A 282,244-nucleotide genomic window follows, 5' to 3' on the forward strand; every position below is an offset into this window, starting at 1 on the left:
TCCCAGGAAGGCTGGGCAGGCACTGGCACAGCTGCCAGGGCAGTGCTGGAGTCCCCAAGCCCGGAGATGCTCAAAAGCAGCGTGGAGAGGGGAACTGGGGTGCTGGGCAAGGGGGAATTGAGTACATGGGGAAAAGGGGATCTGGGGATGGTGGCACTTGGGGACAGGGCCTGGTGGTGACTGTGGTGGTGCCGGGTTAATGGTTGGACTCTACAGCTCCTGTTTGGGGACACTGGTGCCACCCAGACCCTTGGGGCGCCTCCACCTCATCCCGAGTCACAAAAAGGCACCTGAAGGTTGCACATCCCACACTGGCAGTCCCCAACTGTCTCCATCTGTCCCATTTATTTCACCTGTCCCACCTGTCCCTCACTTGTCTGCCCTGTCCCACCTGTCCCCACCTGTCCCACCTGTCCCACCTGTCTCCCCTGTCCCACCTGTCCCCACCTGTCCCACCTGTCCCTCACTTGTCCCACCTGTCCCACCTGTCCCCACCTGTCCCCACCTGTCCCCACCTGTCTCCCCTGTCCCCACCTGTCCCCACCTGTCCCCACCTGTCCCACCTGTCCCTCACTTGTCCCACCTGTCCCCACCTGTCCCCACCTGTCCCCACCTGTCCCTCACTTGTCCCACCTGTCCCCACCTGTCCCCACCTGTCCCATCTGTCCCCACTTGTCCCATCTGTCCCCACTTGTCCCACCTGTCCCCACCTGTCCCACCTGTCCCACCTGTCTCACCTGTCCCAGGTGCATCTCCAGGACCCTCCCATGTCCCAGCAGTGCCCAGTGCTGGATGCCACCTTTGGGGAGGCTGGCGCTGCCCACTGGGCACACGTCAGTGCTGGGGAGTTTGGGGGTGCCTGGGTGGGATTGGGCGGATTTTAGGGGATCCTGATGGAGTTTTTGGGGGTGTCCTGAAGGGATTTTGAGGGTCCTGATGGGATTTTTGGGGGGTCCTGGGGGGGGGTTTAGTGTCCCTTGGGTCGGGAGCAGCCGTTATCCCAGAGCAGGGCACAGTGCCCGGGGTGCCCAACCGTGCTCAGACCCCTCCTGCACCCCAATTCCAGCACCCCAATTCCCCCTGGACCCCCCCGGGGCCTGGGGCCCCCCCATGGCCGGGCTGGTGCTGCCCCCTGCGGGTGACGGGGCCGCGGTGCAGGCGGAGAGCGGGAAACGGGATTGGGGTGCTGGGAAAAGGGATTGGCGTACAGGAAAGGGATTGGGGTACGGGAAAGGGGATTGGGGTACAGGAGAAGGGATTGGGGTATAGGAGAAGGGATTGGGGTACAGGAAATGGGATTTGGGCACAGGGAAAGGGGATTGGAGTACAGGGAAAGGGGATTGGGGTACCAGGAAATCCAGGTACAGGACAATCCCATTCCACCCCTGCCATGGCAGGGACACCTCCCACTGTCCCAGGCTGCTCCCAGCCCTGTCCAGCCTGGCCTTGGGCACTGCCAGGGATGCAGGGGCAGCCCCAGCTGCTCTGGGCACCCTGGGCCAGGGCCTGCCCACCCTGCCAGGGAACAATTCCTGATTGCCAAGATCCCATCCAGCCCTGCCCTCTGGCACTGGGAGCCATTGCCTGGCTCCTGTCCCTGCAGGCCTTGTCCCCAGTCCCTCCGCAGCTCTCCTGGAGCCCCTTCAGGCCCTGCCAGGGGCTCTCAGGTGTCCCTGGAGCCTTCTCTTGTCCAGGTGAGCACCCCCAGCTCTCCTGAAGGACACAGGAGGACACCTGGGGGATCCTTGTGGCTGTTTTTAGCAGAGGAGGGCTGTGCTGGGCAGCTCCTTGTGGCACAGCCAGGGCTCCCCAGGGACTCTGAGGAGCCACCAGGCCAGGAGTGAAGCAGTTAAACTCTGTATAAAACACAGCCCGGTGATGTTGTGTTGTATAACAGACAGATAATACGTTTTTTTTTTTCCCCAGCATCTGTGCTCCAGCTTGCCTGAAAAGCTGCAGACCTGAATTTCAACCCCTGTCAGCAGTTCCAGTCCAGCCTCGCAGCGCTGTCACTGCAGTAAATTACCGGCTTGGGTTAATCTGCCCGAGTACAGAGAACCGAGATCCCTGCAAATGCATCTCCCAGACATCCCCTGCGAGCTGCAGCTTTAAAACCCATCCGGGGGTGTGGGAGCGTCGGGGGTGGACGGTGGGGATGGACGGAGATGAGAGATCTCTGCAGCCAGGTCAGGGAAATTGCATTTATTGCAAAGGGCCTGGGTGCAGGGCCCTGCTGGGAGCTGCAGCCACAACTCAGAGCAGGCCTGAGAGAAGAGAGAGATAAAGAGAGAGAAGGCAAGAGCGTGGTAAAAGATGAGAGAGTGAGGAAAAGTAAAGAGGGTAAAGAGAGAGTAAAAGAGGACGAGGTTCCTGTTACAATACAATAAATCTTCTTCTGGTCGTGGAACTTGGGGTTTATTGCAAAGGGCCTGGGTGCAGGGCCCTGCTGGGAGCTGCCAGGCACAGCTCAGAGCAGGACTGAGAGAAGAGAGGGGGAGAGAGGATGAGAGGGTGAGAGAGTAAAAGGGTAAGAGAGTAAAAGGCAAGAGAGCAAAGTTCCCGTTCCAATACAATAAATCTTCTTCTGTGTTGAATATTCTAATTCTCACTCACCAATCTAGTACAAGATACAAATCCTGTAGCATTTCCATACAGCCTATAAGAATCACTACATTACCGTACTGTGTTACATTTTAAACCCTAAAAACTCCTCTTTGGGCCCCTTCTGCCAGGCTGGCAGGGTCTGCTCTGACCCTTGGAGCTGTCTGCAAGCAGAGGGTGTTGTTCCATCAAAAGGGGATCACCTTCAGCTGGCCATGCCATTGTTTTCCAGTTGTTCAGTAACTGAGGGATCCCAAAGCTTGCTTTCATTTCAATCTCGCTTATAGTTTCTATATTCCCAAAATCTTTTGCCAGACAATCATATTTATAAGGCTTTCCTGTTTCATCTTCCCCAACACGGGGGAAGCAGAGCCGGGGTTTTATTGGAAGGCAAAGAGAAAAGCTCAGCTCCCGAGGGAGCGCGGCCCAGGGGAGGGGAGATAAAACCACCCCGGCCCGGGGAGGGGGGGACAGGCCATTGTTCGCTACAAAGGACAGGAAACGAGCCTCAAAGGGGACATGAAAGAACCTTCAAACAAATGCAGATCAGCGAGCGGGGATGGCTCCGAGCATCTCCCGCCTGCGCTGCTGCGGGGCTCGGGGCGGGGACCGGGGACGCCTCGGGTGCTGGACCCGCCTTTCCCCCAGGATGGAGCCCTAAAGGGTCGGAGGAGCCTGGGATCACCCCGAGCCACCCACTGTGGCCGGGCTCGATGGTTGTAGAATCGTCACATCAATGAATGGTTTGGGACGGGAGGGACTTTAAAGTGCCACTTTAAAGTCCCTGCCATGGCAGGGACAGCTTCCACTGTCCCAAACTGCTCCAAGCCCTGTCCAGCCTGGCCTTGGCCTCATGGTTAGACTCGTTGGTCTTAAAGCTCCTTTCCAACCTAAAAATTTCCATGGTTCTACCCCCATTCCCTTTCAAATCCTTTCATTCCCTCGGGGTGTGACTGAGCTGGGCAGGACACTCAGAGCTTGTCCTGATTGCAGGCTTGGGCTGCTCTCCTGCTCCCTCAGTGCCCCCAAAACTCATCCCATCCCCAAAACTCATCCCATCCATCCATCCATCCATCATCCATCCATCATCCATCCATCCATCCATCCATCCATCCATCCATCCATCCATCCATCCATCCCCCATCCATCCATCATCCATCCCAAAGATCATCCCATCCATCCATCATCCATCCATCCATCCATCCATCCATCCATCCATCCATCCATCATCCATCCATCCATCATCCATCCATCCATCCATCCCAAAGATCATCCCATCCATCCATCATCCATCCATCCATCCATCCATCATCCATCCATCCATCCATCCATCATCCATCCATCCATCCATCCATCATCCATCCATCCATCCATCCATCCATCCATCCATCATCCATCCATCCATCCATCCATCATCCATCCATCCATCCATCCATCATCCATCCATCCATCCATCCATCCATCCATCATCCATCCATCCATCCATCCATCCATCCATCCATCATCCATCCATCCATCCCTCATCCATCCATCCATCCATCCATCCATCCATCCATCCATCCATCCACCATCCATCCACCCCAAATCTCCTCCATCCCCTCTGCCCAGCTCCACACAGCCCCAGACCTGGGTGGGTTTGGGGTCTCCTTAGGGCCCCCAAGGAGGGGGAGCTGCCTTGGTGCCTCTCTCTGGCTGGAGAACCCGAGCTGTGCTCAGCCAGAGCAGTCACAGAGGTGCCAAAAACGCGTTTAGGGCAATTTTTCTCCCCTTTCAGAGCAGATAGCCTTTATCAGCTCTGACAAAGCCTGGGTTTGGTCCTTTTGGAGCTGAGCCCCTGTGCTGGATGTTCTGCTCCTCCCAGTGACAGCAGGCTGGTGGCCCACAAAGGCATTTCCTGCCCTACAAGGCAGGCTGGTGGCCCTGTGCCAGAGGGGACAATGAGGGACAGTGGGGCCTGGCCTGGGAGCCCTCGTGTTCCTGTTTACTTGGATCAGAGACATTTCCCTGGCTCCTTTCTCAGCGACTTGGGGTGCAGGGACAGGCAGCAGCGCCCAAATTCTGCAGGAATGTGGGGTCCCTGGCACTGGTGGCTCTGTGTCATCAGTGGGGACCTTCCCCAGCCCTGCAGAGGGGTCCCACCAGCTCTGTCACCCCCTGCAGGGACAGCGGGGCTGAGGTCACCTCCTGGGCCAGGGGCAGTGACAGCCCTGCCTGCCCTGTCCCTGTGAGGCCAGCAGCGTTCCAGGAGGGACAGCAGGGCTCCGAGTGGCCCTGTCACACAGGGAAGGGACAAACAGGGAGGGAGGTCCCGCTGTTATCTCGTCCTTCCTGCAGCCGGAGCCCGACACACACCCTGCCCTTATCAGCCCTGCCCGAGGGCAGGGAGGGGCTGGGACAGCGACAGGGACGGGGACAGGGGCCAGGAAGGGGGACAGGAAGGTGGCACTGGGGACAAGAACGTGGCACTAGGGACAGGAATGTGGCACTAGGGACAGGAATGTGGCACTGGGGACAGGAAGGTGGCACTGGGGACAGGAATGTGGCACTGGAGACACCAAAGTGGCACTGAGGACAGAAACATGGCTCTGGGGATGGGAAAGTGACACTGGGGACAGGAAGGTGGCCCTAGGAATGACAACATGGCCCTGGAGATGGGAATGTGGCATTGGGGACAGAAAAGTGGCACTGGGGACAGGAAAATGGCACTGGGGATGGGAAAGTGGCAGTGGGGACAAGAACATGGCACTGGGGACAGAAAAGTGGCACTGAGGACAGGAAAATGGAATTGGAGAATTGCTGAGGTTGGAAAAGCCCTCTGGGATGATCAAGTCCAACCATGACCCCACACTGCCAAGGCCACCACTAACCCACGTCCCCAAGTGCCACATCCACGTGTGGCTTGACCGCCCCAGGGATGGTGACCCCAGCCCTGCCCTGGGCAGCTGTGCCAGGGCCTGACCCCCCTTCCTGTGAAGGAATTTAAGGAATTTCTCCTGATCTCCACTCCAAACCTCCCCTGGAGCAGCTTGGGGCCTTTCCTCTTGTGCCTTGGACTCAGGAGAAGAACCCAAGCCCCAGCTGGGTCACCCCAGGAAGTTGCCAGAGGCACCTGGGGGTGGGAGCAGGAGCTGGAGAAGGGATTGTGGTGCCTGGGGGTGGGAACAGCCCCTGGGGACTGGGACATGGTGCCTGGAGGTGGGAATGTGGCTCTGGAGACTGGAAACACCATGCCTGGGGATGGGAATGCAGTGCTTCAGGATGGGAATGTGGCTCTGGAGATGGAACCATGGCTCTGGAGATGAGAGCATGGAATCTGGGAATGGGAATGTGGGTCTGGAGATTGGAACACAATGCCTGGGGATGGGAACACGGTGCTTGAGGATGGGAATGTGGCTCTGGAGAAAGAACCATGGCTCTGGAGAAGGAACCATGGCTCTGGAAATGGAACTATGGTATCTTGAGATGGGAACATGGAATCTGGGAATGAGAATGTGGCTCTGGAGAAGGAATCCTGGTTCTTGAGGACAGGAACATGGTATCTGGAGATGGAACCATGGAATCTGGGAATGGGAATGTGGCTCTGGAGATTGGAACACAATGCCTGGGGATGGGAACACGGTGCTTGAGGATGGAAACGTGGCTCTGGAGATGGGACTATGGCTCTGGAGAAGGAACCATGGCTCTGGAGATGGGACTATGGCTCTGGAAATGGAACCATGGTTCTGGAAATGGAACCATGGTATCTTGAGATGGGAACATAGAATCTGGGAATGGGAATGTGGCTCTGGAGAAGGAATCCTGGTTCCTGAAGATGGGAACACGGCTCTGGAGATGGAACCATGGTATCTTGAGATGGGAAAATAGAATCTGAGAATGGGAATGTGGCTCTGGAGAAGGAATCCTGGTTCCTGAAGATGGGAACATGGCTCTGGAGATGGAACCATGGTTTCTGGGAATGGGAATGTGGCTCTGGAGATTGGAACACAACGCCTGGGGATGGGAATGCAGTGCTTGAGGATGGGAACACGGCTCTGGAGATGGAACCATGGCTCTGGAGATGGAACCATGGCTCTGGAAATGGAACTATGGTATCTTGAGATGGGAACATGGCATCTGGGAATCGGAATGTGGCTCTGGAGAAGGAATCCTGGTTCTTGATGATGGGAACACAGCACTGGAGACTGGAACACATTGCCTGAGGATATGAATGTAGCTCCGGAGACTGGAACACTCTGCTGAAGACTGGAACGCGGCACCTGAGGACCGGAACGTGCCACTGCAGCTGGCAGCAGTGCCTGGGGACACGAACATGCCTGCGGAACGCGGTGAGCCGGTGGGCAGCGCCCGGTGAGCCCTCGGGGCCGGCTCCGTGCGGAGCCGGGACTCGAACCCGGGTCCTTGGGGACGGTCTGTGTGTATGTGCGGGGCGCTGCCGGCAGGGGGCGCTGTCGCGGGGCCGCGGCGCGCGCGCCTTTGTTGCCGTTGGCGCCTCTTCCTGCGCCGGGCGGCGGCGGCGGCGGCGCGCGCGCGGGCGGGGGCGGGAGCGGGAGCGCGGCGGGGCCGGGAGCGGCGGCACCGGGAACGGCGGCACCGGGAGCGGCACCGGGAGCGCAAGCGCGGCTCGGGCTCGGCGGAGCGGAGCGGCGGGAGCATGGAGATGGAGAAGCGCTTGACGCTGGAGCTGCGCAACAAGAAGCCGAGCGAGGTGCGGCGGGGGAGCGCGGGGCGGCACGTGCTGCGGGCGGGATGAGGGGTTGGCGGCGGGGGGAAGGTTGGCGGTGGCGGAGCGGCCCGCGGGGGTCCCGCACGGCGGGGACCGGGCGGGTTTGGCGGGGTGGGGACGGGGCGGTTGTGGCGGGAGCGCTCCCGCCGGGCCCGCAACCCCGGCATGGCGGCGCGCACGTGCGCGGCGGGGCCCGCCCGCACCGGGGCCGCGCTGGAGGCGGCGGTGGCGGCGGCGGGGCCCGGCCCGGCCCGCGGAGGGGGCAGCGGGGAGCAGCGGGACGGGCAGCGGGCAGGGCCGGGCCCCGCCGCGCCGCAGCCAGCGGGCCCGGGGAACGGGGCGGCCTCGCGCGGCCATGGCGGCTCGGCCATGTTAGCGGGGCCCCGCCGGGCCCGGAGCGGCTCCCGCGGGCTCCTCCGCCCGGGGAAGGGCTCGGGGGCTGCGGGGATGAACCTTTAGGTACCGCCGGGGCCGCCCGTTCCCCTCCGCTGGCGGCCGCGGGGCCGGGCCCAGCGCTCCGCACCCGCCCCGGGGCCGCCTCATCCCCGGGGCCGCCTCATCCCGGGTCTCCTCCGGCCGCCCCTTCACGGATCTTCCCTTTTCCTCGGGTCTCCCCGGATCTCCCCTTTCCTCGGATCTCCCCTTTTCCCCCGGTCTCCCCCCTCACTTTTCCCTTGATCTCCCCGCTCTCTTTTCCCCGGGTCTCCGCGACCCCTGTTCCCCGGATCTCCCCGTTCCCCTTTCCCGTGGATCTCTCATTTTCCCCTGGATCTCCCCATTCCCTGTTCCTGGATCTCCCCTTTTCCCCGGCTCTCCCCGCTCTCTTTTCCCTGGATCTCCCTTTTTCCCGGCTCTCCCCGCTCTCTTTTCCCTGGATCTCCCTTTTTCCCGGCTCTCCCCTTTTCCCGGGCCGCTCCGCCGGGCCGTGCCCGGTCCCTCCCTGGCCCCGGGGACACTCGGTGGTGCCGTGGCACCGAGCACGGGGGGGAACGGGCGGCGAGCGGGGCTTTGGGTGGAGATTAAAGCGGCTCCGTGCAGGGGATTTGCAGGAGCAGAGCGGCTGAGCAGGAGGAGCTGCGGGCGCCAGGAGCTGCAGAGCCAGCGGGGTCAGGGCCGGGTGTCCCTGCGTGTCCCGGGACCTGCTGAGTGTCCTGGGACATCAGAAAGGGCCCGGCCTGGGGTAAAGCTGGGCTTGGCTGGGTTAGGCTCTGCTGGGGCTGCCCCTGCATCCCTGGCAGTGCCCAAGGCCAGGCTGGACAGGGCTTGGAGCAGCCTGGGACAGTGGAAGGTGTCCCTGCCATGGCACTGGATGGGCTTTGATGTCCCCTCCAACCCAAACCGTTCCAGAATTCCATGATAACCTGCTGGAGTTCGGGCTCACCTCTGTGCCCACACCTCACAGCAGCAGCCACCCAGGCCTGGCCTTTGCCACCTTTCCCCCCACTACGGTGACAGTCCCACTTTGGCTGGAGCACATCAGTTTTCTGACGTGTTGGGGAGCAAAACAAACTCTGCTCCAGAACTTCGGAGAGCCTCACCTCAAACCCCCGAGCAGCAATGCCACTTGAGGAGTTTGAGGTGATAATTCATTCTGAGCTTGTGCTGTGCAGGTGGCAGAGATGGCCCTCAGCCCCAGGCTCTCTCTCTGGGAAGGCAGAGTGTTTAAAATGACTCTGGGAGCTGGCTGGTGTGAGCAGGAGAGGGAAAATGGGAGCGCTGCGAAGGAGGGATTTGGAGAGCGCCACAAGCCTTCTGGCCAAGGCTCATTTTTGCATCTTGCTGTCAAGAATGTGTGGGGTGAAAGCAGGTTTTGGGAGTGGTTTGTGAGAGCTTGGGCTGCATCTGGGGAGACAGGGGTGTTTCCCTCCAGGACAGTTCTGTGCTGGTGCTTGGTGGTCCTGGTGGCACGGGGGGGGGTTGATTCCTTCATGTGCTGAACCTCCTGGAGGTTCCTGGATGTGGAATCCATGCTGGGCACAGTGTTTGGTGCCATCAGTGGTCTTGTGTCACCAGCCTGAGGCTGGGCTCGTGTGCTGAGCCCTGCCCAGGCCCCTGTGTCACCTCACTGTCACTGTCACAGCGAGCTCAGTCCTGTGGGGACGGGTTTCCTGGCACCCCAGGGGTGTGGGGGGACAAAGTGGGAGGGGACAAACCCAGCTGACCTCGTTTGGCCCCTCGTTAGCAGAGCCTGAAGCTGACTCTGAAAGCTTTATTGATGTGCAGGGAGCTTTGGGATGTGACCTCGTGCTTCCAAACCCCTGGAGGTGGGGACTTGGTGGGGACAGCAGCAGCAGTGTGTTGGTGGCTTGTGCTTAGAGGCTGAAACCCCAACCACGGTGAGGGACTGTCACCAAAAGTTGTTTGGTTTTAAGGTCCTCAATTTGAGTGAGGAGGACCTGGAGGTTCAGTGCTCTGTGTGTGTTGGCGATGTCACCTCGAGGCCAGGGGTCGGTGGCAGCTGTGGTGCCAGCTCTGGGTGTCCCTGTGCAGGTGAAGGAGCTGGTCCTGGACAACTGTCGCTCAGAGGATGGCAAGGTGGTCGGCCTCTCCTCAGACTTTGAGAACCTGGAGTTCCTCAGCATGATCAACATCAACCTGCTGTCCGTGTCCAACCTCCCCAAACTCAACAAGCTCCGGAAGGTGAGTCAGGACTCTGCTGCCATCTCCAGCAGCCCTTGGCCTTGTGCTGCCCCTGGTGGCTGTTGGTTTTTCTGTATTTGCCAGAAAATATCTTGAATTTTGCTCCTTGTGTGCTGAGCAAGTGAGAGGGGTCGGTTTGAACATGGAACAAAACCCTTCTGAGCTCTTCAGGTGTTTAGTGCCCTTCCTGTCTTGCTTTTCTGCTCTTGGGCTGCTGTCAGAACGTTCCTGACACCATAAATATTTTGGATTTTGGAGCACTTACCAGCATGGGGGTGGCTGGCAGAGCTGTGCCCCTGCAGGAAAGGGTTTTTAAGGACAAACTTGACCTGCTGCTCTGTGAGCTGAAATTTGGGTGCTCGTTGCAGCCCAGTTCTCAGTGCAATTTCCTTCCCTGTATCACGAGCTGAAACACTTGGTGACCATGTGATATTCCCTCCCTTCAGCTGGAGCTGAGTGATAATAGGATTTCTGGTGGCCTTGAAGTTCTAGCAGAGAAAACTCCCAACCTGACACACTTGAACCTAAGTGGCAACAAGATCAAAGACATCAATACCCTGGAGCCCTTGGTGAGTGGAGGCTGTGCTGGAATCCCAGGGATGGCTTTTCCTTTGGGGATTGGGTCTGTGCAGCAGGAATCCAACGTCTTGGTCACTGTTCCAACAGCACTTCGTGGTTCTGATGGGAACAGATTTGATCCCAGTTTGAGGCTGGGCCAGTAGTTAATGGCTCCTCAGTCTGGAAAAGCAGCAGCCAGTTGCTAAAAGAAGCGTGCAATGGGGCTGGATGAGTAAAACTGTGGATGCTCAGTGCCCAGCTGAGAAGGGACCGGGAAAGGGTCGGAGGCAGTTGGAGGTAGGTGGCACCTGGGGTGTCATGGAATGAGGTAACTGGACAGCACTGAGGGCATCTGTCCCATCAGCCTGAAGGTTCTGCTGTGCCAGCACTGCAGGGCTCCCATTCCCATTCCCACAGTGGTCAGTGAGGCTGGAAAAGGCCTCTGAGGCTCCACCTGAGCTGCCCCAGGAATGCTGTGAGGGACAGGTCTGACACAGGGCATGTGTCTCACTGGCTGTTTGTCCATCCATTCCCTCCAGAAGGAATTTGGGATTGTTTTGCTCCTCCTTTCCTTGGCATGGTGCCCGCTGTGACAGCCTGAGCTGGGCTGTGCCAAGGGCACCCAGGCTGCAGCTCTCCCTGAGCTCTGCCTGATCTTTTGAGCAGGATGAGTCCAGCTCAGCTGCTCCTGAGCTTGCTGGGCCTGCTCAGAAGCAAGAAAGATTTGCAAATACACAGAGAGTTTGTTCCAGAAAGGGAAGCCAGGACAGAGGAGCTGGACAGAAATTTCTTGTGCCAACAGTGAGAGGAGCAGTGACTCCTCTCCCTCTGAGGAGCATTTGTGGCAGAACCACTCTGTGCTGGACCTGGGCAGTGCCCCAACCACCCTTCCTTGCCTTCTTGCTCTTCAGACAGCACTGTAAATAACCTTAACAAATGGATTTTTTGCAGAAAAAGTTGCCAAACCTCCACAGCCTGGACCTGTTCAACTGTGAGGTGACGATGCTCATCAACTACCGCGAGAGCGTGTTCGCCCTCCTGCCCCAGCTCACCTACCTGGATGGCTTTGATGCTGACGAGCAGGAAGCCCCTGACTCAGACCCTGAAGCAGATGGGGATGCACTGGAAGATGATTATGAGAATGGGGAAGGTGAGGGTTTTTTCCTCCTCCTGGTTTTCCTGCTTGGTAATGACCCCTTTTGCACTTTAGGGTGGGTTCCAGCAATGGGGTTGGCACTGCAGGAGGGGCTCTGTGGGTCTTTACCCCTTCTTCCTCCCCCAGCCCACTCCTGGGAGGGAGTGGGACATGTTGGGAGGTGACAGGGCTTGTTGGGATGTGACAGGGCTTGTTGGGAGGTGACAGGGCTTGGTGCTGTCCCTCCTCATCCTCTGTGACCCCTGCCTGCTGCTCACACAGCACTGAGGGGTGAGAGGTGCCTGGGTTTGGGAACTGGGGCACTTCCCTCCCTCCCTCCCCCTTTTTGGTAGAAGGTGAGGAAGAGGAGGATGATGAGGAGGAAGATGATTTGGATGAAGAAGTCATTGATGACGAGGAAGATGAAGACGATGATCTGGAAGGTGAAGAGGAGGAGGATGGAGTAGATGATGAGGTGAGGCTGTCACCAGGTCGCACGTGTGTCCCTTGTGTGGTGACCCAGGTGTCACAGGAGCCTCTGTGGGGGCAGATCTCAGGAATTTGCCATCCATTCTGGCTTCTCCCTGCCCTCTGGGCTGCTGAGAGCCACAAACTGCAGGGAGTTTCCAGTTCAGCCCTGGCCTGGCACTTCCATGGCTCTGAGTGATGGATTGTGCAGCTCCATCCCTGGCATGTGAGGAGCTCTTGGAGATCCAGAGCTTCTCCTGCCACCCTCAGGCTTCAGAGGGGAGCAGGACTGGGATTACTGCTCAGGGAATTGGGGTTCTTGCTACAAACCCTCTTGTTTTCACTCCAGGAGGAAGATGAGGAGGAGGATGGTGAGGAGGATGAAGAAGATGAAGCTGAAGAGGGTGAGTTGAGTCCTAACAATCCAATTTCTTGCAGAGCTCCTTCAACAGTCAAATATTTGGTGTTTTTGGAGCTTCCTCAGCCTCAGTGCTGTTGCTGCAGCTTTTCTGCCCGAGCTGGTGCTGAGCAGTGTCATCATCACCCAGGGTCACACAGGGAGGGAAAGGGATGAAATTCCAGCCATGCTGGGTAATTCTGGGAAATGTGAGAGGTCAGCTGCTCAGAAAAGCACTTCTGGGAACTGATGGGCCATGCAGGAGCAGGGCTTCTGTCCCTGGAGGGTCTGAGGGAATCTCTTGGGGGCACATTCCCCTCTCAGATCTGAGCTTGGGGCCAGGCTCCTCTGGCTGTACAAACAAACACCCAGATGAAAGCTGGCAGAATATTGTGGCTGGTGTGAATTCAAATAATCTTGGATGAATCATGGAATTGTTAAAGCTGGGAAATCCCTCTAATACTGAGTCCAACACCACCATGTTCAGCTCTGACCCCTGTCCCCAAGTGCCACATCCACATTTTTTTGAGCAGTTCCAGGGATGGTGATTCCTGGGCAGCCTGTGCCAATGCCTGACCTCCTTCTCCTTGAAAGAATTTTTCCCAATATCCCATTTAAGCCTCACCTGGTGCAACTTGAGGCCATTTCCTCTTACCCTGTCTTACCTTGTTACCTGGGACAAGACTGGCTGTCCCCTCCTGTCAGGAGCTGTGCAGAGCCACAAGGGCCCCCCTGAGCCTCCTTTGCTCCAGGCTCAGCCCCTTCCCAGCTCCCTCAGCCTCTCCTGGTGCTCCAGCCCCTTCCTCATCTCCATTCCCTTATCTGGACATGCTCCAGCCTCTCAATGTCCTCCTTGGAGTGAGGGGCCCAAACCTGCCCCAGGATTTGAGGCCTCAGCAGTGCCTGAGCTTGGTTAGGAGTGCCTGATTCTGCAGATGCTGTGGTTTTGAGGGTGCTCAACAACAACCAAAAAAAAATCCCATTTTCATCTGTTGTACAGGATGCTTGGAGGGCAGAGAAAGTTGTTGGTGTCTCATGTGAGCCCAGGCTTTTGCAGGAGGGGCAGGGCAGGGTGGATCTGCTCCCAAATGGTGCCAGTGTGTCCTGGGGATCTGCTCCCAAATGGTGCCAGTCTGTCCCAGGGATCTGCTCCCAAATGGTGCCAGTCTGTCCCATGGATCTGCTCCCAACTGGTGCCAGTCTGTCCCAGGGATCTGCTCCCAAATGGTGCCAGTCTGTCCCATGGTTCTGCTCCCAAATGGTTCCAGTCTGTCCCATGGATCTGCTCCCAAATGGTGCCAGTCTGTCCCATGGATCTGCTCCCAAATGGTGCCAGTCTGTCCCATGGATCTGCTCCCAAATGGTGCCAGTCTGTCCCATGGTTCTGCTCCCAAATGGTGCCAGTCTGTCCAGGGGATCTGCTCCCAAATGGTGCCAGTCTGTCCCATGGTTCTGCTCCCAAATGGTGCCAGTCTGTCCCAGGGATCTGCTCCCAAATGGTGCCAGTCTGTCCCATGGTTCTGCTCCCAAATGGTGCCAGTCTGTCCAGGGGATCTGCTCCCAAATGGTGCCAGTCTGTCCTGGGGATCTGCTCCCAAATGGTGCCAGTCTGTCCCATGGATCTGCTCCCAAATGGTGCCAGTCTGTCCCAGGGATCTGCTCCCAAATGGTGCCAGTCTGTCCCATGGTTCTGCTCCCAAATGGTGCCAGTCTGTCCAGGGGATCTGCTCCCAAATGGTGCCAGTCTGTCCCATGGTTCTGCTCCCAAATGGTGCCAGTGTGTCCTGGGGATCTGCTCCCAAATGGTGCCAGTCTGTCCCATGGATCTGCTCCCAAATGGTGCCAGTCTGTCCAGGGGATCTGCTCCCAAATGGTGCCAGTCTGTCCTGGGGATCTGCTCCCAAATGGTGCCAGTCTGTCCCATGGATCTGCTCCCAAATGGTGCCAGTCTGTCCCATGGATCTGCTCCCAAATGGTGCCAGTCTGTCCCATGGATCTGCTCCCAAATGGTGCCAGTCTGTCCCATGGTTCTGCTCCCAGATGGTGCCAGTCTGTCCCATGGTTCTGCTCCCAAATGGTGCCAGTCTGTCCTGGGGATCTGCTCCCAAATGGTGCCAGTCTGACCCGTGGTTCTGCTCCCAAATGGTGCCAGTCTGTCCCCTGCCAGCTCAGCTGCTGTCCCTGGGCTGGGCTGGAGAGTGAATCCCCCCTCTCTTTGCAGACCACCCGTGTGGGCAGAAGAGAAAACGAAGTCTAGAGGATGAAGGAGAGGAAGATGCAGAGGACGAAGAGGATGATGAGGATGACTGATGCCAGCGAGCCAATCAGTTTTACAGACTCTGACTGTGCTTGTCTTAACCTCCCCGTTGTGTCTGTGTGAGACTGTAAATCCCTGTCTCCCACTCCTCCTCCTCCTCCCCCTTTGTAATGGCTGCAGCGTCCACAATATATTTTTTTAAGATTTAGAATACTGTAGGCATTCAGGGGAATCTTCCATACAAGGCTCACTTTTTTTTCTCACAACTATCATGACCAAAGGCTTTTCTCCGTTCGGTGGTTTGTGCAGCAGCTTAAAAAAAAAAAAAAAGGCAAAAAAAAGCAAAAAAAAAAAAAGCCAAAAAAAAAAAGAGGAAAAAAAATCTCCTCCTTAGGGTATCTGTGTGTCCCAAATCAGCTGTGCCACACTGGACCCAGAGCTCCAGCTGTCACCCTGCCAGCACAGAAGGCCTTTGCCACCCTCGTGCCCTCAGCCCAGGGCTCTGAAGATGCTTTTTGAGCCACCTCGGGTGCAAAATCTGGTTCATCTGCGTGGACTCACAAGGATCCTGAGGGTGTCTCAGATCTGAAATCATGGTGATGTGATCTCTGGACATGCTTGAAGATGCTTTAGTGCTGGGGATGGGGGTGCCTGGGGTTTTGGGGGAGGGAGGGAGGGGCTGCTTGCATGACCTGGTACCTCTGCGATGCACCTTGCAGTAACCCTGCACTTGCTTTCCTATTTTTATTTTATAAACTGGAACATTTTTCCCATCGGCCACTCAAGAACCATCCCTTGGGCTGTCCCAGGTGAGGGGGGTTCCTGTGGCTGTGCCTGTGCTGTGGGAGCCCTGCAGCAGCTTTGGGAAGGGATAGGGAATGCAGGTGAGGGGGTACTGCTCCTCCAGCCCTCATTTCACACTGCACAGCCCTGTGCAGCCACCACCATCACTGTGATCCATGCTCCTGCAGACCGTGTTAGCCTGGAAATTCTCAGGGTCCTTCTGCCAGCCAGTGCCACCTCTGCACGGGCCCCTGGTGCCAGCCTGGCCTGGGCATCCTCCTCTTCCTCCTCCTCCTCCTCCTGGGTTCCCAGCAGGGAACAGAGCTCCAGCCTCGTGTCCCCACTGTGGGGGTGGCACCCTTTGGTGGCTGGAGGGAGATTTGGGGGAGCCAGGCAGGTTCATGCAGCATTCCCAACCCCATTGCCACCTTCCCTGCCATCCCAGAGGCGTCCAACCAGCGCATCCCTGGGGAGAAGGGAGGGAGGGAGGGAGGGACAGACAGAGGGACAGCCCGGGGGTGCAGACAAGCACTGGCACTTTGTGGCATTCCCACTGGGGGCTCCGTGTGCCCCCGGGGCCGAGGCTCCAGCCCTCCCCTCCCCTCCTGGGGGTGTGTTCAGCACATCCCCCCCTCCCTGCCTCGCTTCGCTGGTGTCTCTTGCATTGTACAGTCGCTGTGACCATTCGGAGAAGAACTAATCCTGTAAAATGCAAACTGAGTAACTTATAAATGTTTTAAGGAATTTAAAAAAAAAAAAAGAAAAAAAAAAGTCAGAGCAGCAGTTACTTCTAATTTTTTTTCCCTGCATTTTTAGCAGATTGTATGGATTTTATATTAGCCTAGTAACTGTCAGGTTTTGATTGGTCAGACTAGTCCCAGAAATAAGGATCTCCAGCCCTTTTGTATCTTTTGTTACAAAATTTGGATAAAACTTTAATAAAGACTTCAGTTTTTAAAAATCCATTGCTATGGAGCTTGTCTTGGCTGCCTCTGCCTTGGGACCAGCCAGGAATGCTCGGAGTGGGGGCCCTGGGGCAGGTTTGGGTTTGTGCTGGGAGCAGGGACTGTCCCCTGTCCCCAGCAGGGCTGGGCTGGGCTCAGCCTGGGCTGGCAGGGACAGAGGGGGGGCTCTGCTGTGGGGTCTGCAGCACCCCCTGGGCCAGTGCTGCCCTTTGGGGGGCTCTGGGACAGCCTGGGAAGGGTCTCCCTCCTGCCTTTGGGGTGGCACTGCCCTGGAGGAGCAGGGCACTCACCTGTGCCAGCTGGGCACGGGGGCTGAGCTGTGCCCCCTGCCCCTCTTTGGGACCTCGGGGTCCCTCCCTTTGGGGTGCTCTGTGACCCCATGGCTCTGATGAGCTGTCACTGTCAGCTCTGAGCAGCTCAGGGACACTTCAGGGCCTGAGGGGACTGGGATGGACTGGGGAGGGCACGGTGCCAGCTCAGGGGGGGCTGCAGGAGAGAGCCCCGGGGCATCCCAGGTGCTGCTCATCCTGTGGGGGATGGCAGCAGGAGGAAGGAAGGGGTGGCAGGAGGAGAAAGGATGGCAGGAGGAAGAAGAGGAAGGGATGGAAGGAGGAGGAAAGGATGAATGACAGCAGGAGGAGAAAGGATGGCAGCAGGGGGAAGAAAAGAATGGCAGGAGAAAGGAAGGGATGGCAGGAGGGAAGGGATGGAAGGAGGGAGGGAAGGGAAGGGAAGGGAAGGGAAGGGAAGGGAAGGGAAGGGAAGGGAAGGGAAGGGAAGGGAAGGGAAGGGAAGGGAAGGGAAGGATGGCAGCAGGAGGAAGAAGGGATGGCAGGAGGAAGGGATGGAAGCAGGAGAAAGGGATGGGAGCAGGAGAAAGGAAGGGATGGCAGCAGGATGAAGGGATGGCAGCAGCAGGAGAGGATGGCAGCAGGATGAAGGGATGGCAGCAGGAGGAAGGGATGGCAGCAGCAGGATGAAGGGATGGCAGCAGCAGGATGAAGGGATGGCAGCAGGAGGAGGGGATGGCAGCAGGATGAAGGGATGGGAGCAGGAGGGAAGGATGGCAGCAGGAGAAAGGAAGGGATGGCAGGAGGAAGGAGGGATGGCAGCAGGATGAAGGGATGGCAGCAGCAGGAGAGGATGGCAGCAGGAGGAGGGGATGGCAGCAGCAGCAGGAGGGGATGCCCACCCCGCCCATGTGGCCACTGAGCCTTTCCGAGCCTCTGCCGGTGTTTGTGGCCCCTCCCAGCGCTGGCAGCAGAGCAGGGCTCCCCTCCTCGGGAGCAGAGCAGGGGCTGCCGGCTCTTCCCTCGCTCCCAGCCCTCGCTCCCAGCCGCGGGCACCGGCAGGTCCCAGCACGCCTCCCCTCAAACCAGTTTGCAGCAAACTTTTCACCCCGCTGGGCTGGGCTGGCAGAGCGGGGCTGGGGGAGCCCCAGGCTGCTCCCACGGGGGGTGCAGCCCCCCAGGCTGGCACCTGGGCCCCAGCCCCTCCCAGTGGCCCTTCTGTGCCATGCTGTGCCCTCCGTGTGCGGCAGGGCTGGCACAGGCACGGGGGCTGCCCGGGGCTGGGGGTCCCACCCTGCTCTGTTGTTGGGGTGCAGCTGGCAGAGGCTGCAGCCCTGAGTGATCTGGGATGGGCTGGCAGGGGGCAGGGGCAGCACAGGGCGGCCCTTCCTCTTCCTCAGACCTTCCTCAGACCTCCCCCTTTCCCCTTTCCAAAGCTCTTCCCTTTCCCCTTTCCTAAACTCTCATCTTTCCCCTTTCTCAAACTCTTTTCCCCCTTCCCAAACTCCTTCCCCTTTCCCAAACTCTTCCCTTTCTCCTTCCTCTTTTCCCAGACTCTTCCCTTTCTCCCCTTCCCAAACTCTTTCCTTTCTCCCTTCCCAAACTCTTTCTCCCTTCCCAAACTCTTTCCCCTTTCCCAAACTCCTTCCCCTTTCTCAGACTCTCCCCTTTCTCCTTCCCAAGCCAGCCCCTGGCAGTGCCAGCCCAGGAGCACAGTCTCACACCCCCTGTGTCCCCATGTCCCCCTCCTTTGGTTTTTTGGGGGCTCCTCAGTGCCAGCCCCGCTGCCCCCGCCCCACGGGGACTGATAGAGCCTCTCCCGGCTGCCACTCCTGTACAATTCCCATTTATTTTTCTGAGATCTCATTCCAGAGAAGTCCACTAACTCCTGAGAACCTACAGGGCTCCCTGCAGAGCCCCCGGGGCTGAAGCAACAAAACCTTTCAGGGGGAGGGAGAAACAGCGGCTCCGGCTGCTGGAGAGCTCCCGAAAATACAAAGCAAGGGGAGAGGAAATTCCAGGGGAAACATCGGCCCCTCTGCTGCTCCTGTCCCAGCTCAGGGCTGTGCTGTGCCCCTGCCCGGCTCAGGGGAGGTGCAGGAGTCCCTTGGAAGCCGAGGGCATCAGAGCTGGGAGTACAGGGAGTTCTCCATCTCCGGCGGCAGCTTGGCGTGGAACGGGGCCAGCCCCACCCCGAAATCTGCAGGGAGAGGGAAGAGAATGTCAGCACCTCGTGGGGAGGGGGGCACGGACCCCCAGGGGCATTGCAGGAGTTGGGGGGCACAGGGAGGGCACAGGGAGGGCACACAGAGACCCCAGGGGCATTGCAGGGGTTGGGGGGCACAGGGAGGGCACAGGGAGGGCACACAGAGACCCCCAGGGGCATTGCAGGGGTTAGGGGGCACACAGGGGCAATGAGAGGCTGGGGGCACTGGGAGGGCAAGCACATGGACCCCTCCAGGGCACAGGAGGGGCTGGGGGGCACAGGGAGGGCACAGACACCTCCAGGGGCATCACAGGAGCTGGAGGCACTGGGAGGGCACACAGAGACCCCCAAGGACATTGCAGGGGTTTGGGGCCACTGTGAGGGCACACAGAGCCCAGGGGCATTGCAGGGTGTGTGGGGTGCAGAGAGGGCACACAGACACCCCCACAGACACCCCCAGGGGCATTGAGGGGCTGGGGGGCACAGGGAGGGCGCTGGGATGGCACACAGGCACCCCCAGGGGCATTACAGGGGCTGGGGGAACAGGGAGGGCACAGACACCTCCAGGGCATTGAGGGGCTGGGGGGCACTGGGAGGGCACACAGAGACCCTCAAGGACATTGCAGGGGCTGGGGGGCACTGGGAGGGCACACAGAGACCCTCAAGGACATTGCAGGGGCTGGGGGCACTGGGAGGGCACACAGAGCCCAGGGGCATTGCAGGGTTTGGGGGGTGCAGAGAGGGCACACAGACACCCCCAGGGGCATTGAGGGGCTGGGGGCACAGACACCCCCAGGGGCATTGAGGGGCTGGGGGGCACTGGGAGGGCACCCAGACACCCCCAAGGACATTGCAGGGGCTGGGGGCACTGGGAGGGCACACAAACCCCTCCCGGGCACTGCTGCAGGTTGGGGAAGCAGAGACTGGAACCCAGCCAGGCTGTGCCAGGCCAGAGGGAGCAGGATGTGCCCTATCCCTGCCAGCCCCGGGAGCATCCCGTGCCCTATCCCTGTCCCTGCGGATCCCTGCCACCGCCGGGAGCATCCCGGCAGCCGGGGAGGGTCCCTCCCGTACCCATCTCCGCCTCCAGGCGCCCGGCCGGGGGGTTCTTGCGGTGGTCCTCGGTGTGCAGGGTCATCTCGTCGCGGGAGGCGGTGGAGAAGGGGCACTGCGTGCAGCTGTAGCGGCCCCGCGTGTGCTCCCAGACGATGCGGCTGGCGGAGGAGTGCCCTGCAAGGACGGGCGGGCAGGGAAGCACAGGGATCGCCCCGAGCCGGGGGCTGTGAGGGCTGGAGCCCTTCCCAAGGGAAGAACCCCGAATGTTGGGAGCAAAGGGCCAGGCTGGTCAGGGCACGGCGGGTTTTGGGGGCACTGGGGGCACTGGAGCTGCTGCTGCTGCTCCTCCTCCTGCTGCTTCTGCCCTCGGGGCCAGGCTGGGGGGTTTTGGGGGGGTGCAGCCGGTAACCCCCCCTGCCTCGGAGCCGCATCCCCTGTCCGCGGGGCTCCCGAAAGGAGGGAGCCCGCCCTCCCCCTGTGCCCTGCGGGGAGCACCGCGGTGCCCCTGGGGCATCTCCCGTCCCCTGCGCCCCCCCCGCCGCCCCCCAAACCCCCCAGTGACAGAAAGCAGCCCCCACCCAGCAGGTGCCAAACTAACCTGGAGTCACTCCTGAGCCAAAGCATGGGAGGAGTGGGCTGACACTCACACCTGCGGAGGGAATCGAGGCCCGAGACAAGCATTAGGTCTTCCCCTCCCTTGGGGGGGGGACTCGTGGGAGGGCAGCCCTGGCCCGGCCCCCCCAGCACGCCGGGGAGCAGCAGGGCTGGTTGGGACAATTTGGAGGAGAATTTGGAAGCGTTTTTCGGTGCTTTTGCTCAATCGAACATCACACAGGGGATGGCACGGGCGGGACGGGGCTTTTTTTTTGGGGTGGGAGGATGGCCGGGCCGGAGGGGATGGAGGGGCCGGATCCTCTGGTCCTGCTCGGGGAGCTGCTGCTGCTGGTCAAGGCGGGAGCAGAAGAAGGTTTGTGCCGCACGGCTCCGCGCTCTCACCTTGGCTTTTCTTCCAGACGGCGTTGGAGACGCTGGGGGGGCCGTGGCCCGGCAGGAAGGGCCGCAGGCGGTGCTGAGCCGGGGGCTGCGCCAGCCCGTAGGGCGAGGGGGGCACGTAGGACAGGAACGGCCCCGGCACCGAGGACGGGGCTGGCCCCGAGAAGCGAGTCAAGGACGAGGGCCCGAACAGGGCGGGCTCCAGCAGCGGGAAGGGGTGCGGGGCCCCCGGGAGCAGCGGCTCCAGCGAGCCGGGCAGCGCTGCCGGGGCTGAGTCCGCGCCCGCCGCCGGCGCTTCCTTCTCCGGGGGCCGCAGCGCGCTCGGCGGCTTGGGCAGCGCCTCGGGGGGCTTGGCCGGGGGCTCCTTGTCCGGGCTGGAGGGAGCGGGGGGCAGCACCGGCCGGGGGGGCGGCGCGGGGCCGCTGGCGCTGTCCGAGCAGACGTGGAGGTGCTTGAAGAGCGAGCGGTGCGTGCGGAAGCGCAGCAGGCAGTTCTCACACCTGGGGTCAAAAAGAGCCGTGAGAGGGACCAGGAGGGGATAACGGGCATGTGGGGATGGTTCTTGAACAACATGACATGTCTGTGACACCGAGCAGACGTGCAGGTGCTTGAAGAGCGAGCGGTGCGTGCGGAAGCGCAGCAGGCAGTTCTCACACCTGGGGTCAAAAAGAGCCGTGAGAGGGACCAGGAGGGGATAATGGGCATGTGGGGATGGTTCTTGAACAACATGACATGTCTGTGACACCGAGCAGATGTGCAGGTGCTTGAAGAGCGAGCGGTGAGTGCAGAAGCACAGCAGGCAGTTCTCACACCTGGGGTGGGGAGAGAGCTGTGAGAGTGACTGGGAATCGATAATGGGCATGTGGGGACGGTTCCTGAACAAAATGACATTGGCTCAGTGTCACAGACATGTGACACCGAGCAGATGTGCAGGTGCTCGAAGAGCGAGCAGTGTGTGCGGAAGCGCAGCAGGCAGTTCTCACACCTGGGGTGGGGAAAGAGCCATGAGAGTGACCACGAGGGGATGATGGGCATTGGGGATGGTTCTTGCACAAAATGACATTGGCTCAGTGCCACAGACATGTGACACCGAGGAGACATGCAGGTGCTTGAAGAGGTGCAGGCAGTTCTCACACCTGCAGTCAAAAAGAGCAGTGAGAGTGACTGGGAATCGATGATGGGCATTGGGGATGGTTCCTGAACAAAATGACATTGGCTCAGTGTCACAGACATGTGACATCAAGCAGACATGCAGGTGCTTGAAGAGGTGCAGGCAGTTCTCACACCTGGGGTCAAAAAGAGCTGTGAGGGTGACTTGTGGCAGCTCAGTTGCTTTTTAATCTTAGCTTGGATAATTATCTTGGATAGCATGTGACCACTCTTTATGCCGTTATAAAGTTAATTTGGGTCTCCTGTATGACCATGGTGGCTGGCACAGGATTTACCAACCCTAGATCTGCTATGGCTAAGTCAAGTTTACACTCATTGCTTAACAGTAACTACTGCTGAGTACCTGTGGGGCTGTGGCAATTGCAAGGCTTTTTGGGCTACGGCCATGGTGAGCTGATACCCACTCCTATCTACCCAATTAAGGTGTCCAGGGCATCTACACTGGAGCGTGGATACTTGCATGTGTATACCTAGGAAAAACTAACAGTAAGTTAGTTATTGCATGGGCATGTGGGGATGGTTCTTCCCCAAAATGACATTGGCTGTGTGGCACAGACATTGTCCTGCACCCCTCTGACCTGAGCTGGGCTTGCAGAATCAAAGTTGTTGCTACTCCTGGTGTAACTCAGAGATCGGTTGGGGTCTGTGTTTATGACATGAGTTGTTGCTATTAATATTTTTTGTTAGGAGGAAACATTAGAGTAAAAATAATGTATGTAGTGACAAGAAAGAAATTGATTATTAAAGAAATCGATAATAATAATAATATCAAAGAAATTGATAAAAATAATAACTATCAAAGAAATTGATAATACTTAGGAATTAAGTAGATGATATACTTAATTAATAGATATTAAATTATATCATTATTAAGTATTATAACACTGAATTGTTATTTTAGAGTTTGTAATAGTTGTTAAATTTTAAATTAGTAGAGAATTTTAATTTAAATTTAGTAAATTTAGGAATTTTAGTAAATCAATCACATGCAGGCGCTTGAAGAGCGAGCGGTGCATGCGGAAGCGCAGCAGGCAGTTCTCACACCTGGGGTCAAAAAGAGCCATGAGAGTGACCACGAGGGGATGATGGGCATGTGGGGATGGTTCTTGCACAAAATGACATTGGCTCGGTGTCACAGACATCTTTTATGAAAAACCCTTTCCTTAGGATTTTTTCTCCTGAGAAGCTGAGAGGCCTCAGAAACAAAATGTAACCATTGATTATCTGCTGCTGTGGAATGCAACAGGTGCATCTGTGATTGGTCTCATGTGGTTGTTTCTAATTAATGGCCAATCATTAATTAGATTAATAATTAAATAATAATAATAATAATAATAATAATAATAATAATAATAATAATAATAATAATGTCCAGACTGTCTTGGTCAGTCACAAGCCTTTGTTATCCTTCCTTTTCTATTCCTTGCAAGCCTTCTGATGAAATCCTTTCTTCTATTCTTTTAGTATAGTTTTAATATAATATATATCATAAAATAATAAATCAAGCCTCCTGAAACATGGAGTCAGATCCTCGTCTCTTCCCTCAGCCTGAGACCCCTGCAAACGCCACCACAGCTTGGCATGAGGCTCCCATGTGGATTAAGCTTGGGGCTGATCCCAGAGCTGTCACTGTCCCTTCCTGCCTCTCCCACCCCAGGGTGGTCCCCAAAGCCCCCAAACATCCCCCCAGGCATCACCAGGATCCTGCTCGTGTCCAGCCCACAGCAACTGCAGCCAAAATCTGCCCAAAACTGGGGGAAATTCCTCCCCAGGAATTGGAGGAACTGAGGAATTCCTCCAAGAATCCTCCAAGGGCATCCCCTGCAAGGCACAGGGATTGCTGGAGCTGCTCCTGCTCCCAGGGCTGGGGCCTCACTGGGAGCTCCCCTCAAAATCCCAAAGGGTTTTCCAAGCCAGGAGGAGCAGCAGGTCCCACTGAGTGACTGGGAGTTGATGATGGGCACATGGGGACAGTTCTTGCCCAAAATTACATTGGCTTGGCATGAGGCTCCCATATGGATGAGCCAAACTGGAATTCCCAGTGGAAATCATCTGGAAAACCTCCTCAGTCTGGGAGATTTCTCTGTAGTGTCTTAATGTTGGAGTGAGAGAGAAAATGGTGATAATAATGCTAATAAAAAATAAGCAATGATGAAAATATGGACAAAATGATAAAATAAAAAGGATAAAAGAGTAAAAATATTTATAATAACGCTGATAATGCTGATATTGATAATAATGACAATAATAACAACAACAATATCAGTGCTGGGGAGGTGAAGTGAGCACTGGGTGATGCTTCCCCAGAAGCTCAGTAACCCCTTGGTGATAATGCTGATATTGATAATAATGACAATAACAACAATAATATCAGTGCTGGGGCTGTGAAGTGAGCACTGGCAGATGCTTCCCCAGGAGCTCAGTAACTCCTTGGGAGATCTCCCTGGGGATCAGCTCTGCTGGCCAGGTGTCCCCAGAGAGGACAGGAGGGGACAGGGAGCATCAGGACTCACTTGAAGTAGCGGTTGGGTTTGTAGTGCACCTTCATGTGGGCCATCAGGTCCTGCATGCTGGGGAAGGTCTCGCTGCAGCCCAGGGTGGGGCACCGGAAGGTTTTGCCTGCAGAGAGGAATTCGGAGAGAGATTCAGCACCAGCCCAGGGGGGACAGCCTGGCCAGAAAGGCTGCAGCGCCTCCCTGCTGCCCCCACCACCAGCCCTGCCTCACTCTGAGCCCTGCTCTGCCCCTCCCCAGCCAAAAAAGGGCCCGTGGCGTGTCCTGGCCTTACCCTCGAGGGACTGCGTGGGTCTGTAGTGGACCTTCAGGTGGTCCATCAGCTCCTGCATGCTGGGGAAGGCCAGTTTGCAGCCGTAACTCGAGCACTGGTAGTGTTTCCCTGCAAGGACACAGATCCGTCAGTCTCGTCCCTGCCCCGGATGTCGCTGTCCCCTCCCCGGGGCGGGGCTGGCCTCACCTGGGACAGGTCTGCGCTTCAGCGGCCGCAGCTCCGGGGCCGGGGTCCCTCCGCTGCCTGCCACCGGCATCGGGGCACCGGGCAGGGCTGGGTCACTGCAGCCTGCGGGGAGAGGCTGGGAGGCTTGGACCTGGCAAAGCAGAGCTCTGCCCTTTCCATCCCTCGGACCTGACAAACCAGAGCTCTGCTCTCCCCATCCCTCTGCTCTGCCACACCACCCCTCTGCCCTCTCCATCCCTCGGCCCTGACAAACCAGAGCTCTGCTCTCCCCATCCCTCGGACCTGACAGACCAGAGCTCTGCTCTCCCCATCCCTCGGCTCTGACAAACCAGAGCTCTGATTTCCCCATCCCTCTGCTCTGCCACACCACCCCTCTGCTCTCTCCATCCCTCGGCTCTGCCAAACCAGAGCTCTGCCCTTTCCATCCCTCAGCTCTGCCAAGTCACCCCTCTGCCCTCCCCATCCTTTGGCCCTGCCAAACCACCCCTGCCAAACCATCCCTCTCTGCCCTCCCCATCCCTCTGCCCTGCCAAATCCCCCCTGTGCCCTCCCCATCCCTTCAGGACAAGGAAATGGGGCCGGGGGTCTGGCTGGACAACCGGAGGCCCCCAGAATGTAAGGGCTGGGAGGGGCTGTGCTGGTGCAGGTGAAGCCTGACGGTGGCTGGAACACGCTGGGTGATGCCACCTGCGCACCCAGGCACGCCCTGGCACACCTGGGCACATCCCCGTGGGCGGAGTTCACCCTAAGGGACCTCCCAGCCACAGGAGCAAAGGTTTCCCCTGCTCCTGCCCCCCTGAGGGCACTCACCTGCCCCCTCCGTGCCGAATTTCCCCCGCAGGGAGAAGGTGGCCACAGCCTCGTCCTTCTCCGTCTTCATGGCCTGGCCGGAGCTGGGCACGGGCACAGGGACAGGGACAGGGCGGCTCCTCCCGGCGGGGCTGCACCGGGAGCAGGAGGGAGGTCAGAGCCCAGCCCGGGACCACAGTGACTCCCTCTTCCTCCTCTCCTTCTCCTCCTTCTCCTTCTCCTTCTCCTTCTCCTTCTCCTTCTCCTTCTCCTTCTCCTTCTCCTTCTCCTTCTCCTTCTCCTTCTTCTCCTTCTCCTCCTCTCTTCATCCTCCTCTCCTCTTCTTTTCCCTCCTCCTCCTCGGTGCCCCGTGGTTGTGGGACTAACCCTCCCACCCGGGGCTGATCCCAGAGCTGTCATTGTCCCTTCCTGCCTCTCCCACCCCAGGGTGGTCCCCAAAGCCCCCAAACATCCCCCCAGGCATCACCAGGATCCTGCTCGTGTCCAGCCCACAGCAACTGTAGTCAAAATTTCCCCCAAACTGGGGGGATTCCTCCAAGGGGATCCCCTGCAAGGCACAGGGATTACTGGAGCTGCTCCTGCTCCCAGGGCTGGGGGGCTCACTGGGAGCTCCCCTCAAAATCCCAAAGGGTTTTCCAAGCCAGAAAGAGCAGCAGGTCCCACTGAGTGACTGGGAGTTGATGATGGTGGGGCACATGGGGACAGTTCTTGCCCAAAATTACATTGGCTTGGCATGAGGCTCCCATATGGATGAGCCAAACTGGAATTCCCAGTGAAAATCATCTGGAAAACCCCCTCAGTCTGGGAGATTTCTCTGTAGTGTCTTAATGTTGGAGTGAGAGAGAAAATGGTGATAATAATGCTAATAAAAAATAAGCAATGATGAAAATATGGACAAAATGGTAAAATAAAAAGGATAAAAGAGTAAAAATATTTATAATAATGCTGATATCGATAATAATGACAATAATAACAACAATAATATCAGTGCTGGGGCTGTGCAGTGAGCACTGGGTGATGCTTCTCCAGGAGCTCAGTAACCCCTTGGTGATAATGCTGATATTGATAATAATGACAATAACAACAATAATATCAGTGCTGGGGCTGTGAAATGAGCACTGGCAGATGCTTCCCAGGAGCTCAGTAACTCCTTGGGAGATCTCCCTGGGGATCAGCTCTGCTGGCTGGGCCACCCCATCCTTCCCATTAACATCTGCTCCAGAGGCATTTCCCCAGCTTTTGGCTCTGGGGGCTCTGGCCCAGAGGGGCTCAGCCTGGCTCAGCAGCTGCTCCTGCAGCACCCAGCACACTGGGATCACAGCCCAGCAGGAAATAAATCAGGGAGGGGGAAAAAATCCACGTGGGATTATTCCTGTGGCTGCCCCTGGGCTCCTGGCTTTGTCTGGGGGTTGTGGGGCCTTTTTTTGTTGTTTTCTCAGCTCAGCAGCCTCAGGATGGAATCAGCCAGCCATGGAGGGGGGTTGGCCACGGAAAAGGGAATCTGGGGCAGGGCTGGGGCTGCTCATGGCCCAGGAGGGGAGATTCAGCCCTGGATGGAAGGGATGCTCCATCTCCATCCTCCATCCCTGCAGGACATGGGGAAAACATGGAAAGCTCCCAGCAGCTTTGCTGGAGCTTTGTTTATCAGGTGGAAATGAGGGGTTTGGTGGGAAAAAGGATCTTGGGAATCTTCTTTTTGGGGGAGACAATGCTGGAAAGATCAAGACAGGGCTGTGCCTGCCCAGCCCCTGGGCAATGTCCCTGTGGCACTGTCACATTTTGGTGCCCAACCCTGAAGTGTCAGAGCTGGAACCACCGGTGCTGGAGAGTGCAGTGAAGCAAAATTCCTGCTGCCCTGCTGGAAATGCCCCTCTGGATCAAAGCTGGGTGGCCCAGCCTGGGCTCAGCACCCCTGGCAGAGCCCTGGGACCGACAGGCTCCAGATGAGCCCAAAGGGAGCAGGGCCATGGCATTGAGAGCTCAGGGGCAGCACAGGGAAGTTTCCCCAAGAAATCAGGAAAATTCTTCCCCACCAGCACTGCAGCAGGGACAGGAGCTCCTGGAGCTCCAGGGTCAAAGCCAGCAGTGCCTTGGGGTGTTGGAACCTCTGTCCTGTCCCTCTGGGATCACAGATGCCACATGGAGAGTGGCACTCCCTGTTGCAGCATCCCAGTGATGCCTTGTAAGCTGATTTTTTTTCCTCTGGAAAAGCTGGGAAACCTCTTGAGCAGATTGTGTGAGGGCAGGCAGGATGGATACTTGGCCTGTGGCCCCAGTGTTCCCCACAGGTGACATGGCAGAGGACACGGTGGCAGCACTGTGGCATCACCCTGTGCCCAGCCAGGTTTTTGGAGAGCAGGTGGCACCTGGATCATCTTGCTGTCATTTGTCACCTCCCATGGCATGCTGGCCAATGCTCCCCCTGCTCCAGGACTGTCTGTTCTGCAGCCTGAGTGTGACACCCCCGCCCAGGTGCTGCTGAGCTGCCACTGTCCCCATCCCCAGTGACCTCCTGTGGTCACCAGAGATGTGACTGACCCAAAAACGTGACTGCCCCAGAGATGTGACTTCCCAGAGATGTCACTGATACAGAGATGTGACTGATACAGAGATGTCACTGATAAAGAGATGTCACTGATACAGAGATGTGACTGTCCCAGAGATGTGACTGACCCAAAAACGTGACTGCCTCAGAGATGTGACTGACCCAGAGATGCGACTGTCCCAAAAATGTGACTGCCCCACAGGTGTGACTGCCCCAGAGACTGACTGTCCTAGAGATGTCACTGATCCAGAGATGTGACTGCCCCAGAAATGTGACTGTCCCACAGGTGTCACCCCCCTGGTGACACAATTCCTCCAGAGACAGCCCCCTCCCAGAAATATGGCTCCCCCCAAGATGTGACCACCAGTGCAAAGCTGCCCTGGAACCCCAAACCCAGCCACCACTGTTGCTGTCATTATCCCCATTATTATTATTATTTCCTGCCACCCCAAAAAGCTGCTGGCACAAAACTCCCTCATCCCAACCCCTGTGGGGTGAACAGGGTCCCCAAAAATCCTTCCAGGGGCTGCCAGCCATGAGGGTGGGCAGGATGTTTGCAGCTGCCCATCACCCCGAGCAGGCTGTGCTGCTGATTCAGTGAATAATTAACACAGCTCATCCCCCTCAAACCACCCGGGGGCTTTATCCATACCCCTAGGCTTTGCTCATCCCACCCCGCGAGGATAAATGGGACAAATAATCGGATTTGAGCATCTCTGAGGCCCGAGGATGAGGAGGCTGCCCCCAAACGCGGCTCCTCGGCGCAGGAGATGAGACAAAGGCTCGGAACAAGGGGCTCATGTGATCGCGCAGCCGGCGAGCGCCGGGGGAGGCTCCGCTCCTGCCAGGGCCACCAGCCCCGACTAAAACACACCCTGAGGGTTCTCCTGGAGCTTCAGATACCGCGGGGAGCCCTCACAGAGCTGGGGGTGATGGGGTAAGGTGGGTGCCCCGATCCGGGCTGGGGCAGAGCTGCTGTCGGGGTGCCACCCCTCCCTGGGGGGGTTCCCTGCTTTCCAATCGGGATGTGCCTGCAGAGCCTGAGGAGTCCACCCCAAACCCCGGCTGGGCATCCAGAGGGGTGAATGCTGAGCCCCGTGCTGGCCTTGGTGTCACATCCACGGGGCAGCTCAGCCCAGGCCTCTCTTCCCTCCAAGGAGAGGGTCCCCACTGTCCCCCAGATCAATCCAAGCCCTGCTGCCATCTCCCCACATCCCCACACCACCCCGGTGCCCACCTTTACCTGCCCACGGGAAAAAACCCACTTTGCCTTCAGGAGCCACCTGGGGATGTTGGAGCTCCCTCCCTGAGCCTGGACAAAGCTGAGCCCAGCTCCAGGCGAGCTCACCCCATGGCCAAGGCCAGGAGCCCGGGCTCTGACAGCCACAGAGCGGCTCCAGGAGCTGTGGGAGGATGGAGGGAGCACGGCCAGGTCCCGGCAGGTGCATCCCAGGATGTGAGAAGGTCCTGATGCTCCCACAGGCCACACACCTGTCAGGACCCAGGGCTAGTGGCTCCCTGTCAGCCCCACAAGGGGCAACCCCAGGGTAGCCCCCATGGCCACTGGTTTTGGGGCTGGTAGCCCCCCAAGGGCCACACACCCATGGCTACAACCCAGGGGACAGTGACACCCACGGCCACCACCCCATGGGCAGTGGCACCGTGATCCGGATCCCCTGCGAGCAGCGGCCCCGGGGCTGGGGCAGGTCCCGGCTCCCTGCAAAGCCCCCGTACCCCGGGCCCTGCTCCGGTACCGCTGCTGTCCCCGGTGCAGCTCCAGCTCCGGGGCCGGTCCATCATCTGGTACCGCTACAGCCCCGTTACCGGTACAGCCGCGGTACCGCTACAGCCCCGTTACCGGTACAGCCGCGGTACCGCTACAGCCCCGGAACCGGTACAGCCCCGGAACCGGTACAGCCCCGGTACCGCTACAGCCCCGGAACCGGTACAGCCCCGGTGCTGGTTCATCCCCGGTACCGATCCAGCCCCGGTTCTGGTTCATCCCCGGTACCGATCGAGCTCCGGTGCCAGCACACCCCTGGCCCGGTACATCCCCCGGTGCCAGTGCTCCCTTCCCGGTGTCAGCACCCCACCGGTGCCGGGGTACCCTCGATACCGGTATATCCCCGATACCGGTACAGCCTCGATACGGGTACATCCCCGCTACCGGCACTTCTCCGGTGCCGATACGGTCCCGGTGCCGGTACATCCCCGCTAACGGCATCTCTCCGGTGCCAATACGGTCCCGGTGCCGGTACATCCCCGATACCGGTACCTCGCCGGTGCCGATACGGTGCCGGTACAGCCCCGGTGCCGGTAAAGCTCCCGCTGTCCCCGCACCCCCTGTGCCAGTCCATCCCCGGTGCCGGTCCATTCCCCGATCCCGGTCCTCCCCCGGTCCCTCCCGGTCCCTCCCGGCCGTACCGGGGCTGCGGCGGGGCCGGCGCCGTCCGGGTCGCGCATCAGCGGCGGGGCGGCCGCGGGGCCATTTTCTGTGCGGAGCTGTCGCGAGAGCGGGGGGAGGAGGAGGAGGAGGAGGATGACGGGGGGGAGGAAGGAACGTGCGGAAGGGCGGGCGGGGGCCTCGGGGGGGGGGGGGGACCCGGCTCCGCCCCGCCCCGTTCCCCCCCCCTTCCCCGGCTGCTTTTCCCGGGAGATTCTCCGCACCCCGCATCCCAGCGTCTGCGGGCAGCTCCAGCATCCCGGGGCTTTTGGAGCATCCCGGGGGTGTTGGAGGATTCCAGGAGTTTTGGAGCATCCCGGGGTTTTGGAGCATTCCAGGGGTTTTGGAGCATCCCAGGGTGTTGGAGCTTCCTGGGGTTTTTGGAGCATCCCGGGGTTTTTGGAGGATTCCAGGGGGTTTGGAGGATTCCAGGGGATTTTGGAGCATCCCGAGGGTTTTGGAGCATCCCGGGGTTTTTGGAGCATCCCGGGGTTTTTGGAGGATTCCAGGGGGTTTGGAGGATTCCAGGGTATTTTGGAGCATCCCGAGGGTTTTGGAGCATTCCAGGGGTTTTGGAGCATCCCAGAGTGCTGGAGCATCCCAGGGCTTTTGGAGCACATCCCGGGGTTTTGGAGCATCCTGGAGGTTTTGGAGCATCCTGGGGGTTTTGGAGGATTCCAGGGGTTTGGGAGGATCCCAGGGGTTTTGGATTATCCCAGAGTTTTGGAGGATTCCAGGAGTTTTGTAACATCCTGGGGATTTTGGAGTATCCTGATGGTGTTGGATCATTCTGGGATTTTTGGAGCATCCCAGGGTTTTTGGAGCATCCTGGGGGTTTTGGAGCATCCTGGGGTATTTGGAGCATCCCAAGGGTTTTGGAGGATTCCAGGGGGTTTGGAGGATTTCAGGGGTTTTGGAGGATTCTGGCATTTCGGAGCATCCTGGGAGTTTTGGAGATTCCAGGGGTTTTGGAGCTCATCCTGGGCTTTTGGAGCATCCCAGGGTTTTGGAGTATCCCAGGGTTTTTTGGAGCATCCCGGGGTTTTGGAGCATTATGGAGGTTTTGGAGCATTCCAGGGTTTTTGGAGAATCCCAGGGCCCTTGGAGCATCCTGGGGTCTGGGATCATGTCAGGGGCTCAGAGCATCCCAGGGCCTTGAGCCTCCTGAAGGCCTTGAAGCATCCCAGGGCTTTTGGAACATCCTGGAGCCTCCAGGGAGTCTGCTGAGTACCCCAGGAGCTCTGGAACATTCCAGGGCTGATGGAGCATCCTGAGGCTTTGGGAGATTATGGGGGGGCTTTGGAGCATCTGGGACTCCTCAGAGCCTCCTGGGGCTTTGCAGAGTCCGGGGGGCTCCAGAGCATCCTGGGCTGCTCAGACCCTGAGTCCTGTGGGAAGTGCTGGAGCTCTTGGAGCATCCCAGGGCCCTCTGAGCACCCCGGGCTCCTGGGAACACCCCGGGCTCTTGGGAACACCCCTGATTTTTAGGAGCATCCCTGATTTTTGGGAGCACCCTGGATTTTTAGGAGCACCCCAAGCTCCTGGGAACACCCCAAGCTCCTGGGAACACCCTGCATTTTTGGGAGCACCCCAGACTCCTGTGATCACCCCAGATTTTTGGGAGCACCCTGGACTCCTGGGAACACCCTGGACTCTTGGGAACACCCTTGATTTTTGAGAACATCCCGGATTTTTGGGAGCACCCCTCCAGCTCATGTGTGCCCCGAGGAGCAGCCCAGGCCCCTCCAGGATCTCACAGCAACAGAAGCCCCTGAGAGACGCCCAAACCCCCGGGAACCCCTTTGGAGCACCTGGAGCCCTCTGGAGCAGCCCAGGGGTGCCTGAGCTGGCCCAGCTCCCACATTCCTGCAGGGCTGAGCAGGGACACCCCCCTGACAGCACCCACCGCCCCCCATTCCCCATTCCCCAGCCCCAGGAAGGGCAGGAAGGAGTTCCCCAAATCCCCAGATTTCCCAAAGCCAATATTTTTCATTAAAATAAAATCAGACACCTCCCTCTTGCACTCTGCAGTGCAAGGACTCCTAAAAAGCTGTGATTTAAAGGGAAAATCATCCCGAGGAGTACAGGGGCTGAAAAACCCATAATGGGGGGAGGGGGGACCCACAATTTCCAGATGGGGCTGTGAAGAGTTTGCAATTCCATGGGGAACTTCCCACCCCAGTGGGGATCTGCCCGCTGTTAATCCCTCCCTGAAGGACACAGGGTGTCCTCAACACCGCTGGACCCCAATGGGTTGGGGAGGAAGGTCTGTGCGACAGGGGAGCAGCTCCAGTGCTTGGGAGGGAGGGAGGGAGGAAGAGGAGGGCTGGGCTGTGGGATCAGGCCAGGTTCTGTGGGATCAGGAAGAAGAGGAGGGCTGGGCTGTGGGATCAGGGAGGAAGAGGAGGGCTGGGCTCTGGGATCAGGGAGGAAGAGGAGGGCTAGGCTGTGGGATCAGGCCGGGCTCTGCGGGATTAGGCTGGGCTCCGTAGGATCAGGAAAGGAGGAAGAGGAGGGCTGGGCTGTGGGATCAGGGAGGAAAAGGAGTGCTGGGCTCTGTAGGATCAGGCTGGGCTCTGTAGGATCAGGAGGAAGAGGAGGGCCGGGCTGTGGGAACAGGCCGGGCTCTGTGGGATCAGGGAGGAAGAGGAGGGCCGGGCTGTGGGATCAGGGAGAGAGGAAGAGGAGGGCTTGGCTCTGTGGGATCAGTCTGCCGTCACTTCCTCTGGCGCAGGCCTGGCGGGGAGGCCGGACATGGGGCGGACACGGGGCGGACATGAGGGCGGACATTGGGGCCGGACATGAGGCGGACATGGGGCCGGACATGAGGCGGACCTGGGGCCGGACATTGGGGCCGGACATGAGGCGGACATGGGCCGGACATGGGGCCGGACATGAGGCGGACATTCCAGCCCTGTTCCTCCTCCCGGCTGAACCCTCCTGGGGCAGCCCCCAGCCCACAGCCCAGCCCGGCTGTGCCCCTGCCACACAGGGTCGTGGCTGCCACACCGAGCGTCCCTCAGGGATGAGACCCCACAAGCTGCCCCCGAGCACCGCCAGGAAAGGCAGTGACAGCTCTGAGGGCTTTGCCTGAAGGATCCTCGGAGCTGTTCCTGTGCCGAGCCAGGCACGGCAGCACCGCCCTGCACCTGCTTTGCCGGCTGTGTGAGGGATCCAGAGCCACAGCGGAGCCTGGAAATGCCTAAACTGGAGCCTGGCAGAGCTGGTTGATGTATTCAGCATTTTCTGGAGGGTTCATGGTGGGAGGAACGGGGCCGCCTCTGATCTGTGCCTGCCCACGTCACAGCTTTTGTCACACAGCCACAGTGGGTGAAATACAACCCCCAAACTCAACATGTGAGTCAGCTTTGCTGAGTCTTCTTATTTATGGACAAAAAAATTATGAACAATTCTACTGATATCACAGAGAAGTTTTAAAAGTCCCTGGGTACTAACAAGCAGCCAAGAGCCTGTCCTTGCTGCAGGGTACCCCCACTGAAGGGGCTGTGGGATCCATCCCCTGGCACCGGCAACAGTCTGGGGGGCTCTGAGGAAAACACTCATTCTATGCCAGTATCGGTGGGAAAACTTCACTGTTTGGAAGTTTTTGTAAAGTTTTGAACTTGGCAGGAAAACTTCAGGTGCCCTGGCACCTTGGGCCCAGCCTCTGGAGGTGCGGTGGGAGGATGGTGACCTCCTCGTTTTCCTCCAGCTCAGATCCTCTGCACATAATTCCCAGGGAAAAGCCCTTCTTTGCCGTGCAGGTGGCCTTTCCACCAGCCAGAAGCATCTGGGGAGGGAGAAGACAATCAATCAATCAATCAATCAATCAGCTGTGCTGCCAGCAGGGCAGGGAGAGGAGGCGGGCAGGGCAGGAGCCTGGTACCTTCCATCAGGATGTCAATGACATCCCCCACGTTGAAGCTGAGCTCGTCCACGTCCTGCCCGATGTACTGGTACAGGGCCCGGCAGCGCGGCCCCTCCGCCCTGGGCTGCGGCTTGGGGCGCCGGGCTGGGGGCGGCCGCTGGCCCACGCTGCGGCGGCGCTGCACCCTGTGGGCGGGAGGGATGGGGTCTGCAGCGGCAGGGCACCGGGATGGCATGTGCTGCTGCCCCCTGCACCCACACACCCGTGGGATGGCATGTGCTGCTGCCCCCTGCACCCACACACCCGTGGGATGGCATGTGCTGCTGCCCCCTGCACCCACACACCCGTGGGATGGCATGTGCTGCTGCCCCTGCCCACCCTGCACCCACACACCCGTGGGATGGCATGTGCTGCTGCCCCCTGCACCCACACACCCGTGGGAGGGCATGTGCTGCTGCCCCTGCCCACCCTGCACCCACACACCCGTGGGATGGCATGTGCTGCTGCCCCTGCCCACCCTGCACCCACACACCCGTGGGATGGCATGTGCTGCTGCCCCCTGCACCCACACACCCGTGGGATGGCATGTGCTGCTGCCCCTGCCCACCCTGCACCCACACACCCTGGGATGGCATGTGCTGCTGCCCCTGCCCACCCTGCACCCACACACCCGTGGGATGGCATGTGCTGCTGCCCCTGCCCACCCTGCACCCACACACCCATGGGATGGCATGTGCTGGGGCAGGATGAGCTGCCCACCCTGCTGCCCCACACCAGTGGGATGCTCCATGCCTGCAGGTGGATTCTCCCAGTTCAGGGATTGGGGGAACTGGGGCAGGATGAGCTGCACCCTCTTGCCCATCCTCAGGTGCTCTCTGCCTGCAGCTGGGTACTCCCAGTGCACAGACTGGGAGAACTGGGGCAGGATGAGCTGCACCCTCCTGCTCTCCCCCTCTTATCCATGGGATGCTCCATGCTTGCAGCACAGCTGGGTGGTCCCAGTTCAGGGACTGGGAGGACTGGGGCAGGATGAGCTGCCCACCCTGCTGTCCCCCACCCATGGGATGCTCTGTGCCTGCTCTCCCAGTGCAGGGACTGGGAGGACTGGGATGCACAAGAGCCTGGGAGATGTGTCCTGCCAGCAAAGCCAGGGAGCATCCCCTGTCACCGAGGAGGGGACACATCTGGTCCCCTCCTTAGAGGGAAAGCATCTCCCAGTGCTGGTAGCAGTGGGAGAGGAGGATGGGGCAGGGACAGGGACGTGGGACAGGACCTACCCGGCCACGCCCTGGTCGGGCACGTTGAGGAAGTCCATGTTGTGCTCGGATGGGGGCCGTGCCTTGGGCTGGTGGCCGGCGCTGCGGGCGGGAAGCGCCGCGGCCGGGGGGCCCCGCGTCTGCTTCTGGGGCATCCTGTAGGTGTCCCTCTGTGCCCGGCCATCCCCGCGGGGGATCTGGGGACCCCCGTTCCTGCAGGCTCCTGGAACAGCCCATCCCAGGAGGGTGCATTACAGGGGGGCCATGCACAGCCTGCACCCCCTGTATCCCCCACCCCGTACCCCCTCCTCACCTCTGGGTGCTGATGGGGCACTTCGGGAAGGTGCGGGACACCTGCTGCCACCTCTGCCCTGTGCTGCTCCCTTCCTTGTGGGCTCTGGGGGGACACAAGCCCCCCGTTACGTGACAGTCCTTACAGCCAGCTGTAGGGGCTGTCCCCCCATTTAAACCCTGTTCCCCCGAAGGTCCCATCACCAGAGCAGAAATGGGGGAGACACAAACCCCACAGGGTACACCCAGCTCACCCCAATGCTCCCAGGCCTCCAGCTGTGCCCTGTGACCCCAGCGCTCCTGTGTCCCCCCTCTGCCACCCCCCAGTGCCCTGGCACTCACTGGCATTCCTGGGGAGCCCATCCCCGATGCTGACCGTAAGGGTTTTGCCTCCAGCTTTGAGGGCGGCCACGTCGCCCTGTCCTCTGACGAAGGTGACATTGCGGGTGCCACCGCCGCCCCAGCCCTCCTTCTTCACCCGAAACTGTAGTCTGGGGGCAAGACAAGCCATGAGGCTGCGGTGACAGGACCCTGTCCTGCTTTGTCACCTCTCCTGGCCTCTGTCCTTACGTGTCCTTGAAGGAGAGGGGCAGCTTGGAGCGGGTGATCTCCTCGAAGCGTTTGCACAGGAGGCTGATCAGCTCCGTCTTGAAGATGGACTCCAAGAAGTTGTCGGCATCATTCTCATGGAGGATGAAGAAGTCGTCCTGCCTGGTGCTGGGGGAGCAACCAGGGGTGTCAACCCCACCAAGGCTGGTTCCAGCGGGGCTGGGGGGGATTTGGAGACCCCACAGGGCTTGGGTCCACCCCAAGGAAATTTGGAGGGCAATTTGGAAAACTCCCTTGCTTCCCAAAGCACCCAAGGGGAGCCTCCTCCTCAGGGCTGGATGAGGGACTGGGGAGCAGCAGGGCATGGAGAGAGGGGAAGACCAGCCATGGGGAGAGCCCCTGGTGAGGGACACACCTCAGCGAGACGCCGCTCACTGCCTGCAGCTCCACCTTCTTCTTGAGCACCTCCTTGATCTGCCCCTTCTCAGGCCCCTTCTTCACCTTCTCCCGCCCGATCAGGTAGAAGTACTTGGGGGTGAGAATGAAATCCCGCTTGATGGGCTGGGAAAGGGCAGGAGAAAGGGGGTGAGGGGGCTTTGCTGGCGGGGCACAAACCCCACAAACACACATCCCACCTGAGGGAAGCCACCAAGAGCTGCAGCAGCCTCAGGTGTGTCCTTGTACCTTGAACCTCCGGTCGTATTTGGTGACGGAGTCGGCGAAGTCGATGCGCTCCCGCTTGGCCAAGAACTGCCGCAGCTCCGGCCGCTCCTCCATGCCCAGGTAATCCCCCACGAAATTCCTGTTGATGCTGTTCCTGCGCCTCTCTTTGAAGTTGTAGAGGATGCTGGCAGCTGGGAGGGACCCCAAAGAGGTGCAGGTCTGACATGGCTCTGTGCTGGTAGCTCAGAGCCCCCCCAAAATGTCACACGGGTCATGGCAGCAAGAAATGGGGCTTGTTTCATGCCACGGGAGGAATCCCAGCTGCTTGAGCTTGGCTGGTTTTGAAACCCATCAACTGCCTTCAAAAACCCTCGTGCTGTGGGAGGGAGGGATGGACCCTGCTGTTTTCTGGGTTTTCCTCCTTGATTTTTCCTGCTTGCTTGGGAGGGTAGGAAAACTTATGATGGGGTCAGTGACTTGTCCCATCCTTTTGCCATTGTGGGAATCAGCCCCTTCCCACAAACACCAGCTCACCCCAGCTACTCCCCTCCATCCCTGTGCAGGCCATGAAATGCAGAGTGAGACAGCACAAGGCTCCCAGGGCTCGAAATAGGAGCAGGAAATCCGTGCTCTCCTTTCAGTCTGGGAAAAAATTCCCAACAACTCACAGGCTGGTTCCTCCATCACCTAATCATGTTAGTGCCATGATTAGGAGCCAGGCTGCTGCTCTCACAGCTGGGCTGTCCTAGCACCCTAAAAGGGCTGCTGGGGTGGCACTGTCCCTGTCCTTGTCCAGCCTTACCCTCCTCTCTCATCTGCTCGTATTTGCGGATGGCCACGTGCCGGCGCCAGGCCTTCTGGATCACCCGGGCGAAGCTGTCAAATTTCCTCTCCCGCATCTCCTCGAGCAGGAAGAGCTGCGAGGGACAGGCAGTGCTGAGCCAGGACACCCCAAAAACCCCTCCCCAGTGATGCCCAGCCACGGGCAGTGCCCCCCAGGAGTCAGGGCCACCCACCGACTCGGGGTTCTTGACGAACACCTTGCTCCTGCCCATCTGGTACTGGTCTGGGTCCATGTTGACCGAGCGCAGGAGGTGCTGCACCCCTTGGCGCTCGTCCCCGCGCCATGACGGCCATGTCTCGGGGGTGAGGATGGCATAGCTGTGGGGACAGAGCAGGCTCACAGAATCCTACAATAGTTCAGGTTGGAAGGGACCTTAAAGCCCATCCAGTCTTGCAGGGACACCTTCCACTGTCCCAGGGTGCTCCAAGCCCTGTCCAACCTGGCCTTGGACACTGCCCTGCTGTGGGCATCCTGTGCCAGGCCTTCCCCACCCTCCCAGGGAACAATCCCTTCCCAATATCCCATCCATCCCTGCCCTCTGGCAGTGGAAGCCATTCCCTATGTCCTGTCCCTCCGTGCCTTGTCCCAAATCCCTCTGCTGCTCCTTTTAGTCCCTGCAAGGGGCTCTAAGGTCTTGCCCAAGCCTTCTCTTCTCCAGGTTGAACACCCCCAACTCTCTTCACCTGCAAATCTGTGCCAGGGCCTCCCACACCCTCCTCTCCTCCTGAGGAGGTGCTGTGGGCTCTGCCAGCCCCGTGCCAGTGGCCACTCACCGTTGGAGGAACTTGTGGAAAAGGCGGCGGTAGGCGAACCCTGCCCGGCGCACCCGGATGTTCTCCTTCAGCCCCAGGTACTCAACCTGGTGCTTCACCCTGTGCAGCAGGGAGGGACAATGTGGGATGATGACAGGTTAGGAGGGCACCTAAAGGTGCACCTAAAGAGGACAATGTGTCCCCACTTGTGCTCCCTGGGTTAGTGGACAGCTCAGAAGAACCAGCCCAGGGCTGCAGTTTTTGGAGGAAGGCTGGTCCTGGCCACATCTCCATGGCTGGGTCCCATTCCTGGGCTCTGTGGGCTCCCTGTTACCTGCTCTCCTCCCAGTCCCGGGGTTTCTTGGTCTCGTTGGGTTTGATGCAGCGGATGTAGTGTGGGGTGCACTTCATGAGCGTGTTCACCAGGTCATTGGCCTGTTTCTGGTGCAAGGATTGACCTCTGTAGCATCAAAGGGGGTGGTGGGAGCACTGCCCCTGCCGCCTCCCCAAAGGCAACTGCTGCTCTGCAGCCCACAGGACACACCTTGATTTTGGAGCCTGCCGTAGTCGGCCGTCCCTTTTTGTCAGAATCAAGTTTTTCTGGGAAAAGCATCCGGATGAAACCACTGGAAGGGAGGGGACAGTCCCCAGGTGAGAGCTGCCAGCATGGCCTGGGCTGAGGCCAGCTGGGAAATTCTTTACAGGGGGCTGAGTGCCACCTTCCTGACCACCCCCAGGAGCAGGATCAGGAGCAGGGGCAGGGGCAGGAGCAGGAGCAGGGGCAGGGGCAGGGGCAGGAAAAGGGGCAGCAGCAGGGGCAGGAGCAGGAGCAGGAGCAGGAGCAGGGGCAGGGGCAGGAGCAGGGGCAGGAGCAGGGGAAGGAGAAGGGGCAGGAGCAGGAGCAGGGGCAGGAGCAGGGGCAGGAGCAGGAGCAGGGGCAGGGCCAGGGGCAGGAGCAGGAGCAGGGGCAGGAGCAGAGCTGGTGGATGACCCCGCTCTGCCCAACCCTGCAACCCTGGGATGTCCCTGGTGCCCATGGGGCCATGCAGGACTGAGCACCCCAACCCACAAAGGCAGGACCAGCCTTTCAGATCTGCATGTTGAGGACTCTGCCCTCTTCCCCAGCCCTTTTGGGGTGCCCCAGCACTGCCAGACTCACTATTCACTGCTCTGCATGAGCTCAATCAGGTCGGTGAAAAGCACGTCCCGGTTGCGCTCGCAGAAGCCGTTCACATCGTAGGACACCTGGGGACAGGAGGGGACCTCAGCTGTGGTGGGTGGGGCTGTGGGGTGCAGGGTGGGGGCTTTGGGGGGCCCTACCCACCTTGCCAGCATAGTGGTGGATGACAAAGCCCGAGCTCCAGCTGTTGAAGTGCTCGTGGGTGCCCACGGCTGCCTGCAGCTTCTGCAGCAGGGTCTGGTCGGCGCCCTCGCCCGTGGCGTGCATGGTGGCACACACATCATCCAGCACACTCATGATCCCAGGAGGGTTCTGCCACAAGGAAAGGGGAGCCATGGGTGTGGCAGGGCCCAATCCTGCACCTGGTCACAGCTGCTTCATGCTGAGCCACAGCTTAGTGCTGGTGCCCTCACATGGGTGCTGGAAGTGTCCAAGACCAGGCTGGACAGGGCTTGGAACACCCTGGGATAGTGGGACAAGATGATCTTTATGGTTCCTCCTAACCCAAACCAGTCTGGGATTCTTTGCTGCTTGGCACCTCAACAACCCATGCAGCCCCTGTCCCTGGGTGCCTCTGCTCCCCAAAAAGCCTCCCCAGCAGAGGGGACCCCACTCACCAGCTTGTTCTCTATCAGGTCACACACCACCTTGTTGTTGAAGTACTGGATCTGCGTCCACTTGATCCCCTCCTGCACATATTCCTCCTGGGGAAGCACAGGGAGAGCTGGGTGGTCCCCGAGCCCCTGGGATGTGCTGCAGACTCCCTGTTCCAGCTGTGGTGCTGGGAAGGAGGGGGGTGCAGGAATTGGGGTGCTGGCACAGCCCCACAGCCCCCAGCCCAGACCCCCATACCTGCTCTGCCTTCAGGGTCAGCTCGATGAAGATCTGCTGCAGCTTCTCGTTCACAAAGTTAATGCAGAATTGCTCAAAGCCATTTTTCTGCATGAAAGATGGAAGAGAAAATGGTGCTGAGTTGTCCTTTGCTCACAGAAACACAGAATCACGGAATAATGAGGTTGGAAGAGACCTCTAAGATCATGGAGTCCAACCTATGCCCTAACACCTCAACCAGACTATAGCACCAAGTGCCATGTCCAGTCTTTATTTTTAAACACATCCAGAGATGGTGATTCCACCACCTCCCTGGGAAGAGCATTCCAGTACTTTATTATTCTTTTGGTGAAAAATTTCTTCCTGATATCCAACCTACACCTTCCCTGATGTAGCTTGAGGCTGTGTCCTCTGGTTCTGTCAGTGCTGCCCAGTGGAAGAGACCAACCCCACCTGTCTCCAACCTCCCTTCAGGAAGGTGTAGAGAGCAATAAGGTCACCTCTGAGCCTCCTCTTCTCCAGGCTAAACAACCCCAGCTCCTTCAGCTCCTCTGCCTCATCATAGGTACCCCAACCAGCAGTGCTTGGGTGCTACTCCAGGCACCCTTCTCAGGGCCACCTGACCCAGGTGCTGTCCCTGCTGTGGGAGCAGGGCAGGACATTCCCAGCCACACACACCTGGAATATCTCAAAGCCGTAGATATCCAGCACCCCGACGCTGTACTCCTCATTCGGCTTCTGCATGGCCCTGTTGATGGACTGCGGGGACAGAGGGGACAAACTGGCTGCAGGGCGGTGGGATTGGCCATTCCTGGGGCAGGGGATCACCATCCCCTCTGAGGCCCACACACCTCCACCAGGAAGTCGAAGACACGGGCGTAGAGCCCCTTGGCCAGCGCGTCCCGCGTGTAGGCCGCCTGCTCCACGTTGAGGGTGACGGTGATGGACTCGGAGCGGCCGCCCCACTTGCTGTCCATTTTCCTGCTGGTGACCTTCTCGTTGAGGCGCTCCTGGTCGACCCCCAGCAGGTAGGCAGGGAAGGCCAGGGCTGGGCAGAGTGGGGCTGGTCAGGGCTATGTTGTCCCCACCTGGCTCTGGCCATGGTCGAAACCCTCGGCCCCATCCAAGTGTGAAGGACAGCAGTGGGACAATGACAGGGAAAAGTGACACCTGTCCCAAAGCAACATCTGGCATCTGTCCCCTGGCTAATCAAGCTCTGGCTGAGCCATTTACTTGCTGCCTCAAGTAAAGTTCATAGTGAGTTGCAAGCTCATTGATGTGCATTGGTTATGTACTGGAGCCTTAGGCAGAGGCCTCTTGGTTAGGGCATATAGCTGTTACCTACAGTATCATGGGATCAAAGCCCATCTATCTTGTAAATTGGAAGGTCCTAGCTTAATTAAAGCACCTGAGTTGCATTTAGGGGATGCAGGGTAATGGCCTGTGGACTTTAGCAGAAACTAAGAGGGTTTGACTCTTGTTTAAGGCTTTGAAGGCCTTTGGTTTAGGTCATCCTAAGTTTCATAGATAATGGTAAGGATTATAGGGGAGACAGGAAGGAGGATGATGGACATGGTGGTTAAGATAGCAATTACAATGCCTGGTGCTGGTGCTGCTTCCCTCCTGTGCCAGGGGGATTTGTGACACAGCCAGCTTGCCACTCATTCCCGAGGCTCCCCCAGCTGTCCCCTGCAGCCCCCTGGCTACTCACAGTCAGCATTCTCCACCCGGGCGTAGTTGCCCTCCTCCCTGAAGCTGATGTTGCCCAGGTGCAGGATCCCTGCCACGATCTGCAGCACCAGCTGCTGGTCCTCACCGCGGATGCCGATGACCTGCATGGCATTCTGGGGGTGCACAGACCCCGTGAGCCCCCACCTGGCCCCAGAGCTTTTGGGGACTCCCCTCCCTCCCAGGCACTCACCATGGTCTCATGGAAGTCGCTGCGGTCATCTGTGCCCTCCACCTGGTAGGTGTCTGTCTGGTTCAGGTAGAAGTAATAATCTGGGCTCATGATGCCCAAATTCTGCCTCTGCTCTTGGGATGCGCCTTGGATGAGCTGGGAGGGGACAGGGGGCTGTGGTCAGCCAGCTCCTGGTCCCCCCCTGCAGCCCTGGTGGCTCCAGGCCACCCCCATACTGTCACCATGATATTTTCTGAATAATCCTTTTGCCAGGATTTTTCTCTTGAGAAGCTGAGAGGCCTCAGAAATGAAATGTAAACAATATTTATCTGCTGCTGTGGAATGCAACAGGTGCATCTGTGATTGGTCTCATGTTGGATATTTTTAATTAATGGCCAATCACAGTCCAGCTGCCTAGGACTCTCTGGCCAGTCACAAGATTTTATTATCATTCCATTCCTTTCTATTCCTTGCCAGCCTTCTGATGAAATCCTTTCTTCTATTCTATAGTATAGTTTTAATATACAATTTTCTTTTAATATAATGTATATCATAAAATAATAAATCAGCCTTCTGAAACATGGAGTCAAGGTTCTCATCTCTTCCCTCATCCTGGGACCCCTGAGACCACCACCACATTTGGTGACCCCGAGTGAAGAAAAATTCCACCCCATACCTGGTAGTAGATGTGGAAATTCCGCTCGCACTCGTTCTGGCTCACCACGCGCGACTTCTCCAGCAGGAAGTTGGAGATCTTGCCCCCATCAGGTTCTCCGCCCCGGCTGAACTGGATCTCAAAGTATTTCCCCTGCTCCAGCACAGATCCTGCTCAGAGCTGTGGCCCTGCCTCAGGGGTTCCTCATTCCCCCCAAGCCCTTCCCCACCACACCAGGAGCTTTGTGGGGTGTGCAAACCCTGGCTGAAGGCTTCATGGTTTATGTGGAGACCTCACTGCCCCCTCAACTGCCCAAAAGGAGGTTGGAGCCCCATGGGGTCGGTCTGTTTTCCCAGATAACAGGAAACAGGGTCAGAGGAAATGGCCTCACATTGCCCCAGTGGAGGTTTAGATTGGATATGAGGAAAAATTCCTCCACTGAAAGGGTGGTCAGGCACTGGAACAGGCTGTGCTGGAGTCACCATCCCTGGAGGGATTGAAAAGCTGGATGTGGCACTTGGGGACACTCAAGGCAGTGTTGGGGGAATGGCTGGAGTTGATCTAAAGGTCAGCCTTGAACCCAGCTGGTTCAGTGATTCTGCTGCAGCGCTGCCCCCTGCACCTGCCCTGGTGTCACAGGCATCTTTTATGGAAAATCCTTTCCTTAGGATTTTTCTTCCTGAGAAGCTGAGAGGCCTCAGGAACAAAATGTAAACATTGATTATCTGCTGCTGTGGAATGCAACAGGTGGATCTGGGATTGGGCTCATGTGGTTGTTTTTAATTATTGGCCAATCACAGCCCAGCTGGCTCAGACAGAGTCTGAGCCACAAACCTTTGTTATCATTCTTTCTTATTCTATTCTTAGCCAGCCTTCTGATGAAACCTTTCTTCTATTCTTTTAGTATAGTTTTAATATAATATATATCATCAAATAATAAATGAAGCCTTCTGAAACATGGAGTCAGATCCTCTTCCCTCATCCTGAGACCCCTGTGAACGCTGTCACACCCTGGCACTTACAAAGCGGCTGGAATTGTTGTTCCGGACAGTTTTGGCATTTCCAAAGGCTTCCAGCAGCGGGTTGGACTGCAGGATGATGTCCTTCACATGCTGGGGACAGAGGAGGGCAGGGCTCAGCCCTGCTGTGTCCCACTCCAGGCCTGGGGACACACCTGAGCCTTTGTGTGTCCCCAGTCCTGGAGCGGCTGCTCCGTGTGCCACCACTGGCCCCCATCAGGGGGATGTTGGGGACCAGGGTGGTGGGGATCAGTTGGGGGTGAAATGATGAGTGGCAGGGGGGACAACAGACCCACCTGGACTTTCTCCCCACCGCCAGACACTTTGGAGATGTAGCCCATGATGTATTTTGCTGCCACCGTTTTCCCAGCTCCGCTTTCTCCGCTGTGCAAAGGGCAAAGCAGAGCAGATGTGAAACCCACCAGAGCCACCCATCCCTTGGGGGGGCTTTGGGGTGGGTCCTGGAGCAAGACCAGAGGATGACAGTGAATTCTGGGGACTGTGCCATCCCCACAGTGGGTCTGTGGGGAATTTGGGATGGGGCTGCCCTGGGGGATCAGTGTGAGCAGAGTGTGGCTCGGCGAGGAGATGTTGAATTTGTTGTCACCGGGTTTAGAAGTGGAGGAGGGGGACTTGGGAGCCTCAGAGGGAAGTCTCCAGCCTTGCCCCACATCCTGACCATTTCCCTTGCAACACTGCCCTGCAGAGCTGCATTGCACAAGGCTCTGGGGCTCTGTCCCTGCCTGGGACACCCCTGGTCACAGCCTTGCCCGGTGCTTGTGGCCCAGAGGGTCCCTCCAGACACCCCAGAGCCCAGGAGCCAACTCTCCAGCTGGGAAACCCCGGGCTGGGGAGAAGGGCTGGTGGGGACAGGTGTCCCCAGGGGCAGTGCCAGCCCGGGTGTGGCCCAGTGTCCCCCAGTACCTGATGATGACACACTGGTTCTCCCCGTCGATCAGCATGTTCCGGTACATGTTGTCAGTCAGGGCGTAGATGTGGGGGGGATTTTCATACTGGGCCTAGCCAGGGGACAGGGACAGCGGGGCTGAGCACAGGGCAGCCCCCAGCTCCCCTCCCCAAATCCCCTTCACTGCCCACAGGGGAACCAGCCCCTTCACAGTGACCCTAAACAAGGGACAAGGACAGCAGGGCTGGGCTCAGAGCAACCCCCAAATCCCCCTCACTCTGCCCATGTGGGAGCCACTCTTCACACTGACCCTAAACAAGGGATAAGGACAGCAGTGCTGGGCACACAGCAGCCCCCAAATCCCCATTTTCCCCTCACTCTGCCCATGGGGGAACCAGCCCCTTCACACTGACCCTAAACAAGGGACAAGGACAGCACGGCTGGGCACAGAGCTCCCCAAAACCCCCTCACTCTGCCCATATAGGATCAGCCCCTTCACCGTGACCCTAAACAAGGGACAAGGGACAAGGACAGCAGTGTTGGGCACAGAGCAACCCCCAAATCCCCAAATCCCCCTCACTCAATCCATGTGGGGATCAGCCTCTTCGAACTGACCCTAAACAAGAGACAAGGGACAAGGGACAAGGGACAAGGACAGCAGTGCTGGGCACAGAGCTCCCCAAATCCCCAAATCCCTCTCACTCTGCCCACGTGGGGATCAGCCTCTTCCCACAAACACCAGCTCATCAGCAGCGAGTCTGGTGATTTTTAACCCCCCCTCCTCCTTGGGAAGGGCTGGGGCAGGGCCACTCCAGCTGCATTTTACCATCTTTGGGTTTCTTTCTGTGCATTTCTGAGCTGAATTCCCCAGGATTTGCTGCAGGGAGCACTGACCCCTGCAGCAGCCGAGGGGCTGTGCAGCATGGGGACCCTCAGGGGACGCCCCTGGGGGGATGTTTTGCACAGATTTAACCCGCGATTGCCCGCGGGGCAGCCTCACCGCGCCCTGGTACAGCTCGATCTCGCGGTCGGTGAAATACGGCATCTGCTTGAAGGGGTTCACAGAGATCAGCACGGGCCCGATGTAGGTCTGGGCAGCAGGTCAAGGGCCATGTGTCCCTTCTTGTGTCCCCCCTTCCCAGTGCCCAGTCCCACCCCGGGGGCAGGAAGGTGGTTATGGGGTCCCTGGCACGTCCAGGGATGGCACAAGGGGGGCACTTCCAGCCTGGCACAGGCAGAGCTGCCCTGCTGCCCTGACTTGGGGCATCCCTCAGGCCCTTGCAGTGTGATGGGTGCAGGAGCATCCCCTCAGCTCCCTGCTCTGGCTGGGGATCAGCTCTAAAACCTCTCCAGCACTTCTGGAATTCGCCCTCTGCTCGCTTCTCCATCTGTGGCTTTTCCAGCAGGAGCCCATCCTGATTTTACATCCAGGGAAACTGAGGCACGGAGAGGAGAGGAATCACAGCTCCTGCCTTTCCCTGCCTTTCCTGCAGCATCCCCGAGTCACTGAGTGTGGGCAGAGCATGGAAAAACAGGGAATTGCAGAGGTCAAGGGCCATGTGTCCCTTCCTGTGTCCCCCCTTCCCATTGCCCAGTCCCACCCCGGGGGCAGGAAGGTGGTTATGGGGTCCCTGACACGTCCAGGGATAGCACAAGGGGGGCATTTCCAGCCTGGCACAGGCAGAGCTGCCCTGCTGCCCTGACTTGGGGCATCCCTCAGGCCCTTGCAGTGTGATGGGTGCAGTAGCATCCCCTCAGCTCCCTGCTCTGGCTGGGGATCGGCTCTAAAACCTCTCCAGCAGTTCTGGAATTCGCCCTCTGCTCACCCTCCATCTGTGGCTCTTCCAGCAGGAGCCCACCCTGATTTTACATGCAGAGAAACTGAGGCACAGAGAGGAGAGGAATCACAGCTCCTGCTTTTCCCTGCCCACCCTGCTGCCTTTCCTTCAGCATCCCCGAGTCACTGAGTGCATGGAAAACCAGGGAATTGCAGCAGGACGGGGGTGAGCCCCTGGCTGGGTGAGGAGATGGAGGGTGGGGATGGAGCAGGTGGGGTTATCCAAGCCTTTCATATCCTATTTGTGTCCCAAACAGGGGGAGGGCGGCCAGAGGGCAGGAGGAGGGAGCTTTTCTGGGAAATGCAAAAGCTTGGGATGTTGAGTCATGACTGGACAGAGCCCTGCGTGCAGCAGCACAGCAAAAAAGGAAGGGAGAGGCTGCGTGGGGTATTGTTCCCCTCCAAAAAAACCAAATCAAAAACCCCAAAAAAAGCCAACCCCACACGCATGCAAAGCCCCAGGGCTGCGGGGGGAGGTGGCTGAGTCACAGCTGGGACAGCATCGCCTTGTAAGGACAGGGCCACATCCCCACATCCAGGGGCGTGGGCACAGCCTCAGCCCTGCTGCCAGCCCTGCTGTGCCCTGTGTGCCCTGTGTGCCCTGTGTGCCCCTCGGGGCCCTGCTGTGCCCTGTGTGCCCTGTGTGCCCTGTGTGCCCCTCAGGCTCTGCTGTGCCCTGTGTGCCCCTTGGGGCCCTGTGTGCCCTGTGTGCCCTGTGTGCCCCTCGGGGCTCTGCTGTGCCCTGTGTGCCCTGTGTGCCCTGTGTGCCCCTCGGGGCTCTGCTGTGCCCTGTGTGCCCCTTGGGACCCTGCTGTGCCCTGCTGTGCCCTGTGTGCCCTGTGTGCCCCTCGGGCTCTGCTGTGCCCTGTGTGCCCCTTGGGGCCCTGCTGTGCCCTGTGTGCCCTGTGTGCCCCTCGGGACCCTGCTGTGCCCTGTGTGCCCCTCGGGCTCTGCTCCTTGTCCCCAGCAGTGACAGCCACCCCAGGGCACCGAGCTGGACACGTCCCCAGGCAGGTGTGGGGTGAGCAGGGCTTGGGGACACATCCCTGTCCTCCTGCAGAGCTGTGGTGCCCGGCAGTGCCAGCTGGGCTGCAGCAGCTCAGTGTCCCCTGTGCTGGCATCACTGGGGACCAGGGGTGGCACCTCCTCCCCTGGAGGGATCCAACCCTGCTCCATCCAGGGTTTGCCTGGATTTGGGGGGTTCAGAGCAGCCAGGACACGCTGGGGGCATCACTGGGGGTGGGTGACAGCAGCAAGGGACAATGTCACTGCTTGGGTGGCAGGAACACACCAGGAGCAGGGGGAGGTGATGCTGAGGGGCTTTGTGGCTACAAAGGAAGGAGCAAAGTGGGTCCTGCAGCATGGCAGGAGCGGGGGTTTGGTTGTTGTGTCTGTGCCAGGCACAGCTCAGCTTGGGAACAGTGACATTCCCACAGATCTGTCCCCACAGGGCACGGACACACTGTCCCATGTCCTGACAAAGCCTTGGAGCCCATCCCTGCCGCTCCCTGTGCCTGTTCCCGCTGCCTGGGGAAGGATACAAAGATGAAATCATCCATGAAACGCTTCTTGAGGTTCTCCACGATGGCCTCCTCGGAGATCTTGGACAGCAGCACCATGTCGTCCACGCCGCTCTGCTTGACATTGTGGCTCTGCCAGTGGAAGCGCTCCTTGCTGCCCTGAGGGGACAACGGGGACACAGCGGCTGTGCCGGGGCCACCTCGGGCCACCAGGGCTGGCTCTGACCCCCCCGAGCTGCCCCCAGCCCTGCCTGGCTCAGCCCTCACCCCAAACTGGGGTTTGACCAAGCAGATCCCAAAATTCAGAGCACTGGGGCTTGTCCCAGCCCCCTGGAGCCCTCCTCACCTCCTGGCACCCTCAGAGGAGCAGACAGGACCTGCCCCAGCCCCTGCTCCTCACCAGGGTAATGAAGGAATTTGTTGAGGCACAGACTGATTATGAGACAGAGCAAGGCAGGGGAAGGGTGGTGGTGGCATCCTCTGCACCCCCACATCCTCCTTGCAGCCTGTGTTCCTCTTCCTCCTGCCCAGGGAGATGCCAGCAGCCTCTGCCCAGCTCTGTCCCCAGCTCTGTCCCCAGCTTGTCACAGACATCTTTGATGGAAAATCCTTTCCTTAGGGTTTTTCCTCCTGAGAAGCTGAGAGGCCTCAGGAACACAATGTGCACAATGATTATCTGCTGCTGTGGAATGCAACAGGTGGATCTGGGATTGGTCTCATGTGGTTGTTTCTAATTAATGGCCAATCACAGCCCAGCTTGCTCGGACAGAGAGTCCGAGCCACAAGCCTTTGTTATTCATTCCTTTTTTTGCTATTCTTAGCTGGCCTTCTGATGAAATCCTTTCTTCTATTCTTTTAGTATAGTTTTAATGTAATATATATAATAAAATAATAAATCAAGCCTCCTGAAACATGGAGTCAAATCCTCGTCTCTTCCTTCATCCTGAGACCCCTGTGAACACGGTCACACCAGCTCTGTCCCCAGCTCTGTCCCCAGCTCTGTCCCCAGCTCTGTCCCCCGGGGGCTGGGCTGTGATTTCAGCCTCGTGGGGTAAACAAGGGAGCTGTGAGAGGGGGAATTCATCGTGCAAAACCACCCCGAGGGCTCCCCTTGGCCTCGATGTCCCCACAGACCGGCTGGGCACAGCTGTGGTGGCCCCTGCAGGAGGGACAGGGACCAGGCTGAGCCCCTCCTTCCCCACCCCCGCGGTTCCTCTTTCAGCCCCCAGGCTCCTGTCACTGATTTCACTTCTCCCCCGTCAGCCCTGGCCTCTTGCTCTCTCCATTTCCCTTTTCTTCTGCCCTTCCCCTTTTGCTTGATTTCCCTGCAGGCTCTCAAGATTTCAAGGCCCTGCATCCCCACACCTTTGCAGTCTCTGATTGTCACCAGGTGTCCCTAGCCCCCCTCAGCCACTCTGGGGTGTCTGTCACTGGGCTCTGCAGCCCCAGACATCCCCTGTGGCCCCTCTCCAAAACCCAAATTCCAGCTAAGCCCATGTAGCTGCTGAAGGGGCTTTTTGGTGTTGTCCCACCACCTTTTTTGGGGTCATCTCAAGGGGCTCAGGGGGTCCAGGGCTGTTTTTGCAGCCTGAAATCACCCAGGGAGCTTCTCCTCTTCCTTTTCAAGGCCTTTTTCTTGCCTTCATCCTAATATCCCCTAGGAAATGCAGCTGGAAAAGCACAGGCAGGCTCAGGCAGCCTCTCCAGGTCACTGTGGTGTCACCCAGGGAGCTGCAGGGACCCCAGGAGCTGCCCAGCTTCACCCCAAACCCTGGGCTTCAGCAGGAGAAGAGTGCCAAGAGCCCCTGGGCAGCCAAAGCACTCAGTGCCCTGTCCCCAGCACCCCAAAGCTGCTGGCACAGGCACCCAGGGCTGCTGCTCGAGGCCAAATGAAGGCAAAAGGAGAATTTCCTGCACCGAGAGCTCACGGGTTTTGAGCTGACACCCAGAGATTCGCTGTCAGCTGCTCAGAGGTGTCAGTGGTGAGTGTGTCTTCACCTCCTCTTCCTCTGAGGCTTTTCTGGCTCTTCTGGGGCACCTGGTGCAGCCCAGCTGGGAGGAAAGCACCAACTCAGAGCTGGTAAATGAGGGGTTTGCCACGATCTGCAGAGCTCTGGGTGTTCCTGCCTGCTTTCCCTGAGCCTCTCTCGGGGTTTGCAGGGCCAGGGCTCACTAAAAAATCAGAGGAAAGTCAGGATGAAGGGGAATTAGGATCCATTAAAGCTCTGGTGTTGCCCCAGCTCGGTACCCAGAGAGCTGCCATGGGACAGAGGTGACATCTGCAGCTGCACGTGACATCCCTGTGGGGAGTGGGAGCACCAGTTAATTTGCTTCCAGAGGTTTGGGGCAGCAGTTTCTCCATCCCCTGCTCTGTCCAGTCCTTTGCTCTAGGGAAGGGCACCTGCCCCAAGCCATTCCATCCTCCTGCCAAGCAGGAGAAGCTTTTGTCCCCCCTCCACCTTCCAGGTGCCCTTTGCAGCCCCTGTGCTCGAGGGACTTTGCTCCAGAGGGGGCAGGTGACACACGAGGAGCCCCTCAGAGCTCCAAAGGTGGCAGGTGACACACGAGGAGCCCCTCAGTGCTCCAAAGGGGGCAGGTGACACACGAGGAGCCCCTCAGAGCTCCAAAGGTGGCAGGTGACACATGAGGAGCCCCTCCGTGCTCCAAAGGGGGCAGGTGACACACGAGGAGCCCCTCAGTGCTCCAAAGGGGGCAGTGACACACGAGGAGCCCCCCAGTGCTCCAAAGGGGGCAGGTGACACACGAGGAGCCCCTCAGCACCCCCAGCTGTGGGATGGGCACTGTCCCCACCCCTGTGCCCGGGGCCAGGATGCTCCTGGCACTCAGATAGGATCTCTGGGCAGGGAGGGGAGCAGCCCTTTCTGTGGCAGCACTTTGAAAACATCATGTTTTCTTCAAAGCTGTGGGTTAAACCACAGAACAACTCTGCAAGCCTGAGCGAGGAGCAGATGAAGCCCAAGGTGGCTCCTTTTGAGTCAAGACAGCCCAAGCCCAGGAGCATTTGTCAAAAACCTCCAAAACCACCGGAGGGGCAGGTTTGTCACACCACTGTCACAGGCAGGGCTGGGGTGGGGATGGGGCTGGCAGGGGTCAGGGCTATGGCTGCAGAGTCCTTTGGTCCTCCAGGAAGCCACAGAACATCTTCAGGTTCTGTGGAGGGGGGGACGGTGGAAGCGTCCTTGGGCACAGCATCTGAGCAGCCTCTCAGAGGTGACAGCCACAAGCGTGGGTGGCAGGAGGTTCAGTTTCAGCCTGGTCACTGTCCCCTTCCTGTCTGGGTGGAAATAGCTGGGACACATCTGCCCGAGGATGCAGGAAGCAGAGCTGAGAGCTCCTCACCCCCAGTTCTGAGCATCTTCCTAATTCTGAGCCCTTTCACCTTCCTCTTCTGCCTCCACAGCAACTTCCACAAGTGGCTGCTGCCCTCCCTGCAGCCCCTGTCCCCTGACCATGGGCACCAGCACCCAGAGGGTCTCTCTTAGCCTGGGGGATGTGGCTGCCACCCCCACCCCACCCCCTGCCCCAGTGGGGACACAAATTCATCCCGTGGGTACCACAGCAGCGACAGCAGCACCCAAACCTCTGTGTGGCAGCACACACCCATCCCCTGCTGCTCCCTGCCCTGTCCTGGGGGTCACCAACCCCTGTATCCCACCCATGGCCTCTCTGAGCCCTGTCCCCAAGCTGGGGAGCACTGTCCCCCCCCCGGCAGGGACATGGGGCAGCTCCAGGCTGTGGGGAGGGCAGGGCTGAGGTGGCAGCAGTCGGAGGTGACAGCCTGAAGGGCCCGAGGGGAGCAGGGTGGGGCCCTGCTGGCACTCACCATGATGTCCCTGTGTCCCTCCCAGACAGATGCTCTTGGCTCCTGTCACCAACAGCCCGGGGCCATCCCGGAGCACTCGGATTTTGTCTTTCTGCTGTTACCAAGATTGTCACAAGCCGTCTTCCCTCCCACTTCCTCATTTTGCACCCTTCGCTCGTGGGGGGTGGGGAGGACAGCAGCAGCTTTGCTACCAGGGACTTGGGGGTGGCCCTGCCCGGGGTGTCCCCAGCTCTGCAGCTGCTGCTGGGTGAGACAGGATGCAGGACAGAGCCCAGCAGGGATGCTCAGAGCCTCGGTGACCTCTCCCCTCACCCTGCTGGATGTCACCTGTTCAGTGGTGGCCAGTCAGTTCTTGGAGGTGGTTTTAGGAATGAGGTGCTTTTGGTTGCATATTTTTCGTTGTCGTTTTTTTGGGGCTTTTTTTCCCCCCCTCCACTTGAGATGCAGAGAAAAGTGAGGTTACTACAGGAAACTGAGGTCCTGAGACAGTTCTTGGCCACCCTGTCCCTGGCAGAGTTACAGGATGGTTTGGGTTAAAAGGGACCTTGAAGCCCATCCAGAGCCACCCCTGCCATGGCAGGGACACCTCCCACTGTCCCAGGTGCTCCCAGCCCTGTCCAGCCTGGCCTTGGGCACTGCCAGGGATGCAGGGGCAGCCACAGCTGCTCTGAGAAATCCATTCCAAGGATGGATTCCACAATTCCTGATTGCCAAGATCCCATCCAGCCCTGCCCTCTGGCACTGGGAGCCATTGCCTGGCTCCTGTCCCTGCAGGCCTTGTCCCCAGTCCCTCTGCAGCTCTCCTGGAGCCCCTTCAGGCCCTGCCAGGGGCTCTCAGGTGTCCCTGGAGCCTCCTCTTGTGCAGGTGAGCTCCCCCAGCTGTGCCAGGCTGGCTCCAGAGCAGAGGGGCTCCAGCCCTTGCAGCATCTCCGTGCCTCCTCTGGCCTGGCTCCAGCAGCTCCACGTCCTCCTGCTGCTGGTGCCCAGGGCTGGGGCAGCTCTGCAGGTGGGGTCTCACCTGAGCACAGGGGCAGAGGGGCAGAATCCCCCCCTCCCCTGCTGGCCCAGTCCAGCATCACCAACATGGCGGGGGGGTCTCTGTGCCATGGGGGAAATTCTTCCTCCACATCCTAAAGCAGCTCTGGGTGAATCCCCACCTCTCCCACTGCTCTGCTTCCCAAGGAAAACCCTCCCCTGCTTCCAAACCCCTCTATTTGGGGTGGGTTGTGGTGCTGAGGGTGCCCAACCCTGTCGCAGACATCTTTTATGAAAAATTCTTTCCTTAGGATTTTTCCTCCTGAGAAGCTGAGAGGCCTCAGGAACAGAATGCAAACAATGGTTATCTGCTGCTGTGGAATGCAACAGGTGCATCTGTGATTGGCCCATGTTAGATGTTTAGAATTAATGGCCAATCACAGCCCAGCTGGCTCGGACAGAGACCCGAGCCACAAACCTTTGTTATCATTCCTTCCTATTCTATTCTTAGCCAGCCTTCTGATGAAACCTTTTCTTCTATTCTTTTAGTATGGTTTTAATGTAATATATATCCTAAAATAATAAATGAAGCCTTCTGAAACATGGAGTCAGATCCTCATCTCTTCCCCAATCCAAAAACTCCTGTGAACACGGTCCCACAACCCCAACCCCAGGCTGGAGGAACACAAGTGGGAGCAGAGGCTGTGCCCCGGATCGTAGCTACTCCTTTATTATAATTCATGCCTTACGTCGCTCCTCCTCAGAGTTAGTATGTTAAACATTGGTCAGTAGGATATATATCGATATAAAAATGGTGAAAACACCCCCTCCCCTCACCCAAAACCATCAGAACTGGAGCATGGCACCAGGAAGGAAGAGAAACGAGGTTTGCTGAGCACCAGAGAAGCTGCGATCGGCCGAGGAGCAGGTGGACACAAAAACGGAGCTGGGAGAGGAACACACGGGGGCTTTTCTGGGGGAGAAGGGGACTGTCCCCTCCCTGCACCACAGGGATGGCCCCAAGGGAACAAAACACGGCTCTGGACAAAGCTTTCCCATCGCTGTGATGTGGAAAGTCCTGAAAATAATCGTCATCATTACAATTACAATGCCAACAAAAAGCTTTGGAGAGTTGAAGTCAGGTCTCCTCCACAGGCTGCCCATGGAGGAGTTGGCCCAGGTTTGGCCACCAGGTGACCTGGAGGAATTTCAAACCTGCTCTTTTCCCATCTCTGGAGGCCTCCTGTGGGCAGAGGGGTGGGTGGCACTGGGACTGGCACCTCGAGGCCATGGCCACACGTGGCCAGGCTGCCTTTGGAGGCAAAGCACCTTTTGGAGGCAAAGCACCTTTGGAAGTCAAGCACCTTTGGAAGAGAGGCTGAGGCTGTCTCTGGGGTGCCAGGCCCTGGGGACACTGTGCCAGGCCCATTCTTGTCCTGCACCCTCCTGTGCTGCTCTCCCTGAGCCTGGCACAGCCTCGATGCCCATGCAGGGACTGCAGCCCCCAGCACGCCTCTGCCCCCAGCTCAGGGGTAAAATCTGGTCCTAAAAGTGACAAGGGCAAACAGGGGAACAGCCCAATCCAAGCTGGTGTTTATGGGAGTTTAGAGAACCCTCTCCCAGTTGAACTGAGGGTGTCACCCTCAGCTCACGGGGTGGCCTGAGCCCAGTCCTGAGGTGACAGGGTGCAAACCAAGGGACAAAATCCCTGCTCCAGCCCCACTCCCCACAGCAGCTCCTCTTCACCCATCACCCAGGAGCCACAGGCCACGCTGGCCACCCCAGGCACCTGAACCCTCCTCCCTGGCTCCCCTGGGGTCCCGAGGGAAGGGCAGGAGCCCCTGGAGTGCCCAAGCCCCGCAATGGTGCCCTGGGGACACGGAGCAGGATGAGGCAGGAGCGGGGAGAGCGGTGCCACCTCCCCCAGCGGGACCTGGCTCCGCTACTAATAAATAACAACATCAGAATTTCAAGTAAAGTCCCTGCTCTGCCCAGCTCCCCCCTCTCCCAGTGCTCATCCAGCTGGGGCTGCAGTGGTTGAACTGGGATCCTGCCTCTGTCAAGCTCGGGGGACCAAGGGGATCTGTGGGGGACGGGTTTGGGTGACGCCCATGGGAGCGTGACCGGAGTCTGTGTGGGAGCCAGGAGAGGTTCCCGGGGAGGGCAGGGCCCTCCAGTGAAGCTTTGGCCTTCCAGTTTTGCCACGGGGGTCCCGCTGTGTCCCGCTGTGTCCTAGTGGCCCTGGCAAGTTTTACAGCACATCTGTCGGAAGTAGGTCCGGCTGCAGAACTTGAACTTGAGGACCAGCGGGCAGTAGGCCACCTTGTTCACATCCTTGCACTCTGCAGGGGACACAGAGGGGGAGCAGGGTCACAGACATGCAGCCACATTTCTCTTCACAGAGAAAAGCAAGGCACAGTTCTGCCCAAGAATATTTCTGGGTTTCACGTTCTCTGAACCTCAGAGAAAGGAAAAACGATTCTTATCATTTGCTGTTTGTGCCAAAGTGTCGCAGACATCTTTTAATGAAAAATCTTTTTTTAAAGATTTTTCCTCTTGAGAAGCTGAAAGGCCTCAGGAACAAAATGTAAACATTGATTATCTGCTGCTGTGGAATGCAACAGGTAGATCTTTGATTGGCCTCATGTTAGATGTTTCTAATTAATGGCCAATCACAGCCTAGCTAGCTCAGACAGAGAGTCCAAGACAGAGCCTTTGTTATAATTCTTTTCTATTCTATTCTTAGCCAGCCTTCTGATGAAATCCTTTCTTCTATTCTTTTAGTATAGTTTTAATGTAATATATATCATAAAATAATAAATCAAGCCTTCTGAAACATGGAGTCAAATTCTCGTCTCTTCCCTCAACCTGAGACCCCTGTGAACACGGTCACACCAAAGCAGAATGTAATATGGAGATGGTTTACCCAAAGTGGTGGTGTTTTGGTTCCTTGGCCTGTCAGGGCCAAGTGTGTGTGTGTGTGTGTGTGTGTGTGTGTGTGTCATGACAAGTCACGAGATTCTGTGCAGTTGTGTGCAGAGTTGAGTGCTTGGCAGATTCAGTTTAGATGTAATGTAACATAGTATAGAATAATGTGGTATAATAAAGTAATTAATTAGCCTTCTGATAAGATGGAGTCAGATGCATCAGTACAATTAAGTAATTAATTAGCCTTCTGATAAGATGGAGTCAGATGCATCATTTCTCTCCCCTTTGTCGGGGGCTCCCTGCAAGTTTGATAAGTGGTGACCCCGACGTGATGAGAACATGCAGCCTTCTGCTCTGGAGTCAGATGCATCATTTTCTGTCCCTTTGTTGGAGGTTCCCTGAAAATTTGATAGAGCCAGGCTGAGAAGATCCTGGGGGAGGCTTTGTCAGGGAGCTGAAGATGCAGCTGTGATGAAGAAACTGCTGAGGACCTCACTAATCTGTCTTTGCCAGGGTGCAGTTCCTGCATGTGGCACTCACATTCTCTGAGCACAGAGACATAATTCTCTCTCCCAGGATTTTTCCTGGGTAGGCAGTGAGAAGCACAGAGAAAAGAGGAGAAAACAATTCTTATCCCTATTCACTGCTCCTGTTGTTTGGCACCTGTGGAATGGGTTATGGAGAAGGATTCCTGCCCAATATCCCATTCTCCCTAAATTTTATAAATGTTGGTCTATTAGCATATTGGAGTTAATTCTCCAATTCCAGCCCCAGCCCATACAGTCCCAACCTTCTTATTTTTCTCTCTTTAGCCCATGTTGTTTGTGCTCTTGGGCCTGAGACTTGGATCATTTGTCCTTGGTCCCCAGCTGGAGCAGCCTGGTCTTGGACACTTCCAGGGATGGCATCTCCCCACCCCAGAGCCCAGCTGATGCTGTGCTGGCTCCAATGTCCCTGTCCCCAATGGGACACGTGTCCCCTCTGCATCACGCCTCACCTTCAGGGTTGTCTGTGGGCCCCGACTCGCACTTGGTCTCGCACTGCTGCATCCCAGGGGGCTGCAGGGCCTCCACGCACTCCATGGACGGCTGCCCGGTGTGGGCCAGGCACTGGACGGATCTCCTCTGCTGGCCCAGGCCACACTGGGCAGAGCACTGTGGGGACAGCACAAGGGAACTGCCAGGGCCACCAGCAAGGTGACAGGAGCAGGCACAGACGGGGGTTAGGGGGTGCAAAGGGTGCTGGAGGGGGTTGCTTCTTCCCTTCTTGGCATGAGTGAGTGATGTGGCCCTGCATCCCAAAAAAGCTTGGTTTGATTCTGCAGGGCTCAGGGAGGATCCTACATCCAGCCCTAAATCCCTGGTCTTTCCCAAACCTCCTTCACCCTAACATCACCCTGCAGCTCGAGGGGTGCTCAGGGCAGGGAGTGTGGCCTCAGCTCCCTTCACAGAGAGCAGCAGGCGCAATTTCCCAAAGATTTGTCCTGGGAAATGCAGCAAGAAACCTCAAAGAAGAGAAAACAATTCTTATCTCCACTTGCTGCTCCTGTTTTTGCACATGTGGAATGTGTTATGGGGATTGTTTACCAAAAGTGATTTAGTTAATTGGACACTGGTAAAAGTTGTTCTGAGTGATTAGCCAATCACCCAAAGCTGTGTCCTGGCTGTCTCAGACAGTCATGGGTTTTTCTTTAGTATAGTATCTGTTTAGTATAGTTTTAATATAGTATTACTGCAATATAGTATAGTTTTAATAAAACAATTGTATAGTTTTAATATACAAGTAAGAATATATATACATATATATATACAAGTAAGTATATATATAGTATATATAGTATATATATAGTTTTAATAAAACAATTGTATAGTTTTAATATAGTATTACTGTAATATAGTATAGTTTTAATAAAACGATTTTTTCTGAATCATAGAGTCAGATGCCAATCATTCCCTGCATCAGGGGCTCCCTGAATTTGGTACAGGGAGAACTGCCAGGGTCACCCCACTGGGCTATGGGGGGACCAGCAGTGGCCCTGCTTTGCAATAGGACCAGCCCACCCCTGCTGACCCCCAGCCACCCATGGGGACCCTTCAATGACTTCTGTGGGGTCCTGCCAGGCCTGGGACACCTCCAGGGTCACCACAAACAAGCCAAAAAGGGGGAAAAAACACTGCCATGGGTCCCTGGATAATTGTGGTGGCCACCCAGGCTCCTGCTGGCCCATGAAGGTCAGGATCTGAAGGGCTGGGGAGGCTCCTCCTGCCATGCCCCCGTGGGGAGGGCTGTCCCTACCTCTCCCCACTCGCCGGTGACCCAGCGGGGTGGGGGGCAGCGCCGCAGGTTGCACCTCATGCTGGTGGGGGGCTTGGTGGCCTCGTGGCACTGGGAGGTGGGCAGGGTGACGCTGTGGTCGCCGCTCTTGCACAGCACGATGCGGTGGCGGAAGCCGGGCCCGCAGCTTGGGGTGCACTGCAGGGACAGGGGACACGGTCAGGGAGGGGACAGAGGCAGCTCTGGTTCCTCCCCCTGCTGCTCCCACCTCTCCTGGCTCCTGAGATACCACATTGTCACACTCCATAGTGTCACAGTGATTGGCATTGTGCTCCTGGAGCAGCACCCTCAGGGAGGGGAGAGACTGTCAATCACAGAATCAGAAAATCCTGAGCTGGATCCCACAGGGATCATCAAATCCAGCCCCTGTCCCTGCACAGCCACCCCAAGAACCCCACCCTGAGCAGCCCTGGGAGCTCCTGGAGCTGTGGCAACCTTGGCACCATTCCCTGGGGAGCCTGGGCAGTGCCCAGCAGCCTCGGGGGGAAGAACCTTGCCCTGAGCTCCATGCCAAGGCCTGGCCCAGCTCCAGCCCTTGCTGGGCTCCTGTCCCTGTCCCAGAGCAGAGCTCAGCCCCTGCCCCTGTGCCTGCCCTGGGCAGGAGCTGCAGCCCCTGAGGAGCCCCCTGCAACTGCTGCTACAACCAGCCCCAGCACCCCGTAATAAGGGGAGGGCTTAGATGCAACTGCCAACCCCCCTAAAACAAAGCACAACCCTAAAAATAAAACAAATTCTATCATAAATTCCTACTCGGCCTCTCTCCAAGATCTATGGCCTGAAAAACCATTATTAAAAAATTTAACTATAGGAACGCCAAGTGCCCTCATCTTAATGAGCCAAGTGCCCCCAGCTGCTCCTCAGCCCTTCCCCAGCTCCGTGTCCCTCCTTTGGGCACTCGCCTCTGACCAGTCCAGGGCCACCCACTCGGGAGGACACGTTTGGTTGTTGCAGGGCTCCAGCATCTTGGGCCGTGGCTGGCTGCAGGAGGCATCATCCAGGGTTTTCTCCTCGCTGGCAGAGATCTTCCTCTTGCAGAAGACGCTGCGGGTCCGGACGCCCTCGTTGCAGCTGCGGCTGCACTCGGACCAGTTCCCAATGGCCCAGCTGGGGATGGGGAACAGCAGAGCTGGGCTGGGCTGGGCTGGGCTGGTCCCCAGAGCCCTGCACTTGGCCCTGGCCCTTCTGCAGCCACAGCCTCCCAGGCAGCTCTGGCTGAAGCACTGAGTCCCTGCACATCTTCCCCTTCAGGACAGGAGCCAGGGAAGGGCTGGCACAATTCCTCACTGAATACCTGGGACACAGAGGAGAAACCCCCACTCCATTCCTCAGCAGAGCTGCAGTGTCACCAGTGGGGACTGTGACTTGGGGATGGCAGCCAGGGGGGAATTTCACTCTCTGCTACCCATGTCTTCCTTCCTGGCTCCCTACCTGTGCTCCAGGTATTTTGGATAAAGTCTTTTTTTTTTTTACTTAGAGATGGGGTAACTGAGAAGTGTTTTAAAAAATTAAATTTAAAAAGTAAATTTAAAAATTTAAATTTAAAATTTTCATTTTTAAATTTAAAAAATTAATTTTAAAAACTAAATTTAAAATTTCAATTTTAAAATTTAAATTAAAAAATTTAATTTTAAAAACTAAATGTATAAATTTAATTTAAATTTTAAATTTTAAAATTTATTTTAAAATTAATTTAATTGTAATTTTTTTTCTATTTTTAGTGTCATGTGAAGGGTGAGACAATATAGATGCTATAATTTATGCTATTATAATAAGTTAACTATTTCTTAATTACAATATGTTATAAGTGTTTCTTGGCTTATCAGTTTTCCTAGACTATGTTGTAAATGCTTTAAAGCTATTATCTAAAATGTATTTAATATCATTAATAATAATAAATATACTATTATTATACTAATAATATTAGATAATAATATTAGTATTAGTATTATATTAGTATATTAGTATAATTAGTATACTATTAGTATCATAGTATATTATTATTATCTAATAATATTAGATAATTAAAAAATATAAATATTATTTTCTAATACTAATACTAATACTATTACAAAAATTATTTAATAATACTAATGTTATTATCTAAAATTATCTAGAGCAATTATGATCTAACATTACTCTCTGTGGGTCTATCTTTCATAGTTCTATTTCTCCAAAGAAATGTTGATCTCCTAATTCAACATTTCTTATCTCAAAGTTTACATACAAATCCATACTATATAAACTTTCCGTTAAAGTTCAACAGGAAAAAATAAATAACAACAACAACAACATAACAACAACAACAATAATAACAATTCCTCATTTCCCACGTTGTTACTCACGCAGGGGGACAGGGCTCGGTGTTGCAGCTCCTCTGTCGCTCGGGCACTTTGGTGTCAGCGCTGCAGAAGTGGTTGGGGACAGTTGAGCCATCAGAGAGCTTCCTGCACACCACAGACTGGATCTGGCTGCCTGCCCAGGGAGAAGACGGAAGGGGGAAAGGGAGGCTGAGGCTGTGATGTCTCAAGTTTGAGCTTTTCTATTTTTCAGGTTCTGTGCTGCTTTAGTGGGTGGGTCTGGGTTCACATTATGGGATGGTGAGCTCTGTGCACAGAGCAGGGAGACAAAACAATTCCTGCTCCAGCTGGGGACCAAGGACAAATGATCTAAGTCTCAGGCCCAAGAGCACAAACAACGTGGGCTAAAGAGAGAAAAACAAGGATGGGACTGCATGGGCTGGGGCTGGAACTGGACAATGAACTCCAATATGCTAATAGACTAACATTTATAAAAGTGAGAGTGGGATCTTGGCAATCAGGAATTGTTCCCTGGCAGGGTGGGCAGGCCCTGGCACAGGGTGCTCAGAGGAGCTGGGGCTGCCCCTGGATCCCTGGCAGTGCCCAAGGCCGGGCTGGACAGGGCTGGGAGCAGCCTGGGACAGTGGGAGGTGTCCCTGCCATGGCAGGGGGTGGGAAAATTCAATCTTTAAGGTCCTTCCACCCATACCTGTGGCCCAGCTGAAGATGGCACCCAGGCATCTTTGCCCTGGCACAACTCCCACATGGCTGAGTGTGGGGTGGGGCTGTGTAAAGGCCTCAGAGGTCCAGACACAGCACAGGGGGGGTCCCACATGTCCCCCCAAAGGTGCCCAGCACCAGAGCTCACCCCCTGCACACAGCACAGAGCACTTGGTCCATGGGGTGTAGTGCCAGGAGTAGAGGCTGGAGCCGTCCCTGCCCACGGGAGCGTTGAACTTGTAGCGGATCCCCTGCAGCTCTGTCCTCACCAGCACCTGCAGGAAAGGCACCCCCAGGACATCAGTGCCACCACAGTGACCACCCAGCTGGCATCCCACAGCCTCTCTAGCAGGCTGGAATATTCCCCTGTCCCCTTCAGCCCCTCCCAGTGCTGGCAGGGCAGCCTCCAGTGCTGACAGTGACGCTCGATCAGAGAATGAGCTCCCAGGCACTCAAGGGTGGAATCATCCCAAAACCTGACAGATTAGGGCAGCAGACCTGAGAATTAGGGAGGGAGGTGTGGGAGTGCCCAGTGGATAAAGAACTGGCCCCCCAAGGAAGGGACTGTGGGCTCCTGTCCCACCTGGGGTGACACTTTCAAGGCTGGATGTGGCACTCAGTGACACAGTCTGGCTGACAAGGTGGTGTCAGGTCACAGCTTGGTCTCAAGGCGCTTTTCCAAGCTAATTCTGTGATTTACTGTGTGAATTCAGCCCAATTTACCTCTGCCCCCTGTGTCCCTTTACCCCCAACAGCCACACCAGGGGCTGATCAGCTCCAAGCCCCAGGCAGCCCCAGCAAGATCTGTCACAGACATCTTTTATGGAAAAGCCTTTCCTTAGGATTTTTCCTCCTGAGAAGCTGAGAGGCCTCAGGAACAAAATGTAAACAATGATTATCTGCTGCTGTGGAATGCAACAGGTGCATCTGGGATTGGTCTCATGTGGTTGTTTGTAATTAATGGCCAATCACAGTCCAGCTGGCTCAGACTCTGTCTGAGATACAAGCCTTTGTTATTCATTCTTTCTTTTTCTATTTTTAGCCAGCCTTCTGATGAAATCCTTTCCTCTATAGTTTTAGTATAGTTTTAATATAATATAAATCATAAAATAATAAATCAGCCTTCTGAAACATGGAGTCAGATCCTCGTCCCTTCCCTCATCCTCAGATCCCTGTGAACATGGTCACACTGATCCTTCCAGCCCAACATAGGCCCACACCAGGAGGGGTATGAAGGTACCAACCATGACAAAGAGGGTGATGTTGGTGGGTCCCAAAGCCTCCAGCGACTCGGGCTCCTCAGGGGACCTCCTGTAGTGGAAGGTGGTGCCGGCGATGTCGAAGCGCCGGGGGGGATCGATGGAGAGCTTCCCGTTGATGAAATATTCCCCACTGTCCCCTCGCAGCGCTGCCAGCACAGGGGAGGGGGCTCAGCACAGAGCTCAGGGCACCTGGGCCAGCCTCAGCCAGGTGCTGCTCACCTGCAGGGCTCAGAGCATCACTAAAGGGCACCAGGGAGGGCACAGGGGCACCGATGGACCCACGGTGCCTCCCCAGCACCTCCCTGGCCCACACAGCCAGGCTCAAACCCAGCTGTGCATGCTGGGTTGGTTTGGGAGTCCACAAAATCAGAGGGTTTTGGGAAAGCTGCAAAAGGCAGGCCTCAGAGACAGCAGAACTGTGATTAGAGCTAAGCAGTACTGTCACAGACATCTTTTATGGAAAATCCTTTCCTTAGGATTTTTTCCTCCTGAGAAGCTGAGAGGCCTCAGGAACAAAATGTAACCAATGGTTATCTGCTGCTGTGGAATGCAACAGGTGCATCTGGGATTGGCCCATCTTAGATGTTTCTAATTAATGGCAAATCACAGCCCAGCTGGCTCGGAGAGAGAGTCCAGGACAGCTGCCTTTGTTATCATTCCTTCCTATTCTATTCTTAGCCAGCTTTCTGGTGAAACCTTTTCTTCTATCGTTTTAGTAAAGTTTAATGTAATATATATCATAAAATATTAAATCAAGCTTTCTAAAACACGGAGTCAGATCCTCGTCTCTTCCCTCATCCAAGAATCCCTGAGAACATGGTCACGGAGTAGCCATGAGATAGATCGGCAGAAAAATTATGTAAAAAGTACAAAAGTAAGGACAAATAGAACAATGGTCTGTGTATTAACACTTGTCTAGAATAACTCCCTAAGCTACAGAAAAGTTTATGTAGTGAGATATTAGGAAGTTTGAAGCTTAATAATGGAGCTCTGTGTTTTAAGGCTCACAAGCAGGTATTGTATTCAAAATAAGCAAGCATTGTTTAACCAAAGGTACCTGTGCTTATAGTGCTTGATTAGAACTACTGTCAATGTGCTTTTGCTTTGTGTGATTGGTCAAAAAACTTATAAAGTGAGTTGTAACATTAAGTTTTTGGTCTGCTGGTGGCATCTTCCCATTGTCATAACCACGTAATGAGACTGATGCTGAAAAATAAAACAGCTCAGGGCAGTTCCCCAGCAGTCCCATCCTGCTGGTGATTTGTACATGGATCCTGGCCGGCGATGGTCGGGGCTGCTGGAGCTGCTGGGGCCCGGAGCAGGGCTGTGGTTGCCCGGCAGAGTCGCTAGAGGGGGATCGGAGCGTTCACTCCTGCTCCTGCCTTCCCTCCGCTCCGCCGAGCTCCGGGCACCGCTGCCCTGCCCGGGACGCGGGGGACGCTGCGCGCTGCGGGGGCTGGAGGATGCTCCCTCCATCGGGGATGCTCGGAGGGATGCCAGAGTGTCAAACACTGTCCTGAGAGCGCAGGAATGCAGAAAGGAGCCCCCACACACCGGGCAGGGAGGGATGGAGCCAGGAGAATCCTGCTGGCACCCGGCAGCATCCAGGGAGAGCAGCCTGCCCTGCCCCACACCGCTCGGGGGACAGGGAGGAAAAAAGGGGAAAGAAAATCCTCGTGGTGAAAGCGGGGCTGAGCAAGGTTGGGAAAGCAAGCCCGAGGAATATGTGAGCGTTTTTAATCCCCAGGATGGCAGAGGGGAGATGGCAGGAGCTGAGGGAGGTGGGGTTTGCTCAGGGTTGTGGTGCTAACACAGGACAGGGACACTGGGGGACACACACAGCCCTGCTGCCTTCTCCTGCCCCAAATCCCAGCCTGGGAACCCCAAATCCCCATTCCCAGCTGCAGTGGGAAGTTCTCCCTGCATTTCCCTGTTAATCCCAGGCTGGGGACCCAGCCCCAGCCCCAGCTCACCCAGGTAGTTGATGGAGAGGTTCAGCTCCCGGATGTCGATGTGCACAGAACCCTTGGGGATCTGGATCACCTCCTCATAACCTGTGGGACAAGCAGGTGAGCAGCATTTTCAGCCTCCAATCCCAGAGCCAGAGCTGCCCTGGGCTGGATGGGAGTGTGAGCCAACCCCTTACCCATGGGGAAATGATGGAAAAAGCATTTGGGGCACCAGAATGGAGCGGGTTTGCACTGGGGGCTCCTGTGGTGGGACTGGGATCAACCCTGGGGAGCAGGGAAGGGGCTTGGAGCTCTGTGTCAGAGATTTGGGCACCACTGGAGGCTGGGGCACTATAGGGATGTGCCCCTTGTTGAGGGAGTGACAGAACTATTCTTTGTCCCCTTAAAAAGGAAAAAAGCCCAGAAGTTTCTCTCCTGGATAAGGTGAAAAAACACCTCATAGGATTTGGGGGACTTCACTTCAAATTTAAGGACAGCCAATTGGACAGAAGCCAAAAAGTCTCACCTGAGTAACTTACTAGAAAAAGAAAGAGAACAAAAACCAATGGCTTTTGTGAGGTGTTTTACTAGGGGCAAGAACCTCTTGCACCTGGCTGGGTTTTTCTCTGTAAAGAGTTTTGTTATTTTGCCTTTTATTAAAACTTTTCTGTTTCCAACACTACCACAGAACCATCCTACTGATTTTATGCCTTCTAAGGTAGCTGAGCTATTTTTCAGGGATATCCCACATTTCAAGGAACAGGGAACAGCAACCACCCTCTAAACACTTTTAGTTTCCAACCCTACCACAGAAACCTGTTGATTTTATGCCTTCTAAGGTAGCTGAGCTATCTTGGGTGTGATATAGATCTCCAAGAGCTGATGAGACCTGGCTCAAGGAGATATTTCAGGGATATCCCATTTTTCAGGGAACAGGTAACAGCCACCACCCTCTAAACCAACACTTTTTGTTTCCAACACTACCACAAATCCTGTTGATTTTATGCCTTCTAAGATAGCTGAGCTACCTTGGGTGTGATATATATCTGCAAGAGCTTATGAGACTGGAGGAGACCCCTATTTCAGGGAACAGCAACCACTCTCTAAACCCACACTTTTTGTTTCCAACACTACCACAGAAGCCATCCTACTGACTTTACACCTTCTAAGGTAGCTGAGCTATCCTGGGTGTGAAATAGATCTCCAAGAGCTGATGAGACCTGGCTCAAAGTGTCTCCTGTTTCACAGCACAGCTTGGCTGGTGGACGGGAGGGATTTGCTGCCTGGTGCCACCCCTTGGGACTGAGCTCTGGGGTTTGTCCCTGCCTGTCCCCAGGGGCAGGTGAGGAGGAGGAGGGGCTGGAGGGTGAGCAGGCTGTTTGTTCCCTACCTCCCTCGGGCAGGGAGTGGTTGAAGACGCCCTCGATGGTCTCGCAGGAGCTGCCGTCGCCCCCGCACACCCGGCACTTGTCCTCCTTGGAGTCGGAGCCCAGCACCCGGTCACAGCCCACGTGCTGTGGGGAGGAGCAGCAGCAATGAGCCAGCCCAGAGGGACCCTGCTGTCCCCTCAGTGTCACAGACAGCTTTTATGGAAAATCCTTTCCTTAGGATTTTTCCTCCTGAGAAGCTGAGAGGCCTCAGGAACACAATGTAAACAATGGTTATCTGCTGCTGTGGAATGCAACAGGTGCATCTGGGATTGGGCTCATGTGGTTGTTTCTAATTAATGGCCAATCACAGCCCAGCTGGCTCGGACAGAGAGCCGAGCCACAAGCCTTTGTTATTCATTCTTTTCTATTCTATTCTTAGCCAGCCTTCTGATAAAATCCTTTCTTCTATTCTTTTAGTATAGTTGTAATATAATATATATCATAAAATAATAAATCAAGCCTTCTGAAACATGGAGTCAGATCCTCGTCTCTTCCCCAATCCAAAAACCCCTGTGAACACGGTCACACAATTCTCCTTTGTTCCACTGCCCCGTGGAGAAAAACAGATCCCAGAGATGCAGGAAGGGAGGCAGACAGACACACAGCCTGTCTGTCTGTCTGTCTGCCTGCTGGGGGATGTTGGCCACTCCCACAGAGCTTTCTTATAATGAACTTTTACAGCTCCCCCCAGATCCCATTGCAAGGGAAACATCAAAGGGGCAGGGGCTGGGAGTGCAGGGATCCATCTGTGAGGCAGGGAGTGCAGAGAGGATGGGAATGTTCCTGCTCCCACTGAGTCTCCAGGCAGAGAAACCATGGAATTAGGGGATGGTTTGGGCTGGAAGGGACCTCAAAGCTCATCCAGAGCCATGGCAGGGACACCTCCCACTGTCCCAGGCTGCTCCCAGCCCTGTCCAGCCTGGCCTTGGGCACTGCCAGGGATGCAGGGGCAGCCCCAGCTGCTCTGGGCACCCTGTGCCAGGGCCTGCCCACCCTGCCAGGGAACAATTCCTGATTGCCAAGATCCCATCCATCCCTGCCCTCTGGCACTGGGAGCCATTGCCTGGCTCCTGTCCCTGCAGGCCTTGTCCCCAGTCCCTCTGCAGCTCTCCTGGAGCCCCTTCAGGCCCTGCCAGGGGCTCTCAGGTGTCCCTGGAGCCTTCTCTTGTCCAGGTGAGCACCCCCAGCTCTCTTAACCCTCCACCCATCCCAGGTCTGTGTGAGCAGTTTGAGGGCAGCGCTTGCCTGCCCTGGGGTCTGTCCCTGTCCCCTCTGCCCAGAGATCTGTCCTTACCCCCCTGCCCAGGGGTCTCTGTCCCTGTCCCCCATTCCTGGGTGTCTGTCCTTGTCCCTCATTCCCAGGGCTCTGTCCCTGTTCCATCTGCCCCAGGCTCTGTCCATGTCCCCCATCCCGGGGTCTGTCCTTGTCCCCCCTGCTTCAGGTCTGTCCATGTCCCCCCTGCCCCGGGCTCTGTCCTTGTCCCCTCTGCCTGGGGTTTTGTCCCTGTCCCCTCTGCCCAGAGTTCTGTCCTTGTCACCCTGCCTGGGGTTTTGTCCCTGTCCCTCATCTCCAGAGCTCTGTCCTTGTCCCCTCTGCCTGGGGGTCTGTTCCTGTCCCCCCATCCCAGGGCTCTGTCCCTGTCCCCCATTCCCGAGTCTGTCCTTGTCCCCCATTCCTGAGTCTGTCCTTGTCCCCCCTGCCCCAGGCTCTGTCCTTGTCCCCTCTGCTTGGGGGTCTGCCCCTGTCCCCCCTGTTTTGGGTTTGTCCTTGTCCCCCATTCCCGAGTCTGTCCCTGTCCCCCCCATCCCGGGCTCTGTCCCTGTCCCCCATTCCCGAGTCTGTCCCTATCCCCCCATCCCAGGGCTCTGTCCCTGTCCCCCCTGCCCCGGGCTCTGTCCATGTCCCCCATCCCGGGGTCTGTCCCTGTCCCCCCCATCCCAGGGCTCTGTCCCTGTCCCCAGTTCCTGAGTCTGTCCCTGTCCCCCCTGTTTTGGGTTTGTCCTTGTCCCCCATTCCCGAGTCTGTCCCTGTCCCCCCATCCCAGGGCTCTGTCCCTGTCCCCCCATCCCAGGGCTCTGTCCCTGTCCCCAGTTCCTGAGTCTGCCCCTGTCCCCCCTGTTTTGGGTCTGTCCTTGTCCCCAATTCCCGAGTCTGTCCCTGTCCCCCCCATCCCAGGGCTCTGTCCCTGTCCCCCATTCCCGAGTCTGTCCCTGTCCCCCCCATCCCAGGGCTCTGTCCCTGTCCCCCATTCCCGAGTCTGTCCCTGTCCCCCATTCCCGAGTCTGTCCTTGTCCCCCATCCCAGGGCTCTGTCCCTGTCCCCCATTCCCGAGTCTGCCCCTGTCCCCCCATCCCCGGGCCCTGTCCCTGTCCCACCTTGCACTCCCCGTTGACGCAGATGTCATTGGAGTCCTGCCTGCAGGGCGTTCCATCCACCACGGCCGCCGCTCTCTCCGTGTAGAAGTTGAAGCCCTCGGCCAGGCAGTTGAGGGAGCACGCCTTGACACCCCCTGGGGAAGGAGCACAGCTTCAAACGGGTCCAAAAGTGTTGCAGTCAGGGAGAAAAATCACAGAGGCTTCCTAAAATCATCATAAAATCAAGCTGCTCTCCTGGAATCAGCAGAAATATCATAAAATGTTCATCAAATCAAACCTGCTCTCCTGGAATCAGTGGAAATATCATAAAGGCTTCATAAAATCATCAAACCAAACCTGCTCTCCTGGAATCAGTAGAAAGAGCATAAAGGCTTCATAAAATGAAACCTACACTCCTGGAATCAGTAGAAATATCATAAAATGCTCATAAAATCTTTACAAAATCAAACCTGCTCTCCCGGAATCAGTAGAAATATCATAAAGGCTTCATAAAATCATCAAACCAAACCTGCTCTCCTGGAATCAGTAGAAATATCATAAAATGTTCATCAAATCAAGCCTACTCTACTGGAATCAGTAGAAATACCATAAAATCTTTATCAAATCAAACCTGCTCTCCTGTAATTAGTGGAAATATCATAAAGGCTTCATAAAATCCTCATAAAATTAAATCTGCTCTCCTGGAATCAGCAGAAATATCATAAAATCTTCATAAAATAAAACCTGCTCTCCTGGAATCAGTAGAAATAGCATAAAAGCTTCATAAAATCTTCATAAAAATCAAGCCTGGTCTCCTGCAATCAGTGGAAATATCATAAAGGCTTCATAAAATCCTCATAAAATCAAGCCTGCTCTCCTGGAATCAGTAGAAATATCATAAAATGTTCATCAAATCAAACCTGCTCTCCCAGAATCAGTGGAAATATCATAAAGGCTTCCTAAAATCTTCATAAAATTAAATCTGCCCTTCTGGAATCAGCAGAAATATCATAAAACCTTCATAAAATGAAACCTGCTCTCCTGAAATCAGTAGAAATATCATAAAATGTTCATCAAATCAAGCCTGCTCTCCTGGAATCCATAGAAATATCATAAAATGTTCATAAAATCATCAAACCAAACCTGCTCTCCTGGAATCAGTGGCAAAGCCAGCACTTTGCAAGTTCCCATGTGAAAGCAATCCTGGTGTGAGCATTTTGTTAATATAAAAATCTATTCCTGGGTGACAAACAACCAGAACCTGTATAAACTGTTTTTAGACAGAAAAATGAAAACTATCCCTCACAAACAACTTTTCCTGCAGGTACACACCAGGGTTTGAGTGACCCATCAATATAAAATAACTTATTACTAATCAATAAATTGGCAAGAAAGCTACTGACCAATTGGAGTCACACAGAATAAAATGGTATAAAATGGTAAAATGGTATAAAAAGGAGAATAAAGAATTTATCCTTTTGTGAATAAAGAATGGGGTTTTTTCCACCCTGAAGAAAATGGGCTCTGTGGGGTTTATTCCCATAAGAAAGGATGTGGAAAACCAGGGGGATGCCCCTGGAGGAGGGAGCCAGGCCCTTGAGCTGGACACAGGCCCTGGATGTGACAGGGAAGGGAACAAAGTGATTTGTTCTTATCTGGGTCACTCCTGGCCCTTACAGGCTGTAAAACCCTTCTGTCTGCTTTACCAACAGGGAAACTGAGGCAGCAGCTCCTGAGGAACCTTTCCAAGGTTTTCTTTTCTTCAGAGCAGAAGAACAAAGTTACTGAGACAGAGAAACCCTTCCTTCCTGCCCTAGGGGAATCCTTCCCAGCAAAGGTGATGAGGATAAAGGAGAAGGATCTTAAAGTTACAGCTGAAATTTCTGTATTTTCCTATATTTTCACCCAAATATCTGTGGATGAAGTGCCTGGAGCAGGATGTGGCTCCAGCAGAGCATTTCCTGCCTGCTGCCATGGGATTTTCTCAAACCCTGGTGTGGCTTGAGGATGAAGGAGAAGGATCTTCAAGCCACAGCTGAAATTTCTGTATTTTCCTATATTTTCACCCAAATATCCAGTGATATTTGGGTTATATGAAGTGCCTGGAGCAGGATGTGCCTCCAGCAGGGCATTCCCTGCCTGCTGCCATGGGATTTTCTCAAACCCTGGTGTGGCTTGAGGGTGAAGGAGAAGGACTTCAAGCCACAGCTGAAATTTCTGTATTTTCCTATATTTTCACCCAAATATCTGTGGATGAAGTGCCTGAAGCAGGATGTGGCTCCAGCAGGGCATTCCCTGTCTGCTGCCATGGGATTTTCATAGCCCTGGGTGTGGCTTGAGGATGAAGGAGAAGGATCTTAAAGTTACAGCTGAAATTTCTGTATTTTCCTATCTTTTCACCCAAATATCTGGATGAAGTGCCTGGAGCAGGATGTGGCTCCAGCAGGGCATTCCCTGCCTGCTGCCATGGGATTTTCTCAGCCCCGGGTGTGGCTTGAGGATGAAGGAGAAGGATCTTAAAGCTACAGCTGAAATTTCTGTATTTTCCTATATTTTCACCCAGATATCCAGATGAGGTGCCTGGAGCAGGATGTGGCTCCAGCAGGGCATTCCCTGCCTGCTGCCATGGGATTTTCTCAGCCCCTGGTGTGGCTTGTGGCGTTTGCTGCCTTTATTGAGCATCCCAGGAGCCTGGCAGAGGTGCCTGAGCTGTGCCAGCTCCCTCCTGGAGGCACCACCCAGCTCCTGATCCCTGTGCCAGAGCTGGGGAAGCACGTTGGATGGCAGGAATGGGAATGTGCAAAAGGGAAACTCAATACAGAACATCAAAGGGGTGAGAGGAGGGGAGGGGAGGGGGCCCAGCTGTGCCAGAGCAGCTGGAGGGAAGGAAGAGCAAAGCTGGGAGAGGGAGGAGCAGGAGGAGACACGAGAGGGGAATTCAGCAGCTTGGAGGCATTTTCTGGAGCAGGATGCCTGGGCAAGCCCCTGGAGAAGCAGCTGCTGAGCGGGGGGAGCTCAGCAAAACTGCTGTGCCAAGCTGCTCCACGTGGGATGAGTGAAAATGGTCCTGCAGTTTGTCCTGTCTCGGGGTTTCTCATTAAAACTGGAGGATTTTCGTTCAATTTTGCCTGTGTGCTGTTTGGAAAGTGCTTAAAAATTGGAGGGTTAGGGTCTGCAAATGAGCTATTAAAGAAAGACATGTAAAGCTTTGCTCAACCTCATCTTAGGATGTTGGCTTTTCTATTTTTCATCTATTTGTAACCCTGCAGTTCTTTAGTGTGTAACCCCAAACTCCACACCCAGTGGGAACTGCTGCTTTCCCATTTGGGGCAGACACAGCAATTCCTCTCCAGGCTTGGGAATCAATCCCCTGCCCCACTGAGAGCAGGGGATGCCCTTGGGGAGCAGGCACTGGGCTCCTGTGCCAAACTGCTCCACGTGGGATGAGTGCAAATGGTCCTGCAGTTTGTCCTGTCTTGGAGTTTCTCATTAAAACTGGAGCATTTTCGTTCAATTTTGCCTGTGTGCTGTTTGGAAAGTGCCTAAAAATTGGAGGGTTAGGGTCTGCAAATGAGCTATTAAAGAAAGACATGTAAAGCTTTGCTCAACCTCATCTTAGGATGTTGGCTTTTCTATTTTTCATCTATTTGTAACCCTGCAGTTCTTTAGTGTGTAACCCCAAACTCCATGTACAGTGTGAGCTGCTGCTTTCCCATTTTGGGCAGACACAGCAATTCCTCTCCAGGCCTGGCAATCAAGGACACCTCACTGCCTCAGGGCCCAGAAATGGAAACAAAAATGAGCTGGGGAGAGCAAACTTGGGGTAAATGACTCCATTACCTGAAGCTGTAATTGGGAGATTAACTCCCAATATGCAAATGGATGCAAATATCCAGAGGAAGTTCCCTCAGAGGGAACAATTCCTTCCCAAAATCCCATCTATCCCTGCCTTCTGTCAGAGGAAGCCATTCCCTGTGTCCTGTCCTTCAAGGCCTTGCTAAAATTCTCTTTATTTCCAGCCCCCTTTAGGCACTGGACACAAACCAGGTCTCCCCAATTCTGAGAGAGAGCCCAAACTTGTCCAAAGTTGTTCCTTGACTTTCCCCGCTCCATGGTTCCTCCCTGGGCCACTTTCTTTTTCTTTTCTTTTCTTTTCTTTTCTTTTCTTTTCTTTTCTTTTCTTTTCTTTTCTTTTCTTTTCTTTTCTTTTCTTTTCTTTTCTTTTCTTTTCTTTTCTTTTCTTTTCTTTTCTTTTCTTTTCTTTTCTTTTCTTTCCTTTCCTTTCCTTTCCTTTCCTTTCCTTTCCTTTCCTTTCCTTTCCTTTCCTTTCCTTTCCTTTCCTTTCCCCTTTCCTTTCCCCTTTCCTTTCCTTTCCCCTTTCCTTTCCCCTTTCCTTTCCTTTCCTTTCCCCTTTCCTTTCCTTTCCCCTTTCCATTCCTTTCCCCTTTCCATTCCTTTCCCCTTTCCATTCCTTTCCTTTCCCCTTTCCATTCCTTTCCCCTTTCCATTCCTTTCCTTTCCCCTTTCCATTCCTTTCCCCTTTCCATTCCTTTCCCCTTTCCATTCCTTTCCCCTTTCCATTCCTTTCCTTTCCCCTTTCCATTCCTTTCCCCTTTCCATTCCTTTCCTTTCCCCTTTCCTTTCCTTTCCCCTTTCCATTCCTTTCCCCTTTCCATTCCTTTCCCCTTTCCTTTCCTTTCCCCTTTCCATTCCTTTCCCCTTTCCATTCCTTTCCCCTTTCCTTTCCTTTCCCCTTTCCTTTCCCCTCTCCTCTCCTCTCCTCTCCTCTCCTCTCCTCTCCTCTCCTCTCCTCTCCTCTCCTCTCCTCTCCTCTCCTCTCCTCTCCTCTCCTCTCCTCTCCTCTCCTCTCCTCTCCTCTCCTCTCCTCTCCTCTCCTCTCCTCTCCTCTCCTCTCCTCTCCTCTCCTCTCCTCTCCTCTCCTCTCCTCTCCTCTCCTCTCCCACTCTTTGACTCTGAATAAACAAAATGAAAATGCCCCTCATGACCCACAGCCACTGTGGGAAGAGGAGATGAAGCTCCCAAATCCCTTCAAATCAAGGTCAGCCCTGCCAGCCTCCCCCCAGGGCAGAGGTCTCACCACTCATTTTGTGGCAGAGGAAGCTGCAGCACAGAGAGAGGAAGGGGCTCTTTATGAAAGCCAAAAATCCCTGTCAGGGTCAGATGACACCTCAAGGGTGATGTTCAGCTGGCCAGCCCAGCCCTGGGCCATGCCTGGGGAGGAGAGAGGCCTGAGCCAGGGTTGTTTTCCACCTTGGCACCCACTGGGGTCTCGGGGTGACTTCACAGCCTCCCAATTTTATTACATTTTTATTGATCCATGCCCTGCAGCCTCAGCACAGCTGCTCCAGCTGCAGGAGCTGGGCTTGTTTGCACAGCTGGGAAGGATTTCCCCAGCCCAGTTCATTACCTCCACCGAGGAGATGAGTTGTTCCTCCTCATTATTGAGAGATTTGTGCCACAGAGCCTCCTCCAGAGCCTTCTGCAGGACCCAGGGCTGACCTCAGGAGAGGGAAGTGCTGCTTTTTGGAGGATCCACCAGATCCCATCCCTTCTCCTGCTCAGGAACTTTCCCTGCCTGCTCTGTCTCCTCCCCATTGAGTACCTATTTTAGGTTGGAAATGGGGATGTGTGTTCTATTTCCATCTGTCAGAGCTGGGGCAGTTCTCTGCTGTTCGTGGGGCAGTTTTTTCTTTATCTCTCCCACACCAACCCTCCCTGCAGGAGATCTCTGCTGTCCATGGCCACTGAGTGTCCCTGCAGGGCTGATCCAATTCCAGCATCCCTTGGGGAGATGCTGCATTGCCCAGGGCAGGAGCCAAGCATTCCTACCTGGATCCAATCTGAGGTTTTGGGACACCAGAACAGCCTTTCCTCTGCATTCCCAGAGGAGCAGCTGCCTTTTCCACTGGAGCTGCAGAGGAAAACTCCCCCCTTGTGCAGGATCCCTGCTCCAGCAGAGCCACAGCTGGCACTGCAGGAGGGCTGAGCCCCCATGGGATGGGGCTGTGCCACCCCCTGACACACAGGGGACAGGGCATGGGCTGACTCTGGCAGGGTTTGTTTGCTTTTTTGTGGTATTGCATTTGTATTTTTAATTTTCCTAGTAAAGAACTGTTATTCCTATTCCCATATCTTTGCCTGAGAGCCCCTTAATTTCAAAATTATAATAATTCAGAGGGAGGGGGTTTGCATTTTCCATTTCTGTGGAGGCTCCTGCCTTCCTTAACAGACTCCTGTCTGTTCAAACCCAGACACTTTCCCCATATATCCCAAATTCTTGTGGTTTCTCCCTTCCCCGTTTCCTCATTGGTTGTGCTATCCCTGGTGTCCAGCCCTATCTTCCCTGTAGGCCAATGCCCTTTTCCTGCCCTTTGTGCCATCCCTGTGCCCTCAGACCATTGGGCACTGATCCCTACTTAACCTTGTGCAGAGCACCTGGCCAGGTCTTTGTCCCTGATCCCTTTGGCATGGTGGGTGCCATAAACCTTTGCTGGAATACATCATAAAAACCCTTCCTGCTCTTCCTCTGCTGAGCTCTTTGTGTTGTGTGTGTGCATGGACCTGAAATGGCTGCTCTCACAGAATCACAGAATTTTGGAATCACTGGGTTGGAAGAGACCTCCAAGATCATCGAGTCCAACCCAGCCCCAACCCCTCAACTGAACCCTGGCACCCAGTGCCACATCCAGGCTTTGTTAAACACACCCAGGGATGGGGACTCCACCACCTCCCCGGGCAGCCATTCCAAAGCTTTATCACCCTTTCTGTAAAAACTTTTTCCTGCTACCCAACCTGTATTTCCCTTGGCACAGTTGAGGCTGTGTGCTCCGGTTCTGTCAGTTCCTGGAGAAAGAGCCCAGCCCCAGCTGAGCACAGGCACCTTTCAGGAGCTGCAGAGAGTGATGAGGGCACCCCTGAGTCTCCTTTTCTCCAGGCTGAGCACCCCCAGCTCCCTCAGTTGTTCCTCACAGGGTTTGTGTTCCCAGCCCCTCTCCAGCCTTGTAGCCCTCCTTTGGACACATTTAAGAATCTCAAGGTCCTTCCTAAACTGAGGGGCCAGAACTGGACACAGCACTCCAGGTGTGCCCTCACCAGTGCCTGGTACAGGGGCACAATGACCTCCCTGCTCCTGCTGGCCACACCATTCCTGACCCAGGCCAGGAGCCATTGGCCTTCTTGGCCACCAGGGCACTCTGCTGGCTCATGTTGTTGACCAGTGCTGCCAGGTCCCTTTTAGCCAGGGCACTTTCCAGCTACGCCATCCCCAGCCTATAGCACTGCTGTCACAGACACATCTTCTGAAAAATCCTTTCATTAGGATCTTTTCTCCTGAGAAGCTGGGAAGTTTCAACTTCTCCACGTTTTGCTGCTTTGGAATGTGATTTAGAGAATTGTTTACCCAGCATGTGAATTGTTTTTACTTGATGACCAATGACAGCCACCTGTGTCGAGGCTGTGAACAGTCACAGGATTTCCTCTCCTCTCCTCTCCTGAAATTTCCTTTCCTGAAATTTCCTTTCCTTTCCTGAAATTTCATTTCCTTGCCTTTCCTTGAAAATTGCCTTTCCTGAAATTGCCTTTCCTTTCCTGAAATTGCCTTTCCTTTCCTGAAATTGCCTTTCCTTGAAACTTCCTTTCCTTTCCTTGAAATTTCCTTGAAATTTCCTATAAATTTCCTTTCCTATAAATTTCCTTTCCTTGAAATTTCCTTTCCTTGAAACTTCCTTTCCTTTCCTTGAAATTTCCTATAAATTTCCTTTCCTTTCCTTGAAATTTCCTTTCCTGGAATTTCCTTTCCTGGAATTTCCTTTCCTTTCCTGAAATTTCCTTTCCTTGAAATTTCCTTTCCTTTCCTTGAAATCTCCTTGAAATTTCCTTTCCTAGAAATTTCCTTTCCTTGAAATTTCCTATGAAATCCTTTTCATCTATTCTTTAGTATCATTTTAATATATAATTTTCTTTTAATATAACATATATCATAAAACAATCAATCAGCCTTCTGAATCATGGAGTCAAGATTCTCCTCTCTTCCCTCACCTCCCTGCAAACACCACCACACCCTGCCTGACTCCCAGTACGGAGCTTTGGAAGCCTTCAGGCTTCTGAAGGAGCCCCTTTGAGGGGGTTTCAGCATTTCTGCCGCCCTGCCCGGTGGCAGCAGAGGATGTCAGCCCCAGCAGCCCCCGCTCACCTCCCCGGTAGGTTTTCCAGGTGTAGTACTTCCCTCGGAAGGGCACGCCATCGAACTCGGCGCACTGCAGCTCTCGGAAATCCTGCGAGCCCGGCGGGCAGTCCTGTGGGCACAGCCATGGTCAGCGTGGGGCTGGGGGGCACAGCTGGGCATGGCCACCAGCCCTCAGGGACAGGGACATCAGCTCTGGCAACTGGGCAATGCCACCAGCCCCTTGGACAGGGACATCAGCTCTGGCAACTGGGCACTGCCACCAGCCCTCAGGGACAGGGACATCAGCTCTGAAAATGGGGCACTGCCACCAGTTCTAGGCAATGGGGCACTGCCACCAGCTCCTCAGGGACAGGGACACCAGCTCTGACACTGGGGCACTGCCACCAGCCCCTGGGGACAGGGACATCAGCTCTGACACTGGGGCTCTGCCACCAGCCCTCAGGGACAGGGACATCAGCTCTGAAAATGGGGCACTGCCACCAGTTCTAGACAATGGGGCATGGCCACCAGCTCCTCAGGGACACCAGCCCCTTGGTGACAGGGATATCAGCCCTAAAAATGGGGCACTGCCACTTTGGGGACAGGGATATCAGCCCCCTGGGGACAGGGAGACCAGCCCTGATACAGGGCACTGCCATCAGCTCCCCAGAGACAGGGACATCAGCTCTGGCAACTGGGCACTGCCACCAGCCCTCAGGGACAGGGACACCAGCCCTAAAAATGGGGCACTGCCACCAGCCCTCAGGGACAGGGACATCAGCTCTGACACTGCGGCACGGCCACCCGCCCTCAGGGACAGGGACACCAGCTCTGGCATCAGGGCACTGCCACCAGCTCTGACAACAGGTCACTGCCACCAGCCCCTGGGGACAGGGACACCAGCTCTGACACTGGGGCACTGCCACCAGCCCTCAGGGACAGGGACACCAGCTCTGACACTGGGGCACTGCCACCAGCCCTCAGGGACAGGGACACCAGCTCTGACATCAGGGCACGGCCACCAGCCCTCAGGGACAGGGACATCAGCCCTGACATCAGGGCACTGCCATCAGCTCTGACAACAGGTCACTGCCACCAGCCCCTTGGACAGGGACATCAGCTCTGACATCAGGGCACTGCCACCAGCCCCTTGGACAGGGACATCAGCTCTAAAAATGGGGCACTGCCACCAGCTCTGGCAACAGGGCACTGCCACCAGCCCCTTGGGACAGGGACATCAGCCCTGACACTGGAGGCAGGACAGTCCCTCCTGCAAAGCCAGGCACGATTTGAAGTCCAAGAGCACGAGGAGGGGCCCCAGGAGCTCTGCCTGATCTGTGACCCTGGGGAGCAATCCCCCAAACCCAGGGAAGCAACAGGACCCGTCTGCTTCCCTCTCCAGCAGCCCGTGGGTGTTAAAGCTGCAATCCCCAGGTCCCAAGCTCCTCTGAGCATCCCCTCGGCGCAGTTTTCCCTGTAAATCTTTGAGGTTTAACCCCCAGCCCCGGGAAGCAGAGTCTGACCCAGCCTCACCTGAGCAGCTGTGCAGGAGCAGCCTGGGAGAAGCAGAGCTGGAATTCTCTCTCTCCCCTCCTTTCCCTCCTTATCTTTGGGCCCCTCTGGATGCCGGAGCCCCGCAGGTCCGTGCAGCCCCCCCGCCCCCGGAGCCGGCTCCCACACCTGCCTGGTCCTGCCTGGAATTCCCCATTGCGGGATCGCTGCCGGCTCACCCCGCCCTGCCCCTGCCCTGCCTCCTCCTCCTCTTCCTCCCACGGCTGCACAGAGCACCCCGCACCTGGGAGGAGAGGGCTCATCCCACCTGGATAGAGCTCATTCAACCCGGAGAGGGCTCAACCCACACTAGACAGGGCTCATCCCACCTGGAGAGGGCTCAACCCAATCCAGGCAGGGCTCATCCCACCTGGACAGAGCTCTCCCAATCTGGACAGGGCTCATCTCATTTGGAGAGGGCTCAACCCAATCCGGACAGGGCTCATCCCACCTGGACAGGGCTGATCCCACCCGGGGAGGGCTTATCCCAGTTGGAGAAGGCTCATCCCACCTGGGCAGAGCTCATCCCATTTGGAGAGGGCTCAACCCAATCCGGACAGGGCTCATCCCACCTGGACAGAGCTCTCCCAATCTGGACAGGGCTTATCCCATTTAGAGAGGGCTCAACCCAGTCCGGACAGGGCTCATCCTACTGAGAGAGGGCTCATCCCACTGAGACACAGCTCGTCCCAACTGGAGAGGGTTCATTTCACCTGGACAGGGCTCATCCGACCTGGACACGGCTGATCCCAACTACAGAGGGCTCAGCCCAGCCAGAGAGGGCTGATCCCAGTTGGAGAAGGTTCATCCCATCTGGACAGGGCTCGTTCAACCCTGACAGGGCTCATCCCACTGGGAGAGGGCTCATCCCACTGAGACAGGGCACATTGAATCCCAACAGGGTTCATCCTAACTGGAAAGGGCTCATCCCACCTGCACAGGGCTGATCCCATTTGGAGAGGGCTCAACCCAATCCCGACAGGGCTCATTCAACCCAGAGAGGGCTCAAGCCAGTCTGGACAGGGCTGATTCCATGTGGACATGGTTCATCCCAACCCAGACAGGGCTCATTCAACTTGGAAAGGGCTGATCCCAATCAGAGAGGGCTCATCCACCCTGGACAGAGCTCATCCCAACTGGAGAGGGCTCATTCAACCCCGACAGGGCTCATCCCAACTGGACAGGGCTGATCCCATTTGGAGAGGGCTCAACCCAATCCCGACAGGGCTCATTCAACCTGGACAGGGCTCATCCCAATCAGACAGGGCTCATCCCATTTGGAGAGGGCTGATCCCACCAGACAGGGCTGATCCCACCCTGGACAGGGCTGATCCCCCTCCTCCATCCCTCCCAGCCCCTCTGCCCCCACTCACATCAGTGTTGCAGGAGCGGTAGCGTTTCCTCTCTCCCAGGCAGTACTTCCCTCCGATGGTGGGCCTGCCAAAGAGGAAGGAGGTTTGTGAGACTGTGACATAGATAGATAAGAAGACTCTCACATGGTTTGTGAGACTGTGACACAGATAAGAACTAACAAACATCTGAGTCCCAAGAAGAAATACCATCCCATGATTTAATCCTGGCAAAAAGAAGTTACGACTCCCCATCCATCCAGCCTCTGCTCTAGCTCAGCCTTCCCAAGGCATCACAGGCACCTGGATGTGCCTCCCCATGGACACCAAGGGTTGGGGACACGGCAGGGCTGCAGTGACAGGGCCACCCCCACGTGTGGATGCCATGGGACAGAGAGAGAGAAACGGCGAGCATTTCTCACAGTGGCTTGGGAGAAGTTTTAGGGAGCTGGAAAGATGTGATAACCTGTTGACTCTAAACAATTTGCAGGTGCTGTTTTTCTACTTTATTTTTCTGTTCCTCTCAAGTGTAGGAGCATTGGGGGGTAGTATGGTCAGGACAGACGGAGACCAGAGATCTCTGCAGCCAGGTCATGGAACTTGGGGTTTATTGCAAAGGGCCTGGGGGCAGGGCCCTGCTGGGAGCTGCCAGGCACAGCTCAGAGCAGGACTGAGAGAAGAGAGGGGCAGAGAGGATGAGAGGGTAAGAGAGTAAAAGGGTAAGGGAGTAAGAGAGTGAGGTTCCCGTTACAATACAATAAATCTTCTTCTGTGTTGAATATTCCAATTCTCACTAATCTAGTACAATGTACAAATCCTACAGCATTTCCATACAGCCTATAAGAATCACTACATTACCATACTGTGTTACATTTTAAACCCTAAAAACTCCTCTTTGGGCCCCTTCTGCCAAGCTGTAGGGTCTGCTCAGACCCTTGGAGCTGCCTGCAAGCAGAGAGTGTTGTTCCATCAAAAGGGGATCACCTTCAGCTGGCCATGCCATTGTTTTCCAGTTGTTCAGTAACTGAGGGATCTCAAAGCTTGCTTTCATTTCAATCTCGCTTATAGCTTCCATATTCTCAAAATCTTTTGCCAGGCAATCATATTTATAAGGCTTTCCTGTTTCATCTTCCCCAACACTCAAGGACAGCGCGCGAGAAAGATGTTTCTGTAAGTTATCCAATAGAGTAGAATCTATCATACCACTGTATAAAAACCACGTGGTTCTTTTGAATAAACCCTTCTTTGCCCTTTCTACCATCCTGCCTCTCTCCTGTTCCTGCCCCAACCCTGGCGCACGAGTGACCCCCACGTACCTGGGGCTGTCGCAGTGGCGCACGGACGAGGAGACGCCGCCGCCGCACGTCCGGCTGCACTCGCCCCACGATGACCACGAGCCCCAGGCTCCGTCCACGCCCTCCGGCCGCGTCCCGAAGGGCACACACTCCCTCTTGTAGCACCACTGTGGGGACACAGAGATTGGGACACCTCGGCAATGGGACACCTCCGGGTGTCCAGAGTTGCTGAGGATCCCGTCAGGGGGCTCGGAGACCCTGGCACAGCCCAGAGCATCTGGGGATTTGATTGTGACCCCTGGAGCAAGTTGCCAGCTTTGTATGAGGACATGAAAGCCATAGAAGTTTAAATAGTATAATAATAAAATGATCACAGGGTGAAAATGTAGATTTTAGGATTTTTGGTATGGGGGTTATGGGGACAAGATGGAGGAACTTGGGTGTGTCCAGCCTTTCTTCTTCTTCTTCTTGTTCTCCATTTTCTGCAGTGATGTTGGCACTTTGGGATTGGTTTAGAGTAGAAGTGCACTGTCTAACATGGGTGATAGGTATTGGGAATTAAGTGTAAATATGTTATACGTAGTTTGTGGTATAAAAAGACAACACCCCCTCAGGGGTGGTCAGAATGCCTGTGGCTGCCCTGCTGAGCAGATCTCAGCTGGGCAGAAAGAAAATTTTATAGATAAGAATTAATAAACAACTTCAAGACCAAAAACTGAAGAGCTCTGACTCGTTCTTCAGACATGGGGCTGAAACAGAGACATCCTGCACATCTCAGGGGGAATCCTCCTGCCAGAGCCTCCACATGGAGCCAGCACAGGGCTGGGATCTGCTTTGGCCCTGAGGAATCTGAGCTGGGAGCTGCAGCAGCCTCAGAGCCAAATTCTCCAAGGCAAAGGGTGCTCGCCTCTCCTTGGGGTCAGTGGGATCAGCCCCTGTGGCACCATCCAGGCAGGCACTGGCAAGGGGTCACATCCCAAACGTTGCCCAGAGCAGCTGTGGCTGCCCCTGGATCCCTGGAAGTGTCCAAGGCCAGGTTGGACACTGGGGCTTGGAGCACCCTGGGCTATGGAAGGTGTCTCTGCCCATGGGTGAGGTTTAAGGTCCCTCCCAACCCAAACCAGTCTGGGATTCTCCTCTAAAGAGGTCCTGGGTTCCCATCTCACATCTTATAAAAGCCCTCGGCAGAGTTCCAGGTGATCTTGGACTGGAGCTGCTGCTGCTGGGCAGGGCCAGGATCCCTGGGGGACATGGCCACAACCACTGCCAGGACAGAGTGAGTTTTGTTTGTACTGAGAGCTCAGGTTGTGGTTTGTGCGTCCAAAATGTCCAGATCAGCAAAGAACTCGAGTTCAAATAAAGTTTAAATTGTAATATCAGCATTGTTGTGTCATCATTCTGCTGAAGATCCTTAAGGAATCCCGTCCCTGTCCTACTGGGAGACAGATGCTCATGGAAATTTGCCTATGAAATATTTCCCTCAGGCCTGGCACGTGTCCCACAGCCCCTGGAGTCCCCAGCCATGGGAGGGTGGGACGGTGCCAGAGCTGCCCGGGCGCGGTGCCGGACACGGAGCCCTGGGGGCTGAGATAATCCCAGGAAGGAAGAAAGCTCTGTGTGCTCCTTCCAGGGCTGGGAACCCACCCTGGAGCTGCTGGCACAGCCTCTCCCTGCTCCTCCCGAGCCAGCTCTGCATGGGCAGCTGGGAAAAATGCACGGAGGCTTCCCAGGAATCCCAACTCACGATCCCTGGGAGCACCAGAGCCTCTCCAAAGGGGGGTCCCATGTGGAGGAGATACTCCACAATATTCCCACAGCCTGGGAATAGCTCTAATAAACCCTGGGGGCCCTTCCCTTCCCTTCCCTTCCCTTCCCTTCCCTTCCCTTCCCTTCCCTTCCCTTCCCTTCCCTTCCCTTCCCTTCCCTTCCCTTCCCTTCCCTTCCCTTCCCTTCCCTTCCCTTCCCTTCCCTTCCCTTCCATCTGAAGAGCCCTGGTTAAAAAGCAGTTACGAAGCTGGGGGAAAGGGATGATTAAAAGTGGGAAAAACTGGGGAAAAGGAGGAAAAAATGCCACTGTGGGTTCTTGGGGTAAGACAGGTGAAGCCATAACAACCACAGGAGATGGATTAATTTAAAAAAGAAGGATCTGGCAGGAGGAAATACCCAGAGGTTTGGGATGTGGGCACAGCAGAGTTTGGCTCAGCCTTCCCCCACACTGGCTGGCAGAGCACAGGAATTTTCTCTCTCCTTTAATATTTCATGCTTTAAATTCCCTGATCTTTCTGTCTGCTCTCCCCAGGGCAAAGGGAGAAGCCAGGGAAGACCTTGGAGAGCTGCTCCAGCCAAGGGCTGAGGTCTGGGGCTCACCCCAGCAGCTCCAGCTGGGAACAATACAGAAACTTAATATAAAAGCATATTCTTCTTAATATAAAAATGTATTCTTCCACCCAAGGTCATCAAATCACTTCCAAATAATGAATGGATCCAAAAGGATAAGCACAGGGAGGTAACTGGGGGTTCAAAGGGAGCCAGAATCCTCACAGGGAGCCAGAATCCTCACAGGGAGCAGCTCCCACAAATCCTGGGGGCTGTGACTGCTTCATTTCCCTTCCCTCAAGGCTTTTGAAAAAGCCTCATGAAAAAGCAGCCACAAAGTGGGGGAAAAGAGATATTGAAAAATGGGAAAAGCTGTGAAAAAGCCATGACTAAGAGGGAAAAAAATGCCATAGTCCCTGTGAGTGTGCAGCAGGAGGGATAAGCAGCCCCAGGAGCTGTCTGCTGCTCTCTGCCCCAGTTCCCTGCAGAACTAAAATGAAAATAATCGTGGATTTGTCAGAGCCATGGTCTCCCCTGCACCCCAGCTCCTCCAGCTGCCTAAGGATTTGAAATGTTTCTTGGGAATTACTTTTCTTCTAGTGGAATGGGGGATGTCCCAGCCCTGATTCTCCATTGTCCCAGTGTGCAAAGGCTCTTTGTCTGAGCGTGCATTCACTTTGTACTGGGGAAAATGGGTGTAGGAGGAGCAGGGAGTGAAGCAATCAAGGCAAAATTCATGGTCAGGGAAAATCCTGCCCTCCCCTCCCAGCTGAGGGTAAAAATCCAAGGTTTCATCATAGCCAGTTTTTCCCAAGTTCCTCTGAAAGAAAAAAATCTGGGGAAACTGGGGGAAAAAAACCAAAAAATCCCTTTTCTCAGACCAGCCAGGAGATCCCAGGAGACCTGAGGACAAGGTGTTCATTTAAGGACATGGCATTCCATGAGATCCTACTCCTCCTGAAGAAGAAGGAGGAAATTTCCAATCCATGGAAAACTTGCTGCTTTTCAGGAGCAGCGTGCCCTGTCAGAGGTTTTCCAGGAAATGTTCAACAGGTTCACAGTGTCAGTGACAGAAACTGTCCTGGGATGGGCAGCAGAGCCAGAGCTGCCACAGCTGCTTGAGGTCACCTTGCTGTGCCTCAGGGTTGGCACCAAGGAGGACTTTGCTGGAGCAGGGATTTCCCATTCCATATTCCACATTCCATGTTCCACATTCCACTTTTCACATTCCACATTCCATATATCACTTTCCATATTCCATATTCCATACTTCACATATCACATTCCACATTCCACTTTCTATATTCCATATTCCATATATCACATTCCATATTCCACTTTCCAATTTCCACATTCCGCTTCCCACATTCCACATTCCATATATCACATTCCATATTCCACTTTCCATGTTCCACTTTCCAATTTCCACATTCCACTTCCCACATTCCACGTTCCATATATCACTTTCCATATTCCATACTTCACATATCACATTCTACATTCCACTTTCTATATTCCATATTCCATATTCCACTTTCCATGTTCCACTTTCCAATTTCCACATTCCACTTCCCACATTCCATATTTCATACTCCACATTCCACTTTCCCTATTCCATATTCCACATTCCACTTCCACATTCCATATTCCACTTTCCATGTTCCACTTTCCAATTTCCACATTCCACTTCCCACATTCCATATATCACATTCCACATTCCACTTTCCACATTCCATATTTCATACTCCACATTCCACTTTCCCTATTCCATATTCCACATTCCACTTCCACATTCCATATTCCACTTTCCATATTCCACTTTCCACATATCACATTCCACATTCCACTTTCTATATTCCACATATCACATTCCGCATTCCACTTTCCACATTCCAGCCCTGCACAAGCTGAGCTCTGAGCTGGCCCCTGGGGCAATTTCTGGGCTCCTTGGCCCATCCCAGCCTCCCTCCAGGGCAGCTCTGCCCTCTGGGGTCAGGGCTGGGTGGGCTGCTGGGCGCTCCTAAACCAACCCCACGCCCCCAGCATGAACAATAATCCCGTTTTTGCTGGAAAAGGACCCCATCCCTTCCCTGCCAGCTGCTGCAGTGCCCAGGGCTGCCTTACCCCCTTGTCGATGGTGTTGGTTTGGCAGATGGTGCCCTCAGCTGCAGGGATGCTGTTGGTGATGCAGCGGTTGCTTTTGCTCAGGCACCACAGCTCGCTGCAGACTTCCTGCAGAGGGGGAGATTGGAGGGCACACGGGGAGAAGGGGAGAGACAGAGAAACAAAACCCAGATTAGGATTGGCTTGTGCCAGGGAGGCACCAGCTGGGTGGGACATGGGGACAATGAGTGTCTTCAGCATGGTGGGGACAGCATGAGATCAAACCCTGCCAGCTGCAGCCACCCCAGGGCCACTGAGAGCTGTCCCCTGTCCCCTGCTCTGCACTTGCAAACTAAGCACAAGCACCTAAGCAAACAATGTGGAGGAAAAAATTAAGCTAGAAACGAATTTCAAAGGATGAGCTTACAGAAAAGACTAGATACTTCAGAAAAATAGAACTAAAAAAATACCTTGTAGTAAGACCCACCGAGAGTAATTTAAAATAATTAGCTTTGAAGTATTTACAATATAGTGTAGCAAAAACTGATAAGCCAAGAAATGCTTATAATATATTGTAATTAAGAAATAGTTAGCTTCTGATAGTAATAGCATAAATTATAATATAATATATAAATTATAATATAATATATAAATTATAATATAATATATAAATTATAATATAATAAATTATAATATAACATGCTATATTAAGTTATATATTATATATAATATAATATAGATTATATAGTTTATATATGATTTATTTATCTAGAATATATATTAATTTATATGTTATATATTAAATATAACAGATTATTAATATACTATAATATACCATGATATATTATACTATACTATAATATTTATTTTTATATTATTCATATATATTTATATTAAATATAAATTATCTATATCATCTCACCCTTCACGAGACTAAAAATAGAATAAAAGATTTTTAAATGCCAGTAACTTATCCCATCTCTAAGTCAAAAAAACCCCTAATCCAACAGAACAATCAAACCACAGAAAACACAGCTTCAAACCAATATCAACACCTTACAAGATTTACAACAGCTTTTAAGAGAAATCAATTAAATCACATCTGTTTTAAAAATTACAAATAATGAATTTACTCCACTTTTTAACTGATTAAGAGGGGACTGTAACATCAAATCTCCTAAAACTTTAACATTTAAAGCTCAAAAAACCCTCCTGGCTGTGGAAGTTCCCTGGGCTCAGGTGGCAGAGCTGACTCCAGCCAGCCCATGCCGCCTCTCCTTGGTGTCACCTTGGTGGCACCTGAGCCAATCCCACTGTCCTCGTCTGTGCTGGGCTTTTTCACAAACAGGGACTGCTGGGATAAAAGAAATAAATAAAATTTCCTGGAGTTTTATTGTGGTGTAAGATGAGATGGTGAAGGGTTTATAATGAAACTTCCACAGACACAGGAGGGTTTGATCTGCAGCCTTGGAAGAAGCTTGGATTGATATAAAAATACAATACACAGGCATTAAGCAGAAAAATAATAAACTTATGTTCTTATAGTTGTAAGTAAGAATATGCTTTAAGTGAGAAATTTTATTGATAAGATGGTGAAGGGTTTATAATGTAGGAAACTGTATTGATAATAGGGTGAAATGTTTATAATGTAGGAAACTGTATTGATAATAGGGTGAAGGGTTTATAATGAAATTTCCACAAACACAGGAGGATTTGATCTCCAGCCTTGGAAAAAGATTGCATTGATGTAAAAATACAATACACAGACATTAAGCAGAAATAAATAAGAGTTGCAAGTAAGAATAAGCTTTAAGTAAGTGAGAAATTATTGGTAAGATAGTGAAGGGTTTATAATGTAGGAAACTGTATTGATTATATGGTGAAGGATTTATAATGTAGAAAATTGTATTGATAATATGGTGAAGGGTTTATAATGAAACTTCCACAGACATGGAAGGATTTGATCTGCAGCCTTGGAAGAAACTTGCATTGATGTAAAAATACAATACACAGATATTAAGCAGAAAAATCATAAACTTATGTTCCTATAGTTGCAAGTAAGAATATGCTTCAAGTAAGTGAGAAACTATTGGTAAGATGGGGAAGGGTTTATAATGTAGGAAACTGTATTGATAAAGTGGTGAAGGGTTTATAATGTAGGAAACTGCATTGATAAAATGGTGAAGGGTTTATAGGGGTGTGGTTGTATAGAATAAGTTAAGAGTTTAGAAGTGATAATAGAAGCAAATGTGTGCAAGTGAGACAGAAGCCATTGGACAAAAGTATCCACAGTGCAGTAGAAGAAAGGTGATAGGTTAGAAAAGCAAAATAAGTTCTGTGGCAACTGTCTATTGGTTTAGAAAGTTATATATTGTCTTGTAATGAAACTACTTAGAGGAGCTATGGCTGCTCTAAAATCTCACAGCCTCTGAGCCTGATGTTCATCTGAGCAATAAATCATTCTTGGCTTGAAAATATCCTCATCCCTTCATTTCTAAGGGTGCCAATGACAGATGTGGGCAGCAGGGACAGCCCCACAGAGCTCTCCTTGCCCCATGCCCCCTCCTCCAGCCCTGGAACCGATAGTAAAGCAGGAAGGCTCTCTACCCCGTATTTACACTGGCGGGATTTGACTCCGTACTGGAAGCGGCACTGCTCGTCGGCATCGTAGGCCTGGCCCGGGGCCACCGTGGGGTAGATGAAATCCTGCTTGGGAGGAGCGTTGTTCAGGCACAATCCCATCCCCGAGCTGGAAACACAGAGGGACAATCAGAGCTGAGAAAGGGTGAGGGGAGAGAGAAGCTGAGGTCGGGGATCAGCAGCTGTTACTCCCGGCTTTGCTAGGCTGAGCTTTGTCGCAGACATCTTCTATGGAAAATCCTTTCCTTAGGATTTTTCCTCCTGAGAAGCTGAGAGGCCTCAGGAACACAATGTAAACAATGGTTATCTGCTGCTGTGGAATGCAACAGGTGCATCTGGGATTGGTCTCATTCAGTTGTTTCTAATTAATGGCCAATCACAGCCCAGCTGGCTCAGACAGAGAGCCCGAGCCACAAAACTTTGTTATCATTCCTTGCTATTCTATTCTTAGCCAGCCTTCTGATGAAACCTTTTCTTCTACTCTTTTAGTATAGTTTTAATGTAATATATATCATAAAATAATAAATCAAGCCTTCTGAAACATGGAGTCAGATCCTCGTCTCTTCCCTCATCCTCAGAGCCCTGTGAACACGGTCACAGAGCTTGGCTGCTTGAGGGGATAAATCTGGGTCTGCTCTGGGTGGGGAAAGTGCTCTGAAATCCTTCTCAGGCTGGGAAGCACATCCTGGTTCTGAGGTAACTCTGGAAGTGTTGATCTGAGGGTTCATAGAAACCTGGAATATCCTGAGCTGGAAGGCACCTGCAGGAATCATCTCCACTTACAGAAAATGATCAGAGCTCTTAAAATTCCCAGATGGCATCATCACTGGGCAGAGGTGGGCAGAGGAGCCCAACTGAATATCCTGAGCTGGGAGGGGCCCTCAGGGATGATCAGTGCAGCCCCATCCCTGCCCAGGCACCCCAAGAACCCCACCCTGAGCACCCCTGGGAGCTCCTGGAGCTGTGGCAGCCTTGGCACCATTCCCTGGGGAGCCTGGGCAGTGCCCAGCAGCCTCGGGGGGAAGAACCTTGCCCTGAGCTCCATGCCAAGGCCTGGCCCAGCTCCAGCCATTCTGCAGGCTGTTGCCAGTCCCTGGTTGTCCCTGTGGTGAGTGCAGGCAGGTGTGCCCAGGCAGGTGTGCCCAGCACCCTCAGGTGGGCACTGGGTGGGCAGAGGGGCTGCTCCCCCACCCAGCTGTGAAGCCCCAGCCCCCTTCTCCAAGCCTGACCTCCTGCTTGCCAGAGCTTTGTAGGAACATCCGAATTTGTCCAGAAATGCCTTTCCCTCCCCTTTCCTCACTGCTCTCTGAGCTGCCCCTAAATCAAAGCCGCTGTCACCACCCCCAGCCCCAAATCCTGCTCACACCAGGTCCCACTGGAGGCTCCTGGAGCTGGGGGAGCACGAGGAGTGGGGATGTGGAGCAGGCAAAGGCCCCCTGGCATTCAGCAGCCTAAGAGAGGAGATGCCAGGCCATGGTGAACGGGCTAGAAGCCCCTCTCCCACCTTCAAACCTTTCTTTATCTCTCTGTAACCCCATGGATCACTTTCCTTTAACCCTTACTTATCTCTCCCTAACCCTATAGGTCCCTTTCCTTTAACCCTTGCCATTGGACAATTTCTGATCCCCCTGTACCCTATATAAAGAGCTGGTTTAGCCCAGCTCTGACAGAAGAGCTGTCACTAGGACCCTTCACACAAGAATCAATAAAGACATCGCTGTGGAACCCCACACAGCCTTCTCCTCTCTGTCCATGTCTGCCTGCCTGTGGCACCTTGCAAAGGGCTGAAATCACAATGAGCTGATAATCACTAAAGAGCTGATAATCACTGAAAAGCTGATCTCACTTAAGCTTGCTGAGGTTGCCTGCAGCTGAGAACTGCTTGGGAGCTCTGTCCTGAACAGCACTGTGCTCTCCAGGACTCTGCAACCAGCTGGGGACAACCCAAAACCCAGCAAAAGTCACCTTAGGGATGAGCTCTCCATTCTCCTGCAGGAGATTGGGGTCAGCAGAGGATGGGGCTGTGCCCTGCATGGCCAGTGGGCACCAGAGTGGGGGACAGACCTTCCCGATCTGGGATCTGCTGCTGAGCCATGAATTTTGCTGGACAGAGGGTGTCAAACCCCAAAATATTCCTCTAACTACCCTGGAGGACTCGAGACCCTAGGAAAAAGCTCAAAAACTTTAGCACAAAGTTAAAGACACCCGTGCCTTTGATTTTAACTCATAAAAAACAATTACCAACTTTGTACAAAAAGTTACAAGCCACAAAAGTTTGAATAAAATGATAGAGTTTATCACAAAGTGAAAAAGTAAAATTTTAAAGTTTGTAAAGTAAAAATTTCAAAAGGCAAAATAGAAGAATCTAAGAATCTAAGTGTGTCCTGTCTTTCTCCTTCTTCTTCTTGTCCTCCATCTTCTGCTGAATTAATAACAGTTTTAAATTAGTTTAGAGTAGAAGCAAACTGTCTTACATAAGTGATAAATATTAGAAAATTATTGTAAATAAAGTACAATTAAATTTTAGTATAAAAAGATAACACTGCTCCAAGGGCGGTCAGGGTGCCTCAACCCAACCTGCTGAACAGATCTCTGCATGTCCAAAAAAGAATGTATAAGATAAAAAAAGCATAAACAACCTTAAAAACCAAAGCCAAAGCCTGCCCACCCTCCCAACAAAGAAATTCCTCCTAATATCCAATCTAAACTGCTCTCTTGCAGTTTCCATCCATCCCCTTTTCCCTGTCTCTTCTCCTGAATCCTAAAAGTGCTTTGTCAGAAAAAGAAAACCAAAATCTTTGCCCTGCTTTGCTCATTCACACTGAAAACTCCTCCTCACTGCCTGGAGAAATCACCTGCACCACACAGACCCAATCCTGTCCCCACTACAACAATTCCTGCTGGATTTCAGAACCAGCCAAATGCCTCCAGGGGGGGACTGATCTATTGGTGAAGTTTCTGGACGTGGGAATAATAAATAAATAAATAATAATATATTATATATATATACAATACATAATAAATAATAGAATAAATAAATAAAGCTCTCCCAGCCACATCATAAATGTGCTTAGATGTTCAACAGGCAGGAAAAACATGGGGAAGTCTAAAGGAAGGAAAGAATGTGACTGTGGGAGAAAAGACAGAAGGTTCTGGGAGGGGTTTGGGGCTTTGCTCTGGCTTTACCCCCTCCTCACAAGAGACTGGGGGAGGCTGGAGGGAGGGCAGGGAGGGGTGGATTCCTTACTCCAGGAAGCTGGTGATGTAATCCCTGCTGCAGGTGGACCACACGAAGGGGTTGGTCTTCATGGTGATGTGGGCAGCCATCAGCTTGGCCGTCTCCTGCCCCCGCGAGCCGCAGCTGTTGCCGACCCCGTCGTGGTTCATGCCAAACCTGGAGAGCACCACAGCACACACCGGGGCAAAATTACTTCCTCCATTTATTAAAAAAGCTACTCAAACTAATGTTCTATACAATTTAATGACAGCTCTCAAGGACACTCAAACTGTTTCAAGTAAGAAAAGTGATTTTTTTCAATTGTTTAAATTCCTCGTGTTGGATCTTTGATGTATCTTATGACTGATAGTCTAGTGACAAACTCAACTTCCTTTATGAAATAGGTGTTTCTCAATAAGGAAATAAAGTTTGCAGAATTTTTTTCCCCTAAGCCCCAGTTATAGGGAAAATTCATCCAGCTGGGATTGGACACATCCGGATGGTCCACAGGAAGGGTTTTCAGCCTGTGAAAAACACCTTCACTCTCCTGTGAAAATCTAAAAAGTTTAATAAAGGAAGGGTTTTCAGCCTGTGAAAAATGTGTTCACCTAGCTGTGAAAAGTTAAGTTTAATAAAGGACAATAGGAGACAAGGACCATAGACCAATGGTTATTACTTGAGTTATTATAAAGTTATTACTCAGCCAAGAGCACCCTGTCATCTTTGGGGACACCCCTTAAATACCTTTTCCATTAGATCAGCCCTTTGCATATTCACAGACCTTTATGCATAGTAAACTTTTCCCCAAACGAGTTTACATGGTCCAAGAACTGATTAGCATGGCTCCTCCTTGGGTCCACCTTTTAGAGCATGAAGATTCCTTGGTTGTGATTTTAGTCCTTTGTTATCACCTCCAGTTTTTGGTCCTCACTGCTTTCAGTCAGTGAGTGCTGATGGTTGGCAGATCTGTACAGGTGTCTTCATTATATTTTTATTGGATGTTGTCCCATCCAAGCAGGCATTTTAACACAAGCACGCTTACATCAGCTATTTCACTGAGCTTAATTAACAACAGAAATCAAAACTACATCTTTATAACAAAGTTACTTTAACATCACACGTATAGAAGCCATTTTAATATTTGTGAAAAGCCAGTAATATATAATATATAACATATTATACATTATATACATTATATACATTATATACATTATATATTATATATTATATATTATATATTATATAATATTGGAAAGATTATATAATATATTACATATATTATATGGATATATTATATAATATAATCAATAATTATATATTATATAATATTTAATATATTATACAATACATTATATAATACATATATAATACATATATAATAATATATAATATATTATAGTAATATATTATATAATCTATAATACATCATAATATAATTAAATATATAATTATATATTTAATTTACATATAATATAATATAATATAATATAATATATGTATAATACAATATATAATATGTAAATATTATATATTATGTAATATATAATAATTAATAATCATACAATGTATTATATAATATTAGATATATAATATTGTATGTATATATAATATAATCCATAATAGATTATAGATTATATGTATTTATAACAAGGCCCTGGTGGCAGGGCCAGAGCAGCAGGAGCTGCTGGGTGCTGCACTCACGTGTGGCCGATCTCGTGGGCGATGGTGAAGGCCGTGGCCAGCCCGATGTCCTCGTTGATGCTGCAGCTCCTCTCCCGCTCACACATCCCCCCCACGGGGGCCAGGCCTGGGGAGGGGACAGAGCTGTCACACAGGGCCACCTCAGGGCGGCTGAGGGGACCTGGGGGTGTTTGGGGGCTGCCTGATGAGCTTCATGCTCTGTAGCACTGAGCAGTTGTGGCCACAGCTCTCTCTTCACTGCAGCAGGCACAACTTTCCCAAGGATTTTCCCCGGGGAAGGCAGTGAGAAGCTCAGAGAAAGAAGAGAAAACAATTCTTATCTCTACTTGCTGCTCCTGTTGTTTGGCACATGTGGAATGTGTTATGGAGATTGTTCACCCAAAGTGATTTGTTAATTGGACACCAGTAAAGGTTGTTTTATTCCTTGACCAATTGGATCCACTGTCTGGAGACAGTCACAGGTTTTTCTTTAGTATTCTTTGGTATAGTATCTCTTTAGTGTGTAATTTAGTATATTATCAGTGTACATCTCTTTAGTATGTAATTCAGTATAGTATTGGTGTAATACACTATAGCTTAATAAGGCAATGTTCAACTTTCTGTGAATACGTCCATTTAGTAATAAATAAAATAATGTCCATTTACTTCAAATCATTGAAGCAAATGGACATTATTTCCCAGCTGGGGGATCACCTATTTCTACTAAAAGCAGATGTTCCTTCTCACCATTGCACTTTGGGATGAACTCGTGGCTCTTGCAGGACATGGTCACTCAGCACTGATGGTGAATTAACAGTGACAGGCTCAGAAATGCTAAAAATCCTCTGAATTTGGTATCCAAATGGTGCAAAGGGGAGCAGTGCTTGGCACAGGCCTGGTGGGGGAATCTCAGATGGGCTGAACCAGCTCTGGGGCATCCAAACCTGGCCAGGGAGAGCTGAGCCAGCCAGGATCCAACCTTGGTTCTGCCTGGCACCCACCAGGAATCCAGCATGGCTCATTTGGAGGACTGGGTGATGCTGAAATTCCCCCTGAATTGTGACAGCAAATTCCCTCAGCACAAACTGTGCCCCGGGCCAGGGGAGGGCCTGGCTGTGCCAGGGGAATGATTTGAGCCACCCCAGCACCTCCAGCCTCAGGTCAGAGATCCACCAGCTCTCCCCATGGTGATGCAGAGCAGAAATCCCTCCCTGCCTGCCCAATCTAGACCAGGATGAGACAAGGGAGGAGCTGCAGCCAGACAGGGCTGCAGGGTCTGGCTGTGACAATAAAAACTCCCTTTGCAGTCATCACAAAACTGTTGGATTTCTCCCTGCTCAGCCAGGAACTCCAGCAGGCCACGGATAAGCCTAAAAATGTGAGTGATTCTTAATCAGCAGGCTGGAGCTGGAGCTGGAGCTGGAGGAGTTCCAGGGCCCAGCAGAGCTCAGGGCTGCTGGTTTAGTGCTCACAGAAGGGACAGGGGGTTGGAAAGAACTGGTGTGGTGCTGGGGCAGGAGCTGCACCTTCACTGGGAGGGGATGGAACAGGTGGGAAAGGGATGGAACAGGTGGGAAAGGGATGGCACTGGTGGGATGAGGATGGCACAGCTGGAAAGGGGAATGGAACAGGTGGAAAGGGATGGCACAGGTGGGAAAGGGAGTGGAACAGTTGGGAAAGGGGGTGGCACAGGTGGGAAAGGGGGTGACACAGGTGGCATGGGGATGGAACAGCTGGGATGGGGATGGCACAGCTGGAAAGGGGATAGCACAGGTGGGAAAGGGAATGGCACAGCTGGAAAGGGGAATGGAACAGGTAGGAATGGATGGAACAGGTGGGAAAGGGGAATGGAACAGGTGGGAAAGGTAAATGGAAGAGGTGGAAAGGGCTGGCACAGGTGGGATGGGGATGGCACAGGTGGAAAGGGCTGGAACAGGTGGGAATGGATGGAACGGCTGGAAAGGGAATGGAACAGGTGAGAAAGGAGAATGGAAGAGCTGGGATGGGGATGGCTCTGGCACAGCCCACCCTCATCACATTCCCAAAGTTCTGTGTGCTGCTGGGGGCTGCTGAGGGGGTGCCAGATTTCCACTCACCCAGGGTGCCACAGGGCTTGTTCTTGTAGATGCAAATGTCGTAGCTGTGAAGGAGAGACAGCAGCGTTAAGGACACTTCTGATTTTGGGGGTTGTCATTTTGCCCATGTGCTCACATCCAAAGCACTCCAAACCAGCCCCTGGAACATTTCTGGGATGGAAATACCAATGGTGACAGATAGGACAAACCTCACTTTTCCCAGGCTGAGATTCACTGAGGGTTTTAATGACAGAGCTGAGCCAGGTCAGAGGTTGGGTTTTGATGAAATGTGGTGGTAGATCATGAGCAGGGAAGAGAATGGAGCTGGAAAAGGGTCTGGAGCTCCAGGAGGGGCTCAGGGAGCTGGGAAGGGGCTCAGCCTGGAGCAAAGGAGGCTCAGGGGGGACCTTGTGGCTCTGCACAGCTCCTGACAGGAGGGGACAGTCGGGCTGTGCTCCAGGGAACAGGGACAGGAGAGAAAACAGCATCAAGCTATGCCAGGGGAGGTTTAGATCAGATTTTAGGGAAAATTTCTTCATGGAAAGGATTATCAGGCATTGGAATGGGCTGCTCAGGGCAGTGGTGGAGTCGCCACTCCTGGAGGAGTTAAAAACATGAGCAGATGTGGCACTTCAGGATGTGGTTAGTGGGCAAGGGGATTTGGTCAAAGGTTGGACTTGATGATCTTGGAGGCCTTTTCCAACCTTAATGATTCCATAAATCAGCAGGGACAAGGTTATTCCAGACCTGGAGCTCTTTGGGTTTGGGTGGGTCCAGCTCTGCTCCCCAGCACTCCTGGGCACAGGGGGAAGAGGACAGGGCCAACCTCTGCTCTGTCAGCTCGGGTCTATTGCAGGAAATTGCATCAATCAACCAGAGAAACACAGAATCCCAGCATGGTTTGAGTAGGAAAAGACTTTAAAAATAATTTCACTCCACCCTCTGCCATGGCAGGGACACCTTCCACTACCCCAGGGTGCTCCAAGCCCTGTCCAGGCTGGCCTTGGGCACTGCCAAGGATGGGGTATATGAAATTCTGATTAAAAACAAAATAAAAATAAAGAAAACATTTCAGTTTGAAAACATGTTCCATTTCAAATCTCACTGCGATTTCATGAAAATGCTGAAGTGATTTTTTTATATCTATTTTTTCTCTAGTTCAGTTCTTTACTGAGAATTTTCCAAACAAATCCAATCTGGGTTGATTCAAGGTAACTCTTCCCTCTGCTCCTGACCTCAACTTCCAGCCATTGCATGAAGGAATCCTCTGTTTGTACCAGGAAAGGTAAAACAAGAAGAGCAAAAAACCTCCTCCAGATGGAAACACAGCAACCTCAAAATGGGAGGAGGTGGCAGCTCCAAATGAGACCAGTTTGGGTTAGAGAGGGAATATTCTCATTTCCTTGCAAAGGTCAACATTTGGGGTTTGCCAATCTTGACTGAAAGGGGCCAGGCTGAGAGCGGGGTAGGGTGGGGTCAGCTGGGGGACCAGGGGGCAACTGGGCTGGGCTGTGCCACCCTGGAGGCAGGTTGGGGTGGCACCGAGGATTGTGACCCCAGCGTGGGTTTGGGGACATCCATGTGGTGAGGGCTGAGGATTGTGACCCCAGAGCAGATTTGGGGACACACATGGGGTGAGGGCTGAGGATTGTGACCCCAGAGTGGGTCTGGGAACACCAACAGGGTGGGTAGGACTGAGGATTGTGACCCCAGAGCAGGTTTAGGGACACCCATGGGGTGAAGGTTGAGGATTGTGACCCCAGAGAAGGTTTAGGGACACCCATGGGGTGAAGGTTGAGGATTGTGACCCCAGGGCGGGTTTGGGGACACCGGGCAGGATCCCCCGGCACCGCTCCCCCCACTGACCCCTCAGGAATGAGGGTCGGCGGTGAGAAGTAGCAGCACACAAAGGGTTAAGTGCGACACATTCCCGGGGATGGCTCCTGTCCCTTTGGCCCCTGGAAGTGCCCAAACCTCTCCCCTCCTCTCGGCAGGAAACCGAGCAGAGTGCAAAACATTTGTTGCTTTGTTTTGAGCGAATGCCTTTAAACCCTTTTGAGGCTCTGCTTTGACACGTCCCTGCAGGAGGAAAAAAAGCCCCGAGCTCAGCAAGATCTTATCGGGACACCGGGAATTTATTGGGGCCGGGGCCGGATGCGCCGGGCGCTGTCCAGGCTCAGCAGCGGCTCCGGGCTGGCTCGAACATCTGGAGGGAGGACGGAGAGCCCGGAGCCGGCGTTTGCATCCCAAACGTATGGAGGGAGGGCAGGGAAAAGCTGCAGCCCCCTCGGGAGGGGGAAATCTGGGGCTGAGGGGCCCTTTTGTCGCTCCTCTGTGGGGTCTCATCAGTGGGGGATTCCAGGCTCACGCTGGGGCAGGAGAGCAGCACATGGATAAAGGAAGCAGCTCCCACCTGGAGGCTCCCCTCTCCAGCACTTTCATTTCCTGAATTTCTTTCTCTGAAGGAGAGGGGGAAAGGCACAAAATAATGTTGGATTTGCCTTTGGACTCTCCCAGGGTGTTTTGTCTTTGTCCAAGGAGGGATTTGTGGGGACTGGAGGGACAATCCTGGACATAGCTGGCAGCACTTGGGGAGCTCAGCACTCCCTGTGCCCTTCATCCCTGCAGAATCCTGTGGCCTTCCAGCTGCTCTGCCATTCCTTCCACTGTCCCTGTCATCCTCTGTGTCCTCCTTCCTTCCATCCATCCATCATCCATCCATCCATCCATCCATCCATCCATCCATCCATCATCCATCCATCCATCCATCCATCCCTCATCCATCCATCCATCCATCCATCCATCCATCCATCCATCCATCCATCCATCCATCCCTCATCCATCCATCCATCCATCATCCATCCCTCATCCATCCACAATCCATCCATCCATCATCCATCCATCATCCATCCATCAATCCATCATCCATCCATCCACAATCCATCCATCCATCATCCATCAATCCATCCATCCATCCATCCATCCATCCATCCATCCATCCATCCATCCATCATCCATCCATCCATCCATCCATCCATCCATCCATCCCTCATCCATCCATCATCCATCCATCCATCCATCCATCCATCCATCCATCCATCCATCCCTCATCCATCCATCCATTCATCCATCATCCATCCATCCATCCATCCATCCATCCATCCATCCATCCATCCATCATCCATCCCTCATCCATCCATCCGTCCATCATCCATCCCTCATCCATCCACAATCCATCCATCCATCATCCATCCATCATCCATCCATCCATCCATCCATCTATCCATCATCCATCCATCCATCCATGCGAGCAAAGACCAAGGGAAGACTGGAAGGTGACAACAAAACTGGGGTGGAGATTGATAAACAGAACTGGAGGGCGATAACAATCTGAACTGCAATAAACTGCACCCATGGAGACTCAGGAAGCCTTGGATGACCTTGGAGCCTGGGACAGCTGCCACCCCCAGGGGACAGTGCCACCCCAGGGCACAGGGCTCACCGGGTGATCAGCACGGCCGTGTCGTGGTTGGCGATGCCGTTCTCCGGGATGGCGTTCCCGTTGCCGTTCCTGTTCACGATGGATTTCTGCCACTTGCAGAAGCTGTCCAAGGATTTCCCGGCATGGTGGTTGATCTCCAGCGTGGGCTGGAATGGAAGCAATGGCAGAGTTTGTTCCCAGGGAAGCTCTGGGGGGAAGGCACTGCCCATTCCGTGCCAGCAGAGCACTGACACCACTGCAGAGAGCCCCAGTTCCTCATGGAGGCCATGGGAAAGCAGGAAAAGTGGGACTTTGTCAGTCTTAACTTCTTTTTGCCAGGGTTGGGATTAAGTCATGGGATGGTATTTCTTGTTTAGATTCAGATGTTTATTAGTTTAGTGTATTAGACTATGTCACAGTCTCACAAACCCTGAGTTCTACAGCATTTCACGCTAACAAACTAAAAATGGAGCCCCATCTCTCTCTATACAAGGCCTTTTAAGGATAAACTGCCCAATTAAGAAATGACACTTAAAATATTTTTACTTTTAACCCAATAACCAACCACCCATGGCTCATAATGTGGACTTTTTTATCCAATTACACAAAACCACCCAAATCCATGGAGGAGAAGGTGAAGAAGAAGAAGAAGGAGAAGAAGAAGAAGAAGAAGAAGAAGAAGAAGAAGAAGAAGAAGAAGAAGAAGAAGGTGGAGAAGAAGGTGGAGAAGGAGAAGGTGAAGAAGAAGGAGGAGCAGCCTCTGCCCTAAAACCTCCATCTTGCTTTATCTATATTACTACATTCTAAAACCTTCCACTCTAAGTTTCCCACCCTGTGGTATCACACACTTCTATTCAAACTCCACACCCACAATCCCAGTTCTGTCATTCCATTTTGGAAGCTTCTCCACGGCCTCAGGTCAGTGCAGTGTTCTCTTGGGGGTCAGTGCCTGGCAGCACAGAAAGTCTGAAATTCTCAGCAGCCAGGGCTCCAACATCACTTTAGGAGAACCAAAGCTGCTTAAACCTCCCTAAAGTGACTTTATAATGGAAAAATTCAGATTCCCAGAGGTCTGCTCAGCCCAGTCCTCAGGAGGCATTGGGAGGATGTGCACTGGGGGGAACTCCTGGGACTGACATCCAGTGGGGACACAGAGCTCCTGAAGGGAAGTGCAGACCCAGGACAGGCTCAGCAAAGTCCAGCTTACCTGATCCTCGGTGAGCAGGATCAGCCTGGTGACCAGGATATTGACAATATTGCCCAGACTCGAGTCCTGGAAAAGTTTGGCAACCTGACCTCCAAGAAACAAGAAAAGAGGAGTCTTAAAAATGAGCTCTGTGGCCAGGCGAGCTGGGGAGGGCTGGGCACTGCTGTGGGGGGGTCTGAACCCAATATTTTTGGGAAGCAGGGATGGGAATGGGACCCCACACCACCACCTGAGTATCAGAATCCCCTAGACCACAATCAGGGTTCTCTGTCCCAGAGCAGGGAAGCCAAAATCCCTCAGCTCAGGTGGGGCAGCCCCCATTGCTGGCATTTCCAAAATCGCTGTTATAAATAAAAAAATCTGCCAATTTTTTTGGGGAAAAAAAAGGGTTGCAGAACCAGTTAAACCAAGGTGCTGCCAAGGTGAAGTTCTACCTGTTTGTTATCATAATCATGGGTCGTTCTTGTTAGCCCTGCCTGGGGCTAAGTTGTCCTTCTCCCTGGATGGTGAGAGGAGGGGACATGGGGGGGGCATCAGAGAGAATGCAAAATATCCTCGAGACCAGCATGCCATGGGAAGATACCCACCAAACTTACCGAAAAGACCCCAAAACCAACGAGCCAGTACAGAATTAAGAGATCAGAGTGATGTCTGGACGTGAGGAACAAAGTACTGAGTGTGCAGAGATGCTGAAAAACCTTTGTTGCCCCTCACCCTGAGCTAAGACCTCAGCTGGACCCAAGACCCGAGCCTGGAAAACTCAGAAGGTGAAAAATACGAGGTAGAAATTAATTGGTCTGGTAAGGATGGGACCCTCAGCTTCGGCCTTTAGCGGACAAAGCTCTGCATTTCTCCTTCTCCAAACTGCTCTTGGGGCAACGACGGAGACCCATCGAGCCTCCCAACCTTGCACTGATCACTTATAATAAAGTCATTTAATAGGAGAAAAAGTCTCCTGCTCTGTTTATTTCAGGGCAGCCCCCACTGCTGGCGTTTCCAAAATCCCCATTGCAGCCCCGGGGCTGGAGCTTTGCTGAGGGCAGGGCACAGCATCCCTCGGGGGGGGATCGGGAAGGCCACAGCATCCCCCAGGAAAGGTTCGGAGCAGATGAAACCGGGATTGTTTGGAAAATCTGGCGTCGGGGCTTTAGAAATGCAAAGCGTGGAAAGCGATCCTGCGGAGGACGGGACAAAGAGCCGTCACAGAGGGGCTTTCAGAGGGTTGATGGATGACTTCCAAACCCATCTCACCTCACAGGAGGATCCAGCACGGCCAATTCAGGCTGTTAATGCATCCAGCCCGGTACCCTGCTGCCAGCAGAGCCCCACACCACAACCAGAGCTCAGGGGGGATTGCTGAGCCCCTCTCTCTGCTCAGCCCCCAAGCGTGAGAGCTGCCCGTCCTTCTGCTTTCCCATGTGGTTCTCAGCTTGCCCGGCCGCATTTGCAATGCTAATTTCAGCGGAGAGATGCTGCTCTAAGAAAGGCTTTTGTTCTCCCAGCCCGGGGTCAGACAGGCCAGGGTTTACCTCTGCAGGTCCGGGGTCCCACCGGGGTCCCTCTGCTCAGCAGCAGCAGCCTGGCAGGATTTTGGACCCCAAAACCTTGCTCTGGGCTTAGGCAGAATCCACTGCCAGCAGCCTGTCAGGATTTTGGACCCCAAAGCCTTTGTGAAAAATGCATGTATTTTATGATTGGCTTTTCGCAAATATTCAAATGAATATTTTATGTGTTGTGTTAGAAAGTGATGCTGTATTAATTCTCTTAAGTAGTGTGGTAAATATAGTTGTAGGTTATAACAAAATGTTAAAATAGAAACTATGCTATGTAGGATACTTTTTTAAAAGAAAGGACTTGCAGTGAGATGGCAGCCACAGGACACCTGAATCTTTCAGAGAAAGAGAATTTATTGCTCCATTATCAGAAGAAATGAACTTCTTCCTGCCTCGAAGGCGCTGTTAGGATTCAGAGGAAGAAGTTGATGATGACCAGAGAGAATCCTGTATTTGAATGGAATTTATGCATCATGTGTGAGGTGTAGGAATATGCAACAGGCTGTTGTCTTTAAGGGTTAATCCTCTGTTAACTGTGTCCTTTATCGGGCTTGTGCTGCCCAGAAAAAGGTACCTGGACATCCATAACTCTTTGTGTTTATTGTCTCATATTGTCCAAATTCAATTTGTCCAAATTGTTATTACTCTAATTGTATTACTATTTTTTTATAACCATTGTATTACTATTAAAATTTTAAAAACAAGTGATTGGCATTTTTCACACCTTGCTCTGAGCCAGGGGAGAAGCCACTGCCAGCCTGGAACAGATCCCATTTCCCCATCCTGCTTCATGCTGGAAAATCTCCTTTTCCCAGCATGGATTTTGAGGTTGAGAGGAATGACAGATTTGTCTTTACAAACAAACTGTGGTGCTGCTGGTAGATGAAACCAGCACTGAGAGGTAAAAGAAACAATGGGAAGGATTCCACTGATTGATGAATGGAAAAAAATATTTACCTTCACAAACAAACTGTAGATTTGCTGATAAATGAAATTGGATATTGAAAGATGAAAGAAACAATGGGGAAACCCCCTAAATTCCACAAGAATTAAAAAATAAAAGGGAGGGCTATACATTAGAGGGGAATGTTTGGTATCAGGTGCTCTGGGAAGTCTGAACCTCTCAAGTACCTCAGAAATGGGGAAAAACCCCTAAATTCCACAAGAATTAAAAATGTAAAAGGAAGGTTATACATTAGAGGGGAATGTTTGGTATAAGGTGTTCTGGGAAGTCTGGACCTCTCAAGTACCTCAGAAAAGGGGAAAACCCCCTAAATTCCATAAGAATTAAGAATTAAAAAGGAGGGTTATAGATTAGAGGGGAATCTTTGGTATCAGGTGTATTGGGGAGTCTGAACCTCTCAAGTACCTCAGCCAATGGGGAAAAACCCCTAAATTCCATAAGAATTTAAAATTTAAAAGGAAGGTTATACATTAGAGGGGAATGTTTGGTATAAGGTGTTCTGGGAAGTCTGAACCTCTCAAATACCTCAGAAATGGGGAAAGAGAGAAGGGAAATTGGGATAAAAAGGTGGTTGCATCCTCTAAAGCTCTGAGAGGCCCCATGGCCTCTCCCTTTAATCAAATAAAGCAAAAAGGACTCTTCTGTCTCCTTTTTGGACACAAACCTGACGTTTGTGGATTAATTTTCCATTTGTGGGATCATTTTCCTGACAGGGTGATGAACAGGAATTCTCCCCCAGCCCTCGAGGCTCCTGGTGTGGGTGTAACACTTACAATATTCATGATGGCCAGGATGTACTGCTCGATGTCCCTGCGGCCGTGGTAGCCCACCATCATCTTGTCAGCCACCACCAGGGTCTCCACGTAGCGCTCGGTGCTCACCGACCTCTTCAGGGGCAGCTGGCCCCGCTGGCTGTGGTTGCCCGAGGGCTTCAGCGGGGAGGGTTTCAGTGTCCGGAGCCACCAGTGCCTCCCCTTCCAGGGCTTCTCGTCTGGGGAGGGAATGGGATGGTTGTGATGACCCCAGGATGGTTGTGATGACCCCAGGATGGTTGGGATGCCCTCGGGATGGTTGGGATGACCCCAGAATGGTGGGGATGCCCTTGGGATGGTTGGGATGACCCCAGGATGGTTGTGATGCCCTTGGGATGGTTGGGATGCCCTCGGGATGGTTGGGATGCCCTTGGGATGGCTGGGATGCCCTTGGGATGGTTGGGATGACCTCGGGATGGTTGGGATGCCCTCGGGATGGTTGGGATGCCCTTGGGATGGTTGGGATGCCCTCGGGATGGTTGGGATGATCCCAGGATGGTTGTGATGCCCTTGGGATGGCTGGGATGCCCTTGGGATGGTTGGGATGACCCCAAAATGGTTGTGATGCCCTCGGGATTGTTGGGATGACCCCAGGATGGCTGGGATGCCCTCGGGGTGGTTGTGATGCCCTTGGGATGGTTGGGATGCCCCTGGGATGGTTGGGATGCCCTCAGGATGGTTGTGGTGACCCCAGGATGGTTGGGATGCCCTTGGGATGGTTGTGATGCCCTTGGGATGGTTGTGATGACCCCAGGATGGTTGTGATGACCCCAGGATGGTTGGGATGCCCCTGGGATGGTTGGGATGACCTCGGGATGGTTGGGATGACCCCAGGATGGTTGTGATGCCCTTGGGATAGTTGGGATGCCCTTGGGATGGTTGGGACGCCCTCGGGATGGTTGGGATGCCCTTGGGATGGTTGGGACGCCCTCGGGATGGCTGGGATGCCCTTGGGATGGTTGGGATGCCCTTGGGATGGTTGGGATGACCTCGGGATGGTTGTGATGCCCTTGGGATGGTTGGGATGATCCCAGGATGGTTGTGATGCCCTTGGGATGGTTGGGATGCCCTTGGGATGGTTGGGATGACCCCAGGATGGTGGGGATGCCCTCGGGATTGTTGGGATGACCCCAGGATGGCTGGGATGCCCTCGGGATGGTTGTGATGCCCTTGGGATGGTTGGGATGACCTCGGGCACAGCTGCTGGTTCCCAGTACAAAGCTGCTCTGTCCCAGTCCCTCCCAGAGACCCCCAGTCGCTCCCAGTCCCTCCCAGTCTCCTCCAGTCACTCCCAGTCCTCCCAGTCGCTCCCAGTCCCCCCCAGACGCTCCCAGTTCCTCCCAGTACAAAGCCCCTCTGTCCCAGTCTGTCCCAGTCCGTCCCAGAGGGGGAGGCCATGGAGGAGCTCTCAAGCTGCCCCAGGGGCAGTTCAGGCAGGAGGCCAGAGAAGATTCTTCACTGGAGGAGTCACTGGGCAGTGGAGCTGTGTGCCCAGGGAGGGGTGGGGTCACCCACCCTGGAGGGGTTTGGAGAGGCCTGGAGGTGGCACCCAGTGCCAGGGCTCAGCTTGGACTGGGTGACCCTAAAGGGCTTCTCCAACCTCGTGGAGCCAGAAAATGCCCCAAAGGCAGAACAGGGCTGTCCCCAGGCCCTGCTGGCCTCTCCCCTGCCCTCCTGTCCCCTCCTGTCCCCTGCCTGGAGATGGCACCCAGTGCCAGGGCTCAGCTTGGACTGGGTGACCCTAAAGGGCTTCTCCAGCCTCGTTCATTCTGTGATTTCTGGGTGGAGCCAGAAAATGTCCCAAATGCAGTCCTGGACTGTCCCCAGGCTCCTGCTGGCCTCTCCCCTGCCCTCCTGTCCCCTCCTGTCCCCTCCTGCCCCCTTTTTTTTTTTTTTTAATAACCTATCTTTCCATAAATCATTCTATAGGGTGCACAGTTCCAAAACGCGTATTTTAAATCCGCTTGACAATTTAAATCAAAACCCAAAAGAAGCGAGATGACCAAACAAGGCTCCTTTAGCTATGCACACACATCCTGAAGATCCAGTTAAAAATGTAAAGGAGATTACCAATTTTTAATTACAATTATTCAACCAGGTGGGTAGTTTCTCTAATGAACATTTCTATGAAAACAGAATAACTGGGTGCCCAGCCCACTCCAGCCCCAAACCCCCAAACCCCTCTGGGCTGCACAGCCCTGCCCTTTTTTTTTTTTTTTTTTTTTAGGTTTTAGCCATAACCTGAAAATGAAGCCCTTGCAGACCCTTTCCTCCTTCCTTTTCCTGGAAATTCCTCTTTCCTTTTCCCTGCCAGGACCTGGATTTAGGACTTGGCTTTTCCACCACAGAAAGAGCTGCAATCTCTGCAGCAGCAGCAGCAGCAGCAGCTTTGTGGGATTTTGCTTCAAGTGCTGCTGAGCTGAGCCTGGGGGGGTCCCCAGCAGAGCCATCAGCTCCAAATTCCCCACCTGTAGACCACCAGAGGACAGGGGAGGTCCTGGGAGATCCTTTGGATCCTGCCTGCAGATCCAGCAGATCCAGCTGGATCCTTTCCCCTGCTCTGAGGTTCATCACATCCAGTCACGGGGCAGACCTCAGGCAGCCCCAAAACCTCAGGCAGCCCCAAAACCTCCCAGCTCCAGCTCCTGCAGGGATCCAGGGCAGCTCCTGGGGCTGTTCAGTGCCAGGAATGCTGGGCAGGGCAGGACAGGACATGTCCAGCCACAGGGTGGCCTTGCTGGAGCTGTTGTGCTGTGGTTGCTCTAAACTTTGGCTCCCCCTGCACATCTCTGCTTTCCAAGAAGCAATTAGGAGAGGGCTGAATTATTTCTGGAAGCTGGGGAATGTGGCAAAGAGTCAGCAGGAGGGGAGTCTGCATCCAGAGTGGCTTTGGGAGATGGGTGGGCAGGGGCAGGGAAGCACAGGGTGGCTCCAGAGGTGTTGGTGGCTCTGGGGACACGCACAGAAGGTGACAGTGACAGTGCCTCCTCATCTGGCCAAGTGTCACTGCTGGGGCAGTGAGGGATGGACACCCTGAAGTGACACTCAAACAGGATGTCAGTCCCTCCCAGTCCCCCACAGTCCCTCCCAGTCCCTGGCAGGATTTTTGACCCCAAAACCTGAGCCTGGAGAGAAGCCAGGAGCAGTCAGGGCCAGCTCTGCTCCGCTCCCACAAACTGATCCATGAAAAGTGCAGGGATGGCATCTCCCCTCAGCCCTACAGAGCCTCTCTGAACTGAGGGAGGGCCATCCTGCAGCATTTTGGGGAGATGGTGAAACTCTGCCTGCTCACAAGGAATTCCAGCCAGGCTCTGGGCCAGACTGGTGGGAAGGGCGAGGACCTGGAGATCTCATGGGCTGGTATTTGTGGGTCCTTTTGGAGGTCAAAGCCCTGTAGGTGCAGCAATGGGGCTGATGTGCTGTCACCATTGCCCCTAAACATCCCCCAGAGCCCCCTGTGATGAGCCAGGCCCCACATCCCGCCCTCCAAGGGCCTTTTCCACCTGGTCCCCATCAGCAGCAGAGTTATCCCAACATGGACACAAACCCCAAAGCCAAGGCTGTGCTGAGCACACGTGAGCTGTGATTTCCCAATCCTCTGCAAATTGGCCAAATCTGGGAGGATTCTTCTGAAGAAAAACAAGAGGTTTTGTTTTTTTTTTCCTCTCCTATTCCATGCTCTATTTACAAATTGTCAAGCCCTGCTGCAAGAAGAGGACTGGAGCTTCCCAAAGCCCAGGCCACCAGAAAAAGGGTGAAAGCAAACCCAAGAAAATCTCAAATTCAGGAGGTAAATTTGGTTCTTTGCCATGTGGAGCAGAGTGGGTCTATTCCACCAGGATTTTCCCAGGGGGTTTTGGGCTGGATTTGAGGAGGAGGAGGAGGAGGTGGGGGCACCTACCCATCACTCCACAGGCTGCATCCATGTGAGGGTACTGCAGGGACGAGCGCTTGTACACCACGTGGGGGCTGCCCTTGCCCTCTGCCCCCGTGCTGACGTTGGCTCCAGGGCTTAGGGGCTCGATGAAATATTCCTCCTCATCTGCCACGATCACCCCGTGCTGCAGGAGGGAACAGAGGGTGTACAAGAGGTTTTACTACAGCCACTTCTGGGAGCCAGAGAGGAGTTTGATCAGAGGATCCATGTTTACCCCTGAAAGAATTTCCTACCAAGGTTGCTGACATAGAAACCAAGAAAGAAAGAAGGATAAATAGGAGAAACCTGCAATTATTCCAAGAAACACTTTGTCTCTCATCACCAATAAGTGTAAAGTTATGAGCTTTGTAAGAATGTATAAAAAGCATAAATGCTAGAATAAAAACAGGTTTGAAGCCTTCTGAAAATGCAGTGTTGCATTGTATTGCCTCTGTCTCAACTGTGACAAGAGGGGAGGCAATAGCAGAGGTGCACAGAGAACCTGGTGGCTTCTCATGGTGAGGTTTTTGCTGCTTAACCCCGAATGAGCTTTGTAAAAATGTATAAAAAGCATTCATGCCTTAATAAAAACATGTTTGAAGCCTTCTGAAAATGGAATGTGCTGCTTTGTATTCTTTCTGTCTCAACTACGACAAGAGGGGAGGCAATAGCAGAGGTGCACAAAGAACCTGGTGGCTTCTCACAGTGAGGTTTTTGCTGCTTAACCCCGAATGAGCTTTGTAAGAATGTATAAAAAGCATGCATGCTACAATAAAAAGAGGTTTGAAGCCCTCTAAAAATGGAATGTGTTGCTTTGTATTGTCTCCATCTCAATTATGACAAGAGGGGAGGCAGTACCAGAGGTGCACAGAGAACCTGGTGGCTTCTCACGGTGAGGTTTTTGCTGATTAACCCCAAATTTCTGGGGACTGGCAGAAGCTGAGGAGGAATCCTGCACAAACACTGAACTACAGGAAGCCACAGAGCAGAGGAAAACCCAGCCAGATGGTGGTGGATGCCTTGGGACATCTGTGTTCACTAAAGTCCTCTGGAAATCACAGCCTTGCCTTGCTGAGTTATGAATGAGCTGTTTCCTATTCCACCCACTTGGTCTCAGTGGGATCCCTGTGGGATCCCAAAACCCCCTTCAAACACAGCAGCACTCAGCTCTGAGCTCAGCCTCCCCCCCCAAAAAAAACCAAAAAGCAGCTCAGGACCATCCCCAGCAGCTGGGAACTCGGAGCTGCAGAGAGGGGTAAATCCCCAGAGGCTTTGGGAAACACCCCAAATATTTAAAATCCAAAGGCTGCTTAAGCAGAGGCCACCAGCAGAGCCAAACCCCTTCTCTGGAGCCTGGATGGGGCATCCCAGCCCCTTGTACACCTCAGATTGGCCACTCGAGTGAGATCATCTCGGGTTTGCTCCCTGATTTGCTTTAGTTTTTTATTCTTTGATTGGTTGAGTCTCAGCTGTGAGCCCAGGCTTTGCTGGTCATCACCAAACCCACCAGGTTCTTGCAGGGTGCCCCCTCTCCACCCTCACAGCAACATTCCCTCTGCCTGAAAGGTCTGAGCAGCACCAGAAGTTTCTGGGAGCCCAGCACCAGCTCCATCCCAGCTCCTGGCACTGAGTTTTTCCAAGGAATGTGGTGCCCACATCAAGGAATGTGGTGTCCCATCAGCTGAACTCCACCAGCAAGCAGAAATGTGCCTGGCATGGCTCAAACATGACCCCAAAAGTCCAACACAGCTCTGGGTGCAGACACACCCCTGCCCTGCCACCAGTGGTGTCCTTTGGATGTGAAAGGGCTTGTCTGTCACCGTCACATTTTCTGAAAAATCTCTTTGCCCAGGATTTTGCTCCTGGGAAGCTGAGAAGTCTCAGAGAAAAATGAAAACAATAATTATCTGCTTGCTTCTCCTGCGTTTTGCTGCTTTGGAATGTGGTTTGGACATTGTTTACCAACAGGTGATTGTTTCATTGGTTTCATGAGAATTGTTTTTACTTAATGGCCAATCACCATCCAACTGTGTCAGGGCTCTGGAGAGAACACGAGTTTTTCATTATTATCTTTTAGCCTTCTGTAAGTATCCTTTCTCTATTCTTTAGTATAGTTTAGTTTATATGTATATAAACAATATATATATTTATAAATATATAGTTTATATATATAAACTATATTCATATATTTATAGTATATATATACATAGTTTACTTTAATATTCTTTTATATAATATAGATCATAAAATAATAAATTAACCTTCAAGGACATGGAGTCAGATTCATCATTTCCTCCCTTTGATGGGGGTCCCAGAAAATCCCACACTCATCCAGCTCCCTCTGTGCCCCAGGGACAGGAGTCCTGCCCTGCCAGGGTGGGCAGCAGGGAATTCTGTCCCCATGGAGGTACCCCCTGGAACAGCTTCTGTGCTGGCTGTGGGTGCGAGAACCTCTCTGGGGGAATGTCACTCCCTGCCAGGCTGTCACTGTCCCCTCCCTGGGGACTGTCACTGTCACTGACATCTTTTATGGAAAATCCTTTCCTTAGGATTTTTCCTCCTGAGAAGCTGAGAGGCCTCAGGAACAAAATGTAAACAATGATTATCTGCTGCTGTGGAATGCAACAGGTGCATCTGGGATTGACTTATGTTAGTTGTTTCTAATTAATAGCTAATCACAGCCCAGCTGGCTCAGACAGAGAGTCTGAGCCAAAAACTTTTGTTATCATTCTTTCTTATTCTATTCTTAGCTAGCCTTCTGATGAAATCCTTTCTTCTATTCTTTTAGTATAGTTTTAATGTAATATATATCATAAAATAATAAATGAAGCCTTCTGAAACATGGAGTCAGATCCTCGTCTCTTCCCTCATCCTGAGACCCCTGTGAACACGGTCACATGTCACTCCCTGCCAGGCTGTCCCTGTCCCCTTCCCAGGGACTGTCACTCCCTCAATTGTCCCTGTCCCCTCTCCTGGGACTGTCCCTGCCAGGCTGTCCCTGTCCCCTCCCCTGCCGGGCTGTCCCTGTCCCCTCTCTGGCTGAGCTCAATGGCTCACTGTGTCAGCAGTCCCCGAGTGCCGGGGGATTTCCTCCTGCCCTGGGCTCTGCTGCTCTTGGCTCGGCTCCACCTTTCCAAGCACAAGTGAGGTACTGTGATGTTCCCGAGGCCAGGGGAGCCCGGCAGAGCCAGCTGGAAAAGCTTTGTGGGATTTGGGGAAGGAGGTCACCCCCAGCCCGGGGGCAGAGCGAGTCCTGCCCCAAATCCATCCTGCTGCCAAAGGGATGCCCTCACTCCAGCCTCTACAGAGGCTCCACGCCTGCCTGGCACCTTTGTTTTGCAGAGATAACCAAAAACTCTACAACTTTGTGAAAGTTGTGAAGCCGGTATGTTTATTACAGTGCTGGACGCATGTGGAGATCACTCTCCTTAAAAGACATGCGTACTTCTGGAAATTCAGGTCTCTTTTTATCCCCCTCTCAAATACATACGTATACAATTTCACAATAGGTTCATATATATCCATTTTTATGAATTTTGTGTGATATTTGCTGCTAGTTCTTCTTTATCAGAAAGAATTCCTAGGTCAGGTTGAGCTGCTCTCACAGCAGCCTCTGCCTCTCTCTATCACCCTTTGTCTCTCCCCCCTTATCTCTGTCCTTCACTGAAGCAGTTTCTCTGAGCCCAGGCTTTGCAGTCAGGCTACATAGCTATGTTTTCTAACCACAGACTCAAAGATGTACATTTCACCTAAATCAAAATGGATTTCTACTTTAGAGAATTTCTACTCTGTCTCACCTTCCAGCAGTGAGGCTTGGATGTCACAGGAGCCTGGGAATTGTCCCATCTCTGACCTCAAGGATTGAGCTGTGAGGGCTAGACATGGACATGACTCAGGGCTGGTGAAGGGGGTGGTGAGAGGTCCTGAGAGAGCTCTGTGGTTTGTGGGGGAGCTGGATATCCTGTGTGTGATTCACACAGGTCAGCTGCAGAGCGACGAGGGTCTGCACTGTCAGCTCATACCACACTTGGCAGAGGCATAGCCACAGCCTGGGGCCAGAGCTGTGTGACTGAGGGGTCATCTGGGTCCATTCCTCCTCACCTGGGTCTGTTCCTCTCCATCTGGGTCTATCCTCCTCATCTGGGTCCATTCCTCCTCACCTGGGTCTGTTCCTCTCCATCTAGGTCCATCCTCTTCATCTGGTTCCATTCTCCCCATGTGGGTCCATCCTCCTCATTTGTGTCCGTCACCCTCATCTGGGTCTATCCTCTTCATCTGGGTCCATTCCTTCCTATCTGGGCCCATTCCTCCTCATCTGGATCTGTTTCTCCTCATCTGGATCTGTTCCTCCCCATCTGGGTCCATCCCCCTCATCTGGATCCATTCTCCCCATCTGGGTCCATTCCTCGCCATCTGGATCTGTTCCTTCCCATCTGGATCTGTTCCTTCCCATCTGGATCTGTTCCTCCCCATCTGGATCTGTTTCTCCTCATCTGGATCCATCCTCCCCATCTGGGTCCATCCTCCTCACCTGTGTCCATCCTCCCCATCTGGATCCATCCTCCCCATCTGGGTCCATCCTCCTCACCTGGGTCCATCCTCCTCACCTGGGTCCATCCTCCTCCTCCTCCTCGCCTCCTCACCTGTCCTGTGAGGCAGTGACAGCCAGGAGGAGCAGATCCCCGTGGGGCGATCACCAAACCCACCAGGTTCTTGCAGGGTCCCTCCTCTCTACCCTCACAGCAACATTCCCTCTGTCTGAAAGGTCTGAGCAACACCAGAAGTTTCTGGGAGCCCAGCACCAGCTCCTGGCACTGAGTTTCTCCAAGGAATGTGGTGCCTGGGTCCCTCCAGGCACTCCTGCTCATGCTGGGCTCAGGGGGCTCCCCAGGAAAGCTGCCCCTGAATCCCTGGGAGTGTCCAAGGCCAGGCTGGACAGAGCTTGGAGCACTCTGGGACAGTGGGAGGTGTCCCTGCCCATGGCAGGGGGTGTAATGAGATGAATTTTAGGGTCCTTCCCAACCCAAACCATTCTGGGATTATCTGATGAAGATTTGGCCTTTTGGCTGTTCCTCTGACACAAAGTGGTTCAAAACCAAACCTTGCAGGCGTGGGAATTCCTGAGGATGTGGGAGTTGGAGAGCCGGAGGATGGCCTGGAGCTCATTACTGTGTTCACAGTCACCCCTTTCCCTCCTCCTCGTGCCCAGCTCAGGTCCCAGTTTGTGCCCAGCTCAGGTCCCAGTTTGTGCCCAGTCACCACCACAGCTCCCAGGTGCCCGTGCAGCATCACCTGTGCAAAGGTGGGGCAGTGCAGTGCCCCCCCAGCAGGAACCTGCACCTGGGGCCCTCTCCTGTCCCTTCCAGGATGGGTGATGCCCTCCTGGAGCAGAACCTGCTGGGGATGAGGGATAGCACGAGTGCATCAGCAGCTCCTGGTCACCCAGAGCACTGCAAAACATCTCTCATGGCAAATCCAGCCCCCTCTCCACCTAAAAACCTCCAGCTATAAACATTCCAGCCCTAGCTAAAAACATTCCTCTCTTCCTAAAAACCTCCATCTCTAGCTAAAAACATTCCAGACTCCTCCTGCCCAAATCCAGCTGAAAACATTCCTGACTCCTCTTGCTCCTATCCGCAGCCCCACTGTCCTCACTGACCCCGAAGCCTTCCTCCCCCATCCTCGCTGTGTCCATCACTCTGGAGGGCAGAAGGACAGAGTTCAGGCAGAGGAGAAATTGTTGGATGACCCTCTGTCCCTCTCTGTGCCTGGCTGCATTCTCCTCCTGACAGCCCTTGGTGCCTCTCCAGAGCTAAACATGGCCTGGGGATGGAATTCTCCCAGTTCCAAGGGCTGCTGGGCCAGTTCAGCCTTTGTGAGCACCACAAAATTCCCTGGGACTGGAGCAGAGCGACCATGTCCAAACAAAGGGCTCTGGAAGCTTTTGTGCAGCTCAGGAGTTTGTGCAGCTCAGGAGTTTTGTGCAGCTCGGGTTGTTGGCTGTGAGCTGGAAACTTTAGACTCTGTGATATAATGAGTCAGATTCTCATTTTCTGTTAATAACCCACAGCACTGTTCTGGCAGGGTCACCCAGCAATAAATCAAATGGGAATTCATTCCCCTTTGGAAGCTCTTCCACGCTGCCAGAATGCTGCAAGGAGGTGGGGCTGGAATATGAACCTGGAATATGAACCAGAAATATGAACCTGGCCCAAAGAGGCTTTTTCTACCCCTCCAAGGGAGCCATCAGGCTTGGGATCCACTCACGGGGTATGTTTGCTCCATCCCTCCATCTGGCAGCTCAGGGAATGTGCTGTGTGAGCCAGAAATATCAGAAAATCACAGCAAAATAGGGATGGAAGCCCTCAGTCTATTCCCAGGGCTGGGAGAGCTAATGAATCATACCTGAAGGGTTTTTGAGATGCTTTTGTCTGGCCTGTTCCTAAAGATCTTCCAAGATCTCCCTCTCTCCAAGCAATCTAGTCCAGAGCTCAGCTGTTCTTGCACTGATGTCCACCACTAAGATTCCTTGCTGATATTTAGGACTGGGATGTTCAATTTGAGCTGTCAGGACTTGGAAAATCAACATTCCCACCCTCCTTCCTGCAGCCTCACTGGTTTTGAGGAAATGCCACCATGCCCCCTTCTTGATGTTCCATTTTTCCTATTGAAAAACTGATTTTTTCAGAGTTTTTTCCCCCTCAGAAGCAGCATTTTTTAGCTCCTGAAACATGGACAGAACACCTGGGATCCCCAGGAGTGCATCTCTAGCTGGAAAGATCTGGATGCACTTGTGGCCCTGTGAAATCCCTGCCCTCCCTCACTTCTTCCTCACCAGCACAGCAAAACATTCTTTGTTGCTGCTGTTGGAAAAACCTGGTGAGAGCCAGGTCTGGGTATCCTCAGAGAGCAAGGATTGTCCCATTCCAACCAAAATCAATGGGAAAATGCCCAGAAACTGGACTGGAAGTGACACAGAGATCAGCAGAGATCAGGAACCCCCATGGATGTTTGAGGGATGTCTGCACCTCTGCTGATTTCAATGCCAGTGTGGAATATTAAATATAAAAATATAACTATTAAATATAAAATATATTAAATATAAAATATGTATAAACATATAATATATAATATAAAATTTTATATGTATTTTATAGATATTTTATATATTATATTTTATATAATATATTGTATTAATATATAGTTTATATAAAAATATATTTATATCGACATATTAATATTATACTATTTATAAAATGTATACATATGTTTGCTATAGTTTATACATCTAGAATATTATATATAATATTTAAACTTATATATAATATATAAAATAATATAAAATATATATAACATTTATATATATTTATATATATAAATATATAAAATAAAGTATAATATAATATATGATAAATATATAAATACAGTATAATATAATAAATAATATATAATAAATATATAATATAAAATTTGTATATTATATATCATATATAACATATATAATATATAATATACAATTTAAATAAAATACAAATATAATGTGCATATATATAAATATATAAAAATATATAATATATATACTAATAAAATATAATATAGAAATATAGAAATATAGAAACATAGAAATATAGAAATATAGAAATGTAGAAATATAGAAATATAGAAATATAGAAATATAGAAATATAGAAATATAGAAATATAGAAGCATAGAAATATAGAAACATAGAAATAAGTGGGTTTTTAAAAAATATATTAAATATAAAGCTTGCCACCAAACCCAAGCTTTTCCCACCGCATGGATCCACCTGCTGCAGGACCAAAGCAGCTGGCAGTGCCCCCATCAAGCCAAGCCAAGGCAGACTCACCAGCCCGTTGCAGTTGCTGATGGCCACCTTGGAGCTGAGGTACTGGTCCTGCAGGTGCCCGGCGTAGTGGCAGTCCTCGTGGAAGTCGTGCTGCCAGTCCATTCCGTCCCGCTTCCAGTACTCCACGGTGAAGTGCTCGGCCAGCAGGTTGGAGTGCAGGGTGAGGTTGAGCAGGAACTGGGTGTGGTGGGCAGAGACTTTGTAGAAGACCTGCTGCTCCGAGGGCTCGTAGGGCAGCGAGCGCCGCGGCCGCGGCTTCAGCTGGCGGCGCATGTCGAAGGTGAGGAAATCGCCGTTCTGGTCCACTTGGATGGGGAAGGCGATCTCATAGTGATCCAAGCTGGAGAGGAATTCCTCTGGGGAGGGAAGGACACGCATGGGAATGGCAGCCTGCAAAGGGAGTTGGACACCCAGCAATGCCAGCCCGAGTGCAGTGCAGGTGGAGGGTTGTGGTCCTGCCACGGCATTCCAAAAATTGGGATCCCAAGGCTCTGCCCAGCCTGCAGGATCCTGAGTGTCCTGAATTGACAAGGAAATTGTGTTCTATTTGCCATCTGGATGGCAGTTGTCTTCTGTTAATTGAGCAGTTTTCTTTATCTCTTCCACACTCACTCCTCCCTCAGGGCAGACACCTGCTGATAACAGCCATTGAATGTCCCTGCATGGCTGATAAGAACTACAGCATCCCATTGGCAGATGTGAGCCCAGAGGGAGGAGCCAAGCATTCCTGCCTGGATAGAATCTGGAGATTCTGGAACACCAGCACAGCTTCTGCACTGGATTTCCCAGAGGAACAGCAGCTGCCTCTGCCACTGGATCTTCAGAGGAAGATTCCACCCTTCTCCAGGATCCCTGCTCCAGCAGAGCCAGCCCTGACACTGCAGGAGGGCTGAGCCACAATTCCAATGGTTCTGCTGCCAGCACCCTGACCCACAGGGGGTCAGGTTGGGTTCTGACTCTGGCAGTGTTGTTTAGTTTACTGCATTGTTTATTTTATCCTTTTATTTTTTTCCCTAATAAAGAACTGTTATTTCCTGTTCCCATATCTTTGCCTGAGAACACCTTAATTTAAAATTTATAGGAATTTGGAGGGAGGGAGTTTACATTTCCCATTTCAGGGGAGGCTCCTGCCTTCCTTAGCATACACCTGGCTTTCCAAACCAAGACACATCCTCCAAAGGGAGTTGGCCACCCAGCAATGCCAGCCTAAGTGCAGTGCAGGTGGAGGGTCATGGTCCTGCCACAGCATTCCAAGAACTGGGATCCCAAGGCTCTGCCCAGCCTGCAGGATCCTGGGAAATTCCCCAAACGCTGCAGCCTGCAGAGCCTTGGGATAGCAGTTTTTGGAATGTAACTTTTTCCTCTGCAAGTGATGGAGAGGAAGAGCCTGACCCAAAGGGCCCTTCAGGACACCCCAGTAGTGGCTCTGGACCTGGAGTATCCCAAATCCTTTCATCTCCACTGGGCAGAGGGAATCCCAGTTTTTCAGAGTCCAGCTCTGAGCTTTGGAGGGTTATTTTAACCTGGATCTTTCCAGGGACAGACTCAGCAATGAGGTCTCTTCAAAAGGCGGCCGAAGGAGCCTTGGGGTGACAATGACTCAGGGGAAAATTTTATTTAATTTTCTCCCTGTGGATTCCTCAGGACATCTGCAGCTGCCACAGGGAGCTGCTGGCTCTGAGAACACAAAACAACAGCACCGCCCCAGCCACCCCTGCAGGCAGAGCTGCAGGGGCACGGAGTCCTTGAAATGCCAATCTTGACATTAAAAAAAAAAAAATAAGAGAGAGGGAAACCAGAATTCCTCCAGTGTCCTCCAGTGGTGCTGAAAATGAGCAGGAGGAGAAGTCAGACGTCCCAATTCCCCAGCCAGGTCTCTGCCTGTGACCCCAGCCTGCCTTCCCAGCTCCCTGGATTGGTTTTTATCACCTCAGCCTGGCTTAGCAGCTCCTCTTGGGGCCCTTGAGCTGAGCCTGTGTGGTGGCACCCAGGCTGTGCTGTGACAAGGTCACTGTCCCCAGCCCCTCCACCTGTGCTGGCACAGCTCTGCAGGCTGCCAAACAAACTGGAACCCTGCAACCTCAGCAGAAACTCCTCCTTTTCAAAGGAAAACGTCCCAGGGACTGCGAGATTGGATCTGAGCAGAGATCTGATTTGGAGCCCTGGCTGCTGAGAATTTCAGACTTTCTGTGCTGCCAGGCACTGACCCCCAAGAGAACACTGCATTGACCTGAGGCCGTGGAGAAGCTTCCAAAATGGAATGACAGAACTGGGATTGTGGGTGTGGAGTTTGAATAGAAGTGTGTGATATCACAGGGTGGGAAACTTAGAGTGGAAGCTTTTAGAATGTAGTAATATAGATAAAGCAAGATGGAGTTTTTGGGGTGAAGGCTGCTCCTCCTTCTCCCTCTTCTTCACCTTCTTCTTCACCTCCTCCTCGTCTTCTTCCTCTTCCTCCTTCTTCTTTCTTCTTCTTCTTCAGCTTCTTCTCCTACTCCTCCTTCACCTTCTCCTCCATGGGTTTGGGTGGTTTTGTGTAATTGGATAAAAAAGTCCACATTATGAGCCATGGGTGGTTGGTTATTGGGTTAAAAGTAAAAATAATTTAGGTGCCATTTCTTAATTGGACAGCTGATCCTTAAAAGGCCTTGTACAGAGAGAGATGGGGCTCCATTTTTAGTTTGTTAGAGTGAAATGCTGTAGAGCTCAGGGTTTGTGAGACTGTGACATGGATAAGAACTGATAAACATCTGAGTCTGAACACGAAACACTGTCCTGAGTGCTTTCAGTCTCGACTCTGACAGAGGCAGAAAAGAAGCAAAGGAACTGACAATCTGGCTCTGTTTGACAGCCCTCAGCCCCAGAGGCTGGGGCTGAAAATGGGAAATATCCATGTGCTGGACCAGGACAGCTCCTCCTCACTGAGTGTCCTCTTGAACCCCTCGTGCCTGGAGGGTTTGAGCCTCCTGAGCTTTCATGGGAGGAGATTTTCCCTCTGCTCCCTCTGGAAAAGTCTTTCTGTGCTTTTTGCATCCCACTTGTTGTTGTTTCCTAAGCAAGCAGGAGGGGCCTGGCTGCTCCAGGGTGGCTGAATTTTGCCAGCCCCCACCTTCAGAGTTTTCCCAGCCATCAGAAACTCAGCCAGCTCCAAACTGCACTCTCACCACAGGGCAGCACTGGAAAGTTTCCTTTTCCTCTGTTTTCCAGTGTGGGAGCCTGACAGAGTGGTTTCCTTGGCCACCAGGAATGGGACAGCCTTTCCACCCTCTGGGATTAGGGCTGAGCTCCCATCCTTCCCAACCATAAATACTCCTGGCACCTCTGAGTTGCCAGAATTAATTATTAGGGTTCTAAATTCCCATGCTCCAGCTTTTCCTCCATCCCAGCACCTCCCTGTGATGGGGCTGGGCAAAGAGGGGTGACTTTTTGCACTCAGAAATTACTTCAGGCTTGGAAAAATTTGCTGTTGGAAGTGTTTTGTTTTTCTTTTTGCCTCTTTGCAATCCACGTGGGCTTGAAAAAGAGTGAATCAGAGGGTGTTTTGTGCTCACTGTGGCTACAGAGCACCTGGGACTGGGGGCTGGAGGCTCTGATCCTGACCTGAAAAGCACTTCCAGGAGGAAGAAGTGGCTCACAGGATGACGTGGCTCCCTGATCACCTACTGAGAACTTTGTTTCTTTCCTATAACCAATGCACAATGTGTATGTTAAGTGAATGTAAATATCTTGAAAACGTATAAAAGCAACATGTTGCTGTAATAAAACTCTCTTGCACCCTTCTGATGGAGTCGTGGTACTTTGTGTTGTGTCGTGCTCTATAATGACACCATCCTGTCCCATCCCATCCCATTCCATGGATCCCATCCCATGGATCCCATCCCATGGATCCCATCCCATCCCATCTCATGGATCCCATCCCATGGATCCCATCCCATCCCATCCCATGGATCCCATCCCATCTCATCCCATCCCATCCCATCCCATGGATCCCATCCCATGGATCCCATCCCATCCCACCCCATCCCTACCTTGTGACTGGAAGGGGAAGCCGGGGAAGGTGCCCCCGGCCAGGCCGAGGGTGAGGGTCCAGGTGAGGAGCCTCCAAGCTGTGGCCATGGTCAGCGCCGCTCGTGTCGGAGCAGGGAGATCTGTGCCGGCTGGGAGGGCGCTGTCCCCACATGTCTCTCCCTCGGCCACCCCTTATGTCCAGAGAGGAGTCCCGGGTCCCTCTGCAGGCATCCTTGGCTGCTCCGTGCTCTCCTGAGGCTGGCGGGGGGTGGCAGTGCCAGGCCAGCACCGCGGGGTCAGCACGGGCTCGTCCCCAGCCCCGGCATTGCCCCTGTGGGGGAGTGTCACAGACATCTTTTATGAAAAACCCTTTCCTTAAGATTTTTTCTCCTGAGAAGCTGAGAGGCCTCAGGAACAAAATGTAAACAATGGTTATCTGCTGCTGTGGAATGCAACAGGTGCATCTGGGATTGGTCTCATAGAGTTGTTTCTAATTAATGGCCAATCACAGCCCAGCTGGCTCGGACTATCTGTCTGAGCCACAAGCCTTTGTTATTCATTCCTTTTTTTTGCTATTCTTAGCCAGCCTTCTGATGAAATCTTTTCCTCTATTCTTTTAGTATAGTTTTAATATAATATATATAATAAAATAATAAATCAAGCCTTCTGAAACATGGAGTCAGCTCCTCGTCTCTTCCCTCATCCTCAGACCCCTGTGAACGCTGTCACAGGGAAGAGAGGCATGAGTGAAGGGATGGAGGAGAAGGACTCGAGGCAGGCAGGGAAATGAGGAAAGCGGGATCCTGGAGAAGGCAGGAGTGGGATGGAAGGAGAGGAAAAAAGGAGAAAAGGATGGGAAGGGTTTGAGGATGGATTATCCCCATCAGCTCTGTACTGCACTCCCAGAATTCTCCCAGCTGGTACCTGCGGAAAGGGGCTCAGGATCAATGGGAATCCCTTATCCTGGGGCAGCACCCTCTGGGAAAAGCAGCCCAAAGAGTGCCCTGGGTCACCTGATCCCTTAAAGAGAGCAGGAAATAACAGCACTGGCAGGGGCGTGGTGAGCAGCAACCCAGAAATCCTCTCTGAGGCTTCCTTCGATTTCAAACACACTTTAAGGACTATCACCGCACTGAGGGAAGAGCACTCGCTCTCAAAGTGTACTGGCTGAACCTAAAAAAGTGATGGAAAACAAAGAACCCATTCAGGAAACTCACCCTCAACCCCATCCACAAATGGATCCCGAGATTCCAATCACATTTGTTCTTTAAAACGCTCTGCTAATTGCTCCGGTGAAAGATTCCTGGCTCGCAGAGAATTTCCACTGAGTCTGAGGCGATTACAACAAACTCGAATCGTGCTGGGGACTTGCACAAAGCCTGTGGGGTTTTCTTCTTGCCCACCCACTCCATGAGTACGGGATGAGTACAGCACAACCCAGAGAATCCCGAATATCCCAGCGGTGACGCTGCAGGGCATTGCAGGGTTTTGCAGCAGCCAAACCCAAACTTCCCTGCAGGGGTGGCAGATCCCACGGGCTGGAGCAGGGCTGGGAAAGGCAGGATGAGCTCCCCGGGATGAGCTCCCGGGAACGGCAGGATGAGATCCTTGGGAATGGCGGGATGAGCTCCCTGGAAAGGCAGGACGAGATCCCTGGAAAAGATGGGATGAGCTCCCCATGAAAGGAGGGATGAGCACCCCAAGAAAAGTGGGATGAGCTCCCCAGGAACGGCCAGATGAGCTCCCCAGGAAAGGCAGGATGAGATGATGAGATCCTCAGGAAAGGCAGGATGAGAACCCCGGGAAAGGCAGGAAGAGCTCCTGGAAAAGTGGGATGAGCTTCCCGTGAAAGGTGGGATGAGCTCCCAGGAAAAGCAGGATGAACTCCCCAGGATGATCTCCTTGGGAAAGGCAGAATGAGCTCCCCAGCAATGGCAGGATGATTTCCCAGGGATGGCAGGATGAGCTCCCCATGAAAGGCAGGATGAGCTCCCCAGACATGGCAGGATGAGCTCCCTGGGAAAGGTGGGATGAGCTCCCTGGGAACGTGGGATGAGCTCCCAAGCATGGGAAGAGGCTGGAGATGGGAGGAGGGTGCCCTTTGCAAAGGTGTCAGCACAGCCAGGGCCTGTGTGTGGTCCTCATCCAGTAGGGAAACGCTTAACCCCTGCCTTGTTGTGCTCTGGGCTGGTTTAAACAGCCCAGGGCAGGGAAGCTGGGTCCTCCTGGGATCTGCCCTGCTCCTCTCCGTGTCCTTATGGGAATCTGAATCCCTGAAAGTGAGTTTCTGCTCCTGTTTTCCCATCTTTACTGTGCCATGAATGGTATTTGTGCTGCAGGAATGACACCCAGCACAGCCCAGAGGTGGTGTAGGGGAAGTACAAGGGGAAGTCCAGGAGATGATTCCTGCCCCAAATTTTTCATGGAAATTGCAGACTGGTTTGGGTTGGGAAGGACCTTACAGCTCAACTCATTCCACAGAGGCAGGGACACCTCCCACTGTCCCAGGCTGCTCCAAGCCCCATCCAGCCTGGCCTGGGACACTTCCAGGGATCCAGGGGCAGCCACAGCTGCTCTAGGCAACCTCACAGGGAAGGATTTCTTCCTAAAATCTCATCTGAATCTCCCCTCCTTCAGCTTAAAGCCATTAACCTAAATTAATGGGTTTTTTTCCCTACTAGTCAGAAAGAGTGGGAGATGAAACACGCAGCTTTAAACACAATTCAGAGTTGCACAATTTAAAGATTAAAATAGATTAAGATTTTTCACTGCTTATTTACTGTTAAGAATGGCCAAAGATCCTCCATGAGTCCTCGGCCTGGACTCCCCAGTCCAGAAAGAAAATTTTATAGTTAAGAATTAATAAACAACCTCAGGACCAAAAAGTGAAGAGTCCAGACTCGTTCTGCAGTTGTGCAGGCCAAAGCAGAGACATCCTGCACATCTCGGGGCAGCAAATATCAACAGCAACCTGAGATGGGGGGAAGAGGGTTGGGGCAGGAATTCTGCCCTGTTCCACCCCAAAAAGAGGATGCTGAGATCCGGTGACAGCATCCCCTGGGGTGCCACAGCGAGGGCAGAGCCAGGGCCAGGCAAAGCACGTGGGGGCTGTGGGAATTGGGCTGGAAAAGGGAGAAGTTGCAAGCAAAGCTCTCTCCTAAAGCATTTTTTAGCATGAAAAATCTCCCAAAGCTCGAGATTCCAGCTTTTCAATCCTGTCATGGCTCCAAAACCCACAGAGCCCAGCTAAAGTGTTGTCAAAGATTGCAAGGCAAGATGTTTTCCATTGCCATCAGTATGGCAGATTACCTTTGTCAAGTGGGCAGTTTGCCTTATCTCTCTCTTTGAGTGACCACATTCACACCTCCCTGGGAGGGGACACCTGCTGATAACAGCTATGGAATGTCCCTGCATGGCTGATAAGAACTACAGCATCCCATGGGGAGATGTGAGCCCAGAGGGAGGAGCCAAGCATTCCTACCCGGATATAATCCAGAGGTTTTGAGACACCAGCCCGGCTTCTCCACTGGATTTCCCAGTGGAACAGCAGCTGCCTCTTCTTGCCCTGGATCTTCAGAGGCAGAATCCATCCTTCTCTACAGGATCCCTGCTCCAGCAGAACCACCCCTGACACTGCAGGAGGGCTGAGCCACAATTCCAATGGTTCTGCTGCCAACACCCTGACCCACAGGGGGTCAGGTTGGGTTCTGACTCTGGCAGTGTTGTTCTAGTGTACTGCATTGTTTATTTTATCCTTTTATATTTTTTCCTTTCCCTATTAAAGAACTGTTATTTCCTGCTCCCATATCTTTGCCTGAGAGCCCCTTAATTTAAAATTCATAGCAATTTGGAGAAGTGGGGAGGATTTCCATTCTCCATTTCAGGGGAGGCTCCTGCCTTCCTTAGCAGACTCCTGTCTTTCCAAACCAAGACAAGTGTATTTTCTCCTGGGCTTCACACGACTGATTTCCCCTGTTTTCCAGCTGTCAAACCCTTTTCCTCCAGGCTTCCCGTCCTCCCCCCTCCTCTCCATGACCCTCCCCATGTCCCCCCTGCCCTTCCCGGCCGCTCAGCATCCCCCGGAACCGCGGCCGGGAAGGAGCCCCGGCGCCAGGAGCCCACAGCCTTGACCCTGGGGGAAGGAGACGCGTTGGGAGCAGCGCAAGGCAGGAATTACAACTGCAAAAAATTCCTGCAGGCCGGGCTGGGGGAAGGGCCAGCTGTGATCCTTCCCTGCAGGCAGCAGGGAAAACATGGCCCCTGCCCAGTGGGGCTTCATTCCCAGAGCCCGAGGAGCAGGAGGAGCACCTGGGGGAAGGTGTTCTCCTCACAGGTGGATCTTTGTACCTCTCCCCATGGGAAGATCCAGCTCTGAGGAGCACCTGGAGGAAGGTGTTCTCCTCCCAGGTGAGTCCTGCTCCTATGGGTGGGTCAGGCTCTAAGGAGCAGGAGGAGCACCTGGAGGAAGGTGTTCTCCAGACAGGTGAATCCTTGCTCCTCTCCCCATGGGTGGATCCAGTTCTGAGGAGCAGAAGGAACATGTTCTCCCCACGGGGGGATCCTGCTCTTCTCCCCATGGGCAGATGAGGCTCCAAGGAGCACCCAGGGGATGGTGTTCTCCTCACAGATGATTCCTGCCCCTTTCCCCACAGGTGGATCAGGCTCTGAGGAGCATCAGAAGGAAGGTGTTCTCCTCACGGGTGAACCCTGCTCCTCTCCCCACGAGCGGATCCAGCTCCCAGGAGCAGGAGGAGCACCCAAAGGAAGGCGCAGGAGCCTGAGGAACTCTGGTGCTTCCGTCCCTACCAAGTTTTCCATAACCTCACTGTGCAGCTCGCAGGACGATCCCGAGGATCGCGGAGCCCCGGTGGGACACGGGGGTGCCATGGGCCAGGCTGGAGAGCTCGGGGACAGCTCAGGGACAGCTTGGGTGTTGGGGAAGATGAAACAGGAAAGCCTTATAAATATGACTGTCTGGCAAAAGATTTTGAGAATATAGAAACTATGAGCGAGATTGAAATGAAAGCAAGCTTTGAGATACCTCAGTTACTGAACAACTGGAAAACAATGGCATGGCCAGCTGAAGGTGATCCCCTTTTGATGGAACAACACCCTCTGCTTGCAGGCAGCTCCAAGGGTCAGAGCAGACCCTGCCAGCTTGGCAGAAGGGGCCCAAAGAGGAGTTTTTAGGGTTTAAAATGTAACACAGTATGGTAATGTAGTGATTCTTATAGGCTGTATGGAAATGTTATAGGATTTGTATATTGTACTAGATTGGTTAGTGAGAATCAGAATATTCAACACAGAAGAAGATTTATTGTATTGTAACGGGAACCTCGCTCTCTTACTCCTTTTCCTCTCTTACCCTTTTACTCTCTCACCCTCTCATCCTCTCTCCCCCTCTCTTCTCTCAGGCCTGCTCTGAGCTGTGCCTGGCAGCTCCCAGCAGGGCCCTGCACCCAGGCCCTTTGCAATGAACCCAAGTTCCAAGACCAGAAGAAGATTTATTGTATTGTAACAGGAATCTCGTCCTCTTTTACTCTCTTTTACTCTCTCATTCTCTCTTTACCACTCTCTTTATCTCTCTCTCCCTCTTTGGGGCCTGCTCCAGCTGTGCCTGGCAGCTCCCAGCAGGGCCCTGCACCCAGGCCCTTTGCAATAAACCCCGAGTTCCATGACCTGGCTGCAGAGATCTCTCATCTCTATCTGTCCCAACCGTCCTACCCCTGACACTCCTACACTTGGGGACAGCTTGGGGACAGCTTGGGGACACGGCGTGACCTCTCCAGTCTCGTGCCTCCCTCGCTTGGGCCGCTTCCGATCTGCTCCTTCCCAAGGAATTCGCTGTCCTTGGCAGCCTCGGCTCGGGCTGACGCTCCCGGCTCCCGGTGCCAAGGGTGGCTTTGGCCCAGTGAACCCGAATGACACCAAGGGGACAACGCCACCACAGCGGGGGACAAGGCCACCGCAGCGGGCAGCTCAGCTCCTGCCACCCCAAACACCGCTGGGAAGGAAGGGGCTGGGAAAGGGGTGAAATTCCAGCTGGGATGGAGCAAGGAGAGAGAGAAGAGAGGAGAAGGAGCCGGGCAGATGAGAGCTGCTCCCAGCTGCAGACAGAACTCCCCGGCTGCTGGGCCGGCTCCAGCAGCGCAGGGGAAGGTAATAGGAAGCAGATGGGCGATGCTCGGGGCCAAGAGGAAGGTTCAAGGTGCCTCCTAGTGCAGGGAAGAGGAATTTAACTGCTTTTAAAGATGCAGGACCCGGCGGCTTCCAGGTTTCTCATCCAACTTTTGCAAATTATGAGCTCAGGTGTCCCTTTCCCTTATTTTTTTTCCCTTTTTTTTTTTTTTTTTTTCTGAGGGAGAAATAAATACAAATACAGATTTCTGCTTCCAGCTTGCCCCGGGGGGAGGAAATACTTTTAGTGCACCCCCTGCCAGGCCTTCCACTGACATCTTTCAGACGTGGGAGAATTGAGAGCTCTGGGAGCAGATGGGAGAAATGAGAGCAGCACCCCAGTGGGAGCACTGGGAACAGTGGGAAGAGTGAGAAAGCAGTGGGAAAACAGTGGGAGCAGGACCCCACAGCTGCACCACCCCAACAGCGTTTCTGGGCTGTGTTATTTTAAGGAATGAAAGCCTCAAGGTTCTTTTATTCTTGTGTAAAACGGGGAATTGACACCACCCTATAACCATATTGGGATTATCTTAGTGCCACATCTCACAGCTTGGTCCCTTTTTGGCCCCAGGTGCCCCCTGACCCTCCCAAGGGGCTGCTCAGCCCCACAGCAGCCCTGGCAGCCCCTACAAACAGCACCACAGGGGTTTCTGCTCCTCCAGCTGCTCCAGCTGGGAGTTGTTCCACCAGGTCAAGGTTTATCTCTGGGGGAAGAGCTCTGAGCCCCAGGCTGGCCCCACGGGCCTCATTTTCTATGGAATCCAACTTAAACACAGCAGGGATTGCAGGGGATTGGCATTTGGGCTCAGGGGCTGTGCCAGGGCACTTGGCAGCAGCAGCAGCAGCAGGGTTTTCAGGCTTTCCTGAAAAAGGGACCCATATGGGTCCCCTGCTACCCATGGTGGGCTCTCTACTGCTGCCCTCCAGGACACACAGCAGCCCCTGAGTGCCTGTAGCTCCTGGGTGCTGCTCCTAAAGTCACCAGAAGAACAGTGCCCCTGTCACCTGCCATCACTGCTCTGTGCAGGTGATGCCTCAGCTTTGAGCTTTTCTATTTTTCAGGTTCTGTGCTGCTTTAGTGGGTGGGTCTGGGCTTCCTATGAGGGGATGGTGAGCTCTGTGCACAGAGCAGGGAGACAAAACAATTCCTGCCCCAGCTGGGGACCAAGGACAAATGATCCAAATCTCAGCCCAAGAGCACAAACACCGTGGGCTGGAGAGAGAAAAACAAGGATGGGACTGGATGGGCTGGGGCTGGAATTGGACAATGAACTCCAATATGCAAATGGAGCAGAACTGATCAAAGTGGGAGACCCTGTGACCTGTTGTGCATTTTGGGACCATTTTGGTTCATCTTGGGTGCAGCCCTGGCTGGGCTCTTGTGCTGCCCAAGGTGGAACCATTGAGGCCTCCTAATAAATCCCTGCTTTATTCTTCAACTCCATCTAGTCTCTGTTCTAGGTCAGCCTTCCCAAGGCATCAGAAGGCCACAGGTTTTGGCTGTAAAACCTCAGCTGGAATCAACTTTCACCCTTCCAGTGAAGACATTTTTCCTCGTATCCAATCTGAACATCTCCTGGGGCAATTTGAGGCTGTGTCCCATTGGTTGTTCCCTGGGAGCAGAGCCCAACCCCCCAGCTGTCCCCTCCTGTCAGAGAGCTGTGCAGAGCCAGAAGGTCCTGCCTGAACCTCCTTTTCTCCAGGCTGAGCCCCTTCCCAGCTCCCTCAGCTGCTCCTGGTGCTCTAGAATTATCAAATCAAAGATTATGGAACATCCTGAGCTGGGAGGGACCCTCAGGGATGATCAGTGCAGCCCCATCCCTGCACAGGCACCCCAAGAACCCCACCCTGAGCAGCCCTGGGAGCTCCTGGAGCTGTGGCAGCCTTGGCACCATTCCCTGGGGAGCCTGGGCAGTGCCCAGCAGCCTCGGGGGGAAGAACCTTGCCCTGAGCTCCATGCCAAGGCCTGGCCCAGCTCCAGCCCTTGCTGGGCTCCTGTCCCTGTCCCAGAGCAGAGCTCAGCCCCTGCCCCTGTGCCTGCCCTGGGCAGGAGCTGCAGCCCCCGAGGAGCCTCCCCTCAGTCTCCTGGGCTCCAGCTGAACCAGCCAAGTGCCCTCAGCTGCTCCTCAGCCCTTCCCCAGCTCCCTGTCCCTGCTTTGGCCACTCTCCAACAGCTTTGGCTCCTTCTGATCTTGTGGTGCCCAAAGTGCCCCCAGCACTGGAGGTGAGGCTGCCCCAGGGCAGAGCAGAGTGGGACAATCCCTCCCTGGCCCAACCAGTGATGTTCAAACCCTTCTCATCATCTCTCCATCCCTGCTCCTCCTCACCCCTCTCTCTGCACACCCCAGAGCCTGGCAGGGGCAGGTCCTGCTGAATTTTTGTGTTTTCCGGGGGGGTCTCAGCCCCTGCATCCCCGGGGCTCTGGGTGTTCCCTGCATGCTCAGGCACCTCCCAGCTCCCAGCTGGCAGCTCCGGGCAGGTCCCTGCATGTTCCCGAGGATGGAGCTCACAGCCCCGCTCCCCCTGCAGGGCAGAGCACGTGGGGGATGCAAAACTGTCCCAGAGACCTCCCCGGCTTCCAGCAGGAGAACGTCCTGATAGTCCCGACAAAATATTTGGCCGGGTTGCCAAGTGGAAAACATGCTGAGCTGCAGATGGCAGAAGTCTTCCCTGCAGTCATCTTGCCAGCATGACAGGACTTCCACTGGGAAGTCATTTCTCAGCTCTAGGGCAGCACCAGGGGTTAAACCCACAGAAATCAGTATTTTTTTTTTTGCTGCCAGGAGCATCTGCAAGCTGCGAGAAAAGGGTTAAAGTTACAGGTCTGCAGGACACAAAATAAGAACTTGAGCCATAATCTGCTTTGCTGCTCCAAGTGTGGCCTCTCTGAGGCCAGGGCGAGTGAGGAATTAGAAACATGGAGTTATCCCTGTTCCCAGAACACTGCAGCCTCCAGCCCCGGGGTGGCTCCTGCCTGCACAGCCACCCTTGGGCTGCCCTGCAGCCCCTCTGCTGGCCCCTGCCACCAATCCCAGCTGGGGCAATGCCACCTCTGCTGTCCCTTCCCTGCTGACCCCCAGGATGCTCAGTGCAGCCCCCCTCTCCTTTTGAGGGCTGATTCACCTCCCCTCGATAGCTTTCATTGCACACCCCAGTGACTGTGGCTCCCATTTCAGCTTCCCAGGAGGGGCAGTGCCATTTTCACACCGTTAAAATCAGATCCAGCCCCATCCAAAGGCGCTCCCCAGCAATGAGGGAAATGCAGACCGGCACTGCCAGTGTGACCCTGAGAGCTGAGGGCTCTGGGGTCTCTGTGTTGTGTTGTGATTTCAGGGTTTACCTCAGAACCTCAGGTCCCTTCCCTGATAATCCCTCCCAGGTGTGTCAGTCTCCTCTCCTTTCCCCTCCCAGCACTGTCTGTCACTCCTGGAATTCCAGAAGGGATTGGCAGATTCAAAGGATGCCCTCTACCCCTGGGGGGCATTGGGCCATCCAGGTGTCCTTTGTCCCTTTGTCCCTCCCCTCCTGTCCCTGCTTGGTGGCTCCCTGCCCCTTCCCTGCCCCTCTCCCCGGGGTTAAAGGAGCAGCAGCCACGGGCTCAGGGAGTTCTGTGGGAGCTGGTGCTGCATTCAGAGGCCAGAATAAAGCTCTGGATCCAAACCCTCCAGCAGAACCGACTCCTTTCCTTCACCATCCCCTTAAAGCTTCTCCACAGAGGGAAACCTGAGGAGCAGCCCCTGTTATGGGGGGAAGCTCCATCCCAGCACCACCAGAGATCCTGCAGTCCTGGACTTGTCTGCAGTGCCCAACTGCAGCACCCAGCCAGGCAAAAGTGTCTGTGGGGTGAAACACCACACACCCAGGCAGCCCAAAGTGTCTGTGGGGTGAAACACCACAGATGCCACAATTTGGTTCAGCAGCAAGAGCCAGACAAGCTCAGGCACATCCTGTCTGCAGTATTGGTAATATTCCAATATCTCTGTCCCCCTGCCAGCACCCCAGTGCCAGCCTGGGTGCCAGGGGCACGCTCTCCCTGCCTTTGGAGCACCAGCTCCCTCTTCCAGGCTCTCTGTGGTGCTCCACAGCCGGCCCTGGCTGGGCACACCCTGCATCCCTTTGTACAGCAGCTTCACGGGGCTTTGGGCTCACTCCAGCACTGTGTGGGAGGAGGGTTGGTTTTTGATTTTTTTTTTTTTTTCCAAAAAACACAATAATTATTTTACAGTCAAATCTATTCAGTGCAATCCTGGGGAGGAAAGAGCTGAACCCCCTGCCTTGCTCCTCTCCAAAATCTTTAGTTTTGCCAGCAAAGGGGCAAAAGGAGCTTGTGGCAAAGCCAGGGCAGGGGGAGGAGAGCTGGGAGCAGCGACCTCGCTCTGACACCGCCTGCTTGGCTCTCTGGAAATCCTATCCCTGTGTTACATAAGGACCTGGCCCTATCTGGAACGCCGGGGTCACTGCACTTCTCCAAGTGTGGTAAAATGCTCGGAGGTCCTCAGCAGGAAAGCAGGAGGGAAGTGCCAGCTCTGATCCTTGGGACGGGAGCTGGGCCCGGGGCAGGGCTGGAGCTGCCAGGGCAGTGCCACAACTGCAGCCTGGGGGAAGCCGGGCACTGAGAGTCCCAGCACTCCCATCCTGGGACTGCTCCTGCTCTCGGGAGAGGACTCCACCAGGCAGGTCCACTCTCAGACGGGACTTATGCAATAGTTTGGAGCCTCTCCATGTGACCCAGACTTGCTGGCGCTCTGCCACCGCTCTCCTCGCTGGCTGCAGCCAGGCACAGAGCGGCGGGATTAGAGAGAGGCCGGGCTGGGCAGTCATTAACGGCATTAACCCGGTGCCAGTCATTAACAACGGCATTAACCCAGTGCCAGGCATTAGCAACGGCGTGTTAGTCATTAACCGAGTGCCAGTCATTAACGGAGTGCCAGTCATTAACAGTGCATCCCCCACCACACAGGGACACAAATGTCCCATGAGTGAAGGGACACTCGTGCCACCCACATGCACCCAGGGCACAGCTGCAGCTGCTTGGGTGCAAGGGGATGGGGGTAGATGGAGTTTTAATGTGGATTAAAGGCTATTTGCACATGGATACATGTTATCTACATGTGATAACATGTTATCTGCATGAGGATACATGCTATCTGCATGGGAATACATGTTATCTACATGGGGATAGATATTATCTGGGCATGGATACACATTATCTGCATGTGATGCTGACGTTATCAGCATGAGGATACACATTATCTGCATGGGAATACATGTTATCTACATAGGCATAGATGTTATCTGCACATGGATAGCACATCACCTGCATGATGATGGAATAGATCTTATGGAATAGATCATGGAATAGATCTTATGGAATAGATAATGGAATAGATCTTATGGCATAGATCATTGAACAGATCTTATCTGCATGTGCACAGACATTATCTGGGCATGGATACTCATTATCTTCATGTGATAACTTGTTATCAGCATGAGGATACATGCTGTCTGCATGGAATAGATCTTATCTGCAGGGGCACAGACATTATCTGGGCATGGATACACCTTATCTGCATGTGATAATGTGTTATCAGCATGAAGATACAGGCTATCTGCATGGGAATACACATTATCTGCATGGGGATAGATGTTATCTGCACATGGATACACGTTGATAACTCTTTGTCTGCACACACTACCTGCAGACAGGTCTGGTGCCCACCCCCCTGTGCCCTGCCATCCATGGAATACAGATATTCCATGCACAAATGCCATTTTTCTACCCTGCATCTCCGTGGTCACCTCTGCCCCCATGAAATACTCCTTCTGTGCGGGGTTCAGCGCAGCCAGGAGAGAATCCAGACCTCCTGGGCCTGTGCACAGGCAGCTCTCCCCGTGCTCCTGCTGCTCCTCCCGGCACGGAGCAGCACCAGGGCTCTGCCAGGAAAGGGCTCCAGGAAAGGCCGGGAGCGCTCACACCTCGGAGCGGGCAGGGAAGAGAGGCAGACCCGGCCACCTCTGCCCTGGCAGGGCTGGTTCATCCCCATCCCAGGACTGCTGGTTCCTCTCTCCATCCTGGCACTGCTGGCTCCTCCCTCCATCCCAGCAGGGCTGGTTCTCATCTCTCCATCCCAGTACGGCTGGCTCATCCCCATCCCGGCATGGCTGGTTCTTATCTCTATCCTGGCCCTGCTGGTTCCTCTCCATCCCGGGACTGCTGGTTCCTCTCTCCATCCTGGCACTGCTGGCTCCTCCCTCCATCCTGGCATGGCTGGTTCCTCTCCATCCCTGCAGACCTGGCTCCTCCCTCCATCCCAGCAGGGCTGGTTCTCATCTCTCCATCCCAGTATGGCTGGCTCATCCCCATCCCGGCATGGCTGGTTCTTATCTCTATCCTGGCACTGCTGGCTCATCCCCATCCCGGCAGGGCTGGCTCTGCTCTCATCCCCATCCCGGCATGGCTGGTTCTTATCTCTATCCTGGCCCTGCTGGTTCATCCCCATCCCAGGACTGCTGGCTTTGCTCTCCATCCTGGCAGGGCTGGCTCCTCTCTCCATGCCGGCACTGCTGGCTTCTCTTTCCACCCTGGTACTGCTGGCTCATCCCCATCCTGGCACTGCTGGCTCTCATCCCCATCCCAGCAGGACTGGCTCTGCTCTCATTCCATCCCGGCACTGCTGGCTCTGCTCTCATCTCTCCATCCCGGCACTGCTGGCTCATCCCCATCCCGGCACTGCTGGCTCATCCCCATCCCGGCACTGCTGGCTCCTCTCCATCCTGGCAGGGCTGGTTCTCATCCCCATCCCGGCACTGCTGGCTCCTCTCCATCCTGGCAGGGCTGGTTCTCATCCCCATCCCGGCAGCGCTGGCTCCCGCAGCTCCCCTCCAGCCGTGCCGTGCTTACACAACCCATCCCCGCGGGGCACCGAGCCCTGGGCTTGCATAAAGACAAACAGCCTCGTGTGCCAGCAGCGAGCTGGGCTCACCTGCACAACCAGCCCGGCCCACTCCAGGAGGGAGCTGCTCATGCTGTGAGCCCCAGCTGAGGCAGAGTTATGTGGTTGGTGCAGCTCCAGCTCCCAAGCAGCTGTCACAGCTCTCACACTGAGTGTCACACCCAAAATTTGGCTCTTTGTCAGCCAGGCTGTAGGACAGGGCCATCCATACCACAGTCACAGAATGGTTTGGGTTAAAAGGGATCCTAAAGCTCATTTAGTTCCATTCCCCTGCCATGGCAGGGACACCTCCCACTGTCCCAGGCTGCTCCCAGCCCTGCCCAGCCTGGCCTTGGGCACTGCCAGGGATGCAGGGGCAGCCCCAGCTGCTCTGGGCACCCTGTGCCAGGGCCTGCCCACCCTGCCAGGGAACAAAGACATGTCTGGTTATCAGGCTGGACGTGCCTCAGGGGAGGGCTCAGTCCCCTAGAGCCCCTGTCACCAGGTGCCACATCTTGTGCACCCTCAGCCTCAGGCTGGAGCTGGAGAGACAGGAGAACTCTGCTGAGCTTCCCAAGAAAAGCCTCTGAGGTGACTCCTGCTGCCCAGCAGAGCTGGGAGAAGCACTGAGGGACCTATAGGGCTCAGCAGCTTTTTCTGTCACTGTCACAGCACAGCCTCATCCAGCACTGCCCCAGCAATGGCCCAGCCCTGCCCAGGGGGGTGGATCCACAGCACAGCCCAGCTCCAGCTCCCCTCAGGCTGAGCTGATCCTGCCAGGCTGAATTAAAGAGTAAGAGATGTTGGAAGGGTCATGAGGAGGTGTCTGGTCCCATCCCACTCCCAGAACTGAGTTCCCTTTGTGTCAGGTCAGGACCTCAGAGCCCAGCCTATCCCAGAGGGGCACAGGAGGAAATGCAGGGGGCTGTGGAGTGGGACCCTAAAGCAGCAAAGCCAATTTGGACCTGCCTGTCCTCCCAGGAAAGCAGAACCAGTCAGAGAAGGGATGGCACAGAGAAAGTGTCCTTCAAAGAGCAGGAAAAACCAGGGAGGGATTTGGTGACAGCCAAGGTAACAAGGCCATGGGATCACCCCCAGGGTCCCCTCAGTGCAGGGCAGTGACCATGGCAGAGACACCCACAGCCCCCAGGACAGCTCACCCTGATACCCTGGGTTTTAGGCTTTTCTGTTCTGTTTTGGTCTGCAGCTTTTAGCTTTATATTAAGGCTATATATATATCTCTCTCTATATCCTATAACCTATATATATCCTATATCCTATATATATCCCATATATATATATCCTACATCCTCTATATATATCCTATAAATATATATATGTCCTATATCCTATATATATCCTATATATATATAATCCTATATATAATCCTATATCCTATATCCTATATATATCCTATAACTATATACATATATGTCCTATATCCTATATTTATCACCATATATATATATCCTATATATATCCCATAAATATATATATGTCCTATATCCTATAAATATCCTATAAATATATATATATGTCCTATATCCTATATATGTCCTATAAATATATACGTATATGTCTTATATCCTATATATATCCTATATATATATATATATAGGATATATATAGGATATATGTAGGATATAGGATTTATACTAGGATCTCTTCACAGGCTGCTGAAGACAAAACAATCCTATTCCAGCTGGAGACTCAAGGACAATCCCTTCAAACTCAGGCTCAAAGCACAAACAACGTGAAAAGAGGAGGGTGGGCAAGCAAGCAAGGAGGATGAAACTTCATCATTTGAAGCTGTTAATTGGACAATTAACAATACAATTGTTGTTAGCTGGACAATGAACAATTGAACAATAGTTAACTCCTATATGCAAATGGACTAAAACTTATAAAAATGTGAGATCTGGTGGACAAGCCCTTTTTGTTTCCATTTTGGAGCCATCTGGGCAGAGCCACGACTGTGGCTGTGGCACTGCCAGGGTGTGGCCTTGGAAGGCATTTCAATAAAACACCCATTTTATCCCTCTGAACTCCCTCTAGTCTCTGTTCTAGCTCCTCAAGGCATCACCCCCATGCAAGGGGAGCCCTGCAGGAGCAGGGATGCCTCCTGTGGGACGAAGCCTTGCAGAACTCTTCAGCTGTGGGATCCCTCCAGCCCTTGCAGACCTGCAGATTGTGTCCTGGCCCCTTGGGAGCTCCAGGAGATCTGCTGGGCAGAGATTTTGGGCCCTTTTCCCCTCCCTGCAGGTTCTTTACTGAGGGAAATGTGGCCCAGATGCAGTTCCTTCCTCCACGACCAGGGAATGAAGAGTTCCTAACCCTGACAGGACTGAGCTCATCCTCTGCATTTACATTTTGGTCAAAGCCACTTCCCAGCGAGGTCACAAATCCCACAGGAGGAGGCCAGGACTTCACCTGCCAGTTGAGCTCATTTGGGACCAACATTTAGGAGTGTTTGAGTTCAGAAAGATTTGCAGGACAGCACAGGAATAGATTAATTGTAAGTAATTTTTCCTTTTAAATTAAGCAATAATATAAGAGTAGGAAACACAATATTGATAATTGTGATAAACAGAAGTGTAAAGCTGAGGGTGTCCCATCCCTGGAAGTGTCCAAGGCCAGGTTGGACAGGGCTTGGAGGAATCTGGTGCAGTGGAAGGTGTCCCTGCCCAAGGCAGGGGTGGGACTGGATGAGCTTTAAGGTTCCTTCCAACCCAAACCATTCCATGATTCCATGAAAGACTCTGAGTAGTCAGACATGGAACATCCCAAGCATTTCCCGGCCTGGGAGGATGCAGAAGGTGAGAGAGGAGGAGCAATGGAGCAGCTGGATGGACACCCTGCACTGATGTTGCTCCACTGAGGTCAGACGGAGCTAAAACATTCCAGCAGTTTCCCAGTGGAGACTCTCCCAACCCTTCAGCTGCCTGCAGATTTCACTGAAGGCCCTCACAGTAACCAAGATGGGAAAGCTGGCTTGGATGGTGTCCCTTTAAACCTCCCTCAGTGCTGGAAAGCAGGGCTGCATCCAGGCTGGTGGTTTTCCATGTGTCTGTGTCCTCCATGGGGTCTGACCTGCTCACAGATTCCTGGGAAATGTTTGTAACTCCTCGCCCTGCAAACATTTCCTACAGTGGTGGGGTCAGGCAAAGACCTCTCTGCCTTGGGTGCCTTCAGCACATCTGAGCTGCCATCCCCCAGCCAGCTGCTTCTGAAAACGTGATGGGTTTGGTCCCAGTCCTGTTTGTTCTAAGCTCATCTTGTGTTAACCCAAGATCGAGGCAGGGCAGGACGTGACAAACACATCCTGCACTGCTCCCAGCTCAGGAGGAACTCATTGCTGGAAACTTGGCAAGAAAAGTGGGGTTTGGAGTAGGGGGTTTCAGATAAGCTGGAGATAAGGGAGTCATGGAACGATCCTGGGCTGAGGACCCTCCATGGAGCTGCTCCTTGGGGAAGAAGAGCCCGGGCTGTCCCTGCACCAGGATTCCATGGAAGGGTGAGAACAGCAGCTCCTCCCCACTCATCCCTGGGTGGCCTGGAGCCATGGGTGATAAGAGAGCCTCTCATGTTTCAGGTTGGAGGAACAGACACTGTTTATGTTGAGCAGCACCACCTTCCTCCCCTCGGGGGCTCCTCTTCAGCCTCTCGGCGGCTGCTCAGGCCCGGCTTATCGGGGCCTCCCGGTGCCAAAGGAAACAGCTCGGCCCCCCCAGCCTCATCCGGGCAGAGCTGATTTGCAGGAGATGACAGCACCTTTCCCATTCCCCGCGTGGGGAATGCGGCTGGAGCCGCCCCAGAGAGGCGCCGGGAGGTTTTTGGGATGTCGGGAGGAGGAGGAGGAGGAGGAGGAGGAGGGGAGCAGAGGGTGCTGCCCTGGGGCGAAGCAGGAGCGGTGGGAGGCTGAGGATGGAGCAACTGGAGCACTCAGCACGTTCCATATATGGAGAAACTTCGGGAACAACCTCCCCAGGACTGCGGGGAGCCTCACTGATGGAGGCATTTTGGAGCAGTCCCTGCAAGGCTGGTCCCAGCTCAGGGAACATCCCAGAGCTGGGAATCACCTGGATGTCCCACAGAACGATTCCCCTTGTACCTTAGGGAACTCCCCAAAGCCTCCCTGCCATGCCCAGCATCCCACCCTGGCACCACTGGGTGCTGCTAGGGAGGATAAAACCGAGCACGACCAGAACCAGAGCTCTGCTGGTCTCCAGCACTGGGGATGTTGGCAGGGATCGCAGCAGGAACACAAATGTCCCCTGAGGTTTGCATCTGTACCACAAAAGAAGTCCCCAGAAATGGGCCTCGTTGTGAAATTGTAAATTTACCTGCCCCCAGCACAGCTCCACACTTCCCTCTTGGTTGGTTCTTCCCCTCTGGAAGATATTTGCCAAGGTTATTTTATAAACTCCTTTCTATTTATAGCCCAGCTCCTTCAGCTCTAATGAGATAATCTTCTGGCATCTCACCACCACTAATATTTACTTTGATGTTTAAAATAACATCTTCTGAGGGATTGATTTTTAAAAAAAAAAACAATAAAAAACCACCTTTAAAACATAATCAAAGCAAAGAAAGAACTGAGAAGAGCAGTGGGGCCGAGCTCCTGGGGATGCACATGGAGTCTGTGACACTGCAACTTTTTCAGGGCAGACTCTTTATAATCCTCTGAGCACATCAGGAGGGAGAGAGGCATTGGCAGCTCCTGAAGATGGAGAGAGAGACAGGGAAGGAGGGAGAGGGAGCGCGGGCTGTGTTTATTCTCAGGAATGAAGGCAGCAAGGAACGTTTCATTCTGCAGCAGGGCTTGGAGCTGCTGCTCTCTGTAATTGAGAGCTTGGCCCCGGGCAGCTCAGCAGAGCAGATTTGGGGTTTAGAGAGGCAAACATTCGATCCTGGGGTTAATTCAATTAAAAAGAAGGGCTGGGGGAGGCGAGGGAGGCAGCAGCAGAGCCCGGCTCCCGCTGCCTGCAGCCACTTTGAAACACAAGCCTGCGTTTTTATGGAAACTCTGAATGTTGGAGAAGGGTGAACATGGTTTTCATTCTCATAAATGTTTTTCCAGCGTGCAAGGCTCTCTGGGCTCATTCCTTCTCCAGGGAGATGGTTCTGATTTCAAAGAACATTCGCATTCCCTCCACCCCAGACCACCCCACTCCAACCTCAAAGAGCCTCCTCTGGAAAAATTATTTTAAAGAGTGTTTTACCTTTTCGAGTGCTTTCCCTTCTTTCTTCTTTTTTTTTCCCCCTTTTAATTCCTTCAGCTTCTCTCTTTTTTTTTTTCCTCTTCTTTTTCCCAGCAGCAGCCAAAAGCTCCTCTCTCCCCCTCAGCCCTGCGTGTGTCAGAAAGTTTCCAGGCTGAGGGTTTGTGTCGCCTTCCTTAAGAAACTTCTTCTGTCAGACCCAGGCAGAGCTGGAGTTGGAGGCTTTGCTAAAAAGTCTCCTTTCAGGAAGTGAGGAGTAATAAGAGAGCAGCTCGGAGGCAGCACATGGATAGGAGCTGCTTGAGAGAAAAAAAAAAAAAAGAAGAAGAAAGGAGAAGAAGAAAAAAAAAAAAAAAAACTTTGCTCAGGAATTTTGCCAGGATTATCCAAAAGAGAAAAAAAAAAAAAAAAAAAAGAAAATAAAAAAAAAAGAAAATCCCCAAACCCACAAGGCTGGAAAAGTCCCGCCCTGGCTGCTGACATCAGTGCAGAAGGCAGGTCTTGGCTGAAGCGGTATAAAACTACTCAGCCTTTCTGTGGAGGAGCAGGGAGGGAGCTTGGGGCAGCCCTGGAGGCGATGCTGGGGCTCCCCTGTGGATAAAACATCCCAGGAACAGCCAGAAAGGACAGAGGCCGTGCTGGCAGTGCCACACAGAGCAGATAAAGCAAAGCCTGCCTTGGTTTTGGTTTGGTATTTTTTCCCCCCCCAAACAACAAACAACACCCCCATCGTGCATTTTAACCAGAGCTTTCCCAGTGCTGTTAAAAACTCAGGGAGAGCGTGAGGAAAGGGCCTGAAAGGCTCCACAGCAATGGCAGGGACTGGCTGGGAATCGACAGAAAGCCCTCAAGAACTCGCCAGTGTTTTCAGAAGTCCCTTCCCTCTGCAGTTACATCATTCCTGCCCCGCTGGCTGCGGGGATTGCGCTGCTCTCCTGCCCTCTGCCACCGTGGAGGGTCCCACTGAGGGACAAATCCCCCTCCAGAGCAAAGAAGAGCCCCTGGGAATAACCAAAACAACCAAACTCTGCTCGTTTCCAAACAAGCCCCTGGCAGGACACCTCAACAATAAAAGGCAGGAGCTCATTTCCTCCTTCCTTCTGAAGGCGGCTCTGGGATTTCAAAGCTGAATTCGTGAGCCTTGGTGGAGAGAGAATTACCTGGCAGTGCTGCAAACGCTGGAAAAATGAGCCTTTTCCGAGCTGCCCTTCCCTGGGAAGAGAGAGGGGCCCTGGGGAAGGACACAGGGGAAGGATGGAAGCACCAGGGTGAGGATGGACCCCCAGCCTGAGCCCTTGGTGGGGACAGAGCAACCCCAAAACCACCCTGGCAGTGCCTTTTGCTCCAGGAGGATTTGAATGAAGAGTAAAGAGGTGAAAAGTTGGCAGGGGAACACGTAACATATAAAAAAATATAATATATATACACACACATATATATATATATATCTTTTAAGATATATGTGTGTGTGTGTATATATACATATATATATATATATATATATACACACACACATATATCTTAAAAGATATATATTAAAAAAATTTATATATACATATATATTAAAATATATATTAAAAATGAATCAAATATATATTAAATATTATATATATACCCATATGTACACACACATATATTAAAATATATACCAAAATATAAATCAAATATATATTGAATATAAAATAAAATAAAAATTTAAACATATAGTAAATATATATTAACGATTATATTAAAATATACTAACAGAGAAATTAAATTTATAGATTAAATATGAAATAAATTAAATTAAACATTAAATCTATAGTAAATAAATGTATTAAATATTATATTAAATATAGAATAAAATATTATATATGTATTAAAGCAAACTCCCTGAACCTGAGGCTCCAGGAGGGGATCAAAGGGAAGCTCTGGGATAGCAGGACAGGATTTGCATCCCTGGGCAGTTGGTGTGGATGCCAAGTGCAGGACAGCCCTGGCAGCCTCGTGTCCTGCCCTGACCCTTGCGGGCACAGCCGGTGCCAAAGCCACGGGACACAGCCCTGGGCAGCCAGAGCTCCTGGCCACGGTCCCTGGTGCCACCCAGGCTGCCCCAGCTGCCACCAGACCATGAGATGGGCATGGAGAAAGAAAAAAGCCTCAAAGGCCTGGCCAGCCCCGTGTCCTGATGGGATGCTGGCCCAAAAAAACCAAAAGGGATAAAGGAAAAAGCAAGAAGCTGTGGTATTTTTGTGGTGGATGCCCCTAAATCCTCTGCTGTAAGCAAAGCAGGATGAACCTGACCTGGAGCTGGACCAGCCCTAATTCATGTTCTGCCATAAATTTGTTTTTTGGAGCCCTCTGATCTCCCCTCCAGGGATGGAGCAGCAGCAGGAGATGCCCAGGAGGGACCTCCTGAGTCCCCCTGAGCTGCCTGGAAGGTTTGCTGATCCAAATAGCCCAGAAAAACCAGGGAAAACATCCTTTGCTCCCAGGAGGAGCTGGCTGAGGCTGGAGATCACAGCCCCCAGCTCCACTCCAGCCACTCTCCCTGTGCAGACTGGAAAGGGCTGGCTCTGCACTGGAAAAAAAAGAGTTCAAAAGGGACTGGGATTGATTGCTGGGCTGGATTTTGGGCCAGTTCCCTGGCTGGGTGGACAGAGTGGTTTCCTTCCTCCCCAGGCCACGCTGGCCATTGTCTGAGCCCCCAGAGCACACCCAGAAAAGAGCAACTGAACAAAATATTTGGGGTTTAATTGAATGGTGCTGCTGCTGGCCAAGGAAAAATTAATTGCTGCAAGTGTGGCCTGGTGCCATTCCAGGGGTGTTCTGTCTGCTGGGGCTTGTCTCAAACACACTCAGTGTGGAATAAACAGGGATGGAGGGGCAGATTTCCTTCCCCAGAGAGTGGCTCTGTTCTGCCAGACCCTTTGGAAAACTTGTTTTTCCCTGATTCACAGAGTTTCCAGTCCCTCCTGGGTGGTAAATACAGAGTCAGACACTCCTGATTTACAAGGCAAATTCCCCCAGCTCTGTACCCCAAGGCAGCAGTGCTCTGAGCACCCTCAGATTTGTACCAGACCAGCTCCACAAATGGGCTTCACTCCAGTTTTGACCTGTCTCTGAGGAGGGGATGGAGCAGCAAAACCCTGTCAAGCCAAGACCTCCATCCCCTGCACAAATCCTGGAAAACAGGGAATGCTAAAACAACCAGAGGCTCACAGCAAAGAGGAGGGGGTGATAAACCTCCTAAAAGTTTCTATTCTAAAAGAATATTTCTATTCTAAAGAAACTTTCAGTCCCTGATGTTGCCAGAAAGTTTATCTTTCAGATTAGTTGGGTAGAAATATCTGATACCTGAAAAATCTGAAAATCTGCCTGAAAAAATGGTTTCATGGGGCAACCAACAACCCCCCCATTAAATCTCCAAAATCAGCCGGCTGCTTCCTCTCCCTAGGAAGAGGAGACGAGGCTGAATTTGCAGCAGAGGTCTGAAATCCTCGCCGTGCGGGGGATGGAGAGATGGAGAGGAGTTGGGAGCAGCCCGGTGCCACTGCACCCTCCTGTGGCTGCACGGAGCGGCCGGGGCCGCCCGGAGGATGAAACAGCGGCGGGAGGATGGGAACACCACGGGGTGATGGAAACAACAGTAGGATCCTGGAACCCCTTGGGGTGATGGAAACCGAAACCCCTCGGGATGATAGAAACACCTCAGGGTGATGGAAACACTTCCAGGATGATGGGAACCCTGCTAGGATCCTGAAACCCCTTGGGGTGATGGAAACCCCTCAGGATGATGGAAACACCTCAGGATGATGGAAACACTTCCAGGATGATGGGAACCCTGCTAGGATCCTGAAACCCCTTGGGGTGATGGAAACCCCTCAGGATGATAGAAACACCTCGGGATGATGGAAACCCCACGGAAAGATGGAAGCCCCACAGGATCCTGAAACCCCTTGGGGTGATGGAAACCCCTCAGGATGATAGAAACACTTCCAGGATGATGGAAACACTTCCAGGATGATGGGAACCCTGCTAGGATGCTGAAACCCCTTGGGGTGATGGAAACCGAAACCCCTCAGGATGACGGAAACACCTCAGGATGATGGAAACACTTCCAGGATGATGGAAACCTGGCCAGGATCCTGAAACCCCTTGGGGTGATGGAAACCCCTCAGGATGACAGAAACACCTCGGGATGATGGAAACACTTCCAGGATGATGGAAACCCGGCCAGGATCCTGGAACCCCTTGGGGTGATGGAAAACCCCTCGGGATGATGGAAACACCTCAGGATGATGGAAACCCCAGGGAAAGATGGAAGCCCCACAGGATCCTGAAACTCCTTGGGATGATGAAACCTTGGTGGGATGATGGAAACACTTCCAGGATGATGGAAACGCCTTGGGATGATGGAAACCACCCGGGATGATGGAAGCCTCGCAGCTCCATCATCCCTACAGGATCCTGAAACCCCTTGGATTGATGGAAACAACAGTGGGGTGATGGGAACACTTCCAGGAAGATGGGAACACTTCTGGGATGATGGAAACCCTGCTGGGATCCTGAAATCCTCTGGGGTGCTGGAAACAGTGGTGGGATGATGGAAATCCCTCGGGATGACGGAAACCCCAATGGGATGATGGAAACCCCACAGGATGATGGAAGCTCCATGGGACCCTGAAATGCCTTGGGATGATGGAAACCCCTGGGGATGATAGAAACACCTCAGGATGATGGAAACCCCACGGGACGATGGAAACACCTCGGGATGATGAAAACCACCCAGGATGATGGAAGCCCCACTGCTCCATCATCCCCACAGGATCCTGAAACTCCTTGGGATGATGAAACCTTGGTGGGATGATGGAAACATTTCCAGGATCCTGAACCCCCCTGAGATGCTGGAACCCCCTTGGGATGATGGAAACCCTGGTGGGATGATGGAAACACATCCAGGACTATAGAAACCCCCTTGGGATGATGGAAACCCCACCAGCATCCTGAAACCCCCTGGGATGATGGAAACACCTTGGGATGATGGAAACACTTCCAGGATGATGGAAACCCTTCCAGGATCCTGAAACCCCTTGGGGTGATGGAAACCCCTCAGGATGATAGAAGCACCTCGGGATGATGGAAACACTTCCAGGATGATGGAAACCCTGCCAGGATCCTGAAACCCATTGGGGTGATGGAAACCTTGGTGGGATGATGGAAACACTTCCAGGATGATGGAAACACCTTGGGATGACGGAAACTGCTCCAGATGATAGAAACACCTCAAGATGATTGGAAACACCCCAGGATGATGGAAACACCTCGGGATGATGAAAACCACCCAGGATGATGGAAGCCCCACAGCTCCATCATCCCCACAGGATCCTGAAACCCCTTGGGATGATGGAAAAAACAGTGGGGTGATGGGAACAGTTCCAGGATGCTGCAAACCCTGCTGGGATGATGGAAACCCTGCCAGGATCCTGAAAACCCATGGGATGATGGAATTCCTTGGGGTGATGGAAATCCCAGTGCGATGCTGGAAACACTTCTGGGGTGATGAAAGCTCCCTCAGGATGAGGGACTGAACCCTCCCAGGATGATGGAAACTCCATTGGGATGCTGCAAACCCTGACGGGATAATGGAAACCCCAGGAGGATGATGGAAACACTTCCAGGGTGATGGAAACCCCCTCAGGATCATGAATACCCTACTGGAATGATGGATTGAACACCTCAGGATGATGGAAACCCCGGTGGGATGCTGCAGACCCTACTGGGATGATGGAAACCCCGGGGGAATGATGGAAACATTTCCAGGGTGATGGAAACCCCCTCAGGATCATGGAAACCCCATTGGAATGATGGACTGAACCCCTCAGGATGATGGAACCCCCGGTGGGATGCTGCAGACCCTACTGGGATGATGGAAACCCCGGAAGAATGATGGAAACACTTCCAGGGTGATGGAAACATTTCCAGGATGATGGAAACCCCCTCAGCATCATGGAAACCCCACTGGAATGATGGACTGAACCCCTCAGGATGATGGAACCCCCCCAGGATGCTGGAAACGCCCCAGGATGGTGGCCTGAACCCCAGAGAAGCACAAAAGCCGACACTTCCTGGCTGATTTGGCACTTCCTGGCAGTGCTGGATGGTGCCCAACGTGTCCAACCTGCACCACACCAAGGCCAGGGCTTGTCTGAAGGCTTGAAAAGGCTGCAGACTCTGTCCTGGTTGCCATTAGGACACACATGGAATGCTGCTGAGGCCTGACGGGGTAATTCTGTGTAAGCATTTTGTACATAAAATGAAATATTCTCCCTGCCTTGCTATGTCTGAACTGCAGGGCCTGGGCAGAGTTCCCAGCTCTGGCTCTACATCACAGCCTGGCCCCAAGTCCGTGCTGGGACAAGCTCCTTGGCCACAGACTCACCCTTTTTATGGCTGTTCAGCACCCAACACAACAAAGCTCCATTCAGCCCTTCAGCTACTGCAGCAATAAACAAAGTGCTGGGCTTTGTTTGCAGCCCAGAGGCTGCAGGTTGAGAACCTGCAAGTGAAACAAGCTGGAAACAAATGGGTTTGTTTTTCCACCGGGGCACAGACATGTAAACTAATTGCCCAACAGTAAAGCCAGGCTTAATTAGTCCCAGGTGTTAAATAAAATAGGGTTGGTGTTTCCCAAAAGTGTAACTCTGGCTTGAAGGAGGCGCAGGCTTTGAGAGCAGAGCCATCAGAAGGGATTATTGAGATCCTTGTGCTTGATCCCAGAATTCTGGGGGGATTTTGGGGCAAAGGACAAATATTCAGGTGGGTTTTGCTGAGGGCACTGCAGTGGGGTGCTGCATTTTCACCTCAGGATCTCACCTTGTCCTTGGAAAAACTTTGCTGTGGATTTTTGGGTAAACACCATGAAGAATTCCATGTGAAATTTAAAACAAAGGGCTCCTGGGGGAACATTCCGGGGGCTGAGGGATGCTCAGGGGCACCTTGTACTCTGCCAATCCAACCTATTCCCAATTTTTTTAAATTCCAATCAGTCCTGAACATCATTAAACTCATCCTGTTTAATCAGGGCCTTAGTCCTGACTTCTACAGTACAATTTTCTGCCAGCAAAAGTTAAGAAACTTTGGGATTGTCTGCCCATCTCCTTGGGACACCTCTTTGCATTCAGCAGGAATCAGTCATGGATGGGGCCGATCCAGAGGGAGGTTTCCCTGCCCATGGGGGGGTTGGAAAGATGGGATTTAAGGTTCCTTTCCAACCCAAAGCATTCCATGATCCCGTGGTGCCACAGCCTTGTCCCTGTACCCAGCAATTCCAGGATGGGTGGCAGCGAGCTGGGGATGAAACGCGGAGATTTTTCCTCCTGGAAAGGGAGGCCTGGCCCTGAGGAGCAGCTGGAAATCCTGCAGAACATCAACACCCTGTGGTGGCACTGGGGATGGAATGTCCCCAGCCCTGCTGGCAGTGGTGGCACTGGAGATGGAAGGTCCTCAGCTCAATGACAACGTTCTGGCCACTCTGGCACCACAAAGAGCCGATCACTGATCAGAAACAGAGAGGAGAACCAGGCCAGGAGAGGCTCCTTGGGCTCCTGAGCCTGCCCTCCTGGCCCATCACAAACCACAGCTCCCAAGCAGCTCCTCCCAGAGGGCCTTTCTCAGTAGCTCCTGGCTTGGATGTGGAAAACCCAAAGAAATTCAGTTTTCCTTACTCCTCTGGCTGACAGGAGGGGGCAGCCAGGGGGGTCAGACTCTGCTGCCAGGACAGGGACAGGATGGAGGAAATGGCCTCAAGCTCCTCCATGAGGAATTTGGAGAACACCGGGAGGAATTTCTCCATGGAAAGGATGGTCAGGAATCAAGAGGGGCTGCCCAGGGAGGTTTGGAGTGCCCATCCCTGGAGGTGCCCAAGGAAGGCCTGGAGGTGGCACGCAGAGCTCTGGGCTGGGGACAAGGTGGGCATTGGCCACAGGATGGACTCGATGACCTCAGAGGGCTTTTCCAGCCCAGCTGACCCTGTCATCCTGTGGCAAAGACACTCGTGCACAGAGAATCCCTTTCCCACCAACATCTGCTCAGTGGGAACTGTTCAAGGAGAGAACTTTGCTCCCAAAGCAACATCTCCCCTAAAACATCCATTTAAATAACAACAGCTCCTCACCAGCTCCCTGGGACCCCTTCCCTCCCACAGCAGACCCCTGCTCTGACACCGGGAAGATCTCAGATCTCTTTCACTCTTCAGAGCTGCACAGCTTTTGTTTGCTCCCCTTTCCTTTCCTGTGCAACAAGGAAATAGGGTCACATTTCAGAGAAACCCAGCCAGCGGTGGTTTGCGAATGCCAGAGCTCTCGCTGGATGCTGCGGCCTCTTCTTTCCCAAAACTGACACAACCCTCACTCCACAGAGATTCTTTTCCTTCTTTTTTCCCTTCCTGCTCCCCAGCTGCTGTAGGGAAGCCCCCAAAGCTTCTCGGCAGAGCAGGTAAGAGGCACTTTTTGTTCGCTGCTGTTGTTTGGGGTGGCGGGCGCATCATGGCTGCTTTGTTCCCTGCCTGGTGGCTTTCTGCAGCACCGGGGCGTTCAGAGGGGAGATCCTGTGAAATGTTGGTGTTGAGATTCCAGATTGATTCCTCATTCAACCTTGGTTTTCCTACTGATCACTCTATTGGAAAAAAATGCGGTTGAGTTGGGGCCATCACGTTGTTTTTGAAGCTGAGGGGGTTTAGATGGGTCAGAAGACAACGAGATGGTGGCTTGTGCTCCAGCACCCCTGGCCAGCCTTTCCCTTCCTTTTACCTCTGAACATGGCATCAAAACTCTGGAAGTTTCTCCTTACATTTCCTGTGAGCCTCGGTGGCAACGTGGGAAGGTTTAGGATCTCAGTGGCAACGTGAGGAGATTTACGATCTCAGTGGAACTGTGAGGAGATTTAGGATCTCATTGGAACAATGAGGAGATTTAGGATCTCAGTGTCAATGTGGAAAGGCTTGGGATCTCATTGGCAATGTGAAAAGATTCAGAATCTCAGTGATACTGTGGGAAGGTTTAGGATCCCAGTGGCAGTGTGAGAGATTTAGGATCTCAGTGGCAATGTGAGAAGGTTTAGGATCCCAGTGGAACTGTGAGGAGATTTAGGATCTTAGTGGAACTGTGAGGAGATTTAGGATCTTAGTGGCACTGTGGGAAGGCTTAGGATCCCAGTGGCAATGTGAGGGGATTTAGGATCTCAGAGGCAATGTGAGGGGATTTAGGATCTCAGAGGCAATGTGAGGGGATTTAGGATCTCACTGGCAATGTGAGGGGATTTAGGATCTCAGAGGCAATGCGGGAAGGTTTAGGGAACCTGGCACCTGCTGGACAATGCTCCAAACACTCCAGAAGAACTTCAGGGATTTTCTGCTGGCCATCATAGCAATAAACAGACTGGAATCCAGAGGCAAACTCACTTTTATTTCCTTGGGTTTCTTCGGCATCTCCTCTGTTGATACCCAGTGAGGACAGGCACAGTTCCAAGCACAGTCTGGGGTGGTAGGGAATAACCTGGGACAAAGGAAACTTGGGTTTGAACCTCAAAAAACCCTTCCCTATCCATTAGACTTGGAATAAACCCCACAGGAACACCAGGGAAAGCCATCCCAGGGAAGAACTGGAGGAGGGATCCGGCTCCTCGCTGGCAGGGGATGAACAAAATGGATCTTCCTGATTTATTTATGGTTCTGCTGGTTCCAATCCCTCACCCTCCTTTTTCCTCTTGGGAAGAGGGACCCAATTTTTCAATTGTCTGAAAAGTTTGCTTATGTTGCTGGGAATAGGATTTCCTAAACAAATGTGGCTGCTGCCACGGCAGGATTTAGAATTTGCACATATTAATGCACAACTTAAAAAGTTAATTCCCATTAGGGAAGAGGATTTCTTGGAAACTCCCAGATAACCAGGACAATTCATAGTCTCTGTGTAAAGCACCCAGCTCCATGAAAAGCAGAAATTCTGGGAATTCCCAGGTTCCCTCCATGCTCTAAACCCACCCAACCAAGCACAGAGAACTTGGCTTGAGCAGCCAAGGTCAGGAAGGACAAAGGTGTCGGTTAAGCCGAGCTTTTCCTCTCACAAACCCCAAGCAGGTGGGACTGGAGGCACAAAAACAGAGAGGCTGAAGGCAAAGAGTGGCACCGAAAGGATTTTTTTCACCTCTGACAACATTTGGGGTTGAGTTGGGTAACGAGCAGGGAGCAGCTCCTTGTGGGGCAAAGCAGGAAGTTCTGGAGGGTTGGAAATACTCAAAAATACAAATAATTGTTATCAGGTGATTGGAAGGCTGACGCTTTTTGTTTAGTGCTTGATTTCCTGGGAATCTCTGTGGATTCCTGGGGAGAATTAGGTGGTAACTGCATGTGGATGGGTTGGGAATTAAAGCCATGGAATCCCAGAATGGTTTGGGCTAAAAGGGACCTCAAAGCCCATCCAGTGCCACCCCTGCCATGGCAGGGACACCTCCCACTGTCCCAGGCTGCTCCCAGCCCTGTCCAGCCTGGCCTTGGGCACTGCCAGGGATGCAGGGGCAGCCCCAGCTGCTCTGGGCACCCTGGGCCAGGGCCTGCCCACCCTGCCAGGGAACAATTCCTGATTCCCAAGATCCCATCCAGCCCTGCCCTCTGGCACTGGGAGCCATTGCCTGGCTCCTGTCCCTGCAGGCCTTGTCCCCAGTCCCTCTGCAGCTCTCCTGGAGCCCCTTCAGGCCCTGCCAGGGGCTCTCAGGTGTCCCTGGAGCCTTCTCTTGTCCAGGTGAGCATCACCAATGTTTAATGCTGGCTAATATAATACAGACTGTAAGTACACACACCTAAAGCATAGACAGAGATACAATAAATACATTAATACAATAAATACATTTAATAAAATGAAATATAATAATAGAATATTTAATATCATTAAATATAGTCATAGATACAATAATACATTAATATTTAATAAAATGAAATATAATAATAGAATATTTAATATCATTAAATATAGTCATAGATACAATAAATACATTGATATTTATACAGAATGAAACATAGTAATAGAATATTTAATATCATTAAATATAGACATAGATACAATAAATACATTAATATTTATATAAATGAGACATAATAATAGAATATGTAATATCATTAAATATAGACATAGATACAACAAATGCATTAATATTTAATATAATGAAATATAGTAATAGAATATTTATTATAATTAAATATAAGCTTGAAGTGTAACCCTTGCTCTTAGTGCTTAGTGCAGGAATGTGCATTTTTAAACACAGCTTTGATCCCTGCATGTGCTGATTTGGCCTTGCAATATCCCAGAGGTGCCAGGAAAGGCTCTGCTGGGTGTGGAATTGAATGGGCACAGCCCAGAGAGAGCCCAGAGCATGGGACAGATCCCAGGGGGCCATGGGGACCATGGGCAGCTTCCACCAACTCCACACAGAGCCAGGAATCAAATTCCAGCCCCAGTGAGGGAGGCAGCAAGGATAAACCATGAACCAGTCTGAAATAACTCAATTTCCCCACATCTCATCCAAATCATTGCAACAAAACCCCTTTGCTGTTGTAATTAAAAATAAACAAAATGCCCTGGGCAGATCTAACCCTTTATTTCTGCCTCAGAAAATCTTGGCTCAGCTTTATACTTAGAAAATAAGGATCCCAAGCTGCCTGTGAGTGGACCATTTCCACACTCAGGGAATGTGGGAACAAATTCCATTGTCCCTCACAAATCAGTGCTCACATGCAGGGGTGTCCTGACCCCTCAGAGGTGATGTCCAACACTTTCACTTCCCAGCTGTCTTCATTTTCCTCCTCAGAATTTCCTCCTCAGAATTTCCTCTTCAGGAATTTCCTCTGGCCGCCCTCTAATCAAGCCCAGTTAGATTTTCTGTTTGCTGCCCAGAACACAGATTAATAAAGGAATGGTCTCTGTCTGCTTTGCAATAACATTCCAGCAATGCTCAGGCAAAGCTGGAGCTCCCAGTCCCATGGAGACCCTTCCAGAGCATCACCCACCACCAGGACATTCCACACGTGGGATTTTGGGCCTTCAGCTGGATCCTGCAGAATTCCTTTCCTTGTTGCACTTTCAATTTCAGCCTTACGTTCATCTTTCTTCTTTTAAGACTCCAACCAGAGCATCTGATGCTCAATAAACTTTCCTGCTCCTAAACTTCCTGCTGGCATGGAGCTCAGGGCAAGGCTCTGCCCCCCGAGGCTGCTGGGCACTGCCCAGGCTCCCCAGGGAATGGTGCCAAGGCTGCCACAGCTCCAGGAGCCTTTGGACACAGAATCACAGAATTCCAGAATCACTGGGCTGGAAGAGACCTCCAAGATCATCGAGTCCAACCCAGCCCCAGCACCTCAACTGAGCCCTGGCACCCAGTGCCACATCCAGGCTTTGTTAAACACACCCAGGGATGGGGACTCCACCACCTCCCCAGGCAGAACATTCCAGAACTTTATCACCCTTTCTGTAAAAAACTTTTTCCTAATACCCAACATAATATCCTAATTAGGTTTTTCCTAATATCCTACCTATAGGATAGGATCTCACCAACTTTCTAATATCCAACCTAGATTTTTTTCCTAATATCCAACCTGTATTTCCCTTGGCACAGTTGAGGCTGTGTGCTCTGGTTCTGTCAGTTCCTGGAGAAAGAGCCCAGCCCCAGCTGAGCACAGGCACCTTTCAGGAGCTGCAGAGAGCGATGAGGGCACCCCTGAGTCTCCTTTTCTCCAGGCTGAGCACCCCCAGCTCCCTCAGTTGTTCCTCACAGGGTTTGTGTTCCCAGCCCCTCACTGACAGAGCCCTCAGGGCTGCTCAGGGTGGGGTTTGGGGTGGCTGTGCAGGGGCAGGGGCTGGATTTGATCCCTGTGGGTCCCTCCCAGCTCAGGATACTCTGGGATGCTCAGAAACCCCTCTGTTGCAAGAGTTAAACCCCGAAGCAGAACCTTGAGCCTCCCAGTCCATCCACCTGGAGCTTTGGCAAGGCCTGGAGTGGATGGGGTGGAGGAAATGGGACACTCTGGATTCTGCCCAGGGCTGGGGTGGGCAGCACTGGGTGAGCAAAACTGCAGAGCAGGAATCACTGAGCAGAAAAAAGCAGCAAAATCATCAGCTCTGGGGTTATTTTTTCCACCAAGTACATCACGAGTACTCCAGCACCTGCAGAAAATAAGTGAAGTCTCCAAACCTCCTTTTATGACGATTTCACCAAGCCAGGCACTCTCTCCCAGCACTTCAGGGATGTTTCTGCATGTCAGGAATCAACTGGACAGGAAGCACAGGCAGAGTTGGAAGAGACCCCAGCCCCAGCATCTCTCAGTGATTGACTGCAACCCTGAGCTCAGATCTCACAGAAAACCCTTCTGCCTCCAAGGTGCCCAACACAGCCACACTTTGCCCAGGTTCTCTCTTATTCTGGCCTCAAAAACACCAGGGGCTGAGTATTTTAAACCTTAAAAAGGTTTAAAATTTTAACAGACTTAGAAAGTCTCTTACAAAACCAACTGATTTGTGCCTCTGAAAAGTTTCTAACACTCCCCCAGCCATAGCCTGTGAAGTCACTTAGATGTGACAGGCTGAGCCAGGGAAGAACAGATTATTCAGGTTTTTGGCTCTCCTGCTCTCCATCTCGCCAGAAAACTCCCAGTGTTGGTCTCTGAAGCTGAGTGAACCCTTCTAATTTCATTTTGGAAAGGTGCAGTCAGCACTGAGCACCCTGCAGCAGATCACACCCAAATCTGATGTTGAGATCTGCAGGGCAAGTGGAAAGTGCTGGGTTTTTTTTTTTCAGTGAAAATCACAACTTTTTTTCCTGTCAGATGTTTGTGCAGATCCAGCAGATGATCTGTGAACACATCCATGTCTGGTTTGCCCCTCAGTTTTTATCTGGGCTCCTGATCTTTCACGCACAGAGGCAGAGGTGGGAGCGCCCCCAGAAATAAAATATCACAGCCAATAAACTTTGTTTGATTAATGCAGTTCTAGGGGAGACTGAGCATTAACCAGTGGGAGAGCATCTCCCAGTTTCTGTGTCAGATGTTCAAGGTCCTGTTGTCACCCCCAGTACAGAGGGGGATGGATGGAGGAGGGTCCTACCAGAACCAAACTGGGCAAACTGGGCACGGACCCCAGAGCTGGGGCTGAGCTGGGAAAGCATCCAGAAAGTCCTGCAAATCCTGCAAATCCTGCTGATGGGTTTCTCTTGGAGACAGATTTTATGAGCTCTCAGAGAACCCATCACACCTGAGACAGCCCAGCTACCCCAATGGCATCAAATTAGCAGCATGGCTTCTGAGGTAGTGTTGGAAACAGAGAAAGGCTTAATGAAAAGCAAAATAACAAAGCTCTTACAGAGAAAAACTGAGCTAGGGGTGAGAGGTTCTTGCTCCTGCTAAAACACCCCACAAAAGCAATTATTTCCTTTATTCTCTTCTTTTCCTAGTGAATTACCCAGGTGGGACCTCTTGGCCTCTGTCCAGTGGACAGCCCCAGGTCGGAGGTGCAGTCCCAAACGTCCTATGAGGTGTCTTTGTACCAAACTGGGAGAGAAACTTGTGGGCTTTTTGCCTTTTTAAGCAGTTAAAGAATAATTTAGTCACTCTGTGAACAGGGCGCGCATTCCCACATCCTGTCCCAAGGAGCATTATTTGGATGTGGAGGCAGACAAGAGTGTGGAGAGAAAAACCCCACAGCCACAGCAGGGCAGGGTGAGGGATGCCAGAGGGATCAGGGGTGCTCAGTGCTGCCTGCACCTCCCCAAAATCCACTCCCATGGCTTAAACCAGGCCTTTCTGGGCACTCAGCTGGGCCCAAGCAGGGCAGGACAGGCCCAGCTCAGCTGCCATTCCCTGGCATGTGGAGGGATTTCCACCCTGGAAAGTGCTGAATAAAAGCTGCTGGCCCCGTGAAGAGGCTGTGGGGGAAATAACCCTGCTCTCAGTGCCCCAAAACACAGCCAGGAACATCCCCCGCAGCCGAGAGCGACCTCCAGCACCAATCCCCATCCTCTGAGCACAGGGAAATTGTGTCCAGTGAAATCTGTGCCCATGTCTTGGGTTTTTGTGGTTGGGATGACCCCTGAGGTATTAGAAAGTCTTTTTTTTCCTCAGCCTTACGACTGAAGAAGAAATTGAGATTTGTCGGTTTTCCTTTTCAAGGTTGTTTATTTGCTCTTATCTATTCCATTCTTTCTCTGAGCTGCTGAGATCTGTCCAGCAGGTCGGGTTGTGGCACACTGACCACCCTTGGGGTGGTGTTAGCTTTTTATACTAAGAACTATGTGTACTTTATTTACAATAGTTTTCCAATATCTATCACCTATGTCAGACAGTCTGTCTCTACTCTAAACCAATCTAAAAGTGTCACCATCACAGCAGAAGATGGAGGACAAGAAGAAGAAGAAGAAGGACAGGACATGCCCAGATTCCTCCATCTTGCCTCTTGAACCCCCATTCTAAATCCCCAAAATTCTACTTTTTCACCCTGTGAGAAATTAATTTTCATTCTACTCAAACTCTTGTGACTTCTAAATCTTCACACAAAGTTGTTAATTGTTTCTATGGGTTAAAATTGAAGGCACAGAGGAATGTCCTGGGTTCTGACATCCATGGGCTCCTCTTGTCCCCCAGGTCCAGTTTGAGGGGGAGCAGAACACGAGGGCCCCAAAGGTTTTCTGTGGGGCAGCATTTCCCTCTTCTGCTCCTTCTTGTGTCCTTTCCAAGAGGGAAATGCTGGGTTTTGCCTGCTCTGGGGTGTTCAGCTGCAAGGTCACCTCAGAGATATTTTTCCTGGGTGGAAAAGTGGAGGCAGAGTTAAATAGAGCCCATGTGGGAACAGCGTGAGCACGGGCAGTTATTGATTAATGCAACCTCCCCTTGAGAGCACAGGAAGGACAAACACCAGGAACTCACCAGACCATGGAGAATGAGTTGTTTTTGCACCTCAGTCCTGATCACTGAATTATAAAAATGTGCCAGAGAGTATTTACTGCTGTGCACAGGGAGGGTTTCACTCTCCTTTCACACAAAAAATGTCACAAAATCCTCCTGTGCTCGGTGGTTTTCAGTTTTCCACAAAAGACTGACAGAACCAGAAATCACATTGGCCCCAGAAAGAAACTGGAAGCAGGATTTTCCCTAATGGAACTCAGGATTGCAGGAATCAGCAATGGGAAAATCCTGTGAGCTCATAACTGGGGGTTCTTCCTGCCTGGGGAGGATTGTTCCCATTTCCTGATCCTGTGCTGAGGGCCTGCCAATGGCACTTCCAGGCTCCTCCTGCCCCACATCCTGATGAATCTTCTTGCTTGGAAATGTTTCTTGATACCCAGACTTCCTTTCCACTGATTAATTCCTTCTGCCTTATCCCTGTTCCATTTTATGAGCACATCCAAACCAGTTTTTCCTCTCTGAAGGAAACTTGTGCTCCTCAGACGCTTCTCCCTTGCTCTCAGATGTTCCCCCATCACTCTTGGCCAACAATTAATGTTTGTCTCCCTCCCCCAGGGCTGAGCCCATCAATCAGCCCAGCCAGGCCCTTCATCTCTTCCACTGCTCTTTCCTGAACTTGTCACATTTCCAACACTTTGAGGCTCAAATCATCCCCCAGAATAACTCATTTCAACCTCACCAACGTGCTGGGATCATGGGACTGAGCCCCAGGGGTGGTATTTATTTTATTCCTTAATTTTCAAACCGCAGGGAATGTTTAGGTCTGGTCTATGCAGTCTGAGCTCCTCGTGGTGTGTCTGAGGAGCAGTGAGGGCTCCTCCAGCCCTTCCTCACCTGGCAGCAGCTTTCACCCTCTGTGCCCACAGGAACATTCTGACTATAAAGATGAACCCAACACATTCATTTTGTGGTGTTGGGAGCTGCTGGTGGCCCCTTCACCTGAGATTTCAGACTGTGACTCACAGACAGCAGAGCCCCTGGCACTGCAGGCACAGAGAATTCACTTTGGTCTCTCAGCCAAATCCAGAGCTGCATATTTCTGTATTTTTTATATTTCTGTGTTTTTATATTTCTAACCTGCCCAAAGCCCCTCCAGCAGGGCTACAGGAGGTTATGTCCCTATTCCAGACACTCCTGGAGCACAGGAGCTGCTGTGCCCCACTGGAAGGTGAGGATGAAGCAGCTCCAACATCTGCTGCAGATGTTCAGAGGCCAAAGTGGTCTGGGGGAGCTGGAACTTCCACCTGGCTATTGTATCTGCAGGGAATGTCCTGATGAAGGCAGGAGTGATGAATCTGACTCCATATTCTCAGAAGGTTCATTTATTACTTGATAATACTATATTATATTAAAGAATTCTATATTATACTAAAAAATACTATATAGAATATGGAATACTAAGAATACAAAGAATACAATACTATTATATTATATTATATTATATTATATTATATTATATTATATTATACAAAAGAATACAGACAGGAAACTTACACAATGTTAAAAAGATAATAATGAAAATTTATGAATCTTTCCATAGTTCCTGACACAACTTGGCCCCAGTTGGCCAAAAAAGTCAAAACAACTCACACCAGAACCCAATGGAACAATCACCTGTGGGTAAACCATCTCCAAACACATTCCACATGAGCACAACACAGGAGAAGCCAATGAGATAAGAATTGTTTTCATTTTTCTCTGAGGTTTCTCAGCTCCCCAGGAGGAAAATCCTGGGCAAAGGGATTTTTTCAGAGAATGTGGATGCCACCCCCTTTCCAGTGGCCCTGGGCAGTTTTGGGGCAGCTCAGGGAAATTTTTGTGCTGTCCAAGCTGAGGTGACCAACGTGTGGCACTGACACAGCAGCAGCACAATGAGCTCAGTGCTGGTTTGGGTGGCAGCTGCTGGGTTTGGGATGGATAATGGGTGAATTCCTTATTCAGAGGGTGGGCAGGACCTGGCACAGGGTGCCCAGAGCAGCTGTGGCTGCCCCTGGATCCCTGGAAGTGTCCTAGGCCAAGCTGGACAGGGCTTGGAGCAGCCTGGGACAGTGGAAGGTTGTTGGATGATGCCCTTTTCTGACCTAGAGATTGGCCAACTGAGAGGCATTTTAAAAACTCAAAAAATTGTTTAAAAACCCCATAATTCAACAGAAGGTGTCCCTGCCATGGCAGGGATGGGATGGGATGGGATGGGATGGGATGGGATGGGATGGGATGGGATGGGATGGGATTTAAGGTCCTTCCCAACCCAAAGCATTCCAGGATTCCCTGAGCTCACAGCCCGGGAGGGCCAGACCCAGGGACAGCTCTGCTCCTGCAGAAATGGGATTAATGGTCCCTTTCAAGGTGGTTTTTGCTGTGTGTGAGCAGCTGCCTTGGTTCTAGACAGTTTTTAAGAGCTGGACATTCTAAAATGACTCCCATTAAAATTTTAACCCATTCCTTTAAGGTCCCTCCAACCCAAAGCATTCCATGGTTCTGTGACCCCCTGTTCCAATCCTCCTCTCCAGGAGGGACCTGTGAGGGTGGCTCCAGTGGAGAACTGCGAACCAGAAATGCCACAAAGTTCCACATCTGCACAGAGATGCTGCCCAGAGTGAGAATTCCTTAAAAACCCACCTTGGGATGCAGAGAGAGGAGAAGGGAGGTGGTTTTGGGCAGGACCATCCATGTCTGGCAGCACCCAGAGCCAGAGCAGAGGCTGTGCTCAGCAGGGAGGTGTCACTCAGGGGGACACAACAACCATTTCAAAGTATAAGTAAATTACTTATACTTGGAAGTAAATTGGAAGTAAATTAAAGAAGAATTGGATAAGAATTAAAATTAAATTTTAGCAAATTTAAGTAAACTTAAATGAAGGCAGAGTTACTGAAGGAAGGAAACCCAGGCATGCTGATAACTTCACACATGTATCACCTTTATTTTCAAACAGCAGAGGCAAGGCAAGAGCACAGCTGTTCATGCACCAAAGCCACTGTCACTTGTGGTTGGAAATCGAGCTGTGAGCCCCTGCAGCACCTGAAGCAGGGAGAGGGGTAGGGGAGAGAAGGATCTGGTGCTCAGGGCAGTTTAAAACCTGCTCAGCACCTTCAGGAGGACCCAAACCAGTGCAGGTCGGGGTAAATTTATTTTCAATGCTCTCAAAGCCCTCTGTGCCCCCTCTCCTACACCCTGCTCAAGGCTGTGCTACCTGCAGGAGTAAGGAAGTAGTAAAGGAATGGGCTCAGCCACAATTCCCTCACATAAATATCTCATTTAATCTTCCTGCAGTCTGACACTCCCCAAATCCTCTGCCCTGGCAGGATCAATCTCCACGCCCCTGATGTTGTGTATAAGTTGTAATTTCAGCAAAAGGTGAATGCAGGGAGGCCAGGGAGAAGCAAAGGAAAAACCAGAGTCCTTCTCCTCCAACTTGTGCACAAACTGCTGCAGTTTCCTGCTCGATCCCAAAGCCAGAGGAGCTGCAGCATTTCTGACTGCTCTCCATTTGTTGTCAACACCTTGGTGGCAGGGACAAGCTCTGTGCTCCTGCAGCCCCAGGACAAAGCTCCTGGCATCATTTGCTGAGAGCCAGGGCTGAGCTCTCAGCCCACAGGAGCACAGGGGGATGCCAGGCAGGAAAGGGGGGGTTCTGCAAGGGCCTAAATGAGGGGTGTGGGACTCCAGGCTGCTCTCCAAAATGCAGTTTATTGTATCCAAGAGTTACAGCAGTCCAGGATCATGGGTGACAGAGCTGCACCCACAGCTGTGAGCTCCAGCTGCAGGCAGGCCTGGAGACCCTCATCCCTCATTCAGGCTCTTACCAGTCCCTCTTATTAATGGTGCTGCACGTTGGGCGCCACTTGAGAGCCAAAATGAGGGATGTGGGACTCCAGGCTGCTCTCCAAAATGCAGTTTATTGTATCTAAGATGTTCCAGCAGCCCAGGGTGGTGGGTGACAGAGCTGTGCCCACAGCTGTGAGCTCCAGCTGCAGGCAGGCCTGGAGACCCTTTGGTTTTGGTTCCATTGCATTATAGACTTTTCTTTTGGTTACAATGCATTATAGACTTTGCTGAGCATCTTAATACAGCAGAACCAATCTATACCTTAACTATTATCTATAGCCTATCATAACTACTATAATTACCATATTCATGTTACTGTTCTCCAATCACTAAAAGTCAGTACATTACAGTTTAAGCTAGAAGCTGTTTTTCAGTTTTCTTGCAGTGGAAAATTCTGAGACCTTTTTTCTACTTGCAACGTTGCTGACTTGTTTGCCTGTGCTGTCTTTCTGCTTGGTAAAAACATCTTCTTGTTTGGGGTGGGTTTATCCTTTGCTCTAAGCCATAAAAACCCCTTCTAACTAACGCACCCTTTTCCTCCTTGGTTATCCAGTCAGACTGGCTCAGCAATTCTTTTCTTCTAGATCAAAACTTTCATCTCTATTCCTTCACCAGACTCAACATTTAAAAATCTTTCTGCTAAGCACACATATCTGTGAGACTTTCTTATCAAACTTTCATCCGTCCCAACAGGGTTGTGTTTAACTCTGTGCCCCAGCCCCTCATTAAAAACTGTTCAGGATCAATGGCTCTGGAGCCAGGAGTGTTTCCAGTGGCCCCACAAAGGCTCGGCAGGGTGTTTGTGTTTTCACAGCTCAGTCCACAGCCAGCAGAGGAGGCCAGGCTGCCTGAGGACAGCACAGTGACATGGTTTTACACAGAAATGTCCCAGCAGTGCCACCCTGGGCCCAGCATCCTCCTGCTCTCTCCTGTTCCAGGGGGAAGCTGCTCACCAGGGACATTTGGCCTGGGAGAAGATGCTTCCACAAACCAGGGGCAGCTCCAAGAAGGGTTTCTGTCCCTGCTCTAACCACTTGGAGTCTTGGGCAGCACAAGGGCTGAGCCAGGGCTGAGCCCAAGATGAACCAAAATGGTCCCAAAATGCACGACCAGGCACGGGGTCTCTCATTTTTATATTTCTGCTCCATTTGCATATTGAAGTTCATTGTCCAATTCCAGCCCCAGCCCATCTAGTCCCATCCTTCTTGTTTTTCTCTCTTCAGCCCACGTTGTTTGTGCTCTTGGGGCTGAGATTTGGATCATTTGTCCTTGGTCCCCAGCTGGAGCAGGAATTGTTTTGTCTCCCTGCTCTGTGCACAGAGCTCACCTTCCCCTCATGTGAAGCCCAGACCAACAGACTAAAGCAGCCCAGAATGTGAAAAATATAAAAGCCAAACCTGAGACATCACCCTCATCTGGTGGCTGTGACCTCACAGCAATTCCTATCCCAGCCCCTGTGGGGAGGCACCTGAGAAAACCCAGAGGAAGCAGAGTGACACCAAAAAGAAGCTTTGTGGGAACAAAGAAATTGCTTTCTGGGAACCTAAACCCTCCTTTCTGCAGTGCCAGCCGTTAGAGAAGCCCAGCCTGAAGGGAGCAGGCACAGAGGTGTCCCCAGCAGCCCCAGGGCAGGTGGCCCTGTCCCTCTCCTGCAGCAAATTGCTTCCTCCTGTTAACAAATAACCCTGTGCAGGACCAGGAGAGCCCAGGCCTTTGGGGCTATCTGAGGGCACCAGACCTGCCTGGCTGGGATCTTCCACAGGTCCCTCATGGGGAGGAAGGTTGGAACAGGGAGTCACAGAACCATGGAATGGTTTGGCTTGGAGGGACTTGAAAGGAATGGGTTAAAATGATAAGGGAAATAATTTTAGAATGTCCAGCTCTTAAAACCGTCTATATTATATTACATTATACTATATAACATTACATTACATTCTCACAAGCACTTGAACAGGACCATCCCCTGTCCTTTGGAGCTCCACTAACACTGGGATGGGTGTCTGGAAAGGATTTAAGAAAGGGGTAGAGGCACATGAGGCCTCTGGAAAGGATTTAGAAGGGGATAGAGGGACATGAGGTGTCTGAAAAAGGATTTAGAAAGGGATAGAGGGACATGAGGTGTCTGAAAAAGGATTTAGAAAGGGATAGAGGGACATGAGGTGTCTGAAAAAGGATTTATGAGGGGGTAGAGGGACACTGAGCTCCCCAGGACCAGCTTTTCCCTGCTCCTGTCACTGCCAGGAGCCTTCCCTCATTGTCAGGTCCTTCCACGGGCCTTGCCAGTGCTGTGGAATTCAATATTTTTCCTCCTGAAGAGGACTGGGGATCGTCCCTGGGTCCAAATGGCTCCCACATTTCACTTCAGAGGGGGAGGAGGACATCAGGGAGGATTTCTCCACGGGAAAGGTGTCAAGCACTGGAACAGGCTGCCCTGGGAAGCAGTGAAACACCTTGGAGGTGCTCAATGAACAACTGGGCATGGCACTCAGAGCTGGGCTTTGGGTCAAAGGTTCGAGGTCTTTTCCACCCTTGGTGATTTTTTCTGGAGCTTTTCTGCATCAGGCAGCGCTGGGTGTGAAAAACGCCAATCACTTGTTTTTAAAATTTTAAAAGTTTAATAGTAATAAAATGGTTATAAAAATAGGAATACAATTAGAGTAATAATCATTTGGACAAATTGAATTAGGACAATATGAGACAATAAAGACAAAGAGTTATGGACAGTCTGGGTACCTTTTTCTGGGCAGCACAAGCCCGGAAAAGGACACAGTTAACAGAGGATTAACCCTTAAAAACAATAACCTGTTGCATATTCATACACTTCATACATGATGCATAAATTCCATTCAAACACAGGATTCTCTCTGGTCATCATCAACTTCTTCCTTCTAATCCTGACAGTGCCTTCAAGGCAGGAAGAAGTTCATTTCTTCTGATAATGGAGCAATAAATTCTCTTTCTCTGAAAGATTCAGGTGTCCTGGGACTGCTCTCTGGAGCAAGTGCCTCATTCCTTTCTTAAAAAAATCCCACTAACATAGTTCTTATTTTAACTACAAAATAAATAACTACAAAAGTTACCTTTTAATTACAAGACTACATTTATTACTAAAATGTTAATACAGCACTACTAATCAATACATCAAAATACATATGGTAAATATCTGCATAGAGCCATACAATGTGCACTTTTCACACTGGGGCACTGAGGACTCAGCTTGTTCAAGGGCAGCAAGAGCAGACCAGGTCCTCGGTGGGAATCAGGGAGGTTTTCCCTGCAGATTTACCGTAAACTCACCCATTTCAGGCAGCTGTGAGTCAGTGAGCTCCCTGAGCAGGGGAGCAGATCGTTATCTGCACCCAGCCCGTGTTTGTGAGCACAAACACAGACAGGCTCTCACAAACTCCCACACAGCTCAAGTGTTCATCAAGAGCTGAGCAGCTTTGGCTTTAATTAGCAGCCAGCAGGGAGGGCAGAACGGCAGCTCCAGCCAGGAATGTGAGTGCTCCTAAAGGTTGGGAAGAGCTGCCATGGAGTGCATAAATAATTAAACTTTAGTAATTAGTAGAATGCAGCCAGGTCAAGGCAAAGTGAAGTTTTTCAGGTTTTTTTTCTTTGAACTAAGGAACATTGCATTGAATCAAAGTTATTTCAAGTTGAATCAAAGTTGTTTCAATTTAAATCAAAATTATTGCAAGTTTTCTGTTTAAGATTTTAAACAATCTTATTTTTTTAAGATTAAAATTTTTAAGATTTAAAAAGCAAACAAAACCCCCAAGAATCCTCCCGGAATCAGCTCCTCAGTTCCTCCTCTTACACAGCCCCAACCAGTCCTGGGATGAACAATCTGCAAAAGCAACTTGGACACTGAAGGTGTCTTCCAGCCTCTTTCTTGTCTTCGACCACCAGTCAGAAACAAGAGAATGAAATGCAGGGAAGGGCTGGGGACAGGCAGGAGGTCCCTGGCTGTGCCATCACCTCTGCAGCAAACAGCACCAGAACAAAGTGTATTTATTCTGGCATTAAATGCAGGTGGGTCCAGGTGAGGCACCGCCAGAAGCAGCTTTGTGGCCATTTGGCATCAGGAGGGGACAAGGAGGCAGCAGAGCCCGGGGGAGCTCAGGGCAGAGCTGGTGCCCCACACCACACCTGTGGTGCTGCTGCAGGATGGGCAATCCCAAACCTGGGCTGTCCCCTGTCCATCAGGAATGACCCCAGAGCAATCCCAAACCTGGGCTGTCCCTTGTCCATCAGGAATGACCCTGGAGCAATCCCAAACACGGGCTGTTCCCCATCCATTGGGAATGACCCCAGAGCAATCCCAAACCCGGGCTGTCCCCCTGCCCATCAGCAATCCCAAACCCAGGCTGAGGTGGGCTGTCCATCAGGATCCCACTCCGGAGCAATCCCAAACCTGGTCCATCCCCGTGCCCATCAGCAATCCCAAACCCTGGGCTGTTCCCTGTCCATCAGGAATGACCCCAGAGCAATTCCAAACCTGGGCTGTTCCCCATCCATTGAGAATGACCCCAGAGCAATTCCAAACCTGGGCTGTTCCCCATCCATTGGGAATGACCCCAGGACAATCCCAAATCCACCCGGTCCCCCTGCCCATCAGAAATGACCCCAGAGCAATCCCAAACCCAGACTGGTCCCCCCACATCCATTGGGAATGACCCCAGAGCAATCCCAAACCCAGGCTGTCCCCCTGCCCATCAGCAATCCCAAACCCAGGCTGAGGTGGGCTGTCCACCAGGATCCCACTCTGGAGCAATCCCAAACCTGGGCTGTTCCCCTGTCCATCAGGAATGACCCCAGAACAATCCCAAATCCACCCTGTCCCCTGTCCATCAGCAATCCCAAACCTGGTCCATCCCCGTGCCCATCAGAAGCCTCTCCACACGACACCCAAGCCCTGAGGAGCAGCAGAAGGAACCCCTGGAGCAGTTCAGAGCCCCCAGGCCCCATCCCAGGCTGAATTCCTCTCTCAGCCATCCCCAGGCACATTTTCCTGGCACTTCCCAGTTAAACTCCATTTAGGGATTTGTTAAAACCACCCCACACTGGCAACACAAACCATCCCCAAAGAACAGAAGCCCCCCAGACCCCCCCTTTTCCCTCTCCAGGCTTGTTCCCCATCACAATTCCCATCCTTCAGCCCTTCCCCACCTGCTCCCCCCCAGACTGTCCCAGCCACCCCATTGTGGCTGCGTTAGCTGGGATTATTTGTAGTGTGTGGGATCATTGCTGCCAGGACAAGGAGACACAAAACATGGTCCTAACAGGATGCTGAACCTTCCAGTGCTGCCTCCAGTTTCACCAGTATAACCCCCTGCTCTCAGGAACTGGTCTGGATTTGCATCAAGTGCTGTTCTGGGAAATTATAAAATCAAACCAGTTCCTGTTGGTTCTTGTCTGATATGAGTAAAAACGAGTGGCCAGCTATAAATAGATGTGATTGAGTGACATCTCCAGGGCTTCCTGCCTGCCTTTCCTGTGTTGTGGGGCACAGACCCGACTCATTTCATGTGGGAGTTGTTTTTTTGGGTGCATCTTCACATCATCACAGCAACTTGCCAACGTGGCCATCACCAGAGGAAGCCCTGGGCTTCCAGCCCTGCCTGGAGAAAAGGAGACTCAGGGGTGCCCTCATCACTCTCTGCAGCTCCTGCAAGGTGCCTGTGCCCAGCTGGGGCTGGGCTCTTTCTCCAGGAACTGACAGAACCAGAGCACACAGCCTCAAGCTGCACCAAGGGAAATACAGGTTGGATAATAGGAAAAAAATGTAGGTTGGACATTAGGAAAAAATATAGGTTGGATATTAGGAAAAAAATATAGATTGGATATTAGGAAGTTGGTGAGATCCTATCCTATAGGCAGGATATTAGGAAAAACCTAATTAGGATATTAGGAAAAAAAAATACAGGTTGGATATTAGGAAAGATTTATCATTCTTTCAGTTTTTCACAGAAAGAGTGATAAAGCTCTGGAATGGTTGCCCAGGGAGGTGGTGGAGTCCCCATCCCTGGGTGTGTTTAACAAAGCCTGGATGTGGCACTGGGTGCCAGGGCTCAGTTGAGGTGCTGGGGCTGGGTTGGACTCGATGATCTTGGAGGTCTCTTCCAACCCAGTGATTCTGGAATTCTGTGAATTCTGTGAATTCTGTGAATTCTGTACCCAACCTGTGGGATCACCCAAACCCAAGGGAACACCCAGCACCTGCAGCCCCAGGGACACAGATGAAACTGGAAAAATGAATAATAATTGAATATGAATAATGGTGGAAGGTCCCTTGCAGGTTCTTTCAGGTGCTGGTCCATGAAACTGGTTCTCATTTTTGGCTGCATTTGGCAGCGTGGGAGAACAAAGTTGAAGGTGATTTGTGCAGGTCTGTTGAGGTTGGTCAGGGTTGCTCAGGTCCATGCAGAGCTGGTGCCAAGGAACAGAGTTTGGAAGAAGAATTAGGGGAGACCCTGAGCTGGTGTGTGGGCAATAAAACCAGCCAGGACAAATATTTAAAAGCAACAGCTTTAGAGGGAATATAAATCTTCCTGTTCCAATGTGTTCTCAGGCTTCAGGGGGTGACTTTCCCTCATGTCTCAGGACTGGGAAGGTTTTACTCAGCAGAGTAATTTCCTACCAGGGTTGATCTGTGGCAGCAAGGCTTAGGTGGCACTGCCTGACCCAACCTCTGAGCCCTGGGTCCCTCTCCCATCTCTGTGAGGGTTTCTTCACTCCCAGCTCTGTGTTTGGTGAGAGAAAACATCCTGTTTATAACAGAGCACCCTGTGTGGGCAGCTGGAAATTCTGTGAGGGCTCACATCATCAATAACTTTTGCCCTCTCACTTTCACCTGGCTGAGCTGCTGACACAGGTGCTCCACTTGCTGTGATGTTCTGCTCCTGGACTTTCCAGAGAAGGGATTCAGCAGGTTTGGGTGCAGATGTCATGGCTGTTTTTCCCAGTGCAAAGCAGCAGCTCACACAGGAGGCCACTGACGTCCCTCTGCCCACTCAGTATTTCCTGTTCCTCAAGAACATGACTCATGAACCCGATTGCAGCTAAACCCAAGAGCTGCAGTCCTCACTGCTCATCTCCTCCAGCCCATTTTCCTGGAGTTATCCTCCTGGGAGCAGGCTGAGCTCAGGCAGAGCTGGCAGCCAGCTGGTCTCAGGAGCTGAACCTGGGGAACCAGCTCTGGGAACCAGTCTGGGCTTTGATGTCTGGAGGCACCACAGGATTAGGATGCTTGGCTTTGGTCCCAAGCACCAACTCCAGTTTGGGTTTGAGCCTCAGGGGGTTCCCTTTCATCTCCACGTTCCAGACTGGCAGCTGTGCCAAGACCCCCACTTTGCTCCATTTGGTGAATTTGGTGACAGGGCCTTCACAATTTGGGCTGATTTGAGCTGTGCCTGGGATGGTTTCTGCTGGTCTCTCACCCTGGCTGTGAACCACTGACGCTTCCTGTTGTGGTTTCCTGCCTCAGCTGAGACACCTCCTCTCTGCTCCCCCTTCCTGTTCTCATCAGGGCCATTTCAGAGCTTCGTGGGGACAACAAATAGGTAGAGGAGGCTCTGGTGGCCATAAATCCAGCTCCTGGCAGCCCTTTGCTGCTGAGGGCTGAGCAGAGCAGGGTGCATGGGCAGAATGGTTCCTCCTGAGCCCTTCCCACACAGAGATCCAGCCAAGCCCTCCCCAGCTCCAGAGATGCCAGGGGATGGCAGGAGGGCCCTGTGCTGCTGGGAGGGATGAACCAGGCTGGCATGAGCCAGAGCAGGGCTGACCACATGCCCAGGCACAGCTCTGGGCACTGCCTGGGAGCAGAGACCACAGCAGTGGGCTCAGCCCATGGGGAAACAACTTCTCCCACCATGGCCAGAAGAGTAAAATTGGGAACAATTAGGGCAAACACCCAACGTGCTGCTCCAAAATCTGATGTTTCTTTGCTCCTTACATGAGTGACGTGTTTGCAGGGGGCGCAGGTGGAGAAAATCTCTCCGATCTTTTTGGGGTCATCGTCTGCGCAGGAGCAACCCCAAAGTTCAGGCTCCAGGGAACAAATGAGACCCTTTGGTCATGATAATGTTTCCACTGATCACAGCAAACTGGGCTCTGTCAACACCCTCTGGGTGGGATTTTAGGTGATTCAAGATAGAGATACAAGCCCTGTACAGAGACAAGCCCTAAAGCTCTTCGGCACCAGGGGCTCTGCAGGAACTTGGTCAACGAAGGGCCCTCTCTGCCAAAGGGATTGGAGCATCAGGAACCAGCCAGAGCCAGGTATTGTAGGGAAAAATTCCACAGATTGTTTAAAAAACAATTCAAGGAAGGTTTCTTCTTGTTTCTGCTGACTGATGGTTGATGTCTACCCAGAAGCACTTGGGTTTCTCTCCTTTCGCTGTGCTTGGTGCAGTTGTTTATCTAAATGTTGTTTTAGACGTTTCATATCCATCTCATGTTTTAATCTCAATGCATTTAAGGTTTTGGCCTTCTAGACCTTCATGGCAAAACTCATTTATTCTGAGAGGCCAAAGAATTTCCTTTTATTGTGAGCAGGGCTGGAGAGAAAATGGTAGGAAGTCAAGGCTAAAAACATCAGGATGGATTTAAGGAGCACATTTTTAATAGTGAAGGTAATCAAGGACTGGAGGAACTCACTGTAGGATTTGGGGCATTTTCTTTTGCTTGGGATCTTTAAATCAGGTTCAGATGGTTTCTCTATTCCTTGGCATCTATAAATCAAGATCAAGTGGATTCTCTGTTGCTTGGGATCTTTAAGTCAAGATGAGGTGGATTTTTATTTACACTTCCCAGCTCCAGTAAGGGCAGAATAGAGGAATGTGGGATGCTGTGAGTTTGAAATGACCCCACAGAAAGCCAGCAGGAGAACCTCTAGACAGGGAAGTCTGAACCCCAATTAAAACATTTTGCAAAATGATGCTTCAGGGACCAATTTTCCCTGCCAGGCCGGGCCCCAGCAGTGGGTTGTCACAGCAGGTATTGCTCAGAAGTGTCTTGAAAAAAATCACCTTGGGGGCACAGCACATCTGTGCTCAATGCTGAGGGATTTCAGGTCCTCTGTGATCCGGGTGATGCAGAAAGAGAGACGGGGTCTTGGTATGAGAGAGCCTTTATTGAGCTCCTTCCTCAAAAGGATCCAGGGACAAAGAAACACTCCATTGGTGAAAGCAGGGGTTTATATAGGGCTCTCAAGGGGTGGGACAGAGCACCAGGGCCAGTGGGGTGAGGGCACTGGGGTGGAGCAAGTGCAAAGGGCCAATGGGATACATTGAATCTGCATATCACAGCAAGGCACAATGGGAGAAGCCTTTTGGTTGTAGGAGTGTCGTGGGGTCGGAGTGGTTGGGATGGACAAAGATGAGAGATCTCTGAAGCCAGGTCATGGAATTTGGGGTTTATTGCAAAGGGCCTGGGTGCAGGGCCCTGCTGGGAGCTGCCAGGCACAGCTCAGAGCAGGACTGAGAGAAGAGAGGGGAGAGAGGATGAGAGGGTAAGAGAGGCAAGACTGTGAGAGTAAAAGGGGTAAGAGCTAAGAGGGCGAAGTTCCCGTTACAATACAATAAATCTTCTTCTGTGTTGAATATTCTAATTCTCACTAACCAATCTAGTACAAGATACAAATCCTGTAGCATTTCCATACAGCCTATAAGAATCATTACATTACCATACTGTGTTACATTTTAAACCCTAAAAACTCCTCTTTGGGCCCTTCTGCCAGGCTGGCAGGGTCTGCTCTGACCCTTGGAGCTGTCTGCAGGCAGAGGGTGTTGTTCCATCAAAAGGGGATCACCTTCAGCTGGCCATGCCATTGTTTTCCCGTTGTTCAGTAACTGAGGGATCTCAAAGCTTGCTTTCATTTCAATCTCGCTTATAGTTTCTATATTCTCAAAATCTTTTGCCAGACAATCATATTTATAAGGCTTTCCTGTTTCATCTTCCCCAACATTTGCTTATAACTTGAAGGCTTTTCCCTCCAGGGGAGTGCTGTCACCTTCCTCCCTGCTGGCCCAGCAGCCTCCACAGCGCGTGATCCATCGAGCGGAGGGGGAGATGCCGGACGCCGCCGCCCACCTGCCCTTCTACTACGGCAGCATCGCACGCTCGGAGGCCGAGGAGCACCTGAAGCTGGGCGGGATGGCGGACGGGCTGTTCCTGCTGCGGCAGTGCCTGCGCAGCCTGGGCGGCTACGTGCTCTCCATGGTGCGTGTGACCGTGTTCACAGGGGCTCTTGGGTGAGGGAAGAGAGGAGGATCTGACTCCATGTTTCAGAAGGCTTGATTTATTATTTTATGATATATATTACATTAAAACTATACTAAAAGAATAGAGGAAAGGATTTCATCAGAAGGCTGGCTAAGAATAGGATAGCAAGGAATGATAACAAAGGTTTGTGGCTCGGGTCTCTGTCTGAGCCAGCTGGGCTGTGATTGGCCATTAATTAGAAACAACCACATGAGACCAATCCCAGATGCACCTGTTGCATTCCACAGCAGCAGATAACCATTGTTGACATTTTGTTCCTGAGGCCTCTCAGCTTCTCAAGAGGAAAAAATCCTAAGGAAAGGATTTTCCATCAAAGATGTCTGTGACAGGTGTGTGACCTGCAGTTCTACCACTACCCCATCGAGCGCCAGCTCAACGGCACCTACGCCATCCTGGGGGGCAAGGCGCACTGCGGCCCCGAGGAGCTCTGCGAGTTCTACTCCAAGGACGCTGATGGGCTCTGCTGCCCCCTGCGCAAGCCCTGCAACCGCCCCAGCGGGGTGGAGCCCCAGCCCGGTGTCTTTGACAGCATGAGGGACAACATGGTGCGGGAATACGTGCGGCAGACCTGGAAACTGGAGGTACTGGGGCTTTCCAGGGGAGGGGTGGTGTGGATTCTTTGGTTTTGTTTTGTTTTTCTTTTTTTTGCTTTTCTTTTTTTTTTGGTTCTCTTGCATTTTGCCAGGGTCAGGATTAATTGCGCAAGATGGTGTTTCTTGTTTATCAGTTCTTATCTATGTCACAGTCCCACAAACCCTGAGTTCTACAGTTTCACTCTAACAAACTAAAAAATGGAGCCCCATCTCTCTCTCTACAAGGCCTTCTAAAGATAAACTGTCCAATTAAGAAATGACACTTAAATTGTTTTTACTTTTAACCAATAACCAACTACCCATGCCCACAATGTGGACTTTTTTATCCAATTACACAAAACCACCCAAACCCATGGAGAAGAAGGTGGAGAAGAAGAACCAGGCTCCACCCCAAAACCTCCATCTTGCTTTATATATATTACTGTATTCTAAAACCTTAAACTCTAAGTTTCCCATCCTGTGATATCACATACTTCTATTCAATCTCCACTCCCACAATCCCAGCTCTGTCATTCCATTTTGGAAGCTTCTCCACGGCCTCAGGTCAGATCCAGTGTTCTCTTGGGGGTCAGTGCCTGGCAGCACAGAAAGTCTGAAATTCTCAGCAGCCAGGGCTCCAACAGGGTGGGAAGCTGTGATGCCTTTGGTGCTGTTGTGTCCCATTTGCAGCACAGCAGAGTAAGGTTCCTCTCCTTGGAGGGTGCTGGCACTGTGAGGGGTCTGAATCCTGCTCTTTCCCAGTTTCTTCTCCACACGCTGGTCTAAACATCTTCCCAAGCCTTCAGACCCATCCTTGGAACAGCAGGAGCTCACTTAGCAGGCCTTTCCCCAGGTGTCCTTCTCCTCTGCAGCCCATGGGATGCTCCCTGACTTAGACCAGAGCTCTGATCCCAAAAGCCAACCACCCATCCCAAAAGCCAACCACCCATCCCAAAGCCCAACAAACCCATCCCAAAGCACAACAAACCTGTCCCAAACCCCAACAAACCCATCCCAGATCTAAACAAACCCATCCCAAACCCGAACAAACCTGTCCCAGAACTAAACCAACTCATGCCAAGACCCAATGACCCATCCCAAACCCCAACAAACCCATCCCAAACCCCAACAAACCATCCCAAACCCCAACAAACCATCCCAAACCCCAACAAACCCATCCCAAACCCCAACAAACCCATCCCAGAACTAAACAAACCCATCCCAGAACTAAACAAACCCATCCCAAAACCCAACCACAGAGCTCCAGAGACACATAAAGACATGACTCCCATGCCATGGATGTGTCCCTGGCGCTGCTGGCAGCAGATTCTCCATCCCAATCCTGGGATTGGCTCAGTTGGTCAGAGCATGGTGCTAATAATGCCAAGGTTTTGGGTTCCATCTCCATATGGGCCCATTTACTTAATAACTAGACTTGATGATCCTTGTAGGTCCCTTCCAACTCAGAATATTCTGTGATATCTGGGAGCATCTCTCCATATGTGAGGTGCCTATGCCTCCAAACATTGTGCTGAAGATGAAATGAAACCAGACTTAGACTTTTGCTCTGGTCTTTTGCACTATTTGGAGTAGAATTTTTGCCTCTCTGGAGGGTTATTTTTTTTTTGCCACTGAAGATTTTACCCATGAAACCAAGGCAAGGGGTGCTGGATCAGGTCTGTGAATTATTTAGATTTAAAAATAGCCACAAACAAATTCCTGCATTTTATTGCTGGAATATCTACAATATAAAAAATCATATAAATCAAAACTCTGAATGGTCCCACTGGCAGCCATGAACTTCATTTCTTTCTGCCTGCTGCTACCTTGGCTCCTCAAACATTTCCAGGGGTTATTTTGCTGTTTCCTTGGAAGGGGCTGCCCAGGGAGGTTTGGAGTCCCCATCCCTGGAGGTGTCCAAGGAAGGCCTGGATCTGGCACTCAGTGCTCTGGGCTGGAGACAAACTGGGGATGGGGCACAGCTTGGCCTCGATTACCTTGGAGGTTTTTCCAACCTAAATCATTCTGGGATTTTATATTTTCTTTTAAGTCCTCAAAGAAACATGGCTCAGGCAGTGCCCTTATGGAGCCTTTCTATAGAAGCTTCCTGAATTTGGCCTATTTACACCAAATGTGTTTGACAGAATGAGGTATTTTTTTAGGGTGAACGAGCTGTTCTGTAGGGTTTCTATAGCCGATTGAGGTGTTCTGTGCTAAAATGAGGTATTTTGTTGCAGAATTCTCTCCCAGAACCGGGGATGCTGTAGGGTTTCCCCCAGAGCAGATGGGTGGCCACCTGCAGATAGCACAAAGGACATCGCCACCTCCTGGCAAAGGGACAGGAACGGTTTGACACCGGCGTGAGCCCGGGGAAAGGAGCTCAGGGTCCCTCCCCTGTGACTGCCAGAGTGCACCGACCTTGCCAAGTCCTGTGGGTGGTGGGCAGCCAGGAGGGCAGGGGCACCAGAAAGGTTGTGCTCTCAAGAAAATCAAGGAAAGGTGGAATATCCTGAGCTGGAAGAGACCCAAAAGATCATCCAGTGCAGCCCCTGTCCCTGCACAGCCACCCCAAACCCCACCCTGAGCAGCCCTGAGGGCTCTGTCAGTGAGGGGCTGGGAGCACAAACCCTGTGAGGAACAACTGAGGGAGCTGGGGGTGCTCAGCCTGGAGAAAAGGAGACTCAGGGGTGCCCTCATCGCTCTCTGCAGCTCCTGAAAGGTGCCTGTGCTCAGCTGGGGCTGGGCTCTTAACCCTAACCCTCCAGGAACTGACAGAACCAGAGCACACAGCCTCAACTGTGCCAAGGGAAATACAGGTTGGATATCAGGAAAAAGTTTTTTACAGAAAGGGTGATAAAGTTCTGCAATGGCTGCCTGGGGAGGTGGTGGAGTCCCCATCCCTGGGTGTGTTTAACAAAGCCTGGATGTGGCACTGGGTGCCAGGGTTCAGTTGAGGTGCTGGGGCTGGGCTGGACTCGATGGTCTTGGAGGTCTCTTCCAACCCAGTGATTCTGTGATTCTGTGAATTCTGTGTCCAAAGGCTCCTGGAGCTGTGGCAGCCTTGGGGCCATTCCCTGGGGAGCCTGGGCAGTGCCCAGCAGCCTCGGGGGGAAGAACCTTGCCCTGAGCTCCATGCCAAGGCCTGGCCCAGCTCCAGCCCTTGCTGGGCTCCTGTCCCTGTCCCAGAGCAGAGCTCAGCCCCTGCCCCTGTGCCTGCCCTGGGCAGGAGCTGCAGCCCCCAAGAGCCTCCCCTCAGTCTCCTGGGCTCCAGCTGAACCAGCCAAGTGCCCTCAGCTGCTCCTCAGCCCTTCCCCAGCTCCGTGTCCCTCCTTTGGGCACTCTCCAACAGCTTTGGCTCCTTCTGATCTCGTGGTGCCCAAAGTGCCCCCAGCACTGGAGGTGAGGCTGCCCCAGGGCAGAGCAGAGTGGGACAATCCCTCCCTGGGCCTGGTGCCCCCAGCACAGGGGGGTCCTTTGGGCTGCCAGGACACAGATCCAACTTGCCCCCAGCCAGGAACACAAGGCTGAATGACACCCCACAAGCCCAGCATTAAGATTCCCCACAGAAACATGATGCCTTCTCTTGTCCCTCACCAAAGTCAAAGGACTTCAGCTGGATTTAAAGGATTAAGTCAGCTGAGATAAGCCAGGAATTCTGCTCTGCAGCAGAACAGAATTCAGCTGCTGTTGGGTCTCAATTAATCACGAGACTTCCCAAGTTTCTGTGTCATGTGCCCCCAGTGAGCTGTGCTGAAGCCATCAGCAGAGCAGCAGGATGGCAGGAGGTCTCTTTTCCTGCTCTTTTCCAGGGAGATGCCCTAGAACAGGCCATCATCAGCCAGGCTCCCCAGGTGGAGAAGCTGGTGGCCACCACAGCCCACGAGAGGATGCCCTGGTACCACGGCAACATCAGCCGGGAGGAGGCGGAACGGAGACTCTACTCGGGGGCACAGCCTGATGGGAAATTCCTGTGAGTATCCAACCCCCAGAGGATGCTGGCACCCCTGTGTTGTAGTGTGTTTTTAGGTTTATAATGGTTTTGTCTTTGTATCCCCTTATTTTCCCCAAATGGTTTACCCCACATTGTACCCCCTCCCTCTACCTGTGTAATCCCTTTGCTGAGAGCATCCCAAATCCCCACCCTGGCTCTCTGTCAGTCACTCAGCATCCCATCCCCTCCATCTAGAACTTTCCATCCAGGACCTCGAGTGATCAGCCAGAGGCCAGGGGTCACCCCCCAAGTGTTACCCCAAATCCTGTCCTAAATGTCCATTCCCAGAATCCATCCCTTAGGGTCACTCATTGGTCAGTAAATGTTTTCTGCTTTGGGTTTCCACCTCCCTTTCAGTGTAACCTTGGCACCTCTCCCGGGTTCTCAGCAGGAGCCTCCTGAGGTTGCTGGGGCTCCCTGGAGCTCCTGAAATAAATTTTGGATTAACCCTGCTAAGAGTCGGCCCCTTCATCTTCCACCGTTGTTCCGGTGTCTCCTCTGCTGCAGGGGATCAGCCTGGCTGCCTTTGGTACCCCCAGGGACCAGCCTGGCTGCCTTTGGTACCCCCAGGGACCAGCCTGGCTGCCTTTGGTACCCCCAGGATCAGCCTGGCTGCCTTTGGCACCCCCAGGATCAGCCTGGCTGCCCTTGGCACCCCCAGGATCAGCCTGGCTGCCTTTGGTACCCTCAGGGATCAGCCTGGCTGCCTTTGGCACCCCCAGGATCAGCCTGGCTGCCTTTGGTACCCTCAGGGATCAGCCTGGCTGCCTTTGGTACCCCCGGGGCATGGGACAGTGCCCTCCCTGCTGTCCACCATGTTGGGGCTGACCAGGGTCCCCTCAGTGGCACTCAGAGAGACCAGAACACCCCTGAATTTCTGACCATTTCCCACCCCCACTGCCCTGCTGTCACTGGCTTCACGTGACAGAGGAGGTGTAGCTGAATTTTCTCAGAGTTACAGATATTTCAGATATTACAGATTACAGATATTTCAAAGGTGGGCTGTGCCCCAAATCTCTTCTTCCTCACACGGGGCACCACTATGTGGACTCTTTGGGGTTTTTTTATTGTCAAGGTGGGGATTAAGTGTGTGAGATGGTTTTTTGTTTGGACTTAGATGTTTATTAGTTCTTAACTGTAATTTCATAAAAAATATAGTTTAGGAAAAAATTTTCACCGAAAGAATAATAAAGTACTGGAATGCTCTTCCCAGGGAGGTGGTGGAATCACCATCTCTGGATGTGTTTAAAAATAAAGACTGGACATGGCACTTGGTGCTATAGTCTGGTTGGGGTGTTAGGGCATAGGTTGGACTCCATGATCTTAGAGGTCTCTTCCAACCTCATTATTCTGCGATTCTGTGATTCTGTAAACTGAGTTTTATAGTACTTAACTCTAACAAGCTAAAAATGGAGCCCATCTCTCTCTACAAGGCCTTTTAAGGATCAACTGTCCACTTAAGAATTGACACTTGAATTATTTTTACTTTTAACTCAATAACTAACTACTCATGACTTGTAGTGTGGACTTTTTTATTTAATAACATAATACTACTCAAACTCGTGAAGAAAAAGGATTAACTTCTGCTTTAAACTATCTTGCTTTATATATATTACTATATTCTAAAACCTTCAACTCTAAGTTTTCCACCCTGTGATATCACACACTTCTATTCAAACTCCACACCCACAATTCCAGATTGTATTATATATATTATATATATATTAAAACATTATATATAATATATATAATATAATACAATATATTATATATAACATATAATGTATAATATATATAATATAGAATACATAATATATAATATACTGTATATAATATATTATGTATATTATAATATACAATATATGATATACAATGTATTATATATTATATATTATATATATACTTTTTATTATAATTTTATACAGGGATGCAGGGGCACCTCTCCATGTACCCGTGTCCACTCACCACTGACAATCCTCAGAGCGAAACCAAGAGCTGCTTTTAATAATTTATTAATCATTTTCCTTCCTGCTAGGCTGAGAGAAAAAAAGGAGAACCGTGCCTACGCCCTGTCCCTCGTCTATGGCAAGACCGTGTATCACTACCGGGTGGATCACGATAAATCTGGGAAATATTCCATTCCTGAGGGCACCAAATTTGACACACTCTGGCAGGTAACAAGAAATTGAGGCACCTTTTCCTTGCTTTGAAGTGTTACCAAGTCCCTCAAAATCATCAGGATAAATAAACCCCTCTAATGTCATTTTTTTAGTGTCAGCAAGTCAGGAGTTATTTTATTCCTGGCCATGGGTTGTGTGCATGGCTGACAAAATTCTGGCCTCCACACAGACCCTGATCCAAAACATTGTTACTTGATTGGACATTTATATTTATAAAAAAGTATATAAAATATAAATATTTATTTATAGTCATATAATATATTTATACATTATTATATTTATATATTATATATTTATAAATATATATCTATTATAGAAAATATATTTATATAAAAGTATTTTATTTTTATAATTATTTCTACAGAAAAATAAATGAATGTTCATTGCTTCTAAATGACATCATAATACTACACTTTTGGTTTGATCCCCGTCACTTAATAGTTAATAATCATCACCACTGATCCTCTAACTTCTAACTCAGAATATTCCATGATTCTCTGCTAATTCTCTTTCATCAATTAGTATTCTATCCTCTATTGGTTATTAATTTCTCTTTTTCTGCTAATTAGACCATATTTTTAATCTTTTTAAAACTAAAAAAGATTTTTTTTCTTTTTTTTTTCTTTAGCAGGGAGTCTCCAATGCTTAAACTGATTTTTTTTTTAAGTCTCTTTTTTTCTTCTGGTTTCTCCAAAGTCTCCTTGTGGTCCATAAATTCTGCATTCCAGATGTCCAACCTCAATCCATCTTCCCCTCCCAGGCTTTGTTCACTGGGGTATATCAGAGTTAGTTTATCAAAACTTAAAATTCTAGTAATTTTCCCCAGCTGTGCTCCTGCAAAAGTAGCTCATGACAACCTTGTTCCATGCTGGCTGGGAGTAATTGAAGAGTAACACAATAATTATAATTTACACATATATTGGTTGGGGTTAATTAATTAAAACAAGTCATTTACGAGTTAAACCATTAACTAAAATTAAGCAGGGGGTGGATGCCAGAGCTTCCTCCTGGCTAGGGCTGTCTGAGGAACAACAACCCCATTTTACTGAATTTTCTGAATTTCCAGGGATGTTTTCACTTGGAATGTTATTGAAAACAAAGATTTTGGGGCATTTTTATGGTGACAGAGCCATGCCAGGCTCTTGATTGCTTCTGAAACTTGAGCCAGGCAGGAGGGGAAGGGAAAGCCTGGTGTCCCTGGGCTGGGCTGGTTGTCCCCAGGCTGAGTGATGTCCCCTCTGTGCTGGATCCAGGGGTGCTGCCATTAAAAACTGCCTGGGATCCACGGAACAAACCCTGCAGCTCCTCTGGGAAAAAGGATCTGCTTTCTCTCAGGATTCATCCCACACATCAGGGCCTAAACCCCTTCCTGGCTGGCCCAACAATGGCACTGCCCTCTACATGCCCTGCTCAGACTGCAGATTTTGTCTTTCCTTGGGCCTTATTGAATTCCCCAAGTTCATCCCAGTCTGGCAGATATCCAGGGATGCAATCACATCCTGGGACACCCCTAAGTGCACACAGAGAAGACAGAAACAGTCTGGTGCCCGCCTGCTATAAATCTGAGAGGAATCATTGTCCTAAGCCACAAAAGATAATAATAATAATAGTAGTAATAGTAGTAGTAATGATAATAATAATAATAATAATAATAATAATAATAATAATAATAATAATAATAATAATAATAATAATAATAAACATAAGGTATTATATAGATAATAATATATATATAATTAAATATATTGTCAATATGAAATTAAATATATACTGTATAATAATATAACATATCATTATATTATTACATAATCATATAATAATATTATATTTATATTATATATTATATATAATAATATATAAAATGTACAATATAAGGATATAATCTATTTTATATATTAAATATATATAATTAAATTATATTAAATTCTATATAATTCTATTAATATTACTGAATTATATTAATATTATAATATGTAAGTAAATATTATATACAATATATAAATATATACTATATATTATAACATTAATATATACTATATACTAATTAGTATATATTATATATATTATAATATATATAATATAATATATAATATTATATATTATATATCATATATCATATAATGATTTTTTTTCTCCTCACAATAATCTTTTTCCTCTCATCCCTTTGCCAGTTGGTGGAGTACTTAAAACTCAAACCAGACGGGCTGATTTTCTACCTGAGGGAAGCCTGCCCCAACCCCAACATGCCAGGTGAGCTGACACCTCCCAGTGCCACCCCTGGCCTTGGTTTGCCACCACCTGGTGCCAATTGGAGCAGTGCCAGCCCAAATTTCCCTTCCTTCCCAGGGCCACTTTGGCTCCACGTGTCACAAATGTCACTGGAGAGCCTGCCCTGTCCTGGGGCACAGCTCAGTCTCTACTCATGGGGTGCTCCAGTGCTGCCACTTTCCCTGACAAAATTTGGGAATAACAGCCACATCCAGACCCATTTCTGCACCTTTTTAGGCTAAAGCTGGGGAAATTTTCCTTTGGGGGTTGGAGGGGATGTGATCAGACCCACAGGGTCCTTCAAGGAGCAATGCTCTGGCCCTGCTTGGAGCAAACTCCTGATAACAAACTCCTGATAGCAAACAGTTGATAACAAACTGCTGATAACAAATTCCTGATAACAAATCCTCCCTCTTGTTTTGCAGCCTCTGCAGCACCAGTTCCACCCACACACCCCTCCGTGAGCGTGAGTTTGGGGGAGGCTTTGTTTCATTGGGAACTCAGTGGTTTTAATATTGCTGCATTTCAAGCCTGGCTGATCAAACCCTGCTCTTCAAACCCTGCTTTTGTCTAAAAGCTCAGCAACTGCACTGGACTTTATTAAGCCCAGCTGGGATGTTGTTCCCCTTCCAGCTTGGATGGGGGTGGGGAATAGCTGGGCACAGCCCTTGGTCGAGCTGAGCAGGGTTTCCATTCATCCAGAGCTCCTTGCCACATGTGGGGCCGTCCTTGGGGATCCCTCCATCCCTGCCCTGCTGGGATTCTGGGAATGCTCAGCCCTGCTGCTCCCACTGGCCCCCAGCCAGGGCTTTGTGCTCGCCCTGCCCTGGGGAATGTCCCTGCTCAGCCCCTGAGTGCTGGGCTGGGCTGAAAGCAGCGGGTTTGGGGAGCCCAGGGGTCTGAGCAAGGCCTGGGGGCTCACCCATCACCTCACCCACAGTGGCCTCCAGGGTGGTGGCTCTCCCAGGTGTTGGAGAGTGCCCAAAGGAGGGACACGGAGCTGGGGAAGGGCTGAGGAGCAGCTGAGGGCACTTGGCTCGCTCAGCTGGAGCCCAGGAGACTGAGGGGAGGCTCCTCAGGGGCTCTTCCCAGCTCTGGTAGACGCAGTTCTTCCCAAGCTCTTCTTCCAGCTCTGGGATTCTGTGGCTCTGGCATTCTAAGCTGTGCCCGCCTGTGGCTCTCTGCTCTGGGGACAGTGGCTGCACAGTGTCCCTGTGTGCTCACAAGGCCACTTTTCCTGGGCTGGCTGTGACCTGAGCTGCCTCTAGGCCTCCCTCCCTGTAGGAGTGTCGGGGTAGGACGGTCAGGACAGATGGAGATGAGAGATCTCTGCAGCCAGGTCATGGAAATTGCATTTATTGCAAAGGGCCTGGGTGCAGGGCCCTGCTGGGAGCTGCAGCCACAACTCAGAGCTGCACAACTCTGAGAGAAGAGAGGGGTAAAGAGAGAGAAGGCAAGAGTGTGGTAAAGAGATGAGTGAGGAAGAGTAAAGAAGGTAAAGAGAGAGTAAAAGAGCATGAGGTTCCTGTTACAATACAATAAATCTTCTTCTGGTCGTGGAACTTGGGGTTTATTGCAAAGGGCCTGGGTGCAGGGCCCTGCTGGGAGCTGCCAGGCACAGCTCAGAGCAGGCCTGAGAGAAGAGAGGGGGAGAGAGGATGAGAGGGTGAGAGAGTAAGGGAGTAAAAGCATAAGAGAATAAAAGGGTAAGAGCATAGAAAAGTAAGAGGGCAAAGTTCCCGTTACAATACAATAAATCTTCTTCTGTGTTGAATATTCTGATTCTCACTAACCAATCTAGTACAAGGTACAAATCCTATAGCATTTCCATACAGCCTGTAAGAATCTCTACGTTACCATACTGTGCTACATTTTAAACCCTAAAAACTCCTCTTTGGGCCCCTTCTGCCAGGCTGGCAGGGTCTGCTCTGACCCTTGGGCCTGTCTGCAAGCAGAGGGTGTTGTTCCATCAAAAGGGGATCACCTTCAGCCAGCCACACCATTGTTTTCCCATTGTTTAGTAACTGAGGGACTTAAAGCTTGCTTTCATTTCAATCTCGCTTATAGTTTCTATATTCTCAAAATCTTTTGCCAGACAATCATATTGATAAGGCTTTCCTGTTTCATTTTCCCCAATGCCTCCCCTTCCTGGCTCACTGCAATCTGTGAGTCCTGGCTGGGATGGGGACAGCAGAGGGGACAGAGAGCCCTGACCTTGCACAGCCCTGAGGGAGGGTGCTGTGCTCAGGGTCCCTGGCACCAATCCCTGCTGGAACTGGACTGGAATGTTGGCTCCAGACCACTCCAGTCTCACCTTTCAGAGGGATCACCAGCTGGGGCTGTGTTGGGATGCACTTTCCCTGTCCCTTTCCCTTCCATTTGCAACTGAAGCAATTTCTCCTTTATCCACTTTCTCCTCATTTCTTTTCCAGAGAAACCTGGGCCCTCTCAATGCAGATGGATACACCCCAGACCCTGTTGGTGAGCACTTCCAGAGCCCTCTCCTCCTCACAGGGGACAGGAATGGGGATGTTCCAGGAGCCCAGGGGTTCCCTGGAGCCCTGCTACAAAGCCCCTTTCTTACCAAAGCACCCAGGAGCACCCCAGACATTTCAGGGCCCTGCACCCACACTGGGCTCCCAGGAAATCAAGCCCTATCCCATTCCTTGCCTTGCCCAGGAAGTGAAGCCCTGTCCTATCCCCATTTTTCACTAAAAATGACATTTTTTCACTAAAATTTACTCTTTTTTTCAGTAAAATTTACATTTTTCAGTGGATTCAGCTGAATTTCAGTGGGGTAAAGCCCTGCCCAGGGCTGGCAGGGCAGATATGTGGAGTGGGAATGCTCAGACCCCTCTCCCCATCCCAACTCTTTCAGCAACCAGTACTATTAATGCAGGAAAACCCCCAGCCCGAGGAATAATGTGCAATGACTCCAAGATTCAGAGGGCTGAATAATTGCTATATTATATTATATTATATTATATTATATTATATTATATTATATTATATTATATTATATTATATTATATTATATTATATTATATTATATTATATTATATTATATTATATTATATTATATTATATTATATTATATTATATTATATTATATTATATTATATTACATTACATTATATTATATTTTACATTACATTATATTACATTATATTATATTATACATACTATACTGATACTATACTAAACTATACAACTAAAAAAAGTCCCATGACCCTTACCAGACAGTGATGACACAGCTTTGACCTAATTGGTCAATCAATCCAAATCATCACCAGAGTCCAATTAACAAATCACTCTGGGTAAACAAGCTCCATAACACATTCCACATGTGCCAAACAACAGGAGCAGCAAATAGAGATAAGAATTGTTTTTTTCTTCTTTCTCTGAGCTTTCTCACTACCTTCCCCAGGAGAAACCCTGGGAAGGTTGTGCCTGCTGCTCTCTCTGAAGAGACAGGACTGGGAGGGGCCCTGGGTTGTGAAAGGAAGGGAGATGCCCAGGAGGGACCAGAAATGCTGGAGGTGAATTGGCCAAAAGAGCAGAGAAACCCTTCCCAATCCGTGAGGGACAGCGGGATGGGGAAGGGCAGGTTTATAACCGAGTGCTCCTCTTGGGAAGGGGTAGGAAAATCCCGGCTGCTGCCCATGGACACCAGCGTGTACGAGAGCCCCTACAGTGACCCTGAGGAGCTGAAGGACAAGAAGCTGTTCCTGAAGAGGGACCACCTGATGATTGATGAGGTGGAGCTGGGCTCAGGAAATTTTGGCTGTGTCAAGAAGGGAGTTTACAAAATGAGGAAGTGAGTGAGGGTGCTTGGGAAGGAACGGGGAGGAGAGGGACCTGGCTGGGCTTGAGGTGTCCCCAGCTGTCCTGTTGGTTACTAGATGGGCCCCAAAGTGACAATGGAGGGGATTAGAAATGATCTGGAAGTTCAGGGGTGGTGGATCTGATGGTTGAGGCACCAGCACTGAAGTGTTCAGAAGATGAGCAGGTTTTGTGGTGGGGTTTAGTGGGGATAGTGGTGTTCAGCCAGGGGTTGGACTTGATGATCTTGCAGGTCTTTTCCAACCCCAGTGATCCCAGGATATTATGATGTGATGCTGTAATTCCACGGCTTCCCGTGGATTTTCACTGACAGCTGCATTGCCCTGGGTGTGTAATTTCCACATTCCCAGGCACACAGCTGCCACTTCCAAAGGAACTTGCTGGGCTCAGAGGAACAACTCTACATTCCTGAGACCACCTCTGTCTGTGTCAGGCCAAAGCAGTGACACTGAGGAGTTATGTCACCCTTGGCTCTGCTGTTGGTTATTTGTGATGGTCTTTACCTACTTGTGCCTCAGTTTCTTCCTGGAAAAATGGCACTGATGACCCAGATCTCAGTGTGGGAGGGGAGGTGTCTCGTCCCCAGATCAAGGATGGCAACTTCTGGCTATACCCACAAGGGTGGGGTGACCTTTCCTCTCCATCCTGGGACACCAGGATGGTGCAGGGCCCTGCCAGAACAGGCTGATGAGAGGTCAGACAGGGCCCTGCCAGAACAGGCTGATGAGAGGTCAGACAGTGTCCCAGGAGAAGGGATTTCCATTCCTGGCTGTGACCCCTGATTCCAGCTGTGCTCAGCCCATGCCATGGTGTGGTGTTTGTGAGGTGCCCAGGATGAGGTGAGAGATGAGAAATCTGACTCCATGTTCTCAGAAGGCTGATTTATTATTATATTACATTATATTACATTATATTTTATATATTATACTATGCTATACTAAAGAAAAATAAGGATACAGACAGAAGGCTTAACAAGAATGATAACAAAAACTTGTGACTGACTCCTCAGAGTCTGACACAGCTCATGGTGATTGGTTATTAATTAAAAAAAATTCACGTGTTTGGCTAAACAGTCTCCAGACCACATTCCAGAGCAGCAAACACAGGAGAAGCTGAGGCTTCTCATCTTCCCAGGAGAAGAAATCCTGGTAAAGGGATTTTTCAGAAAATATGACAGTGACACCACGACTGCTCCCCCATGCAGGAAGCAGATTGACGTGGCCATCAAGGTGCTGAAGAGCAACAACGAGAAGACAGTGAAGGATGAGATGATGAAGGAAGCTCAGATCATGCACCAGCTGGACAACCCCTACATTGTGAGAATGATCGGGGTGTGCGAGGCCGAGTCGCTGATGCTCGTGATGGAGATGGCTTCTGGAGGGCCCCTCAACAGGTTCTTGGCTTCCAAGAAGTGAGTGTTGGATAAAACCTGGCTGATTTTCTGTGTTTCTTCTTAAAATCTACTTCAAAAGCCCACCCTTGTGTCACCATTGAGTCAGAGATGACACGTAGTTGGATCAGAAGGCAAAATAGCAAAAAGCCTCATTTATTTCATCCTCTCTTCTTTTATAGCTTAGTTTGCTACAGGTGGACCTGATTGGTCATTTAATCAGCACATTTCACATGATTGCTTACAAATGGGTGTCTTGTTAATTAGCCAATCTTATGAGAAAAACAGATTATTAGAAAAATACCACCTGCAGGTTGTTTTTAATGTTTGGCTATCATTGTTTATCTCCAGCTCCCTAAAGCTTCCCAGGCTGATTCTGGGAAAACTTATTGTCTTGGTTTGAAAAGACAGGTGCCTGCTAAGGAAGGCAGGAGCCTCCCCTGAAATGGAAAATGTAAACCCCCTCCCTCCAAATTGCTATAAATTTTAAATTAAGGGGCTCTCAAGCAACAAATATGGGAGCAGGAATAACAGTTCTTTAATAGGGAAGAAAAGAAAAAGATAAACAATGCAGTAAACTAAAACAATACTGACAGAGTCAGAACCCAGCCTGACACCCTGTGGGTCAGGGTGCTGGCAGCAGTGCCATTGGAATTGTGGCTCAGCCCTCCTGCAGTGTCAGGGGTGGCTCTGCTGGAGCAGGGATCCTGGAGAAGGGTGGAATCTTCCTCTGAAGATGCAGAGGCAGCTGCTGTTCCTCTGGGGAATCCAGTGCAGAAGCTGTGCTGGTGTTCCAGAATCTCCAGATTATATCCAGGCAGGAATGCTTGGCTCCTCCCCCTGGGCTCACATCTCCCAATGGGATGCTGTAGCTCTTATCAGCCATGCAGGGACATTCAATGGCTGTTATCAGCAGGTGTCTGCCCAGAGGGAGGAGTGGGTGTGGAAGAGATAAGGCAAACTGCTCAATTAACAGAAGACAGCTGCCATCCAGATGGCAAATAGAACAGAATTTGCTTGACAATCCAGGACACTTCTCTCACTTTCTCTCTCTCTGACCAGGCTGTCACAAAAGCTGAAAAGAGCAGAAAGAAATCTTTCATGTGAGGCTCCAGGGGTTGATGCTTCTGGAGCACAGATCTCCATGCTCATTCTCCCTTGCAGCTGGAAAGGTCAGAGGGGAGCACAGCAGGTCCTTTATGACTGAGATCTCCTTTCACCCTCCCCAGGGATGAGATTACAATGAGCAACATCGTGGAGCTTATGCACCAGGTGTCCATGGGCATGAAGTACCTGGAGGAGAAGAACTTTGTCCACAGGGACCTGGCAGCCAGGAATGTCCTGCTGGTCAACCAGCACTATGCCAAGATCAGTGACTTTGGGCTCTCCAAGGCTCTGGGAGCTGATGACAGCTACTACAAGGTGGGTGTGAGCACAGCAAAGGGTCTGGAGCAGGAGCCCTCCTGGGTGGGAGGATGAGACCCCTGGAGACTTGAGAATCTGGGCTGTTCACAGACCCCTCTACACATTAGGCTGTGTTTCACTGCTGTGACATCAAAAGGGGCTTTGCAGAGCTCTGGTGACAAAGAGGATGCAGAGGCAGCCAGGGGGATGAGAGGAGCCAGAGAGAAGAGAAGGTGATGAAGAGTGAGCCAGGGCTGATCTTCCCAGCAGTGCTCAACTAAAGGAGAGACCCAACCTCGAATTCTGTGTCCAGCTCTGGGGCCACCAGCACAAGAATGATGAGGACCAGTTGGAATGAGTCCAGACAAGGCCACTAAATTGGTCACAGGGCTGGAGCCCCTCTGCTCTGGAGCCAGCCTGGCAGAGCTGGGGGTGCTCACCTGGACAAGAGAAGGCTCCAGGGACACCTCCGAGCCCCTGGCAGAGCCTGAAGGGGCTCCAGGAGAGCTGCAGAGGGACTGGGGACAAGGCCTGCAGGGACAGGAGCCAGGCAATGGCTCCCAGTGCCAGAGGGCAGGGCTGGATGGGATCTTGGCAATCAGGAATTGTTCCCTGGCAGGGTGGGCAGGCCCTGGCACAGGTGCCCAGAGCAGCTGGGGCTGCCCCTGCATCCCTGGCAGTGCCCAAGGCCAGGCTGGACAGGGCTTGGAGCAGCCTGGGACAGTGGGAGGTGTCCCTGCCATGGCTCTGGATGGGCTTTGAGGTCCCTTCCAACCCAAACCATTCCATAATTCCATGGTTTAAGTGAGCCCTGGGAGTGCGTGGCAGGAGGAGGGTGACACTGTGGGCATTCAGCACCTGCACAACAGGACAGCAGGGTCTGGACTGGGCTTTGGAGCTCCCATTTCAGGTGATTTTTTTCAGCCATGTGAGATTTGACACAAACACCCAGCAGAATTCAGGTGCAGCTCCCAGCAATCTCAGGCTGCAAATGTCCCTCCTTGCTCTGCTGCAGGCCAGGACAGCAGGGAAGTGGCCCTTGAAGTGGTATGCCCCCGAGTGCATCCTCTTCCACAAGTTCTCCAGCAAGAGCGACGTCTGGAGCTATGGTGTGACCATGTGGGAGGCCTTCAGCTTCGGGCAGAAACCCTACAAGGTGAGGCAGAAATCCTACAAGGTGAGACAGGGCCCTAAAAGGTGAGGTGGAAACCCTAAAAGGTGAGGGAGAAACCCTACAAGGTGAGGCAGGGCCCTACAAGGTGAGGAAGGAGCCCTGCAAAGTGCGGGAGAAACCCTACAAGGTGAGGCAGAAACCCTCAAGGTAAGGCAGAGCCCCTACAAGGTGAAGCAGGAACCCTATAAGTTGAGGCAGGGCCCTATAAGTTGAGGCAGGCTCTACGAGGTGGGCCAGGAGCCCTACAAGGTGAGGTAGAAACCCTACAAGATGAGGAAGGGCTGTACAAGGTGAGGCAGAGCTGGCTCTGTCACCCATGGGTGTCACAGCCCCACTACACCTTGGTTAAGGCACAAATGAGGGTGGATCCTGCAGCTTTGTGCTCGTTTTAAGAGAGAAGAAATAGAAAACAAAGGGAATTCATTTGGGGTTGAATTGAAGCAGAGTTCTTTGATCCTTCTGCTCGCTTGGGAGATGAAAAAATCACTTCTCATCCACTGCTGGGCCCATGCTTGGGTGGGATGGAGTTGGTAGGACAGGAGGGATGGGGTGAGTAGGGTGGGTGGGATGGGGTCTGCAGGGTGGAAGGGGTGGAGTTTGGAGGCTGGGTGGGATGGGATCTGAAGGCAGGGTGGGATGGGGTCTGCAGGGTGGGTGGGATGCAACTGACAGGATGGGATCTGCAGAATGGGTGGGATGGAGCCTGGAGGCAGGATGGGATGGGATGGATGGGATCTTCAGGCTGGGCAATGGGATCTGCAGGGTGGCTGGGATAGGGTCTATGGGATGAGATCTGCAGGATGGGATAGGATGGGGTCTGTGGATGGTGTCTTCGGGGTGGCTGGGATGGGATCAGTGGGATGGGATCTGCAGGGTGGCTGGGATAGGGTCTGTGGGATGGGATGGGATCTGCAGGGTGGTTGGGATGGGGTCTGTGGGATGGGATCTGCAGGCTGACTGGGATGGGGTCTCTGGGATGGGATGGGATCTTCAGGCTGACTGGGATGGGCTCTGTGGGATGAGATCTGCAGGATGTCTGGAATAGGTCTGTGGGATGGGATGGGACCTGCAGGGTGGCTGGGATAGGGTCTATGGGATGGGATCTGCAGGATGGTTGGGTTGGTGTCTGTGGATGGGATCTGCAGGATGGGATAGGATGGGATCTGTGGGATGGGATGTGCAGGGTGGCTGGGATGGGGTCTGCAGGATGTCTGGGTTAGGGTCTGTGGGTTGGGGTCTGTAGGATGGCTGGTATAGGGTCTCTGGGATGGGGTCTGCAGGATGGTTGGGATGGTGTCTGTGGATGGGATCTGCAGGATGGGATAGGATGGGATCTGTGGGATGGGATGTGTAGGGTGGCTGGGATGGGATCTTTGGGATGGGATCTGCAGGATGGCCTGGCCACAGCGTGGGACACCAGTTCTGGCTTCTGGGGTGGGAACAGTGACTGCCACATGTGGGGGGTTTGTGACCAAAGGTCCACCCAGGCTCAGCTCTAACCTGTCTCCTCTAGCCCTGCTGCCAGCTCTGAGCACATTAATCCTTTATTATCCCTTGCTCCCATCCCAGAAAATGAAGGGCCCTGAGGTGATCAGCTTCATAGAGCAGGGCAAGCGCATGGACTGTCCCCAGGAGTGCCCAGCAGAGATGTACTCCCTGATGCAGCAGTGCTGGACATACAGGTGAGCGTTTCACCACAGTGCCAGCTCCACCAGAGCCACCAAATCCCAGAATGGGATTGGAAATTTGGGTTGGAAAGACCTTAAAGCCCGTCCAGTCCATGGGCAGGGACACCTTCACCACACTGTTTGCATAGTGACAACACAAAGCAAATGGTGTCTCCTGCCTTTGCTGTGATGATTCCCCAGCCCAGGATGATTTTTTTAATATCAGACCTCTCCATTTGCCTGTGCCAATCCTGGAAGATCCCAAAGTGTCGCAGACATCTTTTATGGAAAACCCTTTCCTTAGGATTTTTCCTCCTGAGAAGCTGAGAGGCCTCAGGAACAAAATGTAACCAATGGTTATCTGCTGCTGTGGAATGCAACAGGTGCATCTGGGATTGGTCTCATGTGGTTGTTTCTAATTAATGGCCAATCACAGCCCAGCTGGCTCGGACTCTCTGTCTGAGACAGAAGCTTTTGTTATTCATTCTTTCTTATTCTATTCTTAGCCAGCCTTCTGATGAAATCCTTTCTTCTATTCTTTTAGTATAGTTTTAATATAATATATATCATAAAATAATAAATCAAGCCCTCTGAAACATGGAGTCAGATCCTCATCTCTTCCCTCATCCAAGAACCCCTGTGAACACGGTCACACCCAAGGCTCTGTGTCTTTGACCCTCTGTGTCCCTGAAAAGTCTCAGCTGCCTCCTGAGCCCTGGCTGCTGTTCTCCCCCAAGGGTCTCTGTGTCCTCTGAGTGCATCAGGCCACTTTTGTCCTCTCTGATGACTTTATTTGTTCCTCTCTGATGACTTTTTTTGCCCTTGCAGATGGGAAGAACGTCCAGGGTTTGTGGCTGTGGAGAACACCATCCGCTCCTACTACTACAGCATTGCTGCCAAACCTGAAAATGGGCCAGACCCAGGGGACAAGGCCAAAGCAGCTCTTCCCTGAGACTCCTCCTCTGCTCCTCCACCTGCCCTGAATGGGCCTGGAAAGGCTCTTTGTGAAGTTTTGCTTTAATCTCTCAAATGCTCCTCGGCAGCTGCGGAACTGAGGATGAGGAGGGGCAGACAGGGACACCCAGCTGTGCCCCCCAGCTCCTCCAGCCTGGCCCAGCCCCGGAGCACAGACTGGCAGAGTCCTTCCCACCCAATTCCAAAGCTGTCCCAGAACCCCAGAGCTTTGTGCCTCCCAGGATGAACTGTGTTGGCTCCAGAAAATCTGGATTTTTCCAGATTCCTTAACAATGCTTTCCCAGGAAACCACCAAGTGCATGTTTCTAGTGGGGTTTGTGGGGTGGGACACAGCACAAGGAACCACCTGTGCTCCTTTTCCCCTTGGATTAGGGCAAGAAGCAGCTGGTTTGCAACTGGTATGGAGAGGAGCAGTGGGACAGAGCTGGTTTTTACCCCTGCACCCCTGGCCATCCCAACCCATCTTATCACCCAGCCCTCCAAGGTGGCTCCCAAACAATTCCAGGAGCAATCCCTCAGCTCCTGGATCCCACCTGGCCCCTCAGTGCTGATGAAATGTTGTTTTTCAAGCTTAAAAACTGGTCACCCTGTAAATAAACTATTCCATGTTCTGAACATCCCATGGCTTGGATCATTGAACTTTGAGAAATGCTGGCAACTGCTTCAGGCTTGTTACCAAAAACCCCCAAACCCATCAGGAGAAGAGAACCCTCCAATGCTGCATTTTTAGTGTTGGAAAATTGCTTTATTCTCAGCTCTGGGTGTGGATGGGGCTGACAAAATCTCAGCCTCCACACAGCCCCTGATCCAAAACCTCCTCACCTTTTTATACATTTTTAGCAAACAAAGCAGTGAATTTTCATTGCAGCATATCAAGGTTAGCTCAACAAACTTTACAGTTTTAGTCGTTTTTCCAGGCTGTGTTCCCACAAAAGGAGCTTTGCTATATGCTAAGAGCAATTTAAGAATAACACATTGTCTATAATTAATATATTGGTTATGATTAACTAACTAAAATTTATTTTAATACTTTTATCATTTCCAACAGGCTGCCAAGAAAATAAATGTAATTTATTAAAATTATTAAAAGCCAGGATTTCCCTCCTTGATGCTCCCCTTGCCCAACCTGGCAATTTTTGGGCTGGTTTTGCTGCAGAGCTGGAAGCTTTTTGGCATGTTTTCTTGCAAAAAAAAATTGAAAAAAAAAAAAATAAAGTTGCTTAGCTAGGTCTGCAGTGGATCCCCAGTGCAGGGGATCGCCTGTGGTGAGGGCTGTGCTGCAGAGGACAGAGAGGCGGAGGAAGGAGGAGGTGGGAGCCCTGCGATGCTGCGAACACAAGAATTTATCTCTCACCATCTCCTGGTAGTTAAAGCCACAGAGCAGCTCCCCCCAGCACCTTGTCCTGGGGGTAAACAAACAGCCTCAGGCCAGGGCACAGCCAAAAGCCTCGGTGAGAGTGGGATTTGGGCTGCAAACAAAGTTCTGGGGCGCATTTAGACAATGAACCTTATCAACATCGGAATTAACCTCTGTCCCAGCAGTCACTGAGCCAGGTTTGGTATAAAAAAATTCCTGAATTTCCTTGCTTAGATAGACAGACCAACTCTTCAGGTGGCATTTTCTCTCTCAACCCCATCCCCTTGTCCTGAATGTTGAACTCTGGATATGTTATCCCTCCCAGCAGAGAGGAAAACAGGGATCCAGGAGAACCTGCCTTGTTCCTGTTTGTTCAGTCACTCAGTGCAGAGACAGGAGAAAATTCTCCTCTCTGTCATGTTTTCCTCCCAGAGACAGCAGCTCTTTAGCTGGAAAAGAGAAGGCTCAATGTGTTTACCACTTGAAAGCCACTGCCAAAACATTTTGTTTAGATTTTATTTTCCAAAGCAAATCCATTTTCTGGTTTGAAATGGTTTCTTGCAATAAATTTTCAGTTCACTGGACACTATTTTTTTTTTTCAAACAGGAAAGGAAAGCACCACAGAAGTATCCCCAGGGAAACTTCTGCTTTAGATGGAGACAGTTTTGAGTTTATCCACACCCTGACAGACGGGACATAAATCCCTTGGGATTATTCCAGAGGACCAAGGGAAAGGGTTTATCCTGGGCTGGGGATGGTTTGGGTTGGAAGCTGCCTGTTCCAAGAGCATTGGAAAACACCCAGAGTTGCTGGAAGGGGAAAAAGGAGTGAGACAAGCGGGACCTGAAGTCACAGGGGCTCCTGTGAATCTTTTTTTAGGATGTGCAGGGTCTGACAGTTACCCCTGAGGGGAATTTCCTTGGAATTGAGGTCCTGCTCAGCCCCACTCTGCCATTCCAGAGGGGAATTTCCTTGGAATTGAGGCCCTGATCAACCCCACTCTGCCACCCCTTAGGAGAATTTCCTTGGAATTGAGGCCCTGATCAGCCCCACTCTGCCATTCCAGGGGGGAATTTCCTTGGAATTGAGGCCCTGATCAGCCCCACTCTGCCATTCCAGGGGGGAATTTCCTTGGAATTGAGGCCCTGATCAGCCTCACTCTGCCATTCCAGAGGGGAATTTCCTTGGAATTGAGGCCCTGATCAGCCTCACTCTGCCACTCCAGAGGGGAATTTCCTTGGAATTGAGGCCCTGATCAGCCCCACTCTGCCACCCCAGAGGGGAATTTCCTTGGAATTGAGGCCCTGCTCAGCCCCACTCTGCCATTCCAGAAGGACTCAGCCTCCTCAGAGGAACATCTCCAGGTCTCCAGGCCCTGCAGCCTCTCTGCCATCCACAGCAGGGGTTTATCCAGCCCTGCCTCTCTCCCTGCTGCAGGTGGAACACCCTGCTGGACCTGCAGCCCCTTCCCTGTCTGATCCCAGGGGTCTGGCCTTAGATAAGAGCTGTGTCACTGATAAAGGCAGCAGTTGGAGAGCACAGACTCACAGCTGCTGCTCTTCCAGAGACTTCCCCAAATCCTCTATTTTCTTCCTTCCCTCCTTCCTGCACTCATCTCCCTCTGTTTTACCCAAATCTTTGGAATTTTCCACTCTCTGTGTTGTGAGGGAAGGGTTGAACCCTCCTGAGCACCCACAGTGATAAGATGACAGTGTTGGCACCCATCTGATCATCACTGGGACACCTCATCACATCCTTCAGCCTGATCTAGCTCATCCCAACCCATCTTATCACCAGCACACCTATCTTATCACCAGGACCCCTATCCTATCACCAACACATGCTGGTTATCAGTTGTACACAGCACAAGCACAGAGACCTTTCCATCCCTCTCAGGTTTTGTTCAGCAGCACAAAAATGGGACCAAAACCAGCTTCTCTCCTCCACTTCTGAGCTCTCCCTACTTGTGACCTCCAACTCTCCCCTCTGTGACCTCCAACTCTTCCTACCTGTGACCTACAATTCTCCCCTCTGTGACTTCCAACTCTCCATCCTGTGACCTCCAATTCTCCCTATTTGTGACCTCCAACTCGGCCCCCTGTGACCTCCAACTCTTCCTCTTGTGAACTCCAAATCTCCCCTCTGTGACCTCCAACTCTCCCCCTGTGACCTTCAATTCTCCCTACTTTTGACCTCCAACTCTTCCTCCTGTCACCTCCAACTCTCCCCTCTGTGACCTCTAACTCTTCCTCCTCTGACCTCCAACTCTCCCTAATTTTGATGTCCAACTCTCCCCTCTGTGATCTCCATCTCTCCCTAATTTTGATCTCCAACTCTCCCCTCTGTGATCTCCAACTCTCCCCCCTTTGAGCTCCAACTCCCCCTCCTCTGCCCCCCAGCCTGGGCTTGTGGCTCTGGGCCAGCCTGAGGGATCCTCAAACTGAGCAGGGAAATAATTGTGTGTCAACAGGTTAAAAAATGCCTTCAGTAAATACATTTTGCTGTTAAATCAATTAATTAAATTAATCTACAAAGTCATCGCTGATGGAACTGCTTCTCTTTGGTGCCCTGGCTCATCCATCAGCTGGGAAATGCTGTGGCCACAGCTCCAGAGTGTGTGGGGAAGGGGTTGAGCTGGCAGGGTTTGAGGGCCCATCCAAGGACCTGGCCAGGCCTTGCTTTGTTTCCACCCAAAGCTCTGATGGAATAAAAACCTTCCCCAGAACTCTTCAGTTGGGCCCTGTCAGCGTTCTCAGGTGGAAAACTCTTCTGTTGGAAAATTCCTGACCAACCCAAGTCATTTATTCCTGGGGTCAGGGAGTGGGTGTAGAGCACGGTCCCGGCAGGGCTGTGGCACTCCCCACATCCTTTGACGTGATGGAAACAGGGATGTGGTGGAGCAGATCTTTCCCCAGATCTGCAAAATCCACATACCACATCATCCTGGGCAAGATTTTGGCCATGTGCCAGTGAATTTTGGGCAATAGATTGGAATGGCAAATAGTCAACAACCCTCCACCTAAAAAAGAATAAAAAATCCCATTGAGGTGAGAGTTGATATCTCCTTATCTTCTCCCAGGGATGGGATGAGGAGAAATGGCCTCAAGCTGCTCCAGGGGAGGTTTAGATTGGATATTTAGTGGAATTTCTTCATGGAAAGGGTGGTCGGGCATTGGAAGGGGCTGCCCAGGGCAGTGGTGGAATCACCATCCCTGGAAGTGCTCAAAAAACCTTTGAATGTGGCACTTGGGGACATGGATTAGTGGTGACCATGGTGCTGTTGGGTTGATGGCTGGACTTGTTAATTTTAAAAGTCTTTTCCAAACTTAATTTCATGATTTTCTATGGAATTCTGTGGCCCTCTGATTTATCCCTCTGCCTTTCTTGCTCCCAGAGCTGTGATTCCAAAAATTCACAGTTAATCCTTTGGGAATCGGCCTCTTTGATGCACAGCAATGCTTCAATGTAAAATAAACATTAACATTATTAAATATTAATAAATTAATATAAACAGACAATACAAATAAATGTTAATATTAATAAAGAAATATTAATAAGAATTGATAAATTAATATTAATAATTTGCCAGTTTTAGCCCATTTTGCTCTACTGTTGCAAATCTCACAGAAAATTATGACTCTATTTACTATTAAGAAGCACCTGTGCAAGAGACACCTTCAGGAAGGAACTCAAGATGTCTGTGGTAAAAATGTAAGGGAATCACAGAAATAAGGGAATCACAAAATCCCTTGTCTTGTTCCAGCTTTTTAAATTGAAAATTTAACTGGTAGATATTCACCAAATTAAAAGGAAATATAAAAATACTGATTGGAAAAAAAAGTGTTTGCAATGATTAATAAAAGAGAAAAAATCTCCTCCAACCAGTGGAAAAAGGGAAAGTATTTTCTTTCATGTGTTTTTGCTTCTAGAAAGAAGAGAAAAAAGGACGGAAAAAGTGTCTGGTGCACCAAAACTGGGTTAAAAACAGACACAGGAAGGCAGATTTTGAATCCTGCCAGCAAATCCCCAAATTCAGCACCCATTTTTCCCAAATGTGAAGCAGCAAAGACTCAGCAAAGAGGAAAAAAATACTGTACAGAAGGCTGAGAGCTGCTATTTAGGGCAGCCTGTTTAACACCCCAGGGCTGTGCTGGCACAGTCAGAAAAATCACAACTGAGCTGACACTGGGAGGAGCTGCAAAGACACAGCAAAGGTGGAAAAGCGGCAGAGCAGCTGCTGAGAAAGAGCAGAAATAATGACACGGGCTCAGGTACTGAAAGTGGAACAAAAGGAGGAATTTTTGGGGTAGAATATAAAAAATCTACTCACAGACAGAGCAGGGAATTGAGCAAAGGGCAGTGGAGCATCAGCAAAGGGAATATTTCAGAGGTTGTTCCAAGTATAAACTACAGGAAGCAGGTTTTAAAGGGAATATTGAATTTTAGTTTGCTGTGTCTAATTCTGATTTCATGTCAAATCATCTGGTTTATCTCTGTTATTTTAACTTTAGAAATTAACAGAAAAATCTATCCTCTAGGTTTTCTTAGCTTGCTTTTCTAAATCAAGGGTTTGATTGTATCCCCTAATCAAGAATTCTTCATTAGGAATTAGGGATTTTTGACCTTTTTTCTCTGGCAGTAGAACAGGCAAAGGCCATTCCCCTGAAATGGGTCACAGTTGCCTCCACACCCAACCTGCTTTGCCCTCAGGGATCATAGCCCATGAGGGGATGGAGAAATCCAGCTGGACAGGATGGAAAAGGGAGCTCACTCTGCTGGAGAAGGACAATCCTACCACAGCTGTCCCTTTGTCCTTGGGACCAAGATGGAGCAAGATGCCTCAGCACAGCCCCGGGCTCAGGAAAACCAATGTAAGGGAAAATCAGCTTCACAAGCAGAGTGAAATGAAGAGGGAATGAAGTGATGGGAATTTGTGGAGATCATTCTTCCCAGCAAGTCAACGGAAGGAGGATGTCAGAGTTCCCTTGGAGCAGTTTTCAAAGGACAATGTCACTTAGGGCAGATTTAATCCTCATTTTCCCTTCTGGTATTTTTAGGTTGGAGCCTTCAGAGTGGGGAATGACATCCCTGGGGCACCTGGGAATTGTCAGGTGTGTCCTGGTGTGTGTAGGAAAGGTTTTGTGTGTCTGAAGTGCATACAGGGACAGAGCTGGGACCCGGCTGGCACGAGAGGTTATTATGGAATCCCAGAATAGTTTGGGTTGGAAGGGACCCTAAAGTTTATCCCATCCCACCCCTGCCATGGCAGGGACACTTCCCACTGTCCCAGGCTGCTCCCAGCCCTGTCCAGCCTGGCCTTGGGCACTGCCAGGGATGCAGGGGCAGCCCCAGCTGCTCTGGGCACCCTGTGCCAGGGCCTGCCCACCCTCACATTGTTTGTGCCCCTTCCTGCAGCACCTTCATTCCTGTCTCCCCAAATCCACAGCATCCCTCCTGCTGGGGAATGGCCAAGGGGACTCTCTGGAATGACCCAGTGCAATCCCCTCTGCTCCCAAAGCTGCTGCACTCAGGGAGCCACGGGGCTCTTGTGCTGCCCCATTCCCTGGCCAGGGGTGGAAGGGAATCATCCTCCAGTGAATAACCAAGGAGTAAAGTGGTGGCACAGCCCAGCCCCAGGGTTACACCACAGATGTCACAGTGCTTTCATCCCAGGAGCTGCTGCCAGCCCTCAAACAATGGCTCAGGCGTGACAGAAAGGACCAGGGAGCTTTCCAGCCCCTCAGGCCAGCTATTCCCCAGGGATGGGTCCTGCCAAAACCCTGAGCACACTGGGCATGCCAGCAAATCCATCCCAATTCCAAACCCCTCCCACGTGGAAGAGGTTTCACAGAGACTTCTGGGAGCCAGAGAGAAGTTTGATCAGAGGTTCCATGTTTACCCCTGAAAGAATTTCCTACCAAGGTCATTGACACAGAGACACCAAGAAAGAAAAAAGGAGAAATCAGAGAAACCTTATTCCAATAAACACTTTGTTTGTCTCTTGTAACCAATGAATAAAGTTGTCAGTGATGGAGAGAGATGGGGAGACTGACTTGGTGATCAGAATCTGATTTATTTGTGGGATACAAACACTTCTATACTATTTCAGGGAGACTAGTAATGTGTACTACTATGATTAGGTTAAAATCACAAACTTATGTGAATAAAAACACCTCTTGATTGCAGAGATTAATGGGATTTTCTTTTTCCAGTAAACCTGTCTGATTTAATCTTCTTGCAACCCAGGTCTAATTTTCAAAGTTTCCTTTGCTTTTGCCAAGGCATCCTGGTATCAAATCTCTTATGTTAACCAGGTCCAAGTCCATCATCTGCCTTGTGTCGCCCAACACCCCAAAATAAAGTGTAAACTTAGGAGTTTTGTAAGAATGCATAAAAAGCATGCATGCTAGAATAAAAACAGTTTGAAACCTTCTGAAAATGGAGTGTGTTGCTTTGTACTGTCTCTGTCTCAACTACAACACTCCAAGAGCACAGGAGTGGGAACCCAGCTCAGTATTGGGTCATCCCTGCAGCCCAAACCCAAATCACCTTCCCCAGCTGTGTGAATGTTGAAAGTCTCTCTCCAGTTCTGGCTGATTTTCCTTTTCTCCTATGGCAGCAACTTCCAGAGCTTTTTCCTGCAGGACAGGCTTTGCTTCATTTAGGATAAAATGTTATGAAAGCCCTGCAGGAATTGGCAGGATGGGCTGAGGAGCTGCAGACAGGCTCTATTCTTCTGGGCAGCTGGGGTGGGTGAGCACTGAAAATGCCATCGTGGCACTTCCCAGTCCCTCCCAAAACACAAATAACGCCTTCTTAACTCACTGAAACATTAAAATAAGGGTAAAAACTATAAACCCCAGCTGAGCTGGACTCAAGGTGGTGGCAGAGATTTGGTTTTGGGGGTTCAGGGGAAGAGGGTGAAGAAGGAGGAAAGCCCCTGGTGTTGGGCTGTGGTGGCTCCTGTGGGCACTGGGTGAGCCACTGGTGGCACTGGGTGAGCTCCTGTGGGCACTGGGTGAGGGTTTGAAGATGAGGTTCAGATGCAGCATCTCAGCAGGACAGGTGAGGCCTTGCCATGGAGACAATACAAAGCAACACACTCCATCTTCAGAAGGCTTCAAACTGTTTTCATTCTAGCATCCATGGTTTTTATACACTCCCACAAAACTCCCAAGTTTACACTTTACTCATTGGTCAGGAAAGACAAAGTGTTTATGGGAATAGTTGCAGGTTTCTCTTATTTCTCCTTCTTTCTTTCTTGGTTTCTATGTCAATGACCTTGGTAGACAATTCTTTCAGGGGTAAACATGGATCCTCTTCTCAAACTCCTCTCTGGCTCACAGAAGTCTCTGTAAAACCTCTTCCACCAGACCTGACCTTGAAAAGGAGCATCTGAGCCCTGCCTTGAGTTAGGAGGGCAAACAGAGCAGGACCACATGATTTGAACCACAAAAATCCCCTGGGAGAGGTGGGAGATGTTTCTGCAGGGAAAAGTCTGGTGGTGCCACAACTTTGTGGAGCTGCTTTGAAATTCTCAGCTCCTGGCAATGATTTTGTCAACAGAAAACAGAAAAGCTGTTTTGGGTTTGGAGAATTTTTCTTTGCAACCTTTGGAGGGTTTGTTCAAACAATACATCTGGGAACTAAAGGGTATTTTGGGTTTTTTTTTTTTGGCTGTGAGGTTTTGATTGTCCAAGCTTGAAACCACTTGGGAGAGGGAGAACAACTGAGGGTGGTTCCCCAACTGCTGTTATGAAATTCAGTTTGAATTGAAAATTGAGGGTTCCTGTGGAAAATTCTCCTTGGTGAAAATTCACATTGCTGTGGAAAACCTGTTTTGAACAAAATATTTTCTTTTTCATGACAGACTGCCCAGTGATGAAGTTGCCTGATCCCTGAATATCTGAAATGCAGAAAATCTCCTTTACAGCTGGATGTCACGGGCTCATCCCTGTTCCCTGCACTTCCTTAAAATCACTGTATTTCCTTAAAAATGTTTTCTATTCCTCTTTTCACAACAATCCATTTTTCAATGTTGAACTTCAACTCCAGTTTTTGGAGCTAGCAAGGATCTTTATGTCACAATCTCATTCATTCACAGGAAAAAAGCATTTCTTGCAAAACTGGCGTTTTCTGGAGGAAAATTTCTATATTGCCAGCCAAAAAAAACCCCAAAAAACAAAAAAAAAAAATTCCACAAACAAACATAACCAAAACCCAAAACACACTTAAAGCATTATATTATATTATATTATATTATATTATATTATATTATATTATATTATATTATATTATATTATATTATATTATATTATATTATTACATTACATTACATTACATTACATTACATTACATTACATTACATTACATTACATTACATTATATTATATATTGCCAATAAAGAGATGACAGGATGTGTTTCTTCTTCTCAAGATAAAAATCTAAAATAGATCAGAACCTTGCAGAAGTCTGCTTCTCTCCATTCACTAGAAGGGCAAACTTACAGGATCTTTCCATATGGAGAAACCTTTCAGGAGCAGATATTTAAAGTTCAGTGCAACCAGGAGTCTCCCAATTCCCATTTCTGGGAGCAATAAGAGAGAAGAGTTGCCTCTAGAGCCCAGCCCTGATTTCCTGTTGGAAAGGAAAGGAAATTTCAGGAAAGGAAGGGAAATAGGAAAGGAAAGGAAAGGAAAGGAAAGGAAAGGAAAGGAAAGGAAAGGAAAGGAAAGGAAAGGAAAGGAAAGGAAAGGAAAGGAAAGGAAAGGAAAGGAAAGGAAAGGAAAGGAAAGGAAATCTTGTGACTGCTCACAGCCTCGACACAGGTGGCTGTATTGGTCATCAAGTAAAAACAATTCACATGCTGGGTAAACAATTCCCTAAATCACATTCCAAAGCAGCAAAACATGGAGAAGCTGAAGCTTCCCAGTTTCTCAGGAGAAAAGATCCTAACTGTTGGGAAAATTAATCCACAAACACCAGAGGTTTATGTCCAATAAGGAGACAGAGGAGTCCTTTCTGCCTTTATTCAAATAAAGGGAGAGGCCATGGGTCATTCCCCTGAGATCTCTCAAATTTTTGGAGGATGCAGCCCCCGTTTTATCCTCGTTTCCCTTCTCTCTTTCCCCATTGGCTGAGGTACTTGAGAGGTTCAGACTTCCTGATACGCCTGATACCGAAGATTTCCCTCTAATGTACAACCCTCCCTTTTGATTTTTAATTCTTACTGAATTTACTGATTTTTCTTCTCCATTGTTTCTTTCATTTTCAATGTCTAATTTTGTTTCTCAGCAAACCTAAAGTTGATTTGTAGAAGCAAAACATCTTTTTCAACTCATCAATCAGTGGAATCATTCCCATTGTTTCTTTTATCTCTCAGTGCTGGTTTTTATCTACTTAACCTTTATCTGGTTTTTGTTTGTAAAGACAAATCCACTATTCCTCTCATAATGAAAGGATTTTTCAGCAATACCTCTGTGTGACAGACAGTGTCTGTCTGTCCCAGACAGGTGGGGTCCTGTGCCACCCTCAGGGTGCTGCTGTCACCTCTCTGGGACTCCTCACCCTCTCCTGGGTGACCCCAATTCTGCGCAGAAGGCTGATTGATTATTTTATGATATAAAAATAATGCAAATAAAAATAAAAATAAAAATAAAAGAAAATGATCTATTAAAACTGCAGGAGTATTCTACACTAGAATCCTCCCGTCGCTGCCTGCAGATGCTGAAGCTCGACAGCAGCCACCTGCCACCCCCTCTCTGTCCCCGCTTGTCACCGCCTCTTACGTAATCGCGACATCGCTGCAGCTTCCCCGGGGCTGCTCGGGCAGAAACAAACAACCAAAAAAAAGTGGAAAAAAAAAAAGAAAAAAAGCCAAAAAAGGACCCAGGGCCATGTGTGGGGGTGTCACAGGGGCGGGAGGTGAGGGACACTTGGGGACACGTCCCCCTGTCGCCCTGCCCGCGTGGTTGCAGGGTTTGGGGGCCATCCTCAAGGTAAGTCCTGCCAGGTGGGGCTGGGGAGTCCCAGGGATTGCGGCTTTTCCAGGTGTTGGGGGGAACAGGAGGAAACCATCGCTGGGTTTGTCCCCAGAGCGCCGGGGCTCTGCTGGGATGGGGCTGGCTCGTGTCAGGAAAACCACTTTTTAAATTTTTAAATTTTTTTTTAATTTTTAAAATATTTAAAATATTTAAAATATTCTTATTTTATATTTTATATTTTATATTTTATATATCTATTTTCTATTTTATATTATTTTATATCTTATATTTTATATTTACATTTTTATATTTATATATTTATATTTTATATTTTATATTTTATATTTTATATTTTATATTTTATACTTTATATTTTCCTTATATATTTTAACATTTTGTATTTTCTATCAATCTCTTTTATATTTTATATATTGTTTATATATTTTATATTTTATTCAATATTTAAATATTTTTCATATTTTTTCATATTTTTCCTCTTTTTTCTTTCTTTTAAAATCTTCTTCTATTTTCCCCGCGCTTTTTCCTTTCCATGTTTTGAAGTCTTTTTCTAACCTCTTTTTTTTCTTTTCTTCTTTCTCACTTCTTCCTTTTTTTTTCTCTTTCCCTTTTTCTCTTTACTTTTTCCGTCCTCCTTTTCTCTCTCTCTCTCCCCTCTTTTTATTATCTCTTTGCATTCTCTGCTTTCCCCCACCTGTCCCTGAATTTCTGTCTCTAAACTGGCACCCAGCGCCCTCCCTCCCTGCTGACACCTGGATGCACAAATATTCGCTGTTCTGCCATGTCCAATATGTCCCTCCCTAATTCCTTTTCCCATCCTAAGATAGAAATGCTGATATTTGTAGATTTTTTTTTGTATTATTCCACTTTATTTTCCTCATTGTCAAAGTTGGACACTTTTGCTGCCTCTTATTTCCACTGTGCTTATTTCAGCAGCCAGCAGAGTTTTGAATTTCAAGAAAGTTGGAGATTAAATAATTACTCTGTTGATTAAAAAAACTGCAAAAATGACATTTTTTGACTAAAAAGTCTTAACTGGGCACCCACCCAAAGGTTGGAACCTCCAGTTCCACAGGTGACAAAAGCCCTTGGTTGTAGCAGAGGGAATAAAAGATTTAAATTTAAAAAAATATTTAAGTTTTATTAATTTTTGACCATTCTAAAATAGATTTTGGTTGTTCTCTGGCTTCTCACTGGCTGTATTTCTTGGGGGCAGCCAAGGATTTGTTGGGATAAAAGAATTACAGTTCCTGAGAGTCCTACATGCCAGTTATCTCATATTAGAGACCTGCTCATAAAAATTATTGCAATTATTAATTATAGGGTGACTTCCATGCCAGCACAAGTGGAAGAATTTGCAGATATGAGGCAGTAAATATGAATTCCTCCAATTTCTGGCATTTCTGGTTGCCAAATGCAGAAGGTTTCACTTCAAAACCACCGCTTTTAAAATTCAGGCATCTTTAAGGTGCCACAGAACTTCAGTTCTCTTATAGAGTCTAAAGCATCAACTGTACCCAGAAAATATTCCAATCCAATTTGATTTTCTTTACTGTGTACCCTTAAAAGTTAAATTCAAATGATACTGAGGTAGGAAATCAAATGTGAGGAACTTTTGGTTTTGTTTGTTTTGTTTGTGGGGTCGGGTTTTTGCTGTTGTTTTCTGTCCGTCTGATTTTTAAGTCCCCATATTTTTCTTTAATTAAAAGGTGAAAGTTCTATATTGGAGCACCTTTAGCACACAGAGGCTTCCAGAAAAACAGCAGATATTGGGAAAATCATATAAATTCCAGATTTTTTTCCCTGAACAGCTGTAAAACATCTTGGAAACAATGACACCAGATCCCATCACTGCTCTTGGGGTCCCTGCCCTGATTTTTCCTGTGACATAAACCTCTAGAAGTTCTGCTGTTCACAAACTGTTTCTGTTTCTCACTCTAATTAATTAATTAATAATTGATCTCCCAGCTTGCCCTGGTTGCAGGGGTGTTTTCTGGATTTGTTTGAGGGGGGCTCTCACTGTGCTACCACATCAGTGTGGCCTCAGCAACTGGAGGTCCCCTTAAATTTGGATTTTGGGGAGTTAGGGTCTCATCCCATCTCCCAGGGGTCTCTCAGACCTAAAAGATGGGGTGGGTGAAACCTTTTTTGTGAATAACCTGCCCTGATTCTGCTGAAATTGGTGCCAGGCCACAGCTCCCTCCTTTTCCAAAGCTGTGCAATAATTCAGGTAATTAAATTGAGTCAGGTGAGGTGTAATTAACAACAGAAAATCAGGTAAGGGGTGATTAATAGCAGAAAATCAGGTAAGGTGGAGTTGAGAGCAGATTTTGCCTTTGTGCCTTGAAAAGGGAAAGTTTATTTTCTTGTGGAGTCAAGAAACTCCTCCCGCTTCCGCCTTGTGCATTTTTACTGTGATTCTTAATATTGCAACAACTGGAATATTGCAAAGATTGGGATAAGCAGGGGATGGAGGAGAGAGCTCATTGGATTTTGCATTTTTCTGTCATGGCCTGGCTGTTCATTTCTGCTGTTTGAGTGCAAACCTGGAAGGAGTTGGGCAGCTTTAGTGGAAACACTCCAGATTTAGCTTGAGTGCACTTTCAGACAAAACCCAAATACTATTTTAGAGCCTTGACTTTATTTAGCCAGCATTTTGAGACTGATAAAGCCCTGATAAGGACCCTGCTGCCTTGGGCACAGAGGAACCAAGATTTGGGGTTGAAATGAGCGGTTTCAGCTTTCGTGGGTTGCCAGCAGCTCTGTGTGTTACGGAAACTCAGCAGCACTGACTGTGCCTGAAAAACCTTCAGAAGTTTCATTTATTTCCTGTGATAGCAGAGTGAAAGGGAAACCTCTGAGAGAAAATCTTGATATTAGCAATTAATGAGTGAGAGATGTGATCAGGCTGGGCTGAGAGTGCCTTTGGCACGTGCAGGAGTGGAGGAGGCCTGGCAGCCTCCAGACCAGGCTGGTGGGGATGATTTGCTTCCTTTCAAAAGGAAAAAGGAAGATTTTAGAGCACTTCAGGTCCTGGGACAGGATTTCTGCAAAAGAACTCAAGGATTGGAGTCTTCCTGCTGAGAAAGTATAATAAAATCACAAAATCTCATATTGGTTTGGGTTGGAAAGGACCTCAAAGCCCATCCAGTGCCACCCCTGCCATGGCAGGGACACTTTCACCATCCCAGGTTGCTCCAAGCCCTGTCCAGCCTGGCCTTGGGCACTGCCAGGGATCCAGGGGCAGCCCCAGTTTGTAACTTTAAGGAGACAATGACAAAGGTGCCATGTGCAGAAATTCATGGTCCTTGAGATGCTCCAGTCCCAATCTGCTGAATATTCTGCACATCACAGTGGCAATGGTCTGGAACAGATGGGGAAGCAATGAAGGGAGTTTTATTTAGGTCCTGCAGAAATTCTTGTAAATGGGACCCTCTAGCCCTGAGTTCTGGAAGTGCTGGTGCTGGCTTAGGCACAGAAGACTGGGAGAAAGAGAGGGAGAGCTGGACTTGGTTTCAGTTTTTCTGCTTAAAGCTAAATAATTTCTTAGGGCTGGAATCTGGCTGGGTTTGCAAAATCCCATGGGATCTTATCCCATCTCTCAGGGATAAGGTCAGGACCTGGTTCAGTTTGATAAATCAGGAATAACTTGCAGCTGCTGTTGTGAGGAACCACACAAGGAGCAGGAGGATGGGGATCCTGGAAGTTTTATGGGCCGTACAAAATATTTTGGATTGGGCATTGTGAAAGAGATTCGTGGAAAATGAAAGAAGGAGTTGGGAATATCAAATGTAGGAGAAGGCTCTTTCCTGACTGATCTTTGCTGGATAGATCTGGAAAATGAGGGGAAGTCCTTGATTTTATAAGGATTTGTTCTGCTTTTCCTCTGGAAGAGTTGTCATGGACTTGGTGACAGTGGCCCCTTTTCAGCTGCTGCAGAGCAGGGGCATTTTGTCATTTGCAAATTATAAAAAATGACCAAAATGACAGAATTCCACTCTGCTTTTAAAATAGGGATTTCTTGTGCCCTCAGTACCTGCTGGCACCTCCAACAGAGTAGAAATGTGGTCAGTTATTTCCTGGTGGGTCTTGACTTCTGAATTGGAGTTCTTAGGAATTCCAAGACAGACTCCCCTGACTTGTTAAGGCCAATGGCAGTTCTTGCTTTAGCCAGCATTTCTGGCTTTGTCTCAGCAAAAAAAACCTCTTAGGCTGTGCTTAATTTTAGATTTCAGTTTAGGCCTCCTGGATCTCAGGGCCTGCAGTGACGTTCTGTGGGGAGGAAGGGACTTACCTTGGGCTCGTGGCCGCCTCTCACTTCTTCCTCCTGCCAAAGCATCACCGTAACCTGTGGGGTAACCTTCAGATAATAATGAGCTTTATCTCTGCCCATCGATCTTCACTTTTTTAAAAAACCCTTTTGTGACAGCAGTTTTGGTCACATTCAGTATGAAGCAGATGGAATTTTCCATCCCTCTGGGTAGGCAGAGAGGGGAGGAGGGCGGAAGCCAGGCTGCACTCGCCGCACGTCGCTCGTGGGCATCCAACTGCTCCTCCAAGGAGCTCCTTCAGCTCCTGGGCTCCATCTCTTCTCCTCCCATCGTGAGAGTGAAGATCCAGTGCCAGGAAAAGCTTTCCTGCAGTGCCATCAAGGTAAATGCAGCCACACCCTGCAGGTTCCTTCTGCAGCCCCAGAGAAGCTGCTGGAAATATCCCATAATTGCCAGGTTCATCCCTGCCCTCTGTGAGGGGCACAAAGGCTTTGTGTGTTCTTTCCTTTCTCCTAGATGATATTATTGATGATATTATAGATGATATTTTGGATGAGACAGGTCTGATATGGAGGGGCTGCTCCTGCAGCCTGGTCCCTGTGATGCTGCTCGAGGGTGATCTCAGTGAGGGGCAGTGTCAGGAGCTCTTGGCCAGGTTGGGTTGGTTGGCATTAGTCAGCTCAGGGGAATTCCTGCCTCTCTCAGCAGCGTTTGATGTGAATGAAAGAGCTCAGATATCTCAAAGAAATGGCCTGGGGAAAACGAACATTTCCGTTATTCATGTTCTGTGTTCCTGGGGCAGGGTCCAACAAATGGGTGCTGAAGCTGAAGGAACAACTAAAGGTGTAAAATGCTCCTTAGTGTCCAGGCTGTTTTTCTGACATAATTGGCTTACAAGGCAAATTTTAGTTCTTTAAAAAAATAAGCAGAAATTATATGAAAGTACCGAGATCTGAATTGTTTTGAGTTTTCATAGAATCACTGAAAGATGGAATGGTTTGGGTTGGAAGGGACCTTAAATCCCACCTCATCCCATCCCCTGCCATGGCAGGGACACCTCCCACTGTCCCAGGCTGCTCCCAGCCCTGTCCAGCCTGGCCTTGGGCACTGCCAGGGATGCAGGGGCAGCCCCAGCTGCTCTGGGCACCCTGGGCCAGGGCCTGCCCACCCTGCCAGGGAACAATTCCTGATTGCCAAGATCCCATCCAGCCCTGCCCTCTGGCACTGGGAGCCATTCCCTGGCTCCTGTCCCTCCATTCCTTGGAAATATTATCTCTCCATCTTTCTTGGAGCTCCTTCAGGTCCTGGAAGGTCACTATCAGTTTGCCTTCTCTTCTCCAGGCTGAACATTCCCATTTCTCTCAGCCTTTCCTCCCAGAGCTGCTCCACCACTCTGACCATCCTGGTACCTTCTCTGGACTCGCTCCAGCAGCTCCAGGTCCATCCCATCCTGAGGACTCCAGAGCTGATTTCAATTTTTGGCTGAAATACTCAAATCTCTGATTCCACTATTTCTAAACTGTCCCAAACTCAATACTATCCATCCAAAATATGGAATAAAACAGAGGAATAAAAAGGATTTCTTGAAAACCCTTTCCCAGAAGAAAAATAAAAACCCCACATTTATGAATATCTTGCATTGAATCAGGGTGGGCCAGGTCAGACTTCTCGGGTGCAGAAGTAACTGAAATGGGGCAAACACTGTGAAAACTTCATTATTTTTGGATTCTGTGATTATTCAGCAGCTCTCACTGAGGCATTTGCAGACCAAGAAATGCAAAACTCGGCCACTTGTAAATGTTCAGCAGCACCTCGGGGCTTTTCAGCCTTTTGCAGCCTTATGGTCTGTCACAGACCCACAGTCAAATTTAGAGGTCAGATTGTTCCAGCTGAGGAATACCTGAGCTGCTTTTGAGGCTTCTTACCCCGAGCAGAGCAGCCTCAGAGCTGTGGGCTTGGACCACAGGGCCTGGGGAATCAAGGAAGCAGCAGCTCTGGTCACTCATGGTGGGTTCCCAGCCTTTAAACTCTCTTACCTCAAGACCAAAAAGACAAAATTAATTCTACCAAGCTTCCAACAAACCACCTGTTGTGATTAGGCTGTTGTAGATGGTGATTTCATAGCTTAGAACTTAAAATTTTAGCACATCAGGAAGTTCATCGTGTCCTTCTGACCTGGAATCTGTAGAAGAAAAGGTGATTTGGGGGATTTCAGCATCCATGGTTGTAATAGTAATAGTAATAATAATAATAATAATAATAATAAGTAGCAATTGTAATCTGATCCAGAGAATCCTTCTGGGATCTTGAAATCTAAACTTCCAAGAAAGGAATGCAAAGCTTGAGTGATTTTAGAAAAGCTGAAGGTGAAAATGCCTAATTTTGGAAATTAAAAGCCCTGCAATCCATTGCCAGACCTGCAGCAATATTTAACACTTGTAGCCAGCAATCATTTTTGTGTTTTCAAAATAGACATGCAGCAAATTGGGGCTTTGGCACACTGGGGTTGTTTCTGAGTCAGTTTTGGTTTGAGTTTGATTTTAAAGCTTCCAGTCCTCTGGCTGCCACAGGTCATTGGGTTCTGTTTTTTTGCTCCTTTTGTGCCTCTTTTCATCACCAGACCACGTTATTTCCCACTGAGACATAAGAAGTGAGTAATAGGTGTTCCTCAACAGCTCCTGTTAACCACTGTGCCATGTGAATGTCAAATACTCAGGAATATGAGTAATTAGAGTGGAGCTCTTTTATCTTAAACAGGCTGGGAGCTTTAAAGAGCACCCTGAGATACCACCAAACCACAGGGTTAATTTTTTTCTTACTACTCAGGTGAAGAAGCAGCAGCAGCAGGGATCAAAACTTGTTTGCTGCTTGCAGTATTTGTACAGTGTCCCTGGGAGAAGTTTTCAGAGAAGTTTACATCAGAAGTTTTCTGATGTAAATCAGCACCTGGGCCTCATCTTATCACTGTAAGTTCTCGTATCAGTGAAAAATATCAGAGTTATCTTATTTTATCAGAGCAAATTCTCAATAACTCCTGCGGGTTTGATATTGATGTGCTGGAGTGACTTGAGATTAAGAGCTGAATTTTGATTTAGTTTAGGATGAGATAATTTAAAAGATAAAAAATAGACAGCTTTCAAGCTCCTTTATATTGATGAGAAGCAAGGGGAACTTGGCTCAAACTGTGTGATTTAAGCTCCAAATTCCAGATTCTGAGCCCAGTTTAACAAAGGTAAATTCCAGTGATGTTCCCATGGATTGGTGCTTATATATCTGGGTGATGAAGCCAGAGGGATCAGGAAATTGGGAATGAAAATTTGATCCAAAGATTGTTTGTGGGGCAGTGAATTTTATAATGGAATTGGGTGTTTTATGAAAAAAAATTGGAAGTTTCCTTCCCTCTGCTTTTTTAAAATCAACCATTTTCACTTCAGAGCCAAGAACAGAAATCTCCAACACAGGGAAGTTCTGCCAAGTCACTCTGCCTTTTTATATTACATTGATTGTCCTATTTAATTTAAATATATGTAGACATAGGCTTGGATTTTTATTTTTGATGTTTTAGTGATGAATGCTCCTCTCGACTGTGCATTTAAATGAGACTTCAAACACTACATTTTTATTGATTGTTGTAGATATAATTTTTTTATATAAGGATAAACAGGTGTGAAGATTTAAGAAAAATTTTGCAATTTAGAGAAGTCATTGAGAGACTTAGCAAAATTTAGAGCCACGCATTAAAAATGGAGGAAACTGAGAATAATAAAATACAGATATGATATTACAGGGATTGAATTTTGTATTTAATCCACGTCATCTATTCTAATCCCACGCTAAAACTGTGACTGTGTTTCAGTTATATATCAATAACCACTTACTGCTGAATAAGGCTTGATCTTTGTCCCTTTTTTGCTGACTACATTATCCTGAGGCAAAGAACTCCAAATTTTAGTTGTGGTGTATGAAGATTCCCTTTGTCTCTTTGAAATCCACTGTGTGATAATCCCAGTTCATTTTCTTTGCTCCTGACAAATAACGAGTTAAAATTTCTGTTTGGAGAAAGAGTTCTGGTTGTCCTTTGCAGGATTTATTTTAATTTTACTTCATCCTTGAAACAAAAAGAATAATCTGGGGGTTGAGGGCTTGCCTTGGTCTTGAAGCAAAGGGAGATTCAGCATCTGATTTCGGGGTGGTTTGATTGTGTATCAGCTCAGGGCTCAGCACTGAATCAGTTCCGCTGAGATATTGAGTTTTTTCTGGAGGGTTTTGCACACTCTGCTGGAAAGTCCAACTCATCAGAGTCCCCTCTGATCTGTGGCTCAGGGGGGAGATAAGAGAAAGGAGGGGAGATAGTGCTGAGCCCTGCAAGGGCCTTCTTTTAGTGGGAGGAAAAGTTTTACACCAAAAATAAGGATGTTTCGAGCAGGGCGGTGGAGACCAAATGCAAACCCTTGAGTACAGCACGTCCTCACCCTCACAGGGGTGCACATTAAACCAGGGCACTGCACATTTAGCCCTTCCCAGCTGATCAGAGGCATCATAGAAGTGATTAGGACGGGTTTTACTGCTTATCTTCATGTATTTAACAATCTTGATATAAAAACAGTGCCTTGCTTTCAGCCTGTCCAGAGGTAAAGCTCAAAGGCCGCTCTCTAGAGAAGCAGAGCTTCTGAGAAATGCTCTGTCTAAACAGAACCAGCAGATTTGGTGCAAAAAAGAGGAGAAAACCAAAGAAACAGCATCATTTTACAAATATTTTGGTGCTTTCATTTTACAAATTTTTTGGTCCGGGATGCAGGTAAAGCTCAAAGGCTGCTCTCTAGAGAAGCAGAGCTTCTGAGAGATGCTCTGCCTAAACAAACCCAGCAGATTTAGTGCAAAAAAGAGGTGAAAACCAAACAAACAGCATCATTTTACAAATATTTTGGTGCTTTCATTTTACAAATTTTTTGGTCCAGGATGCAGAGAACACAGAGCTCGGCCTATATTCAGGCAAGATGCTGGTAAATCTCTTTTATACATCCAGCTGCAGAAACAACAGACACAACACATCTTAGAAACTCTTGGTTGCATAATTGCCCTGACCAAACTGCTCTAATGTCACTGTAAATATCAATATTTCCACTGGGCCCTGTGGGGACGGGCCCGGTGTCACTTTGTGCTCTCCGCTGCTGGAGGCCGCGCTCGCCAGGAGCCCCGGGGCTCGTGTGGGCACAGGTGTGACTTTGTGGGCTGCAGATAAAAATAACAGGTAGGGCTGAGACTCTGTGGCCTAAACCTTGATGCTTTCACACACTGGCCCAGCTCAGGCTTCATTCCTTGACCTTAAAAGGCCAGATCCTGCCTCTGATAAGAGCTTCTTCGTCTGCCTCCCACTTCACACCCGGCCTCCTTCCAGGCCTTCCCCACCTCCAAGGAAGTGGAAATGTTTGATTTTTCCCTTTCCCCCTGGGTTCAACCCTCACCTCTCACTATTTCACGTCCATGTGCTTCAAGTGTTGAGTTCTGAAGGAAATTCCCACCTTGGCACCGTCACTTGGAGTGTGAGGGGTTGGATTCATGTGGGAAAAGTTCAATGAAATTGGTTTTCAGGAAGGTTCATTGCTCAGGCTCTCTCTCACAAATGTCTGGTTTGGGTTCCTTTTCCCCCCCTGTGTGTTTCCCAGGCTGACTGAACAGGGAATATTGGGAACAGTAATCCTGAAATTTCCTGTAGGATCCCCTTGTGATGGGAACCAGGAGCAAGGGAAGGATGGTGAGAGAACAACCTGCTCTGCCCACTGTGGGAGAGGAGTTTACTCAGTGAAAAAGCTGCCTGTACATCTTTGACTCATTCAACAAACAACTCACGTCACCTCCAAACCTGAAACATTCCTGCTAAGTGATTAAGCCCTGAAAAAATTGCATTTCTGCCTCTTGACACTGTGAGAAACCACAAATCCACTCACTGAAAGTCGCCTTTTGATGCTTTTAGGTCAGCAGTAAATTTGATCGCAAATTTGAGGCTGGAGGAATTACCCCAAACTTATTCATGCTAAAGGACATTTGTTTTGGTTTGGTTTTGTTCATTCTGAGTTATGCTTGGAACCTTTGTGTACTCTTTGAGATCTCCAGGGCTTAGGGAGAAATTAAAATAAATGTATTCCAAATGTATTTAATTACAAAATCCCACTGATTTCTGCAGAGAGCACTTTGGTGGGATTTGTCCTGCTTAAACCAGAACAAAACTCTGGTCACACTGGGCAAGCTGGGAGAGGAAATAGATGTGAATTGGTCAGGTTTGCAGGTCTGAGTTGTGCAGAGGTGATGACGACTGGCCAGTACTGAAGGTTTCTAAACCTGCATAAATAAAGATTTCATCTACAAGCAGTGGAACACTGAATCAAAGGCCTTGAACAGCATTTTAGGGTCAGCACTCACCTTTCTGCTGTACAATATTTGTGTAACTCTGTGCATGTATGATGGAGTTAATTTAATCCATTCTCACATTGTTTGATCCTCAAAATCCTCCAGAGATCTTTCCTGCTTCATTTGTTGGGTGCTTGGGATACCTTAAAAAAGAGATCAGATTTTCTGAAATATCTTTAAATGGACACTGAGTAGGTTTAGATGGGATATTGGGCAGGAACTGCTCCCTGGCAGGGTGGGCAGGCCCTGGCACAGGGTGCCCAGAGCAGCTGGGGCTGCCCCTGCATCCCTGGCAGTGCCCAAGGCCAGGCTGGACAGGGCTGGGAGCAGCCTGGGACAGTGGGAGGTGTCCCTGCCATGGCAGGGGTGGCACTGGGTGGGCTTTGAGGTCCCTTCCCACCCAAATCCTTCCATGATAGCAAAGCTGTTTTGTAACCCTGCTTCAGCTCCTACCCAAAATCCGTGACTGGGGTAAATCAGTTCTTCTCCCTGTGCCTTCCTTATCTCCCAAACAGAGCTAACGATTCTTATTTCCGCTGTAAAGTAGCTTGAGATGAGTAGGAGATCACTACTAATTTTTATCATCTTGACTGAAGTTACTTAGATAAAGTGTGACAGTTCACTGATGAAATCTGTGGGTTTGCTCAGTCGTGCACATTTTTGGATATTCTGGGTGAGATGGGATTGATTGATTGATTGATTGATTGATTGACTGATTGATGTGCTGACATATCAGAACATGAATATTTTGAAAATGTTACAGAGGGCTCCAAGGTGGCTCCAATCTGACAGGAATAAATGGGAGAAGCTGTCCTCATTCATGTGTGTGTAGCAGAGTGTCTGGGTTTGAACAGACAGGTGTCAGCTAAGGAAGGCAGGAGCCTCCCCTGAAATGGAAAATGCAAACCCCCTCCCTCTGAATTGTTATAATTTTGAAATTAAGGGCTCTCAGGCAAAGATATGGGAATAGTAATAATTTATTATGGAATAAAATTAAAAAAACATATTAAAAATGCAGTAATACAAAACAACACTGCCAGAGTCAGAGCAGGCCCTGTCCCCTGTGTGTCAGGGGGGTGGCACAGCCCCATCCCATGGGGGCTCAGCCCTCCTGCAGTGCCAGCTGTGGCTCTGCTGGAGCAGGGATCCTGCACAAGGGGGGAGTTTTCCTCTGCAGCTCCAGGGCTGCTGCAGATGGGCCTGGGCTCCCTCTGGCCATGCAGGGCAGCAGAAGCTGCTCCTCTGGCAATGCAGTGGGCAGAGGCTGCTGTGCTGTGCCAGGCTCACATTGGATCCAGGTAGGAATGCTTGGCTCCTGCCCTGGGCAATGCAGCATCTCCCCATGGGATGCTGGAATTGGATCAGCCCTGCAGGGACACTCAGTGGCCATGGACAGCAGAGATCTCCTGCAGGGAGGGTTGGTGTTTGAGAAATAAAGAAAACTGCCCAATTAACAGAAGATAACTGTTGCTATAGGACCCAAAAGAACACAAACTCACACCGCTGTTCTCAAGGTGAAGAAAAAGGGAAGTTTATTTTCTGAGTCCAATATTTATAGTTTTCCAAGAGTGACAGTGGATTGGAGGGTGACAGTGCCACCTCTCCAATGACACTGGACAAACCAACAGTCCATCAACCTTCTCCTCCTCCATAAAGGAATGCAAAACAATGAGTTATTTACAGAAAGTGTGAGAGAAAGTTCACTACTAGAACGTCAACATCAGAAGGCTTAGAAAATCTTAAAAAACCAGGGTGACAGATAACTGCCCCACCTCTGACAGACAGGAACAGATACACACCCCCATTTCCATCCTAAGACACAGAGACAAAAACCAACCCCATTCCCATATTAATTTACCCAATGGCACTAATTAACAGCACCATTAGAAACAACTAACGAGCGTTCTCATTCCAACAGAGCCCCAGCTGCCCTCCCCACCACCATGGAGCACTTCCTAACCACTCCAAGCGAGCTGGTGCTGCAGCAGGGCCAGGCCCAGCTGCTCCTGGGGAAGGCGGGCGGGCACTCCCGGCGGAAGAGGGAATTCATGCCAGATGACAAGAAGGACACCATGTACTGGGAGAAGAGGCGCAAGAACAACGAGGCCGCCAAGCGCTCGCGGGAGAAGCGGCGCCTCAACGACGTGGCCATGGAGAGCCAGCTGGCAGCGCTGAGCCGCGAGAACGCCGTGCTCAGGACAGAGCTGCTCTCCCTCAAGCTGCGCTTCGGGCTCCTCAGCCCCGTGCCCAGCCCCTACCAGGGCCACCCCCTCGGGCTCTACCTCAGGGGGCACCGGGCAGCCTCACCCCTGCTGGGTGTGGAGCCCTTTGCTGGTGACTCCTGCTGCCCTGCCCAGAAGAGTTTTGTGCCCAAGGTGCTGGAACCGGCTGCGTTTCCTTGCAAGACCTTCAGCCCTTCCACAAACATCCTCGGCTGCGACTCCAAACCCATTCCCATGGACACACGTGGCCTCCAGCAACCCAAAAGGTTTGAGGAATCCTTTAGCCCCAAAAGGTTTGAGGAATCCTTCAGCCCCAAAAGGTTTGATGCACCCTTCAGCCCCTCAGTTTGCTCCCCATTCCTCAGCTACCCCTGCCCAGACAAACACCCCTTCCCCTGCCCTTGGCTGGGCAGCGCCTGCTTCTTGTGCCCATCGCCCGCCATGGCCGAGGCCAGGAAGGAGAGCAGCACCGTGGTGTCGGATGAAGATGACGAGCAACAAGTGCCCAAAACTTCTCCTGTGCCCTCCTGCAGCCTGCCCTGCCCCTCGGAAGAGCAGCTGAAGGGCCGGAGCTTTGCTGCTCTCCCACACAAGCTCCGGATTAAAAGCAAAGCTCTGGGCACTCTGGAGGAGACTGGGCTGGACTCACACTGAGGCAGCACAGGAATGGCTGCTGTGGGGCCAGGGTGAGACATCCCAAGGAAAAGAAGGGTTTGGAAGGACAAGGTGAGAGGGAAATGTCTTTTTCTCCAAAGATGGACATAATTTTCCCTGCTCTGTGTAGATGCTGAGGGTGTTTCTGGGGCTGCACCACCACAGCATAACTGCAGCTGGCCAGGACCCTGTGGTCACCCCCTGGTCTCACTGGTGGCTCTGCTACCACAGCAAGCTCAAACTGGAGGTGTGAAGGGGCAGGAAGAGGCCAAGACAGGGGAGATGGTCACACAATGTGACACCACTACAGCTGGTGGGGTTATCAACTATTGTAGTCACCTTTGCTTCATCACCACCTTCATCCTCACCAACGTGCCTGAAGTCAAAATTACTTGACAGGAAACTGTTGATGGAACCAGTTTCAGACCTGTCAGGTATCTGGAGAAAATAAAAAGCAGTTGTGACTCTGGGAGCATGGATTTACACTGACATGAAATGAAAGCAGGACCTCCTGCACTTTATTCCAGTTTACCATAACTTATCTCCAGAGAGAACAAAGTCTTTCTCTGTGACCAGACATGCTGTGGTCCAGAAGACTTCATTTATCTTTGCAACTGTTATTATGGAAGACTAAATATTATTTTTTTATTATTATTATTGAAATGAAAAAAATATTTTAGTTTTGCTTATTTCTTTTAAAAAGGCATTTTCAAAGCTGATCTTTGTGTATTTGGGAACTCATTATCAAACACCTGCACATGGTGTTTGTATTCCTGCATCTGCTGGGACCCAGTCCCTGTCCATCCTGACTTCTGCCTTCTTTTCCTTTGTGAAAGCCTCAGGGAGAGCAGCCTCCTGCAGGGCTCTGGAGCCTGTTTGGAGCTGTTCCTCACTTTTCAAACCAAAGAGAATTCTCAGGGATGCACTCCAGGTACAGCTGTGACTTCCTCTCCTCAGATCTTTCCTGCTTTGTCTCTTTTCCCAAGAAAAGGATAATCCTGCAGTTGTGATGTTGCTGTGTCTGTTAGCCCCAAACATTTTTTTGACATGTTGGACAAGACCAGCCCAATCTGATGACTCCATCAGATTAGAAGAATAAGATCTCAATGTGAAAAAACAACTTCAAACTGCTCTCCTCTGCCCCAACCACACATTTTCAGTCTGTGTCCCATGTCCCAAAAAATAAAAGAGCTGCAGGGCCCTTCTGGGAACCAGAGCTCAACATCCTGGCTCACACAGGAGGGCTTGGAGCACCCTGGGACAGTGGAAGGTGTTCCTGCCATGACAGGGATGGGACTGGGTGTGTTTTAAGGTCCCTTCCAACCCAAATCATCCTATGATCCATGAAAACTTCAGGCTCTGGAGAATAAGGACCATTGACAAGAGTGTTTTCCTAGGAATCATTTAATAGCCAATAAAGGAATGCAGCAATAATAGGACCATGCAAAAGGACAGCCCACACTGCCTGACAGAGGATGCAACAATCCCTCAAACTGGTTTGGAAAAGAGTGAGAGCTGTACAAGGGTTCTGAACTGGGGAGGGACCAACAGGTGCCCAATAAAACAGGAGCTGCAAAAGGTGTCTTGGTTTGACTGTTGGGACTGGATCTGCATCTTTCCCCCTCAGGAACAGCCAGCATGATAACTCCATCCAGTGAGAACAAGTGGGAACAAGCAGGGAGCTGTGGGCACCCATTCCTCTGTCCATAAAGGTGTTTTCCCTCTGCCTGTGCCCCTGTTCCCACAGCAGGACCCCCAGCTCCCAGCACAGACCCTCCAGCATGGGGTGTGGGCTCTGTCCCGGCTCACCCCTGTTTATGGGGACACCCCACAAGGACCAGTCCCTGTTCTGGGCCAGGATCAGTGCAGAGAAATGGGCAGAGCTTCCTGGCACAGCTGCCAGGGCACAAGGGGAGCTCTCCTGTACCCCTGGCATGAGGGGAAACCAGAGCTGCAGCCGCTGCTCAGGGTGAAAGGCGAGGCAGTGATGCTCTGCAGATTAAAGGAAACCACACGTGGTTCCATTTCCTGCCCCATTCCGGCTGTCCCCTCTTCCCCTCACAAGGGCCAGGGACAGCCCACGGCAAGGAGCAGGCACAGAAACGATTTTAGTGAAAGAAATCACCTCCCTCCCATTCCTGCTGTTCCCAGTCCCTGTGGGATCAGCTTTTCCCCCCACTGGGCTGGCTCTGTGTGCTTGCCAAGAATTCGAGATGCAGTGAGGGGATGGGATGGAGCTCAGTTTAATCTGTAGGATGGATTTGAGGTTAACGTGTTGCCTCCAGGACCTGCTGTCCCTCCTAACCCTGCTGCACCCCCTGATCCTGCTGTCTCTCCTAATCCTGCTGTCCCTCCTAACCCTCCTGTTCCTCCCATCCCTCCTGCCTGTGGCCCAGTGATTCAATCCCCAGAAATTTAACCCTGCAAGTGCCCAAAGGTGATTTTTTGTGGGGTGTTGAGAAGGCTGAAGAAATGAGTAACATTTCCTGTTTGCTGTGTCCCTGCTCTCACAGAAACCAGGGGCCAAACCCAGTCTGGAGTCAGGGCTGGTGGCACTGGGAGCTGTTGGGTGCCTGTGGAGGGAGTGGGAGGGTGGGACAGCAGCAGGAAAGGCAGCACGAGATGGGGACAGGGTGTACAGTGAGCCAGCCCTGGTCCCACACCTGCCTCACCTCACAGCTGCTCCCACACCTGCTCCCCTCTTTCCCCTGCTCCAGGGTTTCCTCCCCTCCAGGGTCACTCACCTGGAGGAGATGCAGGTGGAGATGGTTCTTCCCCTCCTTCCACACCTTCACTGCTCCTTTGCTGCTTTGTCCTAGAAAATTTCCTACTTGGGGAATATTAGTTTGTCCATCCATCCATCCATCCATCCCTCATCCATCCATCCCTCATCCATCCATCCATCATCCATCCATCCCCCATCTATCCATCCATCCATCATCCATCCATCCATCCATCCATCCATCCATCCATCCATCCATCCCTCATTCATCCCTCATCCATCCATCCATCCATCCATCCATCATCCATCCATCCATCCATCCATCCATCCATCCATCCATCCATCCATCCATCCCTGTCCATCCATCCATCCATCCATCCATCCATCCATCCATCCCTGTCCATCCATCCATCCATCATCCATCCATCCATCCCTGTCCATCCATCCATCCATCATCCACCCATCCATCCATCATCCATCCATCATCCATCCCTCATCCATCCATCCATCCATCCATCCATCCATCCATCCATGCATCCATCCATCCCTCATCCATCCATCCCTGTCCATCCATCCATCCATCCCTCATCCATCCATCCATCCATCCCTCATCCATCCATCCTTCCATCCATCATCCATCCATCCATCCATCATCCATCCATCCATCCATCCATCATCCATCCATCCATCCATCCATCCATCCATCATCCATCCATCCATCCATCATCCATCCATCCATCCATCCATCATCCATCCATCCATCCATCCATCCATCCATCCATCCATCCATCCATCCCTCATCCATCCCCCATCCATCCATCCATCATCCATCCATCCATCCATCCATCCATCCATCCATCCATCCATCCATCCATCCATCCATCCTCCATTATCCCAAGTTCCACATTCAGTAACACCCTCAGGAAAGTTCCATTGTTGTACCAATTGTGAGGCTGGGCTGGAAGTGAGCTAAGCTATTCCTGCCTCTGCTTAGGCTTAGTTAATTCTTTAATTAGTCTTTGTTCCAAAGTCATTTCGGGCAGTTTTCAAGCTGATTAATTACTGGGCTGTGCATTCTAGAATAAAAATTCCTCTGTGTGTCCTAAGAGGGGGAGACAAGGGAGATATTTCCTCTTTGGAAAACTATTCCAGTATTTTTTATCTGTCTGCCAGGAGAGGGAGGTTTTGCCTTTGAGCTGGCAGGAGGTACCTGAGAGGGACACACTGCAGACACCTAAATATATTTCAAGGGACATGGAGAATGGGAGAAGGGGAAAATTGCCCAGTGCTTTCCACACCTTAGAACGAGCTGGCACCCAGGGAAAGTGGGCAGAGGCTCTGCAAAAGCTGCAGGATGGATTTTTATTGTGCAGCTCGTGACTAAACCCGGCAGTAAGGGACCACGGGGTCATAAAACAAGGAGAGGATTTCAGGAAGGATGAATCTGCTGGGAGGAATTGGAGACTGAGCTGGGGGAGTGTGATGGTGCTCTCAGGGGTCCCAGGATGAGGGAAGAGATGAGAATCTTGACTCCATGTTTCAGAAGGCTGATTTATTATTTTATGATATATATTATAAGAAAATGATATACTAAAGCTATACTAAAAGAATAGAAGAAAGGATTTCATCAGAAGGCTTGAAAAGAAAGGAATGATAATAAAATCTTGTGACTGACCAGAGAGTCTGAGACAGCTGGACTGTGATTGGCCATTAATTAAAAACAACCACGAGACCAATCACAGATCCACCTGTTGCATTCCACAGATGATAATCATTGTTTACATTTCATTTCTGAGGCCTCTCAGCTTCTCAGGAGAAAAGATCCTAGCAAAAGGATTTTTCATAAAACGTGTCTGTGACAGGGGAGACTCTGGCTCAGGGGAGCTGGGGGTGGGTGATGCTGCTGCTGCTCCCCCTGGGGTTCCCTGAGCACCCCCCAGCTTTGGGGACAAGCCTGGCTGGAGCCAAAGCCTCATCCAAATGTTCCTCCATGCCCATGCTTCAGAAAGGGGAAATTCTCTGTTGCCAGACACAGTGAACTCCAAAAAGACCCAACAAATCCCACCCATTTCAGGCACTGTGTGTCACACACTGCAGAGCTGGGCTAGGAGATGAGCACAGAGCTTTCCCTTCAGAGCATGAGTTAATGCTGACCTTTAGCTTAGGCTCAGGCCCCAAACTGAATCATTGCTGAGGCACAAAACGTCAGCAATGACTTCTGGAAAGAAGTGCCCTGCTTGCACACTGGGGAATCCCTGGGAGGGCAATGCTAATTCTAAAATCAGTTTTTAATTTAATTTGGGTTCTATTTCTAGCATTATAAAATAATCAGAAGGGAAAAGTCCAAACCATACAGCACAAGCAGCATTACCCATCTGAAAATGAGCTGCACCCTGCATTTCATCCTGGTTCCTCTCACCCAGGAGAGCAGACACTGTTCAGATCAAACTGAATTTCCCCAGTCCCATCCCACAGAATCCTTTCCATTTAATGTTTCACCTAGAAGCATTTCTAGAAAAATGGGTTGGTCTTTTTGTGGAAAAGGAAATAATCAGCATGCCCTGGGTTGGTGTTTGCACCATCAAATCCCAGGGGAGCCGGGCAGGGTCAGGCCTGACCTGCAGCTCAGGGGGAGGTTTTGGGGTCCCTGCAGGGCACAGGGTTGGGGTTCTTCCCAAATCCCAGCCACGGGGCTTTGCACAGGTTGGGCAGGAGTGGGGAGGAAATGCAGCATCACTTCCCTGAGTTGTTGGTGAACCTGCTCTGACCCTGGGGTGAGTCACAGCCTCTGGACTGGGGTTTAGGCTGGGCTTTGCTGTTTCCTACACAGAGATCGTGTGGGGATTGGCTGAGTGCTGACCACAGGCAGCTTTTCTGCCCCTTATCTCCTGCTGGCCTTATCAGCTGCTCCCTGCCTGCTAGGCCAGCTCTGTTGGACCTGTCCATTTCCTGCTGAGCCTTGTTCCCCCTGTATCTCCCTTGCCTTGAAGGAATTTAATAAACTAAGTTGTTAACTAAGTAAATAATTCATACTATTTCTCTTACACTGAACAATTTGTTAACTAATGTTCAAAGTGTAAGACTCAATATATAATATATAATATATAATATATAATATATAATATATAATATATAATATATAATATATAATATATAATATATAATATGTTATATGTTATATGTTATATGTTATATATTATATATTATATATTATATATTATATATTATATAATAGACAATATATAATATGTAATATATAATATATAATATGTAATATATTATATATTATATATCTCTACAAAACAAAACTATTGATTTTCTTTTGTTAGCACACAGACATAAATATAAACATTTTGATAAAATGTATTGTATGAATCTCCAACCACTCAATATCTATACATAAGAACATACAACAATTAAAAGGAAATATAACCAAACTGAAAGCCAAAAAAAGATCACAGTTAAATAATCTATTTGATTAATTAAAGCTTACACCAATTTAAGGAAAACTTTTAAAAAATAAACATGTATGTACTAATTATCATCATAATATTTATACCTTATCTACTTCAGTGTATCCAACAGAAGTTCAACAAAACAGTCAAAAAGTATTCATAATTCAAACAAGAGGGAGAGATGTGAGAGATATATATATATTATATATATAATACATCCTATATATTAGGTATATTATGTATATTATGTATATTATATATATAAATATATAAAATATATATAATATATATAATGTATATAATGAATATATATATATATATATATATATATATATATATATATATATATATATATATATAAAAAATAAAATTTATATTCTCCTTCACACCCTCCCATTTGAAAATCCCCTCCTTTGTGCAAACTGGTCCCAGTTCCCTGTCTGTCTCAGTCACCCCAGGGCTGGTCAGGCACAGTCTGGGAAAACTTGGAAAATGTTTGTAAAAGCTGGGGTTTGGAGGGTATTTTAAAGGTATTTGGAGGGGGTTTTAAGGGTAGTGGAGGATTTTTATGTGCCCACCCACATCCCTGTTGTTGGAAGGGACAGAACTTGAGGCTCAGCACTTCAGGAGCTGCTGGGTGCAGAGGAAATTGCACAGGAAAATGTTTTGGTGCCTGCTGGACTTCCAGGGCTGGAGATGTGCATGGCCATGGAATTCTCTGATTTATCCAACAGGGATTTTGTGATGATAATCCTCAAAATGCCTGGGAGGTCCATCTGTCTTTCTACAGCAGGGTCAGGCTGGGACAGAGCTGGGGAAATGGTCTGGAGACACCTCCTGACCATCCCCTGGGGTGACCTCAGCCTCCTGTGTCCCCTCAACTGCAGCTCCATCCTTCGGCTTGCAAAGGGACAAAGCAGATTTTGCATTTTGGTGCAAAAAGCTGGGATTTGCTGCCTAAATTCCTCTCCCCCCCCAAATCCTTGTCCATGTGCAGTCATTCACAGCAAGGTGTTGGGATGAAGGGATTATTTGGGCTATTTTGGGTGCAGGACACTCAGATTTATGGAACTGCCTTCCAGCTTCGATCTTTCTCTTGTCACATCTTAAAAGTTCCTGCTGCAGAAAAGAAAGAGAAACAAAGAGATCTCTCCAGGAACCTTTTGAATGCTACAACCAAGTTGCTCATCCCAGGCCAGTTTTGTGGTCTCAGTTCTCCTGAAGACCACAAGCTCTCATTTCTCACAGCTTTACTCAAACCTGGCAAGTGTTAAAACATCAGAGGGAGCAGGGGAGGTTTGGCAACTCCCTGACCTCAAAACTGTTCAGAGAGCAGCACTCCAGGGCGAATTGAGCTGCCCTGGTTCTGATTTTGTTCTTTTCTTTATTTTGGGATTCACTCCTGCAACCAGCCTGGTTTTCAGCAGCTTTTCCAGCACAGGACAATTTCTAGGGAACTGGGAGAGGAGCTGGAAGGGATCCCCAGCCGGCCAAAGGATTTCTCAACCACCAGGAATTACCCTGGGAACTCCACATGGGAGAAAATTCCCATTCCTGGCTTCTCCCTTCCCGATCCTGGCTCCATCTGGGCTCCACATCCACTCCTGGAACATTTTTTCCCCTGATTTTTGAAGCATCAAAGGTATTAAAAATCATCACAGCTGGGAGGTGCTCGGGCTGGGTGGGGCAAAGGAACAGCTGAAAACTGCTCCCAGCTCAACCTTGGTTCCCAAACCTCTCACAAAGTGGCCCAAGTGTCTCCACCCCATTTCTCCTCAGGCCTGGTGCAGCCCTGGCTTGCTGGAGCAGGCACAGCCCCAGTGCCCTGCTCAGGAGTGGTTTTTTCTCGACTTTCCCCCTCTCTGTTTTGCAGGAGGCTGAGGTAGAGCTGTGCTGAGCTCCCCAGACCTCACTCAGGGTTGTGTGATCTTTATTTCTGCTTTTATTTTCTGCCCAAACTCCCTCAATTATCGATGGCTCAATTATTGAAATGTGAACCAAGTCTACCTACAACCCCAAATGTCACTTTTCTGGCTAAAAATCCCCCCAGTCTCCCCAGAATTCTTGGTTTACTGTGTTTAAACCTGGGAATTGTCTGCTCTTCCTGCAGGTTTATCCCTCCCTTTGCACAGACCCAGAGCTCCAGGGCTGGTGCATGCAGAGATCAACACCCCCCACACATCTGGTGCACAGCTGGAAGGGTCACAGAGGTGTGGGGGACAATATTGGATGCTTGAGGGTTGGATCTGGATGAACTTTAAGGTCCCTTCCAACTTTTTTCTATGTGCAAGAGCTGCTCTGGCCCAACAAAGCCCAGCTTTTGGGAAGTCCAGATTTATTCTCTGCATTGTGGGAGAGAGGAAAGCGCTGCCCAGGCAGAGGGGAAGATTTTTCCTTACAGATGGAGCAGTGGCAAGAGGTGTGAGGAGTTTGTTGTGTCCCTGAGTCCCCCCCATGTTCCCCACAGCCACCAAACCCTGCAGAGGAGGCTCTGCTGGTCAGGAATTTGAGCTCCAGGATTGTCCCTTCCCATGGTTGGGATGCCCTGAGCCTCTCTCTGCTCTGCCATCTCCGTTTGGTTCCCATGTCAGAATTTCTGAATATTTTCTGCTGACACAAAATCGCTGCTTCAGCTGCCAGAGGTTCCTCTTCTGGAAGAGATCAGAGGAAAAAAATTAAGGCTTTTATTGATCCCCCCAGATTTCCTCCGGAATGCAGGCACAGGATGTCAGAGCAGCCATCCAGATGTGGCCTCCTGGTCACCCCCAGCTCCAGATGTGCTGCCTCTGCTCTCTTTGCTCCCCAGCTGAAGGGCAGGAAAATCCTTCCCAGGAAGTTTTCCTGCTCCTCAGCAATTACAGCTGCTCAGGGAATTCCTTTTTTCCTCCCTGGCAGGTGAGAGAGGCATGATCTGATCCTGCTTTTCTTATTGTCAGCATTTCCCTCCCTCCACCCCGCTGAATGTCAAAGGTTTAGATTTGAAGTTGCACTTTTGGGTCTTATTTCTGTGACCAAAATGAAAGGAGAGGAATCTCTGCATTGGAATTTACTTGAAAAAATTGTTTTGTTTTGTTTTTTTCAGGATAAAATAACCTTTCTAGGAAATGTTTGGAGCTGGCTGGCATGATTTTTTTAAGTCCCTAATGCCCTTGGAGAAAATGGAAATGCATCCATGGGAGACACAGCTGAAGGACACCAGGACTCATCCCCAATCTGACCTGGGTGCATAAATTAGACAAAATTAAAAAGTTTTAATACAACCCAAGCAATTTTCCCACTTGTTTCTGCATTTCCCTGTGGCATAAACAACCTTCCTGAATTCCTCAGTGTTTGAGAGGGTAAAAAAAAAAGCTTGAAAATGAGGAGAAAAGGGAAGAGCACAACACAAAATCCAGAAGGGAATGGAAATGCTGTTGCATTATTTATGCCATGCCTTGAAGGAACAGGGGCAATATAATCCTTTTTGGTGAGCACCACTGTGAAATGTAAAATTTCAGCGTGGAAGAGAAGTGGGGGAGTTGTGTTTGAGCCCTAAAATTCTGCACAACTTCACAGGAACAGAAAAAGAGTCCTGGTGACCACAGGTTTGTCACTCAATGACTCATTGTGGGAGCAGCACAACCACAGGGTTGGAGCTCCTGAGCCCCTCACTGTGGGAACAAGGACTCTCCCTGCCAAACTGGGCAGAATTTGGGAGATTTCAGTTAAAAGGTGTTGTTTTCTCAGTGCTTGGAGGATGCTGGTGGTGCTCAGAGGATGTTGAGTGCGGCTGCCCTGGGGAGGAGCTGAGGTTGGACCTGTCACAGCACCTCAGTGACCACATCCCCACAGCTTGGATGTCACCTGGGAGATGGGATTTGCCTCTTGTAAACACTCTGGGGTTGGGTTTAATTTAGTACCATTTATTATCTGTTATTATTATTTCATTTCTGAATCTCAATCCAAGCCCAGGTGCCCCTTGCAGGGAGCTGCTCTTGAGCTTTTGCTGCCAAAGTTCAGAAGCTGAGCTGGATTTAGGGGGCAAATATTGATGCTCTGCTCTGCCTAGGGCTATGAAATCAAACACTGTAAGACTGAAATGATTTCATTTTTAATAAGCTTTTTGACTCAAATCCTGAAAAGCTGGGGATTGCTCCATGGGGTGGGACAGGGGAGTCTTTGGGGACATTTGGTGACAAGCGCTGAGGGCTGAGCCTCTCACAGCAGCTTCCTCTCTCATTTTCTGAGACACTTGGCCCTAAAGCAGCAGTTGAGAACTCTCAGTGAGTCAGGCACTTTCATCAGAAAAAAAACCTCTATTTTTGTTCTTAATGCCTTTGAAGCAGAAGCTGCAACTTCAGCATTAAAAGGCAATTGGATCACTAAATCCTCTTATTCCAAGTAAACAGGGAGCTGGATGCCCAGAGAGTGGCAGTGGGAGGATGAGGAGCAGCACAGAGATTCCTCCCAGCCAGGGGGGGTTTGCACATCCCCCTCCACCCCTGCTCCTCCCTCGGGAAGCAGAGTTGGGATGTGAGAACTTGCACAATTCCCTTCGGTATCCCTGGGGCGAGAAGCGATACTCACTTCCAAAAATGCAAAGGGTTTATTAAAACCTTATCAAAAATACAACAGGAGACTGAAGATAGGAAATATTACAGCGCCAGGAGGAGAGGATTTTTCCCATCATGTGCTCATCCACAGAATGGATGTTTCAACTTTCAACCCTTTAGCCCCTCCCAAAATTCTGTCCATCAGCTCCTTCTTTGCTGTCCAGTGGTGCAGTTCACTTCCTTAAATCCTGATTGGAGGTCAGGTGCTGCCACAGTAACAATCCCACCCTCCCAAATGTCCCAAACCCAGGCCACCCCTGATAACAGCACAAGGTAGGTAAAACACAGCTATAAATCTATGAACTTCTCTTAATACATATACAGGATGTTTGCCTTTTAATTGTGAGAGTCAAATATTGCATTACTCATCTATCACACAGGGATCCTCCACATGGGGTTTTCTCCACCTTCACCAAGTGTGGTGGTGCTCACAGGGGTCCCAGGATGAGGGAAGAGATGAGGATCTGACTCCATGTTTCAGAAGGCTGATTCATTATTTTATGATATATATTACATTAAAACTATACTAAAAGAATAGAAGAAAGGATTTCATCTGAAGGCTTGCAAGCAAAGGAATAAGAATGGAATGATAACAAAAGCTTGTGACTCTCAGAGAGTCTGAGCCAGCTGACTGTGATTGGCCATTAATTAGAAACAACCACATGAGACCAGGCACAGATGCACCTGTTGCATTCCACAGCAGCAGATAATCATTGTTTCCATTGTGTTCCTGAGTCCTCTCAGCTTCTCAGGAGGAACAATCCTAAGGAAAGGCTTTTCCATAAAATGTGTTTGTGACACCCAAGCACCTCTTGTCCCTGCCCAGGTCCTGCCTGGCCCCTGGGAGCTGCTGCCTGCAGGAGGAGGCTCAGCCTCATCCCAGTTCTCCTGAATTGCTGCAGGTTGGGTGCAGGATGTGCACAGGAACTTTCATTTCCCCTGAACAGGGACACTCTGGTGGGGTGGAAAATTGGGGCAGGGGCTCCCAGTAGCCACCCCCAGCTGGTGCTGGAGACTGACTGTGAGAACCCAGTTCAACCCCAAGAGATTGAACCCTGCAGCTGCCCAAATGTGATTTTTGTGGGGTGTTGAGAACACTGAAGAAATGAGTAACATTTTCTGGACAGGAGAGCCTGTGGGTCACAGAGCCCTTGTTCTCCAGACCTGCCTCAGCACCTGAACTGGAAACACTGGGGAGGATGGGATGCCAGGAGAGTTAAAATAATCCACAGAAACCCAGAAGATCCTGAGTGGGAAAGGACCCTCAGGGATCATTGATCCCAGCCCCTGTCCCTGCACAGCCACCCCAAACCCCACCCTGAGCAGCTCTGAGGGCTCTGTCAGTGAGGGGCTGGGAGCACAAACCCTGTGAGGAAGCACTGAGGGAGCTGGGGGTGCTCAGCCTGGAGAAAAGGAGACTCAGGGGTGCCCTCATCGCTCTCTGCAGCTCCTGAAAGGTGCCTGTGCTCAGCTGGGGCTGGGCTCTTTCTCCAGGAACTGACAGAACCAGAGCACACAGCCTCAAGCTGCACCAAGGGAAATACAGGTTGAATATCAGGAAAAAGTTTTTTACAGAAAGGGTGATAAAGCTCTGGAATGTTCTGCCCGGGGAGGTGGTGGAGTCCCCATCCCTGGGTGTGTTTAACAAAGCCTGGATGTGGCACTGGGTGCCAGGGTTCAGTTGAGGTGCTGGGGCTGGGTTGGACTCGATGATCTTGGAGGTCTCTTCCAGCCCAGTGATTCCAAAATTCTGTGAATTCTGTGAATTCTGTGTCCAAAGGCTCCTGGAGCTGTGGCAGCCTTGGCACCATTCCCTGGGGAGCCTGGGCAGTGCCCAGCAGCCTCGGGGGGAAGAACCTTGCCCTGAGCTCCATGCCAAGGCCTGGCCCAGCTCCAGCCCTTGCTGGGCTCCTGTCCCTGCTCCTGGCCAGGTCCCCTTGGCACCAGAGCTGGGGAGCTTCAGCTCCAGCCACATCTCTGCGAGAATTGGCCCAGGAAGGACAAGAAATGAAGCTGATGTTCAAGTCCTGGGTGCCACAGGGAGATTTTGCTGCTGGAAAAGCCTGTGGCAGCACAGGGATGGGGTGTGTGGGGTGTTGATGAATCAGCTCCTGGCACATGACAGCCACGAGCTCTCAATGGGGAAACTCGAGTGATTATGGCAAAAGGGGAGCAGGGGGAGAAAAAAAAGCTTGAAAATGAGGAGAAAAAGGAAGAGCACAACACAAAATCCAGAAGGGAATGGAAAAGCTGTTGCATTATTTATGCCATGCCTTGAAGGAACAGGGGCAGTATAATCCTTTTTGGTGAGCACCACTGTGAAATGTAAAATTTCAGCGTGGAAAAGAAGTGGAAGACTTGTGTTTGAGCCTCAAAATTCTGCACAACCTCACAGGAACAGAAAAGGAGCCCCAAAGTCCGTGAGTGAAAGGGAAGAGAGTGGAAAGGCTGCATTTAAAGGTTAACACTTGTCCTGGGAGAGAGGAGGTGAGTTCTGTGCTCTGAAATAGCATCTGCTGACGCCGGCGTCTCACAACTCTTTCTGAAAAGACCAATTATGTCCCTTTTTTTCCACTGCACTCTCTCACAGCCCTGTTGAGGAGGGAGCCTGATGTGCATCATTGTCAGATCTCCGGTCGTCACCACCTTCCCAGTGTGGTAACATTAATTCACACCTCCCACACGCGCTGCCTTTCTCTAATACAGCAGCAACAACCTGGCATGGAGAGTGAGATTACAGCAGAAAAAGACTTTCCATTGAATTACCTCAATGTTTTGAGTGACCTCAAAAATCACACCATGCCTTTCTCCCCACTCTCTCCCGTCCCTGTTGCGTCAGGGGGTTTCGCATCCCACTAAAATCACACCCAGAGTTTCTGTGAGAGAGGAGTGAAGGGCTCTGAGCTCTGAGAGTGCCCTGGGCCCTGCAGGCCCTGAGCCAGGAGGTGCTGCAGGGGGATGTGTTTAGGGTGTGTTTGCTTTTTATCACCAAAAAGGGCTGGGGGTAAACTGGGAGTTGCCATCAGCTCTAAGCTGGAGCAATCCCTGTGGCACAAAGGTGCTGCTGTCCCTGATGGGAGCCTGAGCACCAGCCCCTGGCATCCTGCTGGGCTGTGCCTTTGTCCCCAAATCCCCATCTGCACACTGATGTGCAGGACCCAGAGCACTGATGGAGCCCTGGCTGCTGAGAATTTCAGACTTTCTGTGCTGCCAGGCACTGACCCCCAAGAGAACACTGCATTGACCTGAGGCCGTGGAGAAGCTTCCAAAATGGAATGACAGAGCTGGGATTGTGGGAGTGGAGATTGAATAGAAGTGTGTGATATCACAGGGTGGGAAACTTAGAGTGGAGGGTTTTAGGATATAGTAATATAGATAAAGCAAGATGGAGGTTTTAGGGTAGAGGCTGCTTCTCCTTCTCCACCTTCTTCTTCTTCTTCTTCTTCTTCTCCTCCTCCTTCTCTTTCTCCTTCTCCACCTTCTTCTCCTTCTCCTCCTCCTTCTCTTTCTCCTTCTCCACCTTCTTCTCCTTCTCCTTCTCCTCCTCCTTCTCTTTCTCCTTCTCCTTCTCCACCTTCTTCTTCTTCTCCTTCTTCTCCATGGGTTTGGGTGGTTTTGTGTAATTGGATAAAAAAGTCCCCATTGCAGGCCATGGGTGGTTGGTTATTGGGTTAAAAGTAAAAATAATTTAGGTGTCATTTCTCAATTGGACAGTTTATCCTTAAAAGGCCTTGTAGGGAGAGAGATGGGGCTCCATTTTTTAGTTTGTTAGAGTGAAATGCTGTAGAACTCAGGGTTTGTGAGACTGTGACAGAGATAAAAATTAACAAACATCTGAGTCCCAACAAGAAATATCATCTTGAGCATTTAATCCTGACCCTGGCAAAAAGAAATTAAGACTCCACAGGGCACCAGGTGGATGTTTCTGTGCAGGTGTTACCACAGGAGTGCTGGCACAGGGCACAGATGGGGGCTCTGACTCTGCTTTAATTCACAGTCCCCAAAAGCCCCGTGTCAATCACTTCTGCCATAAAACCTCTTCCCAAATACTCAAAGGAGCCATCCTCCTCCCTGGGAAAGGCAAGATACAGAGCTGGTGGAGGTGTGGGATCACCTGCAGTGCTGGCAGTGCCCAGGCACCCTCAGGGGATGTGACAGAGCAGCTGCTCCAAGGGCACTCCCAGCTCGTGGGGATGGAGAGGAGAAAGCAGAGATGAACTCCCTGCTCCTGCCTCCATCCCCACGGGGTGCTGGGGGTGGATCCACAGGGAGAGGAGCTGCTACAGCAACAGAAGAAGGAAAAAGGGATTTGCAGGGCTGCAGCTGTGCCAGCTGTGGTGTAAATGCAGCAGTGCAGCTGTGCCAGCTGTGGTGTAAATGCAGCTGTGCCTGCTCAGGGCTGTGGTCACGGCAGGGATGACCAGGGCACAAGAAGAGCCCTGACCATGATAAACCTTTACAAGAAAAGGGAAGAGTCTGAAAAACAAAGGTGTGATGCCTCAGCTGGTGCCAGTAACATCCCTGTCCCACCCCATGGCTCCCCTGCAGCTCACAGGAAATCAATTGCAGCTCTTTGCTCCACAGGCCATGGTTTGTGTGACACAGTGTCACAGGTCAGCCACGGGGACAGCCCTGGGCAGGCAGCACCAGGGGCTGTGTGGGCCTGTGTCACTGTCCTATTTTCTGGAAAAATCCCTTTGGCAGGGTTTCTCTCCTGGGAAGCTGAGAAGCCTCAGAGAAAAAGGAAAACAATAATTATCTGATTGACTTCTCCTGTGTTCTGCTCACATAGAATGTGTTTGGGGATTGTTTACCAGCAGGTGATTGTTTCATTGGTTTCATGTGAATTGTTTTTACTTAATGACCAATCACCATCCAGCTGTGTCATGACTGGAGAGAATCATGAGTTTTTCATTATTATCTTTTAGCCTTCTGTCTGTATCCTTTCTATATTCTTTAGTATCGTTTAGTACAGCATTCTTTATTATAACATAGATCATAAAATAATAAATTAGCCTTCCATGAGCATGGAGTCAGATTCCTTCCTTTCCTTCCAATGCCAGGGGTCTCAGAAAATGCCACAGGGCTGGCAGTGGCTCTGGGGGATCCCAGGAGCTGCTCCTTCCTCCAGAGAGCTCAGACTGGGACTGGCTCAGTAAGGAGAATGAGCTGCTTTTCTCTGGAAGTTTCAGGGGGGATGAAGTGATCACTTGGAGTCTATTTGAGAATGAAACACTCTTGCTAGTCGGAAATCCTTGGGGAAATATCCTGCTAGATGCATTCAGCATCCCTGACCCTGCCTCCCTCCTGCATCCCTCCCACATTCCTGCAGCCTCCCCTCTGCCCCTGCTCTGTCCCTGTGACACCCCTGCCCCATCCCACGGCCCTGCCACATTCCCAGGGCCTTTCCTGACTCCTGGGCCAGCTCTGGGAATGCTCCCCATGCTCAGGGGTGTCCTGCTGCTGTGGTGCTGCCAGGCTCATCCCAGAGCCTGTATGGTCCTGGGGCCTCTGGAGCAGGGCAGGCACTGGGCAGCCCCATCCCAGTGTCCTTGCAGGGCTGGGGCAGCACAATTCCCTGGGGAAGGAACACATCCCTGGGCTTGGAATCCTCCATGGAATCCATGGGGACTGGGTGTGTCTCCAAGGGCCCTGTGACATCACCTGGGTCTGGGTGAGGTCATGGAGACCCTGCCTGGGCAACCCTGGTGTTGGGGGTCCCTGGGGCACCCCTGCCCTGCCCCAGAGGGGACTCAGGCCCTGCAGGGAGCAGCACGTCCTGTGAGATCCTGCTGGGCACTGAGCATCAGCTGCCACCAAGAGGCCCTGCCTGAGCCACAGGTGTCACCCTGCTGGGGCTTTGGCATGGCTGAGCTGCCCTGGATCAGCACAGGTGGGTGTCCCTTGGGCTCTTTGGCATCGTGGAGGTGGCATCAAACCCTGCAGGGGACACCAAGCCATGCAGGTAACACCAAACCCTGCAGGGGACAGCAAACCCTGCAGGTGACACCAGGCCATGGAGGTGACACCAAACCCTGCAGGTGACACCAAGATGTGCAGGTGACACCAAACCCTGCAGGTGGCACTAAGCCAGGGAGGTGACACTAAACCCTGCAGGGGACACCAAACTCTTCAGGTGACACCAAACCCTGCAGGGGACACCAAAGCTTGTCAGTAAATTCAGTGACTGCCACTGACAAAATGATGCATTTGCTGCTACAACAAGCAGTTCCCAAACTAAATTCCTGACTGGGCATGGTGGAAATCTCTTGGTTACCCCAAGAATGAAGCTCCCAGTGGAGAAATGCTGATGAGATGCAATTAGATTAATTAACTATTTAGAGGAAGGACTGAGGGGGGTGAGCAGGATGGATGAGCTCTTGCCTACAGAGCTGTAAATCCCAGCTGGGGCTGGACCCTTCTCTGGACAAGCAGCTCAGGTCACCCCTTTTCTCTCCATGAAAGGTGGGACAGGATGGAATTTGGCCCTGGGAAGTTCTTGTATTTGCACGGTGCCCCATGGCAGGAAGGAATAATGAATTTGACTCCATGTTCTCAGAAGGCTAATTTATTATAAGATACTCTATTATATTAAAGAATGCTATACTAAACTATACTAAAGAATACAGAAAGGATACAGACAGAAGGCTAAAAAGATAATGATGAAAAGTCGTGACTCTCTCCAGAGTCCCGTCACAGCTTGGCCCTGATTGGCCAAAGAGTGAAAACAACTCCCAGCAGAATCCAATGAAACAACCACCTGTGGGTAAACAATCCCCAAACACATTCCACATGAGCACAACACAGGAGTAGCAAATGAGATAAGAACTGCTTTCCTTTTTCTCTGAGGCTTCTCAGCTTCCCAGGAGCAAAATGCTGGGCAAAGGGATTTTTCCAGAAAATGTGACAGTGACACAGGAAGTGGCGCTAATCGCCGGCCTGGGGCTCTGTACAAATCACCAACGGGATGGGGCTGTGTGGAACTGCCTGGAGCTGTTTGATTTTCCAGCATCAGCCTCATTCCATGGTGATGACAATGGGAAGATGCCAGCAGCTCACATCCCCAGCAGCAGATGAAGAACTCAATGTTACAGCTCACTTTATAAGTTTTTTGACCAATCACACAAAGCAAAAGCACATTGACAGTAGTTCTATCCAACCACTATAAACACATGTGCCTTGGGTTAAAACAATGCTTGCTTATTTTGAATACAATACCTGCTTGTAATCCTTGAAACACAATGCACAGAGCTCCATTATTAAGCTTCAAACTTCCTAATATCTTGCTAGATAAACTTTTCTGTAGTTTGGAGAGTTTTTCTAGACAAGTGTTAATACACAGACCATTGTTCTATTTTTCCTTACTTTTCTACTTTTAAAATAATTTTTCTGCTGACCAATCTCATGGCTGCTGCTTAGCTCTAATCACAGTTCTGCTGTCTCTGAGGCTGCCTTTTGCAGCTTTCCCGAAACCCTCTGATTTTGTGGATTCCCACAGTGCTGGGCTGTGCTGAGAGCAGGAGGTGGCAGAGGGCTCTGAGTGTGTGACTCCCTGAAAGGGGGCAGGTGCTGAGGCCCTTCCAACTTTCCCAGTGCAAGGCAGCTTCTCATCCTATGTTGGCTCCATTCCTGGCTTTTTGGGAGTGAGAGACTCCCCAGGGGAGAGGGGAACCAGGGGAAGGAAACTGAGGCACAGCAGGGACAGTCAGCTGAAGATCCAGGGCTGCCAAGGCAGGAGCTGTTGCTCTGATGGCACAAAGCTGTGCCAGGGCTTGGCATGGAGCTCAGGGCAAGGAATATGAGGAGAAGACTTTTGTAATTTGGGGTTGTTTTTTTTTTTTTTTTTTTCAGTTCATTAATTGATTGATTTAATTAATTACAGAGGCTGCTGGGCACTGCCCAGGCTCCCCAGGGAATGGTGCCAAGGCTGCCACAGCTCCAGGAGCTCCCAGGGGTGCTCAGGGTGGGGGTGTTGGGGTGGCTGTGCAGGGACAGGGACTGGGATCAATGATCCCTGAGGGTCCCTTCCAGGATTTTGTGATTCTTATGATTTTCTCATAAAATCTTCCACGATTTTGTGATTCTCATTATTTTCTCATAAAACCTTCCAGGATTTTATGATTCTTATGATTTTCTCATAAAATCTTCCAGGATTTTGTGATTCTCATGATTTTCTCATAAAACCTTCCACGATTTTGTGATTCTTGCAAAACCTTCCAGGATTTTGTGATTCCTATGATTTTCTCATAAAAATCTTCCACGATTTTATGATTCTCATGATTTTCTCATAAAACCTTCCAGGATTTTGTGATTCTCATGATTTTCTCATAAAACCTTCCAGGATTTTGTGATTCTTATGATTTTCTCATAAAACCTTCCAGGATTTTGTGATTCTCATGATTTTCTCATAAAACCTTCCAGGATTTTGTGATTCTCATGATTTTCTCATAAAATCTTCCACGATTTTGTGATTCTCATGATTTTCTCATAAAATCTTCCAGGATTTTGTGATTCTCAACCCTGCTTGGTCACTCAGCTTTTCTTGGGAGCTGGGAATTCCTTCCCCCTCCCACTGTCCCTGTCACAGGGTGGCAGCCACACTCAGGACATTGAGGGTGACAGGGACACTGCAGAGGTGTTTTGCAAGAGCTCTGAGAGCTTTGAATCGATGTTTGCTGACATAATTGGTGCTCCAAGCCCTTTGTTGGAGCGAGCAAACAGATCCTGATCCTCTGCAGGGAGCTCTGGGGATGAACTGGTTGGACCTGCCCTGGAGGAGCTTTGGTTTGAAAGCAAAACCCACTTTGGTTGCGTGGAAACGTTGCCTGCAGTGGGAGGATTTAGTGACTAATCGTGGGTTTGTGAATTCTGATTGAATGCTTTCACTTTCAGGGAGTTCATTTAATGATAGGATCAAATAATTGCAGAGAAACAGCCCTGAGTCTTGTGGTCCATGGAAATTGGGGCATGAATTGGGGGTTTTGGGGCAATTCTGGCAGGAAAGGGTGTTGAACTCTAAAATCAGATCCTGTGCTGTGAAATGGGAGCTGAGGAGCAAAAACCTCCAGGAATCCTGCAGAGTTTGTGATTTGGGATGATAAAAATGCTGCTACAGAGGAAACACAACTTCATGGCAGTAAAACGTGGCATTTATTGAACTGAAATCAGCAGCAATCTCAAAAAACACAGCCTGGCTGTGTCACACTCAGATTTAACAAGGTCTCTTTACATCATAATGTCATAATTATAAATAGATGAAATATTTCAATTAATTTAAGGTATTTACATTTTTCAAGCTCAGTGGTGAAAAAGCTAAAATCTAGGTGGGATTTCTAAGTCTACAACAGTCAGTCCCCAAAAATCTCTAAATTAGAATAATTTTTTTCAGAAAACTGACGTTAACACTGAAGGGCTTTGCAAACTGCAGCTCCTGGTAGTTTTTTATTTCCCTTTGGTTGTGTAATATTTATATAAAATGTACATTTCTATAAAACACTGCAGTGCTTAAAAAAATATTTTCCTCAGCACCTGCACTGTTGGCAGTTTCCTGAAGTATGAAAAGAATCATGGCAATAGTGCAAAGATTTATCTCAAGGCGAGAGAAAATGCTGAAATAATTTATAAAAGAAATATTTTTCTAAGTTTTACAGCTATTTTTCCTTCATCAGTGGACAAAAAGGTCTGGGAAGACCAAGCTGAGGGGTCAGTGAACCTTCCCTGTGCTGGGGTGGGGGAAGTACAACCCATAGAGGCCCTGCTGCACCTGGTACAGGTGGGACTTTCTCTTCAGGCAGGAGAGAACCTGGTGGGAAAAGAACAAAAAATTAATGGGAAGAAGAACAAAAATTAATGGGGAAAAGGAACAAAAATTAATGGGATAAAGAACAAAAATTAATGGGGAAAAGGAACAAAAATTAATGGGAAAAAAGAGCAAAAATTAATGGGGAAAATAACAAAAATTAATGGGGAAACGGAACAAAAATTAATGGGGAAACAGAACAAAAATTAATGGGGAAACAGAACAAAAATTAATGGGAAAAAAAAGAACAAAAATTAATGGGGAAAAGAACAAAAATTAATGGGGAAACAGAACAAAAATTAATGGGAAAAAGACTGAAATTAATGGGAAAAGAACAAAATTAATGACAGAGACCAAAATTAATGACAAAAAGACTAAAATTAATGACAAAGGGACCAAAATTAATGACAAAAAGACTAAAATTAATCACAAAAAGACCAAAATTAATGGCAAAAAATATTGAATCCATGCTCTGCCCACCATTAGGTGTCCCCAAATCACATTGCCAGATGGGAAGGGAGGGATTTTGGGAATTAAAATCCCAAAACGCCTAAAGCTGTGAGGCAGCTCTGCAGCAGAGGGGTTTCCTCTCCTAAATCCTGTAATTTTGTCTCCTGCACCTCCCTGCTCTCTGTAGGTTGTGCTCTTCTCCTCAGCTGGTGCAAAGCAAAGTTTTCAAGCAGTGCTTTTAAGGTGCTGTTCCCCATCAAAACACCACCAGAGGTGGGAAGAGGATCTGCTCTGCCTTTTCCAAGGATTTGCAGCTGGAGCATGGCCCTGCCAAGCTGCACCAGTCTGTAGTTAAAGAGCACTAAAATAATTTATAATTTATATTTATTGTAGTTAAATAGCTCAAAATTCTCCATGTGCTTCCCTCAGGCAGTTAAAAATGTTGGGTTTGCCACTCCCTCAGTGGAACCTGCCCATCCTGCGGGTGTTTGGACAGGGAAGAGGTTTAGGAAATGCTGCAGAGGATTCCCTGTTTCCCCCTGTGGATTCCCTAATTCCTGCTCCTCCTCTTGGTGCTGGCCTCACCTTTGGGTTTGTATTTTTCCCTCTGCAAAAACCCAGTGCCAGCCACGATCCTGCTGCTTTTCTAGAGGGAAAATTCTGCTTCCTTTGCTACAAATCTGCTCAGCTGACTGAATTCCCTTCCCCATCCCCAGTGCTTGGAAGAGCTGGAAGGGAGTGAAGGATTTGGGGTGGTTTTTGCTGTTTCCAGGTGCTGGGATCCTTGGGAATGTGGCTGAATGTCCCTCCTGTGGCTCTGCAGGAGTCAAGGGACAGGTGGCACAGCAAAGGGGACACTCACCAGGAAGCACAAAAAGAGGAGGAGGATGAAGCCCAGCAGGGTGAAAAGGCAGATGAGGATGATGGCCCAGAACTGAAGCTCTGAAAAGGGAAAAAAAAGGAGCATGTCAGGTTTAGAGACTCTTCCATGTGTGATTGTGAGAGGGAGATCTCACCCTAGCAAAGTTCACTCTGTAGGTCAGGGCAAATTACAGAAATTTGGGGAACTGGAGTGAGGGTTCAGGGATCCACAACCTTAAATGCCACTGCAGGGAGCAGAATGCCCCAGGTGACTCCAGGGATGGTCAGAGTGACAAAGTTCTGTCCTAACTGCTTCTGGACTCTTTTGGGGACAGGGACAGGGCTCAGGGTGTCAGCAAAAGCTGTGGTTGGTTTACCAGAGTGTTTGTGGTGTATGGGAAAGGAACAGTTCAGGATATTTTTCTTCTCTCTCCTGTTTGTTGTTAGTTGTGGGGTTGCAGCTAAGCTAAACCCTATCTGGTCTGGTCTTTTTTTAAAAATACTGCAGTTATCAAAATTTATTGGTGCCAGAGTTGTCAAACAGTTCCCAAACTGCTGCTTTTGCCTATCCCTCAATTCCACTCCCCTTGGGCTGGTAGCATCTGCTGTTTGCTACCAAAAGCCTTGGATTTCTGGTCTTTTCCATGGGTTTAGGCCCATTCCAAGATATCTGATGCTAATTTATTACAGCTGAAGTATTTATCAGGGTTCAGTTATTTATTAGAGCTCAAGTATTCAGTGGCTGTCAGGTCAATCCTTGCCAAAAAAAAACCAAAACACCTACCAGATCTTTTGGACTGTGCTTCATCTGTCTTGAGTGGAGAGTAACCTGGAAATGAGGAGTGGGACAGATGAGGAATGCAACTCTGGAGCTGATTTAAACAAAATTAGGAAGAATTCCCCAAAATGTCCCTCCAGGAGCTCTCACCTTCCACCACCAGACTCTGCTCCTCCAGCTCATAGCTGGAGCCCAGCCTGCTGAAGCCCTGGGTCAGGAGTTTCAGCTCCTCAAACACCTCCTGCTCTTGCAAAGTCGCTGAGAGGGGATCCGGGGTGAACTTGCAGGTTGAGGCAACCTCTGTGTGTCCTTTGCCATGGACAGGCCTGGAGGGTGGCAGCAGAGAGGAGAGAAAATGGAACAGAGCTGAGCAGAGCAGGGAGAGGGATTTGGAGCCTCAGGTCAGCAGATGTCCCAGCAATGTTTCATGGTGATGGGATCACTTTTAGCAGCTTGGTCTGGGTGAAATCCATCCACTGATTTAATCCCCAGCAAGGCATTTTTAAGAGGTAAATCAGCTCTGTTTCTAAGAGGAAAATCAAGTCTATTTATAAGAGGAAAATAACTCTATTTATAGAGTTATAGTGTATATATATAGTATATAAATAGTTATTTATATTTATTTTTAGTTACTATATTTATATATATATATATATAGTATATAAATAGTTAAATCAGCTCTATTTCCAAAAGTTAAGTTTAATTTTGAACAACAAAAAGTTAAATCTACTCTGCTGCTTTGTTCCTCCAAAAAGGAGAACCCTCACTCAGGCAGGTTTTGTCCTCAGGCTGGTCAGTTGTGTGGTCAGTGCTGTGTGTCAGTGGAATTTGAGCTTATTTCAACACATTAAATGAGAGAATGAACGTGTTTGCTCTCCCCTGGGGTTGTTCATGCATGAAAACAGCTCTGCAAGCACCAAAACAAAACCAGCTCTGTTTGGACAGAAACCTTTTGTGGTAAAGGCAAAAAGTGGCTGAGAATGAAGTGACTCCCACGTGTCACTGAGGGCACAGAGGCTGGCAGGGAGGGGTGGACACCCTAAATGTCTTCCTGAGCTGCTCTTTTGGGGCCTCAAAAAGCACTGGACATACCCAAAGCTCTCCACAGTGCAGCCAACAAATTGGTCCTTCAGGTGGCTGCTCCTGAATACCTCGAGCTGATGGGGAGAAACAAAACAGTTGAGGAAAGCTGAGTTAATTTAACACATCCTTTGGACAGGGAGCTCAAGCTATTGCTGCTCATTTCACCTCTTTCTCAATCTTCTCTTTGTTCTCTTGGTACATCTGGGAGCTGGAGTCCTGCAGCTCAGGCGAGTAGGGAAGGTTGGTGATTCGGAAATTTAATCCGAATTTTTCTTTGCCAGACTCCAGGGGTGTCTTGTGAGTTGCTGCCTCAAGTGAGAGTTCCAAGGCTGGAAATGGAGAGGAAAATTAAATTCCAGCAGAGAGAAACAGAGGCTTTCCTACCAAGCAGCACTGAGCTGCAGCTTTTTAGCTCTAAGTCTTAGATTGGCATAACTTGAGTTTCACTGGGGTCTGACAGGAAACTCCAAATGTTCCAGGCCATTTATTTCTTTGAGATGCTGCACATTGGGAAAAAAAGCTTAAGGTCTGTTTAGCTCTAGATGGTTGAAGTTGTGGTGAGCAGTTCATACCTAATTTCCTGATTTTTTAATACTGAAAACACCCTAATTTTGAATAACAATTTAATTTTGAACAACACCTTAATATTGAAGAACATCCTAATATATTGAATAACCCCTTAAACCATTGATGACTAGGTCTGAATGGCCTAACTCAAAGCCCAGTGATCCAACTTAACGAGAGATTTATTTTTGCTCTGACAGAGCAGAATTTGGGAGGTTCTGAGTGTGCTATGGCAAAGTGAGTTTTGCATGAGGACACTGGGAAGGGATTTGATCCACGTACTGTCCACTGAGAATTCCTGCAGTCGGTAGCTGCTGCCCAGCCACAGCCCAGTGGTGTTGGAGGTCCTGTCCTGGAAAGTCCTTTCAACCACAGCCCTGCTGATTTTGGGGTCAGGCTGGAAGAAGCACTGGCAGTCAACCACTATGGATCCAGGCCTGTGGGCAGAGGGACAGAGGTTTGGAGATAAGTGGGATGGGCAGGAAGCTCAGGGTGGGAAGGAGTTTTCTGAAGGGTTCCTGCTGTTTTCAAGGTTGAGTGGGCTCAGAAATGGGCTGGTTGGGGCTTTTCCTTTGGACAGGGACAGGTAAAATTAAAATTTTGCCTCTTCTCTGGACAGATTTAGGTTGTTTTGTATGAATGCAAGGAAAGAACAGCACTTTTAGGTTTTTTAAAGCTTTCATTGTGTGGGAGGGTCCCTTGTCCAAGCCTCATTCCATCCTGAGCAGGACACCACAGCTCACTTTTAAAATCTAGTGGAGTTCAGAGGTCACAGTAAAGGGCTGGGATCTGTAATTCCTGGGATGCTCAGAGACCTGAGAGTGCCTTACAGAAACCCTTACTGAGAAACCCTAGTCCAAAAAAATTCAAACTGACAAATTGTGGGAAGCCTGGAAATGCCTCCTTAGGGCATCAGTTTCCAACAGGAGAAGAGAAGGGAGGAATTCCAGTGGGGCCACTGGCACTCAGCCATGGGGGAGCAGTGCCAGGGTGAAGCAATCTTTAAACAAAAATCAGATTTTATCCCAGACCTCAGCCCGGTGATCCTGCAGGTCAGGAACTGCTCCCTCAGGTCGCTCTGACGGTACAAGTGATTCATCTGAAATTAAAATATCACATTAAATATTAATGAATTTGGGAACTGTGCTGGAGGCTTTGGGCCAGCAAGAGAGAATTGAGCTCTGGGTTATTTTTTGCTGGCTGGGTTTCATGGGGGTTGGATTTTACTTTGGAACAGGCACCTTCTAGTGGTGGGGTCTGAATTCCAGCCTGGCAAACATTCCTGCCTTAGCAATGTTTCCTTCCTGAAATTCCTTCCAGGATGCCAGTGTGGGAGAGCAGTGTCCTGAGTGACATCCCAGCCTCACAGAGCAAAACCCACCCAATCAGGGCCTTATCAGGTTGATAAATTGGATTGGTGCTGAAGAGAAAATGTTGGATTCTAGAATAAATCATGGATGTGCTGAGCAGGGATTGGCCAGCAGGGATTGGCCTTGGATGCACTTCTGGCACTGGGAGTGAAATGCTGGGGGTGTGTTCATTTAACAGATCAGCTCTGGCATTTTGCAGTCCATGTCTTTGGGGAGAATTTCATAAGACCGCATGGAATCATTGAATGGTTTGGGTTGGAAAGGACCTTAAAGATCCTCCAGTCCCAGTCCTCTGCCATGGGCAGGGATCACACCCACCAGCTACAACTTAAAACCAAAACTGAAAAAGGCCAATCTTATCTTCCAGATTCTAGAAATTTTGCTTCCAAAATTATGATTTTTTAATTTTTTTTTTTTAATTCATATGTAAATCTTTGGTAGTTGCTTCAAAAACTGACCAGCCAGACATATTCTCAAATTCTCCTTACCTTGTTGGTGATGCTTTCTACTGCTGCTCTGTATTCTGGAGATTGGGAGTCAGGGTTGGTGAGGTTTTCATTGACTATTCTAAAGCTCAGCCTGTAGCCAAGTTTAGCTGGAGCCAAGACAGGCTTTTTGGTGGCAGCTGTGTCTGTGAGGGCGAAATCTAAATAAAAAGGGTACAGTTAGTTTATTTTTACATCTGTTCATATCAAAAAAGCAATAAGATATATCCCTGCTTAGATCATACACTGTAACACTGAAATTCACAGGAATTTGTCTGATTTAAGGCATGCAAGTGCTGCCAGCATGGCAATATCCTCTAGGATTGGTTTTGTCCAATTTAAATAAAACCAACAAACCAAAGGGTTCATCAGTGCTCAGGCCCCGGGGATGAGGAATGATCTCCAGGAGATCCCAAAATCCTGTTATCCCCATGGATGCTTACCATCAACATACAGGCTGCTCCTGTCCAGGCTGTAGTGGCCCAGTTTGGTGACATTGTTTGTCATGGTGCTCAGCTCCTGGTAAAGCTTTTCTCTGTCAAACCTGGCCAGGCTGGCATTGTCCTTGTAGCTGCACACAGCATCCACTTTTGTGTCCTCCCCGTGCCTTCCAGACCTGGGGACAAATGTCACACATGTTCTTTGGGACACTGCTCTGCTGGCAGAACTTCCTGAGGGGTTTTTAGGGCAGAAACCAAACCCGCAGTGCCAACGGGCTCCTGCATCCTTCACCAGGCTCTCCAGAACTGGGGTGATGATATTTAGATACCAAAATGATTTTTCCAGCTAAAATAAAATCCAGGCTGGACAGGGAGGTGTCACTGGCTGCTGTTTCCTGGCCTCAGAACAGCCACGAACTGAAGGTGTGTGAGAGTGGGTAAAGAAATGGTTCATTGCAATTTTAGGAGTATTTTAGGTGGTTTATATTTAGGTGTTTTAGTATTTCACACACTTTTAGTATTCTTTCAGATATTTTTAGTGTCTGCAGGGAGGGCTCAGAGCAGGGACCAAGGTCTGCTGAGGAGCAAGGCAGGAACAAGGCAGGAATTGATGGCCAGGAAGTTGATGAGCATGAGGAAGAACTTCTTCCTTGTGCAGTGACCAGGCACTGGGACAGATTGTCCAGAAAAGTTGTGGAATCTCCTCACTGGAGATATCCCAGAGCCATCTGGACACAATCCATGTGCTCTCTGGGATGACCCTGCTGGAGCAGGGAGGTGGGACCAGGTGACCCATCAAACCTGACCCTGATCAATCCTGTGATTCTGGAATTCCAAATCTTACCTGAATCTCATGGCTTTACATCCTGTGTAGACAGAGCTTATGCTGCTCCTCTTGAAAAGAGGGTCAAGCTGTTCAAAAAAAAAGAAAGGACAATTGAGAGCTGGGACTCACATCCTGAGTTCAAAGCAGGTGGATTTAGGTCGCCAGGAAGACCCAAAAGGGACACAAGCAGAGTGAGACTCACATAGTGGTTCATCACTTTCACTGTGGAAAGGAATCTGCGGGAACTTGGGGCTTCCAGATCTGCAGAGTAGCGGAGGTTGGTCAAGGTGAAGTTCAGAGTGAAATTCCTGGATGTTGGTTTTGGTGCAGCTGTGGTGCTCCGGGCTGTAATCAAAGGGGAGAAGGATTAGGAATTTCCTACAACAAAAAAAAAGCTGTTTTCACTTTCAAAACATTCCTAATCCCAGCACACTTCAAGGCTACTTTTTATTGTTTTTATAATTTAGATATGATAATATAATATAATGTAATGTAATGTAATCTAATATAATACAATATAATATAATATAATATAATATAATATAATATAATATAATATAATATAATACAGTATAACTTTTATTATTTAGATAATCTCTTCCCCTCTGATTTTCTCAGGGCATTTCTCCTTTGAGAGCTTCCCTTGAAATGAATTTGGCAAAATGAATTTGGCAAAATGAATTTGGCAAAATACTTACGGGATCTCTCAAGGGGTTCGTTGTAACCTGGAAAGGAAATGGAAGAGAAAGAGTCATGTAAGAGAGCATCCACTTTGGAGAATGGAAGTGGAGAGGAGGTGATTAAAAGGATGACTTGGGAATGAATCATCAGAACCAGGCCCCAAGGGTGTGAATGTATTAAATAAACAAAGCTTAGGCAGAACAAGGTGCTTTGGGAGAGCAGCTACAATGAGAAAATGTGTGTGCCAACGTTTAATTAAACACTGTAGGACAGGAATCCGGTGAAATGTTCACAGGCAGGTGAATGATTGAGGTCAAGACTAAAATTAAGTTCACTCTTCAATGTAATAGAAAAATTAAAATCTTCAAAAATGTCGACGTGGAAGGATTTTAAATCTTACACAGAGAAATATGCAGAAAACTCTTGACCTTCTCCTTAAGGTGACTTTTTTAACATGGAGGTGATCCCTGAGAGCTAAGGTGGTCCCAAACTACTCCAGTGCCTGGAGGAGTGGGAAAATCAAACACTCACCATTGACATAGAGGCTCTTGCTGTCCAGGCTGTAGATTCCCAGCTTGGTGATGCCACTTGTCATTCCCTTCAGCTCTTGGTAAACCTCAGCTGGGTTAAACTTGGGCACCTGGGAGCCCTTTCCATAGCTGCAGATGTTGTCCACTCCTGTGCTGTCCCTGTTCTTCCCAGGCCTGAGGAATTTAATGTCATGGAGCTTCTGTTAGCTATTAAAATATTTTGGGTGTGTTTGTTTATTTGTTTGTTTGTTTTGATGTAATTAAAAAACCCTCCAAATAAATCTGCCCCCAGTTCTCAGGGAAGCTGCAGAAATGACCAAGATATGGCCTTACAAAAAAAAAAAGGCTTTGTAAGATAAAGACCATACAAAGTGGCTTAGAAGCTTTATTATAATGAAAGCAACTACTTGAAAAAGGAGAACAGTTATTAAAGTGTCAGTCAAATGTAAGGAAATCCATTTGCTGCAGTTCTAAGTGAATCTCTGTGGTAATTGCTCACCTGAATCCCGTCACTTTGCAGCCAGTGAAATGGGGGCCAATACTGCTCTTCTGAAGCAGGGAGTCAGTCTGGCAAGAAAAAGTCTTTGTGAATACGGGAACCCCAAAATCCTGGGTGATTTCAGTGAAAAACAACAGAATTTTGGCTTACGTAGTGTTTCATGATTTTCTCAGTGGATCGGAATTTGCGGGAATTTGGTGTCTGCAGGTCTGTGGTGAACATGAGGTTGGTTATGGTGAAGTTCAGGGTGAAGTGCTCTGTGACTGCCTCTGGGCTTTGTGTGGTGGTTGATCGTACTGCTACAAGAGAGAATTGAAATGACAGTGATAAAATAAGATCAGGATCTTCATAAGACATTGCTGTTATTGGGTTTCTTAGAGAAAAAACCCATGTGAACACGATCCCACCCTTCAGACAATTTGCAATGTTACAAACATTGCCAAATCAGCAGGAAAGAAAATCAATTTATGCCTTTAAGTAGCCTTAACCTGTATTTGGTTTTAAATATACTTACAGGATGGACTGTAAGGAGGTTCATTGTAACCTGAAAAACAAATGGAAAATTATTAGGAAAATATTCCAAGAAAGTCTCAGCAGGACTAAATACACTAGATTTTATTACAAGATTGTGGTTACTGAATTCAAGATTTTTAACTTGGTGACTGACAGGGTTTTTTCCCTCTAATTTTTATTCTCTGTTTTGAGAGGTAAATTAAATTTTCTTCATTCTGATTTCAAATTAGTCTGTGTTGACATTGAAAGTTGGACTTGATCTCAGAGGTCTTCTCCAACCATAGTGGTTCCATAATTCCAACACAGAACCCCAGAATGGTTTGAGACATAAAGGACCTTAAACACCACCCAGTTCCACCTCTCTGCCCTGGACAGGAACAACTTTAACTAGACCAGGATGCTCAGAGCTCCATCCCACAGGGCCTTAAACACCTCCAGGAATGGGGAATTCAAATTTCATTAGGAAAAATGCCTTGAGAAGGTCTCATTACCATTGACATAGAGGCTCTGGCTGTTGAGGCTGTAGGGTCCCAGCTTGGTGATGCCATTGGTCATTTTGCTCAGCTCATGGTAAACAGTTGTGCTGTTGAATTTGGGATCTGAAGGCTCATCCCTACAGCTGCACATGGCATCTACTCCTGTGTCATCCCTGTTCTTCGTGGATCTAGGAAATGAGGCATGGGTTTAGTTATTTTTGAGAAATCTATCTTAACTTCTAGTATACAAAGAGAGGGACCAGAAAAACCCTTCAAACATTGCTACCACATAAGAAAATACCCAGAGATGAGTTAGATGCTGAGAAAGGGGAATTTTAAGAAGCAGGGAATGGGGACTTTTCCCAGACATGCTCTTACCTGAATGCCATTACTTTGCAGCCGATGTAAGCTGGGCCAATGCTGCTCCTTTGGAGTAAAGAATCAATCTGGAAATGGAATAACAACATGGAAGTAAGCAAAATGTCCCAGTGAAGGTAAGAGATGAGGGATACTGAGAGAACTGTGCCCTAGCAGGGCATTGTTTGCAAGACTTACATAGTGGTACATGACTTTTTCTGTTGACTTGAATCTCCTGGAACTGGGTTTCTCCATGTCTGCAGTGAACTGGAGGTTGGTTATTGTGAAGTTCAGGGTGAAGTTCTTTACTGCTGGTGCCAGAGGTTGGGTGCTTTGATCAGCAGCTGTAATGAGAAGGGAAAGTTATTGCTTGAAAATACAATTTACATTCAACATCCCAAGAGGAAACACTCTAGGTAGAATTCCCAGATATTCTAGGTGGCTTCAAGGTTATATAACCTGTGGTTCCCTAACGGACTCACAAATTCTCTTAACACTGTTTTATAGACCAGCAGTGCTCTTGCTTGATTAATCCAACTTGCTGTTTTGTCTGTTGCTAATTACCAAAGTCTTCCTGCCCCTCAATTTCTCTTTAACAGTACTTACATAGTTCAGGCTGCACTTCATGATGACCTATGGGGGGAAGAAAAGGGACAGGATTTGAGGAAGTGCCTAACAGTTGGGAAGGTTTGGCACACACTAGAATACAGAACATGTCTGAGAGCTCATGTGTAAACATTTCCAAGGAAAGATTGATTTGGTGACTGTCCAGACATAAATGCAAATTACCTTGTTGGCAAGGTGCTGCTTTTCTTAGCAGTGAACAGAATTATCCCTTTACAAGGGATGTTTAGAGGGAATTTACCGATTCCCTAAATCCAGTTTAGAATCACAGAATGGTTTGGGGTGGAGGGAAACTTAGAGATCATCAAGTTCTAACTGCACTGTCATGGCCAAGGAATCATTTAACTTCTACATGGAAAATTTATAGATAATTTTGTCAAGTGGTGATAAGTTGTACTGCTGTTCCTTGACCTTGAGATAATTTCCAATGTATAATTTCCAATGTATAATTTCCAAGATGTTCATAAAGAGAATACTTAAAATCAGTGTAACAGAGAAAGTATACTTGAAAAAGGTTAATTTCACTATATTAAAAAAAACACATAGAAGGAGGTAAAATTATGAATGTATGTAGAGTGTATGAGAAATTATAAATGTATGTAGAGCATATAAGAAACCCAGCAAAAAGAATGAGAGATACAACTGACTGAAAGAACAAAAAGTACTCAAAAAAAAATAATGACTTAGTGAATTATTATGAAAAGTTAGGAAATCATTTAAGTATGGAAAATGAAGTATATGAAAATTTAAAAAATCCAAAAGAATTCTCACCATTAACGTAGAGGCTGTCCTTGTCCAGGCTGTAGGGGCCCAGCTGGGTGATGCCTCTGGTCTTGTTGCTCACTTGGTGGTACAGCCCCACCCTGTCCAAAGGCGCAGCCCAGGGCTCCTTGCTGTAGGTGCACACGGCGTCCACCTGGGTCTGGTCCCTGTCGCTGCCCGGCCTGCAAAACACAGGGGCCTCCATCAGCACCCTCCTCTGCACCCTCCTCTGTTCTCCCTTCAAAGCTGGATTCTGGAGCTTTTATAGGCTTTCCAGAGAGGTCTTGAGAGTCAACTAAGACAATAATATCCGCATGTGGAAGGAAGGGCACAGGAAGACAGGACATACTCTGAGGAACGAGGGTATCAAGGTGGCAGTATCAGCCCATAGGCTGGGCACCAACAGACAATAGATTTTAGACAGCCTATGGATCTGATGAGGGGTCCTGCGGGGACAGTTGATCATGACCCATACCTGAAGTCTGTTTCACATCCATGGAAAGCAGGGCCAATGCTGCTGTCCTTCAGCAGGCGGTCAAGCTGCCAAAGGTAAGAGGTTTCCCAGTTAAGCCATGAACAGCTTTCTGCACTCCCTCCAAGCTGATGAGGCCAGAGGGGGTACAGCAATGTCCCAGTAGTGGTTCACCTACCATCATGTTCATCACCCTTCGTGTAGCTCTGAACCTGGCTGAGTCAGGATTCTCCAGGTCAGAAGAGTAGGGCAGGTTGGTGATGGTGAAGTTGACGGTGAAATGCTCAAGGGCGGCAGCTGTGGTTGCTGGTGAATTAGTGGGAGCTGGAAGAAGCACTGATGAGGAAAGAGAATATTCAAGAGGTGGCATGTCCAGTCTATGGCTGGACAAACACAGAGGGCCCCTTCCAACTGTATTACCCATGGGGATGGCAGGGAGGGTCCCCATTCCCCCAGGATCTCATGCCCCATCCCCTGCCTCTAGCACAACAGAGAAGACCAGTTTGAGGCCTTGCCTCAAACTTGCTGCCTTCTGATCCCTTCCTGCTCCTGCAAGATACTCACTGGTCAGCACTGGCTGCTCGTTGTAGCCTGGGGAAAGAGAGAGACAGAGGGTCAGGAGCTGGGGCTGGGCAAGGGGCAGCCCTGGGGCAGGGCTGCCATGGGAGAGCAGAGGAGGCCCAGGGAGGAGCGCTGCTCACCGTTGACGTAGAGGCTGTCCTTGTCCAGGCTGTAGGGGCCCAGCTGGGTGATGCCTCTGGTCTTGTTGCTCACTTGGTGGTACAGCCCCACCCTGTCCAAAGGCGCAGCCCAGGGCTCCTTGCTGTAGGTGCACACGGCGTCCACCCGGGTCTGGTCCCTGTCGCTGCCTGGCCTGCAAAACACAGGGGCCTCCATGAGCATGTTCCTCTGAACATTCTGCCTTCAAGGCTGGATTCTGGATCTTTTATGGCCTTTTCAGGGAAGACTTGAGTCTACTATGACTGGAATATGAGTATGTGTTAGGCAGAGCATTGGAAGACAGGGGATACTCTGAGGAAGGAGGGTATCAAGGTAGATGTCCCAGCCCAAAGGCTGGGCACCAATAGACAATAGATCTTTAATAGCCTATGGATCTGACCAGTGGTCCTGCAGGGACAGTTGATCATGACCCATACCTGAAATCTGTTGTTTCACATCCTTGGAACACAGGGCCAATGATACTGTCCTTCAGCAGGCGGTCCAGCTGGCAATGGAAAAGGTTTCCCAGTTAAGCCATGAACTGCTTTCTGTACTCGCTCCAAGCTGATGAGGTCAGAGAGGGTACAGCGATGTCCCAGTGTTGGTTCACCTACCATCATGTTCATCACCCTTCGTGTAGCTCTGAACCTGGCCGTGTCAGGATTCTCCAGGTCAGAAGAGTAGGGCAGGTTGGTGATGGTGAAGTTGACCGTGAAATGCTCAAGGGCGGCAGCTGTGGTTGCTGGTGAATTAGTGGGAGCTGGAAGAAGCACTGATGAGGAAAGAGAATATTCAAGAGGTGGCATGTCCAGTCTATGGCTGGACAAACACAGAGGGCCCCTTCCAACTGTATTACCCATGGGGATGGCAGGGAGGGTCCCCATTCCCCCAGGATCTCATGCCCCATCCCCTGCCTCTAGCACAACAGAGAAGACCAGTTTGAGGCCTTGCCTCAAACTTGCTGCCTTCTGATCCCTTCCTGCTCCTGCAAGATACTCACTGGTCAGCACTGGCTGCTCGTTGTAGCCTGGGGAAAGAGAGAGACAGAGGGTCAGGAGCTGGGGCTGGGCAAGGGGCAGCCCTGGGGCAGGGCTGCCATGGGAGAGCAGAGGAGGCCCAGGGAGGAGCGCCGCTCACCGTTGACGTAGAGGCTGTCCTTGTCCAGGCTGTAGGGGCCCAGCTGGGTGATGCCTCTGGTCTTGTTGCTCACTTGGTGGTACAGCCCCACCCTGTCCAAAGGCGCAGCCCAGGGCTCCTTGCTGTAGGTGCACACGGCGTCCACCCGGGTCTGGTCCCTGTCGCTGCCTGGCCTGCAAAACACAGGGGCCTCCATGAGCATGTTCCTCTGAACATTCTGCCTTCAAGGCTGGATTCTGGATCTTTTATGGCCTTTTCAGGGAAGACTTGAGTCTACTATGACTGGAATATGAGTATGTGTTAGGCAGAGCATTGGAAGACAGGGGATACTCTGAGGAAGGAGGGTATCAAGGTAGATGTCCCAGCCCAAAGGCTGGGCACCAATAGACAATAGATCTTTAATAGCCTATGGATCTGACCAGTGGTCCTGCAGGGACAGTTGATCATGACCCATACCTGAAATCTGTTGTTTCACATCCTTGGAACACAGGGCCAATGATACTGTCCTTCAGCAGGCGGTCCAGCTGGCAATGGAAAAGGTTTCCCAGTTAAGCCATGAACTGCTTTCTGTACTCGCTCCAAGCTGATGAGGTCAGAGAGGGTACAGCGATGTCCCAGTGTTGGTTCACCTACCATCATGTTCATCACCCTTCGTGTAGCTCTGAACCTGGCCGTGTCAGGATTCTCCAGGTCAGAAGAGTAGGGCAGGTTGGTGATGGTGAAGTTGACGGTGAAATGCTCAAGGGTGGCCGCTGTTGTAGTTGGTGGGTGGGTGGGAGCTGGAAGAAGCACAGATGGGGAATGACATGGGGCTGAGACGAAGTGGTTACAGCCCTTGCTGGAGAACAGCAAAAGTCTCCAAGCAACCCTGCTCTCCATGTGGAAGTTTTAGATGGTCCCCATCAAGACATCATGCCCCAGCCCCAGACTACTCTGTCCATAAAAGACCCCAGTGTGGCACTTGTTGTGTTGGCATCCCTTCCCGCTTCTCTGAGGTACTCACTGGTCAGCACTGGCTGCTCGTTGTAGCCTGGGGAAAGAGAGAGACAGAGGGTCAGGAGCTGGGGCTGGGCGAGGGGCAGCACTGGGGCAGGGCTGCCATGGGAGAGCAGAGGAGGCCCAGGGAGGAGCGCTGCTCACCGTTGACGTAGAGGCTGTCCTTGTCCAGGCTGTAGGGGCCCAGCTGGGTGATGCCTCTGGTCTTGTTGCTCACTTGGTGGTACAGCCCCACCCTGTCCAAAGGCGCAGCCCAGGGCTCCTTGCTGTAGGTGCACACGGCGTCCACCCGGGTCTGGTCCCTGTCGCTGCCCGGCCTGCAAAACACAGGGGCCTCCATCAGCACCCTCCTCTGCACGTTCTCGCTTCAAGGCAGGATTCTGGAGCTTTTATGGTCTTTTCATGGAGAACTTGAGGGTCTACTTAGACACCAATATGAGCTCATGGAAGGAAGAGCATTGGAAGACAGGGGATAGTCTAAGGAAGGAGGACACCAAGGTGGACGTCCCAGCCCAAAGGCTGGGCACCAATAGACAGTCGATTTTAGACTATGGATCTGACCAGTGGTCCTGCAGGGACAGTTGATCATGACCCATACCTGAAATCTGTTGTTTCACATCCTTGGAACACAGGGCCAATGCTGCTGTCCTTCAGCAAGCGGTCCAGCTGCCAGGAAAAGATATTTCCCAGTTAAGTCATGACGATCTCTCTGCACTCGCTCCAAGCTGATGGGACCAGACAGGGGACAGTGATGCCCCAGTGTTGGTGCACCTACCAGCATATTCATAACTTTTTGTGTAGCTCTGAACTTGGCTGAGTCAGGCTTCTCGAGGTCAGAAGAGTAGGGCAGGTTGGTGATGGTGAAGTTGACCGTGAAACGCTCAAGGGCGGCAGCTGTGGTTGTTGGTGGGTGGGTGGGAGCTGTAAGAAGCACAAATGGAGAGTGACAAGGGGCAAGAACCAAGGTGTCAGGGATCTGCCTGATCAAGTGCAGAGGTCTCCTGATAGCCCTTTTATCTATGGGCAGAGATTTGCAGGACCCCTGCCTTATGTAGGATCTCAAGCCCTCAACCTCCACTTCCTGAGGGAAGAACCAAACACAGCACTTGTATTCCCTTCTGATCCCCTCCTGTTCCTGCAAGGTACTCACTGGTCAGCACTGGCTGCTCGTTGTAGCCTGGGGAAAGAGAGAGACAGAGGGTCAGGAGCTGGGGCTGGGCAAGGGGCAGCCCTGGGGCAGGGCTGCCATGGGAGAGCAGAGGAGGCCCAGGGAGGAGCGCCGCTCACCGTTGACGTAGAGGCTGTCCTTGTCCAGGCTGTAGGGGCCCAGCTGGGTGATGCCTCTGGTCTTGTTGCTCACTTGGTGGTACAGCCCCACCCTGTCCAAAGGCGCAGCCCAGGGCTCCTTGCTGTAGGTGCACACGGCGTCCACCCGGGTCTGGTCCCTGTCGCTGCCTGGCCTGCAAAACACAGGGGCCTCCATCAGCACCCTCCTCTGCACATTCAGCCTTCAGGCTGCATTCTGGAGCTTTTATGGTTTTTCAGGGAGGACTGGAGAGTCAACTAACACAACAATATGAGCATGTGTTAGGAAGAGCATCGGGAGATGGGAAACTCTGAGGAAGGAGGGTATCAAGGATGGAGGGTATCTGAGGATGGACGTCCCAGCCTAAAGGCTGAGCACCAACAGACAGTCGATTTTAGACAGCCTATGGATCTGGTGAGGGGTCCTGCAGGGACAGTTGATCATGACCCATACCTGAAATCTGTTGTTTCACATCCTTGGAAAACAGGGCCAATGCTGCTGTCCTTCAGCAGGCGGTCAAGCTGCCAAAAAAACAGGTTTCCCAGTTAAGCCATGACCATATCTCTGCACTCGCTCCAAGCTGATGAGACCAGACAGGGTACAGCAGTATCTCAGTGGTGGTTCACCTACCATCATGTTCATCACCCTTCGTGTAGCTCTGAACTTGGCTGAGTCAGGATTCTCCAGGTCAGAAGAGTAGAGCAGGTTGGTGATGGTGAAGTTGACAGTGAAATGCTCAAGGGTGGCCGCTGTTGTTGTTGGTGGGTGGGTGGGAGCTGGAAGAAGCACAGATGGGGAATGACAAGGGGAAATACTCAGGGTGTCAGGCATTTGTCTGGATAGGTGCAGAGGTCTCCTCATAGCCTTTGTAGTTATGAGGAAAGATTGGCAGGATCCCAGCCTTTATCCAGGTACCCAAGCCCTCAGCCTCCTCTGCTGGAGGGAACACCCTGGCAGGGCAATTTTAGACTTCTGATCCATCCCCCTCCTGCAAGGTACTCACTGGTCAGCACTGGCTGCTCGTTGTAGTCTGGGGAAAGAGAGAGACAGAGGGTCAGGAGCTGGGGCTGAGCAAGGGGCAGCCCTGGGGCAGGGCTGCCATGGGAGAGCAGAGGAGGCCCAGGGAGGAGCGCCGCTCACCGTTGACGTAGAGGCTGTCCTTGTCCAGGCTGTAGGGGCCCAGCTGGGTGATGCCTCTGGTCTTGTTGCTCACTTGGTGGTACAGCCCCACCCTGTCCAAAGGCGCAGCCCAGGGCTCCTTGCTGTAGGTGCACACGGCGTCCATCCGGGTCTGGTCCCTGTCGCTGCCCGGCCTGCAAAACACAGGGGCCTCCATCAGCACCCTCCTCTGCACGTTCTCACTTCAAGAAGAATGGGTCCTGGTTGGGTCTTGTTGCGTTGATAGCCATTTGTTTTGTCTAGGTGCTTTCATAGCCATTTGTAACTTGAAATGCCAGGCCTGCCTTCCCACAATTTGTGCATGTTTGGTGGCAGATACTGTTCTACATCTTCACTAGTGCTCTGGGAGTTAGGAGTGTGCATCGAAACACTTTAAAAATATTCTTGATTTTACAAAACTATGTAAGGCACAAAGTACCAAGATTAGAGCAAGAGGGTAGAGGGGGACCACTAGGAGGAAATGGCTTCATGGACAATGTCCTGGAGCAGAACAGAATTAGCAAGTAGGTTCTGCCTCCATAAAAGAGGGGAATATCAATGTTCTTCATCCAGGTCCAGACCAGTTATTGGTCCAGGTCCTGGACTCTTCAAATGGATACTGGGGTGCAATTCATACCTGAAGTCCGTTGTTTCACATCCTTGGAACACAGGGCCAATGCTGCTGTCCTTTAGCAGGCGGTCCAGCTGCCAAGGGAAGAGGATTTTCAATTATGCAATGGTCAGCTCTGCACAGCTTCCAGGCTGATGAGGTTATTGAGGTCAAGGATATGGCTGAGTATTGATACACCTACCAGCATGTTCATAACCCTTCGCGTAGCTCTGAACCTAGCTGAGTCAGGATTCTCCAGGTCAGAAGTGTAGGGCAGGTTGGTGATGGTGAAGTTGACCGTGAAATGCTCAAGGGAGGTAGCTGTGGTTGTTGGTGGGTGGGTGGGAGCTGGAAGAAGCACAGATGGGGAATGAGAAGAGTCAATAGTTGGCATGCCCAGGCTATGGCTGGACAAACACAGATGGTCCCTGTCAGATTTATTCTCCATGGGGAGGGCAGGGAGTCTCCCCATGTCCCCAAGCAATCATGCCCCATCCTCCAGCCTAGACCACCATAGAGAAGAGCAGTTTGCGGAACGGGATGTCTTGTGTACCCTTCCCCCTCCTGCAAGGTACTCACTGGTCAGCACTGGCTGCTCGTTGTAGCCTGGGGAAAGAGAGAGACAGAGGGTCAGGAGCTGGGGCTGGGCAAGGGGCAGCACTGGGGCAGGGCTGCCATGGGAGAGCAGAGGAGGCCCAGGGAGGAGCGCCGCTCACCGTTGACGTAGAGGCTGTCCTTGTCCAGGCTGTAGGGGCCCAGCTGGGTGATGCCTCTGGTCTTGTTGCTCACTTGGTGGTACAGCCCCACCCTGTCCAAAGGCGCAGCCCAGGGCTCCTTGCTGTAGGTGCACACGGCGTCCACCCGGGTCTGGTCCCTGTCACTGCCCGGCCTGCAAAACACAGGGGCCTCCATCAGCACCCTCCTCTGCACGTTCTCGCTTCAAGGCAGGATTCTGGAGCTTTTATGGTTTTTCATGGAGAACTTGAGGGTCTACTTAGACACCAATATGAGCTCATGGAAGGAAGAGCATTGGAAGACAGGGGATAGTCTAAGGAAGGAGGACACCAAGGTGGACGTCCCAGCCCAAAGGCTGGGCACCAATAGACAGTCGATTTTAGACTATGGATCTGACCAGTGGTCCTGCAGGGACAGTTGATCATGACCCATACCTGAAATCTGTTGTTTCACATCCTTGGAACACAGGGCCAATGCTGCTGTCCTTCAGCAAGCGGTCCAGCTGCCAGGAAAAGATATTTCCCAGTTAAGTCATGACGATCTCTCTGCACTCGCTCCAAGCTGATGGGACCAGACAGGGGACAGTGATGCCCCAGTGTGGGTGCACCTACCAGCATGTTCATAACTTTTTGTGTAGCTCTGAACTTGGCTGAGTCAGGCTTCTCGAGGTCAGAAGAGTAGGGCAGGTTGGTGATGGTGAAGTTGACCGTGAAACGCTCAAGGGCGGCAGTTGTGGTTGTTGGTGGGTGGGTGGGAGCTGTAAGAAGCACAAATGGAGAGTGACAAGGGGCAAGAACCAAGGTGTCAGGGATCTGCCTGATCAAGTGCAGAGGTCTCCTGATAGCCCTTTTATCTATGGGCAGAGATTTACAGGACCCCTGCCTTATGTAGGATCTCAAGCCCTCAACCTCCACTTCCTGAGGGAAGAACCAAACACAGCACTTGTATTCCCTTCTGATCCCCTCCTGTTCCTGCAAGGTACTCACTGGTCAGCACTGGCTGCTCGTTGTAGCCTGGGGAAAGAGAGAGACAGAGGGTCAGGAGCTGGGGCTGGGCAAGGGGCAGCCCTGGGGCAGGGCTGCCATGGGAGAGCAGAGGAGGCCCAGGGAGGAGCGCCGCTCACCGTTGACGTAGAGGCTGTCCTTGTCCAGGCTGTAGGGGCCCAGCTGGGTGATGCCTCTGGTCTTGTTGCTCACTTGGTGGTACAGCCCCACCCTGTCCAAAGGCGCAGCCCAGGGCTCCTTGCTGTAGGTGCACACGGCGTCCACCTGGGTCTGGTCCCTGTCACTGCCCGGCCTGCAAAACACAGGGGCCTCCATCAGCATCCTCCTCTGAACATTCAGCCTTCAGGCTGCATTCTGGAGCTTTTATGGTTTTTCAGGGAGGACTGGAGAGTCAACTAACACAACAATATGAGCATGTGTTAGGGAGAGCATCGGGAGATGGGAAACTCTGAGGAAGGAGGGTATCAAGGATGGAGGGTATCTGAGGATGGACGTCCCAGCCCATAGGCTGAGCTCCCACAGACAGTGGATTTTAGACAGCCTATGGATCTGGTGAGGCGTCATGCATGGACAGTTGATCATGACCCATACCTGAAATCTGTTGTTTCACATCCTTGGAAAACAGGGCCAATGCTGCTGTCCTTCAGCAGGCGGTCAAGCTGCCAAAAAAACAGGTTTCCCAGTTAAGCCATGACCATATCTCTGCACTCGCTCCAAGCTGATGAGACCAGACAGGGTACAGCAGTATCTCAGTGGTGGTTCACCTACCATCATGTTCATCACCCTTCGTGTAGCTCTGAACTTGGCTGAGTCAGGATTCTCCAGGTCAGAAGAGTAGAGCAGGTTGGTGATGGTGAAGTTGACAGTGAAATGCTCAAGGGTGGCCGCTGTTGTTGTTGGTGGGTGGGTGGGAGCTGGAAGAAGCACAGATGGGGAATGACAGGGGGAAATACTCAGGGTGTCAGGCATTTGTCTGGATAGGTGCAGAGGTCTCCTCATAGCCTTTGTAGATATGAGGAAAGATTGGCAGGATCCCAGCCTTTATCCAGGTACCCAAGCCCTCAGCCTCCTCTGCTGGAGGGAACACCCTGGCAGGGCAATTTTAGACTTCTGATCCATCCCCCTCCTGCAAGGTACTCACTGGTCAGCACTGGCTGCTCGTTGTAGTCTGGGGAAAGAGAGAGACAGAGGGTCAGGAGCTGGGGCTGGGCAAGGGGCAGCCCTGGGGCAGGGCTGCCATGGGAGAGCAGAGGAGGCCCAGGGAGGAGCGCCGCTCACCGTTGACGTAGAGGCTGTCCTTGTCCAGGCTGTAGGGGCCCAGCTGGGTGATGCCTCTGGTCTTGTTGCTCACTTGGTGGTACAGCCCCACCCTGTCCAAAGGCGCAGCCCAGGGCTCCTTGCTGTAGGTGCACACGGCGTCCACCCGGGTCTGGTCCCTGTCGCTGCCCGGCCTGCAAAACACAGGGACCTCCATCAGCACCCTCCTCTGCACATTGTCTCCACATGCCATGGTCATGGGGCTGCCATGGCCATTCCTCTATGTGAAACCAAGCTATGCCTTCTCAAGATATGTGTGCCAAGGTCCGGCACTGCCCACAACCATCACTTATTCTCTGGTGTTCTTTTGGAAGAAGAGCACCTGGAAGCTATTCAGAATCGTCTTGGGGTAGGACCTTAGCACCCCAAGATGAGGGTAAAGGAAATGCAGGGGATCTCTCAGAGAGTGGGACATCAGGGATAAGGTAGAGGTGAAGGAGGGAATTATGGAGAAGATGCTGTATGCATTAAGGAAACGAACGTATGCATGACTGCCACAATTATCTGAGGGATGTCCTTACAAAAAACCACTGGAGTGCAGTTCATACCTGAAGTCTGTTGCTTCACATCCTTGGAACACAGGGCCAATGCTGCTGTCCTTCAGCAGGCGGTCCAACTGCAATGGGAAGAGGTCTCCTAGTTAGGCCATGACCATGTCTCTCTATAATCCCCCCAAGCTGATGAGGCCAACGAGGGCAAGGATATGGGTCGGTCCTGATCCACGTACCAGGGTGTTCATAACTCTCCGAGTAGCTCTGAACCTGGCCGAGTCAGGATTCTCCAGGTCAGAAGTGTAGGGCAGGTTGGTGATGGTGAAGTTGACAGTGAAATGCTCAAGGGTGGCAGCGGTGGTTGTTGGTGGGTGGGTGGGAGCTGGAAGAAGCACAGAGGGGGAGTGACAAAGGGCAAAGACTTGGTTGTTACAGTCCTGGCTGGACAAGTGCAGAGGTTTCTTGCCTGCCCAGTTCCCCACTGGGAAGGGCAGGAAGATCCTCATGCCCCCAGGATCTCATGATCCAGGCCCAAGTTTCCTCCGCCCTACAGAAGACCACAGTATGGCAGTTGCGGTCCTGTAAAACCATCCCGCTGCTCCCAGGTACTCACTGGTCAGCACTGGCTGCTCGTTGTAGTCTGGGGAAAGAGAGAGACAGAGGGTCAGGAGCTGGGGCTGGGCAAGGGGCAGCACTGGGGCAGGGCTGCCATGGGAGAGCAGAGGAGGCCCAGGGAGGAGCGCCGCTCACCGTTGACGTAGAGGCTGTCCTTGTCCAGGCTGTAGGGGCCCAGCTGGGTGATGCCTCTGGTCTTGTTGCTCACTTGGTGGTACAGCCCCACCCTGTCCAAAGGCGCAGCCCAGGGCTCCTTGCTGTAGGTGCACACGGCGTCCACCCGGGTCTGGTCCCTGTCGCTGCCCGGCCTGCAAAACACAGGGGCCTCCATCAGCATCCTCCTCTGCATATTCTCTCTTCAGGGGTGGGTGTTGGACCTGCCATTGCCAACTCTGAGTTGGAATGCAAGCTTGGCCCTCCCAAAATATCATTTTTATTTTTTTCAGTCTCTGCTCTCCATCTTTACTAATATTCCAGGTCCTTTTCAGGAACATGTGAGCAAGACCACAACAGAATTCTTCTCAAGGTTTGACTATAAGCACCTTGAGATGAGTGAATAGGCAGTAAAGAAAATGTCTGGCAAAGTTGGAAATCACAGAGGTCTTTGGGCATGAGAGCACTAGAAAGAAGTTCCTGCCTCCGGAAAGAGGACAACATGAACATGACTGATCCATTTATGATGGAGGGACTTAGAAAGGGACACTGGTGTGCAATCCATACCTGAAATCTGTTGTTTCACATCCATGGAAAGCAGGGCCAATGCTGCTGTCCTTCAGCAGGCGGTCAAGCTGCCAATGGAAGAGGTTTCCCAGTTAAGCCATGAGCTGCTTTCTGCACTCAATTGAACTTTATGAGTACAATAAGGACATGAGTATGTCCCACTGATGGTCGACTTACCAGGGTGTTCATAACCCTTCGTGTAGCTCTGAACTTGGCCGAGTCAGGATTCTCCAGGTCAGAAGAGTAGGGCAGGTTGGTGATGGTGAAGTTGACGGTGAAATGCTCAAGGGTGGCAGCTGTTGTAGTTGGTGGGTGGGTGGGAGCTGGAAGAAGCACAGATGGGGAATGACAAGGAGCAATGGCTTGGTTTTTACAGCCGTGGCTGGGCAAGTTCAGAGGTTTCGTGCCAGCCATGCTCCACAAGGGGAAGGATGAGAGGATCCCCATGTCCCCAGGATCTCATGCCCATGCCCCCAACTGCTCCTGTCCACAAGAAAACCCCAGTATGGCAGGTGCTGCCTTCTGATCCCTTCCTGTTCCTGCAAGGTACTCACTGGTCAGCACTGGCTGCTCGTTGTAGCCTGGGGAAAGAGAGAGACAGAGGGTCAGGAGCTGGGGCTGGGCAAGGGGCAGCCCTGGGGCAGGGCTGCCATGGGAGAGCAGAGGAGGCCCAGGGAGGAGCGCCGCTCACCGTTGACGTAGAGGCTGTCCTTGTCCAGGCTGTAGGGGCCCAGCTGGGTGATGCCTCTGGTCTTGTTGCTCACTTGGTGGTACAGCCCCACCCTGTCCAAAGGCGCAGCCCAGGGCTCCTTGCTGTAGGTGCACACGGCGTCCACCTGGGTCTGGTCCCTGTCGCTGCCTGGCCTGCAAAACACAGGGGCCTCCATCAGCACCCTCCTCTGAACATTCAGCCTTCAGGCTGCATTCTGGAGCTTTTATGGTTTTTCAGGGAGGACTGGAGAGTCAACTAACACAACAATACGAGCATGTGTTAATGAGAGCATTGGGAGATGGCAAACTCTGAGGAAGGAGGGTATCAAGGTGGACATCCCAGCCTAAAGGCTGAGTACCGACAGACTGTGGATTTTAGACAGCCTATGGATCTGGTGAGGGGTCATGCAGGGACAGTTGATCATGACCCATACCTGAAATCTGTTGTTTCACATCCTTGGAAAACAGGGCCAATACTGCTGTCCTTCAGCAGGCGGTCAAGCTGCCAGAAAAACAGGTTTCCCAGTTAAGCCATGACCATATCTCTGCACTCGCTCCAAGCTGATGAGACCAGACAGGGTACAGCAGTATCTCAGTGGCGGTTCACCTACCATCATGTTCATCACCCTTCGTGTAGCTTTGAATTTAGCTGAGTCAGGATTCTCCAGGTCAGAAGAGTAGGGCAGGTTGGTGATGGTGAAGTTGACGGTGAAATGCTCAAGGGTGGCCGCTGTTGTTGTTGGTGGGTGGGTGGGAGCTGGAAGAAGCACAGATTGGGATGACAAGGGGCAAAGACATGGTTGTTATAGACCTGGCTGTGAAGGTTCAGAGCTTTCCTGTCAGGTCTGCTCCAAAAGGAGAAGGATGAGAGGATCCCCATGTCCCCAGGATTTCATGCCCATGCCCCCATCCGCCACTGTCCACAAGAAAACCCCAGTGTTGCAATTGCTGCCTTCCATCCCCTCCTGTTCCTGCAAGGTACTCACTGGTCAGCACTGGCTGCTCGTTGTAGCCTGGGGAAAGAGAGAGACAGAGGGTCAGGAGCTGGGGCTGAGCAAGGGGCAGCCCTGGGGCAGGGCTGCCATGGGAGAGCAGAGGAGGCCCAGGGAGGAGCGCCGCTCACCGTTGACGTAGAGGCTGTCCTTGTCCAGGCTGTAGGGGCCCAGCTGGGTGATGCCTCTGGTCTTGTTGCTCACTTGGTGGTACAGCCCCACCCTGTCCAAAGGCGCAGCCCAGGGCTCCTTGCTGTAGGTGCACACGGCGTCCACCCGGGTCTGGTCCCTGTCGCTGCCCGGCCTGCAAAACACAGGGGCCTCCATCAGCATCCTCCTCTGCATATTCTCTCTTCAGGGGTGGGTGTTGGACCTGCCATTGCCAACTCTGAGTTGGAATGCAAGCTTGGCCCTCCCAAAATATCACTTTTATTTTTTTCAGTCTCTGCTCTCCATCTTTACTAATATTCCAGGTCCTTTTCAGGAACATGTGAGCAAGACCACAACAGAATTCTTCTCAAGGTTTGACTATAAGCACCTTGAGCACCTTGAGATGAGTGAATAGGCACTGAAAAGAATGTCTGGCAAATTTGGAAATCTTAGCGGTCTTTGGGCACGAGAGCACTAGTGAGAAGGTCCTGCCTCCGGAAAGAGGACAACATGAACATGACTGATCCATTTATGATGGAGGGACTTAGAAAGGGACACTGGTGTGCAATCCATACCTGAAATCTGTTGTTTCACATCCATGGAAAGCAGGGCCAATGCTGCTGTCCTTCAGCAGGCGGTCAAGCTGCCAAAAAAACAGGTTTCCCAGTTAAGCCATGAGCTGCTTTCAGCAATCAATTGAACTTTATGAGTACAATAAGGACATGAGTATGTCCCACTGATGGTCGACTTACCAGGGTGTTCATAACCCTTCGTGTAGCTCTGAACTTGGCCGAGTCAGGATTCTCCAGGTCAGAAGAGTAGGGCAGGTTGGTGATGGTGAAGTTGACGGTGAAATGCTCAAGGGTGGCCGCTGTTGTAGTTGGTGGGTGGGTGGGAGCTGGAAGAAGCACAGATGGGGTGTGACAAGGAGCAATAGCTTGGTTTTTACAGCCCTGGCTGGGCATGTTCAGAGGTTTCCAGCCAGCCATGCTCCACAAGGGGAAGGATGAGAGGATCCCCATGTCCCCAGGATTTCATGCCCATGCCCCCAACGGCTCTTGTCCACAAGAAAACCCCAGTATGGCAGGTACTGCCTTCTGATCCCTTCCTGTTTATGCAAGGTACTCACTGGTCAGCACTGGCTGCTCGTTGTAGCCTGGGGAAAGAGAGAGACAGAGGGTCAGGAGCTGGGGCTGAGCAAGGGGCAGCCCTGGGGCAGGGCTGCCATGGGAGAGCAGAGGAGGCCCAGGGAGGAGCGCCGCTCACCGTTGACGTAGAGGCTGTCCTTGTCCAGGCTGTAGGGGCCCAGCTGGGTGATGCCTCTGGTCTTGTTGCTCACTTGGTGGTACAGCCCCACCCTGTCCAAAGGCGCAGCCCAGGGCTCCTTGCTGTAGGTGCACACGGCGTCCACCCGGGTCTGGTCCCTGTCGCTGCCCGGCCTGCAAAACACAGGGGCCTCCATCAGCATGTTCCTCTTTACATAATCTCATCACAGCTGGACTCTGGGCCTGTCATGGCCATTCCCATGTGGGAATGCAATCTCTGCCTTCCTGAAGAGTCTTGGTGGTGGTTGGACACTGCTCTCCCCTTGCAGTAATGCTGTAGGACTTTTCAGGATGGAGAGTGTCCAGACAAACTTTTGTGTCATCTTGGGACTATTCTGCCCCCTCCATAAGAGGACAGGCACAGGCACTGAAGGTCAGCTCTAAGTCATGGGACATTAAGAAGAAAGTGCTGCTGCAGCAGTACCTAATGAAGATCATCCTAAATTTACAAGAGTGGCTATAACACTCTTCTGGAGTGGACCAACAGGGCCACACCTTAAAGCAAGGGTTCTGCAAAATGCCGCTTGAGCATGACCCGTACCTGAAGCCTGTTGTCTCACATCCCTGGAAATCAGGGCCAATGCTGCTTTCCTTCAGCAGGCCGTCGAGCTGCCAAGGGAAGAGGTTTTACAATTAAGCCATGGCCTGCTACCTGCACTCTCTGCAACTTGGGGTGGCATAGAAATGTCCCACCATTGGTCAACTTACCAGAGTGTTCATATCTCTGCGAGTATCTCTGAACTTGGCTGAGTCAGGATTCTCCAGGTCAGAAGAGTAGGGCAGGTTGGTGATGGTGAAGTTGATGGTGAAACGCTCGAGGGTGGCCGCTGTTGTAGTTGGTGGGTGGGTGGGAGCTGGAAGAAGCACAGATGAGGAGTGACAAGGGGCAAAGACTTTGTATTTACAGCCCTGGCTGGGCAAGCGCAAAGGTTTCCTGCCAGCCCTACTCCCCAAGGTGAAGGACAAGAGGATCCTCATGTCCCCAGGATCTCATGCCTCAGTGCCAAGATTCCTCTGCCCTAGAGAAGGCCCCACTGTGGCACTTGCTGTCTGCTAAAATCATCCCGCTCCTGCAAGGTACTCACTGGTCAGCACTGGCTGCTCGTTGTAGCCTGGGGAAAGAGAGAGACAGAGGGTCAGGAGCTGGGGCTGGGCAAGGGGCAGCACTGGGGCAGGGCTGCCATGGGAGAGCAGAGGAGGCCCAGGGAGGAGCGCCGCTCACCGTTGACGTAGAGGCTGTCCTTGTCCAGGCTGTAGGGGCCCAGCTGGGTGATGCCTCTGGTCTTGTTGCTCACTTGGTGGTACAGCCCCACCCTGTCCAAAGGCGCAGCCCAGGGCTCCTTGCTGTAGGTGCACACGGCGTCCACCCGGGTCTGGTCCCTGTCGCTGCCCGGCCTGCAAAACACAGGGGCCTCCATCAGCACCCTCCTCTGAACATTCAGCCTTCAGGCTGCATTCTGGAGCTTTTATGGTTTTTCAGGGAGGACTGGAGAGTCAACTAACACAACAATATGAGCATGTGTTAGGCAGAGTATCGGGAGATGGGAAACTCTGAGGAAGGAGGGTATCAAGGTGGACATCCCAACCTAAAGGCTGAGCACCAACAGACAGTGGATTTTAGAAAGCCTATGGATCTGGTGAGGGGTCATGCAGGGACAGTTGATCATGACCCATACCTGAAATCTGTTGTTTCACATCCTTGAAAAACAGGGCCAATGCTGCTGTCCTTCAGCAGGCGGTCCAGCTGCCAAAAAAACAGGTTTCCCAGTTAAGCCGTGACCATATCTCTGCACTCGCTCCAAGCTGATGAGACCAGACAGGGTACAGCAGTATCTCAGTGGCGGTTCACCTACCATCATGTTCATCACCCTTCGTGTAGCTTTGAATTTAGCTGAGTCAGGATTCTCCAGGTCAGAAGAGTAGGGCAGGTTGGTGATGGTGAAGTTGACGGTGAAATGCTCAAGGGTGGCCGCTGTTGTTGTTGGTGGGTGGGTGGGAGCTGGAAGAAGCACAGATGGGGAGTGACAAGGAGCAATGGCTTGGTTGTTATAGACCTGGCTGTGAAGGTTCAGAGCTTTCCTGTCAGCCATGCTCCAAAAGGAGAAGGATGAGAGGATCCCCATGTCCCCAGGATTTCATGCCCATGCCCCCATCCGCCACTGTCCACAAGAAAACCCCAGTGTTGCACTTGCTGCCTTCCATCCCCTCCTGTTCCTGCAAGGTACTCACTGGTCAGCACTGGCTGCTCGTTGTAGCCTGGGGAAAGAGAGAGACAGAGGGTCAGGAGCTGGGGCTGGGCAAGGGGCAGCACTGGGGCAGGGCTGCCATGGGAGAGCAGAGGAGGCCCAGGGAGGAGCGCCGCTCACCGTTGACGTAGAGGCTGTCCTTGTCCAGGCTGTAGGGGCCCAGCTGGGTGATGCCTCTGGTCTTGTTGCTCACTTGGTGGTACAGCCCCACCCTGTCCAAAGGCGCAGCCCAGGGCTCCTTGCTGTAGGTGCACACGGCGTCCACCCGGGTCTGGTCCCTGTCGCTGCCCGGCCTGCAAAACACAGGGGCCTCCATCAGCATGTTCCTCTTTACATAATCTCATCACAGCTGGACTCTGGGCCTGTCATGGCCATTCCCATGTGGGAATGCAATCTCTGCCTTCCTGAAGAGTCTTGGTGGTGGTTGGACACTGCTCTCCCCTTGCAGTAATGCTGTAGGACTTTTCAGGATGGAGAGTGTCCAGACAAACTTTTGTGTCATCTTGGGACTATTCTGCCCCCTCCATAAGAGGACAGGCACAGGCACTGAAGGTCAGCTCTAAGTCATGGGACATTAAGAAGAAAGTGCTGCTGCAGCAGTACCTAATGAAGATCATCCTAAATTTACAAGAGTGGCTATAACACTCTTCTAGAGTGGACCAACAGGGCCACACCTTAAAGCAAGGGTTCTGCAAAATGCTGCTTGAGCATGACCCGTACCTGAAGCCTGTTGTCTCACATCCCTGGAAATCAGGGCCAATGCTGCTTTCCTTCAGCAGGCCGTCGAGCTGCCAAGGGAAGAGGTTTTACAATTAAGCCATGGCCTGCTACCTGCACTCTCTGCAACTTGGGGTGGCACAGAAATGTCCCACCATTGGTCAACTTACCAGAGTGTTCATATCTCTCCGAGTATCTCTGAACTTGGCTGAGTCAGGATTCTCCAGGTCAGAAGAGTAGGGCAGGTTGGTGATGGTGAAGTTGATGGTGAAACGCTCAAGGGTGGCCGCTGTTGTAGTTGGTGGGTGGGTGGGAGCTGGAAGAAGCACAGATGAGGAGTGACAAGGGGCAAAGACTTTGTATTTACAGCCCTGGCTGGGCAAGCGCAAAGGTTTCCTGCCAGCCCTACTCCCCAAGGTGAAGGACAAGAAGATCCTCATGTCCCCAGGATCTCATGCCTCAGTGCCAAGATTCCTCTGCCCTAGAGAAGGCCCCACTGTGGCACTTGCTGTCTGCTAAAATCATCCCGCTCCTGCAAGGTACTCACTGGTCAGCACTGGCTGCTCGTTGTAGCCTGGGGAAAGAGAGAGACAGAGGGTCAGGAGCTGGGGCTGGGCAAGGGGCAGCCCTGGGGCAGGGCTGCCATGGGAGAGCAGAGGAGGCCCAGGGAGGAGCGCCGCTCACCGTTGACGTAGAGGCTGTCCTTGTCCAGGCTGTAGGGGCCCAGCTGGGTGATGCCTCTGGTCTTGTTGCTCACTTGGTGGTACAGCCCCACCCTGTCCAAAGGCGCAGCCCAGGGCTCCTTGCTGTAGGTGCACACGGCGTCCACCCGGGTCTGGTCCCTGTCGCTGCCCGGCCTGCAAAACACAGGGGCCTCCATCAGCACCCTCCTCTGAACATTCAGCCTTCAGGCTGCATTCTGGAGCTTTTATGGTTTTTCAGGGAGGACTGGAGAGTCAACTAACACAACAATACGAGCATGTGTTAGGAAGAGCATCGGGAGATGGGAAACTCTGAGGAAGGAGGGTATCAAGGTGGACATCGCAACCTAAAGGCTGAGCACCAACAGACTGTGGATTTTAGACAGCCTATGGATCTGGTGAGGGGTCATGCAGGGACAGTTGATCATGACTCATACCTGAAATCTGTTGTTTCACATCCTTGGAAAACAGGGCCAATGCTGCTGTCCTTCAGCAGGCGGTCCAGCTGCCAAAAAAACAGGTTTCCCAGTTAAGCCGTGACCATATCTCTGCACTCGCTCCAAGCTGATGAGACCAGACAGGGTACAGCAGTATCTCAGTGGCGGTTCACCTACCATCATGTTCATCACCCTTCGTGTAGCTTTGAATTTAGCTGAGTCAGGATTCTCCAGGTCAGAAGAGTAGGGCAGGTTGGTGATGGTGAAGTTGACGGTGAAATGCTCAAGGGTGGCCGCTGTTGTTGTTGGTGGGTGGGTGGGAGCTGGAAGAAGCACAGATGGGGAGTGACAAGGAGCAATGGCTTGGTTGTTATAGACCTGGCTGTGAAGGTTCAGAGCTTTCCTGTCAGGTCTGCTCCAAAAGGAGAAGGATGAGAGGATCCCCATGTCCCCAGGATTTCATGCCCATGCCCCCATCCGCCACTGTCCACAAGAAAACCCCAGTGTTGCACTTGCTGCCTTCCATCCCCTCCTGTTCCTGCAAGGTACTCACTGGTCAGCACTGGCTGCTCGTTGTAGTCTGGGGAAAGAGAGAGACAGAGGGTCAGGAGCTGGGGCTGGGCAAGGGGCAGCACTGGGGCAGGGCTGCCATGGGAGAGCAGAGGAGGCCCAGGGAGGAGCGCCGCTCACCGTTGACGTAGAGGCTGTCCTTGTCCAGGCTGTAGGGGCCCAGCTGGGTGATGCCTCTGGTCTTGTTGCTCACTTGGTGGTACAGCCCCACCCTGTCCAAAGGCGCAGCCCAGGGCTCCTTGCTGTAGGTGCACACGGCGTCCACCCGGGTCTGGTCCCTGTCGCTGCCCGGCCTGCAAAACACAGGGGCCTCCATCAGCACCCTCCTCTGAACATTCAGCCTTCAGGCTGCATTCTGGAGCTTTTATGGTTTTTCAGGGAGGACTGGAGAGTCAACTAACACAACAATACGAGCATGTGTTAGGAAGAGCATCGGGAGATGGGAAACTCTGAGGAAGGAGGGTATCAAGGTGGACATCCCAACCTAAAGGCTGAGCACCAACAGACTGTGGATTTTAGACAGCCTATGGATCTGGTGAGGGGTCATGCAGGGACAGTTGATCATGACTCATACCTGAAATCTGTTGTTTCACATCCTTGGAAAACAGGGCCAATGCTGCTGTCCTTCAGCAGGCGGTCCAGCTGCCAAAAAAACAGGTTTCCCAGTTAAGCCGTGACCATATCTCTGCACTCGCTCCAAGCTGATGAGACCAGACAGGGTACAGCAGTATCTCAGTGGCGGTTCACCTACCATCATGTTCATCACCCTTCGTGTAGCTTTGAATTTAGCTGAGTCAGGATTCTCCAGGTCAGAAGAGTAGGGCAGGTTGGTGATGGTGAAGTTGACGGTGAAATGCTCAAGGGTGGCCGCTGTTGTTGTTGGTGGGTGGGTGGGAGCTGGAAGAAGCACAGATGGGGAGTGACAAGGAGCAATGGCTTGGTTGTTATAGACCTGGCTGTGAAGGTTCAGAGCTTTCCTGTCAGGTCTGCTCCAAAAGGAGAAGGATGAGAGGATCCCCATGTCCCCAGGATTTCATGCCCATGCCCCCATCCGCCACTGTCCACAAGAAAACCCCAGTGTTGCACTTGCTGCCTTCCATCCCCTCCTGTTCCTGCAAGGTACTCACTGGTCAGCACTGGCTGCTCGTTGTAGCCTGGGGAAAGAGAGAGACAGAGGGTCAGGAGCTGGGGCTGGGCAAGGGGCAGCACTGGGGCAGGGCTGCCATGGGAGAGCAGAGGAGGCCCAGGGAGGAGCGCCGCTCACCGTTGACGTAGAGGCTGTCCTTGTCCAGGCTGTAGGGGCCCAGCTGGGTGATGCCTCTGGTCTTGTTGCTCACTTGGTGGTACAGCCCCACCCTGTCCAAAGGCGCAGCCCAGGGCTCCTTGCTGTAGGTGCACACGGCGTCCACCCGGGTCTGGTCCCTGTCGCTGCCCGGCCTGCAAAACACAGGGGCCTCCATCAGCATGTTCCTCTTTACATAATCTCATCACAGCTGGACTCTGGGCCTGTCATGGCCATTCCCATGTGGGAATGCAATCTCTGCCTTCCTGAAGAGTCTTGGTGGTGGTTGGACACTGCTCTCCCCTTGCAGTAATGCTGTAGGACTTTTCAGGATGGAGAGTGTCCAGACAAACTTTTGTGTCATCTTGGGACTATTCTGCCCCCTCCATAAGAGGACAGGCACAGGCACTGAAGGTCAGCTCTAAGTCATGGGACATTAAGAAGAAAGTGCTGCTGCAGCAGTACCTAATGAAGACCATCCTAAATTTACAAGAGTGGCTATAACACTCTTCTGGAGTGGACCAACAGGGCCACACCTTAAAGCAAGGGTTCTGCAAAATGCCGCTTGAGGATGACCCGTACCTGAAGCCTGTTGTCTCACATCCCTGGAAATCAGGGCCAATGCTGCTTTCCTTCAGCAGGCCGTCGAGCTGCCAAGGGAAGAGGTTTTACAATTAAGCCATGGCCTGCTACCTGCACTCTCTGCAACTTGGGGTGGCACAGAAATGTCCCACCATTGGTCAACTTACCAGAGTGTTCATATCTCTCCGAGTATCTCTGAACTTGGCTGAGTCAGGATTCTCCAGGTCAGAAGAGTAGGGCAGGTTGGTGATGGTGAAGTTGATGGTGAAACGCTCAAGGGTGGCCGCTGTTGTAGTTGGTGGGTGGGTGGGAGCTGGAAGAAGCACAGATGAGGAGTGACAAGGGGCAAAGACTTTGTATTTACAGCCCTGGCTGGGCAAGCGCAAAGGTTTCCTGCCAGCCCTACTCCCCAAGGTGAAGGACAAGAAGATCCTCATGTCCCCAGGATCTCATGCCTCAGTGCCAAGATTCCTCTGCCCTAGAGAAGGCCCCACTGTGGCACTTGCTGTCTGCTAAAATCATCCCGCTCCTGCAAGGTACTCACTGGTCAGCACTGGCTGCTCGTTGTAGCCTGGGGAAAGAGAGAGACAGAGGGTCAGGAGCTGGGGCTGGGCAAGGGGCAGCCCTGGGGCAGGGCTGCCATGGGAGAGCAGAGGAGGCCCAGGGAGGAGCGCCGCTCACCGTTGACGTAGAGGCTGTCCTTGTCCAGGCTGTAGGGGCCCAGCTGGGTGATGCCTCTGGTCTTGTTGCTCACTTGGTGGTACAGCCCCACCCTGTCCAAAGGCGCAGCCCAGGGCTCCTTGCTGTAGGTGCACACGGCGTCCACCCGGGTCTGGTCCCTGTCGCTGCCCGGCCTGCAAAACACAGGGGCCTCCATCAGCACCCTCCTCTGAACATTCAGCCTTCAGGCTGCATTCTGGAGCTTTTATGGTTTTTCAGGGAGGACTGGAGAGTCAACTAACACAACAATACGAGCATGTGTTAGGAAGAGCATCGGGAGATGGGAAGCTCTGAGGAAGGAGGGTATCAAGGTGGACATCCCAACCTAAAGGCTGAGCACCAACAGACAGTGGATTTTAGAAAGCCTATGGATCTGGTGAGGGGTCATGCAGGGACAGTTGATCATGACCCATACCTGAAATCTGTTGTTTCACATCCTTGAAAAACAGGGCCAATGCTGCTGTCCTTCAGCAGGCGGTCCAGCTGCCAAAAAAACAGGTTTCCCAGTTAAGCCGTGACCATATCTCTGCACTCGCTCCAAGCTGATGAGACCAGACAGGGTACAGCAGTATCTCAGTGGCGGTTCACCTACCATCATGTTCATCACCCTTCGTGTAGCTTTGAATTTAGCTGAGTCAGGATTCTCCAGGTCAGAAGAGTAGGGCAGGTTGGTGATGGTGAAGTTGACGGTGAAATGCTCAAGGGTGGCCGCTGTTGTTGTTGGTGGGTGGGTGGGAGCTGGAAGAAGCACAGATGGGGAGTGACAAGGAGCAATGGCTTGGTTGTTATAGACCTGGCTGTGAAGGTTCAGAGCTTTCCTGTCAGGTCTGCTCCAAAAGGAGAAGGATGAGAGGATCCCCATGTCCCCAGGATTTCATGCCCATGCCCCCATCCGCCACTGTCCACAAGAAAACCCCAGTGTTGCACTTGCTGCCTTCCATCCCCTCCTGTTCCTGCAAGGTACTCACTGGTCAGCACTGGCTGCTCGTTGTAGCCTGGGGAAAGAGAGAGACAGAGGGTCAGGAGCTGGGGCTGGGCAAGGGGCAGCACTGGGGCAGGGCTGCCATGGGAGAGCAGAGGAGGCCCAGGGAGGAGCGCCGCTCACCGTTGACGTAGAGGCTGTCCTTGTCCAGGCTGTAGGGGCCCAGCTGGGTGATGCCTCTGGTCTTGTTGCTCACTTGGTGGTACAGCCCCACCCTGTCCAAAGGCGCAGCCCAGGGCTCCTTGCTGTAGGTGCACACGGCGTCCACCCGGGTCTGGTCCCTGTCGCTGCCCGGCCTGCAAAACACAGGGGCCTCCATCAGCACCCTCCTCTGAACATTCAGCCTTCAGGCTGCATTCTGGAGCTTTTATGGTTTTTCAGGGAGGACTGGAGAGTCAACTAACACAACAATACGAGCATGTGTTAGGAAGAGCATCGGGAGATGGGAAACTCTGAGGAAGGAGGGTATCAAGGTGGACATCCCAACCTAAAGGCTGAGCACCAACAGACAGTGGATTTTAGAAAGCCTATGGATCTGGTGAGGGGTCATGCAGGGACAGTTGATCATGACTCATACCTGAAATCTGTTGTTTCACATCCTTGGAAAACAGGGCCAATGCTGCTGTCCTTCAGCAGGCGGTCCAGCTGCCAAAAAAACAGGTTTCCCAGTTAAGCCGTGACCATATCTCTGCACTCGCTCCAAGCTGATGAGACCAGACAGGGTACAGCAGTATCTCAGTGGCGGTTCACCTACCATCATGTTCATCACCCTTCGTGTAGCTTTGAATTTAGCTGAGTCAGGATTCTCCAGGTCAGAAGAGTAGGGCAGGTTGGTGATGGTGAAGTTGACGGTGAAATGCTCAAGGGTGGCCGCTGTTGTTGTTGGTGGGTGGGTGGGAGCTGGAAGAAGCACAGATGGGGAGTGACAAGGAGCAATGGCTTGGTTGTTATAGACCTGGCTGTGAAGGTTCAGAGCTTTCCTGTCAGGTCTGCTCCAAAAGGAGAAGGATGAGAGGATCCCCATGTCCCCAGGATTTCATGCCCATGCCCCCATCCGCCACTGTCCACAAGAAAACCCCAGTGTTGCACTTGCTGCCTTCCATCCCCTCCTGTTCCTGCAAGGTACTCACTGGTCAGCACTGGCTGCTCGTTGTAGCCTGGGGAAAGAGAGAGACAGAGGGTCAGGAGCTGGGGCTGGGCAAGGGGCAGCACTGGGGCAGGGCTGCCATGGGAGAGCAGAGGAGGCCCAGGGAGGAGCGCCGCTCACCGTTGACGTAGAGGCTGTCCTTGTCCAGGCTGTAGGGGCCCAGCTGGGTGATGCCTCTGGTCTTGTTGCTCACTTGGTGGTACAGCCCCACCCTGTCCAAAGGCGCAGCCCAGGGCTCCTTGCTGTAGGTGCACACGGCGTCCACCCGGGTCTGGTCCCTGTCGCTGCCCGGCCTGCAAAACACAGGGGCCTCCATCAGCATGTTCCTCTTTACATAATCTCATCACAGCTGGACTCTGGGCCTGTCATGGCCATTCCCATGTGGGAATGCAATCTCTGCCTTCCTGAAGAGTCTTGGTGGTGGTTGGACACTGCTCTCCCCTTGCAGTAATGCTGTAGGACTTTTCAGGATGGAGAGTGTCCAGACAAACTTTTGTGTCATCTTGGGACTATTCTGCCCCCTCCATAAGAGGACAGGCACAGGCACTGAAGGTCAGCTCTAAGTCATGGGACATTAAGAAGAAAGTGCTGCTGCAGCAGTACCTAATGAAGACCATCCTAAATTTACAAGAGTGGCTATAACACTCTTCTGGAGTGGACCAACAGGGCCACACCTTAAAGCAAGGGTTCTGCAAAATGCCGCTTGAGGATGACCCGTACCTGAAGCCTGTTGTCTCACATCCCTGGAAATCAGGGCCAATGCTGCTTTCCTTCAGCAGGCCGTCGAGCTGCCAAGGGAAGAGGTTTTACAATTAAGCCATGGCCTGCTACCTGCACTCTCTGCAACTTGGGGTGGCACAGAAATGTCCCACCATTGGTCAACTTACCAGAGTGTTCATATCTCTCCGAGTATCTCTGAACTTGGCTGAGTCAGGATTCTCCAGGTCAGAAGAGTAGGGCAGGTTGGTGATGGTGAAGTTGATGGTGAAACGCTCAAGGGTGGCCGCTGTTGTAGTTGGTGGGTGGGTGGGAGCTGGAAGAAGCACAGATGAGGAGTGACAAGGGGCAAAGACTTTGTATTTACAGCCCTGGCTGGGCAAGCGCAAAGGTTTCCTGCCAGCCCTACTCCCCAAGGTGAAGGACAAGAAGATCCTCATGTCCCCAGGATCTCATGCCTCAGTGCCAAGATTCCTCTGCCCTAGAGAAGGCCCCACTGTGGCACTTGCTGTCTGCTAAAATCATCCCGCTCCTGCAAGGTACTCACTGGTCAGCACTGGCTGCTCGTTGTAGCCTGGGGAAAGAGAGAGACAGAGGGTCAGGAGCTGGGGCTGGGCAAGGGGCAGCCCTGGGGCAGGGCTGCCATGGGAGAGCAGAGGAGGCCCAGGGAGGAGCGCCGCTCACCGTTGACGTAGAGGCTGTCCTTGTCCAGGCTGTAGGGGCCCAGCTGGGTGATGCCTCTGGTCTTGTTGCTCACTTGGTGGTACAGCCCCACCCTGTCCAAAGGCGCAGCCCAGGGCTCCTTGCTGTAGGTGCACACGGCGTCCACCCGGGTCTGGTCCCTGTCGCTGCCCGGCCTGCAAAACACAGGGGCCTCCATCAGCACCCTCCTCTGAACATTCAGCCTTCAGGCTGCATTCTGGAGCTTTTATGGTTTTTCAGGGAGGACTGGAGAGTCAACTAACACAACAATACGAGCATGTGTTAGGAAGAGCATCGGGAGATGGGAAGCTCTGAGGAAGGAGGGTATCAAGGTGGACATCCCAACCTAAAGGCTGAGCACCAACAGACTGTGGATTTTAGAAAGCCTATGGATCTGGTGAGGGGTCATGCAGGGACAGTTGATCATGACCCATACCTGAAATCTGTTGTTTCACATCCTTGAAAAACAGGGCCAATGCTGCTGTCCTTCAGCAGGCGGTCCAGCTGCCAAAAAAACAGGTTTCCCAGTTAAGCCGTGACCATATCTCTGCACTCGCTCCAAGCTGATGAGACCAGACAGGGTACAGCAGTATCTCAGTGGCGGTTCACCTACCATCATGTTCATCACCCTTCGTGTAGCTTTGAATTTAGCTGAGTCAGGATTCTCCAGGTCAGAAGAGTAGGGCAGGTTGGTGATGGTGAAGTTGACGGTGAAATGCTCAAGGGTGGCCGCTGTTGTTGTTGGTGGGTGGGTGGGAGCTGGAAGAAGCACAGATGGGGAGTGACAAGGAGCAATGGCTTGGTTGTTATAGACCTGGCTGTGAAGGTTCAGAGCTTTCCTGTCAGGTCTGCTCCAAAAGGAGAAGGATGAGAGGATCCCCATGTCCCCAGGATTTCATGCCCATGCCCCCATCCGCCACTGTCCACAAGAAAACCCCAGTGTTGCACTTGCTGCCTTCCATCCCCTCCTGTTCCTGCAAGGTACTCACTGGTCAGCACTGGCTGCTCGTTGTAGCCTGGGGAAAGAGAGAGACAGAGGGTCAGGAGCTGGGGCTGGGCAAGGGGCAGCACTGGGGCAGGGCTGCCATGGGAGAGCAGAGGAGGCCCAGGGAGGAGCGCCGCTCACCGTTGACGTAGAGGCTGTCCTTGTCCAGGCTGTAGGGGCCCAGCTGGGTGATGCCTCTGGTCTTGTTGCTCACTTGGTGGTACAGCCCCACCCTGTCCAAAGGCGCAGCCCAGGGCTCCTTGCTGTAGGTGCACACGGCGTCCACCCGGGTCTGGTCCCTGTCGCTGCCCGGCCTGCAAAACACAGGGGCCTCCATCAGCATGTTCCTCTTTACATAATCTCATCACAGCTGGACTCTGGGCCTGTCATGGCCATTCCCATGTGGGAATGCAATCTCTGCCTTCCTGAAGAGTCTTGGTGGTGGTTGGACACTGCTCTCCCCTTGCAGTAATGCTGTAGGACTTTTCAGGATGGAGAGTGTCCAGACAAACTTTTGTGTCATCTTGGGACTATTCTGCCCCCTCCATAAGAGGACAGGCACAGGCACTGAAGGTCAGCTCTAAGTCATGGGACATTAAGAAGAAAGTGCTGCTGCAGCAGTACCTAATGAAGACCATCCTAAATTTACAAGAGTGGCTATAACACTCTTCTGGAGTGGACCAACAGGGCCACACCTTAAAGCAAGGGTTCTGCAAAATGCCGCTTGAGCATGACCCGTACCTGAAGCCTGTTGTCTCACATCCCTGGAAATCAGGGCCAATGCTGCTTTCTTTCAGCAGGCCGTCGAGCTGCCAAGGGAAGAGGTTTTACAATTAAGCCATGGCCTGCTACCTGCACTCTCTGCAACTTGGGGTGGCACAGAAATGTCCCACCATTGGTCAACTTACCAGAGTGTTCATATCTCTCCGAGTATCTCTGAACTTGGCTGAGTCAGGATTCTCCAGGTCAGAAGAGTAGGGCAGGTTGGTGATGGTGAAGTTGATGGTGAAACGCTCAAGGGTGGCCGCTGTTGTAGTTGGTGGGTGGGTGGGAGCTGGAAGAAGCACAGATGAGGAGTGACAAGGGGCAAAGACTTTGTATTTACAGCCCTGGCTGGGCAAGCGCAAAGGTTTCCTGCCAGCCCTACTCCCCAAGGTGAAGGACAAGAAGATCCTCATGTCCCCAGGATCTCATGCCTCAGTGCCAAGATTCCTCTGCCCTAGAGAAGGCCCCACTGTGGCACTTGCTGTCTGCTAAAATCATCCCGCTCCTGCAAGGTACTCACTGGTCAGCACTGGCTGCTCGTTGTAGCCTGGGGAAAGAGAGAGACAGAGGGTCAGGAGCTGGGGCTGGGCAAGGGGCAGCACTGGGGCAGGGCTGCCATGGGAGAGCAGAGGAGGCCCAGGGAGGAGCGCCGCTCACCGTTGACGTAGAGGCTGTCCTTGTCCAGGCTGTAGGGGCCCAGCTGGGTGATGCCTCTGGTCTTGTTGCTCACTTGGTGGTACAGCCCCACCCTGTCCAAAGGCGCAGCCCAGGGCTCCTTGCTGTAGGTGCACACGGCGTCCACCCGGGTCTGGTCCCTGTCGCTGCCCGGCCTGCAAAACACAGGGGCCTCCATCAGCACCCTCCTCTGAACATTCAGCCTTCAGGCTGCATTCTGGAGCTTTTATGGTTTTTCAGGGAGGACTGGAGAGTCAACTAACACAACAATACGAGCATGTGTTAGGAAGAGCATCGGGAGATGGGAAGCTCTGAGGAAGGAGGGTATCAAGGTGGACATCCCAACCTAAAGGCTGAGCACCAACAGACAGTGGATTTTAGAAAGCCTATGGATCTGGTGAGGGGTCATGCAGGGACAGTTGATCATGACCCATACCTGAAATCTGTTGTTTCACATCCTTGAAAAACAGGGCCAATGCTGCTGTCCTTCAGCAGGCGGTCCAGCTGCCAAAAAAACAGGTTTCCCAGTTAAGCCGTGACCATATCTCTGCACTCGCTCCAAGCTGATGAGACCAGACAGGGTACAGCAGTATCTCAGTGGCGGTTCACCTACCATCATGTTCATCACCCTTCGTGTAGCTTTGAATTTAGCTGAGTCAGGATTCTCCAGGTCAGAAGAGTAGGGCAGGTTGGTGATGGTGAAGTTGACGGTGAAATGCTCAAGGGTGGCCGCTGTTGTTGTTGGTGGGTGGGTGGGAGCTGGAAGAAGCACAGATGGGGAGTGACAAGGAGCAATGGCTTGGTTGTTATAGACCTGGCTGTGAAGGTTCAGAGCTTTCCTGTCAGGTCTGCTCCAAAAGGAGAAGGATGAGAGGATCCCCATGTCCCCAGGATTTCATGCCCATGCCCCCATCCGCCACTGTCCACAAGAAAACCCCAGTGTTGCACTTGCTGCCTTCCATCCCCTCCTGTTCCTGCAAGGTACTCACTGGTCAGCACTGGCTGCTCGTTGTAGCCTGGGGAAAGAGAGAGACAGAGGGTCAGGAGCTGGGGCTGGGCAAGGGGCAGCACTGGGGCAGGGCTGCCATGGGAGAGCAGAGGAGGCCCAGGGAGGAGCGCCGCTCACCGTTGACGTAGAGGCTGTCCTTGTCCAGGCTGTAGGGGCCCAGCTGGGTGATGCCTCTGGTCTTGTTGCTCACTTGGTGGTACAGCCCCACCCTGTCCAAAGGCGCAGCCCAGGGCTCCTTGCTGTAGGTGCACACGGCGTCCACCCGGGTCTGGTCCCTGTCGCTGCCCGGCCTGCAAAACACAGGGGCCTCCATCAGCATGTTCCTCTTTACATAATCTCATCACAGCTGGACTCTGGGCCTGTCATGGCCATTCCCATGTGGGAATGCAATCTCTGCCTTCCTGAAGAGTCTTGGTGGTGGTTGGACACTGCTCTCCCCTTGCAGTAATGCTGTAGGACTTTTCAGGATGGAGAGTGTCCAGACAAACTTTTGTGTCATCTTGGGACTATTCTGCCCCCTCCATAAGAGGACAGGCACAGGCACTGAAGGTCAGCTCTAAGTCATGGGACATTAAGAAGAAAGTGCTGCTGCAGCAGTACCTAATGAAGACCATCCTAAATTTACAAGAGTGGCTATAACACTCTTCTGGAGTGGACCAACAGGGCCACACCTTAAAGCAAGGGTTCTGCAAAATGCCGCTTGAGCATGACCCGTACCTGAAGCCTGTTGTCTCACATCCCTGGAAATCAGGGCCAATGCTGCTTTCTTTCAGCAGGCCGTCGAGCTGCCAAGGGAAGAGGTTTTACAATTAAGCCATGGCCTGCTACCTGCACTCTCTGCAACTTGGGGTGGCACAGAAATGTCCCACCATTGGTCAACTTACCAGAGTGTTCATATCTCTCCGAGTATCTCTGAACTTGGCTGAGTCAGGATTCTCCAGGTCAGAAGAGTAGGGCAGGTTGGTGATGGTGAAGTTGATGGTGAAACGCTCGAGGGTGGCCGCTGTTGTAGTTGGTGGGTGGGTGGGAGCTGGAAGAAGCACAGATGAGGAGTGACAAGGGGCAAAGACTTTGTATTTACAGCCCTGGCTGGGCAAGCGCAAAGGTTTCCTGCCAGCCCTACTCCCCAAGGTGAAGGACAAGAAGATCCTCATGTCCCCAGGATCTCATGCCTCAGTGCCAAGATTCCTCTGCCCTAGAGAAGGCCCCACTGTGGCACTTGCTGTCTGCTAAAATCATCCCGCTCCTGCAAGGTACTCACTGGTCAGCACTGGCTGCTCGTTGTAGCCTGGGGAAAGAGAGAGACAGAGGGTCAGGAGCTGGGGCTGGGCAAGGGGCAGCACTGGGGCAGGGCTGCCATGGGAGAGCAGAGGAGGCCCAGGGAGGAGCGCCGCTCACCGTTGACGTAGAGGCTGTCCTTGTCCAGGCTGTAGGGGCCCAGCTGGGTGATGCCTCTGGTCTTGTTGCTCACTTGGTGGTACAGCCCCACCCTGTCCAAAGGCGCAGCCCAGGGCTCCTTGCTGTAGGTGCACACGGCGTCCACCCGGGTCTGGTCCCTGTCGCTGCCCGGCCTGCAAAACACAGGGGCCTCCATCAGCACCCTCCTCTGAACATTCAGCCTTCAGGCTGCATTCTGGAGCTTTTATGGTTTTTCAGGGAGGACTGGAGAGTCAACTAACACAACAATACGAGCATGTGTTAGGAAGAGCATCGGGAGATGGGAAGCTCTGAGGAAGGAGGGTATCAAGGTGGACATCCCAACCTAAAGGCTGAGCACCAACAGACAGTGGATTTTAGAAAGCCTATGGATCTGGTGAGGGGTCATGCAGGGACAGTTGATCATGACCCATACCTGAAATCTGTTGTTTCACATCCTTGAAAAACAGGGCCAATGCTGCTGTCCTTCAGCAGGCGGTCCAGCTGCCAAAAAAACAGGTTTCCCAGTTAAGCCGTGACCATATCTCTGCACTCGCTCCAAGCTGATGAGACCAGACAGGGTACAGCAGTATCTCAGTGGCGGTTCACCTACCATCATGTTCATCACCCTTCGTGTAGCTTTGAATTTAGCTGAGTCAGGATTCTCCAGGTCAGAAGAGTAGGGCAGGTTGGTGATGGTGAAGTTGACGGTGAAATGCTCAAGGGTGGCCGCTGTTGTTGTTGGTGGGTGGGTGGGAGCTGGAAGAAGCACAGATGGGGAGTGACAAGGAGCAATGGCTTGGTTGTTATAGACCTGGCTGTGAAGGTTCAGAGCTTTCCTGTCAGGTCTGCTCCAAAAGGAGAAGGATGAGAGGATCCCCATGTCCCCAGGATTTCATGCCCATGCCCCCATCCGCCACTGTCCACAAGAAAACCCCAGTGTTGCACTTGCTGCCTTCCATCCCCTCCTGTTCCTGCAAGGTACTCACTGGTCAGCACTGGCTGCTCGTTGTAGCCTGGGGAAAGAGAGAGACAGAGGGTCAGGAGCTGGGGCTGGGCAAGGGGCAGCACTGGGGCAGGGCTGCCATGGGAGAGCAGAGGAGGCCCAGGGAGGAGCGCCGCTCACCGTTGACGTAGAGGCTGTCCTTGTCCAGGCTGTAGGGGCCCAGCTGGGTGATGCCTCTGGTCTTGTTGCTCACTTGGTGGTACAGCCCCACCCTGTCCAAAGGCGCAGCCCAGGGCTCCTTGCTGTAGGTGCACACGGCGTCCACCCGGGTCTGGTCCCTGTCGCTGCCCGGCCTGCAAAACACAGGGGCCTCCATCAGCATGTTCCTCTTTACATAATCTCATCACAGCTGGACTCTGGGCCTGTCATGGCCATTCCCATGTGGGAATGCAATCTCTGCCTTCCTGAAGAGTCTTGGTGGTGGTTGGACACTGCTCTCCCCTTGCAGTAATGCTGTAGGACTTTTCAGGATGGAGAGTGTCCAGACAAACTTTTGTGTCATCTTGGGACTATTCTGCCCCCTCCATAAGAGGACAGGCACAGGCATTGAAGGTCAGCTCTAAGTCATGGGACATTAAGAAGAAAGTGCTGCTGCAGCAGTACCTAATGAAGACCATCCTAAATTTACAAGAGTGGCTATAACACTCTTCTGGAGTGGACCAACAGGGCCACACCTTAAAGCAAGGGTTCTGCAAAATGCCGCTTGAGGATGACCCGTACCTGAAGCCTGTTGTCTCACATCCCTGGAAATCAGGGCCAATGCTGCTTTCCTTCAGCAGGCCGTCGAGCTGCCAAGGGAAGAGGTTTTACAATTAAGCCATGGCCTGCTACCTGCACTCTCTGCAACTTGGGGTGGCACAGAAATGTCCCACCATTGGTCAACTTACCAGAGTGTTCATATCTCTCCGAGTATCTCTGAACTTGGCTGAGTCAGGATTCTCCAGGTCAGAAGAGTAGGGCAGGTTGGTGATGGTGAAGTTGATGGTGAAACGCTCAAGGGTGGCCGCTGTTGTAGTTGGTGGGTGGGTGGGAGCTGGAAGAAGCACAGATGAGGAGTGACAAGGGGCAAAGACTTTGTATTTACAGCCCTGGCTGGGCAAGCGCAAAGGTTTCCTGCCAGCCCTACTCCCCAAGGTGAAGGACAAGAAGATCCTCATGTCCCCAGGATCTCATGCCTCAGTGCCAAGATTCCTCTGCCCTAGAGAAGGCCCCACTGTGGCACTTGCTGTCTGCTAAAATCATCCCGCTCCTGCAAGGTACTCACTGGTCAGCACTGGCTGCTCGTTGTAGCCTGGGGAAAGAGAGAGACAGAGGGTCAGGAGCTGGGGCTGGGCAAGGGGCAGCACTGGGGCAGGGCTGCCATGGGAGAGCAGAGGAGGCCCAGGGAGGAGCGCCGCTCACCGTTGACGTAGAGGCTGTCCTTGTCCAGGCTGTAGGGGCCCAGCTGGGTGATGCCTCTGGTCTTGTTGCTCACTTGGTGGTACAGCCCCACCCTGTCCAAAGGCGCAGCCCAGGGCTCCTTGCTGTAGGTGCACACGGCGTCCACCCGGGTCTGGTCCCTGTCGCTGCCCGGCCTGCAAAACACAGGGGCCTCCATCAGCACCCTCCTCTGAACATTCAGCCTTCAGGCTGCATTCTGGAGCTTTTATGGTTTTTCAGGGAGGACTGGAGAGTCAACTAACACAACAATACGAGCATGTGTTAGGAAGAGCATCGGGAGATGGGAAGCTCTGAGGAAGGAGGGTATCAAGGTGGACATCCCAACCTAAAGGCTGAGCACCAACAGACAGTGGATTTTAGAAAGCCTATGGATCTGGTGAGGGGTCATGCAGGGACAGTTGATCATGACCCATACCTGAAATCTGTTGTTTCACATCCTTGAAAAACAGGGCCAATGCTGCTGTCCTTCAGCAGGCGGTCCAGCTGCCAAAAAAACAGGTTTCCCAGTTAAGCCGTGACCATATCTCTGCACTCGCTCCAAGCTGATGAGACCAGACAGGGTACAGCAGTATCTCAGTGGCGGTTCACCTACCATCATGTTCATCACCCTTCGTGTAGCTTTGAATTTAGCTGAGTCAGGATTCTCCAGGTCAGAAGAGTAGGGCAGGTTGGTGATGGTGAAGTTGACGGTGAAATGCTCAAGGGTGGCCGCTGTTGTTGTTGGTGGGTGGGTGGGAGCTGGAAGAAGCACAGATGGGGAGTGACAAGGAGCAATGGCTTGGTTGTTATAGACCTGGCTGTGAAGGTTCAGAGCTTTCCTGTCAGGTCTGCTCCAAAAGGAGAAGGATGAGAGGATCCCCATGTCCCCAGGATTTCATGCCCATGCCCCCATCCGCCACTGTCCACAAGAAAACCCCAGTGTTGCACTTGCTGCCTTCCATCCCCTCCTGTTCCTGCAAGGTACTCACTGGTCAGCACTGGCTGCTCGTTGTAGCCTGGGGAAAGAGAGAGACAGAGGGTCAGGAGCTGGGGCTGGGCAAGGGGCAGCACTGGGGCAGGGCTGCCATGGGAGAGCAGAGGAGGCCCAGGGAGGAGCGCCGCTCACCGTTGACGTAGAGGCTGTCCTTGTCCAGGCTGTAGGGGCCCAGCTGGGTGATGCCTCTGGTCTTGTTGCTCACTTGGTGGTACAGCCCCACCCTGTCCAAAGGCGCAGCCCAGGGCTCCTTGCTGTAGGTGCACACGGCGTCCACCCGGGTCTGGTCCCTGTCGCTGCCCGGCCTGCAAAACACAGGGGCCTCCATCAGCATGTTCCTCTTTACATAATCTCATCACAGCTGGACTCTGGGCCTGTCATGGCCATTCCCATGTGGGAATGCAATCTCTGCCTTCCTGAAGAGTCTTGGTGGTGGTTGGACACTGCTCTCCCCTTGCAGTAATGCTGTAGGACTTTTCAGGATGGAGAGTGTCCAGACAAACTTTTGTGTCATCTTGGGACTATTCTGCCCCCTCCATAAGAGGACAGGCACAGGCACTGAAGGTCAGCTCTAAGTCATGGGACATTAAGAAGAAAGTGCTGCTGCAGCAGTACCTAATGAAGACCATCCTAAATTTACAAGAGTGGCTATAACACTCTTCTGGAGTGGACCAACAGGGCCACACCTTAAAGCAAGGGTTCTGCAAAATGCCGCTTGAGGATGACCCGTACCTGAAGCCTGTTGTCTCACATCCCTGGAAATCAGGGCCAATGCTGCTTTCCTTCAGCAGGCCGTCGAGCTGCCAAGGGAAGAGGTTTTACAATTAAGCCATGGCCTGCTACCTGCACTCTCTGCAACTTGGGGTGGCACAGAAATGTCCCACCATTGGTCAACTTACCAGAGTGTTCATATCTCTCCGAGTATCTCTGAACTTGGCTGAGTCAGGATTCTCCAGGTCAGAAGAGTAGGGCAGGTTGGTGATGGTGAAGTTGATGGTGAAACGCTCAAGGGTGGCCGCTGTTGTAGTTGGTGGGTGGGTGGGAGCTGGAAGAAGCACAGATGAGGAGTGACAAGGGGCAAAGACTTTGTATTTACAGCCCTGGCTGGGCAAGCGCAAAGGTTTCCTGCCAGCCCTACTCCCCAAGGTGAAGGACAAGAAGATCCTCATGTCCCCAGGATCTCATGCCTCAGTGCCAAGATTCCTCTGCCCTAGAGAAGGCCCCACTGTGGCACTTGCTGTCTGCTAAAATCATCCCGCTCCTGCAAGGTACTCACTGGTCAGCACTGGCTGCTCGTTGTAGCCTGGGGAAAGAGAGAGACAGAGGGTCAGGAGCTGGGGCTGGGCAAGGGGCAGCACTGGGGCAGGGCTGCCATGGGAGAGCAGAGGAGGCCCAGGGAGGAGCGCCGCTCACCGTTGACGTAGAGGCTGTCCTTGTCCAGGCTGTAGGGGCCCAGCTGGGTGATGCCTCTGGTCTTGTTGCTCACTTGGTGGTACAGCCCCACCCTGTCCAAAGGCGCAGCCCAGGGCTCCTTGCTGTAGGTGCACACGGCGTCCACCCGGGTCTGGTCCCTGTCGCTGCCCGGCCTGCAAAACACAGGGGCCTCCATCAGCACCCTCCTCTGAACATTCAGCCTTCAGGCTGCATTCTGGAGCTTTTATGGTTTTTCAGGGAGGACTGGAGAGTCAACTAACACAACAATATGAGCATGTGTTAGGAAGAGCATCGGGAGATGGGAAGCTCTGAGGAAGGAGGGTATCAAGGTGGACATCCCAACCTAAAGGCTGAGCACCAACAGACAGTGGATTTTAGAAAGCCTATGGATCTGGTGAGGGGTCATGCAGGGACAGTTGATCATGACCCATACCTGAAATCTGTTGTTTCACATCCTTGAAAAACAGGGCCAATGCTGCTGTCCTTCAGCAGGCGGTCCAGCTGCCAAAAAAACAGGTTTCCCAGTTAAGCCGTGACCATATCTCTGCACTCGCTCCAAGCTGATGAGACCAGACAGGGTACAGCAGTATCTCAGTGGCGGTTCACCTACCATCATGTTCATCACCCTTCGTGTAGCTTTGAATTTAGCTGAGTCAGGATTCTCCAGGTCAGAAGAGTAGGGCAGGTTGGTGATGGTGAAGTTGACGGTGAAATGCTCAAGGGTGGCCGCTGTTGTTGTTGGTGGGTGGGTGGGAGCTGGAAGAAGCACAGATGGGGAGTGACAAGGAGCAATGGCTTGGTTGTTATAGACCTGGCTGTGAAGGTTCAGAGCTTTCCTGTCAGGTCTGCTCCAAAAGGAGAAGGATGAGAGGATCCCCATGTCCCCAGGATTTCATGCCCATGCCCCCATCCGCCACTGTCCACAAGAAAACCCCAGTGTTGCACTTGCTGCCTTCCATCCCCTCCTGTTCCTGCAAGGTACTCACTGGTCAGCACTGGCTGCTCGTTGTAGCCTGGGGAAAGAGAGAGACAGAGGGTCAGGAGCTGGGGCTGGGCAAGGGGCAGCACTGGGGCAGGGCTGCCATGGGAGAGCAGAGGAGGCCCAGGGAGGAGCGCCGCTCACCGTTGACGTAGAGGCTGTCCTTGTCCAGGCTGTAGGGGCCCAGCTGGGTGATGCCTCTGGTCTTGTTGCTCACTTGGTGGTACAGCCCCACCCTGTCCAAAGGCGCAGCCCAGGGCTCCTTGCTGTAGGTGCACACGGCGTCCACCCGGGTCTGGTCCCTGTCGCTGCCCGGCCTGCAAAACACAGGGGCCTCCATCAGCATGTTCCTCTTTACATAATCTCATCACAGCTGGACTCTGGGCCTGTCATGGCCATTCCCATGTGGGAATGCAATCTCTGCCTTCCTGAAGAGTCTTGGTGGTGGTTGGACACTGCTCTCCCCTTGCAGTAATGCTGTAGGACTTTTCAGGATGGAGAGTGTCCAGACAAACTTTTGTGTCATCTTGGGACTATTCTGCCCCCTCCATAAGAGGACAGGCACAGGCACTGAAGGTCAGCTCTAAGTCATGGGACATTAAGAAGAAAGTGCTGCTGCAGCAGTACCTAATGAAGACCATCCTAAATTTACAAGAGTGGCTATAACACTCTTCTGGAGTGGACCAACAGGGCCACACCTTAAAGCAAGGGTTCTGCAAAATGCCGCTTGAGCATGACCCGTACCTGAAGCCTGTTGTCTCACATCCCTGGAAATCAGGGCCAATGCTGCTTTCCTTCAGCAGGCCGTCGAGCTGCCAAGGGAAGAGGTTTTACAATTAAGCCATGGCCTGCTACCTGCACTCTCTGCAACTTGGGGTGGCACAGAAATGTCCCACCATTGGTCAACTTACCAGAGTGTTCATATCTCTCCGAGTATCTCTGAACTTGGCTGAGTCAGGATTCTCCAGGTCAGAAGAGTAGGGCAGGTTGGTGATGGTGAAGTTGATGGTGAAACGCTCAAGGGTGGCCGCTGTTGTAGTTGGTGGGTGGGTGGGAGCTGGAAGAAGCACAGATGAGGAGTGACAAGGGGCAAAGACTTTGTATTTACAGCCCTGGCTGGGCAAGCGCAAAGGTTTCCTGCCAGCCCTACTCCCCAAGGTGAAGGACAAGAAGATCCTCATGTCCCCAGGATCTCATGCCTCAGTGCCAAGATTCCTCTGCCCTAGAGAAGGCCCCACTGTGGCACTTGCTGTCTGCTAAAATCATCCCGCTCCTGCAAGGTACTCACTGGTCAGCACTGGCTGCTCGTTGTAGCCTGGGGAAAGAGAGAGACAGAGGGTCAGGAGCTGGGGCTGGGCAAGGGGCAGCACTGGGGCAGGGCTGCCATGGGAGAGCAGAGGAGGCCCAGGGAGGAGCGCCGCTCACCGTTGACGTAGAGGCTGTCCTTGTCCAGGCTGTAGGGGCCCAGCTGGGTGATGCCTCTGGTCTTGTTGCTCACTTGGTGGTACAGCCCCACCCTGTCCAAAGGCGCAGCCCAGGGCTCCTTGCTGTAGGTGCACACGGCGTCCACCCGGGTCTGGTCCCTGTCGCTGCCCGGCCTGCAAAACACAGGGGCCTCCATCAGCACCCTCCTCTGAACATTCAGCCTTCAGGCTGCATTCTGGAGCTTTTATGGTTTTTCAGGGAGGACTGGAGAGTCAACTAACACAACAATACGAGCATGTGTTAGGAAGAGCATCGGGAGATGGGAAACTCTGAGGAAGGAGGGTATCAAGGTGGACATCCCAACCTAAAGGCTGAGCACCAACAGACTGTGGATTTTAGACAGCCTATGGATCTGGTGAGGGGTCATGCAGGGACAGTTGATCATGACTCATACCTGAAATCTGTTGTTTCACATCCTTGGAAAACAGGGCCAATGCTGCTGTCCTTCAGCAGGCGGTCCAGCTGCCAAAAAAACAGGTTTCCCAGTTAAGCCGTGACCATATCTCTGCACTCGCTCCAAGCTGATGAGACCAGACAGGGTACAGCAGTATCTCAGTGGCGGTTCACCTACCATCATGTTCATCACCCTTCGTGTAGCTTTGAATTTAGCTGAGTCAGGATTCTCCAGGTCAGAAGAGTAGGGCAGGTTGGTGATGGTGAAGTTGACGGTGAAATGCTCAAGGGTGGCCGCTGTTGTTGTTGGTGGGTGGGTGGGAGCTGGAAGAAGCACAGATGGGGAGTGACAAGGAGCAATGGC

At 51.3% G+C, this 282,244-nt stretch overlaps 6 protein-coding genes across 10 annotated transcripts; 3 read left to right on the forward strand and 3 right to left on the reverse strand.

Annotated features, from left to right (window-relative positions):
• Positions 1-6,677: 6,677 nt before the first annotated feature.
• LOC129131191 (acidic leucine-rich nuclear phosphoprotein 32 family member B) lies at positions 6,678-14,990 on the forward strand. 2 transcript variants are annotated; one of them, XM_054650014.2, is made up of 7 exons: positions 6,678-7,306; positions 9,815-9,964; positions 10,411-10,533; positions 11,474-11,672; positions 12,014-12,132; positions 12,475-12,529; positions 14,744-14,990. In XM_054650014.2, exons 1-7 carry the CDS (start codon positions 7,019-7,021, stop codon positions 14,830-14,832), a joined length of 1,023 nt encoding a protein of 340 aa, XP_054505989.1. In that variant the 5' UTR covers positions 6,678-7,018; the 3' UTR covers positions 14,833-14,990. The 2 variants fall into 2 exon arrangements, with proteins under 2 accessions (XP_054505989.1, XP_054505988.1); XM_054650013.2 differs by having other exon boundaries at positions 6,687-7,306; positions 12,011-12,132.
• A 3,657-nt stretch (positions 14,991-18,647) lies between these two features.
• On the reverse strand, positions 18,648-31,137 carry ZNF414 (zinc finger protein 414). 3 transcript variants are annotated; one of them, XM_054650232.2, is made up of 9 exons: positions 30,995-31,137; positions 26,026-26,156; positions 25,216-25,317; positions 25,030-25,137; positions 24,756-24,861; positions 21,076-21,572; positions 20,678-20,728; positions 20,098-20,253; positions 18,648-19,017 (listed from the first exon to the last, which is right to left on the reverse strand). In XM_054650232.2, the coding sequence occupies exons 2-9, from the start codon at positions 26,093-26,095 to the stop codon at positions 18,941-18,943; spliced, it is 1,167 nt and encodes a 388-aa protein (XP_054506207.2). In that variant the 5' UTR covers positions 26,096-26,156; positions 30,995-31,137; the 3' UTR covers positions 18,648-18,940. The 3 variants fall into 3 exon arrangements, with proteins under 3 accessions (XP_054506207.2, XP_077047452.1, XP_077047453.1); XM_077191337.1 differs by lacking the exon at positions 20,678-20,728; XM_077191338.1 differs by lacking the exon at positions 30,995-31,137 and having other exon boundaries at positions 25,216-25,330; positions 26,026-26,109.
• A 3,234-nt stretch (positions 31,138-34,371) lies between these two features.
• MYO1F (myosin IF) lies at positions 34,372-53,055 on the reverse strand. Of its 2 annotated transcripts, none has more exons than XM_077191437.1 (28): positions 52,930-53,055; positions 49,107-49,244; positions 46,729-46,818; positions 45,746-45,840; positions 45,118-45,205; positions 44,825-44,914; positions 43,824-43,955; positions 43,169-43,303; positions 42,959-43,091; positions 42,099-42,295; positions 41,926-42,006; positions 41,269-41,355; positions 41,034-41,120; positions 40,561-40,728; positions 40,396-40,481; positions 39,781-39,862; positions 39,571-39,677; positions 39,258-39,356; positions 38,657-38,801; positions 38,443-38,557; positions 37,662-37,831; positions 37,393-37,538; positions 36,999-37,145; positions 36,805-36,919; positions 36,451-36,534; positions 36,159-36,360; positions 34,900-35,066; positions 34,372-34,803 (listed from the first exon to the last, which is right to left on the reverse strand). In XM_077191437.1, exons 1-27 carry the CDS (start codon positions 52,930-52,932, stop codon positions 34,906-34,908), a joined length of 3,183 nt encoding a protein of 1,060 aa, XP_077047552.1. In that variant the 5' UTR covers positions 52,933-53,055; the 3' UTR covers positions 34,372-34,803; positions 34,900-34,905. The 2 variants fall into 2 exon arrangements, with proteins under 2 accessions (XP_077047552.1, XP_054506197.2); XM_054650222.2 differs by having other exon boundaries at positions 36,771-36,919.
• A 1,564-nt stretch (positions 53,056-54,619) lies between these two features.
• Positions 54,620-138,007, reverse strand: ADAMTS10 (ADAM metallopeptidase with thrombospondin type 1 motif 10). The gene is made up of 25 exons (XM_054650224.2): positions 137,729-138,007; positions 119,418-119,728; positions 115,390-115,745; positions 107,509-107,668; positions 103,569-103,786; positions 100,279-100,362; positions 99,093-99,238; positions 95,612-95,655; positions 93,537-93,642; positions 91,866-92,012; positions 88,586-88,727; positions 86,000-86,107; positions 81,581-81,726; positions 80,289-80,352; positions 77,392-77,494; positions 69,201-69,334; positions 66,785-66,908; positions 65,419-65,499; positions 63,428-63,591; positions 62,332-62,458; positions 61,509-61,638; positions 60,066-60,270; positions 59,128-59,304; positions 57,830-57,986; positions 54,620-56,246 (listed from the first exon to the last, which is right to left on the reverse strand). Exons 2-25 carry the CDS (start codon positions 119,503-119,505, stop codon positions 56,137-56,139), a joined length of 3,321 nt encoding a protein of 1,106 aa, XP_054506199.1. The 5' UTR covers positions 119,506-119,728; positions 137,729-138,007; the 3' UTR covers positions 54,620-56,136.
• An 8,050-nt stretch (positions 138,008-146,057) lies between these two features.
• Positions 146,058-187,892, forward strand: ZAP70 (zeta chain of T cell receptor associated protein kinase 70). Its single transcript, XM_054650165.2, has 14 exons — positions 146,058-146,200; positions 167,528-167,750; positions 168,143-168,394; positions 172,195-172,355; positions 174,412-174,550; positions 176,728-176,806; positions 177,250-177,290; positions 179,257-179,305; positions 180,461-180,641; positions 181,872-182,078; positions 183,287-183,479; positions 184,477-184,617; positions 186,205-186,317; positions 187,131-187,892. Exons 2-14 carry the CDS (start codon positions 167,601-167,603, stop codon positions 187,252-187,254), a joined length of 1,830 nt encoding a protein of 609 aa, XP_054506140.2. The 5' UTR covers positions 146,058-146,200; positions 167,528-167,600; the 3' UTR covers positions 187,255-187,892.
• A 23,366-nt stretch (positions 187,893-211,258) lies between these two features.
• NFILZ (NFIL3 like basic leucine zipper) lies at positions 211,259-212,191 on the forward strand. The gene has a single exon (XM_054650389.2). The coding sequence runs from the start codon at positions 211,259-211,261 to the stop codon at positions 212,189-212,191; it is 933 nt and encodes a 310-aa protein (XP_054506364.2).
• The last annotated feature ends 70,053 nt before the right edge of the window (positions 212,192-282,244 follow it).

The sequence above is a fragment of the Agelaius phoeniceus genome, chromosome 29 (genome assembly GCF_051311805.1).
Source record: "Agelaius phoeniceus isolate bAgePho1 chromosome 29, bAgePho1.hap1, whole genome shotgun sequence".
NCBI lineage: Eukaryota > Metazoa > Chordata > Aves > Passeriformes > Icteridae > Agelaius > Agelaius phoeniceus.

What these genes read in the sequence shown, in the direction of transcription:
- LOC129131191 (XM_054650013.2), top strand. Translation starts at nt 7,019, where the DNA reads ATGTGCGGGGCGCTGCCGGCAGGGGGCGCTGTCGCGGGGCCGCGGCGC. An exon ending in AACTCAACAAGCTCCGGAAG is followed by an intron (nt 9,965 to 10,410) that starts GTGAGTCAGGAC and finishes CCCTCCCTTCAG; the next exon opens with CTGGAGCTGAGTGATAATAG. An exon ending in TCAATACCCTGGAGCCCTTG is followed by an intron (nt 10,534 to 11,473) that starts GTGAGTGGAGGC and finishes GATTTTTTGCAG; the next exon opens with AAAAAGTTGCCAAACCTCCA.
- ZNF414 (XM_054650232.2), bottom strand. Translation starts at nt 26,095, where the DNA reads ATGAAGACGGAGAAGGACGAGGCTGTGGCCACCTTCTCCCTGCGGGGG. An exon ending in ACCCACGCAGTCCCTCGAGG is followed by an intron (nt 24,862 to 25,029) that starts GTAAGGCCAGGA and finishes TCCTCTCTGCAG; the next exon opens with GCAAAACCTTCCGGTGCCCC. An exon ending in AAACCCAACCGCTACTTCAA is followed by an intron (nt 21,573 to 24,755) that starts GTGAGTCCTGAT and finishes TTTTGACCCCAG; the next exon opens with GTGTGAGAACTGCCTGCTGC.
- MYO1F (XM_054650222.2), bottom strand. An exon ending in CGGCAGGCTCCAAAATCAAG is followed by an intron (nt 39,678 to 39,780) that starts GTGTGTCCTGTG and finishes TCCTTGCACCAG; the next exon opens with AAACAGGCCAATGACCTGGT. An exon ending in CCCGACCAGGGCGTGGCCGG is followed by an intron (nt 35,067 to 36,158) that starts GTAGGTCCTGTC and finishes TCCCGCCCACAG; the next exon opens with GGTGCAGCGCCGCCGCAGCG.
- ADAMTS10 (XM_054650224.2), bottom strand. Translation starts at nt 119,505, where the DNA reads ATGGCCACAGCTTGGAGGCTCCTCACCTGGACCCTCACCCTCGGCCTG. An exon ending in GCCCACGAGATCGGCCACAC is followed by an intron (nt 92,013 to 93,536) that starts GTGAGTGCAGCA and finishes GGTGCTCTCCAG; the next exon opens with GTTTGGCATGAACCACGACG. An exon ending in CGCCACTGCGACAGCCCCAG is followed by an intron (nt 80,353 to 81,580) that starts GTACGTGGGGGT and finishes CCTCTTTGGCAG; the next exon opens with GCCCACCATCGGAGGGAAGT.
- ZAP70 (XM_054650165.2), top strand. Translation starts at nt 167,601, where the DNA reads ATGCCGGACGCCGCCGCCCACCTGCCCTTCTACTACGGCAGCATCGCA. An exon ending in GCGGCTACGTGCTCTCCATG is followed by an intron (nt 167,751 to 168,142) that starts GTGCGTGTGACC and finishes TGTCTGTGACAG; the next exon opens with GTGTGTGACCTGCAGTTCTA. An exon ending in CCCCAACCCCAACATGCCAG is followed by an intron (nt 176,807 to 177,249) that starts GTGAGCTGACAC and finishes CTTGTTTTGCAG; the next exon opens with CCTCTGCAGCACCAGTTCCA.
- NFILZ (XM_054650389.2), top strand. Translation starts at nt 211,259, where the DNA reads ATGGAGCACTTCCTAACCACTCCAAGCGAGCTGGTGCTGCAGCAGGGC.